This window comes from Tenebrio molitor, chromosome 4 (assembly GCF_963966145.1).
Source record: "Tenebrio molitor chromosome 4, icTenMoli1.1, whole genome shotgun sequence".
Taxonomy (NCBI): domain Eukaryota; kingdom Metazoa; phylum Arthropoda; class Insecta; order Coleoptera; family Tenebrionidae; genus Tenebrio; species Tenebrio molitor.
The window spans coordinates 27,379,917-27,587,130 of NC_091049.1; the positions used below are offsets into that span (position 1 = coordinate 27,379,917).

The 207,214-nt window shown below is 39.0% G+C and overlaps 20 protein-coding genes and 4 long non-coding RNA genes across 39 annotated transcripts; 11 read left to right on the forward strand and 13 right to left on the reverse strand.

The window, feature by feature from the left end:
- Nucleotides 1–4,882: 4,882 nt before the first annotated feature.
- LOC138128110 (uncharacterized) lies at nucleotides 4,883–22,184 on the reverse strand. Its single transcript, XM_069044307.1, has 5 exons — nucleotides 21,722–22,184; nucleotides 5,891–6,338; nucleotides 5,689–5,835; nucleotides 5,423–5,633; nucleotides 4,883–5,374 (listed from the first exon to the last, which is right to left on the reverse strand). Exons 2-5 carry the CDS (start codon nucleotides 6,325–6,327, stop codon nucleotides 5,003–5,005), a joined length of 1,167 nt encoding a protein of 388 aa, XP_068900408.1. The 5' UTR covers nucleotides 6,328–6,338; nucleotides 21,722–22,184; the 3' UTR covers nucleotides 4,883–5,002.
- On the reverse strand, nucleotides 8,268–10,665 carry LOC138129498 (kinesin-like protein KIF23). Its single transcript, XM_069045790.1, has 2 exons — nucleotides 8,586–10,665; nucleotides 8,268–8,536 (listed from the first exon to the last, which is right to left on the reverse strand). Exons 1-2 carry the CDS (start codon nucleotides 10,506–10,508, stop codon nucleotides 8,393–8,395), a joined length of 2,067 nt encoding a protein of 688 aa, XP_068901891.1. The 5' UTR covers nucleotides 10,509–10,665; the 3' UTR covers nucleotides 8,268–8,392.
- A 2,803-nt stretch (nucleotides 22,185–24,987) lies between the features above and the next one.
- LOC138128107 (uncharacterized) lies at nucleotides 24,988–27,091 on the forward strand. Of its 2 annotated transcripts, none has more exons than XM_069044303.1 (3): nucleotides 24,988–25,256; nucleotides 25,297–25,473; nucleotides 25,523–27,091. In XM_069044303.1, exons 1-3 carry the CDS (start codon nucleotides 25,113–25,115, stop codon nucleotides 26,846–26,848), a joined length of 1,647 nt encoding a protein of 548 aa, XP_068900404.1. In that variant the 5' UTR covers nucleotides 24,988–25,112; the 3' UTR covers nucleotides 26,849–27,091. The 2 variants fall into 2 exon arrangements, with proteins under 2 accessions (XP_068900404.1, XP_068900405.1); XM_069044304.1 differs by having other exon boundaries at nucleotides 24,991–25,256; nucleotides 25,312–25,473.
- A 4,916-nt stretch (nucleotides 27,092–32,007) lies between these two features.
- LOC138128111 (solute carrier family 25 member 3-like) lies at nucleotides 32,008–34,013 on the reverse strand. Of its 2 annotated transcripts, none has more exons than XM_069044308.1 (5): nucleotides 33,853–34,013; nucleotides 33,211–33,447; nucleotides 32,937–33,157; nucleotides 32,312–32,887; nucleotides 32,008–32,259 (listed from the first exon to the last, which is right to left on the reverse strand). In XM_069044308.1, exons 2-5 carry the CDS (start codon nucleotides 33,422–33,424, stop codon nucleotides 32,176–32,178), a joined length of 1,095 nt encoding a protein of 364 aa, XP_068900409.1. In that variant the 5' UTR covers nucleotides 33,425–33,447; nucleotides 33,853–34,013; the 3' UTR covers nucleotides 32,008–32,175. The 2 variants fall into 2 exon arrangements, with proteins under 2 accessions (XP_068900409.1, XP_068900411.1); XM_069044310.1 differs by having other exon boundaries at nucleotides 33,211–33,455; nucleotides 33,853–34,010.
- Nucleotides 34,014–34,387: 374 nt separating this feature from the next.
- Nucleotides 34,388–53,115, forward strand: tweek (transmembrane protein KIAA1109 homolog tweek). 2 transcript variants are annotated; one of them, XM_069044294.1, is made up of 37 exons: nucleotides 34,388–34,800; nucleotides 34,848–35,260; nucleotides 35,824–36,945; nucleotides 36,999–37,156; nucleotides 37,214–37,922; nucleotides 37,973–38,524; nucleotides 38,655–38,782; nucleotides 38,828–39,136; nucleotides 39,192–39,675; nucleotides 39,801–40,033; nucleotides 40,085–40,256; nucleotides 40,310–40,691; nucleotides 40,742–41,018; nucleotides 41,066–41,285; nucleotides 41,689–42,195; nucleotides 42,253–42,885; nucleotides 42,983–43,267; nucleotides 43,522–43,636; nucleotides 43,818–43,952; nucleotides 44,004–44,135; nucleotides 44,193–44,588; nucleotides 44,640–44,804; nucleotides 44,992–45,153; nucleotides 45,207–45,386; nucleotides 45,436–47,676; nucleotides 47,771–47,962; nucleotides 48,068–48,593; nucleotides 48,639–48,929; nucleotides 48,983–49,189; nucleotides 49,246–49,931; nucleotides 49,993–50,502; nucleotides 50,558–51,011; nucleotides 51,070–51,227; nucleotides 51,285–51,956; nucleotides 52,005–52,190; nucleotides 52,244–52,566; nucleotides 52,617–53,115. In XM_069044294.1, the coding sequence occupies exons 1-37, from the start codon at nucleotides 34,575–34,577 to the stop codon at nucleotides 52,998–53,000; spliced, it is 14,925 nt and encodes a 4,974-aa protein (XP_068900395.1). In that variant the 5' UTR covers nucleotides 34,388–34,574; the 3' UTR covers nucleotides 53,001–53,115. The 2 variants fall into 2 exon arrangements, with proteins under 2 accessions (XP_068900395.1, XP_068900396.1); XM_069044295.1 differs by having other exon boundaries at nucleotides 34,391–34,800; nucleotides 48,645–48,929; nucleotides 52,244–52,563.
- On the reverse strand, nucleotides 53,059–53,733 carry LOC138128112 (myotrophin). Its single transcript, XM_069044311.1, has 3 exons — nucleotides 53,572–53,733; nucleotides 53,403–53,513; nucleotides 53,059–53,355 (listed from the first exon to the last, which is right to left on the reverse strand). The coding sequence occupies exons 1-3, from the start codon at nucleotides 53,638–53,640 to the stop codon at nucleotides 53,185–53,187; spliced, it is 351 nt and encodes a 116-aa protein (XP_068900412.1). The 5' UTR covers nucleotides 53,641–53,733; the 3' UTR covers nucleotides 53,059–53,184.
- On the forward strand, nucleotides 53,721–54,293 carry LOC138128113 (U6 snRNA-associated Sm-like protein LSm8). Its single transcript, XM_069044312.1, has 4 exons — nucleotides 53,721–53,847; nucleotides 53,906–53,946; nucleotides 54,000–54,127; nucleotides 54,175–54,293. The coding sequence occupies exons 1-4, from the start codon at nucleotides 53,757–53,759 to the stop codon at nucleotides 54,263–54,265; spliced, it is 351 nt and encodes a 116-aa protein (XP_068900413.1). The 5' UTR covers nucleotides 53,721–53,756; the 3' UTR covers nucleotides 54,266–54,293.
- A 21-nt stretch (nucleotides 54,294–54,314) lies between these two features.
- Nucleotides 54,315–56,647, forward strand: LOC138128106 (uncharacterized). 3 transcript variants are annotated; one of them, XM_069044300.1, is made up of 7 exons: nucleotides 54,315–54,627; nucleotides 54,673–54,834; nucleotides 54,941–55,357; nucleotides 55,597–55,794; nucleotides 55,847–56,008; nucleotides 56,069–56,390; nucleotides 56,439–56,647. In XM_069044300.1, exons 1-7 carry the CDS (start codon nucleotides 54,315–54,317, stop codon nucleotides 56,509–56,511), a joined length of 1,647 nt encoding a protein of 548 aa, XP_068900401.1. In that variant the 3' UTR covers nucleotides 56,512–56,647. The 3 variants fall into 3 exon arrangements, with proteins under 3 accessions (XP_068900401.1, XP_068900402.1, XP_068900403.1); XM_069044301.1 differs by having other exon boundaries at nucleotides 56,442–56,647; XM_069044302.1 differs by having other exon boundaries at nucleotides 55,847–55,951; nucleotides 56,144–56,390.
- On the reverse strand, nucleotides 55,391–56,144 carry LOC138128114 (uncharacterized). The gene is made up of 2 exons (XR_011158536.1): nucleotides 56,002–56,144; nucleotides 55,391–55,926 (listed from the first exon to the last, which is right to left on the reverse strand). It is a non-coding gene; the product is annotated as an uncharacterized lncRNA (long non-coding RNA).
- A 1,746-nt stretch (nucleotides 56,648–58,393) lies between the features above and the next one.
- Cnot4 (CCR4-NOT transcription complex subunit 4) lies at nucleotides 58,394–69,716 on the forward strand. Of its 3 annotated transcripts, none has more exons than XM_069044298.1 (8): nucleotides 58,394–58,483; nucleotides 58,894–59,045; nucleotides 59,093–59,456; nucleotides 63,214–63,390; nucleotides 63,487–64,824; nucleotides 68,471–68,590; nucleotides 68,660–68,806; nucleotides 68,866–69,716. In XM_069044298.1, the coding sequence occupies exons 2-8, from the start codon at nucleotides 58,938–58,940 to the stop codon at nucleotides 69,225–69,227; spliced, it is 2,616 nt and encodes an 871-aa protein (XP_068900399.1). In that variant the 5' UTR covers nucleotides 58,394–58,483; nucleotides 58,894–58,937; the 3' UTR covers nucleotides 69,228–69,716. The 3 variants fall into 3 exon arrangements, with proteins under 3 accessions (XP_068900399.1, XP_068900398.1, XP_068900400.1); XM_069044297.1 differs by having other exon boundaries at nucleotides 58,409–58,566; XM_069044299.1 differs by having other exon boundaries at nucleotides 58,409–58,566; nucleotides 63,490–64,824.
- Nucleotides 69,717–95,543: 25,827 nt separating this feature from the next.
- LOC138127497 (uncharacterized) lies at nucleotides 95,544–96,751 on the forward strand. Its single transcript, XR_011158243.1, has 3 exons — nucleotides 95,544–95,837; nucleotides 95,888–96,075; nucleotides 96,130–96,751. It is a non-coding gene; the product is annotated as an uncharacterized lncRNA (long non-coding RNA).
- Nucleotides 96,752–96,754: 3 nt separating this feature from the next.
- Nucleotides 96,755–97,769, forward strand: LOC138127496 (uncharacterized). Its single transcript, XR_011158242.1, has 4 exons — nucleotides 96,755–96,846; nucleotides 97,027–97,119; nucleotides 97,166–97,321; nucleotides 97,378–97,769. It is a non-coding gene; the product is annotated as an uncharacterized lncRNA (long non-coding RNA).
- Nucleotides 97,770–108,245: 10,476 nt separating this feature from the next.
- LOC138129432 (golgin subfamily A member 6-like protein 22) lies at nucleotides 108,246–108,869 on the reverse strand. Its single transcript, XM_069045726.1, has one exon. It carries the CDS (start codon nucleotides 108,867–108,869, stop codon nucleotides 108,246–108,248), a length of 624 nt encoding a protein of 207 aa, XP_068901827.1.
- A 7,384-nt stretch (nucleotides 108,870–116,253) lies between these two features.
- On the forward strand, nucleotides 116,254–118,450 carry LOC138129433 (uncharacterized). The gene is made up of 4 exons (XM_069045727.1): nucleotides 116,254–116,794; nucleotides 116,846–117,352; nucleotides 118,176–118,331; nucleotides 118,388–118,450. Exons 1-4 carry the CDS (start codon nucleotides 116,786–116,788, stop codon nucleotides 118,448–118,450), a joined length of 735 nt encoding a protein of 244 aa, XP_068901828.1. The 5' UTR covers nucleotides 116,254–116,785.
- A 26,017-nt stretch (nucleotides 118,451–144,467) lies between these two features.
- On the reverse strand, nucleotides 144,468–145,888 carry LOC138128620 (transmembrane protein 134). Its single transcript, XM_069044822.1, has 2 exons — nucleotides 145,534–145,888; nucleotides 144,468–145,488 (listed from the first exon to the last, which is right to left on the reverse strand). The coding sequence occupies exons 1-2, from the start codon at nucleotides 145,698–145,700 to the stop codon at nucleotides 145,140–145,142; spliced, it is 516 nt and encodes a 171-aa protein (XP_068900923.1). The 5' UTR covers nucleotides 145,701–145,888; the 3' UTR covers nucleotides 144,468–145,139.
- Nucleotides 145,889–145,975: 87 nt separating this feature from the next.
- On the reverse strand, nucleotides 145,976–166,968 carry Vinc (vinculin). Of its 5 annotated transcripts, XM_069046258.1 has the most exons (12): nucleotides 166,762–166,968; nucleotides 165,211–166,316; nucleotides 165,065–165,161; nucleotides 156,363–157,250; nucleotides 148,479–148,566; nucleotides 148,382–148,414; nucleotides 148,084–148,191; nucleotides 147,913–147,969; nucleotides 147,690–147,728; nucleotides 147,476–147,597; nucleotides 147,080–147,413; nucleotides 145,976–146,631 (listed from the first exon to the last, which is right to left on the reverse strand). In XM_069046258.1, the coding sequence occupies exons 1-12, from the start codon at nucleotides 166,816–166,818 to the stop codon at nucleotides 146,459–146,461; spliced, it is 3,102 nt and encodes a 1,033-aa protein (XP_068902359.1). In that variant the 5' UTR covers nucleotides 166,819–166,968; the 3' UTR covers nucleotides 145,976–146,458. The 5 variants fall into 5 exon arrangements, with proteins under 5 accessions (XP_068902359.1, XP_068902355.1, XP_068902356.1 ...); XM_069046254.1 differs by lacking the exon at nucleotides 147,690–147,728; XM_069046255.1 differs by lacking the exons at nucleotides 147,690–147,728; nucleotides 148,382–148,414.
- Nucleotides 166,969–167,097: 129 nt separating this feature from the next.
- On the forward strand, nucleotides 167,098–169,249 carry LOC138129927 (uncharacterized). Its single transcript, XM_069046261.1, has 5 exons — nucleotides 167,098–167,442; nucleotides 167,492–167,656; nucleotides 167,739–168,184; nucleotides 168,232–168,341; nucleotides 168,389–169,249. The coding sequence occupies exons 1-5, from the start codon at nucleotides 167,118–167,120 to the stop codon at nucleotides 169,116–169,118; spliced, it is 1,776 nt and encodes a 591-aa protein (XP_068902362.1). The 5' UTR covers nucleotides 167,098–167,117; the 3' UTR covers nucleotides 169,119–169,249.
- On the reverse strand, nucleotides 169,141–174,064 carry LOC138129926 (polycomb group protein Psc-like). The gene is made up of 5 exons (XM_069046259.1): nucleotides 173,854–174,064; nucleotides 173,517–173,708; nucleotides 173,312–173,464; nucleotides 171,307–173,261; nucleotides 169,141–170,245 (listed from the first exon to the last, which is right to left on the reverse strand). Exons 2-5 carry the CDS (start codon nucleotides 173,626–173,628, stop codon nucleotides 169,721–169,723), a joined length of 2,745 nt encoding a protein of 914 aa, XP_068902360.1. The 5' UTR covers nucleotides 173,629–173,708; nucleotides 173,854–174,064; the 3' UTR covers nucleotides 169,141–169,720.
- A 77-nt stretch (nucleotides 174,065–174,141) lies between these two features.
- Nucleotides 174,142–175,079, reverse strand: LOC138129928 (protein LSM12 homolog A-like). Its single transcript, XM_069046262.1, has 3 exons — nucleotides 174,919–175,079; nucleotides 174,702–174,835; nucleotides 174,142–174,654 (listed from the first exon to the last, which is right to left on the reverse strand). Exons 1-3 carry the CDS (start codon nucleotides 175,037–175,039, stop codon nucleotides 174,337–174,339), a joined length of 573 nt encoding a protein of 190 aa, XP_068902363.1. The 5' UTR covers nucleotides 175,040–175,079; the 3' UTR covers nucleotides 174,142–174,336.
- Nucleotides 175,080–176,504: 1,425 nt separating this feature from the next.
- Nucleotides 176,505–179,258, forward strand: LOC138127678 (ceramide synthase 2-like). The gene is made up of 6 exons (XM_069043739.1): nucleotides 176,505–176,671; nucleotides 176,722–176,842; nucleotides 176,887–177,089; nucleotides 177,137–177,374; nucleotides 177,423–177,541; nucleotides 177,588–179,258. The coding sequence occupies exons 1-6, from the start codon at nucleotides 176,556–176,558 to the stop codon at nucleotides 177,778–177,780; spliced, it is 990 nt and encodes a 329-aa protein (XP_068899840.1). The 5' UTR covers nucleotides 176,505–176,555; the 3' UTR covers nucleotides 177,781–179,258.
- Nucleotides 179,259–179,776: 518 nt separating this feature from the next.
- Nucleotides 179,777–190,815, reverse strand: LOC138127676 (transcription factor mef2A-like). Of its 5 annotated transcripts, XM_069043738.1 has the most exons (7): nucleotides 190,474–190,626; nucleotides 189,479–189,664; nucleotides 189,171–189,424; nucleotides 188,939–189,116; nucleotides 183,818–183,930; nucleotides 182,686–182,952; nucleotides 179,777–182,631 (listed from the first exon to the last, which is right to left on the reverse strand). In XM_069043738.1, the coding sequence occupies exons 2-7, from the start codon at nucleotides 189,624–189,626 to the stop codon at nucleotides 181,636–181,638; spliced, it is 1,956 nt and encodes a 651-aa protein (XP_068899839.1). In that variant the 5' UTR covers nucleotides 189,627–189,664; nucleotides 190,474–190,626; the 3' UTR covers nucleotides 179,777–181,635. The 5 variants fall into 5 exon arrangements, with proteins under 5 accessions (XP_068899839.1, XP_068899838.1, XP_068899835.1 ...); XM_069043737.1 differs by having other exon boundaries at nucleotides 179,777–182,952; XM_069043734.1 differs by having other exon boundaries at nucleotides 179,777–182,952; nucleotides 188,939–189,424; nucleotides 190,474–190,815.
- Nucleotides 190,816–193,044: 2,229 nt separating this feature from the next.
- LOC138127679 (uncharacterized) lies at nucleotides 193,045–197,627 on the reverse strand. The gene is made up of 7 exons (XR_011158334.1): nucleotides 197,355–197,627; nucleotides 195,927–196,512; nucleotides 195,778–195,873; nucleotides 195,629–195,724; nucleotides 195,098–195,574; nucleotides 194,652–194,684; nucleotides 193,045–194,009 (listed from the first exon to the last, which is right to left on the reverse strand). It is a non-coding gene; the product is annotated as an uncharacterized lncRNA (long non-coding RNA).
- Nucleotides 197,628–200,362: 2,735 nt separating this feature from the next.
- Nucleotides 200,363–202,119, reverse strand: LOC138128054 (uncharacterized). The gene is made up of 3 exons (XM_069044255.1): nucleotides 201,834–202,119; nucleotides 201,163–201,783; nucleotides 200,363–201,111 (listed from the first exon to the last, which is right to left on the reverse strand). Exons 2-3 carry the CDS (start codon nucleotides 201,781–201,783, stop codon nucleotides 200,587–200,589), a joined length of 1,146 nt encoding a protein of 381 aa, XP_068900356.1. The 5' UTR covers nucleotides 201,834–202,119; the 3' UTR covers nucleotides 200,363–200,586.
- Nucleotides 202,120–202,947: 828 nt separating this feature from the next.
- Spt-I (serine palmitoyltransferase subunit I) lies at nucleotides 202,948–204,686 on the forward strand. The gene is made up of 3 exons (XM_069044254.1): nucleotides 202,948–203,071; nucleotides 203,184–203,431; nucleotides 203,481–204,686. The coding sequence occupies exons 2-3, from the start codon at nucleotides 203,191–203,193 to the stop codon at nucleotides 204,401–204,403; spliced, it is 1,164 nt and encodes a 387-aa protein (XP_068900355.1). The 5' UTR covers nucleotides 202,948–203,071; nucleotides 203,184–203,190; the 3' UTR covers nucleotides 204,404–204,686.
- Nucleotides 204,687–207,214: the final 2,528 nt, after the last annotated feature.

The following is a 207,214-nucleotide window of genomic DNA, read 5'->3' on the forward strand; positions in this document are numbered from 1 at the left end:
GAGACTTGGGTGCCCTCTCCCGAGACGTTTTATTATTCATGAATCCCGGCGTTAACGAAAATGATAACTTTGAATAAATAGCTGGTTTTAATTATTGTGTTGTTTTATTTGCACTCTTCTGTGTGGTTCACAAACCCTGTTGGAACGAATCTGGTAATGTTTAATTTGTATTTAAAAAAAAACACAACGTAGGGAAATTAACTAAGTACGATCACGCGCTCTTGGCCAGTTTTTTTTTAATTTCGCGGGTTTTATTTTTCATTGTGTATGTTGGTAGAAAAAAAAATGAGATGGACGCTTGGTGGGAAATTTGAATTACCCACTTGGTTCATCACACTTGGGACTACAAAACTGCATGGAATTTAAAATTTGAGTGTCCATACTGCAAAAAAAAGTGTGTTCAGTGAGGCTGAACCAAAGCCAATCATAAATCTAGAGAAATTATCTCAAAGCAACTCAATTCCTAAATGAAGTCAACTAGCAGTGGTCGATAGTGCTGTATGGGGAATTATCTCTATTGGTGGTGGACATTCCAACATGGAAGAACTGTTTTATTCGTTGTAACACTCCAATTTCCCGGTTATAACGCTCCGATGGAAGGAGTAAAATTACGTAAATTAAAACCAGGAAAGAAACAATACAAATGGATTTTGCAAAAATAAATTTCTAGGAATTTTCTCTCCCGAACAAAATGTTTTCACGAATATATTCCACTTGTGTATAAAATGTGAAAATCATTTTCAATGAAAAAAATTAATTAACAAAAGAATTTGATCGATTTACACTGAATCAAAAAGATTTTTTTGTTCGACACTGTCAGAATTTGAGAATTTTCTCCTGTGTGAACGGATTTCGATAAATATCACAACTTGTCAAAACGAAACGTCAAGTTAATTTTAATGATTTTAGGCGATTTGAAGCCTTTAAGAGGCTCATCGAACAAAAAAACCTTGTATTCAACTCGTTCTAGTGTAAATTTGGCTTTTTTTATACTATTTTTTGGAATTTGTCCGCCATAGTACTATCGCGGCCAAAATACTTTGGTCGTCAATGTGACATAAATGATATTCAATTGTAAAGCGAGCTTTAGGATGTTTAACCTTATTTTTTACTGTTGTCAAAATTATTTTAATCTATCAGTGTCATACACGTGGGGTAAATCCCAGCTGCGGAGGCAGGGTTCAAAAGCAAAAGATCAACATGGTCACGGTTTAGACAACCTGCAGAAGCAAGTAAGACGATTCTATATTTATCCAAAACTGAAGGTGCCATATTTTTGACAAGAATAATTTGAAATTGTCATGTATATTGACATTAATACTTGATTTACATGTGAAGTGTCAAAAAGTGACGACCAAAGTATTTTGGCTGCGATAGTACCTATGTACGCCCGCTGAAATACGTGAAATTGCCAAAAATACGGTCGCGAATTTGCTGCCTGATAAATCCTGATAAATAATTTTTGACACATTTTGTAATTTAAACTGACATGCATGACAAGATAATTCCGCATCAAGCTTTACCAACTTAAAAATTTTCGTAAAATGTTCCGTGAATTAATGGCTATAAGGACATCGCAGATGATGACGTTGCGTTCGTTAATATGTCTATTAGAGAATCAAAATGGAGGCAAATTACAAAAATAACTATTACTACATCCAAGAATATAAATGCATCAATTTTACGTACGATATTAAAAAAAAAGAAGTGAATTTGTTTCGGTCCATGAAGGAACCAGCCGGAAAAAAATACAATACGCGTAATATGAAGAGGTGGAAACTAAAAAATTGGTTCACCCAGGTCAGGAGCTCTAACATTCCAATAAGTGCTCCGATTTTGTAAGAAAGGGCCCGGCAAGGTTTTCCCGGTAATAGCGCTTTCCCGGCTATAGCGCTTTTTTCTTCGGTCCTTAGAAGAGCGTTATAATATATATTTTTTAAAAATCTAGTTACTTTGTGCAACCTGTCAGCTGGAGCAGTTGTTACGCAAGTAATTTGACAAGTTATTAGACTGTAAAAAATTGCATTTGTCATAACTTTGAGTAAAAATGAAATGACCAACATGCTACAAGCGTATTTTGAGTGTGGCAAGAATACACAGCCAGCTATTCGCCTTTATCACCAGCATTTTCTTAATGGAACAGTGCCCCACTACAAAAAATGAATTAATTTCCTTAACCCTCCACCACCAGGCGGCACGGCAATTTTGCCGGAGTACATTCATTATTCGGATATTACTATCAAGTAATAGTGCAGTGCTTATCAACATAATTACCGGCGTCTCGCCTCCGCATTGTGCATCCTTTAATAAGTTGAATTTAACTGCTAAATTCATGTGTATAATTGTAGCGAATATATCATGACGTTTCTTATATTCGCTTTGAGCCAAAACGGTGCAAGAAGAAATGATGTGTTCAATGGGTTCCCCTTCAGTTCCGCAAATCCTACATTTATCGATGATCGATTGCAAACCGCATATGTGTTTTTTATAATTTCTTGTATTTATAACACGATCTTGTATTGCAAATATAAAACCTTCAGTCTCAGGATGAATATTTGATTTTTTAAGCCATGCATGAGAAGCTTGAATATTAATTTCTGGTTGTTCTAGTTCTTTAAAATATCTCCCATGTAAAAACTTTTTTCTATAATTGATTCAAAAAATTGAAATTCACGCATAGTTATCTGTGCCTGAAGTGGGTCATTTTCTGACGTGTATTTTTTTTTGCATTGTTAGTAAGATCGAAACCGTAGAAACCATACAAAACAGTGTGTGAAATGCAATTTCACGCATACGACTATTTCTGTTTTTCATTTCACGCACTGTTTTTTATTAGTTACCTAGCAACATGGTCACTGCATTGAAACTTCAGAGTTCCTTCAAAAATTTGAATTTTTGATTTCAATTTTTTGAATCAATTATAGAAAAAATATTGTTTATATTTCGTGCGCGAAGATGTTTTTGTGCATTCAAAGGCTTATACTGCCTCGACCTTCGTCTCGGCGTAAAAGACCTTTTCATGCACAAAAAACATTCTCTTCGCGCACTTAATATAAAAATAACTATTGTTTTATATTTGCTATAGTGTCAGGTATATTTGGCTCAACAATATCTGAAATTATTTTATCGCTTAAATTTAAAGGTGTGTAACCTTTATCCGCTGAAACCAAAGCATTAAAAAAAGTGTTATCACGAGCTCTATTGAGAAAATAATTTTTTAGTGAAGCAATTTGATTATATTGTAGAATTTCTAGATTTGAGAAACCCCTACCACCATTTTCGCGTGGTAAATTAAATCTTTCAATAGCAGATTTGGGGTGATGTTTACAAAATTTTGTAAAGAGAACTCTAGTTTGAATATTTATATTCTGTAAATTAGTTTTGGACCATTTTATAACACCAAAAGAATAGGTCAACAATGGAACAGCATATGTATTAACTGCTTTAATTAAATTATTACCGTTTAATTTTGATTTTAAAATAGATTTAATTCTTATAATTGAATGTTGAATATGATTTGATTGATTAATACCTAAATATTTATAAAATTCTCCTTTATTTAAATTTTTATTTAGTTATTATTTATAATTATTATTATTTAGTTGACAGTGACATTTGGAGTCATTTGATTTTTTGCTGCAACGTACAGTTGTAAAAATGTATGGTTGTCGCTTCATATAAAAAATGATCAAAATGGTTTGAATAAGTGAAAACACACCGTTTACACACAAGAGTAAAATTTGTTGCAAAACAACTTAATCGTTAATTTAAAAAAATAAATAAATAAGTAAAATTCTCTTCACCACTTTTCACCTAAAAAATAACACTGAGAGTGACAAAAATTGACAGTTCACAGTGAAGCGGCAAACATTTCATAACATATAATAGGAATGGCTTGCTTCGGCTACAATCATTTATAATGGACCCTGTATTTCCACTTTTTTTTCCTATGCAAGAGTGCAATCTTATCTTTATTGTACACTTAATATTGTCGGTATGTGATTGTCAAAGAAAAACGTATATTTCTGTTTCGGGCGTTATTTTTTGTCAAAATTTAAAAATAAAAAAAGATTTGCCATTAAGAAGTTGGCCCCCACATGCGCCGTTGAGCAGATTTTTAATTTTTTTTTTAATAACGAAGAAAAAAAAATTTTTTTTTTAATGGAATCAAAAATAAAAAAAGTAAAAAGTTGCCGCATTTTGAAGTAATATTTTATGACACTTGCAGTTTAAAAATTGAAAATCGGTCATACCGTTTCTTTAAAAAACGCTAAATACTTTTCCGATATCTGTATCTCTCTCGCACACTTGGTCATCCCGATTAGCCTTAACACCTGACGTGAAAGGGGTGATGTTGCCAGCTTTAAGGTGGATTTAAATGATTTTACAAAAAATAATGTTTGCATTTCGGGCGTGAACGGCGACTTTGGCCCTTTGGCGTCTTATAATCCCTCGACCCTTCGGGCCTCGTGCTTATAATTCCGCCGCGGGCCAAAATCGCCTCCTTTATATCTATTGTAATATTCTCGGTGGCTTAGAAACTAATTAATTCTTCATATTAAAGAAAAACAACCAGTTATTTATTTATAAATTATTGCAGCATAGTGAAGATTTTATCAAAAGAAGGTTATTTCAGTATCTTTAATAAAGAAGAAAACATGTTTTACTAAACTTGCTTTAATTATTATTATCATTATTACTAAATCAACACCATCAGAGTGTTTTCAAATCGAAAACAACGAACAAATACCTTAAAACAACTGGTTGAATTGTAACTCCATTTTCGTCTCGAAACTAGGTGCCCTAGCAGAGAACCCTGTGGAACCCCATTTCGTTACAAAAAGTCTGCCAGAAAGGTAGTAACACAGGAAAACCACAAAAATCCAGTTCAGAAAATAATAATTAATTTATTAAAAGTTACAGTCGACTATTTGGTAAACTGACTAGTGCTGATTTGAAATAAATTATTGCTCTGTTATCGATTAATAAAACTCCAATAAACCTAACACAAAGCCGCGAAGACCGCGGCCAAAACGGTCAACCCCAACACTTGTCCGACCCTGGCCCCCTCGTTCCTGGGCTTGGTCAGTCCCTGCTGGTTGGGTTCGTCCACCTCGTTGACAAGCTGAGTCCCAGCAGCTGGGTACCAAGTGGTACTCTTGTCGTCCTCGCCGTGCCTCTGCGGTGTCCAACTCGTCATGGTGGCCCAATCGGGACGCGACGAATGAGTGGTAGTGCTAGTGGTGGACTGGTCGGGGTACATCTGAACAGTGTTGCCACCAGGTGGCGAACTAGGCGTCTCCGACCAGCTGCTAGCGCGCCCGAAGGAAGCCGGACGCGTGCGCGACCCCAGCATCTGAGTAGGCGAGGTTTCCTGCAATCACTCTGTATACAAGAATTCAAGATTTGAGCGGGGAATTACCGAATTCTGTACAGAGAGGGTCGAAGAGGGGAGCCAAGAGGTTGTGGTGGGCATTCTGGGCGGGGTCACTCTCGACGGGAGTATTTCTTTGGGGGCGGCGTCTTGGATGGTGCTCCACGGGTAGACTTCACTCGAAGAAGTCGAGATGGTGAGGGGGTCAGAGAAGGCTTGAGAGTCAGTTGTGTGACTCGTGCAGTCACCAGAGTTGGGGCTGCAACCAGTAACAATAACACCAACAACGACACTTGTCTAGGGAATTTACTCACATGTAGTTGTAACACTGGTCCTGCAAAAAACTCAAAGCTTTGTCTATAATGTGACTGGAAAATGTCAAAGCGGGCCCATCCGTGACTCCTCTATCGCACAACCTCCTCGTCTCCCTCAAGACGCACTGTTTGAACCTGTCGTGCGAGCTGCAACCAAATTTCCTAACCTCACAAAACCCGCTGACAGTCCACTCACTCTTACCAACACAACGTCGACTTCGAGATAATCTCCCCTTGGGACACTTGGTCCACCAGCAAGTTGTACTGCGAGCCGCAATGGCTCGGCTCGGTGATGGTACTTTTGATGCAAGGTGCGTACTGCAAGTACTCGTTCTGGTACCTCGGCTGGGTGCACATCTGGTGGACGCTTTCGATGGGGTTCTCGACGGCCTTGTTGAACTGGCGTTTCTGTTGCTCCGTGAAGCAGTTGTCCGTGTAGTACTTCAAGCAGTCGACGAATCTGTTCCACGTCCGACAGACCAGGTCGATGTCGTTCATGTTGTCGGGGAAAATGAGGTGGGGCTGCTTGACCAAGGGGTCGGCAATGCGGATGCACTCGTCGTAAGCCTCCTTGGAGCACTCGCCGCGGCCGGAGGCCATGGCCGGCAGGATGAAGAAGATGGGGTAGAGAAAGAGCATCGTCGCGGGGGCTGAAACAGGGTTTGTAGTCAAGCGTCGAGTGGGAGAAATGTTGATTGTGTTAAAGAGAAGTGAACAGTGAAGGGAAAAGAAAAGTGAGAAAGAACAAATATCCTTTATTCAATGTACAGTTGGTTGCAAAAAAACGGGAACTGTCAGAATAAAATTGACATATTTTTACATAGTGTGAACACTTCTTACGAGAAATAGGTTAGAATTAACGTCAAAATTCATTGACATTTTTAAAAATTATTTGATAGGTATTGTCAAGTATACAATTCATTGACAAATTGACAAAAATCAAATTTACATTAGGGAAATTTTCGTTTCCCGTTTTTTTTGCAACCAACTGTACCATCGGATAGCAAAAAAACTGGTACAGTATGTTACTATAGACACTTCCAAAACTCAGATTTTTGATTGAGTTTTGGAAGTGTCTAAAGCAAGACCTCGTAAGTTTTTTTTGCTATCCGATAGTACATAAGCTCCAACCTAACCAAATTTATGGCAACCTAGTAACGAATATCCCTAAATCGTAGGGAGTAACTTCTTGTTGACAAACTTATGGAAACGTCTGACTCAACGTTTAAAATAGTCTCGAAAGCTTGAAAAACGAAGCAGAATTATCTGATTAGGTACTTAATTTATTAGTGAGATATTTGAATTTCATGGTTGCTGATTATCTGACGTAACACTACGTCATCGACGAATTTAGAACAGTTGCAAGTCGGAAAATTTTACACTGAACAAAGCTCGAAATTCGAAATGCGGTCGAATAACAATAAATTTGGGTCATTTCACAAATTATCTTAATCTAAGGTGTAAACGTGCACGCTAGGTTGTTTAAACCGTGGCTGACTACCATAAAATTGAAAGAGATGACAGCAAAGAATGACAGGTCTGGTAGTTTATTGTTTCACCGTTGGCGCTGGAAGGAATCTGAACTGTCATCTTGACAGAATGCGTTTTGATAATACCTATTGGCACAAAGCCACTGTTTTTTGTGTTTTTGTAAAATTTGCTTTAGATGTAAATAAGTTTGTTTGTGTCACAAAAGAATTATAACGACTTTATAATTTAACCGTTGACCTAAATTAGTCATTGGTTCTAGATTTCCATTTCTTTTCGTTCTGAGAACAATATTAATCATTGTGCAGGTGAATCATCGAACAATGCAATTTTCTCGCAACATCTACTTAAAAAAAATATGTTATTGTGTAAAGTTCGAAAGGGGAAGAAAATAATGGTTAGGCTCAGTCACGCACTTTTACTACTTCACCCCCGATCAAATTTGTGTCATTAGTCTCTAATACCATAATCTACCCCACAAACCCGACCACTTGTTGTTTGTTTCCTGTAATAGTTGAAGTTTCAGTGGAGTTTTTCTTTCAGTAGTTTATAGGAATAATGTTGGACTTAACACACTTCCTTGAGACATTCCAGATACAGAATATATTTGTTTTAAAAACAAAGCTGACCTGTCTGATGTCTGAGTTCTTTTCAGGAAAGAGAATATTTCGGTTATTTCAAATTTTTATCGCTCACTTTATGACGGTCTTGCAGAACCTTAGACACCAACAATATGTCACGGACTTTACGTTACAAAATATCGTTAACGATTTAAATACGCAAAAACAGCCTTGATAGCACCACTGAATTTCGTTCATTTTATTGCTCATTTGACCTGCGCCGCTACTGAAAGCAACCAGAGCAAGTGGCCAGACTCTCCACTCAGTGGTTACAAACTAAAATGTTACGTAATAATGTAGGAAATATATTTGATGAAATAACGCAAAGTGAAACGTTTTTGACTCTCGGATTGCTGAAATGGTAATCGGTTTTATGAAAAATCAATATATAAATTGGAACAAATTAAAAATACCAGGAAAACTACCCCATCCCTGAAATAATAACCCATTTTGGGAAATAAGCATTAAACATTTTTAAAAAGTATCACATTTAATGTAATATAATTAAAAAAATAGTAAAAAAAACACAATTAAAACTTATTGCAAATACAATATAAAGGAACACATCACAAGCTCAAAACAATTAACACTTAGTCCTAGTCATCTAGTGTGCTTTTAAATATACCATTAATATGTTCTCTGTGCGACACGAAATAATATTTTCCATGGTTTAGTTTGTTTAATTTGGTAGCAGACTTGCTTTTACGCACGAACTGTTGAAAAAGAGACATCTTTTCCACCTGAAAGAACATCATCAAATTTAACATAACATTCGTAAACAAATTCTACCTCTCCTGCAGAACGCGACCTGCGTTTTTTCAAAGGTACCACCACACGTTCAACATATTCCTTTTTGGTGGTTTGTTCTTCGCCCTTTTCCTGCGCAAATTCCTCCTGCATGGCGTGATTCATCTTTAAATTCTCAAGAAATTCATCCGTGAACATGTGATTTTGCTGCTGCTTCAACTCTCCTCTTTCCAATCGTTGTTGCGCAATTTCCTGTTCTTTCTCGACCAAATTCCTACTCAAGCACGTGACCGTGTGCTTCAGTTCTTCGTTGCGCGCACTTCTAAGTCTGTTACATTTCTCGGAATAAGCAAATTTACTTTTGAGATGAACAATTTCATGTTCTTGTTTTAAAATTAGAATTCGCACTTTTTCCGCCTCCGACTTGGACAATCCGTTGGTTGATTCAGATTCGTGGAGTCTCTTCCTGAAAGCGGTCTCTCGATGTTCCACTTCACCGGACAGAGCTGACATCGCTTTAATCCGGTTTTTCAAAATATTGGCAAACTCATCGAGTTTTGATCGGCTCTCCTCGGGATTAGCAAAATCGAGTTTGATTCGTGGCACTGCTTCGAGACGAACCAAGTCATCTGCAAAGTCGCCAACTCTTCTTAAAGTTCTTGGGGTGGCTCTACTTTTACACTTTAAATCAGGTTTTATTCCTAACTTCACGTCCCGCGTGATTTCTGCGAATTTCATCACGTGCAGGTTCTCCTCAAAGTCATCTATTGAGGGGTTCACACAAACTATCATTCTCACTTGGCCATCCCCCTCGAAGTAATTTTTGAACAACAAAGTCAAGCGACTTTCTCTGTAAGGGACCAATTTATTGCCACCGGACAACTGGTTTTCCTTCAGGATTCCTAAGCAAGTTCTCAGCGACATGAGCGAGTTATTGATTTGACCAGATTCTTTCAACATTTGGCCGGTGTTTTGGGTGCGATTAGTTCTCTCGGATCCTGCCAAATCGACCAGACTCAACTGAGACACTTGCAGCTTTTCTAGTTTGTTGTTTTTCAACCGCACCACACGGATGGTGAAAATTGAGTGGCTTCGACTGGACACCGCATTTAAAACAGTATTGCCAACCTTCTTTCGTTTCTGACCCAGATTGAAAAACTGGAAAACCTCTTCGGCCGATTTTACCTCAACTTCCACAACTCCGTTCACGTAGACGATTCTTTGCAGATCTTCTCTCAAGATTTTGTTTTGCAGTCCTTTTCCAATCAACGGTGACTCATCCAACAAATCGAATACTGTATTGTTGTAGATTTCTACGTAACTTACAAAAACCGCATAAGAATTATCATCGCTGTCGATATTCACTATTCTGGCACCATCATTCACGTAAGACTTATCCTTGTATACTTTTCTGTTCTTTAGAGGTGACTTACTGGGAGTTGTTTTTTCTACATTTAGTTGATCTTGCACAGCTTCGTATTCGTGCTGAACTTCAAAACCATTCATTTTGTCCGATTTGATCACATATTTTATTGTTTGACAATCCGCGATTGAGTTGAATATGCTGTAAATACATTTAGGTATGACACCTGGATTATCGTGACTTCCAGAAAGAGTGTGCGTCTTGCCGGAACCTGTTACTCCGTAAGTAAATAAAACTCCGTTTTTTCCTTTTAGCAAGTTCTCAACCAGGGGATAAGCCACGTGGTCGAACACTTCGTTTTGTGACGATTGCGAGCTGAAAATATGTTCGAATTTGAAACATGACTCCTTGTAAGTTCCTTTGGATGCAGCTGGAGTTGTTAAAAGTAAATCTGTTGGAGACAATAACTTGATGTAGGTCGAAATTGGATTATCTTTTGCGGGACGCAAGCGACAAAAAACTTGGACTCTATCTTCCTTTTTTGTGGAATATATCTTGGGTATTGTTTTTTCGCGTGGAACTCTAGGTGTTGATTTGCCCATTTTTCCAATATTTCTATCTTTTAATGTAATTTAATCAGCTGCACTTGGCGAATTTATTAGGAAACACGACAAACACAAAAACTTTACACTTAAAAAATTAAATTCAAATTGACGCAAAAACTATTGACATTTGACGAGGGTCGATAATACGAATTCCTGTATTGCCGATAATTTGATTCAAGTTAATTTTAAAATATGAAAATATCATTTGTAGCGTATATTACTTCGTAAATCAGAGGTCCTTATACAGGGTTATTCTAAATGATTGTAGTCGAAGTAGGCCATGCCCATGTTATTACGTTTTTGCCGCTTTCATGTGAACTGTCAGTTGTGTCGCTGTCACTGTCATTTTTTAGGTGAAAAGTGCGGTGATGAGGATTTTATTTATTTTTGTTAAATTAACGATTAAATCCAGAAATATTGAGTTGTTCTACAATCAATTTTAAAAATATTGAGTTATTTTGCAGCCAATTTAACACATCATTTTGATGATTTTTTTATGTGGAGCGGCAACCATAAATTTTACATTCAGTTTTCACGCCTACTTCGACTACAATCATTTAGAATAACCCTGTAGAATCCATTTTACGATTCGAATGATTTTTAGTAATGTTACGATAATGTAAAAATATTTTTATGACAGATAACCTCAAAATACTTGTGTGTTGATTATGATTTAAAATTGCATAAATAGTTAATGATAGGGTAAAAACTGTTGCGGTTCTTTGTGTGCCTATTTCATAAGCAAATGCAAAGAGTTCGAAAATTCAGAACTTTGCGAATATTAGGAGAAGACTTCTTTCGCTTCCAGGGGCCCAGCGAGAATGATATGGAACGGGAAGGGGCCTCGACACGCGGATGTGGTAATAATTGGTGGAGGAGCCAAGAAAAAACTAGTAAAGAGAGAATAAGAGTTGTAGTTGTAGAAAAAAACATGACGGTACACTTAAATTCAATACAACAATATAAAACGAATTTTTCAGAATTCTAAATGCACAACGTTGTTATCTACTGGCGATTTGCACCAATAATTTTCGTTACCTGAAAACGTACAGTTGTCTTTTGTATGGAACCGAATTTCTCAGAAAAGATTTGGTCCTGGAACAGACATTCAGTATTGTTCAAAAGGACATTTAATTTTAGAAAGTGAAAAGGGGGCTCAGAGGATAATTGATAATAATTTTATCAAGAGATAGTTGGGGGTCATCAATATATTAACAAAAAATCAGCTTCAGCAAAAGTAAACAAGTAAATTTCTAAGAGGGGGAATAACTCTTTGTATTTTAAATTTCCATGAATGAATGTGACAGATGTGGAAAAAATAACAAAACAGAGAAAAAGAACAAATGAGATGGATGACAAAAAATAGGTACCTAGAGGTATTTTCAGATTTGGTGGCGGAAACAAAAGACTGAGAAATGTCACAAAAATGTATTGTCAGTGTCAAATTTCTCATGAACGCCGTAAAAAGGAATGTCTAGGTAAATTTAAATTTTCGCTAAATAGATTGAAAAAACAAATTCTAAGGAAACCAGTTTTTGTCAGTGCTTCAAAAGGAAAAGTTATTCTCATATAATCAAACGTATTGCAAATTATTTCTCTAGTTCGACGATGAATAACTTTCTTATTGCCAATTTGCTGCATTTCTGTCAAAATCACGAACGTCTTTGAGAAATTTGACACTGACAATACGAATATGTGACATTTCTCAGTCTTTTGTTTCCGCCATCAAATATGAAAATATCTCTATCACTTTAAGGTAGAATTGAAAAACAAGAATAAATTAATGAACTATGAAAAAATGTGTTTCCATTAACAGGGAGAGAAAATGAGGAAAAAATGGAAGCGTTTAGAATAATAACTGATAAGTGAAAATATGGAGAAAGTTAAATAAAAATTTTAAAAAATATATACAGGGTGATTCACAAATAGTGTGATTTATTTACAAAAAAAATCATTATTTTTACACATTTGATTGACACTATTGTTTCGTCAAAACGGCGAAGTATTCTATAAAAGACTAATTTATGTTGCAGGAATAAATGCGCCAAATCAGGCACTATTCGTGAATCACCTTGTATAATTCTCAATATAGGTATGTCTTAAAAAAAAAAGAAAGAATGCCCAAAAAACACACGGAATGGAAATAAAAATAGAAAAAGAAAATAAAATAAAAAGGAAAACGTCTATTGTTAATGTATTTGTAGTATAATGTTATGAATAGTTATTTTACATTTTGGCGATAAGTTATTCCAGCTATTCACTTGTCGCAAATGACTTAAAACGCAAAACCAGCAAATAACGATTTAGATTCTTTATAATCATGAAACAAGTCCTTGTCGATAACGCAAAGGTCAAAAATTCCACTTAATAAAGAAACGCGATTTATTTTTAGCTAAACACTTTATGTAGGTACTAATCTTTAAAACTAAATTTTTTTTATTATGTTGAGTCATCATTGCGTATTTATTTGGTGAGTGCACTTTAGAATAGTATCCGGTATTTTTTTAAATTTCACCTCGTAGTAGGCGTTGAAGAGTCGATTGTGAACGCACCACTCGTGTAAAAGCGTAAAATTTAAACAGCTGATTCGTGATCCGTAACGTGTATAGTGCGTTAAATATTATGCAACGAATATTATTGGGTGATTCAAAATGATTGTGTTGTGGATAAGTATGGCAACTATGTACGAAAATTTATGTGGCAACTCTGTAGGTAGAATAGAGTTGACATTTCTTTGACAGTTCATAGTCACGACGAGCTTGCGAGAAGTCTCATGAAGGAGTAAGTGCTACAAAATGCACTATGAACGAGATATCATACACTTTTTTTTTACGTTGCATCTTTTAAGCCATTTTTAAGTGAAAATTAATAATTTTCAAATTTGGGGAATTTTGTCGTGGTTGGCAACAAATGTCATATTGTTTGGAAGATTCAAATTTCAATTGTTATTAACAAATTAAAAATGAGCGAAGACAATAATTTTGTATGTACTATGACGGCCAAAAATTTTGGCCGTCACTTTCTTGACATTCAAGTAAAGTGTAAAAAAACCTTTCGATTCTTGTCATTTTGACAATCAATTTAAACTGTTTGAAACTCAGATATTCCAAAAATTCGACACGAATAAACAAAATTAGAGCAATCGTACATAGATGACCTGAGGTAAACGTTCTGTGTAGTAGAAATGACAAAATAATTTTGAGTTTTGAAATTTACCACCCAAAAATAACGTTCATAATCAAGACGGTAATCATGATGACAATAAAGTACGGATTACAATTTTTTTTTTGAATTGACAGAAAATTTTGGCCGCCAGAAATACGAGATTAGGATTAGTTTAATTGCCCAAGACACGTCTAATGTAACAATTAATGTTTACAATAATTGGACGGCGTGATCAAGAATCACTGAATCTGTTGGTAATAATGAAAATTTGAATGATTTTGGTACCACTGTAATTTAAACGCATTTCCGGTTGTCAACTTTGACAGCAAATTTGAAATTTATCACCAAAGGTGACATAACCTAAATTTTTTTAATGTCGTGTGAAGTTAAAACATTCGGTTAGTGCCAATTACAAGACAAAAAACACCAATATTTTTCAATTGTTTCATTGCCAACAGTCAAATTTTGGCGAAGGGTTGGGCCAACTCAAAAAAATTAAACGTATCCTAGGGATTTCTTTTTTTCTGCCAACATAATTCAACATGTGGTAGATTTTTGATTTTGAAACAGATTATATCGCGCGTTCAAATGAAATCCTGGGTGGGAAGGCGTTGGAAACCGTCAATTGTTGTGCTTTTTTAAAGCGTAGATTAATCGGAGCATGTTGACAGCTAACCTAAAATTTAGAGCCAAAAAAATCTTTCTTTTTTTCTTTCTTTGCATTGTTTTACATTAAAAATACAGTGTGGAATAAAATGATTTACATCTAGTTACCTTTGCATTACCCTTGTAAAAATACGAAATGCCGCTCTGCAAAAAAAAGGAAGCCTAACCTCAAAATATATATCCAAATTCCAAAGGTGATTTATTGCGAAGGGATGATATGAATGCAAAGTTGAGATTGAAATTAAAAAGGAGCTAACAAAAGCAAGTCACAGCTAGTGTTGAAAGTGGCCACCAACGTTTGTTAATTCAATTTAGTAAATTGTAACAATTGTCAATTCGATTGATGACATTTATTGACAGAACTATTAGTTCGGCACTTCGAAAAAAAAAAGTAGGGCGGTACAGGAAAATTTACATGTGCAAAAATTCCAAAGGTAACTAGATGTAAATCATTTTATTCCACACTTAGAATAACGTAACGATTTCTATTCTCGAAGCAAATATCTAAGGGCACCCTTTGCTGAAAACATGTTCATGTTCAATTATGTCCCGATTAAACATAAACAAATGTCATTTAGGGATGTCAAACGTCGGGAAATTCAAACTTTACACTGTTCTAAACAGTTTAATTTTTCCAAAGCCTATTCAGCCCAGGATTTCACATAACCTCAATTTTTATATAATGATTAATGACATTTTTCACCCTAGGTCAAAAGTGTACAGTTGGGAACACACCAATTTGTATGTCATTAAAAAAAACTATCTAGTCTAAGCTTTGTTGTCGTTATAATCAATCATGACATATGTGATCATGTCTGACGTTTCACCTAAACTGTCACGAAAATGCCGCCAATATCTCATTTTAATAAAATTACATATGTCAGTGAAATGTCCAATGTGTGCGAAATTCCGTGCTCGCCACTGTACAATGTTGCCAGCTCTATTTTTGATGTAAATTGGTGGTTGGTGGTTCTTTGATTAAAAAAAAAACAGATTATATAGAAATTCAACATTTTCTTTCTTTTTATATACTGGTGATTTCTGTAGAACGCAGATGCGAAACTTCTTCCTCTGTTTGTAGAGGGCACTTCTTAATGTGCTTAGTTAAAGTCCCTAGATATAGTGTATATCTAGGGACTTTATGCTAATGCGTCATCGTCATTCACAGATGGCGCCAAAGACAAAGACAGTAACCAGAGTTATGGAGAGCAGCAACCTGATGTCATAAACTGTCATTTTTAATTTACCTGTCATAAAAAATTATTTCGTGATAAAAATTCGTTAAAACCCCCCATTTCAGTATTTTTTACCGCTCATTGACACATTCAAGGCGACCACCAACCGAACAATTTATTTTTGGCAATGATCGCTTTCCTCTCATCACGGCCACATTATTCAGATAATATCCAACAGCGAGCCCGTGCAAAAATCCAATTAGTTTATCAATCAGAACCTCGTCGACTGGCCCAGCGCGTTCTTCACCGGTCCTCCCCCGAATCCTCACCACTCTCCATTCGGCCGCCCACATCCGGTCATTCCTGCGGCGGATATGGCACGCAACAACCGCGGACTCGTTAAATCTGACCCCTTTAACACCGCCCCCGTCGCCACACCGTCGCCAAATCTGCATTTTAAATCCCCGCGGCTAAAACGCAAAGAGCGATCACCCCGTTGTCTCCAGAATCGCGTGAACCACCCCCGATTTGACCTTGGATAAGGGTTCAAGCGCTTTGCATAACCCGTGACTCGCTGTTTCGTTTCACCTTGAATCGAAAATGGCCGCCGATCGCGCGTTCAGTTTCCGGTCGTGGCCATCCTGATCGCGGTTATGAAGCGTTTCTTTCCGTGTTGGCGCGCACTTTCCCCTGTTGAGGTGAAATTCTGCGGCTTTTTTTTTTTTTCTTTTTTGGAAATCACGGTCGCCGACCTATTCCAACTATTGGCGCGTAAACGACCTTGCAGGTTTCGTGCGGCCATTTTTCCTTACGAGTGCAGTAATAAATTCCTGGAGATCTCTATCGATAATATCAGATTCAGCGCGCGAAGACCGCATTAAAACGTACATGGAAACGGTGCGGAACGTCGTTTTGCTGCTAGAAGAATTTTGGGCGAAGACGAGGCACAATGGTGGTGTTTCGAAGATTTAGGTTAGATTGGCGAGAGAGCGCCATGTTGGATGTGATCACGTGATAAGAACAAGACAAATCGGCTGACCCTAATTGCGTACGTGCGAAAACTGCTGCTTTGGCGCTCTAGTGCGTCACAAGAACAGAACTGGACACGAAAGGGCCACAATCATCAATAACTGTAGTGATTTTTCCGTGAAATGGAAAAAAATTGCCTTGACCCAAAAAGGATACGCAGCTACTGCCATAATAGAAACTACAAGAGTTCCTACTTTCATTTCACTGTTGTTGTGTTGTTCAAATTTATCGTAACAAGAAAAAATTATTGTACAACAATGTACAACATATTTCAAATTAATTTCCTTAGAAGTTATTTGCAAACACGACATTCACACAAAATGTAGATCACTTGTTTACCAACCGTTTGTCTACAAATTAATGACTTCATGTACTATTACCATGATGATTTATTGCTTAATAAACGACGATCAATGAAGAATGTAAAAGTTGCACGAAAGAAATTTGGGTAAAGAAAACTTCAATTATCTTCAGTTGCGATGAGTTCAAACCAATAATGCAGTTGTGGCAAATTCTGAATTGTATGACTGGTTCAGATTGGTTTACTAGACCCTATTATACAGTGAGCGGCAAAAGTATGGAATAAATTTCTTAAAAATTAAACAAATTTTTTTTCAAAAAAATCTTTGAACAGGTCAATTTTAGTTTATAAAAATACATGTTTTAGTACTAAAGAAAATTCCAAGCAGTCATTTGTTTTGGAGTAATGACGTCATCGATACTTTTTTTAAATGGAACCCCCCTATTTTTTTTCTTGATTCTGATAGCCCTTTTAATTGTCTAAATGACAGTATAAAAATTTTGTTATCTTACATAAGGAAATTTTTGAGAAAAAAAATAATAAAGTTGGAAAAAATAAATTTTATAACGAACAAAAACAAGTCAAAAAATCAAGTAGGTAAATCAAACAGTCAAATGTTACTGTCAATTTCATTCGTATGTGTTATTTGTTTTACAAAACGTTTTCGAAAATGACTTATTTAACAGAAACACAACGTATAGAAATTTTAATTTTGATTGGGTGCTGGGATAAAACTAAAACAGGGGGAATTTCTTCATAAACTTGCTTATTGTCAACAAGCTGGGGGATGGCAATTCAAACATTTAATTCCATAATTTTAAGAACTTACTAACACAGTTTTTGACTTGTTTTTGTTCGTTATAAAATTGATTTTTTCCAACTTTATTTTTTTTTTTCTCAAAAATTTCCTTATGTAAGATAATAAAATTTTTATACTGGCGTTTAGACAATTAAAAGGGCTATCAGAATCAAGAAAAAAAATGGGAGTTTTCATTTAAAAAAAGTATCGATGACGTCATAACTCGAAAACAATTAACTGCTTGGAATTTTTTTTGGTACTAAAACGTGTATTTTTATAAACTAAAATTGACCTGTCCAAAGATTTTTTTGAAAAAAATTTGGTTTAATTTTTAAGGAATTTATTCCATACTTTTGCCGCTCACTGTATATTTCCACCAGAGGAAATAATCAGAAAATTGTTCACACGATTTACAGAATTGTAAAAATTTTGAAAATAGCATTTTTGAGCTTAACTCACCTCCGCAGAGAAAAAACTACACCAGATAGAGAAAATGTGTGAGGAATCTGTTTTATAGAGCATGAAATTTCCCATTTTCTCAAAGATAAACAATTTGTTATAAACAATTTCACAGTAAATCTTTCACATTCAGGACCTATTTCATTTCTTATCCCAAAACATTAATTTTCTATAATTAAAAAAAAAATGAAATAAAGCGATGTTTCAGTTTCGTGTAGGTAGAGCAACGGCCGCGAAATTGGATTTCGCGGCCTGTTTTAGGTACGCGAAATGCTGGTTTCGCGTACGGTTGCACAAAAATATTATTAAATTATTGCAAATTTAAAAAACACAATTTATAGATGTACAGAAGTATCAGGAAATAAAAGCAAGAGAACAATTTTTAATAATTTAGACATTTTTAATAAAATATTCAAAAGTACTTGAGAAAGAAACTAACAATACATTTAATCAATAACACTTCTCTAATATATTATTATCAACCATATAAAACTGTAAATAAAATTTTTATCCAGCTGAAAATCTTGACAAGAAAATTCTCCGCAATTATTTTATTTTGCAACTTATTTTAAATAGCATATTGATTTTTTCCACGTCTTCTAGAACAAATGATACACATCTAAAAATACACCACGACTGCATATTCATACAGAAACTCAAGTAAATAATTTAAATTATTCATCTCTGAAGTTATCGATTAATAAACCGTATTTCAGTCGACTTAAATCTAGACCACTTACCATAACTCCAAGATATCTTCATCACTTCATCTAGACTGTACATTAAAATTTCAAAATTTTCAGCAACATTTTATAAAAATTATTATCAAAGATCTTACTCAGTAAGGTATTACACATGCTAATGCTACTTTGTCTAGATCTAATCGGTGAGTCATAAATAAGCAAAAATTTACAACAAACTGAAGTCACTGAAGTGTTGAAAGAATTTTAGCAAACGTTCTTTGTGATTCACACAAAAAAATCGTTCCTTTCAGCAGCTTCATATTTGAAACTGCGTCATTAGCGCGCCATTAATGTTGTCATCGATGCCGGAGATAGCTACAGGGTGAGCAACAATAACTGTTTCAGTTGGCAATAACAAATTTTACATGAAACTTTCAAGACTGTGAATTGTATCTATTTCGATTTGTTTTATTGACATTATTGACAGCTGGCATACTTTTCAAATTTAAACGTCTTACTTTGTGTAATCTTTTATTAATAAAACGGTTTTCTCGTTGGAACATGACATAAAAGTCACCAAAAGTCACCAGAATTTATTGCCAACTCAATCAGTAATTGTTGCTCACACGGTAATTCGACGTAAATCTGTAATCTGGTCTATTTTTCCAGAAACAGTTGAAGGTTGTCGTTAGTGGTCAGTGAAAGTGTAATTTTAACTGACGCAGTAATAAAAAAGAATCTTCGTGCAGTGTAATGTAATAATGAAGATTATTTGACAGTTGACACTTGGCATTTGATATTTATTATGGTGTGTTATGTCATCCAGACGTAGCCATCTTTGACGGATTTAAAAACAATAAAGTCATGAGTGACAATTAACTAGGTAGTTTATTTTTTGGTCGTAAAGTCTCTACTGTCAAATACACAGAGTGGCGATAAAAATTGATGCAGCTTTTTTCCTTCGCTGACTTAAATAAGCAATTTCTTTTTTCATCTTCAAATTGTTGTATGGTCGGAACGTTATAGATGTGGATTGAGAATTGTCGTTAAGTTGGTACTACCAGAAAAGGTAACTATAGGCGCGCTTATAAGGTATTTAGAATTTATGACAGATTTCTCACTAAACTAGAGTTCAATCATAAATTTTAAGCGACCTTGAGTTTGACAATCCACATCTAAAACGTTTTTACTATAAATACGTCGACTAGTGTCCGGGTCTGTTCAGACCCAGGAGTAGAAGACTGACATTTGACATCGTACATCACTTGTTTTTTCTAAAACGTTTCGAAAGAATAAATCATCTGACGGTGTTCAATGTGACTTTAGAAAGAAAAATTCTCTTGATTTTTTTTCTCCACAATGTCAGAAGAAATTAGCTAAACGTGGGACGTTTGCTACTCTGGCACTTCTGGCACTAACAGTGAAGTTATATTTGACTGTTAGTTACTGCATCGTTCAAAATGTCAAAAAATGTCACACACGGTACAAACCGAACAGAACTCGTTTGTATGTTTGCTTGTTCCGGATAAACTCGAGAACTGCTGGTCCAATTTTCAAAATTTTTTCAGTGTCAAACAGTTTAGTTCATTATGAGTGTCATAAGTTAGTATAAGCACGATATCACGTATAGGCGTTGAGCAGTGAAGTAAAATGTTAAGCAAGGAACAGTGCATACTGAACGCCAAACTAGAACATGAATGAAATAAGAAATACATAATTTTTAGGTATTTTGAAGAACATTGAGACCTGTCAAAGTCACTAAATAATATATTATTTAGTGTCTTTACTCCTGTCAATTCTACAGCTCCCCAACGACGAAACTGTGAACTAATCAAACTGTCAACTCTACATTATAACCTCATTTTCTGCCATTCCAAACCGAAAACTTTCCAACCCAAAACCTCTCACCTCCAAAACCCTCCTAAACGCGTCAACCGATTTATCGCTTTCCTTACAGGGCGACGCCATAAAACCGATTATGTCCGCTTCCCTTTTCGGAGCCATCCAGTTGCGTCACATCCCGTCTTCCGATCTCCGCGACGAAATGGAAACCGAATTTCGACATTGTCGAACTTTCGCTTTCCCTAATTAAATTAAACAACACACACCGGAACGGTAATTTAAAGATGCGATTGTTTCAACTGATCGGAACAGTTTCCAGGTTGCGCAGCGTAGCGCACACGCTGCTCGCCCCAGGGTGAGTCACCCCCGACAATCAACAAACTATAAATATGCGTTGGATAGGTAAGTTCGTCGGTGATTAGCCGGCAATTACCGTGTGTACAGTCGATTTTTGGTATTGAATGGCGGTGTCACTGAACTTGCAGTTTTTCTATGGAATCGCCGTTCTGTGACGGTAAAATCGGATTATTCGCGTTAATCACAGGGTATTCCGCTAATGTGCGTCATTCCGTTCCAACGGGGCTGTCGTGGCGGTCATCCGCAGTAATTGGCCCTGTATGCAGCGCTCCTCTTATTAAAAATTCAATAAATTCATTATTGACAAGATCGATTATCTCGTAAACGTTTATTACTTAGCAATGTCAAGGGGCTGACGTGGGTGGTGCACCGTCATTTCTTCAAAATAAAAAAAAAACTTTATTATTATTATCACTACTGTCATCGGAGCCCAAAAACTTTTGTTTCTTGTCGAAATTTGTACAAAAAGAGAAACCCAAGGGCTGTATTTCTCCAAAATTCCAAAAAAAAAAGAAAAATAATTACTGTCAGCATCATTATTATTATTTTCACTAGAACCCAAAAACTTGTATTCCTTGTTTAGATTTGTACAAAAAGAGAAACTCAAGCTCTGCGTGCTTTCCAAAATGGCAAAAAACCATTCCCATTGTTATTATTATCATTATTATCATTTTCACCTGGGTCGTGTCGTTATCACAATGTGTGGAAAAGAAGAGAAAATAACAAGTACTCACTCGTGTCGGTGTCTTCGGGTTGTTGTTGGGAGCTGTTGGTAGGAGGAGAGCACTTTTGGTTTCGAAACCGCCACCTAAACCAGTACCATCACCTTCACAGTTGGTGGTCAACACGCGAATGAGTACAATTTAAGTTTTACGGTCGAGAAATCTGTAACAATCGATGGAGCGGCCGTGCATAATGCCGCGCAACAATGACCCTTCCATGAAAGACTTGTCCATCTGACCCCCTCTGAGTGTGAACAAGTGGTGGAAGTGCGTTGTTATTAATTCAGAGCGATTATTGGAAAAGATGATTCAATTATGGACGGGGGGAGCGAAGGTGGATGGTCAGTGGGCGATGACCTCGGGGTTGGGGCGGAATGGTGGATGCGCTGGGCGAACGTCTTCGTCTTGCGGTTCGATTTACTTTATTTTAGTTTTTATCCGAATTATTTATTTACCACTTTGTTGTTCTTTATTTCTTAATTTATTAATGGTGGGACTGGTGTTATTTTCTTCACGGTGACGTTACGTACGCTACTGCGATCAAATTTTTATGATTTTTTTAGAATAATGACAATCCGACGTAAACAGGGGTCCAATCGGAATACATTTTTAATGCTGCAGTGGGTTATTTATACAATCACTATTTCTGGTGTAACGATCTATTATGTGTTACTACAATATTAAATAACAGTTTGACCACGCATTCTTCAGTCAAATTCTTTCAGTTTCTCTTCTTGAAAACTTAATCGAAACCTTGACAGTCTCTCAATATCTGTCTATTCCCGCAACAATTCTTCTTCTCACTGAGAACCATTGGTATTTGGTACACTTCAAAAGAAAAGAAAATTTAAGTGATTTATAAATGTGTACTGTGAATTATTACTAAAGGAAACATGTCGGACAAAATTTTTTATTTCGATTACTTACATTGAGTGTGGGCCGGTAATGAAGTTACCTACTTTGCGAAGGGTTGTCCGGTAGGGAAATTTATGCAGATGTGTTGAATACATTGAAGGATCGATGTCTTTTCTATGCCACTATAAAAATTTGGATTGCAGATTTTAAGAGGGGAAAAACGCAGGTCAGGTCAGGTAATTCTTTACAAAACTAATCGATAATTTATTTAATCAGCAAATCAAATAATGTTGGCAGAGTTACCCCTCTGGTACTTTCTGTTTTGTATGGTTGGCAGCTTTGATGTATTTTTGATTTCAGCTCATCCATTCGACATCTAAATTGTTAAATTCAAGGTTGAATTTTTGCGGAGAATGTACTCATAATCTAGTAACAAAAATGTCATTTATGTCAAAATGTGAAACAAAGGTTATGAGACCTTCAATGATAAATGTGTTTCTTCATAGTGTATTTTACAGTATCAACCTATAAAGATATGGATATTTACAAAAATTATTGCAAAAATGAAAAGCGAGAAGGGAAATTCATTGAGAATGAGATAATAAACGTAAATAACGTAAAGGATTTGTCAAAATTTGAGACTTGTTTTAATTGCCCCCACAAATAAAAAATTAACATGCCCATTGGCGTGGCTAGTAATATTATCACTAGTGCCAACCCAAAGATACTTTGACAATTCAGGTCTATAATGGATGAGCTTTATCGCAATTTCAAACAACTAACGTTTCTATACGTAGAACAATCTAATCTACTAACTCGAAATAAAAGTCCATTTTATTTATTTAAAAATGCCACATGCTTAGTCAATAATGGTTCTTGATTTGTCCATATTTAGACAGTTTATCTTATCTGTCAAATCAAATTTTTCATAAAGGTTGAAGAAATATATAACATTTCTAACTGATTTTTTCACTACCAGATCCCACAGATCTTAAAAAACCTACACGAAGATTGTTTGGGAGCTTCCTAAAAGAATATTTTTACGCTTTTGGTAGAACTGCCATGCCAATACAGCTGATTTATACGTACATTTTCTTATTTACCCAAATTAAATTCTCACAACCAACGCTTTGAGAATGTAATCTGTGCGATTTGTTCCACTTTTAAAACGAACAAACTATACCAACTGTTTGTAAATGATGCGCTACACTACCAACAAAACAATGTGAAAGTGAATGTAGTAAAACCGTTTCGTCTAAATGAAAGAACCGCCGGTAACATGGGTCTGCACCACACAAAGATTTCTTTCCCGCAAAATGCAATTAAAAACTAAATACGGCTTGATAATGATAAGTCTTGATTCCGTGATAAGACTGACGCATGCAAACCAGCTTCGTGTAGTCTTTTTCTGCATGTTTATCTTGAAATTTATACTCTACGAGCGGCAAAAAGTCCAGTCTAGATCATTTTGCCGTGCAATGCCAGCTAATTTACAACCCTCCAAAAGATTTATCCAACGATAAGTGTCTAGAAATACGTCGTAAGTAGTTATTTTATAAATTGTTAAAAAACTTGCGAGCACAGCGTGACGATTTGCATAAGAAATATTCCCAAGAATTGACAAGCAAAAACGGGAACTATAATTGCAAGTGCTAAAAAATTAATAATAACAAGACTGAGTGCAAAACAATAAAAAATGTAAAATAATTATGACATGTTTTTTTTATTATTGGTACTTAATAGTATGGGTCAAATAAAAATTACTCAAAATATATTTAAATAACAATAAGCTCTTTACAGAAGATATTTTAAAGATGTTGTAGAGTATTTGCTGTCAGATTTTGTTCTTGAAAAATGAGATTCTTTCGTTATTATCTTGTCAAAAAAAAAAAAAGAAATAAATACGCGACTTCATTCTAAGAAAGTATTAACTGGATTAAGTAGATGTCTATAATGAATTTAAGTTTTGTCAAAGTTATCGATAAAAGAAAATGCTTCAGTTGCCGTATATGCAACAGATTATACACACTTATGAAGCGAGACAAGATTCGATGAACGGATTTTATGTCAAGTTTCCAGTATTTCTTTCTTTTGACTCTAAATATTAATATTTAATCAGTCCAATTTTACTAATGAGTATAATGTAATGCAATTTACTAATTGTATATTCTATTTTCGTGCATTCTACATAAAAATACTCAGCTTTTGCATTTTAAAAAATCTTCACGACTTCTATTTGACAATGACAGGTTCCCACAGAATAAAAAATCTGTTATCGAATCAATCGGCATTCTGTTGCACAAAAGCCTGGTTGCATTTCTAACTTACAGTTACCAGACAGTTCCTTACTTTTAGGTTTTTGTAAATAAAGTTTTTACGAAAGGATACATTTTTTTACAATATTTCTATTTAAATTGTAGTACACGTGTGCGGCGTAGAGGGCGCTGGCGGATCGGCGTCGTCAGCTGTCATTTAAAAATTGACATATATGTAAATAATTATCAATAAAATAAGAAATAATTAATGTAAACGTAAACAGAAAGAAACCATGTCAGGTTACAAGCGCGTGAATTTCTACGAACTGTGCAGACTGTGCGCCACGAACCAACAAAAGGACAAAACTCACATATTCCAAGAAGAGGGACGCAAAATTCAGCTACAAAACAAGATTCAAAGTTGTTTATCGTTAACAGTGAGTATGGCAAACCGGTAACTCTCACAGAAACCGAAAGCCCCCTTGTATGCAGGTCTGCGAAAACGATTTCCTGCCCAAAGTCGTGTGTTCCAAATGTCTTCGTACTTTAGAAGTGTGCTACTCGTTCAGACAAGAGTGCGTCAGTTCGGAGAGCATGCTGTCGAGTTACTTTAAGAATTTCAGGTATACGGAAGATTTCAAAAAATCCGGCAAGGTTAAACCCAAGAAAAAACCCTTTTCCCATACTGATGGGTGCGTTTTAGGTGTACATCAAGGACACGGCGACCAAGTGCACAGTGCCCAAATTCCAGCAGACCACGGAGGCGGCGACGTCGGCCCCCACGAATGTGGTCAACACGAACACGTTCGCGACAGTGAACGAGCTGAAACCGATGGAACACGTGCCCTTCTACACGATACAGCTACCGGCGATCATAAATCAGCCAATGGACAACAAGGTGGTGAAAAACGAGTCGAAAATCCTCCAAAACCCCGCCAATCAAGTACAAGGACAGGTCGGTTATAATCTCAACACGATCAATCTGGCCGCGATCAAAGCCATACCGAAAGTGGGAACGAACGAGGGGTTGAGCAACGTGGTGGTGAACGCGAACGGCGAAGTCATAAATATCGCCCAACTGGTGGATTTCGAGTCGATCATCGGTCAGGCGAATTTGCAAAAAATCAAAGTGAACAACGGGGCGAAGCCCGCGAGGAAAGACAAAGAGGAGCCGATCATCAAGATCGACCTGACGAACAGCGAAGTGGAGGCGAATTACGACACGGGACAGGCGAAGTTCGACAAGGTGGCTCCCGTCAAGAGCAACAATCAGAAGTTTGCATACACGATCAAAGTGGAGGACAACAAAGTGAACCCCTCTGTCATTTTCAACAACTTGCCCGAGTTCAATCAAAACAACTTCAACGGGTACAACGGGAATTTGTACTCGCCGAATCTGCTGAACGGCGCCGGGGGCAACGGCATAGTCGCGGCGCCGAACATCATCTGCAACTCGACGGTGGAGCCCTCCACGGTCAACCTGAACGTCCTCAACCAGGACCTGAACCAGCAGCCGCAGCCTTTCCCGCAACGCAACGTACAACCCAACTTCACCTCGAACATGGTGACGAGTCAGCAGCCGTCGAAAGTCGCGCCCGGGGGCAGCCCCGGCGAAGAACTGCAGACGTCTCAGGTGAACAACCAAATCGTGAAGAGCCACGTGTGCGAGATCTGCCAGAAGAGCTTCAAGCGGAGGGAGCACCTGTACCAGCACGTCAAGCTGCACACGGGCTTCAGGCCGTACACGTGCGACAACTGCAACAAGTCGTTCATGCGGAAGGAGCACCTCTTGAGGCACATGACGTCGCACAGCGGCCAGAAGAACTTCACGTGCAACATCTGCGACAAGAGCTTCTCGCGCAACGACAATCTGCTGAAGCACAAGAAGACGCACGACAAGCAGGCCAGTTACACGTGCGACATTTGCCAGAAACAGTTCGTCATGAAACATTATTATTTGGCGCACAAACTGACCCACGACAGTGACCGGTGCAGTCTAGCCAACGTGTGGAACGTCCTCAAGACGTAGGATTTTTTTTGTTCGTGTATTCGACCGAGCTTTAATATTGTATAATCTCATAATATGGTACAAACTTAGTATTAATCTTTATTTATTATTTATTTATTTATTAGAATTCGATTTGCGTACGACCAAACCAAAAACATTAACTTGAGAAGCTAGTCTTTATTTAATTTATTTCTTGTTTTTGTAAATATGTATCCATTTTGGTTTCATGTATTTTGTTCAATAAAATAGATCGAACATGAAGGAGCTTGTTGAAAATGATTTAGTAACTTTCATGAGTGCCACGTGAGGGTTGGTATCAGTTACGTTGGCACTAAGACGTTGGTGACTAGCGGCCGGATTACGTTAAGTTCAAAGTGAATAAAAATTCAAGAAATTCTGTATTATTTGCGGTAAGATTGATTAAATTTATATTCAAATTACCTAAAAACTTGCCATAAACAAATGTGGTTGTGAAAAAACCCCCGATGAAACAAATGATTTGTGCTTAAATAAAATCTCGACCTTGATGACTTAACCGTCGAAAAAGTAATTATTTGGGATTAAATTTACCTTCAAATTTCAAAAGACGTTGTCATAAGCATGTTTTCGGGGAATATTCTAGTTTATAAGTCCAAAAAAAAAGATGTTTCTAATAATATTTTCTTGATTGTGGCAGCACTGGCAGCCATTTGAGTACTTTTTGCGGGATGTAAGTACCTAATCAATCGCTTATAACAAGCGTAATTGTAGTGTTATTTGTTTGAATAAATTTATATAACATGTCAAAACATAATAAAGTTGTGCACAAAAGACCGAAAGTAAAATGTTTTATGGTTTAAAAAATCCGTAAGAAAGGACAAAATATTCTGACGTAGACCAGATCACCTCCGCAAACAAACGAAACCATAAGGAAATCAAAGATTAGGACGAAACGTTCCTGTAGCATCGTAGTATCTAATTTAATCAACCATTACAAGTGGCACTCTTTAGGTTGGTATGTGTTAATATTAGTTATGTTGGTACTGCGACATTATTGACAAATGGTGATGTCATTGCATAAATTCAAAATGTATTTATAACAACTCTAACAATCCAACATTGTCAGGGATAAGCTTGGCCAAATTTGGGTTCCAATTAGTTAAAAAGTTGTGATAAATAAACTTCCTTGTGTCGTTTCGTTACAAACCAAATGCCATTATCATTATTAATGGAAAGACGAATCAAATTTGAAGTATTTTTTGTAAAGCCGAAGTTATGCGTGTTTATGAAACAACTCAGATTGGCAAATTTGAACTACATTATTTAAACAAAACAGAATTTATTGTCGTTTTGCTTACAGTGTAAGTACCAGAACTGATAACTTGAAATTACGAACCATTCTCTCTTTCCTTGTAACCGGAAATAGTGTCATTTTAATTTACTACGGTGTAAGCAAGAAGAATAAAATGCTTCCTAATTTCTCTTTGTTGCAAATTTTTTATGGCTGATGACACATATTAAGTTGGTAACATAATTATACATACATGACAATTAATACATTAATGACAATTATTGTTAATGCTTCGAGAATTACGTTTTTGGACCTTGGCATAGAATCTTTTTTGTAGAAGATAAAATTCCTTAACGCAATGCAGCGACGGTCGTATTGTAATTATTGTGCAATATGATCAGCAAAATAAAAGATAAGGGGCGGCTATGGCAAACCAAATTTCTGCAAACGTGCGGCGTAACTTAAAAAACTGTCACTTGTGTCAATTTTGACATTTAGGTGAATTTTATTTGAAAAACGGTTTTCACACGAGAATCCAAAATTCATGCCAGAGTCACATTTGCTAAATGATAACGAAGAAAAGGTTTATCAGCACGTTTGTTTGTTGATCACATTGTACGAGGTGATCAAGAAGGACTGTTTGACTTTGTAACCGGAAATAGTGTCATTTTAATTTACTACGGTGTAAGCAAGAAGAATAAAATGCTTCCTAATTTCTCTTTGTTGCAAATGTTTTATGGCTGATGACACATATTAAGTTGGTAACATAATTATACATACATGACAATTAATACATTAATGATAATTATTGTTAATGCTTCGAGAATTACGTTTTTGGACCTTGGCATAGAATCTTTTTTGTAGAGGATAAAATTCCTTAACGCAATGCAGCGACGGTCGTATTGTAATTATTGTGCAATATGATCAGCAAAATAAAAGATAAGGGGCGGCTATGGGAAACCAAATTTCTGCAAACGTGCGGCGTAACTTAAAAAACTGTCAATTGTGTCAATTTTGACATTTAGGTGAATTTTATTTGAAAAACGGTTTTCACACGAGAATCCAAAATTCATGCCAGAATCACATTTGCTAAATGATAACGAAGAAAAGGTTTATCAGCACGTTTGTTTGTTGATCACATTGTACGAGGTGATCAAGAAGGACTGTTTGACTTTGAGTTGGTATTACTGAATTTTATTTTTAAATGGTACAACTGGAGTAACTTGCGGTTATTGACCGCTTGACACTGACAGCTGCATCATTGACAAGTAACGTTTGACATTTCAAATTAAATTAAATACCTATGTTTGTGAATCTGCTCGAAAATCTAAAACAGAGTTTAGTCGCCAAATTGGGGGCACTTCGGGCATTTCCTTTGTTTAATTTTTAGATAATTGTTCAGCATTTCAAGTTTAATTTCTTTTTACCGTTAATTTTTACTCTCATAACCTGCCATTTTGTCGCAATTAAAGTTACGTCAGGCATTGAACTATGCAGGCTGTTTTTTAAATGCTAGTACAAAAAAAAGACTTGTAATAGGAAAAATTATCTAATAAAAGTCTTTTTCACGGTGTGATCAAGAATGACAATCTGTTGGTAACAATGAAATTTGGCTAATTGAAATTTACTATAAAAGGTTCATTTTTGTAATAGCATAAACATAACCGGCATAACCAATAGTTATTTATTTAACGAGTTCGTGTGTAAATTGGGCTTTTTTTGGTATGAGTGGGTCAGATTAAAACGCGAGTGAAACGAGCGTTTTAAAGGCCCACGAGTGCCAAAAAAAGTCCAATTTACACAAGAACGAGTTGAATACAACGTTTTTTTGTTCGACGACCCCTTTAAAGGCTCCAAATCGCTTAAAATCTTTAAAATTAACTTGACGTTTCGTTTTGACAAGTTGTCACATTTATCAAAATCCGTTCACATAGAAGAAAATTCTCAAATTCTGCCAGTGTCGAACAAAAAAAATGTTTTTAATGTCTCAAGTTAAAAAATCCGGTCAGTGCCAATTACGAGGCAAAAAATACCAGTATTTTTCAATTGTTTCATTGCCAGCAGACTCAGTCATTGTTGATCACGCTGACTTTGGTATCATAAAGAGCCTTTGTGAAACTAAAAGTAGTGTCACAATAGTATATTGTTATACGTGTTGCACAAGGCAGTCTATTGTCGAACGAGAGGGTCTAGAGCACGACGAACGCAATGAGGAGTGCTCTAAAGGAACGAGTTTCACAACATGTCTTGTGAAACCAGTGTAACATGCTATTTTTTCTACATCGGCATCATTAATTTAGTTACACTCGTTTTATAAGACGCACTGTGACATTCGTTCACAATCAAGGTTCTTATAAAAGTCGTATAATAATATACTATTGTATAATCAGCGCAAAACATTGTGTTTTTAGAATAAAGTTTTTTTGCTCTGCGGCCGAGGATAAGCGGATTAAATTTTTAATTAGTTTTATACCTACCTCTCCAAAAGGCAGATGTTTATGTGTTGATTGTGTTATTTGAGCTAAACTTTTGTGAAAATGGAACGTTTATTTTCAAATATTGCATACACAGATATGTATTGTGCTGTGTGTGAAGCGTGCGGGAGTGGTCCTCGAGCCCAGAGAATTTCCGTGCGACTTCTTCTACATGAAGGACTTGGTATATTCGATCCCGATTGATACAATTGAAGTTTTAAGAGAACAGGTAGGAAATGCTGCCACAATAATTCCCAATAACAGAGGAATGCTGGAAAGAGTGGAAAAATTTCATCGGCGCCTTCATTATTGTATTGACAATAACGGCGGTTCCTTTGAACACTTCTTGTAATGATTAGTGTGATTACTCTGATTACTTCATGAGAATTTTTACGCATTACTACACTAATTTTAAGAGTCAATATTATTATCTGAAGTATGAGCGATTCATTAGGGTCAGTTTATAATATTTATTATTTAAATTGTTTTCAGTTAATATCTACCATATGATTCTCTTTTTTTTTTCTCCTCCACCCTTATCAATTATCATTATAGGTCACAGCAACGGGCGCAGCAGTTAGCAAAAAACAAGTGAAAGTTTTCTTGCATTTGTTTTTAGTTCTTCGCTTATCGGCATCGGCGAAACAAATAAAAATTTCATCGAAGTTGAATTGTCTAAATCGGAATGAAACTAAAATAAGTTTGTTTTACGTTTTTCTTGAATACTGCTATTTTTGTTCTTGCAATTTTTATAAATAAAATTAATACAATACCTGATATGCACCAGCTTATTTCTTTTTTGACATTAGATTTTAATCCTTGGTGACGTAATTTTTAATAATCAACAAAATTAAGGTGGTATTAGTTACGTTGGCACCGCAACAGTAGTGACAGACGGCAAGTTGATTGCGAAAATTCAAACTGAACAATTCGCAAACATTAAAAAATGTAACATTACTTTCAGTGAGGTGGTTAAATTTACTTTCAAATTGCTCAAACACTTGCGCTAGACAAATTTCTTTTGAATGAATCGAAGTTGTGGCCATTGTTTGAACAAAACAAAATTTATTATTTGCCTGTTTATGGTGCAACAGAAGTGCTAATTTAGGTATGTACACAATAAATTACGACACAATTAGTGTTTTTTTAACCGGAAATAACGAGTTCTCTAAAATCACGGTTGAAACGGAATAATTAAAATAAAACTTCCCCTCAGTTTGTAATTCCCCATTATTGGTGACACGTTTTAGGTTGGTACCGCGTCTGTTGGTACTGGCGCCTTATTGACAAGCGGTGACCTGATTTTGCAAATTTAAAACGAACACATTCAGACTCGCAAGAATTCAGAAAGTTTCTCATTATTTACGGTAAGATCGATTAATTTCCATTTAAATTCGTCCAAGTTGAACGTCGTATATCCCTTAAAACAAATAAAATTCGCAATTTTTATTTTATTTGAATAAAACAGAGTTTGTGGTTTAGCTCTATTTACATTCTAAGTAACAGAATGATAACTTAGATACATAACAAATTACGACACAATCTGTTGCTCTAGCCGGAAATACTGAGTTTTTAAGAATTACAGTTTAAATAAAATAATTAATTTATAACTTCCCTTCGGCTTGTAATCTCTTCTTCAACGACTCGGGCATCTCTGGAGGTGGGGGGCGCGGCATGCGCATGGCGACCTATAACAAAAGTGTTAAGACTCTCGATGCCTCATCTCACATTAGAGTTTACCTTGAAGGCGTCGTAGATGAACCACTGCAAGGCCGTCAGCGTGCCGATCATGACGATCCTGGGCATCAAGCCCTTCCAGAGTCCGGCCATGCCTAGTTTTTTGGCCGCCTCGAGGGCAGTTGAACCCTTCTCCTGGTTCAACTTTGAGACTACTGTGTCAGCTGGATGACTCACGATAGCACAGAATACACCGGCGATGTAACCGGCGGCGAACGTCACGACTAATTGTTCGGATTTGGAACACTCGGACCGTGGCTTCGGCACCACGAACTTGTACAACAGTTCGACCGTTCGCTCGAAGCAGGCGAATTTCATCATGGTGTACGGGATCTGTCGCATCCAGAGGGGCACCAGACTCTTGTAGAAGCTGTAGACGCCCTCTTCGGCGTACATCTTAGGCATGGCCACTCGCAGCGTGTTGGCGTAACCGGGGGTGGTCTGGATCTTCACTTTGGCGGCTTCCATGGGAGACAAGGCGATGTCTGCGAAGAACTCGGCCGAAGCGCTGGCGACCAAGTACAACGAGGTACGGAAGAGGAACGCGTTCTCCTCACCGATCAAGTCAGTGTAAAATACCTGCGAACGCAGAATTAACACAACAAATAAAACAGCGATTGCAACGTACCTTGAAGACTTCATACAGACCGAACTTGCACAGACCTTGCATCGAATAGCCGAAGAACGTGGGGGCCCAGCCTTTGGCCAACCCCCTAAAGCCGTCTTCCTTCAGGGTGACTTTGAATCCGTGGAACACGTTCCTGTACTTGTCAGGGTCGACCTGGATGCGACACTTGACAAGATCCAGGGGTACGATGGCGGTGTGTGTGATACCACACGACAAGATACCTGAAATGTACCCGAATTAGTGATTTTATGGGGTTAAGGGACCGGCGAGGTACCTCCCATGCCGCACAGAGCGAAATAGTGAGGCGAGCCGAATGTGCAACTGTCCCCTTCCTCCGTCTTGCCGGCTGTCGCGGACGCCGCCGCGATGGTCCTGCCCGCCACCAACGACTTGACGAGGCCCATTTGTATGGGGACTTCATGTTGGGTGTCGGGAGTCGTGGGGGCGCTGTTCTGGCACAAGGCCCGCGTCAAGAACGATGAGAACATTGCGATTTGTCAGTGGTACGGCTCTGGAAAACTGAAATATAAATAAATTTGGCTCGGGCATGAGAAATTGTCAAAAAAATTACGCAAAATTTCCCAGGACATAACCTCACTTTGAGTGACGTATGTCGATGATCACTTGATGAGATTTTCCTGTTAGATCGATTTTTCTAGTTACATAACCGCGAAAATAATCCAATTTGCCAATTTTTCCGATGAACTAGATCGGTGTTTAATAACCGTGAAGGCAACAGAATTAGTTCAAGTTCGCGACAGTTACATAAGAGCAAAATTGGAGCAAAGAATTCGCACCAGTCAGACAGTTTTTGACAAAATCGGGTCTAGTCGAGGTTGGTGAGTGTCAATCGGGTGAAAGTGGAATTTTTGGGGTTGAATCTTGTTAAAATTTAATAAAAATCTATCAAGCTTACCTGGCAACTATGGCTGCAACCCCGTGAAGGTGGTTCTTCGTTCGGCCGCAGCTGGTTATGTGGCGCTAGGTTGCGCAAGTTCACGTGGAAATCGATCAAAGTCACGTGATTTTATTGCATAATGTCGCATGATTGACCTTGGTAATAGGTCACAATTTTATTTTTGTCTTTACGATGGCCACAAGCGCTTTGCGAAGATTTCTTTCAAAAAACAAAATTTTTCAAAATGTCGCCCGTTTGCGTCCATCGAATCAGTCACTTCGCCCACCCAAATTGATTGCTCATAACTTCTAGCTTCTAACAGTTGTGTCTTTCTTATAATCCATTTTTTTGTTAGAATTGTAACACTCGACAATTTTTACTGAGAGTTCTAATTCTTTTTGGTTAATATGATGAGCGTCAAATTACGATGGGACAACACTTGATGAACTGTTCTCACTTCTGACAACTCATTCATCCTCCTTTGATTTTTTTTTTTCTGTTAATAGGCGACCTTATCACTGATTTTTCCTAGAAATCGTTGTCAGCCGATAAAGATGATGATTTTTGAAAAATTACAACAATCAGTGTCAAAGTACACAGTGAGTTGGCAATCCTGCGCGTTTCTCCCCGCCCCTATCGAACAGCTGTCGAACTGTCAATTTGGCAGTTAGTTGACAGCAACAAAATAGTGTTTTCACGATGGGTTAAAGAGACGAACTTTTCACAACAAAACCGTCACGATGGAGGACAACACGACCAGATACGCATCGGAATGGAAGACCAACTCCACTTTCGGGAACCTGGAGGACATCAAAATGGACTCGAACTTCGCAATGTTGATGTGCAGCCTGGTATTCGCCGTGTTTTGGGTGATTTACATAACTTACTACAACTCGAGAGTCGTCGGTTTCGTAATCACGAAAACAATGAATCGATTCTTCATCGGAGAAGGCTACTTCAAAATTGGTCAGTTGGCAGCCCCTCTCGACCCTCCACTACACGATCAGTTGCAGGTTCTCTGTCGGTGAACGCCCTCTCCGGCAAAATAATGTTCCGAGACGTTGTCTACATCACCCACGACTACACCATCCGAGTCCAGGACGGTTACTTGATTTTCCGGTGGTGGAGGTCCTACGTTCCCAAAGACGTCAGCGAGGACTTGTCCCACTCCGACACGAGACTGTCAGTCATGCTGAACGGATTCGAGCTGCACGTTTACAACAGGTCGCAGTTGTACTCGAATCTGGAGCGAATTTTCGGGATCGGGCCTAACATCATACCCTACTACGACAATCGGACCACCGAGAGCTTGACGCGGTCGCAGAGTCAGATCGACAACAGCTCGGTGCGCAAGCAGAGGCCCGAGGCCGCCATGGCCAGGACTTGGCGGGATTTGATCCCCGTCATCAAGATCGATGTCTCGTCAGTGAGTATTCGAGTCTCGTTTCTGTCCAAAGGAATGGAGACATTTGAGAGGGAAATAAAATTTGTACGGTTGTCAAATGAAGCGTAAATTTGACACGTGTACGTACTCAAACGGATTTTAATAGCAAAGTCGGCGTATTTATAAACCAGCTGTGTTAACAACGGAGATAATAAATGTAAAAATTATTTGTCTATTTCCACAGTCAACACTGTCGTGCTTAACAACTAATAAAGAGATAAAATGTGTTTACATTGTTGGTAGCAACATTTTCAATAACTTGCTGTTATCTGTTTGTCTACATAAAATCTTTATAAAAATATCTGTTGAACCCTAAACGGCGTCTTTAACAACTTGTGTCACATGACGTCAGCAATGAGATCATTAAATAATACACCCAATTAATAGTAGATTGTTTTACAAGTAAAGAAAAGTGAAGGTTTCCTAGCGAGTGAAAAAAGTGTGATTCACGAGCGATAGCGAGTGGATTACATTTTCACGAGTACACAAAAAAAAAACGAGTTCCAAGAATGATTTTTTTTGGTGATCGAAATTGACCGTTGCAGAGCCGTTTGGTGTTCGGCAACCGCCTGGTCCCCACCACCCTCAGCATAACCTTCGAAGAGTCCCACTTCGTGTACTCCACCAAGCCGGCCGTGTGCACCCTGGACCGGTTCATGCACTTCGTCAAGTGCAAAGCGGAGAACGTCCGCGTGATGCTCGCCCCCAGCCCCAAGTACACTGGAATGCTGGACGACCCGCCTCGCTACATGGGCGAAGGTTTCGTCCTCATGTCCACCAACGACCTGGAGCTGTACTTTTACATGGACGAGCCGGGCCTCGTCCCCGAAGAGCCCGTGTTGGTGACGCTCGCCAACGGCGACATCGTTGAATCGAGTCCGCCCCAGTGGGGGGTCGACATCAAGGCGGGCAAAGGGACGGATTTCAGTTACGGCCCCTGGGCCGACCGCCAACGCGAGCACCTCTTCAAGTTCTTCTACCCGCAGGACTACGTCCCGATGGAGGGGACCAAGATGCCGAAACCGGGCGAGAAGAGGCAGATGCAGTCGTTCGACGTGAGGCTGTTGATGCAGAACGACGCCACCATCGACATACTCTTCACCAAAGACAAGGAGACCAACGCGGTGCACATCAACGTGGGGGCCGGGAGCTACTTGGAGGTGACGTTGCCGTGGATCACGCTGCAGGACGGCTACTCCACCAAGATCAACGGGCAGCTGCTCCATCTGGAAGCCACGACCAGTTTGCAGTTCCGCGATTTCGTCGAGAGCGAGACTTTGGAGTTTTGCATCCTGTGCCATTACCCGCTGGTCTGGAACGACCACCAACTCTGGGAGATCAACCTGACCGGGTGCAAGGCCACGGTGAAGTTGATCTTTTCGCACAAGTGGTTCTTCCAAGATCTGATCAACGATTGGGCGTCGAAACAATTGCCGGATTTGATGCACTTCGTGCCGTACACGTGGAGGTTCGGTCTCACTCTGAAGCACTGCGAGCTGATCACTCTGGCCAACCAGTACAACTGGATAGATTGTAGCAGCGTGGGGCAAAGGACCCGGCTGGAGAACACTCAGTTGGCGCTGTGTGCGCACTTCCTCCACTTGTCCTTCGATTTGCCCTTCGACGAGTTCCTCCCGGAGACGCTGCCCCTCAATTTCAGCATACAGGTGAGCGCGTGGAGGAGGCAAGTTTCGGGAGCTGACGGGAGTTGTGGTTTCAGGGCGAGAGCATCGACTTGAGCCTGTTCATTCCGGAGTTCCACACCAGCAGGAACATAGTGCAGTCGTTGGAGAAGTACGCCAAGGTACTGTCGAAGGACGGGTCGACCACCAAAAAGACTGAGATCATACCAAAGTGGCGCAACGCTTGCCAGAACAGGTAGTACCAACAGAACGGTGGTACCAACAGTACTATTATCAAAAACGTGGTTTTCAGTGCCGGATGGGTGGACTTCTGGTGGGTCCCGATCGGCGCCATCAACATAATATACACGTTCCACCCGTGTCCCCCTCTGGGTACGACCCCCCAAGCCGACATCTCCACCCCCGTCAAAGAAGAAATCCTTTTGTCGCCGATGCGTTTCCCCCGACACAGAAAAAATCGAAAGCGCTCCCCCGAAGGGGTGCAACGGTTCGACCCCACGTCCCTCAAGGCCGACACGGTCGGCGTCGAACTGGAAATCGGTCCCTCAGTCTTGCTACTCTACGGTACCGCCCTCAAGAACTTCATGAACTTCAAGGAAAACATCTTCGGGGAGGACCAGTCCTTCACCGACATGCAGCAAAGCAGTCCGGGGGAGAATTCGGGGGGGAATGCAGACCTCAAGTCTGATGACAGTTCGGCGAATTTGCCGCTAGAACTGAGAGAAGATTTCGACCATCGCAATTATAGACCGTTGGAGGTCGACGTTTCGATCATAGCCCACGACATTCAGGCACACTTGCTGAAGAATTGCACCGAAAAGGACCCTCCTTGCCCGATCATCTTGATCGAAAGGTTCGGATTCGAGATGAAGAAGCGGTACGACCAGACGGAGTTGCAGCTTTTGGTCAGTCCGTCGGTACTCCTGGTGTCGGACAACGTGAACAGGTCGTCCAAGGACAAACATCTGAATCAGGGCAAACTCACTCTGTCGTCGTTACAAGTACTGCGTCGGTACTTCGATTTGGAGTGTTTTTGACGGTCGATTTGTAGGTTAGGGGACACGCCATGTTCTCCAATGTGGGCCAATCGTTGGACCAAGACACCATCGAGTACGCTTGGCTCGTCGAGGTCCAGTTGGGAAAGCTGAGCGGCAAGTTGACGTCGCCACAACTCTATTCGTTGCTCGCCACCCTTGAAACTCTAGTCCTGTTGCTGATGGACACCGAGAACGAGTTGAACTCCCCCAAGGACGACGTCCTGCTGACTCGTCCCGTCGCAACCAAAAAAAATACAGTTTCTAGTCAAAACGTCCACGTCCAACAAGTACAACAAGCCATCCAGCAGTTGCTCCAGCCGAAGAGTAGCTCGAATGCGGCCAACAAGAACCAGAACACCGGCAACGTGCCCAAAGGTAGTCAAAACCAGAAGAACGACAAGAAGAAAGTCGACGACGAGAAGAAGGGGTCGGTGCGAAGCACGGGACCCAACGAGGAGCACTTGGACAACCAGAGCGCCCACAAGTTGAAGTACAAGTTGTGCAGGTTGGCGGTGGACGCGGTGGACTTCTGGTTGGTGGAGAGCGGGGCGGCTTTGCAGCTTTGGGTGAGTGATAACTGATAATGGGTGGAAATTGTGACACATGTCATTTGTGATTCGGATTTTGAACGCGAGAGGGCGCTGTAGAAAGTGTCTGAAGTTACTATAATCTGTCAAATGTAAAAATGTTGCGCAGGTCTCACCGGTTAGACTGGCGAATTGCAACCTGCACGGGAAGCAAGTCAGTTCGGGGCTCAGTTGCATCATATACAGCATGTGCATCCGGCAGATGGTGTGGCAGCCGCAAAAGTACAATCACAGCAAGTGAGTCGACGAGTTTGGGGTGAAACGTTTGATTAATGTGGGTAGGGTAAATTCCGACAGTATGGACCTGTGGTTGGAAGTGGGGGCGGTCAACTTCGGCCCCCTCATCGTCGAGTCGGCGATCTCGTCCGACATCAAAGAACAGAACCTGCACAACACCCAGCAGAAGTTTTTGAGGACGCACGACGACCGCTGGAAGAAGCTGTGGTTCCTCTGGCCCGAACTGAACAAGACTAGTGGAAAGTGCGGCTGCACCGGGGGCTGCACGTTCTTCGGATCGAACAAGAACGGCACCAGATTCTTCAAGCCGAGTCGGAAAGACCTGGAGGACGGGCTGAACGTGGCGGCGTTCCGGTAAACGAAACCGCGTCGGTTTTACGTGTCGATTCATCAACGGCGACGTTTTTAGGATCAACGAGCCCGGCAAGGATCCCGGTTTCGGTCAGAGTATCCTGCACGAGGGCATGTTGATCTTCAGGACGCCGCCGTACATAGTGCAGGAGATCTCCCTGCAGGACACTCTGACCAGGTCGAAGTCGCAACACGCCGCTGTCAACACCAGCACGAGTCCGAGGCTCGGAACCGGCGACAAGGAGGAAGATTTGAAGTTCAGTCCAGTGGGTTCGACCGAGAGGAAGGTGAGTCGGCGGTTTTCGTCGACGTCTATCAGGAGCTCGATCATGAAGGAGGTGCCGTACGCGAGACTGGTGGAGACGTGTCCGTCGATGTTGCCCTCGAAGCTAGACAGCGACTCCAAGTTGCACACGGACGTGGGCAAGTTGGCGGTAAATACCGACCCGGATCCCCTACCTAAGAACAGCATTTCCGACTCGAAACTAGCCGTGGACTACTTCAATGCTCCGGTGGCGGAAAGTGAGATTGTACCGACCAATGTAAGTTTCGGAGCGGGGATAGTGCAGGTGTCGCTTACGCATAAATTGGAAGCTTCAAGCCTTGTAGATACGTCACGATAAAGAAAACGTGCAGTAATGAATGACGAAGAAAATATGTATTTCAGGGGGCTAAACCGTCAGAATCGCATCACTCTCTCGGCGACCGGATCAGCTCCGACGAACGCATCCAGAAGGAAGTCCAAAGGACGACCTCCATGTCCAGCGAGAACCAATCGGAAGCGTTCTTTTCGGCGGACGAGGACATACTCAATTCGCGCAGTTCCAGTCTCAGGAATTCGATCTTGAGTGCGGGAGGGACCTTGACCCGACAGGACAGCAACAGCGTCCCCCCGCAAAGGTCAGTTCTGTTAATTTGACAGGAGTGGATGCAGCGATGGTGTTATTGCAGGAAGAAGTTTTCGAGCGAGCTCAGTATCGTGGCTGATCGTCAGTACAAAACCATCGGTCCCATGCAGGCTCCGGGATCGGCTCCGGAAGCCACAAGACTGCGACTGTCGTCGCACAGGAGCGACCACGAGATCCACACTCCGGAACACCGGAGTTTCGTTTCGAATCGACAGGTGAGAAGTCGAGGCGAGACGGTTTCAAGTGTTGTGTTATTGATCGATTGCAGTTGGAGGAAAGTCAGCGCACCGTTCAAGGTCTGGTCACCCCGCAGAGACAGCCGAACGTCAACCGGTCCATCAGTCCCAGATTTATTTCCGTCACGGCCACCGAAAGCGAGGACGCTGTCAACGACAGTCTCGGCGACTCGTCCGACAGCTACAGCAGCACGTCGTACGTCTCGGCAGTCGGCAGTCAGGAAGACTTCACATTGGTAGATCTCCACATGCAGACCAATCGCCTCATTGTCGACTCTCCGATGCTGATGTCGAGTTACGTCACTCATCTGAGCCAAAGCAAGTGTAACAATTGGGGTGGCCAATCGAAACATTCCGATCAGTTTTCCGTGCCCCTCTTCGAGAAGAACGAAGAGGGTAAACTGGTCTACGTCGGTACGTAGAGAGTGATTCATTTTGGTCGGTGTGACCGGGTGAGGTTTCAGGCGCCAGGTTCGTGCCGAACATGGAGATGTCGAGCGAAGGGATCACCTCGTTGAAGATGGTCTCCAAATCCGACCCGATAGTGAACAACAAGACTCCCACCTCGCCGTACATCCACGTGTGGGACCAGGAGGACGTCGACAACGAACCGAGCTCGTTCCAAGAGGAGGAGTTGCTGAGTAATCAGACCGACGCGGGGTGCAGGACCATCGTCATCGTCAAACTGAAGGGTGACCTCGACATCATGATTAGTCCCCTACTTTTGGAGTCACTGCAGAGGTAACGATTTGGAGCGTGTTGGATCGTTCACGGATGCGATTTCGTAGGTTTGTGGACGCGTTAACGCCGACCGTCGCCAATTTGCACCCTCTGACGGTCATCAATCATCTGCACACGTCGTGCGTCAGTCAAGTCGAGTCCGCCAACATACTAAAAACAACAGAGAATGTGGCGAAGTTGTGTCAGACTGGAACCGGAGACGCCAACGACGGTATTTACGAAGAGACTGTTAAAACGCAACTTCAAGCCGCCATTTTCTTGCCAAAGGTAATTTTTTTTGACAGATTGTTAGTCGCGAAAGCTGTCACCAGGTGGCGCGATAAAATGTTGAGAAAATTAAAATATTTCTTGATATAATTTTTTTTGCAACAGAGTTATTTTATATCGATTTTTTTTAAGTTTAATGAACTTGTTTTTGTTATTAGTATTGCGGAAATTGTAACTTTTCTCGTAATTGTCACAAAGGAATGACAAATAAACGATTAAAAACTGGTCAGAGAAGGCTGTGTTTGGAATGATGTAAAATTGACGTAATTGACATTTGACATTTATTTTTTAGGTTGTAATTGCGAATTTTCTTTTAGAAGTAATTAAACCTGTAAAACAGATAAAGTAGATCCTTAATTAATAGATTTGGTTTGGTTTGTGATTTTGGTGGATTCGCCCTCAGGTCAACGTCACTCTGCTGCAAGTGTCGATCGTGGAGGAAATCATTTCGTTTTCGGCCCTCGACAACATGAAAGACTTGACTTGCGTGTCTCTGTTTTCCGTCTGTTTCGACAACGTCACGGCCAAGTTGCACTGCGACAAGCAAGCGCGAGAAGTCCTTCAGAAATTCCATCGTCCAGCTGTCGTCCAAACCGGCAGTAAAAAGGGAGCCAACAAGGCGAAGATCTTGCTGGGTTTGCAAACCAACACCAACGCCGACATCATTCAAGGAGAACCGGTGTTCATCGAGAGCTGCGAAAAGCAACAACAGCAACTGGTCGTGTGTCTGAACGTGGGTAAAGCGCACGCCCAGCTGAGGAGGTTGAGGAACGAGAGTTCCATCCTCGACGACGCCGTCATCACGGCGATTCCGAATTATAAATCGAAGGTGTTGTTCACGCCAGCGAAAGTGGGGCCGCAGTACAGAGGGATCGAGTATTATCTGCAGCCGTCCCCCAACGAAACGAACGTGAGTGTGACTGATGATAAAGAATGTTTAAAAGTATTGTTTTGTTTTTTTCTGCAGACGGTTCAGAGCGAAGATAACAGCGGCGAAGACAAATTAGGGTTTATTATGTTCGAATGCGGCCTCGAAGGGGTGTCTCTAAAAGTCGTGAAAAAGTCACAATTCGAACACATCGAGTGCAAGCTGAACGTAAAAGACCTGAACGAAGACGCCACCAAGACGATCGAAGATGTCGACTTGTCCGATACCACGAAATCGTCGACCACCACTCCCAAACTGAGCGAGAAGAACAAACAGGAGAATCACACCCCCAAGTCGAGCGCCAGAGACGGGGGCGAAGGCGACGCTCCCAAGAGCGACTGGGAGAACGTGAACGACTCCAAGGACAACAACACAGTACTAGCCAAGGACACGGGGAACGTGTCGTCGTGCATAATCGAGCTGAAGGTGGTGTGGTTCAATTTCGCTGCCCCGCCGAGGGCCCCCATCACGCGCAAAATCGACTACACCAGGTTGGACTGGAATCTGTTGAGCACGGCGTCGCCGGCGATCAACGCGTGGATGAACCCCAGCAATAGGTTGGCGATCAGGGTGGTGCACATGGTGAGGACGATGTACAGGAGGTCGACGGCTACGGTTGCGTGTCTGATGGCGGAGGCGCTGGAGACGCAGAAGGCGCACATGCTTATCAAGGTTTGTTTTATGATAACGTGGAAAAAGTAAAAATTGTGGTTTGAGAAAAATGGTGGATGCGCCGGGAAATTGCAAATCAAATAAAATTTGTTTGTAGAGCCGATACGACAAGCTTACACCCCTGGCGCAGACCCTGCAGGAAGACCCGAGTCTCCAACTGTGCTCCATCCTCCAACAGTACTACCTCGAAACGGACGCGGCCATCATCGAGAACAACCTCCGGGAGTCGGAGCTCCCCCAACTCTTCACTCTGAGACAAGGGGTGGTCGTGCTGAGCCGCCAGTGGAAGAACGTCCTGTACACGCCTCTACTCCCCCAGCACAGCCTCAAGTCCAGGATCAAACCGCTAAACGTGACGATCGCCGTTCCCGAAGTCGACGAGGTAAGAACCGTAACGTTGTCGTCGCGTCCGATTAATTGACGAATCGATCTGTTCTCGAGCCAATCGAAATTCGCTGCCCGCAGATGATCCGCGAGGTAGAAGTGGATATCGTGGTAGAGGAGAACAGTAAGCGTCTTGATTTGATTGTTAGCGCAGCTTCGGTTAGATCATCCGCACTAACTTTCCATCGTTTCGATTTCTTAACACCTTATTTTGGTATTTTTATTTTCTCTGTGTGTGCTTTTCGCTCGCAGGTCTGTATCACAGACGGAGAGGCCAGCGGTAACGAAGATCACGATATTACCGATGAACACGCACGCTTGCTCCATTCCGGCATCATTCTTAAGCCGAACGCTCATAGAAATGTCGGTAGGTTCAATCAGACACTCACTCGGAGGGGGACGGTCGGCGGCGCGGTAAAATATGCGTTGTTGTGATCGGCGCCCCCGCCCCTCTCCAATCATTCCTCGAGCTAATATAGTGGCATGCTTATTGTGACTAACCCGAATCTGGTGGTGTGTGACAAAACGAACAAATTTTTGGTACGTAGGGTCGAGCAAAGAGAACGTGGGTCCGGTGCAGTCGCCTCAGCTGACGAGTTATCTGGAAGCTGCCGTGCACACTCCCCAGGTGGCGGTAGTGTCGGGTGGAGTCGAGAGCGTCCTGACGTCGCCCAGTCCAACAGGTAGAGTACTATTCGTGCTTGTGTGATTAACACAACTAACAACCCTCGAAGTTCCGCACAGGAAGCGAAAAAAGAGCTTGCAACCGACCCAGCACCCGAACAGTAGTCGGGCTAGCGTCGTCTTACCCCTACTCACAAATAACAACCCCTTTACCCAAAAACGCATCAACGACGACAACACCTGTAAGTCGAATTGTCAGAAAGTTGTCTCTTCGGGGGTTAATTCGAGGAACGGTGCAGGTTACGGAACGCTGCGCGAGGACTGTTTGATCTACAACATGGGCTCGGACCCCAGCGAGGTCTACAGTCACTCCAGTCCGGAGTTGCCGTCGAGTCCGTTGCACAAGACCGTCGGTCACACTCACTCCTCCGAAGATCTGTACTCTTGGATGGCCAAGCAGGACACCGTCGGCTCCCTGAAGGGGTACATGGAGTCGAAAATCGACACGCTCCAGACGGAGTCGTCGGGGGACGCGGGCACGTTGCCCAAAGAAAACGTGACGGCGCCGGAGATCTCGCTCTATCCCATACACGACTCGGTGCGCCTATTAGACGCCAACCAGATCTTCCAGCCGTTGCTGTCGGGGCTGGGGGTGATGCCGCAACAGCTGCGGTTCACCACGATGTCAGATTCGAGTGAGTAAACTTGCGGACGTGAGGACGAATAAAAACGAGGAACATTTTCAGATGCCGGTAACGACGTGACCACGCTCGACGCTCTCGGTTCGAATTTTTGCCTGGTCGGTAACATGGAGACGATGCACATCGACATTGTAGTCTCGGAACACGGCAAAACGGAGAAGAAGAAGGGTAAAAGCAAGGCGAAAAGGCTGTACGTCGAGATCAATGCAAGTGAGTCGAGGTGTTGGTCCGGTATTGGCAGATTCTGGTCTGAAAATCCCGTGTATTTTCTTGTGGGGGTTCGTTTTGCAAGTCAAGGTCATTAGGCGGATGTATGTCAGACATACAACGGGATTTTGGACTAGAACCTACCAGCTTGTCTACAGGTGCAATATAGAAAATAATAACTGTTTCCTAGACGAATCACCGGCTTTTGTCTGCGAGAAAGTGTCCGTGGAGCTGGAAATCGACCGAATGACCGACATGGCAGTCAACGAAATGATGAAAACGAAAAACGTCCTCTACATATCGAGAGGACAACTGAAGAACCACACCAGCACTGTCATAAACTTCACCATCGGTACCGCTTTTCAAATTTTTATCGATCGAATCGCCATTCGAATTGGTTTGCAGGAGTGCGGTACATTTCCCAGCGTGTCAACATGCCCCTGCTGCGCCTCCTCCACCAGATCAGCAACATGTACCAGAACGTGAAAGACACCCAAAACGAGCTCAGAGAACAACATCCCGTGGAGATCAGACGTCCGAAAACAAGTGCGAGCGATCACACGGACATCAAGCATCACTCGTCGAGTAAGATCGTCGCGATCGGCGAGCGTCGTCAAATCTGACAAAAATCCAGTTTCAGACATACAAGAGCCGCTGATCGACAAACAACTGAGTCTGAAAATATCCGACCCGGGTTCGACCGCCTCCCAGCAGAAACCGGTGGTGTCGCCGTCCCCGAGCCTGCGCTCCCGCCCCCAAAGCTTCGCCCAGAAGCTGAGATCGACGGGGAAGAGTGTGAAGGGGTACGTGAATTTGAACGAGGGGTCTGGTACGCCGATGACGATGAGCAGTCCGTCGGGATCGGCTTTGGACCACATGACGGTCTCGTCGGACAAGAGCACCGGGCGCTGCTGGAAAACGATCTATCATCTGTTGGATCTGTACGCGAACATGCCAGACACCAAAACGATCAAGCATCGCTTCTCCGTGGGCACTTACGATATTTCGGAACACTACAAGGGCAACAGAAAGTACGATATTTTGACGGAGATGAAGTCGAGCGAGGAGCTGGACAAACCGGAGTCGACTCCGCCCGTTACGACGAAGGGGTCGGTGTCGAAAGAGCACACCAAGTTGGTGGTGTTCGGAGTGGCGCGCATACACCGGACCAGACTGTTGGCGACGCTGTCCGGCTTGAAACTGGAGGCGGAGATCACCAGTCTGCACTCGAGTCTGACGTGCCGGAAGAAGTCGACGCCGGCGATGTTGGAGTGTTCGCTGACGGGTCAGATCGGACGCACCATGATCAACCTGTTGGAGGGAGTCTCGCCGAATCAGCAGACGGTGGTGAAAGTGACGATCGGCAAATCGCAAGCGTTGTACTCGAGCGTGATGAAGAGAGGCAAAGACAAGAATTCGGGACTGCTGACCATCGGTGCGGTCAACATCGACATCCCCCAGCACCCGGTCGCGTTACACGGAATGGTCACCAGAGGGAGCAAACAGTTGAGTTCCACCCTGCAAGAGTTGAGAGTCAGCAGGACGGCCAGTCGGCTGTCGCGAGGAGTCCAAGCCGACGACGACTTGCAGAGCTCGCCGAGTCACCAGGCGAGAAACGTCCCCGTGACCAGTTCGGGCTTCGCGAAGACCTCCACCGAAGAGAAGAGTCTGCTGCAGCCGCTGGTGATGCAGTTTTCTGTGATCCTGCAAAGTTTGAGCATCACCGCGGCGCTGCTGCCGTCGCTCCAAGCCACCTACAAGATGGATCAAGTCAACAGTACCGGCTTCACGGGGAGCAAAGCGAAATTCACGATCGACCTCCCTCACCACTCGTTGAGCTTCAACACCATCCTTCAAGGCCACTACGAGAAGGTCGAGGCGAATTTGCCGTCGGAGGCGAGCATCGCTCTTCCAGCCGTTCACGTCTCCGCCGAGTACATTCCGGAGAACGCGACCAACTTGCACAAGAACCCCGATGGGGTGGTTTTCAGACAAGGGGGCTACATGAACGCCCACGCCGAGATCGGCGTGTTCGAACACAGTCTGACGACAGATTTGCTGAATCATCTGGTCTTCGTGCAGAAGGTGTTCATGAAGGAGGTGAACGAGGTGGTGCAGAAGGTGTACGGGGGCGAGAGGCCGGTACCGATTTGGCTGGAGGACACGGAAGAACCGTCCTCGCTGAACCGGCTCCTCTTCTCGTTGGTGATCAGGATCAGGAGGATCCAACTGACGGCGACGACGGCCGGGAGCTCAGCCGTGCGGTTGGAAACCGGCGCCGTCGTTTTCGAACTGTCAAACCGCATACAGAACGTGTCGGGTTCGGCGCAGAGCAGCGCCACCGCGCGTCTCTTCGGCAAAGCTCAAGTCGATCTCAACCTGTCACTGGGTCAGATCATAAGGAACGCGGTGTTCGAAGAGGCGGAGATCGAATACCAACCGGTGGCGTTCTTCAACACCAGGATCGGCTTGAGGAACGCCTTCCAGGACGAAATCGTCGAAGGGGAGGACAAGGAAGTGGTGCTGATCACGTTGAAACGTCCCCTGATCTACATCCAGCCTGTGGCGATAGACAAGGCCATTTTGGTCTGGCTCAACTACAAGAACGCCTACGACTACTGGAACGAGAAGAGAGCCAACCTGAACAAGGAGGTCTTGACCGCGACCCAACAGGTCTACGAAAAGTTTCAGTTCGGACAGTTCACGAGTCAGCTGAGCGCTCCACATTTGGGTACTCTGTTTCTGCAACTGACGGTGGAAGATATGGGGATCTGTCTGCCCCTGAACCCGCTACCGCTCACCTGGAACCAGAGGAACGTCTACGAGGAGAGTCGCGGGGCCGTGGTGATAACGCTGGAGAACACGAGCATTTCAGGTGAGTTTGTGACAAGTCGTCGAGCTTGTGATGAGTTTGAGTTTGTGATGGTTTTGAGTTTGTGATGCGATCGTGATTGTTTTCTGTGTTGCAGCGTGCAGTTCCGGGTCGCTGGTCAGCAAAGGTAAATTTTCCAACTTGTGTCTGAGATTCGCCGACGACTTTGAGACGTCGCTGGACGATTGGAAACCGGACATGACCGATTCGTCGATCATGAACTTGTGCGTGGTCAGTGACGGTACTTACGAGGTCTGCAGTCGCACAATCGCCGCCAAACAACACGTCGGTGAGCATTTTGTATTTTTTTATTGAGAAAAAAAAAAATAGAAAAAATATCTGCGATGGTGTATTGCAACATTAGGAACAATACAATGCGTTTACTCATTTACAGAGAACGCCAAGTGGTTCCTTAACGTGCAGTGGCAGATGGAGGGTGTGGACATCCACCTGGACACCAACGTGGGCAAGCAGCTCTCAGCCTTGGGTCACACTCTGACGATGCTGACCGGCGCCGAAGAGGCTCCGTTCCCCGTGGACTACGACAGCGACGAAAACGAACCGATCGACGGAACACGAGTCTCTCAGGAGAGCATTCTTCCTTCGTTCATGTTCGACCCGAATTTGGACAATCGCAGCCGATCGAAACTGATGGAGAAAGAGATGAACGAGCAGGCGAAAATAATCAACGACCTAAGAACTTTGGGGGCATCGCACGGCACCATCGAGCTGGAGATGAAGCGCCTGCACGAGCTCGAGACTATCGTCTACAAAGACTTCAGGCGGGACATGATACAGAAGCTGCGAAGGCAGAGCGTGAGGGCGCAGTCGATCAAGGGGAAGTTCGGGCTGGGGTCGAAGAGCGCCTTCCGCTCCAAATCGTTCATGGTGCAGAGTCCCATGATGGAGAGAAAGGACAGGTGAGTGGTGGTGGTTCGAGGGAAATGTGGTTCAGGGGGGGGAAGTTTCAGTCCGGAGAACGGGCACGGAACGGCTAATTCGGGGAGTTACGAGAGCTCCCCCAGGTCGGGTCCGTCGAGGTCGGCGTCGTTGAGGGTGCGCAACGCGGAGATGGGGCCCAGGGTCACGTTCAGCGACTCGCAAGGGATGAGTCGACAAGCGTCGTTGCCCAGCGCCAGCTCCGAGATAAGCCTGCCGGAGGCGCAGATCGACTGGTCGGAGTATCTCGACATAGACGGCGAGAAGATCATGTTGAGGAAGAAGTTGCCGGCGTCGTGCGAGTCAGTCGAAGAAGGGTGAGTCGCGCGGACAAAAACATGTCTTGGGTGACGACAAAAAAATATATTAGGTCGACTCTGATGGACAACTACTCGACGGATCAAGGCTTGAACGCGAGTCCCTTCCAGAGCGCCACCAGCAGCGTGCCTCAGTCTTCGGGACCCCAGAAGGCGCAAGAACCCAACATCGACCTAGAACTGGACGTCAAGGTGTTCATCAACAGCGGAAAGTGCGTCCTCCACACCAAAGATCCGGTCAGAGAGGAAGAAATCAAATTGTAAGGATCGCGCGATCGTGTTTTGTCGAGTCCTCGAGTGTTGTGTTGTCCTGCAGGAGTCGCATGAGGAAGGACAGGAGTTGTTCGGCGGGTCTGCTCGAGTTTCCGCCGGCGACGAGCAGTCCAGATCCCACCAGACGCAACAAAGACAAGCTCCTGGGGCAGCCGAGTTCGTCGCGCTTGAGACCCACCCCGCACGCCACGCTGGTCGACCTCACCATCTTCCACATACCCGGGATGGACGTCAAGTTGCACTACACCTCGAAGGTGGTGAGCGAGGAGGAACAGTTGACGCAGAGCCCGGATTTTGAACGGGCCTTCAGCAAGCCGACCTCCAAGTCCCGCTTGAATTTCGACGAATCCGAAGAGAACCGCATCGAGAAAGCGTTCAAAAGACAAGACAGCCACCCGGTGGCGCCGGCCACGAAGAACTACGACATCAAGATGTCGAGTTCGCTGCACGGCATCACCAATCCGAATTACGGACACAGCCCCACGTCGAGCAAGACCAGCTTGGACGATTTGCAGTTCGGGGGTACGCCGACGCCGCCCCACGATTCCGCCAAAAGCGGCGGCGGGACCACGCCGGGACATCGCAAAGCTGGCATCAAGAAGGCGTCGCTGTTCGCCTGGATGACACTCCAGAGCGTCCCAGAGGAGACCATCATCAGTCCGCACATTTTGGAGTTTCTGGAGCAGACGCTCGAGCCCATCCCGGCCAAGACGAGCTTCAGCACGACAGGTGACCTACCGGATGACACGGCGGTCAGGCCGCATCGATTGATTTTTGTTTTTGCGCTCAGACACGTCGTTCCTGCCGTCCGACCAGGACATCACCAACTACGGCAACTACGTCTACGCCAGCTTCCCCGTCGACGTCATCGTCTACTTCCACATGCAGCCCAGCACGTTCCGCTTCAGTTGCCTGCCGGTGTCCAGAGTCGAGTGCATGCTTCAGCTGCCCTCCCTGGACATCGTCTTCAGCTCGAAGCGCGCCGAAGACGAACTGTTCAACAGCGAGTTCGGCGACGGGACCCCCAACACGGCCGCCTTCGCCGTCGGCGGTCTCAGCGTGACCGGCTGCCTGTCCGACTTCTCCGTCTACATTTTCCATCCCTACGGGGGCAAAAAGTCGGCGCTGAAGGAGGCGCAGTGGTCGCCGCTGTCCGACAGCGAGCGCAAGGACTCGCTCTCGATCAACGTCGAGTTCGTCAAGTTCCACTTGTCCAGGTCGAGGATGTTGAATTTCAAGCAGGAGGGCACGGCGAAGGGCAAAGGGGGCGACAAGAGCAGGGCCGTCATCAGGTTCTCGAGTAAGTTAACGAGTGCAGGTGTCGGAACGTCGATGATTTATTTGTTCGATCGTAGCGATCATCGACATCGGTTTGGCGTCGTTCAAGTACGACATGAGGCGCCTCACGGAGATCTTGGCCTTCCCCAAAGCGTGGTACAGGCGGTCGATCGTCCGCAGGATGTTCCTGGGGGACCTGAGCATGTCGGCAGTGTACAGCGAAGAGGACGACTCGGTGGTGTCGCAAGGCTCGCCCAACAACCTCAAGAGTCACGAGACGAGGAAGAACGAAAAGTCGCCGCTGCTCAACAACAAGGACCGCCTGAAGCTGAACCTGGAGTCGGACGTCCTCCGCCACAACAAACTGAAGGAGTTGGGACGGGCGTTGAGCGGCGAGTCGAACAAGGCGGAGACGCCGAGTCCTTCGGAGTTCAAGAATCTGACGGCGTGGGAGACTCTCGTGTTGTTCGCCGTCAACTTCAAGAAGTTGAATGTCCACATGAACATGGGCAACGTGATGGGAAACGTGTCGTAAGTAGCGGAGCGGTCGGTGGGGTCCAGTACACGTGTTTTTGTTTGTGTCCACCAGGTGGATGACGAAAGATTTCCGGAGCGACGGACGCTTGAGCATCGGCTCGACGGGCCACAAGAATCTGTACATAGCGTTGGGTCTGGACGGGTCGAGTCTCGACGCCAAGGGGGGCATAGTCGGTGGTAACATCGAAATCGCCAATATCGACACATTTGGTAAGGCGGCGGCGTCGTTGCGAGGGTACGTAGAGGAACAAATTGTCTTTGTCGCAGTGCACATCCGCGAGGAGCCCGAAGTGGAGCCGGACCACACCGTCGGCCTGCGACTCCACGCCCTGGAGCTCCGCCTCGACTACATGGCCACGTCGGTGCTGATGTGCCGCGTCAGCGACCTCAACGTCAACCTCCGGGACGAGTGGAAGCTGAACAGGGCCACGTCGCGCGACTCCATCCCGACCAGGCGCCCCGCCACCATCTTCATGCACGGCAACCTCACCTGGGACCAGCTCCAGATGATGATCTCCAAATCGACCACCGCCGACCTGCTCAAGATGTTCAACAAGCTGGAAGAGTTCTTCTCGCAGCAGTTCAACAGCAGCAAGCGGGCGTTCAGCGGTTTCGCCGGCTCGTCGAGGCCTCCGCGGGTGACGCCCCAGAAGAGCCGAGAGTTCGCGGCGGCGCCCGCCAACGTTACCGACGCGAGGCACCACCGACACTGGCAGAAGGTCATGGCGCAGGTCGCCGGCTTGCAGTTGAGCACGATGGACGTGCCGCTGCCGCAGTTCGGAACGATACTCGGGGGGACGATGGAGTTGCACGGCAACAACATCTCGCTGGCGTGTTTCCACGGCATCAACTTCAAGAGCAAGTCGTGGGCGTTGTTCAGTCTGAGGGAGCCGTCGATCACGTTCAACACGGAAGGACAGGAGATTCCGTCGGGGACAGGTCAGTAGGTTTTGACCTTCCGGTGTTGCGTATAACAATAATTTGCAGAAAACGCGCCCGCTCAAGACGTCCACGTGGTGCAAACGCTGACCTGCAGTCTGGGCCTGAGCACTTACAAGACCCACTTGTCGATGGCGACGGTGTGTAAAGTGGGCCGAAGCGTCATCTTCCCGCCACAATTCAAAACGTTGCAAGAGTGGTTCCACTACGCTTTTGCCAACAGTCAAATCGACGGTAATTTCCGCACCGATCCATTAGTACAATCAGTACTACCAACTTGATTGCAGAAGTCGACAAATTCCCCTCTCTGGAGAGGGAAAGAGGCGACGGGAACAACTCGATGGAAAGGAGTCGCGGCAGCAACTCGAAACTAGCCGACCCCAACCACAACAGAGAGGTGATCTTCGCGTTGCCCAGTCTTCAGCTGCACCTGAAGACCGAACATCTGCAAACGGGGACGGTCCCCGACATGTCGGAGGAAAAACCGACCGTCGAATGCAGCTTCATCACGGAATTCGAGGATCACATCTTCGTGACCGTCGACGCCGAAGCGTTTTTCTTTTTGCACGATCTGATCACGTCCTACGTCAAGGAGAAAGAGCGAGTGGTAGTAGGGAATTTTAAGCGGTAGAGGGCGCTTCGCTAATTGTTTTCTTGCAGCTGGGATTCGGGGAAAAACGCAGCAGCGTGGACATGCAGGACAAGTGCAAGCTGTCGGAGAACCCGACGAAGAAGGGTTCGATCGACGTTGATATTTTCGCGAAAGACTGGAGAAATTACAATTGTAAAACGTGGCACCTCGAGCCCACGGTGAGGCTGTTGAGTGTCGCGGGGAAATACATAGAGCCGTACGGCATAGATTACATTTTGCAAAAATTGGGCTTCTCGCACGCACGCACGACTATTCCCAAGTGGATGCAGAGGGGTTTCATGGACCCGCTGGACGCGATCTTGGCCGTTTTAACTCTGAGAATGGTGCAGGTGGTGAAAGGGGACGGCAACAAAAACGACAAAGAAAACAAGGCTGTTGACGGGAAAAAGTAGGTTAAGTTCCATGTTTTTAGTCAAATTATAATGTTAGGGAGAATAAAGTGATCAAGCGTAATACAAAAAACCGTTTATTGAAATTTAGACGTTAATAAAACATAAATAAGCACTCTATTGCGTTCGTTTTTTCAACTCTCTTTAGAATCTCTAGGACAGCGTTAATAATAAGCATATAAATAATTTAAGACAGCAATTGCCTGATTTCGTTATTATCGGCGGATTCGACGTAGGATTTTCCATCTGGAGCGACGCCGTTTTTCGATGCACCGTTCGCCAACAGGATTTTGACGCAGTCTTTGTGGCCCTCCCAAATCGCCGCCAGAATGGCGGTAATCCCGTGTTTGTCCTTCGACTGAAAACAAACCGTCACTACCGCTACCGTCCGGTGGGGCAACTTACGTTCACGTCCGCCCCCGCTGAGATTAAGTATTGTATCACATCAGTCTGGCCGTAATCGGCGGCGTAAAGGATCGGGGGGCGCCCATCTATTTGTTCGTTTACGTTAACAGCCTGTCAAGAGGGGCGTCGTTATGAATGATTCGTGGCGCAACACGCAAAAACCACTCACCTTTTTCTCGACAATGTCCTTAACTTGCTCTAAATCACCATTTTTGATACCCCACACTAGCTCACTCATTTTTTTAAAACTAATATCTGAGAAAACAACAATTTTTGACTAGCCGAAAACTGACAGCTGTCAATCGGGGAGACCATATGACGTAAATAATCTGGGGAATTTTCATTCGCGACTAGATGACCACCGACTTAACCTCGAAACGTAAACAGCGCGTTTTTGAATCGAACCGGCCTGAAATGGCTTCAGGACTCGACGCTTTTGTCAACCGTATCCTTATTTGAAATCCTGAAACGCATTCTGCTGGAAATCCTTAACTCCGCAACAGACACCGTGTCAATTATCACGTCCGACGGTCGCAACTTCATCGTACGTGATTCGGTCGTTTCCACGCGCAATGTCTTCATTATTTGATGTTTCAGGGAACCTTGAAGGGCTTCGACCAGACCATCAACGTCATCATCGACGAATCGCACGAGAGAGTGTACTCCACAACTTCAGGAGTTGAACAAGTGATGCTAGGACTGCACATAATCCGCGGCGACAATGTGTAAGTACATCGTGTCGTCACCGTCAAGACTTACGACCGCGTTTCAGGGCTATCGTGGGACTTATCGACGACGAACTGGACAACAGGCTAAACTTGGCGAACATCAAAGCCGAACCGTTGAACTCTGTAGCGCATTAAAATAAAATCTAGTGACTTTGTAAAACAAGTGTTTCTTTCTGTCATTTTAATGTCATCACCCCTCATATTTTTATTGTTGTTTTTGGCTGAAATCAGCGAAGAGGCGGACTTAAATGTAGGTACCACCTTGTTCACCAAAGCTGACAGTTGCAAAGAATGCTGGTCTTCGGAGAGTATGGCTTTGTTGACGTCGCGGATGATCCTGGAGGATCTGCTCCCCAGCACGTCGATCCTGGTGATCGACTCGAATGAATTCGTGACCGACTTGGTGGAGTACTTCCGCTTGATCCTCGAAATTGTCCGACAAGAGACCCACGGGAAAACCAAACACATCACTCTTTTAGCGCTCACCGATCTGCTGGGTACGGAGCCCCTCCTCGCTATTTCAGCTAAGTGGTCGTTTCTAGGAGGGTATTTGCACCACGCGGTGCTCCCGATCGCCAAGTACGCGTATTACGCCGGACTGATCGATTTTGACAGCATGGCCACTCTGTTGGGGCTGTTCGACGAGCTCAAGTGGTTCCTGCGAACAAACGGCCAAGGCTGGTCGAAATCCCTGTCCGTGAACCGTAAGTCTTGGAATTTTTGAAATGACCGCAGAATCTAGTAAATTTGCACGTCGATATTGGTACTACTGACAGTAAGTTGGTAACTTCCTTCAAATGTCATTCGCAGTGGAGAATTTCGAAATTCAAAGAATCCCGCTGCAGCCCCCCATCCCCAAGGATGAGTGCAATAACTTGATATTCATCGAAGACGAAAACGCAGACGAGAAACAGACTCACTGCGACCTCGCCATTGCCATGCCGTTTTTCGACTCGATCACCAAGCCCAGCGCGATAGCGTTCCCCATGAAGAGTTGCCCCTTGTACAACGTGGAAGCCAACAGTTCGAGTTATCTCGTGATGAAGTTCTTTGTGACAGCTTACAAGTGTCTCCAGCAGAAGAATGCCAAAAGTGAGAGCGTCCAGAGGTTTCAGAATGATTTTTGTGGGTGGATCGAGGAGCAGATCATGCCGCGGCTCGAGGACGAGAAGTTTTATGCGGCGTTTGGGGGCGTGTTAAGGGTGAGAAATACCCTAAAACGGTTAGGTAAGCACAGCTTTAAACAAAAGACCAAGAAAAAACGTTGACCTTGATTTATTTCATTTAAAATTCTACATTAGACAGATAAGTACTTGGGTAATAATATGTAATTATGTGACGAGGTGGTAAAATGCATTTTCTCGTCCCGAGTGTAAGTTAATTGCACGAGTGCAGCGAGGCCAATGATTACGCGAAGGACGAAAAGACATTTGAACTCCTCTGTCTACATTTTATTTGCTCCTTAGGCATGACTCAAAGTAACAACCTTGACAAACAAATCGACGAGTTCCGTCACGCCGCCGAAGTGCAAAATCTGGCACCGACGGGCCACCAGATGAGCAGATCGTCGATGATCCTCCTCGCCGTGTTGATAACGATCTTCGTGTGGTTCATCCTGGGAACGATGTTCATCTGTTACAAGATGCGCCAATCACGCGAGCAAAGTCGGTGTCGTTTTCGGTGCATTTCCGATTTAAAACGATTGGAGAGTTGCAGCTTGCGGCCCCCCCGAGGACGGCGAAAAGACCACCACTTGCACCTCGCTGGTCTCCAGCAAATACTTCTACCCGGAAAAGCTGAAATCCACCAAGACTAACAGAGGTACGTCGACACCGGAAACGGAAACGAGCGAGTTAGATTTGGCTGGTTACCACGAACGTAAGTCGACGAGCCATCTAGCTTCTCGTTTCTTCTTTCCACGTGGTGGTTGTCCGGTAGGACGACGCTCCGGAAAGACAACATACCCTCTCGATTCGCTTCATTACCATAAACTGAATTGGTTGCGTGACCAAGGTGGGCAGCGGCAGGAGATCACGATCAAGACGTGTCGGTGTCGGGAAGATGAGGACGAGGAGGAGGAGGAGGACGAAGTCGACGAGGACACGCTGACGCCGACGAGCGCCGCCCTCGCCGCGTCCTCACACACGGAGGGTCGGTTGCCGTCGATTACCGAGATGTCGGAGCAGTCGACGTCCGACAGGCGGACGCCGTCGCAGAAGAACAGGACGTCGCCCGGGGGAAGCACCACGACGGATAATCGGTAATGCAGAGCGCTGCGAGGTAGAGCTGGGGTAATCGGGGTTTTCAGCAGGAATCGAGTGGTGAAGCAGGTCTACGTGGATTCGGAGACCGAGACAGAGGAAACAAGTGAACCAGCGTGACGTAAAAGTGGTAATGAAGGGTAATGTGGTTGGTTTTTTGTAGGTGATGAGGATGTGTGAGAGTTTTTAATATACTTATTTTATACATTCTACCAGAGATGTTTATTTTGAAATAATATAATGTTGTAGTAAATGGCGCAATGTGATTTTTTTGCGAACAGTACGAAATAGAATAAAAACTGAGTTGGTCCAAAAAAAAAACTCATAAACAAACATTTTGAAAAGAAAATAATTGACCGTTTTTTTGGGACAGAAATGACATAATAACGATTGTCAAATTAAATCTTCAATAAAAATAAACAAAAATATTACAAAAATAATTTATGTATCGATTCGTAAAAGAACAGGATTATGTAGTTATTTAGTTTTACAGCTGTTTTTGTTCTGAGCAGTCTGCACTTTCATTGGCCGGCCAATGAGCGAGCTCCGTTCGTGCTGCGTTTATGTCCCAACTTTCCCATAATAACACTTTCGTTCACGCTCCAAACGTTTCGTTTCGTTCACTCCTCTCCTCTCCCTCCACAAAAAAGACTGCGGCTCCGTAAAAGCGAGCTGGACAAAAAGACGATACTCTTTGAGAATATTCAATATTCCTTACACTATATTTTGGTTAGGTATTTTTTTTTTAACAGAAAAAAGTAAGTTAAACTGATTAGATACGTTATTAATCTATAATATAAATTAAAATAACGATAAGGCCTTTGACACATTGATTTTCTGTTATTATTATTGTTTTATTTTTATCAATTACCTTATCATAGTCACAGATAATTTGTAAGTAATATAAATAAATTAACCTTGTTTTTCTTAAGAGGAAATAAAAAATATACAAAAGATTAGTATGTTTGTAAATTCATGTTCAATTAAACAACCTCAAAGGAAGTTGAATATTTATAAAATAGAATTAATTAATTTAAACGTTGAAATTGTCGAATGTAAATGTCAATTTGGAAAAATTATATCTGTTCGTCAGATCTTTGCACCTCGCTAGTGTGAAGTTGATCTTCTGACAAAAAGTTTTTTTTTTATTATTGAGTGTTGTGAAAATTTCTATTGTGACTACTGCATCACACAAACAAGTGGAAACAATTTTTTCATAAAAAAAAAATTCACATGAAAAATGGAGGAAATAGAAAACGATGTTTTTTTTTTTATTTTGCATACCTACATATTTTTATTATTATGCGATAAAAAAGAATGATTTTGTCCGATTCAGGTAAACTTTAAATTATTTTTTAAATCTTTGATAAATGTAAATGCTGCAAAATAACAATTGCACATTAATTCCGTTGTTTTCTCTCAAACCAACTAACGTGTTTAATGGCAAGAAACCACAGAAAACAACCGTTTCAAGGCTCATGGATTAGGTCATTCTGACAACACCTACAATGGCAATTTAAAAATGAATTGTAAATTTTCTTAATAACTGAACTAATTTAAGTAATTTTAATAGAAATAAAAGCATATTAGGCGCGTCGTGTTACAGTAGTGGCAAGATCCGACGAACGCATTTCGTGGTGACGTATGAGAAACTTTGTACTTTTCGAAAAGTTCTGTAACTGTACAATTTGAATTTTTTTTCGTCAACGGTGCGTTTCGGAAGTATTTCCGACGAGACAGAAACTGTACTTGCGCCGCAGCGTTTTGCAATATTTTCGAAAATATTGATCATTAACAATTACGGCGATTCGCAATTGCGTCCGGTTACGCCACTGGCGACCCGACCAGAATCAAACCCAGAAGAATAACGACGCAAATCAGATAAAACGGAACCGCAATCCGGCTGCACCTCCCACACGTTCCATTCGAAACTGCGTTACCGCTTTGACGCAATTTTTTAATGACATTTGTAAACAATGGCGATGTCAATCTAGGTGTAAACGTGGCTTTAGTATGTGAATGTCGTATCGGCGCATGCGCACTCGTACCAGATCACAGTCGCCATATTAAAATCTGTCTATCTGAAAATTCAGTAAGTAAATATTCGTTTTCGATTGGGATCGTTGTGTTTTTGGCCGAAATCGTCGCACTGTCGCAAAGCTCCAGAAATTTCGTGTAAGTAGCGCCCGTTCCGGGAGCGGTCCGGGTGCCGCGGCCGTCGCAAACCGCTCGCGAAATTTTACAACTATTGCATAAAGTACAATAGAAGTGGTTGCAAATTAAAATCCGCACAAAGGGGGGCAGGCGGTTCCGCAACGTCTCGGCGAATTTCCGAGCCCATCGGGGCGCAAGCCCCGCGGGAATCCGCCCCTGACACGGCGCCCGAACCACAAAAACCCCCGACGAAATTTTGACAGATGTTGTAAATTTGTCGCAAGTTCCCTTCGAGTTGGCCCTGATCCGGGGCCGTTCCGGGCCCCACTAACCCGCATTTCTCCCCAGGTGAACGTAGTGATTTTATTGGAGTACGAAGCAGCAGTGGAACCATGTCAGTCTTGAACCAAAGCGGGGAAGAGCAGGTGGAGTGCCCCCTCTGCATGGAGCCCCTCGAGGTCGACGACCTCAACTTCTTCCCGTGCACTTGCGGCTACCAGGTGAGCCCCGTCGCCCGTCGGAACGGTTTCACACTCGGTTGTCACAGATCTGTCGGTTCTGCTGGCACAGAATCCGCACCGACGAGAACGGACTGTGTCCGGCGTGCCGCAAGGCCTACTCCGAGGACCCCGCCGACTTCACGCCGCTCTCCCAGGAACAGGTGGCCAAGTTGAAGGCTGAGAAGAGGCAGCGGGACCAGCAGAGGAAGGCCAAGCTGAGCGAGAGCAGGAAGCACCTGGCCAGCGTCAGGGTGGTGCAGCGGAATCTCGTTTTCGTCGTCGGCCTCCCCATGCGGCTGGCCGACCCGGAGGTGCTCAAGAGGCACGAGTATTTTGGCAAGTTTGGCAAGATACACAAAGTCGTCATCAACCAGTCCACGTCGTATGCAGGTTCGCAGGGGCCCAGCGCAAGTAAGTCGCGGCAGAAACACTGCCAACGCGCTACTTGACAATTAAAATTCAATAATTTTTTTTATTCGACCAACAGTGTCTCGATGAGACAGTTGGAATGTCGCGCTCGTTCACGTTTTTATCGCAGTTTCTATTCTCATTGAAAAATTCATCAACAAAGTGAAAGTTGAAGAAATTGTAAATAAAAACTAAAAGTTGAAGGTCAAGATGAAGAAAAACAAACGATTTGAAAGGCTATCGCGATCGAACAGATAAATAGGAACTCATTCAGGTTCTGGTTTTTTTTCAAATCCATTTGCAATACCAGAATTTCAATCAATAACCGATTTAATCAAATTTCGTTGTTCCATACCTAAAATCGATACAAAAAAAATGCTAAAACATGCATTTTGTATGTAAATATTTATGCAAAAAATATTCATTAAAATGTAAAACGGACAGGCGTCGCATAATTCAAAGCATCTCGTCAATTTTGCAACTGTTCAATAAAAATTCGATTGGATTAAATCGGGACGTGCAGGTGGCCACTTCATAATTCCTATCACATGATTGATGTGTGCTTTCGATTATTATTCCTCTTTTTTTCTCGTAATTCCTTCTTTATTTTCACAACTCCTTCTTTCAGAAGTCTTTCTTTTTTAACCAAACACTTGAAACTTGCCTCGATCTGTCCAAAGGACGTTTCTCTATTGTCCTTTCGAGACGCGGCCACCAAAATCTCTTTTTTGTTATCTCTAAAATATTTCTCTTGCTTTTTCTAATCGCTGTTTTGATTTTTTTTCCCCAATCTTGAAAGGGCTCGAGCGGAGTTCTTGAAACTTTCGTAAACAAATAACAATCGGCTTAAACCCTCGAGGCCGTAAACTAGATAACCTGAATTTTGTATTTGTTTTGCTGTCAAAAGTGAAATTATAAAATGTTCTGCGTGGAATGCAGAGAATTGTCGAGGAGAGAACGGAAATTAAAGAAGTAATGTTAAGTAGTTCGTAATCCATGAAAGAATTGGGCTGCATACTTGAGGACTAATTAAATTACAAAATAAGGTCGCGTTTAAGAGAATCGATGTTGAGTAACAAAAGAAATTCCACTTTTTTTTCAATGGTGCGTGAACACGCCGTACAGTTGGCAACAGTGTTTCTTAAACGTTGGACGAGAAAAAACGACTGTGTAAAAGACTGTCGAAGTGTTAAGGAAATGAAAAGAATCTAATTTAAAATGTTGTCATCAAGAGATTTGACAGTTGTAAAATTCGTTACAGTTTTCTGTAATTTAAAAATATCTACGGGGTGGTATATTTAGGATAAATTAAACCACAAGTGACAAGCGATTCGACGTGCAACATTCGGAGAAACAAATTAAATGGGAGCAGAATCGTAGATTTTTTTTTGTTAACATCTTGAAAAAACATAACACAGTCGAAGGAACAGTTGAAATTAACTTTTTCAGTTTTTTTTAAGTACAATAATGTAACAAGCCCAGTAGAATTTTTGTTGTTGTCATTATGTACAGAGTGGAATACAAAAACCGAACATAAAAACAAAAGAAAGTCGAGCTGTTGACAGTTTGTGTTTTCACGTTTCTTTGTTTTGAATTGTGAAGAAATGTTTCGTGTGGAAACAAAAACAACAAGTTTCAACATTTCGGTTTTTATAACCTTTTTCTCGTGATCACATTATATTGATTAGAGATTACCGGTTTCACTGAAAACTAACAACAAACAATTTGACATTTGGGCCGGAACGGAAAAAAAAACACTAGAACTTGACACGTTTCTTCTTTGCGCCAACGGAAGGCCGTGAAATGGACAATTATCGGGCGATCAAAATTAGAACAATGACATAACTAATTGACAATAAGATGGTTTGACGTGCGAACGTGTTTACCGTTCAAATTTCGACCGAACGCCGAACGTGTTCTGCGTTCTCGGACATAACGCTCGTTTCGTTTTGTGTCACGTTCGTTGGTCGTCGCCGCGTGCGAGAGAAAATGGGAAAAAAGTGCGTGGGCGTTGCAACCCGCACAGCTTTTACCACCCACCGATTTTTTTTTCTGTTTGACGTTAATGCAGCATCACGAAATGAGGTCAAAGTTTCTTTTTTATTTTCCCCATTAAAAGTGCTTGCGAGTGACAGTTCGCAGCGGTGAAATGTCAACGGAAAAACAATTGCTGGATGACGGTTCTCTTTTGACAGCTGTAAAACAACGGTACCAACCTGACAGCGTACGTCATGGCCTACTCACGAATAAAGTATTTGATCATAATTTATTTATTTATTTATTCATTGGATTTAAGGACCTTGCATTTACAGGTTTTTTTTTCTACACAACTCAGTCCAAGCGTGTCGATATTGTTTCACAGAAAATGTAGTCGTTTGTTAAAGATTAAATTGTAATTTGGTCTCTTGTGTAAGGATTTGTTCCAATTCTAATTGTTTCTGGTTCGTTAATCGACGATTCGGATAAAATCAAAAACAAAAGAGAATCAGACATAAGTTTTCTAATTTTGGCGAATATTATCACTAATCAGTTCTACATCGATAAATTATTTAGTGTCCAGTTGAAAACCATGAAACATTTATCATTTCAGGGCGATAAGAAAGATTAAAAATGTAGCCCGGAAGTTGCTAATCGGCTAATAAAAAATATATTCCACTACGTAGATGTGATAAAGCAAAACAAAGAATGAATCCTGAGGTTGCGCGCGTTGAAAAGAAATTGGCGAACAGTGTCAGTTCCAAACGTCCTCCTTGAAGGACACCGCAAATGACAGATTAAATGATTTAAGTAGTCTGCCGAAGTTTTGCAGAAGACGATAAAACCTCAACCTGTATAGTCTCTTTTTTTTTAATCAGCTGTCAGTGTCAAAACTAAAAAACCAGACTGTGTTACCCTAAAGCCTGTACTTACCGACCAACTGTACATACAAAGTTTCCCCCTTGTCAAAATTGAGGTTATGTATGTCGAACGTGATCTTCTTACTCAATTCGGGTTTCTCACCTTTCAGCTCCTCGCAGTACCGAATCGGGGCCATTTTTTCACGCTCTGTGAGGGACTGCCCACTACCTTTTTTCGCGAAGGGATTTTTTCAAATTTTGAGAGTTAATTTTTCGACGCAAACGACAGTTATGCGCAATGACAGCGCCGACGACCTTGAACGGCTCGACGCTGCCAACCTGCATTGTGGAATGCACTATTTGCTACTTTCAATTCCTCATACCAACTTGAAAACACTTTGACAGCTGATTTAAAAAAAATCTCTTTAGTTGTTTAGTAAATCTTAAAAAAATGTCAATGATAAAACACTGTTTTGGAGAATTTTTGAAAAATATTCTTTAAATTGATTCTGCCCCCGCCGTGAAGCAAATAGAGTCCGTTTTAATCTAGGAGGCCATGATTTTCTGAAACATATTTTTGTTTGTCGCGTGTAGGGGGCGCCGCGTTCTTTTCAATTTTCATAATTTCGAAAAGAAAATGGTGGCCGTGTCGTAGCTTTAAATTCATCAAATTGACGCAATTATCTACGCTGAAGGCAAAAACTTGATGCATTTAACGGTCACACTTGGCCACGAACGTAAAATCATTAATTAGGAGTTTTGTGTTTTGGTCGTGCAGAGGGCGCCGTACGCAAAAAAATTTGAACTTTTGACAGCGTCCTCGTTAAAAATCATTTAACAGTTTAAAAAGAGTAACGAGGAAGTCGGTAGGGAATAATGTTTGTTTCGTGATTTGACGTTGAGCAGAGGGCGGCGTGTTGCAGGTGCCTACGTGACATACATGAAGAGCGACGACGCGTTAAGGGCCATCCAGAGCGTCAACAACGTGACAATAGACGGTCGCTTGATAAAGTCCAGCTTGGGTACGACGAAATACTGCAGTCACTTCATGAAGAACCAACCGTGTCCGAAACCGGACTGCATGTACCTCCACGATTTCGGTGAGTCCGACCATCGGCGAATCCGCACGTGCATCGTGCGGGGTGCACCTCCATTGTCGACCAGTTCACTTTAATAGTGGCGTTCTTTGTTTGAAGGAGACCCAGAAGCGAGCTTTACTAAAGAACAGATGCACGCCGGCAAACACCAAGAGTACGAAAAGAAGTTGCACGAGGCGCTCCTCCAGAGGAGTAACAATAACAACAACAACACTAACAGTATAACACACAACAACAACAACAACACCACAACGACGACGACCACGCTAGCAACCACAGTGACCACAACAACAACCACGACGACAACGGAACAAACGAAATCGACGGCGAAGAGCAAAGATGCGGCGGCCACTCCGAACGGGACGACGAACAAGGAGAACTGGCCCCAGCTGAACACGGAGAAGGAGGGTAAAGAGAAGAAAACGGAGAGCAAAGAGAAGGCGAAGGGGAAGAGCAAAGCGGCGAAGGAGAAGAAAGATAAGAAGGCGGGGGAGGGTTCGGGGCAGGCGTCGGCAAAACCGGAGCGGGAAAGCTCCAAAGAGAACACGAAGGTGGTGAAGGAGAGCGAGTGTCTGGACAAGCTGTCGATCTTGGACGACAACACTAGCTTCTTCTCGCACAACACGTTCCAGAAGATAGTGCCGGAGAGCGGCAACGAAGAGGCCGACAGCCCCACCCAGCCGTCGCCGTCGATCCTGACCGACTCCCTCCCCGACATAAACACGACGGAGGACTGGGCGGCGGCGTTCGGCTTCAACAAGCTCGAGTCGCTGCAGAAGTGCCCCGAAACGAGTCCCTCGCCCATAGACTCTCTCTTCTGCACCGACGACTTCAGGAACCTGCTGGACGCGTCGAAGCTGCAGGACGACCTCCGCGACGTGGTGCTCGCGAACAAGAACAACGGCTACACTCCAATCAAGACGCAACAACAACAACAGACCCCGGACAACTACTTCGGCAAAGAGTCGGGCCTCGACCAGCACATGTCCAAGTTCTTCCTGGACTTCCACCAGAAGAACGGACAGAAGGATAACAGTAGTAGTACTAGTAGTTATAACGCGATGCCGGTCAACCACGGTACGGTGAACAGTCTGAACGGTTTTAGTCATATTAATAATTATTTCATGAACGATCGGGTGTTGTTGTTGCAACAGAAGAAGATCGAGGAACACCTGATGAATCTCTCGTTGAAACAGCACCAGAACAATTACGGACAGATAACGCATAATAACGGACAGTACATGAACGGCGACGTCGGCCAGAACGGCGGCTACGGCTATCAGGGTTCGTCGATGTTCCAGAGTCAACAGCCTCAGATGGCCAAGAGCAGGACACCGCATTCGGAGGACGATCTGGGTTTCGACCCGTTCCAGGAAACGCAAAAGGCGCTAGCGGAATTGATAGCGAACGAACAGAATTACAAAACGCATAATAACGGTGAGTCGAATCTGGTGGTTTTTTTCGTGCCGTAAAGTTGGCGGTTTGGTGGTGTGGTAACGGTCGACGCTCGAGGCGGCTTGATCATCTATGTCACGATTTCAAAAACAAACGAAACATGTCGCTCGCCAGGTTTAAACCTGCAAATGACAATATCATAACGTGTTGCGATAAAGCGATGACGCGGTGCAATTAGTCCAAGGGTTAATTAAGGATTTAAATGGCTGTGACGTCAGCACCATTCATTTTTTTTACACCCGGTGAGTGTACACCGAGTGCGTTAATGTGTCAGGTTGTTGACTTGATTTCGTTTACAAGCGTTTCAACAACACACAACTCGATAAAACGATAAAAATCGCGATTTTTACTATGTATTTGGTGTGAGCACGAGTGGTATGCGTCACGACCACATTTTAGATAGATGAGTATACGTTTTGGTGCAAAGAAATTTTGTTGCTTTGAGTTGTAAAAACCCAACGTGAACGTTTCGTATTGAAGAAGTTTTTTTCAAAAATCCACGTTAAATGTGGGGCCAAAAAATTGGTGGGGAAATTGGGGAATGTTAAATTATTTTTGTTTGAGGATGAGAGAACGAGAAGATGAAGGTGGTGAATCAAGAAGGGAGTTAAAATTTTGATATTTCGTTGAGAACAAAATGAAAACTGACGGATAAATTCGGTTTTTAATGATGAGGCGTGGTTTCGAGGAAGAAAACAATTTTGTTTAAGAAACGATGTGGGTTTGAAGGATCGAATAAAACGATTCGTGGATTGTTTTTAAAAAATCGAATACGTCGAGCGACAGAAGAAATGTTTGGAGTTTGCTAAAATTTGGTTAAATTTGATTTTTTTATTTTCACTTGTGACCCTACAATGGTGGCTGGTTTATTGAAAATGATGTAATGATACGAAAACAGCTTCAAATATTTTTAAAAAGACACAATTTTTTTCCTTGCGATAAGTAAATCGAAATTTTATTTTACAGGGAGCAAGAAACCAATTTATTATTTGTGCATGATCAGCAAAAAAACAGAAGACTGAAAAAATGCTTAATATTTTCATTACTTTGTTTTTGTTATGTGTTTTCACCTAAACTCGAAATTTTTCCAACAAGGATAGAGCGTGAGGCGTATCTTTGACACTTGCAAATAGTTCCTCTAAGTTTTGAACATTTTTCTTTATAATTGTTTTAACGCCCTTCCAAATAAAATGCATTCACGTTGTTTTGGCATAATGGGACGCCATGGAAAATTTGCATTTAATTTGGTAGTAAAGCTGTCTGTTGAATTACCTTATGTTTTTCTCAGTTTGAGGTTATAAATGGCGTCAATGTCTAGTGCATTGTTGTCAGTTTTACTAGTTTTTAATAGAAGAATACTCAGACATCGCGGGAAATTCAGCAACATGTTATATTCATTTTGATAGCTCCGCATGTCAGGCACTTTGGTGACAGAAATCAGTGTCTCCAACGTTAAAACAAAATCGTGATCTCCCATTATGCCAAAACAACGTGAACAGTGTTTATTCTCTGTAGATCGGACCTACAAGATTTTGAATCCAACGGCCCAGCGGAGATGAATTTTAAATTTACCGCCTAAACATCTGTCAGATATTTTTGTTTGGATGATTTTGTCCTTGATTGAAAATAAAATTGATGTGTTAAGTTGATGAAAAAAAAAAATACTAGAAAAATCAGTAGTTTCTTCATCAGTTAACACCCCTGTATATTTTGAAAATTTCACATTTAATAAATTTTTACCGGAAGTGTTGTTCCGGGGGTTTCCGTAGAAAGATGAGATGTTGCCGTTTTGTCAGCAGACCTGTAGATACAACGATAAATTATGTGACGTGCAGTATTAGAAAAACAAATTTTTTTTGATCGTCATTTATTTGTTGTCCCCTGTATATTTAAAAAAAAAGAAAATCCAGAAAAATATGATTGCAGGAATGAATTATTCCACAAAATTTCATCGTGACCTTGACGGATGAAATTTTTACGTTAAAAAGTTGCGAAAAGTGGAAAATTTTTATTTTTCGTTGATTACTAGTTGGCTGTTCTGTACTTTTTAAATTTTCAGATTTAATCACTCGCTTAACTCTGATTTTGGCACCATATTAAGACATTATTAACATCTGTCGGTTAATTTTATTCTTCGCCACCCTGTATATTTTCAAAAATTCGAGTTTGTCAATTTTTAGCAAAGTCAGATACCACAGAACATCATCTGTCGCTCATTTTTCCTCACATTTTTTTTTTTTATTGACTAGTGAGGATACCCGGGGGATTCCCGTGACTGATGACACGTCATTGCAGCCTCAGCTGTTTGAGTGAAATGAATAATTTTGTTAATTTAGAAGAAAATTAATTTAACTGAGAGAAAAAAATTATTCCTGAATTTAAAAATATCAAAATTATTTGTAATAAGTACAGGGTGATTTTGAAAGTTGTGCAGATATTTTAATCACGAGCTACTGGCTTCATGTAGAACTCGGAAAAAATATTTAAAAAATTCTATGTCAAAAAATAAAATGACATTTATTTTTTGAGCTAGAATTTTTTTTAATTGCTTTTATTTTTCTACGTTGTCGAACAACCTCGTAGGTAAAATTTCGGCACATTTTAAAAATACACCTTGTATATCTTATTTTATAAAACGTACACCAATGCGGTTTCCTTATTTTAAAGCATATTGCCTATAGGTTACTTCGCATTGGCGTACATTTTATAAAACATGATACACAAGGGTGTATTTTTTTAAAATGTGCCGAAATTTTACCTACGAGGTTGTAGGACAACGTAGAAAACTAAAAACAATTAAAAAAAAATGTAGCTCAAAAAATAAATGTCATTTTATTTTTTGACATAGAATTTTTTAAATATTTTTTCCGAGTTCTATATGAAGCCAGTAGCTCGTGATTAATATACCTGCACAACTTTCAAAATCATCCTGTATAGAACTTCTCGGGGAATGACAGAGAAAATCAGTAATATTCAAACTATTTGAAATGGACCAGATATTAATTTTCAACATTTCATTGTTGAGCGAAAATCTCGGTACAGTCAATTGTTTTATTGCGTTTTAACGATAAATACCAACTGTCTACATTAATTTTTTTAACACGTGTTTCAAAGACTCGCCAATTTTTCAGTGTATTTAAAAAATATATACATAAACTGGTGACTCAAATAAAATCTGTTAACCACTTAATTCCAATTTACGAAGTTGATTCATTTAGATTCAGATGACTCATCTGATAACGTTACAATTTATATGTTAAGGTGGGTTTACACGTTTTTATACCGCGTGATCGAAAAAAATTAAACGAGTCCAGTTGGCCGCGGAACAGAAGGCGATCCGCAAATTGACTTGAATTGTCAAATTAAAAGGCACTGTCAAATCTTCTCGATTGGTATTGTGTCAACTTTGACAGTTGCGATGTATTTCAAGATCTTAATTAAAAATATGTATTTTCGGGGATAATTGCACCGTTGAAAATTGTTTTTATCGTTCTGCAACACTCAAGTGATCGCAAGACAGTTTTTTTTTTGTCATTTGAGGATTAAACCGCACCACAAAGACGTCCAACGTGGTAATCTGTCGGTCCGAGTGAGATTCGTGTCGATAATTTGTTCGGTTGTATTTCAGTAAGAGGCGGCATGCAGACGGGTCAGATGAACGGAGTAGTACACAGTCAAGGAAGTAAAAATCACTTACCACCGCCCCCACCCGGTTTCGTTCAGCCAACAACACACATGAACTCTTTCGGTAAGTGAGGGGCGGCGACCCCGTAAGCACCCCCATAAAAAAACGGGACGACTAAAGGTGAAGTTTCAGGTAGTAAAATTTTACCTTTTTTAAATATGTCGAGTAATCAACAACAAATCAATTCGTCAACACAAAACAACTGGCCTAGCTATAACGCTCAGGTGCAACAACAGCAGCAACAACAACAACAACAGCAACAACAACAACAACATAAAAGTGAGTTTTGTTTCTCACGTCAAAGGTGGGGGTGGTTAAGAGGAGTGTGTCGTTTGCAGATCTGAACAGCTGTAATGATTGGAAAGATTTCGATTCGGCGATAGTGACGACCAGTCGTCACTACCCTCTGGTGACGCCCATCAGTAACACTTTCAGATCGTTACAACAGTTAGGCACACAACAAATACCGAACGGATCGTTGAGGTCGCACGAATACACGAACAACGGTTATTCAAATTTCACACAACTACAACAGCCAAATTACAACGGTTACTCATCATCACATCTAAACTCGACAACAACAACAACCACACAACAACAGCCGAACCTCAGTTGGTTCACTAGCGAATTAAACACACAAATATCAAGTCCACCCGGATTTAGGAGTACGAATCAAACGTCAAAACAACAGGAATGTTAGATTCAAACCGTTCAACGACAACAACAGCAAACAAAAAAAAACAACAGCAACAACAACACAAAAGTTCGTTTCGATGGTGTGTGGATCCGTTAAATATATTAATTCTTTTCATTTCGATTTTTTTCCTTTCCTTTATTATGTTTTCTGCTGCATAACAAGGGTGACGAGAGTTTCCACGATTTCGTGCAATAAAAAGAGGGAGAACCGACGACCGATCGACGAGGGGTCTTTTCAGTTGGTTTATTCTGTATAATTTGTTTTTGTTTTCACTTAAGTGTACGGTTCAGCCGGATCCATACCAATTTAAAAAAATTCAATTAATCTAATCGTCGAGAAAGAGGAAAAAAGTACTAAGATGTGCTTTATTTTTATTATAAAATTCTGTGGGTGCTTGGCCAACAATCTTCAAATGATTAAAAACTAATATTATCCTTATATTCATTTGATTATATGAAATAAAACAGCTAAATATATAATACAATATCAGAACTTGATCTTTTAATTGACAGACCTTGGGAGGAAAGAGTGAAATTATCGACGGGAGTACCTGCGGTGCCGAGGATTTTTTCGGGGCGCACGTGTAATTCGCTATTTCTCGTGGAATAGTGGATTTTTGGGAGCAATGTCCGGGTAAGTGAGCGTTGAATTAAAAACCAAGAACAAAAGTAATGTTTGTGGATGTAATCTACATATTTTTCGCGTTATTTTTGTCTATATTGCAACCACAATTTTTAAAAAATCCGACGTTAAAGAATATATGAAAAGATCGCAAATGTTTTGTCCGTATCTAGTAATAATAATAGTGGAAACAGTGAAACCTTTGTCGAAGAGAGCAAAGATTTTATAACAGAAATAAGAATAAGTAACTTTGACTGGACAACAAAAATTATCAAATTTAAATAAACTTGTTGGTTTTGAAAATGTTATTATAGCATGGGCTCTGTACCATTCCCTATCGAGGTTAAGGTTCTTGTAAAGTTGCCAAGCTTAAATGAAAGTTAACTAGATAGTTTAAACAAGAAATTAAGAATTTCTAATTTTGCAACTATGCTTAAAATGGTTTCTGTTAATTTTTCGGCAATAATTAACACGCCGGGCAAAGTTATTCTTCGATGTAGAGTTGCCTGTTGACTTAGACCCGACCTCGCAAGAAACCTTCAACCGGAGTCAAATCGGGTGACCTAGCTGGCCATCCGGTTGTTTCCCTCCGCCCTATCCATTTTTCGGAAAATGTTTATCTAAATATTGACACGTGCGACGACCAAAATGAGGTGGTGCTACATTTTGTAGAGATCACATGGTTTTAGCTGGGAGAGTCCGAGCATACACTACAGGTGACTTTTATGATGAGGACGTTTTGAATTTGGCGCCATATTATTTATTTTTATGTTGACAGTACCGAATGGGATCTGATGGACAGGAGTTGCCAGCGGCGTCTCAAATAGGAACGGTCAATATTATCAATAATTTAAAAAACCTATTTTAAATCATATTTCATTTTCGCATTATATTTGGAGTCAAAATAATCACAGTTCAGTAATACATACAGGGTGATTGACGAGAAACCTTTGATGGTGTATCTTGCTTATTTTTTATCCGATTTGAATAAATGACACATCAAATGAAATAATTTTGAAAACACTTCAATACCAACTAAATTAAAAAAATATATTGCGTCCAGTTTTTGACAGATGAACATTAGTTCAGGTACCCAAAAAGAGTTAAGAAAAAGTGCGAGTATGTCAGGAAAAACCCCGAAATTTTTTACTGAATGCAAAGGTGGGCATTTCTAGAAGGTATCGACAGTGTCTGCAACAGCATTGAGGAAATTTTGAGCAACTAGAATAGATTTTGTATTGTTTACAAATCTGATTACTTGATTTTTGATTTTCAATTAAAATAAATTTTTTGTTTTTTTTTTTTAATGTATGAATATTCAGAAGAAGATTCTTTATAAGAACGAATAAAAAAATATATAGAGTGTAATTTGAAAAAAACAGTTGCCTATCGTCTGTCAAAAAATAGATGTCGAAAAAAATATCGAATAGGATAATAATGAAGTGTTTTTCGAACTATTTCATTTGATGTATCATTTATTCAAATTGGATAAAGAATAAGTAAGATACAGCGTCAAAGGTTTTTCGTCAGTCACCCTGTATAATACATACAGGTGTCTCCATAGCTCCCTTATTTATCGAAGGATCTTAATTATCTCGCCTTCGGCTCTCCAGTCATATTTTTTTGTCGCCCGTAAAAACCCTTTTACCATGCTAGTAATGTTAAATACTACTGTTGTGAGGTCCGGTAATTGAATTCTTCAATGACCCATTTGACCGGTCAATAATTGTCAATGACTTGACGTATTTGACCAGTCATTTTTAAAATTTAAATTTCCCGCTTATAATGTTGAAGATTATAGGATATGATGACTGTTTGACTGATGAGATGAGGTTATGTTGGGATGTCTGATTTCATTTACGTAGCTGCTGACAATGAAGAAATCGATTGTGACAATAAATAAGTAAATTATGACAATGAAACATGTAAAACTTTAATAAAGGTCATTGTGGAAAACGATTAAGCTTTTTATTTATTAGGAAGAAGTGGTTTTTATTTTTCAATCATTTTTGTGTGTTCTTAACATGACATACAATATATTTTTATTTTCATAAAATATTTACCTACTTTTTTAAATTCTAAACGAATGTTTAAGTATTTTAAAAGAAACTAAAAAACTGCAAATACACGCTTTTTAAATTAACAAAAAGTTCAAATTCTAGCAAATATGTTAAAGAAAAAACAAAGTATAACTTCACACAATTCAAACTTAACCTCACTTACACAATTTTAGAACAATAATTTATCGATCAATAAATCTTATAAAAAATTGAATTAAGAACCGTTATTTGGTATTAAAATAATCCTTGACATTGAAAGAATCATTTTGTGTTCCTAGTTTTTGACCAATAATGACTGGTAATTGACCGATCAAAGACCGGTCTACTTTGACCAAAAATAAATGACCGGACATTTATCCATCACATTAAATACCTACTATCGTAGGAACTTTTTTTTTTGTTAGATTTTTTTTACAAAACAAATACAAATTGGACAGCTAGCAACGATTTAAATTGTCATATTATTGTCGCTGCCATAATGAATAAATTTCCTCTACGATGAATTTCCAAAACGGAGTAAAGCATCAATGAGCAAGTAGAGGAAGCAGCACATTTTAAAGGCTTTCAACAAAATAATAGTATATTAAAGAACGAGTTTTATAAGGGTTGATTTGGCGCACGAGTCCCAAGTGTAGAAAACGACCCGTAGGGGAGTTTTGTATGGGATGAGTGCGCCAATGCCCTTATAAAACAACTATCTGCAATAGATGTTAAAAAGTAGAGTTTAAACATTAATATTGGAAATTTTTTGGTGTAAATGACAATAATACACTGAAATATTGATAAAAATTTTCTTAGAGATCTATTAAACTACGAGTGCTTTAAGAGATAGCCATAAACGACTCCAAATTGAATACAATAATAGACCTATTAGAGACACAGATTCTAAAAAAGAAATTACTCATGGAGACAAATGACGTGACCCATAACCTAACTTTTTAAATAATAAAAGCCCAAATTCGCGGTAAAGAGGTGTGTTCACAAGACAAAAGTTACTAAATTTAGTAACTCTAGTTAGTCATTACAAAAATGAATTAACTATAAACGCTTCTTTTGTACCTAGAATAAAGTTAAATTCACTTACCTCTCCATTGCAAATTGGAGACCTTGCTGTTAGAGCCGTGAAACGTTGGGATAAAACTCAAAAAACAGCAAAACACTCTAGCCAAGGCGACAAATAAAGTGTCAAACGACAAGTGATACAAGCACGCAACTGGTAATTGGACAGCGTCAACGGTTTCTTTCAAAATTCAAATTCATAAATTGGCGCCATTATTAAACTCCACCCACTTCTCAGTCATTGGTGGTCACGTTATCGGATAGTACAGTGTGATCAAAAAGGACTGTTTGAGTTGGCAGTACTGATTTTTACTTTTAAATGGTATAAGTGGAGTAACTTCCGGTTGTTGACGACTTCGCAGTGACAGCCCTCGTGTGACTTTTGAAATTCAAAGTAAAACGCTGGAAATTTCAAATTAATTTATTTAACATGGTTATCACGTTGCAACACAACATTTTTAATGGAATGACTTATTTTCGAAGTGGGATTTATAATTCAATTGTTGGTTCTGTATTTCAAGTTGTTTCTTTGTACCGTTAATTTTTATACCTACATACATAACCTACAATTTTGTCGCTGTTGATTTCACGTATCACGTATCCCTCTACGATTTCACGTCAAATATTGGATGATTCAAAATCATTGTGGATAAGTATGGGAGTATGGCAACTATGTAAGAAAATTTATGTGGCAACTGTGTGGGAAGGATAGAGTTCACATTCCTTTTACAGTTCATAGTCGCGCAATTTTGAAAATTGTCAAATAAAATTAAAAAAAAATCAAATGCACTCTTATGCAACATCATACAAATGTCAAGTCTACCCCACTTACACAGTTGCCACATAAATTTTCGTACATAGTTGCCGTACTTATCCACAATCATTTTGAATCACCCAATATTTGTCAAAAGACGCATCCGGTTGCAGTATTCCAAACAGCTGAATAACAAAATGCTCTTAATTGTATTGCCAATTTAAAAAGTCCTTTTTGATTACCCGGTATGTAGTGTAAAGTTCTTTTTTTATATGTAATTATAATTAATTTTTTAAAGTTTTGTGTCATTATCGTCTTTATTTCTTGTCCTTTGGTATTATTTATTATTTATTATTTATAAAATTTGCATTCACGATCTTTTTGCGCCCGAGTTGCCTATGATTTTTTCTTTTCATGTTGGACTAACTGATTCAGTGATGCAATGGATGCAACTTTTTTTTCTGTCATTCAGGCTTATTATGGGGACCATTGGTTATTTACCAATATTGAAAGGAGAGCAACATTGGATATCAAAATATTTTAATAATTAAAATATTCCCTATTATGGTGTCCACATTGGTAACGCTTAACTGACCTTGGTAGGTAAATTTCAGATGTTGGATAGAAACACAGTATGAAGTTGCCTTCTCCATCAGTGTCTTCAATCTAAAGAATTAGGCAATATTTTTAGGGATTTGCGATTTTTTTTTACATGAATGATATGTCAATGTCATGTTAGAATAAAAAAGACTTCCAAAAAATACAATTTGATCAGAAAAAAAGGGCGGCTATGAAAAGCAAAATTTTTGAAAACATGCAGCCTTACGTAATAAACTGTCACTTGTCAATGGTGACATTTGCCTGATTTTATTAAACAAAATAGAATCTCATTTTCCAAACGAGAACGACGAAAATGGTAAATGGATTTACCAAACACAACCTTGATTGTTGGAAATATGTACAATACAGAAATACAACGCATTATTTGTTTTCTGAATATGAATATTTTCAGAGCCAACGTGCTAAAAATATTAAAACAAATTTTATAAGTTTAATTCTATGTAAAGCAACAAATTTTCAAAATGGGCACCGTTTCTTTCTTGGCAAATTGCTATGACCATCTAGTGATTTTATTGGGATAACTAGTTAGAAAAGTAACAAAGCAAAGTAGCAAAGGTGTAGGTAGAAAACATAGAAAGGAATGTAACGGTAAACGCAGGTAGTTGTAGAAACCAGATGTGTGAGTGAGAGGGAGCGAATGAAGAGATTAATTAGAACAATTTTGGGGAATCCAAACCAATATAGAATAATTCTTAGAAGTAGCAGATGACCGCAATTTAGGTGCATGGCATGACAACGTAACAGCGTTTCAAGTCCAATTTAGGTTTCAAAATAATGTTAATTTGTTTCATGTTATTTCTGTTTGTTTCTTGATGCTGATGTTTATTATTGTATAGATAAGTATGTGATCTTCTTGCATTTACTGATTGGGGAAACGCGTTCTCGCCAACATTAAAAATCATTATAAAGCATTTTCATTCCTTATTCGTGCCTTGGGGCACTCGAGTTCGGGAAGCTACCGTCAGTGTCCGTCGCACTCAATTAGCTGTGGTGCGGCGTAAGAGCACAAAATTAGCCGCGTCACCCATATCTGCGAGGTTCCAGGGCTATCGCGGCGGGTTCAATTTAATGGAGAAGATATTTCAAATTCAAACCGCATCACATAGTTCGTAGTCAAGCGCTTATAATGCTGTTCACGTTCACAAATTTACGTATTTATATTCAGCACGGTCATTTATCCATGAGTCATATCTCAGTTCGCGGGCCGCGAGTCAAACCTCATTGAGTTAAATTTAATGTCCACCAAATAAGGGAGAAAAGTTGCATCGAGGAAGAGCCAAGGAAGTCGAAACGTTTCAACGTATTGTGTAGTTCACAGAAGAGCTCCGATAAGTATTTATGTAATCAGTTAGGAAATGTCTCATTTTGTGTAACGAATGGCATTTCCCAATGTGTTTTGTACAAGATTTTTTGGTTCGACACTGTCAGAATTTGAGAATTTTCTCCTATGTGAACGGATTTTGATAAATGTCACAACTTGTCAAAACGAAACGTCAAGCAAATTTTAAAGATTTTAAACGATTTGGAGCTTTTAAGGGGCTCGTCGAACCAAAAAACGTTGTATTCAACTCGTTCATGTGTAAATTGGGCCTTTTTTGGCACTCGTAGACCTTTAAAACGCTCGTTTCACTCGCGTTTTAAAATGGCCCACATGTGCCAAAAAAGGCCCAATTTACACACAAACTCGTCAAATAAACTACTATTATCTAATCCCGTGGGATAAATGATACTTAACCCACTAATTTTTAGTGGGATAAGAACTTCATTACCTCACGCATTTTCATTACCTCACTCAGTGAGGTAATGAGTTTCATTACTGCACTCAGTGGGATAAATGAGTTTCATTACCTCACTCAGTGGGATAAGTAAATTCTTATCCCACTGAGTGCGGTAATGAAACTCAATTATTTCACTGGCGAAAATCAATAAGATTTACCTTTTTTTTAAATTTGGGGGGGTCTTAGATAAAATTTTGTACATAACACGTGGGCTAAAGCATATTACAGGAAACTTTTGTGATTACAGATGAATCTGCAATCTTCACACTTGAGTCCTGTAATATTGCTTTTATCCCACTAATTATGTAAATAACTATTACATTACAGCGCGAAAACTAGGTTTCAGGCCCGTGACTAATTTCGGAAAAATCAAAAGCAAGATATGATTTTCATTTCATCATTAGCGTTAATAGTAGTTTATTTAACGAGTTCATGTGTAAATGGGCTTTTTTTGGCATGAGTGGGCCAGTTTAAAACGCGAGCGTTTTAAAAGCCCACTTTAAAATCAGCTTGACGTTTCGTTTTGACAAGTTGTGACATTTATCAAAATCCGTTCACGCAGGGGAAAATTCTCAAATTTTGACAGTGTCGAACAAAAAAATAAATTTTCACCAGCGGTTACGAAAGAATTGTCATTTCTCAACTTGTTGCGGAAAGAGTGGCTTTCAAAACTTCAGTTAATTTTGAAAAGTGACACATTAGGTACATTAAAATTAGAAAAAAGATAATTTTGGTTGTTCTATACTTGAACTGCCGTTACCTAGCTTGGAGTGACTGCGGCCATAAGGTGAGAAAAATTAGGTACGTTTCCTACTTCATTTTGTTTTTTTGCTAATGTATTCCAATTATAAAAATGGAGCATTCAAAACCATTTAGATTGCATTATTTATTATGGTGCTAAACTTATTTTATCAGTAGGTGCATTTGCATAGGTAACAAATATAGGTAAGCATTTGATTCAATATTAACAGTTTGTGTAGAGAAAAATATATGTATTTTTCTATACAGGGTGTTCCACCTAAGATTTTCGAGCCTAATATCTCGGTTATTTTCCAACCGATTTTGATGAAATTTAAAACGCAAGATATTTTAGACGGTAATAGTATATAACGGTATTAGGCCGATATAGGTTATGTAACAGACGAGGTTGAGATATTGTAAAATCGAGGCAGACCCGAGATTTTATAATCAACCGAGTCTGTTATATCCATATCGGCCGTATGTTGTTTTATAGTTTTCTTTATATCAATAATACTTAACATTTAACGATGATTTATTTGTAAGACTGACATTTCTCTTTACTTCAAAAATTAAATTTAGTTGTCATCTGTGCCGTAACCGTAGCAACGGTAGCAAAAATAACGGCCTCGGTCTGATAATTTTGAATAACGGCCTAGTCTGTTATGGGTATCATATCAATCAAGCATTGAGTACTGATAAATCCTAATAACAGTATGGTATAAAGAAAAAAGTAAAATCCCATTAGTGCAATAACCAGAGTCTTGAATAGTTATTTACGAACCAAGTGCGGGAAGACGATGTTCCCGCATAAGCGCATTTTTAAAATCACGAGCGACGGAGGAGCGAGTGCCTTTACTTAATGCGCGGATGAGCGGAAGATGTCCTCACGCAAGTGGTTGCAGATGCAAAAACGTAGACGCGTAAGTTCTCAGCCAAGGTTCTTATGACACACTCCTCATGAAAAAGAAAAATTATCAAACAATTGTTTTTTGTTGGAACTGCTAGACAGTAGATCTTGTTTAACAATTTGAATGTCCTACGCGACATAATAATCTTAAAATAAAAAAAAGTAAATTGTTACAAAAGGTAATTTTTGTTGCAAGATTTTCTCATAATTAATATCGCGTGTTCAAATGAAATCCTGGGCTTAGTAGGCGTTGGAAAAATTAAACCGTTTAGAACAGTGTAAAGTTTGAATTTCCCGCCGTTTGATACCAGTGATATTTGTTTATGTTTAATCGGGACATAATTGAGCATGTGTGTTTTCAGCAAAGGGTGCTCTTAGATATTTGCTTCGAGAATAAGAATCGTTAGGTTATTCTATTTTTAATGTAAAACATTGCAAAGAAAAAAAAAATAGAAATATTTTTTTGACTCTAAATTTTAGGTTAGCTGTCAACATGCTCCAATTAATCTACGCTTTAAAAAAGCACAACAATTGACGGTTTCCAACACCTTCCCAGCCCAGGATTTCATTTGAACGGCCGATAGTACCTACTATTGAAAAGTCAATTCTCTAAAGATATTTGGAAAATCATTGAAAATTAATCATTAAGATTCAATATCGAATCAATATTTTCCAATTTTTGTACTCAAGAAGACCGAAATTATCGAGTACAGTGTCTTGCCAATCTGAAAATTGAAACAAATATCTAATCGATGATAAATATCCTCACCAAGAGTCATACTCACAAACACAAGTAAAGTGTAGTTTATTGTAAAACTGTCTGTAAATTTTAAGCTGATCGGTCTGGTCGTGTTAGTCAAAATTGTCAACAGAAGCTTTCTGTTTTTGATATTCCAGGTGTACCATTTTGGAATGGAAAAACTCGCCAACATTTTTTCCGACTGAAAAATAATTCTGCATCAAAGTAAACATTTCAAAGTGAGCAACCTCGTCTTCCAAAAAGTGTCCAGCTGTTATCAAACTTGTGATGGTCGCCAACCCATAAACCGCCAACAAACAACTATGCCACGATATCGCATCCTGTAATGTAAGCCTAGTGAAAAACCCTTTGAGAAAGTCGACACGTTTTGCCATCCAGGTTAATATTATCAAAAATCAGTCAACTTAAAGTTTGACAGATGGCTTTAAAATATTAATTTGGTTGGCGGAAAGAGTCAATTTCAGAAAAATAAATTTAGGGACGGGGTTTCTTACTTGTAGAAATAAAAGCGCAAGACTTGTAGCGATTACGATGGCGCCAAAAGTAAATGGCATTATGAGATGTTTTATTAGAAGCAATATATTATCTCTCCATCTGTAACAGACCGACGTTATTTGATATTGACAAATGTTGTACAAAGCTAAGTAAACATGAGGAAGACCGCTTGAAAAATTTGAAAGTCAAAAACAGCTTAAAAGGTGAAAGTCAAGAAACAAAAAAGTTTCAGCTGAAGACAAATTAGAAGAAAAATATGTTCCAAACATGGAAGACTACGAACTCAAATTAAAAAAATGCCACGAGACAATTCATTACCGGATAAATTCACAATGTCTTTTGATTAAAGACTTGAGTCTCGACTCTGTCAACTGTTGATAATCTGCATTATACATTAGCGTCTCTTCAGAATCTGTACCATCTGTCATTTTTTGGATGAATATTTTACACATGTACATCTGAAATTTCACGTGTTGCGTCCCATAAATCACTTCATAAGGATGTGCTGTCATGACAAAAAGGTTCAAATAAAGCGTTAAATTAAAGAAAATAACAAGAGACTGGGCCTGTCGAGGAAACAACAAGTGAAAAATATGTCGAACAAAGACCGTCTCTGTGGAATTATTGGACAGAAAATGAATGGTGGCCGCCGTCACACCTAGGATGGTGTTGATTGCCACAAACACGTTTATTGCTCTGGATTCTCTTATGATTCTCTGTTTGGTTTTTTCACCGGCGGAATCGATTTCCCACAAATCGATCACTTCCATTACTTGTTCTACCAAGTGATTTCTAGACAAAAGAATGGCGATTGCGAATTCAGCCTAAAATGGAAAGTTTAGGGACAAGTTGTGTCGTTTTTGGACAGGTCTTACGTAACACATTTGCAAGAAGAGCGGTGAATGATTGATCAAGTTTGCTGTGGTCGCTGCCAGAAAGAAGAAGTAGAGTTGAGCGACTAACAACGCCAAGTAGAAAAGAAATGTTAACTTCAGTAGGAATTTACCAATTCTTGTCTGATAAATGTCGCTGCCTAACACACGAACTAGTTTCAAGTAGTCGTCTGAAAAACGTCCATGAGGATCTTCTCTAGTTATAAATTAATGAACTTACAATTTAGGAGGTTCTGATGTTGGTAATCCATAACTCTTGATTTTGTTTCCAAACAAGCTGTTAGAAAAACAAGCAGCAAATGAAGTGTGTTACGGAAAGAAATCGAACGCTTCAATTATTTCTTTTCTAAGGTATTGATATTGATAGGACAATTTAGGTAATCAAGAACTAATGGACGTATTGTATAGTTCATAGAAGAACTTCGATAACTATTTGTGTAATCAATAAGGAAATGTATCATTTTGTGTTATGAATGTTTTCTACAAGATTTTTTCTAATTGTGACAAAGTGGTTTCTGTAAACTTTAATCAACAAAATTCTTAATTTAATTTTGTTTCCCTCCACCACCCGGCGGCACGGCAATTTTGCCGGAGTACATACACTATTACGGATATTACTATCAAGTAATAGTGCAGTGATAATCAACATAATTACCGGCGTCTCGCCTCCACATTTTCACTTTGTTGTGTTTTATTATGTTCTGTGTCAATGTTAAGGAACTTCCTCGCGATATGACATGACTATAATAATATACCTTTTTGAATTTCAACTACCAATGTGTTCCCTAAATCCAGAATTTTTAAATTTTTAAAAAGAGATTGCGGTACTATTCCCGTTGCTGAAATTATAAGCGGTAAAATTGAATTTTTTTCTAAACACCAAAGATTTCTCATAGCAGCGGAGAGCTCTAAATATTTATTAATTTTTGTGTTATATGTCTGTGTTATTTTGTGTGAATTTGGAACAGCTATATCTAAAAGATATGCTTGCTTTTGTTGTTTATTTAAAATAATAATGTCTGGTCTGTTATGCTTAATATGAATGTCACTTAAAACAGTTCGATGAAAATATAATTTGTAATTGTCATTTTCCAAACAACTTTCAGGTTTATAACTATAATGTGGTTGTGTATTCTTTAATAAATTGAATTTAACAGCTAAATTCATGTGTATAATTTTAGCAAATATATCATGACGTTTCTTATATTCGCTTTGAGCCAAAACAGTCCAAGAAGAAATTATGTGTTCAATTGTTTCCCCTTCAGTTCCGCAAATCCTACATTTATCAATTATCGATTGTAAACCGCATATGTGTTTTTTATAATTTCTTGTATTTATAACACGATCTTGTATTGCAAATATAAAACCCTCCGTCTTAGAGTGAATATTTGATTTCTTAAGCCATGCATGAGAAGCCTGAATATTAATTTCTGGTTGTTCCAGTTCTTTAAAGTATCTCCCATGTAAAGACTTCTGCTTTATATTTGCTATAGTGTCAGGTATATTTGGCTTAACAATATCTGAAATTATATTATCACTTAAATTTAAAGGTGTGTAACTTTTATCGGCTGAAACCAAAGCATTAAAAAAGGTGTTATCACGAGCTCTATTGAGGAAATAATTTTTTAGTGAAGCAATTTGATTGTGTTGCAGTATTTCTAGATTTGAAAAACCCCTACCACCGTTTTCGCGTGGTAAATTAAATCTTTCAATAGCAGATTTAGGGTGATGTTTACTAAATTTGGTAAAAAGAACTCTGGTTTTAATGTTTATATTCTGTAAATTAGTTTTGGATCATTTTATAACACCAAAAGAATAGGTCAGTAATGGAACAGCATATGTATTAACTGCTTTAATTAAATTATTACCGTTTAATTTTAATTTTAGTATTTAACATTACTAGCATGGTAAAAAGGGTTTTTACTGGCGACAAAAGGATATGACTGGAGAGCCGAAGGCGAGCCAGTCACCTTCTGGCGTACATTTTATAAAACATGATATACAAGGGTATATTTTTAAAATGTGCCGAAATTTTACCTACGAGGTTGTAGGACAACGTAGAAAATTAAAAGCAATTAAAAAAAATTGTAGCTTAAAAAATAAATGTCATTTTATTTTTTGACATAGAATTTTTTAAATATTTTTTCCGAGTTCTACATGAAGCCAGTAGCTCGTGATTAAAATATCTGCACAACTTTCAAAGTCACCCTGTATGCTATACCATGGGCCAAAAACTCTGGAAATGTGTTAGGTTCCCTAATAAATCCGTTAAAGTGATCAAGTAAGCATTTATGAATACATACAAGTAAATTTTTTTAATCAAAAGTTATGAATTTGGTCACTTCCAGAGAATTTCCAATTATGTGAACTATTAATACACTGACCGGCACAAAAAACGACTCACTTTGAATTGTATTAATATAATTAAGTAATTCATTGTCTTAGAAAAATTTTTTGATATCATGTTGTATTGATAAGTGTTATTTAAGTTATTCTTTATCAAAGAATATCCGACAAATAAAACATTGAACAGCAAATAAAATTTTAATGGAAAAAAAAAGCAATTTCCTAGAAAAAATTTTAGGTTATGAAAAATTGCCAAAATTTGAACAGCATTTTGAATTAGTATCTCGTATTGTCACATTAAAAAAACACAACGTGGAAAAACGCAAATTTTCTAATTATTTATTTCAACAAAACAATTCGGTTGCCATGGTGACCATAGCACTCCCGATCATTGAAAATATTCCAATTTAACTATAATAAAGAAAAATAAGCACAAATATCATTTCAAGATCATTTATTAAAGAAATCATAATGAGTCGTTTTTTGTGCCGGTGAGTGTATTTCTTATTAAAATTTCAAGACTAATTTGAATATGATGTGGATTATTACTATCTGGTATCTCATTTTCTAAATGAGAAATCCATTCTGCCTGATTATTAAATTGAACTTCATTTGACCAGAATTCTTTAATTTCATTTATATCATTATTAGTTTGATTTTTATTATCCATTATCCATGCATATACCGGGTGTCCACTCTCAAAGTCGAACATAGGCAATTAACATTGTGCATTAACTTTATAAGTAGGTATTATGCCATTATTTCTATACATAATAGTATATTATGATACGAGTCTTATAAGAAGCATTTTATCGCACGCACGGTTTTAGAGCACGACGAGCTTGCGAGGAGTGCCCTAAAGGAGTAAGTGCGATAAAATGCCTTATAAACGAGATGTCATACAATATTTTTTCTACTTTGCCACTTTTTCAATGAAAAAAAATAATTTAAAATTTAAAACCGTTAAAGTTGAAGGATTCCACCGAAGGTTACGTCTGCGGTCTGCCGCGACACCACAGCATACGTCAAAATTAAAAAATTAAATTTCACTATTTTTAGTATTATTATTATTATATCACGCCTTTTCCTATTACGATACGCAACAACAATATTATTGAAGTAATTATCAAGCAGCTTTTATTATAAATTCTTTGAAAAAATTACAATACCAAAGAAAAATAAAATTACAATAAAATATTCAAATAACTCCCCCTTTTGAAATAAACAATACCCCAATCTGTTGTAAAAAGAAGCATTTCTTACACTGGCCAACTGCCTCTCAGTAATTAACGCGCACTCGGCAGTTACTGCTTCTCTCGAAGAATTAATATCTGGGTGGCGTCTTTTATAAATTTTGCTTTTTAAGGTGACCTCACAAGAAAAAATCACAAGGTGCTAAATCAGGAGATCTTGCTGGCCAATGTATAGCACTACCTCTACCAGTCCAACAATTTGGAAATGAATCGTTTAAAAATGTCAACTTTTAAGTTGAATGCGCGGGACGGCCATCTTACTAATAAATCTAAAGAAGTTGCTGAATTTAAATTTCCCTCTATTCCAAATTGACCAATAATATTGTTATTAGAAATCTCAGTCCAGGTGTGCATTTTTACTGAGTTCTAGTAGGAATATTAACTCGAGGGTTTTCCTGAGCTCAATACCGCGTGTTTTGAACACTTGGTTCGTTATTTAGTGTAAAAGTACTGTCGCGAGCAATAAATTTTGGTCGTCAATGTCATTTCAAAATTTGGTTAGATTGTCACAAATTTAAAAATTTTCCCTGTCTGATTATGTCCATGTCAACAAAAATGACAATTAATGTCATACTACGTGATGATAGGTTATGATATTTGCGACTGTTTTACAATGGAACATTTTCGATTGCGTCAAAGAATGACCTTGACGATCAAAATTTATTGCTCGCGACTGTACATTCGTCTGTGAAGCAAACTGCCGACAGAAAGTGACGATTCTTGTTAGCACTCTCCTGCATTTTATAAGAGAATGCACTCCTACTTTCTTCGTCAACAGCAAAAATCTCTTGATGACTGCCTTGTGGGGGTGATATTTTTATTTCCTGAGAAGATTCCGTATCCGCGATTTACATAAACCTACTTGAAGAGAAATTCTTAAACTGTATCTTGGGACCAAATTTACCATCGCCAAAATACATTCTTAAATTTAGCAATAAAAATATTATTACTTACCCCTACCTTCTGATTCTACAGAAATATTTGCACATTTTTGTACAAATTTGTGAATAGTATTAACAGAAGGTATAGGTCTGGTATTAAACTTAATGGCAAATAAATCTCTAACTCTCCGCTAAATAACACCACTGTAATTTCCGTAAACAATTTTGACAGTAATTTACCGAAACCCGCTGACTTAACCCAACAAATTACTAAATTTTTGACAAACGCTGTCCAATTTGAAAATCATGGCATGTCATATTAAAAAATCGCCAAGTTTTAAATTAGTATCTTAAAATAAAAATAGCACCTTTAATCTTATTATTTACCTTAGCTGTAAGTTGAATTGGCGAGCAGGAATCAGCAAAAACGTTCAATCCAATGTTAATTGCCTATAATTTGTTTCAAAATCAAAAATCCACCAACACTGCATTCTACCTCGAAAATACAACCGACAACGTCGCCAACTTTTGTTTTTAGTGTGTCTGAAAGTGTCAGAAAAACGTGGGGTTATGAAATAAAACTGTTGACAGCCGTTTTGGTCGTAGTTCATAGTGTTTTTTAAATTCTTCGAAGCACTTAATGAATGCTCGCTTTAATTTAGCGGTTAAAAGATTCCTTGTTTTTTGAGGCATTTTTATAATTTGATATTTGTGACACACTGAAGGTCAAATTTAGGCGGAAGGTTAGGCCAACCCAGAAAAATGAAACTTATTCTAGGGATTTCTTTTTTTCTGCCAACATAATTCAACAGGTGTATATAAAAATGAATCGCCGTTCGTTAGTCTCGCTGAAACTCAAAAACAGCTTGACCGATTTGAATATTTATTTTTTTCTTTTGTTCGCTTTAATTCAGGGGTGGTTTAAAAAGGAAAAAAAAATCGGAAAAGTTGCCCGGAAAATTGGAAAATTCGGGAAAAACTGAAATTGCTTTTTTCTGTAGGAACGGCTGGAATGATTTGGCAAATTAGTTTTTTTAATGTTCGTAATAATCCGTATGAGGTTTTTACGTAAAGAAAAATTGGAAAAGTTACCCGGAAAATTGCAAAATTCGGGAAAAACTAAAAGTGCTTTTTTGTGATAGATATGCACAATTCCTTTTTTTATTTTGTTCGTTATAGTCGTGAAAAAGTTTTCAGGAAAAAAAAATCGGAACATTAACAAAGAAAAGTCGAAAAATTCGGGCAAACTGCAAAAATTATAATTTTTGTATGCATTCTCGATCATAACGACATATTTGATTAATTTTTTTTTTTGTTCGATATGCCCCGGGATGGAAATAACTCAATTGAATGTTTTCAATAGAAAAAAAGATCTGGAAGATTTGGAGAAAAATCTGGAAAAACTAAATTAAAATAATTCGGGGAAAACTGAAAGTACTTTTTTGTACGAACTCAAGACCATAACTCAGGGTTCGAACGATGGCTATACGTATTTTTTTTTTGGTTTTGTTGGTTAGGGTTTTGGATAAGTTTTCGAAAAACAATTGGGGACAATTACAAAGAAAAGTCGGAAAATTCGGAAAAATTTCAAAAATTATAATTTTTCTATACACTCTCGATCATAACTGACAATAGGAGCTACATATTTACTTGATGCAAAGATTTGAAAAAAAATCTGGAAAAACGCAATCCAGTATAAATTAAAATAAAATTACATTTGCTTTTGAGTTGTTTGGCGATCTGTCCAACAAATGTAGTACATATGTAGTTGTTTTTTTTCTATTCCAATTTATTTGCCTACCTGCACAAATGTCACTTGACAGCTGATTGTGAAACTGGGAATCAAACCAATCGGATTGTTTACTTGAACATCGATCTTGCAATCGAAATGTAAATCTTGGGTGATTCAAAATAATTGTGGATAAATCTGGCAACTATGTGGGTAGGATAGAGTTGACATTTCGTTGACAGTTCATAGTCGCGCAATTTTGAAAGTTGTCAAATCGATGTTTAATGGAATTTAAAAAAATCGGTAATTGTTCACTTTAACTACTTCTGGAATTTTCGCGTTTTTTCTGGGTAGACAGCCTCAGAGCGTCCTCCTAGATCGTTTCCCACCATTCAAACCTTGTGCAAATGCCTTTTTTTTGTCTCTTGTTGTGTTTCAAGGTCGCGACAAGGTCGCGCCAAGTCTTAGTATAACTAAAGGGCAAGGAAAATTTTCATTTGCACAAGGTTTGACTGGTGGGAAACGATGTAGGAGGACGTCCTGAGGCTGTCTAGCCAGAAAAAACGCGAAAATTCCAGTTAAAGTAAACAATTACCAAAAAATCAAATGCACGCTTATGAATTGTCATACAAATGTCAACTCTATCCCATTCACACAGTTGCCACATACATGTTCGTACAATGGCCGGCAATAAAAACTAGCCATCACTTTTCTGTTACGTCAAAATCCAAATGTGTAATTAATGCTTTAATGACATTGACATTTAAATGATGGTTCACGGCCACCGTACATAGTTGCAATACTTATTCACAATCATTTCGAATTACCCAATAAAACTGCTTGAGATTCATTGTGATTTCAAATTTAATCCAAGAAAATAAATCATTTGTTTGGACATGAAATTCTGACTTAATTAAATTGTGACTTAAATTCTGGAACAAAACCTCATGGTTCCAACTCGATCACATTCCAGGCACATCACACATTTCCAGCATTTCAGCAGTGTAGAATACTGCCGATAGAATTAATCTCTCATGTAAAATTCCTCATTTTTACTTTGTTTACACATTTCCAATAGCTTTTCACAAATTCACAAAACGATCACAAGACAACGTCTGTCGGGTCAGCTAGTCTTATTTTATTATATAAGTAATAAGTTATTAGTATTATCATCAATTAAAGAGTGCCGTGACAACTGTCTAAATGTCAATAAATTCGCTCTCTAATAAAAACGCGCCAAATGTTGTTGCAAGTGCTTCACTGCAATCCAATGGTGCTACAGAAGTTAGAAAACGCAAAAAATGGACTATGGAAATGAATATTTTCATTATACGGGAATATTTTCGGATCACAAAACTACAGGATGTTGTGAGTACTTACAGGCTTGATTTATTTAAAGCGTTCCAAAGTAAGTACCCCCAGTTTCCTGTTACTATTCAAAATTTAGCTGACCAGAGGAGAGCCATTATGAAGAAAAACTATATCCCTTCGGCAATTTTAGAAAAGATCAAAAATGATGTAAAGTTAGAATTGTCAATTAATTATTCTGACAATAATGAAGTTTCTAATAATTTAGTTGAAAATTCTGTTGAACCGCAAAGTTTACAAAGTTTACCAAATCATAATGACTCTTTCTGTTATCAAAGTAATTCAACACCAAACAACACGATACAAAACGACATGAATAATTTAGACTTGAGTTATAATGATATACATGTTATTAATCAAAATTTTTACTACCATCAAAATTTTAAAGAACAAATTGAAGATGAATTTAATAGAACTCTGAACGAATTTGAACATATAGAACCATTTAATAGACCACTATTACATAAACAACAAAGCTCCAAAAAATTCTTTGCAATGATTGAAATTTTAAATCAATTCATTTTACCTAAATTTGTAAATAACACGACAAGTTTTAAAAAATTACATAGTATCATATACAGTGGAGCTTTAACAATTATCAGATTAAATGGTTCAAAAGAAATTGACCAGACAAATAATATAAAAGCTAAAGAATTACCAAAATGGGAACGAAGACTAACTAAACGCATTAACAATATCAGACGAGATTTAGGTAGAATAACTCAATATTTAAAGGGTATAAATTCTAAGAATCTAAATAACTGTATTCAATCGATTTTAAATAAAAACAGAATACATTGTTTAAAATATAACGAATATAATGAAACATTAATAGAAATTAAAGACACTTTATTACAAAAATTGAATATTTATTCTAAACGATTAAAAAGATATAAAAATAATAAACAACGGAAATTTGAAAACAAACTATTTAGAAATAATGAGAAGTTGTTTTACAAAAATTTAGCAGATAATAAAACTCAAAATAATAATGGTCTACCAAATATAAATGAAATTAAAGAATTCTGGTCAAACATATGGTCAAATGAAGTTCAATTTAATAATCAGGCAGAATGGATTCCTAATTTAGAAAATGAGATACCAGATTGTAATAATCGACATCATATTCAAATTAGCCTTGAAATTTTAGTTAAAAATATTAATAGTTCACATAATTGGAAATCCCCTGGAGGTGACCAAATTCATAAGTTTTGGTTAAAAAAATTTACTTGTATTCATAAATGCTTACTTGATCACTTTAACGGATTTATTAGGGAACCTAACACATTTCCAGAGTTTTTGGCCCATGGTATAACATATCTGAAACCAAAAGATTCCGATACTAAAAATCCATCAAAATATAGGCCAATCACATGTCTGCCTTCAATTTATAAAATTATGACATCTTGCATTAAAGTAATAATTTACGACCATTGTCAAAAATTAAATATACTTAATGAAGAACAAAAAGGTTGTGTTAAGGAGTGTTTTGGTTGTAAAGAACAACTCATAATAGATACGGTAATAATGGAACAAGCTAGAAAAAATAATAGAAATATTTGTACCGCATTCATAGACTACAAAAAAGCCTATGATTCAGTACCACATTCATGGTTAATTAAAATTCTTAAAATTTATAAAATTAATTTGGATTTGATTAACTTTTTATCCCATGTTATGACATTTTGGAAAACTACTTTAAATTTATCAATAAACAATACTAAATTAAAATCCGAGCCTATTCAAATTAAACGGGGAATTTATCAAGGAGATTCTTTAAGTCCTTTATGGTTTTGTCTAGCCATTAATCCTTTGACAAATTTATTAAATAGCACTGGATATGGTTTCAATATTAGAGTTAATAATACCACACTATCCAAATTAAATCACCTTCTTTATATGGATGACATAAAACTTTATGCATCTAAAAAGAATTACATTTTATCTTTACTAACAATAACTGAAAATTTCTCAAATGATATTGGCATGAGTTTTGGTATTGATAAGTGTAAAACGCAATCAATATGTCGCGGTCATTACGAAAATTTAGAATATATAACTAAAGAAGGAGAAATCATTAAAAATTTAAATAAAGGAGAATTTTATAAATATTTAGGTATTAATCAATCAAATCATATTCAACATTCAATTATAAAAGAAAATTTAGAAAAACAATTTTATTTAAGAATTAAATCTATTTTAAAATCAAAATTAAACGGTAATAATTTAATTAAAGCAGTTAATACATATGCTGTTCCATTGTTGACCTATTCTTTTGGTGTTATAAAATGGTCCAAAACTAATTTACAGAATATAAATATTCAAACTAGAGTTCTCTTTACAAAATTTTGTAAACATCACCCCAAATCTGCTATTGAAAGATTTAATTTACCACGCGAAAATGGTGGTAGGGGTTTTTCAAATCTAGAAATTCTACAACACAATCAAATTGCTTCACTAAAAAATTATTTTCTCAATAGAGCTCGTGATAACACTTTTTTTAATGCTTTGGTTTCAGCGGATAAAGGTTACACACCTTTAAATTTAAGTGATAATATAATTTCAGAAATTGTTGAGCCAAATATACCTGACACTATAGCAAATATAAAACAAAAGTCTTTACATGGGAGATATTTTAAACAGCTAGAACAGCCAGAAATTAATATTCAAGCTTCTCATGCATGGCTTAAAAAATCAAATATTCATCCTGAGACTGAGGGTTTTATATTTGCAATACAAGATCGTGTTATAAATACAAGAAATTATAAAAAACACATATGCGGTTTACAATCGATCATTGATAAATGTAGGATTTGCGGAACTGAAGGGGAAACCATTGAACACATCATTTCTTCTTGCACCGTTTTGGCTCAAAGCGAATATAAAAAACGTCATGATATATTCGCAAAAATTATACACATGAATTTAGCAGTTAAATTCAATTTATTAAAGGATACACAACCACATTACATTTATAAACCAGTTGTTTAGAAAATGACAATTACAAATTATATTTTGATCGGACAGTTTTAACTGACATTCACATTCAGCATAACAGACCAGACATTATTATTTTAAATAAACAACAAAAGCAAGCATATCTTTTAGATATAGCTGTTCCAAATTCACACAATATAACACAGACATATAATACAAAAATTAATAAATATTTAGAACTCTCCGTTGCTATGAGAAATCTTTGGTGTTTAGAAAAAATTTCGATTTTACCATTTATAATTTCAGCAACAGGAATAGTACCGCAATCTCTTTTTAAAAATTTAAAAATTTTGGACTTAGAGAACACATTGGTGGTTGAAATTCAAAAAGGTATATTATTATACTCATGTCACATCGTGAGGAAATTCCTTAACATTGACACAGAACATAAAACACAAAAAAGTCAAAATGTGGAGGCGAGACGCCGGTAATTATGTTGATAAGCATTGCACTATTACTTGATAGTAATATCCGTAATAGTGTATGTACTCCGGCAAAATTGCCGTGCCGCCAGGTGGAGGTGGGATACGAAAATCATTAATGGAATAAGTTGTAACTGTGTATTATAAGTAGGTATTGTTTCAAAGACATTTTTTTTGTCTCTTCTAACTAATCTACCAACAAAAATCTATTCTAGAGCTTCTCTGCTAATAATTCAGTAAGACATCAAATAGTTTTTGATTACTTAAATTGCCCATTTAGTACTCCACAAAAAGTTAAATTTCTTTCGTAACACGCTCCATTCCCTGCTTGCTTTTCTAACACCACGATGGTGTAAGAATTTATTCCTTTGTTTGGAAATAAAATCAAGAATTATGAATTATGAGCATCAGAACCTCCTAAATGGTAAGTTCATTAATACATAACTGGACAACTTCCTCGTGACCATTTTTTAGAGGACCGGTTGAAACTAGTCCGTGTGTTGGGCAGCGACATTTATCAGACAAGAATTGGTAAATTCGTCCTAAAGTTGACATTTCTTTTCTACTTGGCGTTGTTAGTCGCTCAACTCTACTTCTTCTTTCTGGCAGCGACCATAGAAAACTTGATCAATCATGCACCGCTCTTCTTGCAAATGTGTTACGGAATACTTGTCCAGAAACGACACAACCCATTTATAAAGTTTCATTTTAAGGCCGAATTCGCAATCACCATTCTTTTGTCTAGAAATCGGATGGTAGAACAAATAATGGAAGTCATCGATTTGTGGGAAATCGATGCCGCCGGTGAAGAAACCAAACTGAGAATCACGAGAGAATCCAGACGAATAAATATGTTTGTGGCAATCAACACCATCCTGGCTGTAACGTGGGCCACCAGTCATCTTCTTTCCCACAATCCCTCAGAGACGGTCTTTGTTCGACATATTTTTCACTTGTTGTTTCCTCAGCAGGCCGAGAATGATAGTTGGATCACGAGCGATAGCGAGTGGATCAAATCACTCGAGTTTTGCGATGGACTTTTCCTCACGTGTATTACGTACTATTTTTTCCAACGTCAAAAGTTTGTCGGTTTATTGCATAGGTAATATCAATTATTTTATACAAATCAACATAGAAGTTCTAACATGAGGCATATCGTTGGATTCAGAAAAATAATCTCTTTTAAAATCGGAATTAAAAGATATACCAAGCTATTTGAAAAACAAAGTTGACTATCATCTGACCTTGAATGACTTTTTGAAAAAATATAGTGTTTTTAACTTAGTTGAAAGGCGCCACCTCAGTTATTATTATTAGTATTGTTAGGATTATTATTATTGTATCTGATTTATTTTCTGCAAATAACTGTTATTTTGTATGTTGTTGTTTTGTATTTGAACTGACATTATCAAATAAAGACAATATTATTATTATTATTTATTACAGTTTTTGTTTTATTTAAATCGAGCCATAAATAACGGAGATATGGCTTGCGGCGTTTTTTAGGAAACAGCCTGTATGTATACTGGGTGCCCCAAAATTCGCAGAACAACGTAGTAGTACGTTGTTAAGTAAGTAGTCATTAAGAGATCAGGTAAAAATGTTTAAAAAAATCAATCTTCTTTTTTGTAGAAGATATGGACCTATTCGTTACACTAAATGTGGCAACATTTAAAAACATTTTATGCATCCCAATAGTCTGCAAATATTTCATTTTTGTTGTATCCTTGGAAATGAGAGAGAAAAATCAAAGCCGTGTTGCCGTACGCTATTTGAGGTAAAACGAACAAAAATTACTACTTGGAATGCTGGAAATAATGAAGAAAATAATTGCCAACCTGATCACAATCGTTCAAAATTATTAGGCCACTGGCTAGTAAAAGACAAATAGTCAAAATCTTTTTTATTATTTAAAATAAATTAGATCAAAGCTGCACCTTTTGGGCCCCCATATCTTCAAATCTAAGAGGTATAGAATTTTTTAATTATTTTTCTCGTTATTTTTTAACATGAATTGACATTGCCTTATTGAGTTGTTCCGCGAATTTTGGGGCACCCAGTATTTGTATTCTTGAAGTTGTATTTTTTTATTATAATTATAACTTTCAACTTAAGGAGATATTTTTATTTAAACATTAAAACATTTAAAAAATTCCTTCGCTGTTATCAGTTCAAACGTAACATTTGACCCCGATTGCCATTTAGAAATTTTGAGTTGCCTATTTGCGCCGCCACTGGATGGAATATAAAAGTGAAAATTCTGCCAAAAGTTGATGAATTCAAAATAGAAATCAACGACATGAATTTAAGGAATTTGATTTCACATTTCACATTCTCAATGTACAGGTGTTCTCGAAATGCATGTCAAAAGAAAATTTGGTAGTTGGTGACGTTAAATAAGTATAAAAATTGTTTTTAGCAAGTCTTTGTTTTTGAGATATAAAACATTGAAAATTTGCTCCAAATTTTCAGTAGGTATGTTTTTTCTTTTTTCTCAATTACCTACTTCAACTCAGTAGCGTACTGGAAATTTCGAACAAATTTTCAATGCTTTATAAATCGAAAACAAAAACAAATATTATTAGAAATAATTTTGTATTTAACTTCTATTCATCGTCACCAACTACTGTTTTTTTTTGACATGCATTTCGGGAACACCTCTATATCATGGGCGTGATACGGCTGTATAAACGAATCTTCAAACAGATCAGCGAAATAAAGGTTACTATTATTCCATTCACGAAAAAACCCAAGTGTGTCATCAATTTATTGCTAAGTTACGACATACGGTCAAGCGTTTATGCTTATGTTGAAAGAAAAGATGTTTGAAACGTATGTCGAAATTGCTGAATTTATACGAATATGATCGGTGACGCACTTGCGTTCTTTCGTGAAAAGTACTATACTTGATATTTCATAGAATCATATACAGTGAGCGGCAAAAGTATGGAATAAATTCATTAAAAATTAATCAAAATTTTTTTCAAAAAAATCTTTGGACAGGTCAATTTTAGTTTATAAAAATACATGTTTTAGTATCAAAAAAAATTCCAAGCAGTCATTTGTTTTCGAGTTATGACGTCATCGATAGGTTTTTTTAAATGGAAACCCCCTATTTTTTTTCTTGATTCTGATAGCCCCTTTAATTGTCTAAATGACAGTATAAAAATTTTGTTACCTTACATAAGGAAATTTTTGAGAAAAAAAATAATAAAGTTGGAAAAAAATAAATTTTATAACGAACAAAAACAAGTCAAAAACTGTGTTAGCAATTACTTAAAATTATGGAATTAAATGTTCGAATTGCCATCCTACAGCTTTTTGACAATAAGCAAGTTTATGAAGAAATTTCCCCTGTTTTAGTTTTATCTAGTTTTATCCCCGCACCCAATCAAAATTAAAATTTCTATACGTTGTGTTTCTGTTAAATGAGTCATTTTCGAAAACGTTTTGTAAAACAAATAACACATAAAATACGAATGAAATTGATACTAACATTTGACTGTTTGATTTACCTACTTGATTTTTGGACTTGTTTTTGTTCGTTATAAAATTTATTTTTTCCAACTTTATTATTTTTTTTCTCAAAAATATCCTGATGTAAGGTAACAAAATTTTTATACTGTCATTTAGACAATTAAAGGGGCTATCAGAATCGAGAAAAAAAATAGGGGGTTTCTATTTAAAAAAACTATCGATGACGTCATAACTTGAAAACAAATGACTGCTTGGAATTTTCTTTGGTACTAAAATATGTATTTTTATAAACTAAAATTGATCTGTCCAAAGGTTTTTTTGAAAAAAATTTTGTTTAATTTTTAAGGAATTTATTCCATACTTTTGCCGCTCACTGTATACCTAATAATATGCGATTTGCAATCGATCATTGATAAATGTAGGATTTGCGGAACTGAAGGGGAAACCATTGAACACATCATTTCTTCTTGCACCGTTTTGGCTCAAAGCGAATATAAGAAACGTCATGATATATTCGCAAAAATTATACACATGAATTTAGCAGTTAAATTTAACTTATTAAAGGATACACAACCACATTATATTTATAAACCAGAAAGTTGTTTGGAAAATGACAATTACAAATTATATTTTGATCGTACAGTTTTAACTGACATTCATATTCAGCATAACAGACCAGACATTATTATTTTAAATAAACAACAAAAGCAAGCATATCTTTTAGATATAGCTGTTCCAAATTCACACAATATAACACAGACAAATAACACAAAAATTAATAAATATTTAGAATTCTCCGTTGCTATGAGAAATCTTTGATGTTTAGAAAAAAATTCGATTTTACCACTTAATATTTCTGCAACGGGAATAGTACCGCAATCTCTTTTTAAAAATTTAAAAATTTTGGACTTAGAGAACACATTGGTGGTTGAAATTCAAAAAGGTATATTATTATACTCATGTCATATCGTGAGGAAATTCCTTAACATTGACACAGAACATAAAACACAAAAAAGTCAAAATGCGGAGGCGAGACGCCGGTAGTTATGTTTATAAGCACTGCACTATTACTTGACAGTATTATCCGTAATAGTGTATGTACTCCGGCAAAATTGCCGTGCCGCCGGGTGATGGAGGGTTAACATTAAATTAAGAATTTTGTTTACAGAAACCACTTTGTCACAATTAGGAAAAATCTTGTAGACAACATTTTGGGAAATGCCATTCGTAACACAAAATGACACATTTCCATATTAATTACACAAATAGTTCTTCTATGAACTACAGCATACGTCCATTAGTTCTTGATTACCTAAATTGTTCTGTCAATATCAATACCTTAAAAAAGATATAATTGCAGCGTTCGATTTCTTTCCGTAAAACAATTCATTTGCTACTTGTTAGAGTTAGAGTTAGAGTTATGGATTACCAACATCAGAACTTCCTAAATTGTAAGTTCATTAATTTATAACTAGAGAAGATCCTCATGGACATTTTTTAGACGACTACTTGAAACTAGTTCGTGTGTTAGGCAGCGACATTTATCAGACAAGAATTGGTAAATTCCTACTGAAGTTAACATTTCTTTTCTACTTGGCGTTGTTAGTCGCTCAACTCTACTTCTTCTTTCTGACAGCGACCACAGCAAACTTGATCAATCATGCACCGGTCTTCTTACAAATGTGTTACGTAAGACTTGTCCAGAAACGACACACTTCTCCCTTGCTAAACTTTCCATTTTAGGCTGAATTCGCAATCGCCATTCTTTTGTCTAGAAATCGAATGGTAGAACAAATAATGGAAGTGATCGATTTGTGGGAAATCGATTCCGCCGGTGAAGAAACCAAACAGAGAATCATAAGAGAATCCAGACGAATAAACATGTTTGCGGCAATCATCACCATCCTGGCTGTGACGGGGCCCACCGTTCATTGTCTGTCCAATAATCCCACAGAGACGGCCTTTGTTCGACATATTTTTCACTTGTTGTTTCCTCGACAGGCCCAGTTTCTTGTTATTTTCTTTAATTTAACGTTTTATTTGACAATTTTTGTCATGACAGCACATCCTTATGAATTGATTTATATGACGCAACATGTGAAATTTCAAATGTACATGTGTAAAACATTCATCCAAGAAATGACAGATGGTACAGATTCTGAAGAGATGCTAATTTATAATGCATATTATCAACAGTTGACAGAGTCGAGGCTCAAGCTTAATCAAAAGACATTGCGAATTTATCCGGTAATTAATTGTCCATTTGTATTTATTCGTAGTTTTCAATGTTTGGAATTTAATTTTCTTCTAATTTTTCTTCATCAGAAACCCCATTGTTTCTTGACGTTCACGTTTTGACCTGTTTGTTACAATATGTTGCTCATAATGAAACATCTCATAATGCCATTTACCTTTGGTGCCATCGTAATGGCTACAAGTCTTGCGCTTTTATTTCTACAAGTAAGAAACCCCGTCCCTAAATTTATTTTTCTGAAATTGACTCTTTCCGCCAACCAAGTTAATATTTTAAAGCCATCTGACAAACTGTAAGTTCTAAGTTGACTGATTTTTGATAATATTAACCTGGATGGCGAAACGTGTCGACTTTTTCAAAGGGTGTTCACTAGGTTTACATTACAGGATGTGATATCGTGGCATAGTTGTGTGTTGGCGGTTGGTACCTTTTTGACCATCACAGGTCTGATAACAGCTGGACACTTTCTAGAAGACGAGGTGATTCACTCTGAAATGTTTACTTTGATGCAGAATTATTTTTCAGTCGGAAAAAATGTTGGCGAGTTTTTCCATTCCAAAATGGTACACCTGGAATATCAAAAACAGAAAGATTCTGTTAACAATTTTGACCAACACGACCAGACCGATCAGCTTAAAATTCACAGACAATTTTACTATAAACTACACTTTACTTGTGTTTGTGAGTATAACTCTTGGTGAGGATATCATCGATTAGATATTTGTTTAAATTTTCAGATTGGCAAGACACTCTACTCGATAATTTCGCTCTTCTTGAGTACAAAAATTGGAAAATATTGATTCGATATTGAACCGTAGTGATTAATTTTTACTGATTTTACAAATGTCTTTAGAGAATTGACTTTTCAATAGTACCTACTATTTATTAATTATGAGAAAATCTAACAACAAAAATTACCTTTTGTAACAATTTTTTTTTTAATTTTAAGATTATTATGTCGCTTTGGACATTCAAATTGTTAAACAAGATCCACTGTCTAGCAGTTACAACAAAAAACAATTGTTTGATAAATTTTTCTTTTTCATGAGGAGTGTGTCCCAAGAACCTTGGCTGAGAACTTACGCATCTACGTTTTTGCATCTGCAACCACTTGCGTGAGGACATCTTTCGCTCATTTGCGCATTAATTCAAGGCACTCGCTCCTTCGTCGCTCGTGATTTAAAAAATGCGCTCATGCGGGAACATCGTCTTCCCGCACTTGGTTCGAAAATAACTATTTAAGACTCGGGTTATTGCATTAATGGGATTTTACTTTTCACCGTCTAAAATATCTGCGTTTTAAATTTCATCAAAATCGGTTGGAAAATAACCGAGATATTAGGCTGAAAATCTTAGGTAGGACACCTGTATAGAAAAATACATACATTTTTCTCTACACAAACTGTTAATATTGAATTAAATGCTTACCTATATTTGTTATCTGTACAAATGCACCTACTGATAGAATAAGTTTAGTACCATAATAAATAATGCAATTTAAATGGTTTTGAATTTTTCTCTGCGCCATTTTTGTAATCGGCATAATGAAAATTATGAGAAAGTGTCACCAATAAAGAAATCTTTCGTTAAAAACCCATTAGCGAAAAAAAAAATGAAGTAGGAAACGTACCTAATTTTTTTCACCTTATGGCCGCAGTCACTAGGTAACGGCAGTTCAAGTATACAAGAACCAAAATTGTCTTTTTTCTAACTTTAATGTAATGTGTCACTTTTCAAAATTAACTGAAGTTTTGAAAGCCACTCTTTCCGCAACAAGTTGAGAAATGAACATTTTTTCGCAACCGCGGGTGAAAATTTATTTTAACGCTAATGTTGAAATGAAAATCATATTTTGCTTTTGACTTTTTCGAAATTACTCACGATATTATTATATATTATTATATAAAAGTACTCGGCTTTGCCTCGGGCCTGAAACCTAGTTTTCGTGCTGTAAAATACCCCGGCCCGCTGTACGTTTTATAAAATATGATATACAGGGTGTATTTTTAAAATGTGCCGAAATCTTACCTACGAGGTTGTTTGACAACGTAGGAAACTAAATGGAATTAAAAAAAAATTGTAGCTCAAAAAATAAATGTCATTTTATTTTTTGGCATGGAATTTTTTAGTTATTTTTTTCGAGTTCTACATGAAGCCAGTAGCTCGTGGTTGAAATTTGTGCACGCATTTCTAAAACACCCTGTATAATCAGACTCCAAATTGAAGAGGAATTTGTCAAGGTGACCTTTGAAGTCCTTTTGTGGTTTTGATTGGTTACTAATTCATTGTCCGACATACTTAATAGTTCTGATTATGGATTTAACAACAGAATTAACAAAAAAGTGGAATCCAAATTATTCAATTTATTATGCATGGATGATATAAAATTCTATTCTTCCACCAAAAATCGATTTTACCTGTCTGTTAAAATGAACTGAATATTTTTCTGCTGATACAAGAATGAGTTTACGAATTGAAAACTGTAAAACTTAATCAATAATTCGTGCTGTTCAACACATCACAGAAAATAATGAAATTATTTCAAATTTGCATAAGGGTGAAGTATACAGGGTGCCCCAAAATTTTCGGAACAACGTAGCAGTACGTTGTTAATTAGTCGTTAAAATATCAGGTAAAAATATTTTAAAAAATCAATCTTCTTTTTTCTAGAAGATATGGACCTATTTGTTACACTAAATGTGGCAACATTTAAATACATTCTATTTATCCCAATAATCTGCAAATATTTCATTTTTGTCTTTGTCACAATACACTTGTAAGTGTATCGTGGTCCCAATTAGAAAAAAAGCGCTTGACTACGAACTATGTGATCCGGTTTGGATTTGAAATGTCTTCTCCATTAAATTGAACCCGACCCGGTAGCCCTGGAACCTCACAGATCAGCCTGGTCTACTCAGAAAATGAAAGTGAAAAAGGTACTAACAGGCCCAAAGGGTACCTCTCTTCATGTGACACTGTCCCACTTATGGGTGACGCGGCTAATTTTATGCTCTTACGCCGCACCACAGCTAATTGTGTGCGACGGACACTGGCGGTAGCTTCCCGAACTCGAGCGCCCCGAGGCACGAATACGGAATGAAAATGCTTTATAATGATTTTAAATGTTGGCGAGAACGCGTTTCCCCAATCAGCAAATGCAAGAAGATCGCATACTTATCTATACAATAATAAACATCAGCATCAAGAAACAAACAGAAATAACATGACACAAATTAACATTATTTTGAAACCTAAATTGGACTTGAAACGCTGTTACGTTGCCATGCCATCCACCTAAATTCCGGTGATCTGCTAGGTACTTCTAAGAATTATTCTATAACTAAATATGCCGCCAGAAACCAAAATTGATTGTGAAACGAAGGAACATCTATCACTTAGCGAGAAATTAGCCATTTGCATCTGTTGCAAGGAATTCGTTGCCTTACATTTTTAACATGGTTACGATATCTTTTGTTTGTCATCAGAAACCACACAGCCTCCAACCTAACCAAATTTATGGCAACCTAGTAACGAATATGCCTAAATCCTAAGGAGTAACATTAACTACTACTACTACTTTACTTTATTTTACCCTACGGGCTTTAAAGGATTCCTATACTTTACAGTTCTAAATAAACTTACAATTCCAAAATCATTCTTTTTTCTTTTTTAAATTAACCTACATTTTCTTTTATTCCCCACCCCTCTCCTTCTCTATCCTTTCCCTCCTCTTCCATACCTCTTTCATCCATCCTATCTCTCTTCCGTCTTCGTTCAGTATTTCTCCCCGTTCCTTTTCCTCCCTTTCTCTCATTTCACCGCATCCTCTCCACATGTGCTCGATCGTCTCTCTCTCCTCACGGCACATCCTGCACATTCTTTCCTCCTCCTCCATCCAGTACTTGTTTTCTCTCTCTTCGTTCCCACATCTAAATCTCGCCATCATTTTCCTTTCTTTCGTGCTCTCTCTCCCCAGATACACCGGAACATCCTCTGTCACGCACCTTTCATATTCCCTGTTGTACCTCGCTTCTCTGATTCTCTCCCTTCTCTCCTGCTTGTCCGTATCTCTGTCCCTCTCGCTCAGCTCCGCACACATCCATCTTCCTTCCGCTCTCATTCTTTCCACTTCCTCGCTGGCATACCCGTTCCTCCTACAGTACTTCTCTCTCTCCTTCTCATCCGCGTTCTTTTTCTTTTCTCTATAGCACTCAGTCAGTATCCTGCATTCTTCCCTTCCGCCCATTCTGTCCTCGAACTTTGCCGTTCTCTTTCCCGCTTTTACTCTCAGCTTGCTCCTCTTGCACTCTTCCCTCACTATGTACCCTGGTGTTTCTCTGTCCACTCCTAGCACCCATCTCAAATATTTCTCTTGCACCCTCTCCACCTCCTCCCGTTCCTTCCATCCCCATATCTCTGCTCCGTACATCAGCACGCTCTCCACCATGCTCTCGAACATCATCATTCTCCTCCCGAACTCGCCTCCCCACATTCTCTCTCCTATTCCCCACACACATCCAACTACCTTGTTCGCCTTCCTCACTACCTCTCTCACTTGCGCCCTGACTGTGGCTCTCTCGTTGAAGGTGTAGCCCAGGTACTTAAACTCGCTCACTCTTTCTATCTTGCTTTCTTCCCACTTCCACTCGCTCTCCTCATTCTTCCTCTTTCTCTTGCTGAACACCATCATTTTCGTCTTCTCTACATTCACTTCCAGCTTTTTCTTTCTCACATACTTTTCCAGGTTCCTCATCATTTCTTTCATCTCTCTCTCACTCTTTGCCACAATCACCATGTCGTCCGCAAACGCCAGGCTCCATACTTTCTCCCTACCCACTACAACCCCCCCCGCCCGCGCTTTCTTCAACATTTCGTCCACATCCGCTACGTATATCGTGAACAGCAGGGGACTGAGCGGACAGCCCTGTCTCACTCCCTTTGTTGTCTCAAACCATTCGCCCTCTTTCTCTCCCACCTTCACCTTGTTCCTCGTTCTCGCATATATCTCCTCGACCTTCCGCACCAGCCATTCACTTATTCCTCTTTCTCTCATACATTCAAACATTTTCACTCTGTCAACCTTGTCGAACGCCGCCTTGAAGTCTATGAACAATGCGTACATCCTCCCCCCTTTCTTCCTCAATTCGTTCCTTGCTAAATGGTCCAGGATGTACACATTGTCCACAGTACCCCTTCCCTTTCTGAACCCTGCCTGACTATCCGGCAACACTCCCTTTTCCTCGATTTCCCTCTTCATCCTTTCGCTCAAAACAGACGCATACAACTTATACCCCGTGTTCAGGAGAGTTATTCCTCGGTAGTTTTCCGCTCTATTTTTCTCGCCTTTTTTAAAAATTGGGCAGATTACGCCTTCTCTCCAGTCCTCCGGGAATCCCTCTCCTCTCCATACCCCATTCATCAGTTCCACCATTCTCTCTACCATTCTTTCAGTCCCATACATCCACGCTTCATTTTGCACCCCGTCCCATCCCGGTGCCTTTCTCTTTTTCAAGTATCTTATGTGTCTTCCCACCTCCTCCGCTGTGATTTCTGTTTCCTCCATCACCGTCTGCTTCTCTTTCCTTTGTGTTCCCACCTTTCCTTCTTCTTTCCTCCCTTCCAGCAGTCTCATGAAGTACTCTTCCCATTCTTGTATTGTTATTTTCTCGCTCACAGGTTCCTTTTTCTTCCTCTCTCTGTTTATGTATTTCCACACCTCCCTCTCTGTTCTTATTTCTTTTATCTCTTTCTCCTCCCTTTCCCTCTTCTGCTTCTTCTTCTCTCTACATCTCTCTCTGTATCTTCTTTTCGCTTCTAGGAATCTGCTTCTGTCAATTTCGTTCCTCCTCCATCCTCTCAGCGCCTTTACCACTTCCCTCTTTGCTTGCTCACATTCTCTGTCCCACCATCCATTTTTCTTTCCTGCCCCTTTCGCTCCCCTTACTATCACCTCCTTTTTCTTCGTCGCTTTCTCGATCACTTCCTTTAGCTCTGTCACCATCTTCTCTATTTCCTGTTCCTTGAATGTTGCTTCCTCCAGTCTCCTCCTGTACTCTCTCACTCCATGTTCACTCCACACTTTTACTATCACCTTCTTCTCCTCGTCTCTCATTTCTCCCTTTTCCTTTTCTTCTTGGTTCGTTCCCTCTATGGTAATTTCTAGAGGGAGATGGTCGGAGTCCACTCTTTCTCCCACTTTGAACTCTTTCACTCTCTCCCATGCTGCCTCATTTACTATTGCGTAGTCTATGACTGTTTCCCCCCTGCTGCCTACGTATGTCACTTCCCCTTCCTCATCCCCTCGTTTATTCCCGTTCAGCACTTACCATCCATTTTCTTCTATCCACTCTATCAGCCTCTTCCCCTCTGCATTTTCCACTTTGTCTTTCGTTTTTCTTCTCCCATCCCCTTTCTCTTCTTCCCAATTTCTGGCTCCTCTCTCTCCAATTCTCCCGTTAAAATCACCCCCTAACAGCATGCATTCTTCCCTGTCCATCTTCATTGTGTTCTCGACCCGTCTTGTTGTTTTCCTCATCTCCTTGCTATATACTGTTGCTATTTTCCACCATTCGTTATCTATATGAACGTTTCTTTCCATGTATCCCTCTTCTTCCCCCTTTTCTTTTTGTTTCTCTTCAATTCCCAACTTCACCCCTGTTATTATTCCCCCTGCAGCTCTTCCTCTTTTTCTTTCTCTTTTTGCCCATTGTCCTTCCCATTTATATTCTTTCGGTAGCGTCTTTTCTACTTTTTCCCAGCTCTGTTTCTCCACCCACGTCTCCACCAGTCCCACTACCTCGAATTGTCGTACATAGTCCCAAAATTCATCCCCTCTTTTTCTTAATCCCGCTACGTTCCAATATAATACTTTTGCTCCTTTCCTCCCTTTCGTACCTTGTTTCTCTTTGTGGTATCGGTGCCTGCCGTTATCTGTAGGAAAAAAGGTGACCTGCGTCCTATCGCGGAGTAGGAGATTCACCGGTGAACGCTGGCACGATCCACTCCATGATGTATTTTTGTAAAATGTGAAAGTTAGTAAAAGTCTCCCAGAAATGCGTGTGTTTCTATGAAAAACCCAAAAACACTACAGTGGCGACGAGGAAAACCATCCAAACGGAATTAACGGGCAGAAACTGAAGAAAAAAACTCTCCACTACAGAAAGAAGAAACGGCGAAAGAACGGTGAAATCAAAATGGCGGTCATAATCGGACGTGTAGAGGAATTTAACGCCAACGCAGATGACTGGACAATTTACCAAGAAAGGTTGGATCAGTACTTTGCAGCCAACAAGATCACCGAAGGGAAAATTCAGGTAGCCACATTAATTAGCTTGGTGGGTGCACCGACCTACAAGTTGTTGAGAGACTTATGCTATCCTGACCTACCAAAAAGCAAGACGTACGCGGAGTTATGCCAATTATTAGTGAAACAGTACAGCCCGCAAGTCTCAGAATGGCGAGAACGGATTAAATTTTACGACCTTCAGCAAGAGATCAACGAATCAATAAGCGAATGGTACGCGAGAATAAGGAGTGCATCAGTAAATTGCAACTTCGGCGCACAGCTGACGGAAGTGCTGAAAAACAAGTTCGTCGTAGGATTACGAAAGGGTAAAATCCTAGACCGAATATGCGAGGAGCCAATAACCGAAGAACTGTCAAAATTGGTCTCAACAGCGCAAAGGAAGGAATCAGTCCTAGAAGCGGAAATCAACAGGATCCAAAAGAAGTACCCGCAGCCGTCAAGCAGCCAAAAACCAAGACCGAACGACAACAGACAGCACTCAAGAGGAGAACACAACCCCAAAAGTCAAGTCGGCCCAGCAGGTGAATGTAAACATTGCGGTAAGAGGCACGGGGGGAAGTGCAGATTTGCTTATTATAAGTGCAACAAGTGCTCCAAAATTGGACACTTAGCCAACGTTTGTCATAGTAAACTCAAATCAAATAATTTCTTAGAAGTTGAAGAAGATCTGTACTGCATAAATTTAAATGTGAACCAAATTCGTAATCCGTTTATCGTAAAAGTAAACATAGACGATACTGTACTCGAGATGGAAATTGATAGCGGCGCAGCAATTAGTTGTATAAGTAGGGAAACGTATTACAATCAATTTTCCAGTTACCCATTAAGTCAAAATTATACAAAGTTAAAAAGTTATACAGGGCATGCAATAAACCCATTGGGATACATTAATGTAAAAATTTGCTACAAGGGTATGTTAAAGCCAATAAAACTTTACGTAGTCGAAGGAGGCGGTCCACCATTGTTAGGACGCGACTGGCTAGAGTCATTTAAAATAGGATTCCAATCAATAAACGCTATTTCGAATCCTAGTGAAGTAGAAAGAGTAATAAGTAAATTTCCTAAAGTTTTTAGCGGAAAATTGGGACGGTACAAACATTCCAAAATTTCCTTAGAGCTCAAACCAGATTCCAAACCCATTTTTTGCAAACCCCGCGCAATTCCATTGGCATTAAAAGAACTGATAGACAAGGAGTTGGACAGGATGATAGAAGACAAAGTTTTAAACCAGATCGAAACGAGCGAATGGGGCACACCTCTAGTCCCAATCCTCAAAAACGACGGCATAGTAAGGCTGTGTGGCGACTACAAGACAACGGTGAACAAACATCTGGTAGAAGTAAATTATCCTCTCCCTCGAATAGAAGAAATGTTCGCAAAACTTCACGGAGGACAACACTTCACAAAAATAGATCTAAACCAAGCATACACGCAGTTTGAGTTAGATGAAGACGCGAAGAAACTCTTAACATGGAGTACTCACAGGGGACTTTTCACAGTAAACAGGATGCCATTCGGTATATCGCCAGCAAGCGCAAAATTTCAAAAATATATAGAACAACTATTCATGGGCATGAAAAATGTTATTAATTTTTTAGATGATATACTGATCACGGGTCCGACGAAGAAAGAACACTTGGAAACATTAGAAAAAGTATTGAAGAAACTGGATGAAGCAGGTTTAACGGTGAAGAAAGAAAAATGCAAATTCTTCCAGGACGAAGTGGAATATTTGGGACATATAATCGACAAAAACGGGTTAAAGAAAACCAAAGACAAGATAAGTGCAATCACGGAAGCCCCACAACCGAAAACAGTCACGCAAGTGAGGTCATTTTGTGGAATGGTCAATTACTATTCGAGATTTGTTCCCAATTTAGCGGCGATTCTAAGACCAATTTACAATCTGCTAAGTCAGAATGGTAAATTTGAGTGGAAACCGGAATGCGAAAAAGCCTTCAAGAAAATAAAAGAGATACTCATCTCAGACGCATGTTTAGTACATTTCGATCCGAAATTACCAATCACCTTGACAACGGATGCGTCGAACGATGGAATTTCTGCAGTCCTGAATCACATCATAGATGGAGAAGAGAAGATGGTAGGATGTGTTTCACGTACTCTAATGCCAGCAGAGAAGAATTATGCGGTAGTTCATAAAGAAGCTCTAGCTATTTACTATGGAGTAACGAAATTTCATCAATACTTATGGGGACAAAAGTGGATTCTGAAGACGGATCACAAACCACTTTTAGCACTTTTCGGAGAAAACAGAGCAACACCCATAATGCAAGCGAACAGGTTACAGAGATGGGCAACCTATCTGTCAGGATTCAATTATCGAATTCAGTACATAAGAGGGAAGCAAAATCCCGTAGCTGATTGTTTATCTCGTGTTCCTAGAAATGTAATCACGATATCAAACGAGTACAAAGAAGATGGAAAATACATTAATTTTGCAGCGACATCCAACAGATTACCAATCGACATGGAGACCATAGCTACAGCAACAAAAGAGGACAAGGAACTGCTCCAAATAACTAGATATGTCACAGGAAAATGGCCACACGAAGTAGATACGACTATCAAACCTTACTTTCATAGGAGAAATGAAATATCCTACGAAAAAGGAGTACTATTATGGGGTTATCGAATAATAATTCCAAAGACATTGAGAGAACAGCTACTGAATGAATTGCATTCAGCACACTTCGGAATGTCAAGAATGAAAGCACAAGCTAGAACGTGGCTGTGGTGGCCATCGTTAGATTCTAGTATCGAACAGTTCTGTAAATCATGCTTACCTTGTTTACAGACGAGACAAGATCCTCCCAGGGCAAACCCGACTCCATGGCCAGAAGCCAAGACACCATATGAGAGAGTACACATAGATTATTTAGGTCCGATCAGACATAAGATGTACTTGATAATCACATGTGCTTATTCCAAATGGCCGGAAGTTTACCAAGTTAACTCCTTGAGAGCGGATGAACTGGAGGAGAAGTTACGAGATTGTTTCGCCAGATGGGGTATACCAAAACTACTTGTATCCGACAACGGAAGATCGTTAGTAGCGACCCCTACAGAAGAATTTCTGAGGAGAAACAAGATACAGCACAGAACAAGCCCTCCATTTCACCCACAAAGCAACGGAGCGGCGGAAAACTCTGTGAAGACTTTCAAAAACAAGATAAAAGCATTACTCTTGGACGAAAAATGCAACAGAGAGAACATCAACACTCTGATTTCCAGATTTCTGATCTCATATCGAAACACCAAACATGCTATCACCAAAGAGACTCCTGCAAAACTGCTAATAGGTAGAGACCTACGGACAAGACTATCTTTTCTAAAAGAAGGCAAGGACGATCAAAGAGAGATAGAAAAAGTGAAATCCGAAAACGCACAGAAGCTGCACAGAAGATTCAAGGTGGGAGATGTGGTAATGGCCAGAGATTACAGAACAATAAACAAAAGGACTTGGACGGAAGCGAAAATATTAAAACAACTGGGAAGAACTACATACATCTGTAGAACAAAATCAGGTGAAGATTGGAAGAGACACGCAAATCAGCTGATTCATACGACACTGAAAGCTGATATTCCAGAAGTTGCAGAAACCAAAAGCAGTCCCAGTAGAATAACTACGAGTAAGGTCGCCCAGAATTCCGTGACGCCAAGTACATTCCAAGAACAACCCATCCTTACTCCTGATCCCCAACCGACAGAACCGTTGATTCACGAGTCAGCATCGCCTAGACCAGTCAGAGTTAGGAAACCTCCGTCTAGATTAAATTTCAAGTAGTAAAAACTTGTCGCACATAGGTTAGTTAAATTTGAATGTACGCATTTCTTGTGATTGTTTAAAGGTGTGCATTTCTTTCGATCATTTAAGTGTATACATGTCTTTATTTATTTAAGTGTATAACATTTCTTTAATTGTTTAAGTGTAAAATTTCTTTTGATTGTTAAGTGATAAGTTTAAGGCTAAGTGTAGGGGTGTGGTATCGGTGCCTGCCGTTATCTGTAGGAAAAAAGGTGACCTGCGTCCTATCGCGGAGTAGGAGATTCACCGGTGAACGCTGGCACGATCCACTCCATGATGTATTTTTGTAAAATGTGAAAGTTAGTAAAAGTCTCCCAGAAATGCGTGTGTTTCTATGAAAAACCCAAAAACACTACACTCTTGTTCCCCTTTGTGCTTTCCTTCCGTTTTCCCTTTTTTTTGTCCATCTACCCTTTTCTTTATCCTTTGTCCATTTCCGTTGTCTCCCTTTCCTCCATCTCCTCTTCCTACATCTACTGAAAAACCTCCAGTCTCCCCTTTTCTTCATTCCATCTCCTCTGCACCCCCTCTATGGTTATTTTCATGTACCCAACTTTTAGATCTTTCCCTTGTCTCCTTTCTTCTCTGGCGATGGCTCGTATTTTTTTCTGTATTTCCCTTTCCTTCTTTGTGAGGTCGTTGTCAATAAATATTTTCTCTGTTGCCCTATTTCCTCTCAATTTTCCTTTCTGCTTCATTACCTTCTCTTTCCCACTCCACTCTTCCATTTGCACTAGTATTTGGTCCTTGTTTATGTTGTAGCAATCTTTAACTTTCGCTTCCCCTATGTTTTCTTTCATAAACTTTTCTACTTCCTCTCTGCTCTGTTGCTTGCTACTTCCCTCACTTCTCCATCCCGTTATCACTATGTTATTTTTCCTTCTTCTTCTTTCTTCATTCTCCATCTTCGTTTCCAGCCATGCTACTCTCTCAGACATGCTGTGTTTCTCCTCCTCCCATTTCTTTTCTTTATTCTTAAATTCTTCCCTTAGTTGTTCTATTTCTCTCTTGACATCTTGATTCTCTTTTCTCAGCTCCTTTATTTCCTCTGTAATTTCCCTTTTCACTTCCTCCAGCTTTTCCAATATCTTTTCCATTTCCCTGCCTGTTCGACATATTTTTCACTTGTTGTTTCCTCAGCAGGCCGAGTTTCTTTTCATTTTATTTAATTTAACGCTTTATATGGCAATTTTTGTCATGATAGCACATGCTTATGAAATGATTTATGTGACGCAACATGTGAAATTTCAGATATACATGTGTCAAACATTCATCCAAGCGATGACAGATGGTACAGATTCTGAAGAAACGCTAATGTATGATGCAGATTATCAACATTTGACAGAGTCGAGACTCAAGTACTTAATCAAAAGACATTGTGACTTTATCCGGTAATTAATTGTCCATTTGTATTCGTAGTTTTCCATGTTTGGAATTTAATTTTCTTCTCATTTTTCTACATCGGAAACCTCTTTGTTTCTTGACGTTCACGTTTTGACCTGTTTGTTATAGATGGAGGGACAATATGTTGCTTCTAATAAAACATCTCATAATGCCATTTACTTTGGGCGCCGTCGTCATCTCTACAAGTCTAGCTCTTTCCCTCCTACAAGTAAGCAACGAAAGTGTCGACTTTCTTCTTTTTTTTTTTTGACTAGATCTGTATTGTAGGATGCGATATCGTGGCGTAGTTGTCTGATGGCGGTTTGTGCCTTGTGGACCATCACAAGTCTGATAACAGCTGGACACTTTCTAGAAGACGAGGTGATTCACTCTGAAATGTTTACTTTGATGCAGAATTATTTTTCAGTCGGAAAAAATGTTGGCGAGTTTTTCCATTCCAAAATGGTACACCTGGAATATCAAAAACAGAAAGCTTCTGTTAACAATTTTGACCAACACGACCAGACCGATCAGCTTAAAATTCACTGACAGTTTTATCATAAACTACACTTTATTTTCGTTTGTGAGTATAACTCTTGGTGAGGATACCATCGATTAGCATTTGTTTCAATTTGTAGATTGGCAAGACACTTTATTCGATAGTTTCGGTCTTCTTGAGTATTGAGATAACCGCTTTTGAATTCAAAACTAACCGCCAATGAAGCTATAGAATTACCGGCGTTCGGTACCGTCGGCGACCGCTTGGGGGGGTGGGTGAATGTCGACAGGGGATGAACGGCCATGTTTTTTTTGGAGGGCACTTTTTCTTGACCGCAGAGTAGTACAGAAGTACCGTGTATTTTTTCTGTGTGCTAATTGTGCGATTTTAGTTGTTTTTATTGAACTGTGCTAAATGTTGTTGTCCAGCTTCTGTTTTGAACTAGGTATGTTTGCGGTACTAAAATTATGTCTGTTTCGCGCGAAATGTATTTTAACTATCATGATGGTCGCACGTGGGTTGTTGATGTTCCCACCATATTGTATAAAATCCGCAATTATCACGACCATCCCCATGTATCACGCTTTTAACATTTGTAAGCTTGTGAAGGAGAGTAAGGCCGCCTGGTTCTAGGTTTGTAAATTTTATAAAATTGCACGGATCACGTTTTTTTGTTGTCAAATCTGGTTTTACAATTCACTAACTTTCCTAAAAGAAAAGGGCGCCAAGTTTTAGCGTGGGTCTGTGGCTTTTACTTTTTATAAGCGCACTCCCTCATTTTTGATCCCCGTCTAATTATTCCGAGTGACGCTTTTGGTGTGACAAGCATCTAGTTATTGTTCAACACTTTAATCAAAATTGCAAAGTTTCCACTTTCCATCCCGGTAGCAACCAAATGTTTATATTTCAGGTGTCTCCGTGGGTTGTTCCTTAGTTAGGGATCTACTACATTTAGTCCCGGGGCGCCCTCCATATTATTCAGGGCGCCCCCCCCTTGTCGATGATCCGGCTCTAATAGGCTAGGGTCGACTGGACTGTGTTTTTTGTTTTATTGTTATGTATGTGTTAATGGTTGTTACCACCTTTCCATCCCAAATTGAAAGTGTTTCTAGATAGTTCTGTCAACAAATATTTGTCGCGTTTCTTCTTTTGTTTGCTTTTTTCCAGTTTGCTGTAGCTGTAAATTCTAGACCTTACCGCGAGGGTCTCTCTCTGTTTGAGGGGTTTTGTTTTTCCTCTAACCTCCCAACGTTGAACACGACCTCGCGGCCCTCATAAAATTTGCACCCCAAGGGAGACCCAAAAACCTAACGCTTGGCAGGACTTGTTGAATGCTGGGTTTTACTCGAGCTCCATGGCACACTTCCGGAAATGTGATCAGGTCTATTTTCCCTGAGTCTGTGTAGCCTGACAAGCGCGTTGTGTTTTCTTTTGCTGTGGAAAAGTAATGTTCACTTCAACCGATGAAGTTAGAGTACCTCAATTTGTTGACTTACGTAAAGCAGGTAGGACCTTTCCCTTAGCACTAAATCACGGGTACGCGGGAAATGTTAAAGTCGTAAGGATAGGTGCCACAACCCACCGGACCACCCAAGGCCACTCGCTCCTTCTATAGCGTATCTGCCGCACATTGTAAATTAACTTGAAAAGGAGAAAACATGCTAAGGTTCTCGTCTAGTGCTCGCTCCCGCTCGAACGGTCCGAAGTAACTGTTTTGTTTGTAATGTACATGACCCTCCTGTTTTCTTTTGAATTTGAACTGTGTTGTTTATGAAATCAGTTTTGCTCAATTTTCACTAACTGTCCCGTCTACGTTGTCACTTCGGACTTGTTCGTATTTTTAGGAGAGGTTTTTAGCGGAGCCTCATTCGGGGGTCTAGGAGGATGGCCAGAGCTCACCATTTTCCTAGAGTTCTAAATGAGTAGTCTTCTCACATTTGAGGAGATTTGGGTGCCCTCTCCCGAGACGTTTTATTATTCATGAATCCCGGCGTTAACGAAAATGATAACTTTGAATAAATAGCTGGTTTTAATTATTGTGTTGTTTTATTTGCACTCTTCTGTGTGGTTCACAAACCCTGTCGGAACGAATCTGGTAATGTTTAATTTGTATTTAAAAAAAAAACACAACGTAGGGAAATTAACTAAGTACGATCACGCGCTCTTGGCCAGTTTTTTTTGAATTTCGCGGGTTTTATTTTTCATTGTGTATGTTGGTAGAAAAAAAAAATGAGATGGACGCTTGGTGGGAAATTTGAATTACCCACTTGGTTCATCACAGTATCAAAATTGAAAAACGCTAACTCGCTAGTCTACCTTATCCGATTAGTATTGGCTTATATTATAATCACCCTGTATAAGTGAGGAAAGGGATACACTGCTAAACGAGACTGATAGTTGGATCACGAGCGAAAGCGAGTGGATCTAATCATTCGAGTTTTGCGATGGACCTTTCCTCACGTGTATTACGTACTATTTTTTCCAACGTCAAGAGTTTTTCGGTATATCTTGCATAGGTAATATCAATTATTTTATACAAATCAACATCACAGTAAACAATAAAATTCAATTAATAAATGTCAAGTCGTGTTTTTACAAAAACTTGAATATTAATCACAATTTACTAAACAAATAGTGATGGAAGTAGAAGATAGTGTTGTAGATTTACCAAATACTCCACCAGAAATTAAAGAAGCAGCGCACTAAGTAATTTTGAAATTATTACCTATAAAATCTCGAGCACGCTACGGAAAGGAATACAATGCGTTCCTGGGATGGAGACAAGAAGAAGTGCTAGTTTGGCGTCAACGTCAACGACACATTATTTAGAAAAAAAATTCTGAAACATTTGGAGATTCAATTCATCAAAAGCTAGGTAATTATGTAAGTGTTAATTGTTAAAAAAGAATTCTTACAAAAATATATAATTATATCTGAGGGTTATTCCAATGATTTTTTTTTACTTTCCCCACATGTGATTCAAAAGCCTACTTTCCTCTTTAAATTGAGTGATGGAAAATATTACGGGGCTCCACCCATATTTACTCATTATTTAGTTACCACAAACGCCTGTAAAGTGTCATTTACTGAAAAGGTGGAAATAATCGTACATTATCTCATTAAGAGTAGAAGTGTCTCTTTTTGTGCTAAGCCCAGAGATTGGAGACCGAAACGCAGTTGAGGTCGGCAACTGGACAAAGCACAAAAAGAACTTCTAAAAAACCCAATGGGTTCCTAAAGATAGAAAGTCACAACCACGAATTCATCACGATCGTTTTGGAAACAAAGATACGCTGAGTGTGGAATTTTCAAGGAGTGCTGCATTTCGAGATTTGATTTTTAAAAAATATGTTTACCTGATATTTTAACGACTACTTAACAAGGCCCTGCTACGTTGTTCGGAGAATTTTGGGGCACCCTGTATACTTCACCCTTATGCAAATTTGAAATAATTTCATTATTTTCTGTGATATGTTGAATAGCACGAATTATTATTCATTAAGTTTCACAGTTTTCATTTCCTAAACTCATTCTTGTATAAGCAGAAAAATATTCAGTTCATTTTAACAGACAGGTTAATTGATTTTTGGTGGAAGCATATAATTTTATATGATTCATGCATAATAAATTGGATAATTTGGATTCCACTTTTTTGATCATTCTGTTGTTAAATCCATAATCAGAACTATTAGGTATATCGGACAACGAATTAGCAACCAATCGAAACTACAAAAGGACTTCAAGGGTCACCTTGACAAATTCTTCGTCAATTTGGAGTAATTGGTCTATACTTGGATGAATTTTTTATATCGGAATCTTTTGGTTTTAAATATTACTCTCTACACAAAAATTCCGGCAATTCTGAGGATTTTGTTATAAATCCAACGTTGGCAATTCCTTGGATATTTTCTTCCACTTGAAGAAAATCGCCTTCAAAGTTTTCGTCGGGCCATTCCTTCGTTTGCAACAATTTTCACAAAACTTCTGACAGTGTTTTTGTTGTTTATCACAACACCATGACGACGTAGGTATAAATTGCCCTCCCGACTTTCATTACAAAATATCATCTTTTTATAAACATAAATAGCAATTAAAAAACGATGTTTAAAGGCTGAAAGTGAAAATAAAAGTTTGTATGCAACTTGCTTATTAATCATTACTGGACTCACTGGATTATGGAGACTCGCTCCTTTGCCGCTCGACCCACAAACTTTCCAGCTCGCCCGTAAAGATTAATTTACTAAGCGCGTCACATAAATATGTAACTACTAGCTTTTACCCGCGGCTTTGCCCGCAAATTTCAGAATGTTTTAACATTATGTTTCTACTTTCATGTATTGTATTTCAATATGAAGTTTGTCTTTTTACGAAGAATAATTAAAACTTTACTGTAGACTGCTTTTTTCTTCGACTATATAAACAAAAAGATCAATACTAAGTATAAGAAACTAACACCATCATCGCTTACCAATTCATGAAAATACGCCAACATAACACTTTTATTTTCAGTTGTAATCTTATTTAGATCTTCCTATTGTTTGATTGTCTCGTTTGATTTCAGATACCTACCTTTTGATTTTTCCGGTATTAAGCTATTTGAAGCTTGTTCTGCTTCATTTAAGACATCTTCCGGTAAAACACAATCATTCAAACACATTTTGCGAAATTGCTACTTTTATAAACAACCAAATGTAACTATGACACCTGAACATATCATGCAAACGCGATTTCCAACTCGAAAAAACTGTTTTTGTACTTAACAGGCTTAAAAATGATAATAGGGGTTGCTTTTTGTGGGTTTCAAGCGGCGAAGGTGACGATATACTCAGAGGATGAAATAGGGGTGAAGCGGCGAAAAAAGCGTCTTTTTTTCTTAACAGGGTTGAAAATGGTAGTGGGGGTTGGTTTTTGTAAAATTAAAGTAGACAGTAATTTTCTTCTTGTTTTGAAGATCAAGTGTACAAAATTTCATCGAGATCGGAGTAAAACTGTAGATTTGTATGCAAAATATACAAACAAACAGACATTCAGTTTTCTATATATAGATTTGGCGTTGTTATAGCTCAACTCTACTTCTTCTTTCTGGCAGCGACCACAACAAACTTGATCAATCATGTACCGCTCTTCTTGCAAATGTGTTACGTAATACTTGTCCAGAAACGACACAACTTCTCCCTAAACTTTCCATTTTAGGCTGAATTCACAATCGCCATTCTTTTGTCTAGAAATCAGTTGTTAGAACAAATAATGGAAGTGATCGATTTGTGGGAGTCGATGAATACTTTTCTCAACACACCAAAAGGATCGTCGGACTTCGAAAATTAGTATTCTTTGAAGAATAAATCAGTTACTTCAAAAAACTTACCGTTAAAAGAAGTTACTTGAGTGATCTTTAGGAAAATGCAAGCGGTTTAAGAGTAACAAAGGAACTCCTTAGGACATTAATGCAAACTTCTTTCCAGCGTTCGCTTATTCTACTGTCTCTAAACGGCTGTTTTTGATAGTTATTGATCTATTTAGAACAACATTGTTAATGGTACTTTTATTATGAAATATAACTAATAGTAACTAATAATTAATTGGGGTGATTACATACTTCATAATTCTCAAGGTAACCCTCTAATTTTACTTTCAAAACACATAAAGACATTCTAACAGCGCAGTACTATTGATATAAGACGAACCAGCGAACTGACCCCACGTAAACAGTTTCCTAAAAAGTATTCGACACCTGCAGAAAATTATTTAGTGATTTTCTTAACGACGAAAACTGAATCGAACACTGTAAATATTCCCTTTGTAATGTGACCAATATAGGTCATCCGGGTACTTCGATTGGAAAAAAAAACCTAAAGGATCTTTTTTGAACTCACTACCTTCAAAATGCCATTTTGCGACCGCAACGGTCAATCGCGAACGTAGATTTCGTGCACTAGTGCTTAAAAATCATTCAAAAAGCATTCGCCTTTTCGAGCATTCTGGTTTCCAAAACGGCATTTCTTCAATTTGGTAAACGCATGGACAAGCGTCATCTTTTCACAAAGAGTATCTACACGACAAATCAGACATAATGTTCGTTTCAAAAAATATTACGTTAGGTTGGCAAGAAAAGAAAGTAATCAATTTTCTCGGAGATGCTTACGTGACAATCTCCTCAACATTTTACTCAAATAAATATTTTTAGCAGAAGAAGAAACAACACATCCTACAAAATCTACAAAATTTGGTACAAAATTTTTGATCCAAAATATTCTTCGGAAATGTCTTCAATATCCATTCTCTGTGACTACCAAAAACTGGTAACATCATAATCTCTTCAAAATGAAGAGTCGTACTTGAGAACTGGCGCCGTCGATGGACCCAAACAGATCTTTTTGTTCGCTGATTAAATGATTAATCTTATCTTTCAGAACAATCGACGATGTAATCTGTAGTTGCAACAGTAGGAGTGAAAAATGAGACGAAATCAGTTTTTGAACGAAATGCTTACATGCACAAAAAGACTCACTTCCACTCTTAATGATATAATCTACTATATTTTAACTGTTCCAAGATAATACAGTATGCTAATAAATTTTAAAAATAAATAGGTCAATTTCAAAAATGGTGCGATTAACAGGAAACCTGAACAAGATGATGATAATGATTTTCACTTAAAGTGGTAATTTTTTAAACTACTGTAAATACATTCGTGCTTCATTAGATTAAAATATTAATAAATCCATTTATAATGTAATGAAAGGAGTTAAATAAATTAATGAATAGTGTTCTAGTTAAGTTACTGCCTAATGCGTTCAAATAAAGACAAATTAAGTGAGTGTAGAGACTGAAAAATATTTAGTTCTTCTCACATTATAATAAAATCAAAACTTATGGATTATCAGCATCACAATCTCCTAATTGGTAAGTTCATTTTTACATAACTGGCCAACTTCCTCATGAGCATTTTCAGAGGACCACTTGAAACTAGTTCGTGTGTTAGGTAGCGACATTTTTCAGACAAGAATTGGAAAATTCCTACTGAAGTTAACATTTATTTTCTATTTGGCGTTGTTAGTCGCTCAACTCTACTTCTTCTTTCTGGCAGCGAGCACAGCAAACTTGATCGATCATGCACCGCTCTTCTTGCAAATGTGTTACGTAATGCTTGTCCAGACACGACACAACCTATTCCTAAAGTTTTTGTTTTAGGCCGAATTCGCAATCACCATTCTTTTGTCTAGAAATCAGTTGGTAGAACAAATAATGGAAGTGATCGATTTGTGGGAGATCGATTCCGCCGGTGAAGAAACCAAACAGAGAATCACAAGAGAATCCAGACGAATAAATATTTTTGTGGCAATCAACACCATCCTGTCTGTGACGTGGGCTACCACTCTTGTTGTTTCCCATAATCCCACAGAGACGGTCTTCGTTCGACATATTTTGCATTTGTTGTGTCCTCGGCAGGCCGACTTTCTCCTCGTTTTCTTTAATTTAACGCTTTATTTGGCAGTTTTTGTCATGATGGCACACGCGTATGAAATGATTTATACGACGCAGCACGTGAAATTTCAGATGTACATGTGTAAAGCATTCATTCAAGCGATGACCGATGGTACAGATTCTGAAGAAACGCTAATGTATGATGCAGATTATCAACAGCTGACAGAGTCGAGACTCAAGTCTTTAATCAAAAGACATTGTGACTTTATCCGGTAATGATTTGTCGCGTGGCATTATTTTAATTTGAGTTCGTAGTCTTCTATGTTTGGAATTTAATTTTCTTATAATTTTTCTTCATCTGAAACTTTTTTGTTTCCTGACGTTCACGTTTTAATCTCTTTTTGACATTTAAATTTTTCAACAGTTCTTCCCTCTTTGCTTAGAATTTTACAACAGTTATCAATATCAAATAACGCTGTTCTGTTACAGATGGAGGGATAATATGTTGCTTCTAATGAAACATCTCATAATGCCATTTACTTTGGGCGCCATCGTAATCGCTACAAGTTTTGCGCTTTCATTTCTACAAGTAAGAAACCTTTTTTCTTAACCGACACTTTCCGCCAACCGAATTAATATTCTGATCTGATTCTTTTGCCATAATGAGAGGCCACGATTTATTTTTTTCACGTGAGACACACTGTTTGATTTCCGTCACTAAAGTGCGTGACATGCGCACCTATCAAAATGTACATACATGTAACGTGTTGCTGATTTTCCCGACTAACTAAACTGGCAACAACGCACTAGACATTAACGCTATTGATAACCTCAAACTTCGAAAACATAAGCTAATTCAACAGACAGCTTTACTATTACTACCAAATTAAATGCAAGAGTTCCATGGCCTCCCATTATGCCAAAACAACCTGAATGCTGTTTGAGTCGATATTACAGAATTCAGTATCGTGGCGCAGCTGTCTGTTCGCGGTCTGTGCCTTGTCGACCATCACAAGTTTGATAACAGCTGCACATCATTTAGAAGAGGAGGTGAGACACTCTGAAATGTTTAATTTGATGCAGAGTTATTTTTCAGTCGGAGAAAATGTTGAAAAGTTTTTTCATTCCAAAATGGTACAACTGGAATATCAAAAACAGAAAGCTTCTGTTGACAGTTTTGACCAACACGTCCAGACCGATCAGTTTAAAATTCACTGACAGATTTACCATAAACTACACTTTATTTGTGTTTGTGAGTATAACTCTTGGTGAAGATATCATCGATTAGATATTTGTTTCAATTTTCAGATTGGCAAGACACTCTACTCGATCATTTCGGTCTTCTTGAGTGTAAAAATTGAAAAACACTAACTCGCTAGTGTACCTTATCCGATTAGTTTTGGCTTACTTTCAAAATTTTTTCACCGAATACACTTTGCAAAAAAAATCAATTTTTTCACATTAGCAAAAAAGAGAAACTTTGCAACATGATAACGATGCATAAATGTCACGCTTTTTTGACGGTTGTAGAAAAACAATTTTTTTATTTTAATGTTTGTGTATTCAGAAGATAAACATTTATCAGAATAAAGATTAAAAAATATACAGTGCAACTTAAAAAAATAAAGTTAGGTGCGGTCTGTCAAAAATTATGATGTTAAAAAAAATCATAGCATGTCGATCTATAGTGTTCCTAAAGCGGTTTTGTTTGACGTATTATTTATTAAAATCGGATAAAAATAAGGAAGTTATAGCACCAAAGATTTTTCATAATACACCCGGTATATTTTGTAGTTTATTTTAGTATTTTAAGTAATTTAATGTTATCTATATGTACATATGTATATTAATACATGAAGGAAAAATTTTGTACCGCCTTTTAAGGAGGAGTGTGAGATTTGGCATTGTTAAAGTTTATATGGAGGAGTGCAGAAAGATAAAAATTTATGTATAATATACAGGTGTCCTAAAAAAAAGTCCATAGCTCCCTTATCTATGGAAGGATTTTAATTATCTATATACCAAATTAAATGGTTATGAATGGGCTACAAAATGGCCTACTAACTTCACGTAAATCCCCAAGGGCGCCAAGGTTAAACTGTCAAAAAAAAATTTTCAATTTCTTTTATTTAGTAATTCTGATAGAGATTTTTATTGTGAAACAACAATGTATGAAATGTTGAAGTTATTCTCAAATAAGAAAAAAATTAAAAAAATTACACTACATTTTGAAACAAATGACGGGTAACAAGCGAGAAGCTATCAATAGATATTTTCATATGAGTAGCGCTGTCAGATTACTTTTATTGTATGGGACGACTTGAATTCATAGAGAATGTTTCGGTCATAGAACCGGATTTTTTTTGTTTTTTGCGAATTGAAAAGGGGAATCCAGCCGATTCGAACGAAATTGCGGTGAGTTATTGTATAGGATGAGTTGAAGTCAGGCATAGGGAAAGTTCCGGCCATAGACCCCATTTGTTGGTGTGGGAGCCAAAAATGTGCCAAAATATGAGTTTTTTTGGTTTTTTGTGAATTTCTCTTAAACGATAAAAGCAAGGTAAATTTTTTTCGACTCAAAAGAAGCGTATTAAAAAGAGGAATCCGGCGGTGTATAATTCATTGTCATATTATGTTTAGTAAGGAAGCTACGGCCGTTTAAATGTTTTTTCCGGGTGCAAATTTGATAGAAGGTAGGGGTTCATGGTATTTTCGAAAAAAATTTTTGTCGCCGATTCGAACGAAATTGCGGTGAGTTATTGTATAGGATGAGTTGAAGTCAGGCATAGGGAAAGTTCCGGCCATAGACCCTATTTGTTGGTGTGGGAGCAAAAAATGTGCCAAAATATGAGTTTTTTTGGTTTTTTGCGAATTTCTCTTAAACGAAAAAAGCGAGGTAAAATTTTTTCGACTCAAAAGAAGCGTATTAAAAAGAGGAATCCGGCGGTGTATAATTCATTGTCATATTATGTTTAGTAAGGAAGCTACGGCCGTTTAAATGTTTTTTCCGGGTGCAAATTTGATAGAAGGTTCATGGTATTTTCGAAAAAAATTTTTGTCGCCGATTCGAACGAAATTGCGGTGAGTTATTGTATAGGATGAGTTGAAGTCAGGCATAGGGAAAGTTCCGGCCATAGACCCCATTTGTTGGTGTGGGAGCAAAAAATGTGCCAAAATATGAGTTTTTTTGGTTTTTTGCGAATTTCTCTTAAACGAAAAAAGCGAGGTAAAATTTTTTCGACTCAAAAGAAGCGTATTAAAAAGAGGAATCCAGCGGTGTATAATTCATTGTCATATTATGTTTAGTAAGGAAGCTACGGCCGTTTAAATGTTTTTTCCGGGTGCAAATTTGATAGAAGGTAGGGGTTCATGGTATTTTCGAAAAAAAATTTTGTCGCCGATTCGAACGAAATTGCGGTGAGTTATTGTATAGGATGAGTTGAAGTCAGGCATAGGGAAAGTTCCGGCCATAGACCCCATTTGTTGGTGTGGGAGCCAAAAATGTGCCAAAATATGAGTTTTTTTGGTTTTTTGTGAATTTCTCTTAAACGATAAAAGCAAGGTAAATTTTTTTCGACTCAAAAGAAGCGTATTAAAAAGAGGAATCCGGCGGTGTATAATTCATTGTCATATTATGTTTAGTAAGGAAGCTACGGCCGTTTAAATGTTTTTTCCGGGTGCAAATTTGATAGAAGGTAGGGGTTCATGGTATTTTCGAAAAAAATTTTTGTCGCCGATTCGAACGAAATTGCGGTGAGTTATTGTATAGGATGAGTTGAAGTCAGGCATAGGGAAAGTTCCGGCCATAGACCCCATTTGTTGGTGTGGGAGCAAAAAATGTGCCAAAATATGAGTTTTTTTGGTTTTTTGCGAATTTCAATTAAACGAAAAAAGCGAGGTAAAATTTTTTCGACTCAAAAGAAGCGTATTAAAAAGAGGAATCCGGCGGTGTATAATTCATTGTCATATTATGTTTAGTAAGGAAGCTACGGCCGTTTAAATGTTTTTTCCGGGTGCAAATTTGATAGAAGGTAGGGGTTCATGGTATTTTCGAAAAAAATTTTTGTCGCCGATTCGAACGAAATTGCGGTGAGTTATTGTATAGGATGAGTTGAAGTCAGGCATAGGGAAAGTTCCGGCCATAGACCCTATTTGTTGGTGTGGGAGCAAAAAATGTGCCAAAATATGAGTTTTTTTGGTTTTTTGCGAATTTCTCTTAAACGAAAAAAGCGAGGTAAAATTTTTTCGACTCAAAAGAAGCGTATTAAAAAGAGGAATCCGGCGGTGTATAATTCATTGTCATATTATGTTTAGTAAGGAAGCTACGGCCGTTTAAATGTTTTTTCCGGGTGCAAATTTGATAGAAGGTTCATGGTATTTTCGAAAAAAATTTTTGTCGCCGATTCGAACGAAATTGCGGTGAGTTATTGTATAGGATGAGTTGAAGTCAGGCATAGGGAAAGTTCCGGCCATAGACCCCATTTGTTGGTGTGGGAGCAAAAAATGTGCCAAAATATGAGTTTTTTTGGTTTTTTGCGAATTTCAATTAAACGAAAAAAGCGAGGTAAAATTTTTTCGACTCAAAAGAAGCGTATTAAAAAGAGGAATCCAGCGGTGTATAATTCATTGTCATATTATGTTTAGTAAGGAAGCTACGGCCGTTTAAATGTTTTTTCCGGGTGCAAATTTGATAGAAGGTAGGGGTTCATGGTATTTTCGAAAAAAAATTTTGTCGCCGATTCGAACGAAATTGCGGTGAGTTATTGTATAGGATGAGTTGAAGTCAGGCATAGGGAAAGTTCCGGCCATAGACCCCATTTGTTGGTGTGGGAGCAAAAAATGTGCCAAAATATGAGTTTTTTTGGTTTTTTGTGAATTTCTCTTAAACGATAAAAGCAAGGTAAATTTTTTTCGACTCAAAAGAAGCGTATTAAAAAGAGGAATCCGGCGGTGTATAATTCATTGTCATATTATGTTTAGTAAGGAAGCTACGGCCGTTTAAATGTTTTTTCCGGGTGCAAATTTGATAGAAGGTAGGGGTTCGAAAAAAATTTTTGTCGCCGATTCGAACGAAATTGCGGTGAGTTATTGTATAGGATGAGTTGAAGTCAGGCATAGGGAAAGTTCCGGCCATAGACCCCATTTGTTGGTGTGGGAGCAAAAAATGTGCCAAAATATGAGTTTTTTTGGTTTTTTGCGAATTTCTCTTAAACGAAAAAAGCGAGGTAAAATTTTTTCGACTCAAAAGAAGCGTATTAAAAAGAGGAATCCAGCGGTGTATAATTCATTGTCATATTATGTTTAGTAAGGAAGCTACGGCCGTTTAAATGTTTTTTCCGGGTGCAAATTTGATAGAAGGTAGGGGTTCATGGTATTTTCGAAAAAAATTTTTGTCGCCGATTCGAACGAAATTGCGGTGAGTTATTGTATAGGATGAGTTGAAGTCAGGCATAGGGAAAGTTCCGGCCATAGACCCCATTTGTTGGTGTGGGAGCAAAAAATGTGCCAAAATATGAGTTTTTTTGGTTTTTTGTGAATTTCTCTTAAACGATAAAAGCAAGGTAAATTTTTTTCGACTCAAAAGAAGCGTATTAAAAAGATGAATCCGGCGGTGTATAATTCATTGTCATATTATGTTTGGTAAGGAAGCTACGGCCGTTTAAATGTTTTTTCCGGGTGCAAATTTGATAGAAGGTAGGGGTTCATGGTATTTTCGAAAAAAATTTTTGTCGCCGATTCGAACGAAATTGCGGTGAGTTATTGTATAGGATGAGTTGAAGTCAGGCATAGGGAAAGTTCCGGCCATAGACCCCATTTGTTGGTGTGGGAGCAAAAAATGTGCCAAAATATGAGTTTTTTTGGTTTTTTGCGAATTTCTCTTAAACGAAAAAAGCGAGGTAAAATTTTTTCGACTCAAAAGAAGCGTATTAAAAAGAGGAATCCAGCGGTGTATAATTCATTGTCATATTATGTTTAGTAAGGAAGCTACGGCCGTTTAAATGTTTTTTCCGGGTGCAAATTTGATAGAAGGTAGGGGTTCATGGTATTTTCGAAAAAAATTTTTGTCGCCGATTCGAACGAAATTGCGGTGAGTTATTGTATAGGATGAGTTGAAGTCAGGCATAGGGAAAGTTCCGGCCATAGACCCCATTTGTTGGTGTGGGAGCAAAAAATGTGCCAAAATATGAGTTTTTTTGGTTTTTTGCGAATTTCTCTTAAACGAAAAAAGCGAGGTAAAATTTTTTCGACTCAAAAGAAGCGTATTAAAAAGAGGAATCCAGCGGTGTATAATTCATTGTCATATTATGTTTAGTAAGGAAGCTACGGCCGTTTAAATGTTTTTTCCGGGTGCAAATTTGATAGAAGGTAGGGGTTCATGGTATTTTCGAAAAAAATTTTTGTCGCCGATTCGAACGAAATTGCGGTGAGTTATTGTATAGGATGAGTTGAAGTCAGGCATAGGGAAAGTTCCGGCCATAGACCCCATTTGTTGGTGTGGGAGCAAAAAATGTGCCAAAATATGAGTTTTTTTGGTTTTTTGCGAATTTCTCTTAAACGAAAAAAGCGAGGTAAAATTTTTTCGACTCAAAAGAAGCGTATTAAAAAGAGGAATCCAGCGGTGTATAATTCATTGTCATATTATGTTTAGTAAGGAAGCTACGGCCGTTTAAATGTTTTTTCCGGGTGCAAATTTGATAGAAGGTAGGGGTTCATGGTATTTTCGAAAAAAATTTTTGTCGCCGATTCGAACGAAATTGCGGTGAGTTATTGTATAGGATGAGTTGAAGTCAGGCATAGGGAAAGTTCCGGCCATAGACCCCATTTGTTGGTGTGGGAGCAAAAAATGTGCCAAAATATGAGTTTTTTTGGTTTTTTGTGAATTTCTCTTAAACGATAAAAGCAAGGTAAATTTTTTTCGACTCAAAAGAAGCGTATTAAAAAGATGAATCCGGCGGTGTATAATTCATTGTCATATTATGTTTGGTAAGGAAGCTACGGCCGTTTAAATGTTTTTTCCGGGTGCAAATTTGATAGAAGGTAGGGGTTCATGGTATTTTCGAAAAAAATTTTTGTCGCCGATTCGAACGAAATTGCGGTGAGTTATTGTATAGGATGAGTTGAAGTCAGGCATAGGGAAAGTTCCGGCCATAGACCCCATTTGTTGGTGTGGGAGCAAAAAATGTGCCAAAATATGAGTTTTTTTGGTTTTTTGCGAATTTCTCTTAAACGAAAAAAGCGAGGTAAAATTTTTTCGACTCAAAAGAAGCGTATTAAAAAGAGGAATCCAGCGGTGTATAATTCATTGTCATATTATGTTTAGTAAGGAAGCTACGGCCGTTTAAATGTTTTTTCCGGGTGCAAATTTGATAGAAGGTAGGGGTTCATGGTATTTTCGAAAAAAAATTTTGTCGCCGATTCGAACGAAATTGCGGTGAGTTATTGTATAGGATGAGTTGAAGTCAGGCATAGGGAAAGTTCCGGCCATAGACCCCATTTGTTGGTGTGGGAGCAAAAAATGTGCCAAAATATGAGTTTTTTTGGTTTTTTGCGAATTTCTCTTAAACGAAAAAAGCGAGGTAAAATTTTTTCGACTCAAAAGAAGCGTATTAAAAAGAGGAATCCAGCGGTGTATAATTCATTGTCATATTATGTTTAGTAAGGAAGCTACGGCCGTTTAAATGTTTTTTCCGGGTGCAAATTTGATAGAAGGTAGGGGTTCATGGTATTTTCGAAAAAAATTTTTGTCGCCGATTCGAACGAAATTGCGGTGAGTTATTGTATAGGATGAGTTGAAGTCAGGCATAGGGAAAGTTCCGGCCATAGACCCCATTTGTTGGTGTGGGAGCAAAAAATGTGCCAAAATATGAGTTTTTTTGGTTTTTTGCGAATTTCTCTTAAACGAAAAAAGCGAGGTAAAATTTTTTCGACTCAAAAGAAGCGTATTAAAAAGAGGAATCCAGCGGTGTATAATTCATTGTCATATTATGTTTAGTAAGGAAGCTACGGCCGTTTAAATGTTTTTTCCGGGTGCAAATTTGATAGAAGGTAGGGGTTCATGGTATTTTCGAAAAAAATTTTTGTCGCCGATTCGAACGAAATTGCGGTGAGTTATTGTATAGGATGAGTTGAAGTCAGGCATAGGGAAAGTTCCGGCCATAGACCCCATTTGTTGGTGTGGGAGCAAAAAATGTGCCAAAATATGAGTTTTTTTGGTTTTTTGCGAATTTCTCTTAAACGAAAAAAGCGAGGTAAAATTTTTTCGACTCAAAAGAAGCGTATTAAAAAGAGGAATCCAGCGGTGTATAATTCATTGTCATATTATGTTTAGTAAGGAAGCTACGGCCGTTTAAATGTTTTTTCCGGGTGCAAATTTGATAGAAGGTTCATGGTATTTTCGAAAAAAATTTTTGTCGCCGATTCGAACGAAATTGCGGTGAGTTATTGTATAGGATGAGTTGAAGTCAGGCATAGGGAAAGTTCCGGCCATAAACCCCATTTGTTGGTGTGGGAGCAAAAAATGTGCCAAAATATGAGTTTTTTTGGTTTTTTGCGAATTTCTCTTAAACGAAAAAAGCGAGGTAAAATTTTTTCGACTCAAAAGAAGCGTATTAAAAAGAGGAATCCAGCGGTGTATAATTCATTGTCATATTATGTTTAGTAAGGAAGCTACGGCCGTTTAAATGTTTTTTCCGGGTGCAAATTTGATAGAAGGTAGGGGTTCATGGTATTTTCGAAAAAAAATTTTGTCGCCGATTCGAACGAAATTGCGGTGAGTTATTGTATAGGATGAGTTGAAGTCAGGCATAGGGAAAGTTCCGGCCATAGACCCCATTTGTTGGTGTGGGAGCCAAAAATGTGCCAAAATATGAGTTTTTTTGGTTTTTTGTGAATTTCTCTTAAACGATAAAAGCAAGGTAAATTTTTTTCGACTCAAAAGAAGCGTATTAAAAAGAGGAATCCAGCGGTGTATAATTCATTGTCATATTATGTTTAGTAAGGAAGCTACGGCCGTTTAAATGTTTTTTCCGGGTGCAAATTTGATAGAAGGTAGGGGTTCATGGTATTTTCGAAAAAAATTTTTGTCGCCGATTCGAACGAAATTGCGGTGAGTTATTGTATAGGATGAGTTGAAGTCAGGCATAGGGAAAGTTCCGGCCATAGACCCCATTTGTTGGTGTGGGAGCAAAAAATGTGCCAAAATATGAGTTTTTTTGGTTTTTTGTGAATTTCTCTTAAACGATAAAAGCAAGGTAAATTTTTTTCGACTCAAAAGAAGCGTATTAAAAAGATGAATCCGGCGGTGTATAATTCATTGTCATATTATGTTTGGTAAGGAAGCTACGGCCGTTTAAATGTTTTTTCCGGGTGCAAATTTGATAGAAGGTAGGGGTTCATGGTATTTTCGAAAAAAATTTTTGTCGCCGATTCGAACGAAATTGCGGTGAGTTATTGTATAGGATGAGTTGAAGTCAGGCATAGGGAAAGTTCCGGCCATAGACCCCATTTGTTGGTGTGGGAGCAAAAAATGTGCCAAAATATGAGTTTTTTTGGTTTTTTGCGAATTTCTCTTAAACGAAAAAAGCGAGGTAAAATTTTTTCGACTCAAAAGAAGCGTATTAAAAAGAGGAATCCAGCGGTATATAATTCATTGTCATATTATGTTTAGTAAGGAAGCTACGGCCGTTTAAATGTTTTTTCCGGGTGCAAATTTGATAGAAGGTAGGGGTTCATGGTATTTTCGAAAAAAATTTTTGTCGCCGATTCGAACGAAATTGCGGTGAGTTATTGTATAGGATGAGTTGAAGTCAGGCATAGGGAAAGTTCCGGCCATAGACCCCATTTGTTGGTGTGGGAGCAAAAAATGTGCCAAAATATGAGTTTTTTTGGTTTTTTGCGAATTTCTCTTAAACGAAAAAAGCGAGGTAAAATTTTTTCGACTCAAAAGAAGCGTATTAAAAAGAGGAATCCAGCGGTGTATAATTCATTGTCATATTATGTTTAGTAAGGAAGCTACGGCCGTTTAAATGTTTTTTCCGGGTGCAAATTTGATAGAAGGTAGGGGTTCATGGTATTTTCGAAAAAAATTTTTGTCGCCGATTCGAACGAAATTGCGGTGAGTTATTGTATAGGATGAGTTGAAGTCAGGCATAGGGAAAGTTCCGGCCATAGACCCCATTTGTTGGTGTGGGAGCAAAAAATGTGCCAAAATATGAGTTTTTTTGGTTTTTTGCGAATTTCTCTTAAACGAAAAAAGCGAGGTAAAATTTTTTCGACTCAAAAGAAGCGTATTAAAAAGAGGAATCCAGCGGTGTATAATTCATTGTCATATTATGTTTAGTAAGGAAGCTACGGCCGTTTAAATGTTTTTTCCGGGTGCAAATTTGATAGAAGGTAGGGGTTCATGGTATTTTCGAAAAAAATTTTTGTCGCCGATTCGAACGAAATTGCGGTGAGTTATTGTATAGGATGAGTTGAAGTCAGGCATAGGGAAAGTTCCGGCCATAGACCCCATTTGTTGGTGTGGGAGCAAAAAATGTGCCAAAATATGAGTTTTTTTGGTTTTTTGTGAATCCAGCGGTGTATAATTCATTGTCATATTATGTTTAGTAAGGAAGCTACGGCCGTTTAAATGTTTTTTCCGGGTGCAAATTTGATAGAAGGTAGGGGTTCATGGTATTTTCGAAAAAAATTTTTGTCGCCGATTCGAACGAAATTGCGGTGAGTTATTGTATAGGATGAGTTGAAGTCAGGCATAGGGAAAGTTCCGGCCATAGACCCCATTTGTTGGTGTGGGAGCAAAAAATGTGCCAAAATATGAGTTTTTTTGGTTTTTTGCGAATTTCTCTTAAACGAAAAAAGCGAGGTAAAATTTTTTCGACTCAAAAGAAGCGTATTAAAAAGAGGAATCCAGCGGTGTATAATTCATTGTCATATTATGTTTAGGAAGGAAGCTACGGCCGTTTAAATGTTTTTTCCGGGTGCAAATTTGATAGAAGGTAGGGGTTCATGGTATTTTCGAAAAAAATTTTTGTCGCCGATTCGAACGAAATTGCGGTGAGTTATTGTATAGGATGAGTTGAAGTCAGGCATAGGGAAAGTTCCGGCCATAGACCCCATTTGTTGGTGTGGGAGCAAAAAATGTGCCAAAATATGAGTTTTTTTGGTTTTTTGCGAATTTCTCTTAAACGAAAAAAGCGAGGTAAAATTTTTTCGACTCAAAAGAAGCGTATTAAAAAGAGGAATCCAGCGGTGTATAATTCATTGTCATATTATGTTTAGTAAGGAAGCTACGGCCGTTTAAATGTTTTTTCCGGGTGCAAATTTGATAGAAGGTTCATGGTATTTTCGAAAAAAATTTTTGTCGCCGATTCGAACGAAATTGCGGTGAGTTATTGTATAGGATGAGTTGAAGTCAGGCATAGGGAAAGTTCCGGCCATAGACCCCATTTGTTGGTGTGGGAGCAAAAAATGTGCCAAAATATGAGTTTTTTTGGTTTTTTGCGAATTTCTCTTAAACGAAAAAAGCGAGGTAAAATTTTTTCGACTCAAAAGAAGCGTATTAAAAAGAGGAATCCAGCGGTGTATAATTCATTGTCATATTATGTTTAGTAAGGAAGCTACGGCCGTTTAAATGTTTTTTCCGGGTGCAAATTTGATAGAAGGTAGGGGTTCATGGTATTTTCGAAAAAAATTTTTGTCGCCGATTCGAACGAAATTGCGGTGAGTTATTGTATAGGATGAGTTGAAGTCAGGCATAGGGAAAGTTCCGGCCATAGACCCCATTTGTTGGTGTGGGAGCCAAAAATGTGCCAAAATATGAGTTTTTTTGGTTTTTTGTGAATTTCTCTTAAACGATAAAAGCAAGGTAAATTTTTTTCGACTCAAAAGAAGCGTATTAAAAAGAGGAATCCGGCGGTGTATAATTCATTGTCATATTATGTTTAGTAAGGAAGCTACGGCCGTTTAAATGTTTTTTCCGGGTGCAAATTTGATAGAAGGTAGGGGTTCATGGTATTTTCGAAAAAAATTTTTGTCGCCGATTCGAACGAAATTGCGGTGAGTTATTGTATAGGATGAGTTGAAGTCAGGCATAGGGAAAGTTCCGGCCATAGACCCCATTTGTTGGTGTGGGAGCAAAAAATGTGCCAAAATATGAGTTTTTTTGGTTTTTTGCGAATTTCTCTTAAACGAAAAAAGCGAGGTAAAATTTTTTCGACTCAAAAGAAGCGTATTAAAAAGAGGAATCCAGCGGTGTATAATTCATTGTCATATTATGTTTAGTAAGGAAGCTACGGCCGTTTAAATGTTTTTTCCGGGTGCAAATTTGATAGAAGGTAGGGGTTCATGGTATTTTCGAAAAAAATTTTTGTCGCCGATTCGAACGAAATTGCGGTGAGTTATTGTATAGGATGAGTTGAAGTCAGGCATAGGGAAAGTTCCGGCCATAGACCCCATTTGTTGGTGTGGGAGCAAAAAATGTGCCAAAATATGAGTTTTTTTGGTTTTTTGCGAATTTCTCTTAAACGAAAAAAGCGAGGTAAAATTTTTTCGACTCAAAAGAAGCGTATTAAAAAGAGGAATCCAGCGGTGTATAATTCATTGTCATATTATGTTTAGTAAGGAAGCTACGGCCGTTTAAATGTTTTTTCCGGGTGCAAATTTGATAGAAGGTAGGGGTTCATGGTATTTTCGAAAAAAATTTTTGTCGCCGATTCGAACGAAATTGCGGTGAGTTATTGTATAGGATGAGTTGAAGTCAGGCATAGGGAAAGTTCCGGCCATAGACCCCATTTGTTGGTGTGGGAGCAAAAAATGTGCCAAAATATGAGTTTTTTTGGTTTTTTGCGAATTTCTCTTAAACGAAAAAAGCGAGGTAAAATTTTTTCGACTCAAAAGAAGCGTATTAAAAAGAGGAATCCAGCGGTGTATAATTCATTGTCATATTATGTTTAGTAAGGAAGCTACGGCCGTTTAAATGTTTTTTCCGGGTGCAAATTTGATAGAAGGTTCATGGTATTTTCGAAAAAAATTTTTGTCGCCGATTCGAACGAAATTGCGGTGAGTTATTGTATAGGATGAGTTGAAGTCAGGCATAGGGAAAGTTCCGGCCATAGACCCCATTTGTTGGTGTGGGAGCAAAAAATGTGCCAAAATATGAGTTTTTTTGGTTTTTTGCGAATTTCTCTTAAACGAAAAAAGCGAGGTAAAATTTTTTCGACTCAAAAGAAGCGTATTAAAAAGAGGAATCCAGCGGTGTATAATTCATTGTCATATTATGTTTAGTAAGGAAGCTACGGCCGTTTAAATGTTTTTTCCGGGTGCAAATTTGATAGAAGGTTCATGGTATTTTCGAAAAAAATTTTTGTCGCCGATTCGAACGAAATTGCGGTGAGTTATTGTATAGGATGAGTTGAAGTCAGGCATAGGGAAAGTTCCGGCCATAGACCCCATTTGTTGGTGTGGGAGCAAAAAATGTGCCAAAATATGAGTTTTTTTGGTTTTTTGCGAATTTCTCTTAAACGAAAAAAGCGAGGTAAAATTTTTTCGACTCAAAAGAAGCGTATTAAAAAGAGGAATCCAGCGGTGTATAATTCATTGTCATATTATGTTTAGTAAGGAAGCTACGGCCGTTTAAATGTTTTTTCCGGGTGCAAATTTGATAGAAGGTTCATGGTATTTTCGAAAAAAATTTTTGTCGCCGATTCGAACGAAATTGCGGTGAGTTATTGTATAGGATGAGTTGAAGTCAGGCATAGGGAAAGTTCCGGCCATAGACCCCATTTGTTGGTGTGGGAGCAAAAAATGTGCCAAAATATGAGTTTTTTTGGTTTTTTGCGAATTTCTCTTAAACGAAAAAAGCGAGGTAAAATTTTTTCGACTCAAAAGAAGCGTATTAAAAAGAGGAATCCAGCGGTGTATAATTCATTGTCATATTATGTTTAGTAAGGAAGCTACGGCCGTTTAAATGTTTTTTCCGGGTGCAAATTTGATAGAAGGTAGGGGTTCATGGTATTTTCGAAAAAAATTTTTGTCGCCGATTCGAACGAAATTGCGGTGAGTTATTGTATAGGATGAGTTGAAGTCAGGCATAGGGAAAGTTCCGGCCATAGACCCCATTTGTTGGTGTGGGAGCAAAAAATGTGCCAAAATATGAGTTTTTTTGGTTTTTTGTGAATTTCTCTTAAACGATAAAAGCAAGGTAAATTTTTTTCGACTCAAAAGAAGCGTATTAAAAAGAGGAATCCGGCGGTGTATAATTCATTGTCATATTATGTTTAGTAAGGAAGCTACGGCCGTTTAAATGTTTTTTCCGGGTGCAAATTTGATAGAAGGTAGGGGTTCATGGTATTTTCGAAAAAAATTTTTGTCGCCGATTCGAACGAAATTGCGGTGAGTTATTGTATAGGATGAGTTGAAGTCAGGCATAGGGAAAGTTCCGGCCATAAACCCCATTTGTTGGTGTGGGAGCAAAAAATGTGCCAAAATATGAGTTTTTTTGGTTTTTTGCGAATTTCTCTTAAACGAAAAAAGCGAGGTAAAATTTTTTCGACTCAAAAGAAGCGTATTAAAAAGAGGAATCCAGCGGTGTATAATTCATTGTCATATTATGTTTAGTAAGGAAGCTACGGCCGTTTAAATGTTTTTTCCGGGTGCAAATTTGATAGAAGGTAGGGGTTCATGGTATTTTCGAAAAAAATTTTTGTCGCCGATTCGAACGAAATTGCGGTGAGTTATTGTATAGGATGAGTTGAAGTCAGGCATAGGGAAAGTTCCGGCCATAGACCCCATTTGTTGGTGTGGGAGCAAAAAATGTGCCAAAATATGAGTTTTTTTGGTTTTTTGCGAATTTCTCTTAAACGAAAAAAGCGAGGTAAAATTTTTTCGACTCAAAAGAAGCGTATTAAAAAGAGGAATCCAGCGGTGTATAATTCATTGTCATATTATGTTTAGTAAGGAAGCTACGGCCGTTTAAATGTTTTTTCCGGGTGCAAATTTGATAGAAGGTAGGGGTTCATGGTATTTTCGAAAAAAATTTTTGTCGCCGATTCGAACGAAATTGCGGTGAGTTATTGTATAGGATGAGTTGAAGTCAGGCATAGGGAAAGTTCCGGCCATAGACCCCATTTGTTGGTGTGGGAGCAAAAAATGTGCCAAAATATGAGTTTTTTTGGTTTTTTGCGAATTTCTCTTAAACGAAAAAAGCGAGGTAAAATTTTTTCGACTCAAAAGAAGCGTATTAAAAAGAGGAATCCAGCGGTGTATAATTCATTGTCATATTATGTTTAGTAAGGAAGCTACGGCCGTTTAAATGTTTTTTCCGGGTGCAAATTTGATAGAAGGTTCATGGTATTTTCGAAAAAAATTTTTGTCGCCGATTCGAACGAAATTGCGGTGAGTTATTGTATAGGATGAGTTGAAGTCAGGCATAGGGAAAGTTCCGGCCATAGACCCCATTTGTTGGTGTGGGAGCAAAAAATGTGCCAAAATATGAGTTTTTTTGGTTTTTTGCGAATTTCTCTTAAACGAAAAAAGCGAGGTAAAATTTTTTCGACTCAAAAGAAGCGTATTAAAAAGAGGAATCCAGCGGTGTATAATTCATTGTCATATTATGTTTAGTAAGGAAGCTACGGCCGTTTAAATGTTTTTTCCGGGTGCAAATTTGATAGAAGGTTCATGGTATTTTCGAAAAAATTTTTTGTCGCCGATTCGAACGAAATTGCGGTGAGTTATTGTATAGGATGAGTTGAAGTCAGGCATAGGGAAAGTTCCGGCCATAGACCCCATTTGTTGGTGTGGGAGCAAAAAATGTGCCAAAATATGAGTTTTTTTGGTTTTTTGCGAATTTCTCTTAAACGAAAAAAGCGAGGTAAAATTTTTTCGACTCAAAAGAAGCGTATTAAAAAGAGGAATCCAGCGGTGTATAATTCATTGTCATATTATGTTTAGTAAGGAAGCTACGGCCGTTTAAATGTTTTTTCCGGGTGCAAATTTGATAGAAGGTTCATGGTATTTTCGAAAAAAATTTTTGTCGCCGATTCGAACGAAATTGCGGTGAGTTATTGTATAGGATGAGTTGAAGTCAGGCATAGGGAAAGTTCCGGCCATAGACCCCATTTGTTGGTGTGGGAGCAAAAAATGTGCCAAAATATGAGTTTTTTTGGTTTTTTGCGAATTTCTCTTAAACGAAAAAAGCGAGGTAAAATTTTTTCGACTCAAAAGAAGCGTATTAAAAAGAGGAATCCAGCGGTGTATAATTCATTGTCATATTATGTTTAGTAAGGAAGCTACGGCCGTTTAAATGTTTTTTCCGGGTGCAAATTTGATAGAAGGTAGGGGTTCATGGTATTTTCGAAAAAAATTTTTGTCGCCGATTCGAACGAAATTGCGGTGAGTTATTGTATAGGATGAGTTGAAGTCAGGCATAGGGAAAGTTCCGGCCATAGACCCCATTTGTTGATGTGGGAGCCAAAAATGTGCCAAAATATGAGTTTTTTTGGTTTTTTGTGAATTTCTCTTAAACGATAAAAGCAAGGTAAATTTTTTTCGACTCAAAAGAAGCGTATTAAAAAGAGGAATCCGGCGGTGTATAATTCATTGTCATATTATGTTTAGTAAGGAAGCTACGGCCGTTTAAATGTTTTTTCCGGGTGCAAATTTGATAGAAGGTTCATGGTATTTTCGAAAAAAATTTTTGTCGCCGATTCGAACGAAATTGCGGTGAGTTATTGTATAGGATGAGTTGAAGTCAGGCATAGGGAAAGTTCCGGCCATAAACCCCATTTGTTGGTGTGGGAGCAAAAAATGTGCCAAAATATGAGTTTTTTTGGTTTTTTGCGAATTTCTCTTAAACGAAAAAAGCGAGGTAAAATTTTTTCGACTCAAAAGAAGCGTATTAAAAAGAGGAATCCAGCGGTGTATAATTCATTGTCATATTATGTTTAGTAAGGAAGCTACGGCCGTTTAAATGTTTTTTCCGGGTGCAAATTTGATAGAAGGTAGGGGTTCATGGTATTTTCGAAAAAAATTTTTGTCGCCGATTCGAACGAAATTGCGGTGAGTTATTGTATAGGATGAGTTGAAGTCAGGCATAGGGAAAGTTCCGGCCATAGACCCCATTTGTTGGTGTGGGAGCAAAAAATGTGCCAAAATATGAGTTTTTTTGGTTTTTTGCGAATTTCTCTTAAACGAAAAAAGCGAGGTAAAATTTTTTCGACTCAAAAGAAGCGTATTAAAAAGAGGAATCCAGCGGTGTATAATTCATTGTCATATTATGTTTAGTAAGGAAGCTACGGCCGTTTAAATGTTTTTTCCGGGTGCAAATTTGATAGAAGGTTCATGGTATTTTCGAAAAAAATTTTTGTCGCCGATTCGAACGAAATTGCGGTGAGTTATTGTATAGGATGAGTTGAAGTCAGGCATAGGGAAAGTTCCGGCCATAGACCCCATTTGTAGGTGTGGGAGCAAAAAATGTGCCAAAATATGAGTTTTTTTGGTTTTTTGCGAATTTCTCTTAAACGAAAAAAGCGAGGTAAAATTTTTTCGACTCAAAAGAAGCGTATTAAAAAGAGGAATCCAGCGGTGTATAATTCATTGTCATATTATGTTTAGTAAGGAAGCTACGGCCGTTTAAATGTTTTTTCCGGGTGCAAATTTGATAGAAGGTTCATGGTATTTTCGAAAAAAATTTTTGTCGCCGATTCGAACGAAATTGCGGTGAGTTATTGTATAGGATGAGTTGAAGTCAGGCATAGGGAAAGTTCCGGCCATAGACCCCATTTGTTGGTGTGGGAGCAAAAAATGTGCCAAAATATGAGTTTTTTTGGTTTTTTGCGAATTTCTCTTAAACGAAAAAAGCGAGGTAAAATTTTTTCGACTCAAAAGAAGCGTATTAAAAAGAGGAATCCAGCGGTGTATAATTCATTGTCATATTATGTTTAGTAAGGAAGCTACGGCCGTTTAAATGTTTTTTCCGGGTGCAAATTTGATAGAAGGTAGGGGTTCATGGTATTTTCGAAAAAAATTTTTGTCGCCGATTCGAACGAAATTGCGGTGAGTTATTGTATAGGATGAGTTGAAGTCAGGCATAGGGAAAGTTCCGGCCATAGACCCCATTTGTTGGTGTGGGAGCAAAAAATGTGCCAAAATATGAGTTTTTTTGGTTTTTTGCGAATTTCTCTTAAACGAAAAAAGCGAGGTAAAATTTTTTCGACTCAAAAGAAGCGTATTAAAAAGAGGAATCCAGCGGTGTATAATTCATTGTCATATTATGTTTAGTAAGGAAGCTACGGCCGTTTAAATGTTTTTTCCGGGTGCAAATTTGATAGAAGGTAGGGGTTCATGGTATTTTCGAAAAAAAATTTTGTCGCCGATTCGAACGAAATTGCGGTGAGTTATTGTATAGGATGAGTTGAAGTCAGGCATAGGGAAAGTTCCGGCCATAGACCCCATTTGTTGGTGTGGGAGCCAAAAATGTGCCAAAATATGAGTTTTTTTGGTTTTTTGTGAATTTCTCTTAAACGATAAAAGCAAGGTAAATTTTTTTCGACTCAAAAGAAGCGTATTAAAAAGAGGAATCCGGCGGTGTATAATTCATTGTCATATTATGTTTAGTAAGGAAGCTACGGCCGTTTAAATGTTTTTTCCGGGTGCAAATTTGATAGAAGGTTCATGGTATTTTCGAAAAAAATTTTTGTCGCCGATTCGAACGAAATTGCGGTGAGTTATTGTATAGGATGAGTTGAAGTCAGGCATAGGGAAAGTTCCGGCCATAGACCCCATTTGTTGGTGTGGGAGCAAAAAATGTGCCAAAATATGAGTTTTTTTGGTTTTTTGCGAATTTCTCTTAAACGAAAAAAGCGAGGTAAAATTTTTTCGACTCAAAAGAAGCGTATTAAAAAGAGGAATCCAGCGGTGTATAATTCATTGTCATATTATGTTTAGTAAGGAAGCTACGGCCGTTTAAATGTTTTTTCCGGGTGCAAATTTGATAGAAGGTAGGGGTTCATGGTATTTTCGAAAAAAATTTTTGTCGCCGATTCGAACGAAATTGCGGTGAGTTATTGTATAGGATGAGTTGAAGTCAGGCATAGGGAAAGTTCCGGCCATAGACCCCATTTGTTGGTGTGGGAGCAAAAAATGTGCCAAAATATGAGTTTTTTTGGTTTTTTGCGAATTTCTCTTAAACGAAAAAAGCGAGGTAAAATTTTTTCGACTCAAAAGAAGCGTATTAAAAAGAGGAATCCAGCGGTGTATAATTCATTGTCATATTATGTTTAGTAAGGAAGCTACGGCCGTTTAAATGTTTTTTCCGGGTGCAAATTTGATAGAAGGTTCATGGTATTTTCGAAAAAAATTTTTGTCGCCGATTCGAACGAAATTGCGGTGAGTTATTGTATAGGATGAGTTGAAGTCAGGCATAGGGAAAGTTCCGGCCATAGACCCCATTTGTTGGTGTGGGAGCAAAAAATGTGCCAAAATATGAGTTTTTTTGGTTTTTTGCGAATTTCTCTTAAACGAAAAAAGCGAGGTAAAATTTTTTCGACTCAAAAGAAGCGTATTAAAAAGAGGAATCCAGCGGTGTATAATTCATTGTCATATTATGTTTAGTAAGGAAGCTACGGCCGTTTAAATGTTTTTTCCGGGTGCAAATTTGATAGAAGGTAGGGGTTCATGGTATTTTCGAAAAAAATTTTTGTCGCCGATTCGAACGAAATTGCGGTGAGTTATTGTATAGGATGAGTTGAAGTCAGGCATAGGGAAAGTTCCGGCCATAGACCCCATTTGTTGGTGTGGGAGCCAAAAATGTGCCAAAATATGAGTTTTTTTGGTTTTTTGTGAATTTCTCTTAAACGATAAAAGCAAGGTAAATTTTTTTCGACTCAAAAGAAGCGTATTAAAAAGAGGAATCCAGCGGTGTATAATTCATTGTCATATTATGTTTAGTAAGGAAGCTACGGCCGTTTAAATGTTTTTTCCGGGTGCAAATTTGATAGAAGGTTCATGGTATTTTCGAAAAAAATTTTTGTCGCCGATTCGAACGAAATTGCGGTGAGTTATTGTATAGGATGAGTTGAAGTCAGGCATAGGGAAAGTTCCGGCCATAGACCCCATTTGTTGGTGTGGGAGCAAAAAATGTGCCAAAATATGAGTTTTTTTGGTTTTTTGTGAATTTCTCTTAAACGATAAAAGCAAGGTAAATTTTTTTCGACTCAAAAGAAGCGTATTAAAAAGATGAATCCGGCGGTGTATAATTCATTGTCATATTATGTTTAGTAAGGAAGCTACGGCCGTTTAAATGTTTTTTCCGGGTGCAAATTTGATAGAAGGTAGGGGTTCATGGTATTTTCGAAAAAAATTTTTGTCGCCGATTCGAACGAAATTGCGGTGAGTTATTGTATAGGATGAGTTGAAGTCAGGCATAGGGAAAGTTCCGGCCATAGACCCCATTTGTTGGTGTGGGAGCAAAAAATGTGCCAAAATATGAGTTTTTTTGGTTTTTTGTGAATTTCTCTTAAACGATAAAAGCAAGGTAAATTTTTTTCGACTCAAAAGAAGCGTATTAAAAAGATGAATCCGGCGGTGTATAATTCATTGTCATATTATGTTTAGTAAGGAAGCTACGGCCGTTTAAATGTTTTTTCCGGGTGCAAATTTGATAGAAGGTAGGGGTTCATGGTATTTTCGAAAAAAATTTTTGTCGCCGATTCGAACGAAATTGCGGTGAGTTATTGTATAGGATGAGTTGAAGTCAGGCATAGGGAAAGTTCCGGCCATAGACCCCATTTGTTGGTGTGGGAGCAAAAAATGTGCCAAAATATGAGTTTTTTTGGTTTTTTGCGAATTTCTCTTAAACGAAAAAAGCGAGGTAAAATTTTTTCGACTCAAAAGAAGCGTATTAAAAAGAGGAATCCAGCGGTGTATAATTCATTGTCATATTATGTTTAGTAAGGAAGCTACGGCCGTTTAAATGTTTTTTCCGGGTGCAAATTTGATAGAAGGTAGGGGTTCATGGTATTTTCGAAAAAAATTTTTGTCGCCGATTCGAACGAAATTGCGGTGAGTTATTGTATAGGATGAGTTGAAGTCAGGCATAGGGAAAGTTCCGGCCATAGACCCCATTTGTTGGTGTGGGAGCCAAAAATGTGCCAAAATATGAGTTTTTTTGGTTTTTTGTGAATTTCTCTTAAACGATAAAAGCAAGGTAAATTTTTTTCGACTCAAAAGAAGCGTATTAAAAAGAGGAATCCAGCGGTGTATAATTCATTGTCATATTATGTTTAGTAAGGAAGCTACGGCCGTTTAAATGTTTTTTCCGGGTGCAAATTTGATAGAAGGTTCATGGTATTTTCGAAAAAAATTTTTGTCGCCGATTCGAACGAAATTGCGGTGAGTTATTGTATAGGATGAGTTGAAGTCAGGCATAGGGAAAGTTCCGGCCATAGACCCCATTTGTTGGTGTGGGAGCAAAAAATGTGCCAAAATATGAGTTTTTTTGGTTTTTTGTGAATTTCTCTTAAACGATAAAAGCAAGGTAAATTTTTTTCGACTCAAAAGAAGCGTATTAAAAAGATGAATCCGGCGGTGTATAATTCATTGTCATATTATGTTTAGTAAGGAAGCTACGGCCGTTTAAATGTTTTTTCCGGGTGCAAATTTGATAGAAGGTAGGGGTTCATGGTATTTTCGAAAAAAATTTTTGTCGCCGATTCGAACGAAATTGCGGTGAGTTATTGTATAGGATGAGTTGAAGTCAGGCATAGGGAAAGTTCCGGCCATAGACCCCATTTGTTGGTGTGGGAGCAAAAAATGTGCCAAAATATGAGTTTTTTTGGTTTTTTGTGAATTTCTCTTAAACGATAAAAGCAAGGTAAATTTTTTTCGACTCAAAAGAAGCGTATTAAAAAGATGAATCCGGCGGTGTATAATTCATTGTCATATTATGTTTAGTAAGGAAGCTACGGCCGTTTAAATGTTTTTTCCGGGTGCAAATTTGATAGAAGGTAGGGGTTCATGGTATTTTCGAAAAAAATTTTTGTCGCCGATTCGAACGAAATTGCGGTGAGTTATTGTATAGGATGAGTTGAAGTCAGGCATAGGGAAAGTTCCGGCCATAGACCCCATTTGTTGGTGTGGGAGCAAAAAATGTGCCAAAATATGAGTTTTTTTGGTTTTTTGCGAATTTCTCTTAAACGAAAAAAGCGAGGTAAAATTTTTTCGACTCAAAAGAAGCGTATTAAAAAGAGGAATCCAGCGGTGTATAATTCATTGTCATATTATGTTTAGTAAGGAAGCTACGGCCGTTTAAATGTTTTTTCCGGGTGCAAATTTGATAGAAGGTAGGGGTTCATGGTATTTTCGAAAAAAATTTTTGTCGCCGATTCGAACGAAATTGCGGTGAGTTATTGTATAGGATGAGTTGAAGTCAGGCATAGGGAAAGTTCCGGCCATAGACCCCATTTGTTGGTGTGGGAGCAAAAAATGTGCCAAAATATGAGTTTTTTTGGTTTTTTGCGAATTTCTCTTAAACGATAAAAGCAAGGTAAATTTTTTTCGACTCAAAAGAAGCGTATTAAAAAGATGAATCCGGCGGTGTATAATTCATTGTCATATTATGTTTAGTAAGGAAGCTACGGCCGTTTAAATGTTTTTTCCGGGTGCAAATTTGATAGAAGGTAGGGGTTCATGGTATTTTCGAAAAAAAATTTTGTCGCCGATTCGAACGAAATTGCGGTGAGTTATTGTATAGGATGAGTTGAAGTCAGGCATAGGGAAAGTTCCGGCCATAGACCCCATTTGTTGGTGTGGGAGCAAAAAATGTGCCAAAATATGAGTTTTTTTGGTTTTTTGCGAATTTCTCTTAAACGAAAAAAGCGAGGTAAAATTTTTTCGACTCAAAAGAAGCGTATTAAAAAGAGGAATCCAGCGGTGTATAATTCATTGTCATATTATGTTTAGTAAGGAAGCTACGGCCGTTTAAATGTTTTTTCCGGGTGCAAATTTGATAGAAGGTAGGGGTTCATGGTATTTTCGAAAAAAATTTTTGTCGCCGATTCGAACGAAATTGCGGTGAGTTATTGTATAGGATGAGTTGAAGTCAGGCATAGGGAAAGTTCCGGCCATAGACCCCATTTGTTGGTGTGGGAGCAAAAAATGTGCCAAAATATGAGTTTTTTTGGTTTTTTGCGAATTTCTCTTAAACGATAAAAGCAAGGTAAATTTTTTTCGACTCAAAAGAAGCGTATTAAAAAGATGAATCCGGCGGTGTATAATTCATTGTCATATTATGTTTAGTAAGGAAGCTACGGCCGTTTAAATGTTTTTTCCGGGTGCAAATTTGATAGAAGGTAGGGGTTCATGGTATTTTCGAAAAAAAATTTTGTCGCCGATTCGAACGAAATTGCGGTGAGTTATTGTATAGGATGAGTTGAAGTCAGGCATAGGGAAAGTTCCGGCCATAGACCCCATTTGTTGGTGTGGGAGCAAAAAATGTGCCAAAATATGAGTTTTTTTGGTTTTTTGCGAATTTCTCTTAAACGAAAAAAGCGAGGTAAAATTTTTTCGACTCAAAAGAAGCGTATTAAAAAGAGGAATCCAGCGGTGTATAATTCATTGTCATATTATGTTTAGTAAGGAAGCTACGGCCGTTTAAATGTTTTTTCCGGGTGCAAATTTGATAGAAGGTAGGGGTTCATGGTATTTTCGAAAAAAATTTTTGTCGCCGATTCGAACGAAATTGCGGTGAGTTATTGTATAGGATGAGTTGAAGTCAGGCATAGGGAAAGTTCCGGCCATAGACCCCATTTGTTGGTGTGGGAGCAAAAAATGTGCCAAAATATGAGTTTTTTTGGTTTTTTGTGAATTTCTCTTAAACGATAAAAGCAAGGTAAATTTTTTTCGACTCAAAAGAAGCGTATTAAAAAGATGAATCCGGCGGTGTATAATTCATTGTCATATTATGTTTAGTAAGGAAGCTACGGCCGTTTAAATGTTTTTTCCGGGTGCAAATTTGATAGAAGGTAGGGGTTCATGGTATTTTCGAAAAAAAATTTTGTCGCCGATTCGAACGAAATTGCGGTGAGTTATTGTATAGGATGAGTTGAAGTCAGGCATAGGGAAAGTTCCGGCCATAGACCCCATTTGTTGGTGTGGGAGCAAAAAATGTGCCAAAATATGAGTTTTTTTGGTTTTTTGCGAATTTCTCTTAAACGAAAAAAGCGAGGTAAAATTTTTTCGACTCAAAAGAAGCGTATTAAAAAGAGGAATCCAGCGGTGTATAATTCATTGTCATATTATGTTTAGTAAGGAAGCTACGGCCGTTTAAATGTTTTTTCCGGGTGCAAATTTGATAGAAGGTAGGGGTTCATGGTATTTTCGAAAAAAATTTTTGTCGCCGATTCGAACGAAATTGCGGTGAGTTATTGTATAGGATGAGTTGAAGTCAGGCATAGGGAAAGTTCCGGCCATAGACCCCATTTGTTGGTGTGGGAGCAAAAAATGTGCCAAAATATGAGTTTTTTTGGTTTTTTGTGAATTTCTCTTAAACGATAAAAGCAAGGTAAATTTTTTTCGACTCAAAAGAAGCGTATTAAAAAGAGGAATCCGGCGGTGTATAATTCATTGTCATATTATGTTTAGTAAGGAAGCTACGGCCGTTTAAATGTTTTTTCCGGGTGCAAATTTGATAGAAGGTAGGGGTTCATGGTATTTTCGAAAAAAATTTTTGTCGCCGATTCGAACGAAATTGCGGTGAGTTATTGTATAGGATGAGTTGAAGTCAGGCATAGGGAAAGTTCCGGCCATAGACCCCATTTGTTGGTGTGGGAGCAAAAAATGTGCCAAAATATGAGTTTTTTTGGTTTTTTGCGAATTTCTCTTAAACGAAAAAAGCGAGGTAAAATTTTTTCGACTCAAAAGAAGCGTATTAAAAAGAGGAATCCAGCGGTGTATAATTCATTGTCATATTATGTTTAGTAAGGAAGCTACGGCCGTTTAAATGTTTTTTCCGGGTGCAAATTTGATAGAAGGTAGGGGTTCATGGTATTTTCGAAAAAAATTTTTGTCGCCGATTCGAACGAAATTGCGGTGAGTTATTGTATAGGATGAGTTGAAGTCAGGCATAGGGAAAGTTCCGGCCATAGACCCCATTTGTTGGTGTGGGAGCAAAAAATGTGCCAAAATATGAGTTTTTTTGGTTTTTTGTGAATTTCTCTTAAACGATAAAAGCAAGGTAAATTTTTTTCGACTCAAAAGAAGCGTATTAAAAAGATGAATCCGGCGGTGTATAATTCATTGTCATATTATGTTTAGTAAGGAAGCTACGGCCGTTTAAATGTTTTTTCCGGGTGCAAATTTGATAGAAGGTAGGGGTTCGAAAAAAATTTTTGTCGCCGATTCGAACGAAATTGCGGTGAGTTATTGTATAGGATGAGTTGAAGTCAGGCATAGGGAAAGTTCCGGCCATAGACCCCATTTGTTGGTGTGGGAGCAAAAAATGTGCCAAAATATGAGTTTTTGTGGTTTTTTGTGAATTTCTCTTAAACGATAAAAGCAAGGTAAATTTTTTTCGACTCAAAAGAAGCGTATTAAAAAGATGAATCCGGCGGTGTATAATTCATTGTCATATTATGTTTGGTAAGGAAGCTACGGCCGTTTAAATGTTTTTTCCGGGTGCAAATTTGATAGAAGGTAGGGGTTCATGGTATTTTCGAAAAAAATTTTTGTCGCCGATTCGAACGAAATTGCGGTGAGTTATTGTATAGGATGAGTTGAAGTCAGGCATAGGGAAAGTTCCGGCCATAGACCCCATTTGTTGGTGTGGGAGCAAAAAATGTGCCAAAATATGAGTTTTTTTGGTTTTTTGCGAATGTCTCTTAAACGAAAAAAGCGAGGTAAAATTTTTTCGACTCAAAAGAAGCGTATTAAAAAGAGGAATCCAGCGGTGTATAATTCATTGTCATATTATGTTTAGTAAGGAAGCTACGGCCGTTTAAATGTTTTTTCCGGGTGCAAATTTGATAGAAGGTAGGGGTTCATGGTATTTTCGAAAAAAATTTTTGTCGCCGATTCGAACGAAATTGCGGTGAGTTATTGTATAGGATGAGTTGAAGTCAGGCATAGGGAAAGTTCCGGCCATAGACCCCATTTGTTGGTGTGGGAGCCAAAAATGTGCCAAAATATGAGTTTTTTTGGTTTTTTGTGAATTTCTATTAAATGAAAAAAGCGAGGTAAAATTTTTTCGACTCAAAAGAAGCGTATTAAAAAGAGGAATCCAGCGGTGTCATATTAATAAGGGAGCTACGGCCGTTTAAATGTTTTTTCCGGGTGCAAATTTGATAGAAGGTTCATGGTTTTTTCGAAAAAAAATTTTGTCGCCGATTCGAACGGTGTATAATTCATTGTCATATTATGTTTAATTAATAACATAATGAGATTGTGCAGAGCGCAGTTTAAATCAATTACAAATCATCCACTCCGCATTCGCCCCAAATTCACTCCGCATTTACTCCGCTAATTTTTTACAGTGTACGAACGTAGACAATGAATGTTTTATTTTATTTTATTCAATGTATTTGTAATAGTACAGGTGTGCCCAAAAGAAGAAGACGAGTCTATAACTCCCTTTTTTGTCGGACGATTTTAATTAATTATACACCAAATTAAATGGTTTGGAATAGGCTACAAAAGGTCCTAATAAATTCACATATAGCCCCGAGGGCTTCGAGGCTAAACTGCCAGAATATTTTTTTTCAAATGCGAACACATTTTTTTTAACAATTCTGATTTCCAATTATACCTGCATTTACAATGACAATAAATAAGTCTCAAACACAAACATTCGAAAAAATTCGAACTTTATTGAAGCAGCCAGTTTTTACACATGGTCAATTGTATCAATTGTATGTGGGTCGAAAACGAAAAAATAAAAGTTGCGGCACTACCGGCAGAACAAAACGACCTCCACTGCAGTTTCCTCGATTGATTCCATTTTTATCGACTTTGAACAGATTCGAGGAGTCGGTGCTTCGTCCTGTTTAATTTTGAGACAATCCACAATCCTTGCCAAAAATGCAACCTTCCCCATTTCAACAATTCTTTAAATAAAACAATGGCACGCTTACTGTTTTGACAGTTTGAGTGTTTTGTTTTGAATGGAAAATTTAGACATATCGCAGTCGGCTTCGGCTGTTTTCCTTCTGTTACGACATAAAGGAAAATCACTGTTGTTCCATCTGTCACGGTAGCTAGGCAGGAGATGTGGATCAAGTCACATATTTTATTTTAAATATGAATTAAAAACTTTGTTATTTGAGAAATAGGGTGTTTTTTTTTGCGATGATCTTATTATTTGCGGTGTTTTTAAAAAGAAAAAAATGTCAGTTGAAACATGTCCCCTGAACTACTTTTTATTAATTCAGTCCACATGACTTGATTACAAGTTGATTTGAAGTGTACAAAAAATATTGGAATCGTTACTCTCACACTAAAAGTACAACAAACAGACGAAAGCCGCATAAATCGTCAAGTCACGTGACGAGATTAGTTGACATTTAAGTAAAGTAATGACTTAGTGCGTCGCTTTAGCACCAACAGATGACTTGGACTGTTGCAAATTGTGGAAAACGTGACTTTTAAAATTTGACGGTTCGCATCGGTCAGAAACGTCAACGTGTGACGTTTCTCGGCGAACCAAGCTCCGACGTGACTTCCATGGATCATAGATTAACAAAACATCAGATTCTGATCGGTTCTAACGAACTAAATGTATATTTTAATAGCAAGTTTTTTGAGTATTTAATTTACAAAGTAGTCGCAAGTAAGTCGTGTTTAGCACAATGTACAATATATTAATATGAAAAGACCGTATAAACTAGCGCATAAAAATAATAAATAAAGACAATCTGAGAGATTCACAACAAATGCAGTCAAAATATCGACCTACAATCCGAGAGATAGCCCCCAGCTTTGGTATGATTACAACAAATGCCAATATATATAGTAATATTAAAAATAAGTCTTATTTTGTACCTTAGATTAGTGAGTGTGTCGCTTGTGCACTAAGCTACGTGAACAGGGGCAAGTTGTGAAAATGGTAGCCCCGCTTCCCTTTCGCGGCTAGGTAAATATAAACCACGTGGTACGCCCCCGGGACGAAACAAATAAACCCCGCCAACAAAAACACGGACCCTTGCAGCCCCGAGTTGGGCTCGGCGAGCGAGACCGCCCCCGTCGTCAGCAGCCCCACTCCGATAATCAACAGCGTGACGGCGGCCAACACCATCCGCCAATTCTCCCTCACTTTGGGGTGCCTCAAACACGACCTCTCCATGTACTCCTGGCTCGTGTTGTCGTAGCAGTCTTGGATGAGCGAGTCGCTGTCTCTCGACGTGTCGTTGGCGATCTTGTAGCCCCTGAAAGCGAGCGTTCAGACCGGCCGGGGTCGAGGGGACACTCACCGTCCGTTGTCGATGCGCACGTCCACCTGGGGCGAGCCCGACGTGGGGGAGCGCGGCGTGGTGGCCCCGTAGACCTTGATCGCCTCGTCAGTCTCCTCCTCGAAGGCGTCGTCGATCGAGAAGCGCTTCTGTTGTCGCTGGTTTGACAGCGAGAATTGCGTTGACATTTTGAGGTTAGTCGAGTGCGGGGGCGGCGTCCATCTCGGGTGGGAAACCTCGCCGCAGGCTCGCTGGACGGACTGGCGGCACCGGAAAAACTGCGGAGGCCAAATTTGCACACGAAAACGATCGCTGAATTTTAATTAGTTTTCGGGCATCGTTGCAACTGTCAACTGACGGGGGCGCCACCGGCGACGCGGAAACGTCAAACGAATAACCGTGCTATACACAGTGATCCTCCAATTAAAGTGGGTCAGGGAACAAGAAAAAAAAAATGCACCAGTCTATTAAATATAAACAATATATTTATTAATTCGTTACATAAAATTTTCAATCCAAATAGACAAAAAATAGTTAAAAAATTAATATATTAGAAATAAAAACATTTAAAGCAACTCTTTTTAAATATTTAAGCATCTTAACAGGATCAGGCCATGGATATTGCTTCGTTTACTTTCAACAAAAAAACGAACATGGCCGTCTAAACACAAATTTGGCACTATTGCACTTCCTCATAATATAAATACTTTCGAATATACATTTTCCATATAATATATATATTTATAATAAAGCATAGAAAAATAACTATCGTATTCCACTAAGGCAAGTTTCCTAATCACTATAAAGGATTAATGACCGACGATCACGACCTACTCGTGATCGTCCTCGTTAGTTGTCGACGTGTTAAACCTAATTAAAACTGAACACAGTGTATCGATTGAAAACAACAAAACAACCAAATCGAGATTCTGGATTCTTCATTCTCTTAAGCGTAGGAATACCACGGCTGTCTTCGCACCCATCTCAACTTACCGTGGGTTTGTGCGTGAATCTTGACGCTGGCGCTTTCCGCCGCCCTTACCGTCTCCTTCACGCTCTGCATCAGGTTTTGGGCGTTGCCTTCCAACATCTCGGTCGCTTCGCGGTCCTCTTCGGAACCTGATTCCGAAAATTACGTCAAAATCTGCAAGGCTCTGTGTCGAATCGGCGAGACATGAGCAAATACAGAACGATCACGCACAGAATGCCCAAAAGGCGAAAAATCATTTCTTGAAGCTCTCCGAAACAAACTAGTTTCCCGCTGGGTTTTTTCTTGATAAACAAATGATTACTCTTCGTTCATACTGAATACTTGAGGACCCGACTTCACCTTTTGAACATTCTGGCCGATTCCATTCTGATTCGTCAATTTATTCTGCCCCGCCCACTTTGTCCAATTTGGCCACTCCCTCACAGGACGCGCCAAATTCAAATCTCGCCGACTCCACTCACCATCTCATACAAACCTTTCGTGGGCTTCCCCTTCTCTGCGTGAGCGTACGTTTACAAACAGAGCGATTATTTACAAAGCTACTGACGACACATTCTCCGCGTCCCCGTATCTCACCTTGCGCCCCCAACATCGTGGCCTTGACCGTGCTCAAGATCTTAAGCTGGGTCGCTATCGTGGGGATCCTCTCGCACACCTGGAGCAAGTTGGTGCGGATCCGCTTGTCGGTGCACTCCCTCGCCAGCTGCTTGGCGATCCTGGTGACGTCGTCGCTGGCGTCGGCGATGGCCTTCGCCGTCGCAATCAGCTCCCTCTTGCTGCCCTTGTCGTCGTTGTGGACCAGCTCGGAGAGGCGGGCCATCAGCACGGCCATCCTCTTGGCGGCGGCGATGAGGTCGTTGTCCTTGGCGGACCACTGGCGCACCTCGCGGTGCAAATTGTGGGCGGCGACCTTCGAACGAAAACAAAACAACGCGTAGAGTCACGTGGTTAACTCGGCTCGGACGGACGTACCATGATTGGCTGGCTCGCGCTGGGGGCGTGTCTGAACACGTCGTCCTCGTCGTCGGTCTCCGGGGGCGGCGGACGCATCGGGGCGCCGTCGTGCGGCAGGGGCGGTCTCGGCGGCGCCATATCTAAACAATCACACCGAACGCCGCTCAAACAATTGTTCACAAGCGATGGAAAAAAATAAATAAATATGAGGCATGCCAGCCAAGACAATTACCATCTTCTAAGATATATTCCGGGATAAAACTGCAATATCCTGGATGCGTGTAAAACAACAAAAGGACGAAATTAAAACGGTGTTAGTGTCTGGATTGTTAGACAAATCTGGACCGACGTCAAAACAACCAAGCATCGACTAGCAAGAAGCCCACTATGTTCGCATGCGTTTTTATTGTGTTAGTCGGACATGCTCGCAAACTCAATTTCTCGTGATATTTTACCTGGCTCGTGGTATGAGCTGGGGATAAGTTCTTGACAGAGCAAGTCGGAATTATCCCCTGACGCGACACGAAAAGAAAAAGAAAAAAAATTCAATTAGAAATGAGAATTCATCGGTCGTCGAGACAGCATCACCGTCTCGTCATTGGGTATGTACAAAGTGTTCAAGATACCTCTGGCCCATTTGGGCAGGGGACTGACGCGTCCGTGCTGGTGAGGTGTGGGGCTGAGCGCCCCCGCATCTCGGTGTGGGGTCGGGGTGTTTCTTAGCGGTTCGCCAACTACAAATTTTAGCCGTAAGAGAAGCCGTTATTTCTACAGCGTGTCAAATTATGAATAATTATGTACAACGATTACAAAATACAAAATCAATTAAACAATCAAAGGCGCGACTGACACTCAAATGTGAACACAAGTTACGATTATGATAATAATAATAATAGTGGTAGTTATCGTGTCCAAACCCAATACCTTTGTCAATAAAGTAACTGTTGGGGGCGGGTTCTGTAATGATAATTAATAAGTGGTGAGTTCGATTGTTTGAGATGGGGAGCGGTATGGTACTGACCCAGGTTCAGGTTGTTGACGTCCGGCAGCGGGGGCAGTTCGGGGTTGATCTGGACAGCTGTGCGCACATCTCCGACCGCGTTCAGCAACTGGAAAAGAATCATGGAAAGTCTGTCGGGTGTTGCGTTGCAAGTATTGCAATGTGCGAGAGCGAGTTGTCATCTTGTTCTTTAAGCGAAGGTGCGGCGCAGAGCACGCGTACGTTTAACGCCCTCTATCAACAATACCTTTCAACCTCACATACTCAGTTTATTCTAAGAAGTATCCTACCAAAATATTAAAAAACAATAAAGGTATACGCGCGGTTTTTTCCAAAATGTTTCATTTGCTTTTATTTTTTTATATTCACTGTAGGAGTGCCCGGTCTTTCGTTTATTTTTTGCCAAGAACCAAAACAGAGCACACAACTTACTGTATATTTGACGCGTCCAACGCCATCTATCAACAAATACGAAGTTTGATTACCACTATACAGGTGTCTCAAAATTCGCGAATTCCGAATTCAGAGCGTTTAGGGGACCACTTCAGTGGTCCAAATATGGAAATTAAAAAAAAATCGGGACTCCCCCCACAAAGATACATTGGCCTGAAGGTGCACTCTTTGAAGTGCGTTTTCTTCCAATACAGGCTAAAAAGTTCAGTGTTTATTGTTATTTATGGTGTAGATGATTGTGGAAAATAATAACGTAAAACAATTTTTTGATTAATACCTTTACTTTGGAGTAAAAAAAATCTTAAATTTATGTAATTTTTGGCAACGTAGCTAGAATAGTATTTTGTCACTGTGGATATGAAGGCTGCTCACAGTTGGTCTAAGTACAAGTCACCTTCAAAAAAAATGTCCAAAGCTAATTTTAGTCTCAAATCGCTCCTTGTAACTCTATCTTCCAAAAAATATGTTAGAGAAAATATTTCACCGACGTATTTTAAAACAGTTACATGTTTTGATATGTAGTTATTTTAATTCATTTGAATGACCATAAAAAATTTTAATATCGATAGCAAAACAAAATAATTGTTTTAAACATTTATTTAGAATAAGAAAAACTATTTTACAAATGAATACTATTATAAAATTGAACAGATTTTAGGAATTTGGAAGGAAATTCCGGATGCGTTTCTGCTATTTTGTACCTTGCCCATATTTTTTTAAAATCAGCGTGTACGGCTTCTGAAGCTTGTTCGCTGAACTTCCCTAAACCACCACTCTCATGTTTACAAAATTCTTCAATATGGTAAAATATAGCATGAATTTTTGGGGTTACACTTATATCCAGTTGAATAAAATCACTCTTAAATTGCTGAATAGCATTTTCAAAATTATTCAGCAAATTATTACCAAAACATGATTTTACAACTAATTCAAAAGTACACAAACACTGAACATATTTTAAACAATTAAGAGGACAAATTGAACGTAAAACATCGACCTTAGCAAGTAACAAACGGCAGGAGTTTCCATTGAATGAACCTCCATAGAAAGCTTCTTTCTGCACATGGCAAATTCCTGCCCATTTTTCACAAACTTCTGGAAAGTCTTTGTTCATAGCAGAGTAAATATTATTGACAACACCCATCATTAAGTGTAATTCTGGAGGTGGAATAATTTTCAGAATTATTGCGTTTTCAACTGATGATTGAATGATGGGAGGGAAAATACAGTTGCCAAATTTCTTCAAATCATTTTTGTTTCCTCCGGAAATTGACCAATTATTATTATTCTTTGTATTACTCTCCAAAGATCTTAAAGTACCTTTATTGAGCAAGTGATATTTATCAATATTACACCACGTGCAAGGATACATTGAACTATGTGTCATTATTCCCGTAAGAATATTAGCAAGTTTCAAATCAGTAGCAACATAGAATTTATGAATATCATTCAATTTCAACAAGTTCCACAATTTCTGTATATTATGGTAATTTTCCTGCACACCACATACGATTCCAATTATGAAGAGTTGCTTAACACTAGTATCCTTTACATTTCTACTACTACTTCCTTGTTTGCTTAAGCCACAGTCATATTCATTTTCATTTTTTTGTAACAGACTAAGACAGATTTTCAAAAACCCTCCGCCTCCATCAATTCCAACTTTAATGATGGCATCTTTATATTGCCTTTTATCCATTACGCATGATATAAATTTTTGTATATTATTGCAAAACACCGTTGCCTTAGTAGTAACAGATTTAACTTCTCTATTGACTTCTTCAACATAATCTATTTCTGCTATTTGAAAAAACTCATCTACCGAGTGGTAGGTATCTCGAAGTTTGGTTTTAATATTTGATTCAAATATTTTTGCTCCAGCAGCTTTACGTAACTCTGATGCTAATTTTAACGTTTTATTTATACTCAAATCCAAAGATAATTGTATTTTCGACAACTGGCCAGTAGACAAATTTGTATCTTTATTAACTGAATCTTTTTTATTGAAGTTTACGGAAATTGGACGTCCTGTATTTGTAGATAATGAAATCATATTTTCCTCGATTGTATGCTGCTGCTTTTGTTTTAATACTATAGAGGCAACTATTTCTTGCGACTTTGGAGACCCAGTAATTTTTAATGCATTTAAATATTTCCTACCTTTGGTACAGTTGTGAGGCTTTCCTTTTGAAACAGCAGCCAAACAATGATTACATATTTTTGTAATTTTTCTTTTACGTATTATTTTATTATTTTCACATTTCGATGGACGTCCTGGTTTTTTTCTTTTGTGTAAATGTGGAAGAAGTGTAGATCTTGCAACTTCACAAAGTAAGCAGACACAAACAGCGTTGTTTCTTGTTACGACTTGTGGACGAATATCCAACTTGGAATAATCAATCTGCTGTATTTTTCTATTGAAACAATCTTTGCGGTATTCTTCCACAACTATTCTGCACGTACCACATAAAGAACAGGGCAATTTGGAATCTTCCATTTAAATACTTAGTTATCGTTTGGAGCTGCGTTTTGTTAACGAGCCGCATTTCCTTCACTTTTTCAAAACACAAAGCACAAACCATTCTTCTATTTTCTTCGTGAGTTTTCATTTTTTTATTTGTGGCAACAATAACGAAAACAAACACTTAGTACAACAATAACAAGGAATCAACTTGGGCAACAGTAAAGAACATTAACAAAAATGACAATTTAATTTGAAATGTCAAATCTTTCCCATAGCACACTACGATGACTACGGTAAGGAAATATATTCGTAATAGATAATCCCAGCAGTCACAATTATGCATAATTTTAAAAATAACAAACAAATTTTTACTTGCAGAATAAAAGATAGCAATAAATTTAACTATAGGTCAAAATATGCATTTTCATAAAAACCCATCGATAAAAATTTTTGAATCTTACATTAAAAAGAGAATAGCAAGAAATAATTTGAACTGAAAATTGGACTTGGACATTTTTTTTATACATAAGTCATGGTTAGGCGAACTGTGTGCTATGTATTGAACAAAATTAAAGTGCTTATATCTTCTTCAGGAAGAGGGAATTTTTTTTTCTAAGTATTTTTCGAGCTCCACTGGGTCCTTCCCTACCACGCTCTGAATTCGGAATTCGCGAATTTTGAGACACCCTGTATGCTATATTTAGGAATATCTTATTAAAACTCGGTATTGTCTCCAGAAAGTACTAAATGAATATCAAAAAACGATATGTAAGCCGGATTTATACAGGTGTCTCAAAAATGGCGCCCAATCTCTTGAGGGATTAAACTATTTGAAGAGTTGAATTCAATTTCGTTGTGAATTTTTTTTCCTTTGACTATTTTCTAAGTTATACACATTTTAAAATAAGCAAATTTGGCAACATCGGTTGGTATGCACAATCAACTAAACCAATTCTTCTTTGAGGTCAATGTTGCCACTGTTATTCTAGCGTATTTTGGTAGGTCATTACTCTAAAAAGAATTACTTCGGTGTTGTTCCACTACCTAAAGGGGTCTTGGAAAAAGTAACATTGTAAAGTAATCTATAATTCAGCTGTAAAATTTGGTAATAAAGGAGATAGATCTCTTTGAAATTACCATATTTAAGAGCAAGTTATACAAAATCTGTTGGTCCGATCAAATTTTGTATTGAGATTTACCTTCCCAGACTTCTATTCTTTAAGACCCTTAGGAGATTGGGCGCCATTTTTGAGACACCCTGTATGTATTTATTGACAGTGAAGTACATTTTGCTTGTTCGTTTTCTAATAATTCCAAATTTTCGGTTGCACAAAAAATGTTGTGTAGACTTTAGCCGCGAAATCCTTTAACAGCCTCGAGATTGTCAGCCTCGGCCGCAAGCGGCCTCCTCGCACATAACTATTTATGCTTTTATTTTCACAATTACGAGTACGAACCAATCTACGACTCCATTTTTCATTCTCACGACCAACCGATTTTCCAAATTACATATTCTCATTGTGCAGCATTTTCACATTGAAAAACAAAGCCTTGACAACCGTTTCATCTCGAGATTTTATTTCAGGAAAATTTTTATACAGTATTTATCGAAATTCTGTAAACTCTGAGATCACAGATTTCCACGAAAAAGTTCTGTTCCAAGAATGTTTGTTTAATAACGGATGTCTCGAAGTACATATTTGCCGATTGATACCAAACCAATTTTTTCATGCTGGTAGCAAAATTTCAATTTACGATTTGCTAATGAAAAACGAAAATAAAGAATCAAGTAATTTTTTCCACTTGAACCAACTCGGCAATAAAACGTTTTAAGTGACGAGATAAATAAATTATCTGCAAGGTTACCAACGTTAATAAAAGCCACGAGATAACACTTGCAGAATGTGTCAATTTGGATTGCGCTTTTTCTCTTTTTTAAAACGAGAAACAAAATAAAAGAGTCTTATTCAATCACCCAAAATTAATCATTGTCGATTTTATCCCATGATACTGGTATTTTGCACCATCTAAAATATCCCATCAATTCTGTTTCCCGTGTAGGTGGAGCAGCGCATAAATTAAGCAAAATGTGCTAAAACAGTTGACACACTTTTCTCCACGTTGCATAATTAGAATTCACATTCAAGTCTGAACGTTTGAAGCCGATTTCGTTTCGTTTACATTTCCGAGCGATTTTTTCCGTTTTGAAGTAAAAAAAATCTCCAACTGCAGATTAACACCTAAACGACGTAGATAAAGTATTGTACAAACAGAAAACTGAATAATTATTGTTCGCAAAAAATAATCACTATTAAAAAATGTATGTTCGTATGTAACGAGCGTTCAAAAAATTGTGGCCAAGCAGGTGGCATTTACAATAAAATGAATAAAGTGAGGTTATGTAAATACAGGAAATACATAATAAGTAGTTATGTGAGATAATGTCAAACTTAATTTTAAATGGTAAATGACGAGCTGCGTTTTTAAAAGCGAAAATCGCTCCTTGCTTGTCTACATTTTTTTAAATGCTCGTTCCTTTAATATGTTTTTAAAAACATATGTATACAGGGTGTCTCAGCTAAGACTTTCGAGCCTAATATCTCGGTTATTTGCCAACGGATTTTTATGAAATTTAAAATGCAGATATTTTAGGCCGTGAAGGTTCAATTAGTAATAATAAAATTACCTCAAGTTAAAAAATGTAATTTTAACACATGTTTCCTTTATCGAAAATTATTATTAGATTGTTAAACATTAAAAAATAGGAGTCTACACAAACAATTAAGTTTCAACGAAAACATTAGATTTTGTCGTTAAAAATTTAATGTGAAATTTGAGGAGCAGTTACCTTTCGAAACAATTGATGATTAATTGTCAAGCAATATTTTGTACATCCTTTAAGAGTCCGTCACAGCTCCCAAATTCGCATTTTGCAATTTACGTCGTTATTACTCAATCAAAGTAAAAATAGTTTTAACAAAAAAGGTATTAAAAAATGACGTCCATTTGGCAAAGTACTTTTTTTTGGTGTAGTACAAAAAAAAGGATTTTTTCTTTAAAGTCTGTCAAAATTGGGCACGCTTTATTAGAAACGTCAAATTGTGAAAATTGATTGAAAATACTCTAAAAACAGACTACAGCGGCAGAAATTTCAATATTGTTGAAAAAGGAAAAAAAAATTGCCTATGGAGAGTGTCGTAAGAACTTCACTAACACAGTTCGTTTTCTCGTGGAACACTATCCAAATGTAGGCTTTACAAAATGTAAGGTTAAGAGAGTCGTCAATTTATTTGAAGACACAGGAAGCGTACGTGAACTAAATTATCTTGCTAAAATATCCCGATCGTGTTTTAGTCCTTTATGGAAGAATTAAAGCATCCAGTATAATAAATTACGTCCAAATGTTATTTTTAACTTTGTAAGCGTTTGTAAGGTTAGCAAGATAAACGTCAAATATGTCACCTGCGCTTCTGCGAAAAGGGATGACCAAAATTCTGCAAAATTGCGTGTTTGTTTCATACGCGTCTACGTTTTTTCATTTGTAGCCACGTTTAACACAGTTTTTTGCTTTTTTCTTGCAAACCAGACGTCTTTCAAGGACGAGTTTTTCCCTACAGCACTTTTTATTGACGATCAATTTTTTATCTAAATCTTAATTGATTCAACATTTTAAAAAGGCATGTAAAAATTACGTTTTTAAGACTTGGGTGATTGCATTAATGGGATTTTATTCTTCAACGTCTAAATTATCTCCATTTTAAATTTCACAAAAATCCGATGGAAAATAACTGTGTTATTAGGCTCGGAAGTCTTAGCTGAGACACCCTGTATACAGGATGTCTCAAAATTCGCGAATTCCGAATTCAGAGCGTTGTAGGGGATCACTTCAGTGGTTCAAAAATGGAAATAAAAAAAAAAATCGGGACTCCCCCCACAAAGATACATTGGTCTGAAGGTGCACTCTTTGAAGTGCGTTTTCTTCGAATATAGGCTGAAAAGTTCAGTGTTTATTGTTATTTATGGTGTAGATGATTGTGAAAAATAATAACGTAAAACAATTTTTTGAAGAATAGCTTTACTTTAGAGTAAAAAAATCTTAAATGTTTGTAATTTTTCTTAAAAATGGGACGACAACGTAGCTAGAATAGTATTTTGTCACTGTGGATATGAAGGCTGCTATGTATTGAACAAAATTAAAGTACTTATATCTACTTCAAGAAGAGCGAATTTTTTATTCCAAGTATTTTTCGAGCTCCACGCTCTGAATTCGGAATTTGCGAATTTTGAGGCACCCTGTATGTACGTTCAAAGATAGTTTACGCACAAGAAGCTTTGTACATAAACAAATTATGTTTTTTTCAAACATCGTAAACTAAGTAATATCCCCGTTATGGATTTATGTGGTGGTTTATTTACAAATTCCTGAAACGTCGTCAATATTGGTCCTAAAAATGGAAAAACTGTCTCAGTTTCTCTTAATTTGAACTGTCGTTAGACTACGATACGACTAGAAAAAAAATTAGACGTGGGCACCGCGGTGCCCGTGTGGCGTGACGTTAACTAACTTCTTTACAATGTCGACGGTTTTTCCAACTACTTTGGTTGCTTTTCCCTCTTTTTGTTGAGAGTCAGTCCTCTTGATAAAAGTTCTCAATATATTTTCTTTCGTAAAAACTGTTCCACTACGAACTTAATAAATTCTATTTTACTCTGAACAAGTTATTTGCAAGAGAGAAGTTCCTCGTCAACAACAAAAACAACGTTTTTTGGAATAATTTTCAATTCCACTGTTTTGTTCACATGCACGACGCCTGAAGATCTGTCTGATCGTTTGTCTAACATCTTGTAAAAATATTTACAAGACCCCGTCGCGACCTAACTCAACTCGCGTCTCGGATAGAACTTTCGCAACATCCTTATCGCATCCTCATTATCATCCGTCGACCTTCATCTTGACGTCTCGTCTCGTCTCCCACGTTTCAACTCACCGCCTTGTTCGACTCCCTCCACCGCGAGACGGCGGTCGCGTCCGTCGGATCGACCGCCACCGACTTGGCGTCCTGCACCATCGGCGGCACCGTCCCCTGCAGCCTGTCCGACGCCCTGTTCACGTCGTCGATGAAATTCGGATCTTCGGAGTTGTCGCTCTCCTGCTTGGCCACCAGCAGCACCCTGTTGGCCAGACGGGCGATCGCCGACGTGTTGTCGACCATCTTCTGCGGCTGCCTGTTCTTGATCGCCTCCTCGCACAGGAACGTGTGCTTCCTCATCTGCTCCTGCGACGCCTTGATGAAGTCGGCCGAGTCGGTGGCCTCGTCGCACAGGTTCCTCATCTTGGTGACGGTGTCGGCGTACTGCTGGCGGAGATTCTCGAAGTGCTCGTCGGCGGCCTTGCTCGTGGGGTAGTTCATGCGGATGCTGCCGGCCGAGACCAGCTGCGGCGTCAGGCTGTCGACTTGGTTGGCGGCGCTCTGGAGGGCCTCGGCTAGTTTCTTGTTGCCGCCGCTGCCCCCGGCCGCCACCATCTTGGCGGTCTTGACGGCGCGGTTCGAGAACTGTTGGAGGTGGGCCGCCTTGTCGGAGAAGTTCTGGTCGCGATTGGGGGCGCCCTCGGGGGCTAACACGGCTTCGGTGAATTGCTTCAGCGGCGTCACGATGTCGATGAAGTCTTCGACGACTCTGTCGACGACTGCTTGGTTGATGCGCTCCTTCAGCTCGTGCAGCTTCTGGGAGAGCTTGCGCGCGATCTCTTGGGCTTCGGGGGTGCTGCCCTTGCCTTGGGCGCACAGGTCGGCGAGCTCGCGCGACAAGCCGTCCACTTCTTCGCACAGCTGGAGGATCTCGGCCTTTTGCCTACCGGGTAGACCATCGGCGACCTGGAGAAAACAAATTTTCGATCAGAATTGATAAATTCACCGTTCAAGTTGCTTTCGCGCTTCCGCTCGTCTTAACAAGACCCTCGACGTCTTCTTTCCGTCCTACCCAAAACAGAATACAAAAGGAAAACATCATCATGGAAAACTCGTTTTATAAGGGCATTGGCGCACTCGTCCCATAGAAAACTCCCCTACGGCTCGTTTTCTACGCTTGGGACTCGTGCGCCAAATAAACCCTTATAAAACTCGTTCTTTAATATACTATTCCGGCTCTGTAACATCCTTAGACACGTTAAACCAGTGAACGGTAATGTCAAAAAGGAAGAAGCTGACTCCCCACGTCATCATCGTGTAACAAAAGTTGATAAAGATAACGCAACAACGCTGTGATAAACAAAGACATCTAGATGTCTACAAAAGGAAGGTGATCTAATCTAGCTTAGCCGATAAAATGCGGAAAATCCACTGTTCCAAAAATTTTAACCGGATATGAGATTATTTGAGAGACATTCCACGAAGGTTTAGAAATACCGCTGCATAGGAAAATAACTGCAACACTTATGATAAGAAGGAAAAAAACGCTGCGAGCATTCATTTTTCTATTGTAAATCTAAAATGTTATGTACAGGGTGATTCAAGTTTTACCGCCCGCACGATTAACCCTATTAGAAAATTAGTAAAAATTACGAAACTTTAGGGTTACATTCCCTTCATATAAGACTTCAAACGTGTGCAATCAATTTTCCCGTATCACTTCATTCATGCCATAAAATTTAAAAAATTGATTTTTACAAAAAAAAAAAAAATCCGTGCACGCTCATAATTCACAGAACATATTTATCAAATTCGCATCAAAAGAAAATGATTAGTTTTTGAATTATTCCAATTTTAATATTAACACCGAAAAATGATTAAGATTTACAACTCCAGTGTCATAAATGAATAACTCATTGTTGGGAAACATCTGTTAAGAACTTTTCCAGTAATTCTTTAGTCCCTTTAAGGTACCCTAAATAACCCATATCAATCTCTATTGTGGAAGTGACCGCCCAATTTAATAATAAATCATAGCTAAGTTTGGCACTCAATATCGAATTCCATTTACATATTTCAAAAACCGGTGATGCTTTCATGATTTCAATGACATCAAGTTTTTGCCAAATGTTTGAAAGAACTCTCAGTTCAAAATTATGTAAATTATTCCAGCGGTTATTGAATTAAAACAAAATATTTACTCGTTTTATTAAAAATTTTTAAATTTTTACAAAATGTTCTACAGCGTTACACAATCATTCCTGAATTTTTTGACAATTTTAAATGGATTAGAAGTGTGTGTTTTACCACCCGCACGATTCGGATTAACCCTATTAAAAAAAATTCGTAAAAATTACGAAACTTTAGGGTTACATTCCCTTCATATAAGGCTTCAAACGTGTGCAATCAATTTTCCCGTATCACTTCATTCATAGCCATAAAATTTAAAAAATTGATTTTAACCAAAAAAAAAATTTTTTTTCCGTGCACGCTCATAATTCACAATTAATTCAAAGAACATATTTATGAAATTCGCATCAAAAGAAAATGATTAGTTTTTGAATTATTCCAATTTTAATATTAACACCGAAAAATGATCAAGATTTACAACTGCAGTGTCATAAATAAATACCTCATTGTTGGGAAACATCTGTTGAGAACTTTTCCAGTAATTCTTTAGTCCCTTTAAGGTACCATAAATAACCCATGTCAACCTCTACTGTGGAAATGACCGCCCAATTTATTAATAAATCATAGCTAAATTTTGCACTTTAATATCGAATTCCATTTATTTCAAAAAACCGGTGATGCTTTCATGATTTCAATGACATCAAGTTTTTACCAAATGTTTGAAAGGAGTCGCAGTGAAAAATTATGTAAATTAATCTAGCGGTTATTGAACGAAATATTTACTTGTTTTATTAAAAAATTTGAAATTTTACACAATCATTCCTGAATTTTTTGAGAATTTTAAATGGATTAGAAGTGTGTGTTTTACCGCCCGCACGATTAACCCTATTAAAAAATTAGTAAAAATTACGAAACTTTAGGGTTACATTCCCTTCATATAAGGCTTCAAAGTTGTGCCATCTATTTTCCCGTATCACTTCATTCATGGCCATAAAATTTAAAAAATTGATTTTTACAAAAAAAAATCTCCGTGCACGCTCATAATTCACAATTAATTCAAAGAACATATTTATGAAATTCGCATCAAAAGAACATGATTAATTTTTGAATTATTCCAATTTTAATGTTATGTAACACCGAAAAATGATCAAGATTTACAACTGCAATGTCATAAATAAATACCTCATTGTTGGGAAACATATGTTGAGAACTTTTCCAGTAATTCTTTAAGCTTGTTTGACACCATGCTAAATTTTGTAGAAAATTTGTTAGAAAATGAGAGAGACCCTCGATCAGGACCAATGAACGATCAGGATCATAGTCTGTCTTTGTCAGATCCTGGTCGTTCATTGGTCCTCTTTCATTTTCTAACAAATTTTCTACAAAATTTAGCATCGTGTCATACAGCCTTTAGTCCCTTTAAGGTACCATAAATAACCCATATCAATCTCTATTGTGGAAGTGACCGCCCAATTTAATAATAAATCATAGCTAAATTTTGCACTTTAATATCGAATTCCATTTATTTCAAAAACCGGTGATGCTTTCATGATTTCAATGACATCAAGTTTTTACCAAATGTTTGAAAGGAGTCTCAGTGAAAATTATGTAAATTAATCTAGCGGTTATTGAACGAAATATTTACTCGTTTTATTAAAAAATTTGAAATTTTTACAGTGTTCTACAGCATTACACAATCATTCCTGAATTTTTTGAGAATTTTAAATCGGTTAAAAGTGTGTGTTTTCGCTCGAGCGGTAAAACTTGAATCACCCTGTACTTATGTATAATAGACTTTTCAAATATTTCTTGACAAGTAGATGAAATTAAAAAACAGTGTTTTTTCTCTATAAGAGTGCAAAATAGTTATCTGTACAACTAGTTATGAAAGTCATACTTTTTTTCATGAATTTGCAGTTTGATTAACGAGGGCGTAGCCCGAGTTAATCAAGCAAATGAGTGAAAAAGAAGAGACTTTCATAACGTGTTGTACACGCTATTTTGTTCATATCCTTGTAAGTTGAGAAGTTTGGCTTAAAAGGATTTATGAAGAATTAAAAAAAAAGCAAAAAAACTGCTTTCATTACGATTTTTCGATTAAAAAAGTGCTACTTTCATTACGATATGCAAAAAAATACAATACTGGTGTAACATCGGTTAATTTGGATCTTATTATACATTTGCACCGAAGAAAATAATCAGGAAATCATTTAAATAATTTTTAACAATTGTCAAAGTTGTGAAATTATAAGATTTTTGGAGCTTCATTCGCCTCAGTATCAAAAACTACAGCGAATAGAGCAAAATTGTGCAGAATGTAGCAAGGTCAGGTCAAGCTGGAAATATTTACTATAAAATTGTTTTGTAACAAATATTTTTTATAAAATCTTTTACATTAAATAAACAGATTGAAAAATATACATTGTCTTCTTTTTTTAGTATTCATTCAAATGAATGAAATGCATGATTAGTTTTTTCTTTAATTTTTCACCCACTAAAAAACCGTTCCGAGGAGAAATAAAAATTATAAATAAAAGAAAAATTATGCACAAACTTGAGAGGAGCATTTCCAAGTTTCGCAAAAAATATAAATTAAAATATGTATTACATTTTTCGGCGTCAAAATCGAAGATCATTGGAAATTAATTCTAACTGGCATTTTAATAATTTTTTTCCAGTAAAGGACGGCTATGGAAAACAAAATTTCCGAAAATGTGATAAACTGTCACTTGTCAATTTACGGTTTTAAGCAATGTTGCTCTATCTGCGGTAGTTTTCAATACAAAAACGTGATTTTTTAAATTTTAGCAATTTTTGAAAATCACGTATTTTTTTGTTGCAAATATACAGGCTGACTCCTCCCGAACGGCCGATACTCCACGAGTGTATTTGTACATGAAAATAATGTAAAAAAAAACTAATATGTTCTTATCCGATTTTCATTTGTTTTCAAGTTACAGCATCATTAAAAATTTTATCTAGTGTTCTACTTGTATCCAAATTTTCGCTTGTTTTCACATTAAAAACATTTTGTAATCAGAGTATGCCATGTTTGAGGCTGGTGTTTTTTCTTTTATTTCACCTCGTAGTAGGCGTTGAAGAGTCGATCGTGAACGAACAACTCGTGTAAAACGTAAGATTTAAACAGCTGAACCGTGATCCGTAACCTATCTTTTAATCGGTTCAATTGGAGTGTTTACAGTAAGTCGTACTTAAATAGCACAAAACGATCGAGAATAAATAAGCACTGTTGGAATTTCCCATTTCGTTCATTTTCTTTAGAAACTGGTACCAAACGAAAGAATTAACCTAAGTCTCGTTCCACGGCGTCGCAACATTTTTTTAAGCAAACAAATCACGTTGCCAACTGCCAGACCAATCAAATCAAAATCATCCTCTAGTACGTTACGTCTAAATCAGATTGTATTTGTTTTGGTATCGTTGACAGAACTATTCCATAGATAAATTATCGCTTCACAAAATCGCGTTTTTCTCAACTGTCAAGGTCGAGTTGTAAAAAAAATATGAACAATCTGGTTACAAAATCAAAAATAGATGATACTGTAATCGTGACAGTTTGCCAAGCTCTGTTGCTTAATCGGGATTAATGAACATCAAATAAAAATATCATTCAACTGATTATTTTTAAATCCTACCAGAATATACAGTTGGTTGCAAAAAAACGGAAATTGTCAGTATAAAGTTGGCACCTTTTTTGCAATTTTTCCATAGTGTGAAACCTTCTTACGAGAGATAGGTTAGAATTAACGTCAAAATTCAATGACATTTTTAAAAATTATTTGATAGGTATTGTCAAGTAGACAATACCTACGTTTTTTTCTGCAACTAACTGTACAATTAAAAGAATTTGAAGACTAATGAATTAATTTTTAACTACTGATTAATCCGAGTGACTTTATTACTGTTATTATTTATGTAATTCAATCAAATTTGTATCGTTCATAGTCAAACTTTTTGTGACTTCATTTTAACGGAAACGACCTCAACTTTGAATTGAACATCACAAAATATTTGTTTCTAACCGAATCGTATCGATGAATTCATTTATAAATAAAATAAATATTTGTTTTCAATCAATATCGAGTGGACCAGTCGCAAAAACAGCTAGGCCCCCACACCGTGCAGCATTTCATGAATTGTTTATTATCCTGACCTCTCACATTCTCGTCCGTTTCGATATTTCCATGACGCCGACCCGAATTAAAACAATTTTAGCGATTCTTGCTCTACCAATCACCACTCGCAGAACAAACAACGAGAAGATGAATGCACGAGTAAAATAAACAATTTCTTTTTTGTTCGAGTCGTCGTCCGAATTCACGTTTCGACAAAATATTTTTTCCGAATAATGCAAGCTTCACGCTATCTCCACCGCATCTGTGCCGGAAGCAATGCCGTTTGAAAGATAACCTTGCGAAAAACCGCAAAACGTCGGATGTCGCACTAAAAAAAAAATCATTCATTCGTCACGACCACTCTAGTTTTTTCAGACTTGATGTAATCTCAAGAACGTGGTGAAGAAACGGTAAAGAACTTTTCAAAATTAACGAGTTCGCGATATTCCTCACAAACATTTTTTTTTTTTTTTTTATTATTAAAAGTGACAGTTCACTGATTATCGAGGAGGAAAAAAGCATCAAAACATCCAGTTAAAAAACATAAACCAATAAATTAAAAAAAAACACGGCGTACGTGGTGCCCGTGTGGCGTGGCAAAAAGACGACGTCCCAAAACACAATAAAATGTGTAAGAGCAGCAACTGAGCCACCTTGATCACCGGATCTGGATCATATTGAACACGCGTGGGACGAAGTAAAATGACCAATTGAAGATTAAAATTTCATGTCGGTGACCAAAAACACGTCAAAATGTGAAAAAGCATCAGTTACGAGATGACCAGCTTCATCACAGGACCTGAATCCTATTGAACACACGTGGGACAAAGCAAAAAGGCAAATTGGAGATTCAAATTTGTCGACAATAACCCAAAACGGGGTAAAATGTGCAAAAGAAGTCACCACAGATGGCCAGCCACCGGATTTGAATCCAATTGAACACATGTGGAACTGATTAAATGTAATCGACTGTAGCAAGCTCTTCAGATGGACACTTATTAAGATATAATAAACGCTTTGATCGTTGTATAAGTTGGAAAAAAATCGCAGCAGTTTTAAATTATCTTGGAATTTATTCAAAACAGACAAAGCAACCGAGACTGTTCTCCATTGTCGGATAAATCTAACAAAGTGGCAATAAAACAGATTTAGATCTGAAACTGCACAAGTTCACCTATTTTCTCTTCCAATCCTACAAATATCCAAGCTTTGTTATTTTTCGCTTCTTTCCACCAAAAAAAAATTTCTTTTGGCGACAATAAAAATCTCTTCGCCTCGACACGTGTGCACGCAATTAACAGCATTGTCGCTAAAAACGCTAACGAAAAAAATATTTAAAAATAAACCACACACCGGTTAGCGCTGTTAAAAATAAAATACAAACAAAACTGATTCAACCAATCTAATTTTAGACTGTTCGGACGCGTAATCGAATCGGCCAATTTTAATTTGATTTTCGTCCGAAATCGATTATTTCAACGCTCGACGAGCCTAAAATGAGCGGTGGCGCACGCTGTATTTTTGGTCCACGCCGTATACCAATAAAACGAGACGAAATCCGTTTCCGGGGCAAAGAAACTCGACACTGGACGAGTTTCTCTTCGGAATTTGCAACTACAGTCGATTTATTTGACTCTGACACCAACAACAGTCAAATTCAATTTATACAGGGTGTAACAAAAATAAGTGCATTAATTTTAACTGGTAATAGTACTCATCAATTACAACTTTTCTAAATAAATTTTTTTCGAAAACAAATTCTGAAGGGTTTTAAAAATTAATTTAAATTTACTAAAACTTTGCTTTCCAGTCTATCAAACAATTTTAATCTAAATAGCTACATTTAAAAAAGAAATAAAACAAGGTGGTAACAAAAAACAAACGAAAGTGAGACCTTTTTATTCATCAAATACAATACGAAGGGAATAAAAACATTCAGTTTTTGCGATTCCTGTTTAATAAAATGTTCAGATTTATAAAATTACATCCAACGTCAAAATAAAAGGTGGACAAATGGCAATTCAATTTTGCAAATTGAAAGAAATTTTATTTAGAAAAATTGTAATTGATGAGTACTATTACCAGTTAAAATAAACGCACTTATTTTTGTTACACCCTGTATGTCAAAAGCAACAAACCTGTACCCAAAAGACAGACAGTGAGGTTTTATAATAAAAAAACAATATCCAAAAAGGACAAAATATCCTGTTCTAGACTAGACTAGAACACACTCTCTAGCGGTTCCGCTTTGTTGCGATACTGTTACGACTGACGCAACTCCTCCCCAAAAAAAAAAAACAAACAAACATGGCCTTACACTCTTGAGACAATACAATTTAAGTGATTCCCTCTGTACACAGATAAAAAAAACGTGTTTGTTTATTTTTTATCATAAAAGCCCCACTGACCCACTTCGCCAGTTTAAACATTTGCAATTCGAACCAGACCTTGACCTTTTAGCCACCGTTCTAATCTCAAACCTCCCTTGACCTTAATGTGTTATCAACAACTCACCTTTCTCCCTTCTTCGACGATAAGCGCGATCGCCCTCCGGCCCAGCCCTTTATCATCGTGTCCCGGATTCGACAGCCACTTCCTGGCCTGTTCCAATCTGAAATTGCACCGTCGTGACTGGAACCTCGAAGCCTCGCCGGACTCACCTTCCCTGCACCGTATGCGCGGTCTGCTGGAGCCCCGCCTTGTCGACGGCCACCACCGCGTTCAGCACGCTCTGCTGGAGGTGCCCCAGCTTCTCCTTGATGCCCCTCGCGAGGGACTCCGCCTGGGGCGTGGCGCCCTTGCCGTCCTGTCGCAGCTCGCACAACGCGTCCGTCATGGTGTTCAGCTCCGAGCACAGCTTGTTGATGTTGCGGGCGTCTTGGGGGAGGCATCTTTCGGCCACTTTCTGGGCGGCTTCGATGATCTGTCTGAGGGACTTCTCGCCGATGCCGCCGCGGACCGCGTTCGGGTCCAGCAGCCAATCGTTGGCGGTGTTGATTTTGTTCTGTATCGCGTTCTGCAGCTTTTTCAAGACCGTCAGGTTGTCGAGGTCCGACTGCTCTTCGTCGTAGCTCGTCAGTTGGAGCACTCGGATGATTTCGTTGATCTCGTCGGTCATTCGTTGCGCCAAGTAGTTGCGGTTCTCGATGGCCTCTTCGGCGCGTTTGCCCCCTTGGGATACGATCTGGATGTAGATCTTCATCGAGCAGATCAAGATCGGCGCCAGAGTCTTGACTTGGTCGAGGCAGCGCACGAGAATCTCGGAGTGGACCTGGTGGGTCAACTCCTTCTCGCGGGCGCTCACCTCTCGGCTGACCTTGCTCAAGCAGGGAGACAAGTCGCGCAGGAACTGCACCAGCTCGTCGAGGGTCTCGATCACTTCGGCCACGGCCAAATAATCCAGGACTCTGTGACACTCCCTGATGATTTTTCTCACTTCGGACTCGTCGAAACATAATAAAAGGGCCGAAGTGGCCTGGAGGATGCCTCCGCTGCCCTCGATGAGCCTCTTCCGCGCGGGCGAGGAGTAGGGGTCGGATTTGAGCATGCTGCTCGCCTCCTCGAGCAACTTGGAGGACCTCTCCACGCGGACCAGCGCCGCGGGCATGTCCTGCCGCAGGATGGCGTCGTCCGAGCTGTTGATCGTCTCCCGTCCGACTTTGACCAGATTGGAGACGGCATTGCTGACGCTCTTGACTGGCTGTTCCAGATCAGGCATGGGGATTCCATCTTCGGCCTCTTCGTGCAAAATCACCAGTTTCGAGACCTTTAAAACAGTTAATTTATGCGGACCAGATGTGACATTCACAGGTGGGCGTAACCCTAGGCGAGATAAGAGTGAATAAATTTGACCAAGTTGTAAACACAATGGAAGACATAACCTTATTTGGAGCGGTAAAAGTTCGGCAACAGCCGACGGTAAAAAGGTTGTAAAAGCGCAATGAAAATCGCTGGAATGGAACGTGACGGCGAAAAGTGAATTTCCACCGGAAAAATCGGCGTTTCTTTTCGGGGTTAATTGACGTTTTTGGACGAGATTCGATTGTTTTGGTGGACAACACCCACTTCGATTTTGTTAAATTTGGCCGGAAACACGAACCGGAAGCGACTTTTCGCGTATCTGCGAGTTTGCAAAGTCGCCCACGGTTCGATTAATCGCGTTAATTGGTGCGTTTAATTAATAAGTCTGGATTTTCTTTTATTTTCATTACCTGTTGTGCAACTGGCTCCAAAATAGATTCAATTGTTTTCGTATGAAAAACCGGCATTTTCACTGTTTTTCTTTAAATTAATTGATAACAAACACTGTCACGTAACTAAACAATCGGAACCTTCTAAGGAACGACCATAAACCAAACGATAAACACAAGAAATTAATAGCGACTTATAAATAAACCCAACTCACCTTAACGCGCCACCTGGCGGCTGAAACGATCCCCACCTACGACCAATCACGAGTGCGCCTGCGCGCGCCTAATTCAAATCATACCTGTATCACTTTTACCACCAAACTTCCCCCTCACATTTTTTCCTTTCCACAAATTTATCAAATTGACACATTCTTGAAATGCACATCGAGATTGTCACTTCCTTCTCGCCGTATCAACTTCCCGAGGAACTGATAAGGGTCAAGTTCGATGAAATCCTCAGTTGTCGCCAGAAGATGAACCTATTCGGTGTTCTCGTTTACACCCTCGTCCTCGCGGAGGGGTGGTCCTTCCGCTACCCCCAGGAGAAGTGTCCACCGGCCACGATTCAGTTCGGCAGGGTGAGGTACAGGCAGAGGAACAGGATCGCCAGGTTTTTGTGCAACACCGGGTACATGCTAGCGGGGGACAGGTACAGCGTTTGCGCGCACGGGAAGTGGGACAACTCCTTTCCCAAATGTGTCCGTAAGTTGGTACAGCGTTGCGAATTCTTGAAACAACTTCTTCGCCGTAGGGGCGACGTGTCAGAAGGCCAATCCACCAATTAACGGCTTGATCTACCCCTCACACGGAGGAGGAGTCTTGAATTTCTTCTGCATGAGTCACTTTCAACTCAGGGGGGCCAACATCACCTACTGTGATGGACAGCGATGGGACAATCCTCTTCCGACTTGTCTACGTAAGCGCTCGACAAATCTTTCCTTTATTACAGAAAGAACAACCTTAGCACCCTCCATCTTAAGACAAATTGTCGTTTCCAGCGACCAATTCGACTCCTCCTCTTTCGTGCGACTTCGAAGGCGAAGACTTGTGCGGCTGGAACCACGACCTGAACCACGACTTCGAGTGGAAACGGCTCAACTACGCCACCCCCAGCGGAGCCATCGGCACCGGCCCCAGCCACGACCACACCAAAGGCGCCGGCAAGGACGGCTACTACATGTACATCGAGTCTTCGGCGCGAAACATCAACGACACCGCTCGCCTCATCTCCCCCGTGTACGACGCCGCCCCCGACCCCGTCTGTTTCGAGTTCTACTACCACATGTACGGCGCCACCACCGGCAGCCTGCACGTCTACCTGAAGAAGGTGACCCAGTCGTGGGATCTGAACCCCAGCAGCGCCCTCTTCAGCAGAGACGGCAACCAGGGGAACAAGTGGTACCGAGGGTTGGTCGTTCTGGGACCCGTCGCCGACGAATTCCAGGTTGGAAGCCCCGTTGGGGGAGGGTGATCGCGACGTTTTTGTTTCAGATTGTGGTGGAGGGGGTTCGAGGGTCGAGCTACGTGAGCGACATCGCCATCGACGACGTCAGAATCATCAGGAATTGCAGTCCCGAGGATGAAGTCGAGCAGAGCACGACGTGAGTCTATCGCGTGATCTGATTGGCTGTGACGCGAGTTTTTGCAGGGCGGAGCCTGCGAGCTCCGAGCCGCCAATCACCGTCGAGTCCTGCGAGCACCGGTGCAACCTGAACGACACCCAATCGAGCGAGTGGACGATCACGTGCGACTGCGACGAGCAATGCTTCGACAGGAATCGGTGCTGCCCCGACTATTTCGACTTCTGCGTCGTCGGCAGCTCCACCGACGTAGAAGAGACGACAGAACTGAGCACTACCACGATCCAGATCCCAACAACCAGGAGGATTATTACCACTGCGAGGACGACCACGAGGACCACCTCGACTCCTCTGACCACCTTCATCAGGGTGATCTTGATGACGACCACCACTCCGGCGCACAAAGAAGAATCGAAGATCGTTTACGTCAAACCTGACGACCGAGACTACGACGAGGTCACCGTGATCGAAGACGTCGACGTCGAGACTCCGCCACCTGTCAAAGAAACTGAACCAATCAACGACTACGAAAACGACAAGTTCTCCTCCCATCAGAACATCGTGGTGGGGCCCAAGACGGAAGAGAGCAAGACGAAAACGATCGTCTTCGCTGTTGGGGTCGTTTTCGGTGTTTTGTTCAGTGTGGTTGGTACCGCTTTCGTGGCGAAGAGGTACCAACTGTGCCGCTGCAACAGACTGAGTCAGTCGTCGAACGGTGACAGTCAGAGTGACGTTCGCTTCTTGACGGGTGACGAGGTGCTGGACTTCAGTCTGGCCAGTGATTACGACACGATGTGACGTGTGGGAGGTTAAAGCAGCCTTAAAACTATAAATATTATTTTTATTAAATCATCTGTGCTCTGAATTATTTACAATGTACAATAAAATCTTCATTTTCATAACTCAAATATTAAAAATGTCTTAAACTATATTAATATTTATATAAAAATCCAAAACAGGTATTTATAAACAAGCTGAATGCGCCACAAAAGTCCATATTTTGTATCCAAAAAATCGACGAAATAACAAGTGGAATAAAATCACAGCCGTCGAACGTTTGAATCGATTGAAACGAGAAATTTCAAAGGCGAAAGCCTTGAACGTTTTACGAAATGAAATTTTGTCGTCCTGCTCCTGGACCCTCGAAAACTCAAGCTACAAAATATGAACGACATTCCGACACCGACCCGTTTACAAACACGCTTAATATAATAATCAAGAAAAAAAACCACTTCTACTAAACTATAAAGCAGAGTATTATCCTTAAAAAGAGACAGGAGATTTCCTATTGGTGTTTCATTTTTCTTTAACTACGGTGAATCAGCAAAAAGGCACCTATCAGCCGTTTCAACGAAAAAATTAGGCACTTTCCGACTTTCCGATTGCACGAATTCGAAAACTTACTTCTTATCGCTACCGTCCCCGGTCGACTCGTCGCCCGCCGCCGCCTTCGCCGCCTCCCCGTTCGTATTCGAGCTGTCCTTCGCCGGTTTCGGTTCGTCGTCGCTTTTTTTCGTTTGATTGTCTTTACTCTCGACGGGACTCTTGTCTTTCTCTTGTGGCGGCGGCTGCTTCGTGGGTGGTTCCGGGACGGGCGGCGCCGGTTTCGGCGATTCGGCCGGTTTCGGTGGCGGCGGCGGTTTGGGCGGCTCTTCTTGTTTCTTCGTTTCGGCGGTCGCCTTGTTGACAGCTGCCTCGTTTTTGATTTCTTTTACCCTGTTTTGTGTCAGTTTCTCGACGGCGTTCTGGAGACTCTTCTCGTTCTTGCCCGTCGACTCTTTGCTGCTCTTCTTAGGTGCCGGTTGAGGTTTGAAAGTGGACGAGTTCGCCATGGTGGTCGTGGCGGTGCTGATGCCGCCCACGCTCGGTCGGGACGAGTTCTGCACGCCCAACTGGTCGCCGGGGGGCGGCTTCATCGGAGTTTGCTGCAAAAATTATTCCATTAAAATGTATTCCAACATTTGTGAAGACGCGACGCGACATCTGTGGCGCATTCTGAAACTAACCACCACCAAAGTCTCACACCTAAAGACGCGAACAATTTCTCTAGAAAAAAACGTACTTTTTAAATAATTTCATTCATCAATATTCATTTTCAAGATAAATCCAGCGCAAGAATCATTCCACCACACAAAATAAAATTGTCCTCAACACGAACATAACCTAACTTACTCAACGCTGAATAAATTTCTCACTTTCTAACGCTCATTTTTGACGGTTCCACTTACCAAAATAAAACATATTGGAATTCACTAATAATCTGCTGCCAGATAACATTATTCCACTCACAGTTTTAATTTATTTCAAACAATTTTTTGATTTGTCAAAAATCCAAAATGTCGATCATTGCTGCCAACAGTTTTAAAGAAGATCGTTTTAAAGTTCTGAATTCTGGATTACTCTGCTTTGAAATTAAAATCATCCTAGGTCTTGTCTAGTTGCTCTTTGTTCATGAACTGAAGAATTTCCTCAACAATTTAAAAATTTAATCGTATTTTTTCTACGGTTGGGAATTCCCAGACATCCCTTTCCCTGTCATTATTTCAAAATTTTGTATCTAAATTCATTAAAAATGTAAGTTTCCTCTGTGTTCTCACCGTTAAATTGTATGGAAACGATTTCGTTTAATGTTTCTGTTAACCATTTTACTGTTACACCGCAAGTTGGAAAGTTATTGAATAAGTGAGGTTAGGTTAGGTTACATTATTTTATGTTTTTTCCGGAATAAAATACATATTTTCAACTGTCCTAACAACAAGTATGTTAATTATTATGAATATTTCAAAGCATGGATTTATTTATTTAGTATTAATTTATTAGTATTTATTAGTATTTATTTAATAAATCCATGTTTCAAAGTGACAGCATAGATTGCGCAGCGCCCCCGCGGCCAACCGCTAAACTAATCAAACCATCTTTCCCCCTTGTTGTTCTTACTGGAGATGTTTCCTACTAGATCTACCCCCTACAGCTCCCACCTTCTTACCTGCGAACCGTGGGACTGCGCCATCCCCCCCACCTTCGGACTAGTCGGTCCCGCCAACTCGAAATTCTTCCTCTGGTTCAAATCCATGGTCAATCCGGGCGGCGGGAACGCCATCCTCTGTCCGTAGATGAGACTGTGGTACGCCGCCATCACCCGTGGGTCGTATGGCGGGAATCCCGGCGGCCCCGTCGGATAAAGAAACTGGTTGGGATTGACCGTCGGCGAGGCCAGATTCGGCACGAACGGATTCGGCGGCGTGAAGTTCAAGCTGAGCTTGTCCCTCTTGGTGGGCGGCGACCCGCCCTTGACCGTCGTCTTCGGCGAGTGCGGGCTCTTCGGCGACTTCCTCTCGCCCTTGGGCGAGTTCTGCAGCTTGAGCGGATTGAAGATCGACACCGAGCTGGTGTTGATCTTGAGGTCGCTCGACGAGTTGCTCAGCGACGTCGTCTCCGGCGCCTTCTCCGATATCGGCTTGAGCGTCTTCGGGTCGATCTTGACGATCGAGTGCTTCTTGATCTCGCCCTGGCACTTCTCCTTGTCCTTCTCGGGGCTGACGTGCACCTGGTAGAGCGGCTTCACCCCCGACGCCGGGTTGCCCAGGTACCTGGGCAGGTTGTTGCGCATTTTGAAGAACTTGGCGGGACGCACGTTCTTCAAGTCGCCGTGCTTCGGGTCGAGGAGGGGCTTGTTGATGTTGGCCTTGGCGATTTGCGAGTTCCAGCTTTTGGGCGGGTCCCGCAGGGTCTTGTAGCCAATCGGCGTGCTCGCCTTACTCTTGATCAGTTTGGTTGGTTGGGGAGGGAGGGGCTGGGGTTGAGCGGAGGGGGCCGTAGTGGGGGTAGGTTTCGACTCGGTTTTGCTGGAGGTTGAGCTAGTCGGTTGTACTTTGTCGTTTTTCACGCTGATACTGGTGCTAGGTTTGGGGACGTTTATTACAGGTTTAGGCATGTAGCAAGGTTTGGAGACAGGTTTGGGCGTGCCGGGCCTGTTCAGCGTGGCTCCGGTGAAGTTCCGGTTGATCACGTTCGGCTTGGAGAACACCGAATCCTCCACCGATTTCTCCACCGGTTCGGTCTTGTTCAGTTGCGAATGTTTCTTCAACGGATGGTTATTGGACAGGTTGTGCAAACCGATCGAATGGTTCAGAATGGTTTGTTTCTGCTGCTTGAGCGGTTGCTCCCCTGTCCCTTCCGCTTTCCTCTTCACTCCCTTCTCTTCTTTGTCGTTCTTCTTCTCCTCTTCCACTTTCTTGTCACTGTCGCTTGACACACTACACTTACTCGAATTGATCGTACTAAACACAGTCTTGGTTGTCGCCGACGAACACATCGTAACACAACTGCTCGCCACACTGACCTGTTCCGTACTACACTTACCAATATACTTAAGTTCAGGTAACTCTTTTTTGGTCACTTTGCTATTATCGACGACCGTAACGATTTCAGGTTTGTAATTGTTATTATTTACAAGTTCCAGGGCCTCGTCTTGGATGATGGACATCTCGCCGTTCTCGCTTATCCTCAGCTGCACCTCCTTCCAGTTGTTGTTGTTGCTCTGAACCGCCTCCTCCTTCACGTCGAGCTTCGGCTTCTTGGCCGTGTACTCGTAGATGCGGTAGGTGAGCTCGATCGGCGCTTTCCTCTTCCACGCGTAAATGTAAGCCACGTCCATCAGCGTCAAGGTCGAGTTAAGGCAATCTTGATTGTACAAAATATCCACGTGATGATTATCGAACAGACCGTACTTGGCCCGGATCAGTTTTTGCAGGTGCCCGACTGAGACCGCAGCCGGGCACCGTAAATACCGCGCCGATTCTTTACACCCGTAATAGCACAAGGTCAGCGAAACTGGCTCGTCGGGGGTGATTATGTGCTGGTAGTCGTCCCCGATTTGGTCCAGGTTAGGTTTCGCGTCCGGACGAGCCGAATAAAAGTCGCGTCGCCTCTGCACCTCATCTGAAACAAACCCCCATGAAACAACACAACCTCACTTCACCCTTACTCACTTTGTAACAGTCTTGGAACCAGTTTGTAGACGATATCTTGTAGAGTTTTGTCTGGTCGGATGTTGAGTAGCGGCTTGGTCTTGTGGACCTGGACATCACAAACCGGGCAGTATTTGTTCGTTTCCAGGTACTTGACTATGCAGCTCCTACAAACTGTGCGACGGATCAAAGGTTAGCGGGCGCGTGTGTCGCGCAGGGGGCTTACATGTGTGTAAACATTCAATGATGGTGGTGGCATCGATGAAGTACCCTTTGCACAATTTACAGGTTAGGTGTTGGTTCAGGTCCGTTATTGATGGTTTAATCGCTCGGTGCATCGTCCCAAGCTATCCCATAAACCTGCTTACATGACGGTACTCGGGGTTCGCCATAATTTGCCCATATTGGTAGTGTTGACCTAAAAACCACCGACACACATTTTAGCACGCGCCGCATCGGCCGTTCGACCGGAACTCATCGGGGGGCCCTGGATCGCACACGATTGCCACAATTTTTAATAAATATTATTGTTTACTTCTAAATTAATTATTTGACAGACGGACCTTGCTTAGATTTGACAGATTTACGAAAATGGCGTCGCTCGGTCGGATTTTCTCGATTTGATCGCGCTGGGGCCGTTAATTCCTCCTGTTTTATGGGCCAGTCGGCGGTACGAGTCGCATTTCAGCAAATTACGACGCTTCTTTTGCGCTAACCATTTGGAAGTCACGTCTAAATAACGTTGAAAAATGCCACCAAATCAAACGCATTTACTGCGCGCTGCCAACCTGAGTAACTGAAAATCACTGGGTCCGGCACCGGATTATTGACGGCGAAAAAAATTCCCCAGCTAGGATTTTGTACAATTTTTACTGTTTCCTTAAGAAAAATATTTAATACACCAATAATAAAATTGAAAAACAAAACAAAAAAAAACATCGGAATTGTCTACGATGATAAGAAAAATAAAACGGAATTGTTTGAGAAAATACTATGCGGAAATTCTTCAATTCAACTAAAATAAGTTAGGGCTGGAGCCGCTGTTCTTATTGTTGTGTTGCATTTTGAACCTGTGTGGTGTTTTGGGAATTCATTGCTATGTCCTTCATATGCTTCTCGACGACTTTCTTTATATATAAGTATTCTTTGCTTTTCGTGTCCCCCCTGATATTTTCCAGCTGGTAGGGTGGGCTGATTATCACCTCCTGGTTCCAGATGACGATTTCCGAGTTCCTCCACCTCACCTCTTTTATTGTTTTGGCGATTGCTATAAATAAACTCTGGCCTTCTGTCGATACATTTGCCGAGATTGCTTGTAATATGCGACGTTTCTTGTCGACCTGGTTCCGCACCCGCGTGTTTAACTACAAAGGGAGAACGTCAGGTGGGCCCCCGCATCGCGCCAACTCACCCTTTGCAAATTTAACGATTGTGGTACTTCAGGTAATGCAGTCACTTCTTTTTTCACCTGTAACTCACTAACCAACGAAAGATTGACGAAGTGGACGTCGTTTAATTTAGAATCACCGCTCGTTGAACCACATTCTAGTGAACATTAAGGAAACAACATGACTGAAAGTGACTTAACCTAATTGGGGTCGCTGAAAGTTTAAATGGGAAAAGGATACTCAGTATTAACATTTTCACTTGGGGGTCAAACGCCATCACCTCCCCTTCGATTTCTGTGTTATAACATGTCCTACACCACACTGTACTACCTATTGAAAAATAATCTAAAACGGCAGCCATTTCGCATATACGACCACTAAAATAGGGAATTTTACTGTTTTGGTATTGCTTAATCTATTCTACTACCAACATGCTGCAGATGGCGCTGATGTCACCCGCTCCAAATGTCACATACCTTTAAAAATGAAGAAATTCTCAAACTGTTTTAAACATACAAAAGCAGATCCAGCAAGCTGGAATTAAAAAATGTGTGTCAGGGACCGAATCTTTATAACAGGATTTGAATTTCTCCATTGCAAAAGTCTAAAAAAACAAATATGTAATAGAACTAAAAATCTTCTGATTGATGTTTGAAATATGATTGTTGCCACGTATTATTATGTTAATTATTAACTTGTTCAGTCTAATTAGGTAGCCGATCGGCACGCACCAAATGCTTTCCCGCTGTCGTATTGATTTCTTTGAGTGCAAGATCAAAATGGGTCATGCAAGCAAATTGCTCCTTTTAGTTGGTGTGAGCCGTTCCTTGACGAAAACAATAAGAAAACATTTCCTCTGGTAGGTACAAGTCCAAAAATAATTCGCGATTGGACTCGACGCTCCAATCAAAAGTTGCCTGAACTTCGACAAGCATCTACAGTTTGGAAATGCAATCGTAAAAAAGTGATCGCAGTCCTCCCAGAAATGCTTGCACCTGCCACGGTGTGCGCGTGACAAATACACTCTCACTCATTCACACTTCCGAACAAGCAATCGGAAGTTTTGGATCACCTGAAGACCATTTACTATCATTGCGTTTATGTATTTGTGGGACAAAAGCACCAAGTAGTGAGATGCGTATGGTGGGTTAGTGGGAGAACTTAATCGTGTTTTTGTTCATGCAATCATTTGCCTAGCAGGAAATGGTCAAACTAGAGAAGTTATCGTGTGAATTTTAAAAGAATTTAGACAGTTTTGGGTTTTTTTTTGGGACTAGTTAGGTAGATTTTATCTTTGATGGAGTAATAAGAAATGGTTGTCGTACTAATTTTTTATTAGAACGCGTCTTTATCAGTTATTATGTTAAGAAAATCAAAAGGAAGAGTTATGAGAAACCCTCTTCACGTTCAGCTGTTTGCCAACAATTATGGGTGGCGTGGCTTCATTTTGTGCTCTGCGCCGGACCATCTACATGAGTGCCTTTCCGACTACGAGAGCTACAAGGAAAGAGTAATGAATGAAGAATCATTTAAAACTATTTTGGAAAAGATCTCCTCGATAAAGAATTTAAAACAAATTAAAAGAAAGATACAAGAGAAAACCAAAAAGTAGTGAGATGCAGATATCAATCAACAGAAAAGAAATTAATGTCGCTTATTAATTTATTATACAGGGTGAAGCAATTAATAATATATGACTACCACCCTCTGTAGGTTTCGATCGTTGAGGGTTTCTACGGTTACGGTTTCAATTCAACACCAGCGCCCTCTATATGTTTTTATCTAAACACATCTAAATATTTTATCTTTACTCCATCACTATCTTATCTTATTTCCTCCATTCTTTTCGCTGCCAGTCACGAACCAACTTGTGCAAAATGCGCTTCGACCTGGATCTTTCTTTCGGCAACACGCACAAGAGAAACAATTGGGAACTTCTGTACCCCATCGTGGGGGCTCTCGCCGCTCTCACTGTCCGCAACGTTTGCCAAAAGTCAGTCTCGACATTTCTCCAATTCCCAAAAAGATTTGTTTTGATTCAAGGTACATCTTCACGAAGATCGGGGTCTTGCTAGGTGTGAAGCAGATCCAAGTGAAGAAACCCCCCCACAATCCGGTTCTGGAGAAGGCCTACTCGACTTCGAAGCGATGGAAGCTCGCGCGGGTACTTGTCATACTTATCTTGCCGAATCTAGTGTTTCGTTGCAGGTGCGGGGCTTGGCCAAGCAACTCGACATGTCGGTGGAGGAAGTGCAGAGATGGGTCGAGTTGAGGGGGGCGCAAGACAAACCTAGCGTTTTGGCGAGGTTTTGTGAGAGCTTGTGGAGGGGTTGTTATTACGGTGGGGCCTGGACGGCCGCGGTGACCATCGTGTGGGACAAGCCCTGGTTCTGGGACCTCGATCAGTGCTGGTCAGTGCTTTCTGTTCGCTCTTTTCGTCTTTAATCGGAGAGTTTAGGACCAACTGGGACCAGAGCGGTACCAGCGATGTCTGGTGGTACGTCATGTGCAGTTGGACTTTCTACTGGTCCGAACTGGTCGTTTTGCACTTGAATGCGAAGAAGAAAGACTTTTACCCAACACTCATCCATCACGTGACCTCCATCATTCTGCTCTACTTCGCTTGGAACTCCAACTTGTCCCGGATTTTTATGGTGGGGTTCGTTCTCATCGACTGCAGCGACATCCTCCTAGAGGTTTTCACTTTTTCGGGATTTCACAAGAATCTAACGGGTGTGTTGCAGGTCTCCAAAATGACGCTCTACTTAGGGCACGACAAGGTCTCTCGTGTCGCCTACTTCAGTTTCGTATTTGTCTGGATTGTGACGAGACTGGGATTTTTGCCCTTCTGGGCGGTGAAAAGGTGAAAGCTCGGATCACTTGTTTCGCTAATAATGCGTCCGTTTCAGTTACGTTCAAGACGCTCCAAGAATTTTGCCCTTCCTTCGGGACTATTCCTTCTACTACATCATCATGATCTTGATTTTTGTCCTTCTCATTCTCAATTGTATCTGGACCTTTTTCGTACTGAAAGTCGCGAGGGACATCCTGTTTACCGAAAAGCCTTTCCGCGACTCAAGATCTGACAGCAGTGACAATTAATAATTATTTCAACGAGTTTTAAATTTAAAGGTTGGGGGGAGTTCACCCTGTGCAGCAGACACATACCACCCGTACTACTACCACATGTTTACAAAGTTACCTAACCTAAGTCAGAAATACCTTGTTTCTAGTTTTAACTTGGTAGCAAAAGTGAAATTATTCGACTATACAGGGTGTTATTGAAAGTTGTACAGATATTATAACCACGAGTTACTGGTTTCATGTAGAACTCGGAAAAAATATCTAAAAAATTCTATGTAAAAAAATAAAATGACATTTATTTTTTGAGCTATAATTTTTTTAAATTGCTTTTAGTTTTCTACGTTGTTCTACAACCTCGTAAGTAAAATTTCGGCACATTTTAAAAATACACCCTGTATGTCATGTTTTATAAAATGTACGCCAATGCGAAGTAACCTATAGGAAATATGCTTTAAAACAAGGAAACCGCATTGGTGTACGTTTTATAAAATTTGATATACAGGGTGTATTTTTAAAATGTGCCGAAATTTTACCTACGAGGTTGTTTGACAACGTAGAAGGCTAAAAGCAATTAAAAAAAATTGTAGCTCAAAAAATACATGTGTTTTTATTTTTTGACATAGAATTTTTTAGATATTTTTTCCGAGTTCTACGTGAAGCCAGTAGATCGTTGCTAAAATATTTGTACAACTTCCAATAACACCCTGTACATTTTGTAATTTTTTAAAAGACCAGAATTATTGTGTAAAATGTTTGTATTGCTACCTGACTGGTTGTGAAAGTTGCAATAAAAATTAGAAATGTAACTATGTACTTTAGTTAGGCCCCTTCAGAACACTTTGTTTTTTAAGGATTTTACCCTGTTTATAAGGTAGTTTTTAAAAAGCAAATTTTTCTGTCTGTAAAATTTATGTAAAAACTGTATTCATTAATGAGTTTTTTCCCCTGTTTTTAAGATAGTTTTAAAATAGTTATTTGTACAACTCTAAAAGGTTATGAAAGTCATACTCTTTTCACGAATTTGCAGATTGATTAACGAGGGCAAAAACGTCAAATTTGACATTTAAAAAAATATATTTAGATAATTGTTAAATGTCACTTTCAATTGTTTTCATTTCGAAAAATGTACATTGGGGTTACCCCGACGTCAAGTCAGAAAAGTACCAGGCCCTGGAACGGTAACGTGTGTGATCCTGTTTCGAGGACGACCTGGAGTGCAAGAGACGAGCGTCTCTGGAGGTGTCGCTGTAATTTGCGTCGTTTTTCCAGTATGACGTGTATTACAAAGTGGTCTCTTGTGCGAGCAACGAAAACGAGAACAGTAGATGATATCATTAAAACTGGAAGTGAGTCTTTTTGTGCCAAGCCTAGAGATTGAAGACCGAAACGATGTCGATGTCGGCAACTGGGCGAACAAAATGCAAGAACTGTGTGATTAATTGTATTTACAATAAGTAGCTTTTGTATTGTTGTCTTTCAATAAAATTTTCGCGCAATCGTGTTGTTCTAGCTACTTACAATTGTTGTTCACACAATCTGAAAATTGAACTTACAACCCTAATGCTGTAAGTAAATAACGACACCGATACCTACTGAGGCCTATTTGCTTATTTTTCATTTTAATGCATTTTCTCTCGCGTTTTAAACTGGCCCATTCATGCCAAAAAAATGCCCAATTTACACACGAACTCTTTAAATAAATAACTATTTCCGAGCTCTACATGAAGCCTAGTAGCTCGTGGTTAAAATTTTGCCGCGCATTTCAGGGACACCTGTACTACCCTACAAACAGGGTAAAATCCTTAAAAAAACAAAGTATTCTGAAAGTAATGTATACTTCAGGCGTGGTGAAAACGTGTTCGGTTTGAATTTCGCGTTGACCGCTACTGTCAAAACCTTATTCCTGCATACCTAGGTGGCGTGCACGTCGCAGCAATTTGACAAAATTTTGCAATCTGTACATTCGATTTTTTTTTTTGGTTATGGTCGTCAACAGGTGTTTTGAAACAGGGTGTACTTCTTAAATTTAAATTTATTATCTGAGATACTTTGTACATAGCTTAATTAATAGTAATTAATAATAATATTATTGTAATTAATAAATAGTTCTCACTGTTTTCTTAAGTTATATAATAATTTCTAAAATATTGCATTTTTATTTTACATTTATAGTTTTAATAATGCTATTTTACTTTTTCATTTATGTTTTTAATAACTATGTAGTAATGACGAGGTAGCGAGCCGGCGCCCGGCAGCCTCCCCGAAAGCAAGTCTAACGCCTACAGATTTCATGTTGTTGAACACACATTTTAAGTCGGAAATCTGTGTTTCAAAAATTACAACCGTTCAATCAATTTTAATTTTACAAAACACATCTTTCGCCGCTATCACAAAAATTTGGCTTATCATAGCTCACATTTCAGTTTGTATTTTGTGGTTGGCGGTCAAACAAATCGCCAATTAATAATCGTCTATTTATACTAGAGCTAATGTTACGACTACAACTTTTATGCACAACCGTTTTTAGAGCATTTACTTTTTTTACCAAGTTTTTTTGCTTTTTCCTGGGTATGTACAAACTAAAATTGACAAAGTTTACATATTGCTCTTAATTGTTTTCGTGAGGGGGCATTGGGTGATTCCTTCCCTAATCCTAGAGAAATTAAAAGCTACGTTGGCCAATAACGCAACGAAAACGCTCTTTATCGATAAAATTTCCAAACATCAACAAGTATATCAACTAAATAAGTATTTACAAATGTTTTAGCATACTTTTAATACAGGTACAATGTTAATATACTTCAATAAGAAAAAACGCGGTGCGGTGCGACGCACCGACCCTAAGACAAACAAATTCGTTTTCAATGACAAACCTAACTAAATAGTGTAATTAGTTTTGGCCAAATTTTATGAACTATGACACCTAAATATCTACACTACTTAATAAATTACTATCTTACGTGCTACAATCTTACGAGCTAATCTTAAAATACTTCTTTGGAAAAAAAATCATTCAACAAATTTTAGGCTCTTTGAAACTCTTTTTGTTTTTGATTTATTATTCAACGATGATCTGTCCCGTGAAGAATTTTGAATTTTGAAATAACCCTACGTGTTCAACAATTTAACGTCACAGCCTAAAATTGAAATACATATTCCGAGTTCTAACGTTGAAAGGAAAAAATCTACCGCGGATAGTGGTGCGTGTGGGAGAAAAAGATTTAGAGAGCCAATAATATAGATTCACTCGATTTGGACTAAAACCGATGGCAGCCTTTTTGAGCAAAAATCTCACTTTGATTTTAAAGTCAATCATAAAGACTGTTCGAAACAAAAAAATCAAATATCAAAAAACTAACCTAGATTGATACAGTGAAGAACGTGTACACTGAGAGGAAATTAAGGCATAAACTGTTCAGCTCCGACGACCAAACGTTGGCCAAGTACTTTACAAGTTTTTTTTTTATTGAGATAGGACACGTAAAGGACTTGACGACGAACTTTCCCCTCTACTAAGATATACGATTGTTGCGAAATAGAGTCATCGAGTTTAAAAAATAAACAAACTAAACTTATCTTTACACATCCTTATACATTAAATAACAATTACTTGTTAAAAATATGTGTAAGACTTAGTTTTTCATCTTTTTTTTTATCTACAAAAGAACCTAACCTAGAAAAAAGTCCAATAGCTAAACGACTTTCTCACTTTTGTATTAATAACAATAATATTGTCGATTATTTTAAATAATATTGCATTTTTATTATTATTTTTGTTTTTTATGTACAAGCAAACTTCTTTATTTTTTTTTTGTTATAATAAATAAATTACCCTTTCCTTAAGTCTCAACAAGAACCACGCTCACGCTTCAATCACATTTTCATAGCTTCCAGTTTTTTACAGGTATCTGTAACGTCGTTGTTGGCCAAGGGGGCGTCCCCGGCACCGATCTCGCTGAGCGAGCCCCCGGACTGTACGTTGCGACGCGTCGACCTCTTGTTCCTTCTCGCCACCGACGACGACGCCGACGCCATCACGAAGTTCTGCTGTCCGTTGTTCCGCATCTGTTGTTGAACAACGAAATTACTTTTGTTTCTGTTATTGTTGTCCTGCTGTTCCTTGTTCGGCGGCTGGTTGTTTTTATTCAGGTTGCGCCGCCCCACCGAACTCTGGTAGGTCCTCGAACCGTTGTAGAGGTGGACGGGCGGCAGCATGGCCGTCGCGACCGGTGCCGCGGCCGCCTGCGCCCTCTCCTCGTTCCTGTTCTCGTCGACGGCGGCGTTCGCCGACGAGTTCGAGTCGCTCCTCAGGCTGGACCTGCTCGACGTGTCGTTGTTGTTGTTCCTGTTGCCGTTCTCGTAGCTTTTGCGCGTCGCGGCGCCGGCGGCGGCGTTGTTGTAACTCCGCGATTTTCTCCACCCGTTGTTCAGGGCGGTCGCGTCCCTGCCCTTGTACTGCGGCGGCGGCATCTGAGATCGGACGGGCGGACCGTTGAAGCTGTAGTGATAGAGCGGCGGTGGCGGTTGGTTTTGTTGCGGGTAGTGCTGTATCATGATGGGCGGGGGCGGGAGCGGCTGTTGCGGCGGTTGGGGTTTGACGCGGCGGCCGCCCTGCATCGACACAAAATCTTTCTCTTGGTGTTGCTCCATCGACAGGAGCGACACCACGGGCGTTTTTGTCGTCTGCCGGTTGGCGTCCGCGTCCGCCGGCGGCTCGTGCTCGAACGACGGCACGGGCGGCGGCGGCAGTTGAGTGGGTTGTTGTTGTTGGTGGTGGTGGTGATGATGTTGGTGGTGGTGGTGGTGATCGGTTTCGTGGATTTGTTGTTCTAGGTCTTGGGCGGACGGCTCGCCCACAGGGTAGGGGCCCTGCACATCCACGCCGTCAAAGCCTGGTAAAACCTCGCCTAAAATCTGACTAACCTCAGGATAACCGCCGTTGGCCATGTCCAGACCTTCTGGGTAGACGGGGGCGCCCTCGAGCGGACCCCCGTATACTGGCATGTTGTAGTACACGGGGTCCGGAGTATAGGGCGGCAACTGTGGATTGTAGCATGGCGGTCTTGGAGAACTGTTGGATGGTGGCATCGGAGGTCCCTGGGATGATCCCGTTGAGCCGCTCGCCGGACCGTTCTGTCCCCCGACCATGTACTGGGCTCCTCCGTTGTTGGGATAATAGTTGTACTCGTACTAAACCCAACAAAAAAAAAAACATTCGATCAAAAGTTCCTCCCAAAAATAAGCACATCTCGCAACGAACGACCGCAACTCGAAACACGTCAAAGTCGCGTCTTTGATACCTTCGTACCACGCAACAACGGATACATCTAGGATCGACTGGGACGTTTTCGAGTTCGGCCGGCCGCGACAGTCTGCTCTGCACGACGATCTCTATCGTATGTTTGTTTATTGTTTTTGTGTGACTTGAAACTAAAATAAAATTTCGCCACGCATGCTCAACAAAATCATAAAGCTTCAACAACAACTGAGACGCAACAAATTAGATATGTCATAAAACGAAACGACAAAAAAAACATCAACGATTACAACAAATAAATAAATAAACAAAGAAGAAATAATAATAAACACAACAAGGCCTCGTGCATAAAAAAAAATACAGACGTTTCGGCGTGCTATCAGAGACCTTAAGAAAGGGGCGGGGTGAGACGTGGGGAGCCCTCAGTACTGCAGGCCGTCCAGCAACACGTAGGCAGGCTGGGTGACTGGATACAGCCCTTCCGATATGTAGTTGCTGGACTGAACATACACACTATTTATACACGAACAATAACAATTATGATTTTATTCGATTAATCGCAGCGAAACCAGAACAGATTCGTCATCGACAAAAATCAATAATTCATCGACGACAAGTACTACTCAAAAAGTGTTTCAAGACATGGACAATAATAAAATTTGATAAAACAAGTGCCCAAACACGATTATCTTTTGTTCAAAATTCTTTTCTACAATTCATTCTAATTCGCATTTTTCTCGTCACATCGTCTGATCGTTGTTAAAATTGAAGCAAAATGGACGGTCGCCGTTTACTTACCGGCATTGGTGGCATGGCGTACTGTTGCGGCATGTAAATGTGATGCGGGAACATCATCGAGGGGTAAGTGGGGGCCTGGGGTGGGCCGGTCTGAGCCGGATACACAGGAGGAGCTGCAACAATTGTCTCCGTTTAGAAAATACAAAACGTACAAAAAACAATAATCAATTTCTACATGGACGACACAAAAATGTTCCAATTTTCTTTACGACTTTCCCATTAGTCAACCATGTAATAAAAAAACATCTGAGCGAGTTAAGGCGCTTGTCTTGTTGATGTTTCATCCGAAAATTCGAAAACTGGACCACAAAAAACATGCCAATGGTGCAAACAAAGTAAGTCATTTCCGGCGAAAAAAAAATTTGTTTCTGGCTTTTTTTCATAAAATTTCCAAAAATGTGTCCCGATCAGCTGTTCGCAAAAATAATCTGCTCGTGGTCTTGAAACAGGTTGTTCAGTGTTATCGTTTTGTTGGTTTTAACCGGATAAAAATTTACTGTCTGCATAATCACATATTTATTTTTTAAAGTGAACTACTGATAAGACTGAGACCTACTTACCGAACGGTTAAAATTAAAACTAAACTGTTTTATCTTGCAATTGGAGCTTAAAATATATCGGTGATACATAACAAGGCGATTTATTACAAAACCGGTCGTTCGCATTCATGTTTTTGATAAGTAACAACTGAAAATCTCTTTGTTTGCTGGAAAAAAAAACCGCCTAGCATTCTCGACAAAAATACAAATAGAACAAGTTTCTGGATGCCACCGATAGTGAAACGCATTGCAAAAAATCTGCCGCAAAAGAAAAACAGTCCAAATGCAAAATGGTTTCGACCACAGGAAATTAAAGAAACATTTTGTACACGCAAAGGAATATGTAACACAAAAAAATCGTATCAATTTATTTACCTTTGAATTTCAGAACATTTGGTGGTGGTATAAAAGCCCTATTAGGGCGATTGCGGGTGTTGAACAGCCTGTCTATCTAAATTTTTGAAATACTTTCATGTTCCTAATTTTACTTCCGAAAAAAAAATTCAAAAAAAAAAGTAAAAATTTTTGTAACGGAACGACGATCTATAATTCCGTGTTTTTTTTTGTGGATTGCTTTTCAAGCAAATTGATAAATCTATTTTATGTTAGATTCATATTGAAATGCGATGTTTATAAAGAAAAAAAATCGGTCCAGCAGTCGGCAAGAAAGCGTTGAGAACTTCTGTGCTAGAACATAATCATCACATACACAGAACAGGTGAAGATTTTTTCCTCAAAATTTTGTAGTAAAAAAAATTATTAAAAATTAAATTTCTTTTAATTTATTTTCGTAAAACTATATCAAATCAATATGCAACTGAATATACTTATAAAAGAAAACTTAAGCCAAGATAAAATCTGAATAAGTCATCAATAAGCATTGGGTGTGTAAAAATAAAAATTTGATCAAGAGTGCTTTGTCACGAATACTGTTTATTTTCCGTATGTTATAGGTTGTGGTTCGTCAACTGTTACTGTCGTCACCTTTGCCAGTTTGTGATTGTCTTTTCATAAGAAAATAGTTATTTATGCAACAAGTGAGTAAAGTAATACTTTTTTTACGAGAAGGAAAATTTGCCGCTCGAGCGAAGCGAGCGCGCAAAACCGCCGAGTAAAAAAAAGATACTTTACTAACGAGTTGCATATAAAAAATTTTTGGCGCCCGTAAGTTTAGATAACAATTTCTTCGACACTCAAAAGTTTATAATTGCATTAAAAAGTGACACGCTACGGCACTTTTTTAACGCAAAATGAACCGCTATAGCACTTTTTTTAACGCTTCTTGACCGATTCAAAAATCACATATTTTATGAACGCAAACGAATGAAAAAACTTGCACTTTTTTTGACGGACGTTAAAAAAAAAATTGTTATTTGTGTGAGTGAAATCATTCTTTAACAACCGAGAGAAAAATTGTCGCCGAGGCCGCTTGCGGCCGAGGCAGACAATCTTGAGAATGTAAAAGGATTTCGCGGAAATGACATAAGCACAGAGTTACAAAATACGTATGTATTATAAATTTGGCCGTTTCTAATTTCATACCCGAAAAATCTAAACACCAGTCTTACATGGAATCTCTGATTTGCATCAAATATTAAATTGACGTTAACTTTAACGACCGTCGTTAAAAGCAATGGCTGAGAAATGGACCTTTGAAGGTCCTCGAAGTAGGCGTTGATGAGTCGATTGTGAACGCGCCACGGATTACAGATCAAGGATCAGCTGTTTAAATCTAACTCACTTTTTGCGTTGTGTGTTTTTACTCTGCAGACTGACGAGTGGTGCGTTCACAATCTACGAGTACTCTTCAAAGCCTACTTTAAGGATAAATTTAAATGAAATATTCTGGCACTCCACGTGTCAATAAAGTTGGTAAAAAATTATGTTGCCCTTAAAACTGTTGCACTCGAATCCCATAATAAATTAAGAAATGTTATGTAACTACTTTCAAATAAACAAAATTATTAATTAAGAAAAAATTTATAAATTAGTAATAATAATCATTGTCTCATTTTATATTAATCATCTTGAATATACAGGCTGTCCCAGAAATAACTTCCCAGAGAAAAAGGGAGTACATATTTGGGTAAATGTGATCATCTGAATTATTACTATCTCCAGCGATAATCGAGAAAGGACATCCTAAACTTGACCAATCAGAGCTGAGAATCATCAAGGTAGGATGGCCGCAATTTTGCCTTGCCGGGATTTTGAATTTTGCTGAGGACGAGCTTCTGGGATTGGTGAAATTGAAAACTTTATAACGCTACTACAGGAAAATTTATTTTAGTCATATTGGAGTCTCTTTTGCTTTTGGCACATGCCTGTTTTCTATGGGACCGGCTGTATAATAACAGCTTGTAGGTACGGACTGTGATGAAGTCTTCACTAACACTTTGTTTAATTCAAGTTTCAATAAACAAACTACTATTTGTTTCCATTAATTAGACGTAGTTAAAACAAATATATACTTCAACATTTATGTTTTGATATTCGACACACTTTGACAGCGTTGTAATGTTTAAAAAGTGTTACATTTTACAACACAGACATTGTTCACACGATTTTAAAAACTAAATCAATCAAAATCCGGCGATGCCGCATCAACTACATTTTACACAAAACAACCAGATACAAACTCCAGAAAAATTCGCAACACCAGTTGCAGGATTCATTTCTGCTACTGAAGAAAAATAAGAAAATCGATTAAACCTCTTTTAATCAAAAGATAACATAAACAGTGTTTAATTCCATCAATTCGTTGTGAACCGATCTTTCAATGAATCACTTCTGGAGATAAAGAATAATTTGCTCAAATCTCTTTATCGCGAACAATTAATTGTAAAGTAACGAGTAATTAACATGACGGGATTAATTTTGTTCTCTCTTTTTAGATTACCAAAATACAATATTGATTCGTTCTGTTCCAATTTCTTTTGCGCCATTGTGCTACATTTCCCCAAATAAAATCCCACCATCATCAATTCATTACAGAAACTTTTGGCAAGATAAATGGCACAAGAAACAACCCAATTTTTTTCTATCTATTTTTATTCAATTCAAAATGAACTCTGCACATTGTATGTTTTGGAAAGAACTTTTTTTAAACATTTCTGAAGAAAACATCAATTCTTTTAGATTTACACCAATTAGATTTTTTCGTATCGACGAGACAAATAGCAAATAACTTTTGTATTTTTTTCCATGACAAATTTTTATTGAAATTATCTAAGAATCACTCCTGAAAAAACTTCGTTTGGTCACATTAATTAACATTAATTGTGAAGCACCTGAGAACTGGAGACGTCGCAAAGAGGTGTCTCGTCATTATTTTCTTGTCAAATTATTCCCAAATCATATAAATTAAAAGCGTCAACTTGGAACTGCTCATTTTAACCCCAAAGTTTCAACGGATCCTCCAAATTTACGTTGTATTTCGAAATTTACAAAAAAGTCACGTTTGCTAAGCGCCGTTTATAAATTTAAACATCTACTATCCGGAACTCTGGCTTTATGTAGTTCTGATTTATGGCTTACGCAAGGCCGAGATAACGAACAAGCGTGCAATGGAGATAGCGCTTTATTCTCGACTGCAACTGCGGCTCCTTACTTTCAAACTGATAAACCCCTCGCATTAAAAGCCCACTTGCAACTCGTTAAAAAAACAGAAATTGTAATCGAAACTCGACCAATCACTTTTTGAACATTTGCAAAAGGTGCAAAAATACAAAAGAAAATCGCCGCGACTTTGTCGGACCGTTTGCTTAAAAAATGTTTACGAAGTTGTTGCAACGATCGTGTTTCGTGGGGCTGGAAGAGTGCCGATTCAAATAATGTAAACTGATAACAAAATGGTGGTGCAAAATAAACACGAAATGGAAAAGACGAGTGAACGATCCGTCGCTAATTGATGTCTTTATAAATAGGATGACAGATGAAGGAGTTGAAAAATATTTTTACAAGACGATTTTTTGTCACGACGGAAAATAACTAGTGAACTGCACGGTCTCATTTTTTAAACCACCCCAATTAACCTTCACTTTTACAACCCCCAAATGGTACAAAAAAAATTAAACACAACAAAGCAACAACCACCTCCCACGCTCGACACGTACAAATCTTTCGTAACCTGCAGTTACGGCAGTTTTAAGAGATCGCATTACAAAACAAGCAGTTCGACGAAGGCTAAAACTGATTGAACAAACACCGATTTTTTTATCAGTTCGAATTCATTCCGTTAATTATCAAAGCCCACATTTCGTCACGATTCTTCGTAACGAAATCGGATCGTATTTCAAATTAGCCGCTTCGATCGTTCAATTTTTACCATTCATAATATTTTTTTTACACACGAGACAAAGATTTTTCGTCGAACGCAGATGCCGGCGGAGTTCAAGTTCACGAATTAATTATCAGTTGATGGGCGCGAACGAAAACTCGCCTCGAACTTCGTGAATTATTAATTGGAAAGTCGTAAAAGTCATGAATTTTGTACGACTTCCGGTGTAAATCTTTGTTTGGGGTCGTAATTGGCTGCCCCCGTGATCGGAACTGTGTCCGACGTTTCCAATTTTCTACTCACCCTGATAGACGGTGGTCGGCTGCGAGTTGGGATCCCCTGGGGCGGCCTGCGGTTGCTGATAGTAGGTGACGCCCCCTTGGAAATACGGGACCCCTGCGCTAGGAGGGAAAAAGTACTGGGCCGTGTTGCCCGGCGCAACAGTCGAAGGACTGGACGCGTCGAACGCCCTGCTGAACGGCTGCAACGAAAAGACTGGCTCTCCAAGAAGAGACAAATCTACGGGATTCTTCACCTGTTTCTTGATAGCGGGAGCGATATTAAGTTTCCTTTCCCTGAGGACTATGTTATCGGCATCTTTCAAGGGGCGCTTGGCGTCGTCTTCGCTCTCGAACGTGATAAAGCCGTAGCCCTTCGATACTCCGGCTCTGTCTTGGATTATCTTGGCGGCCTTTACTGTACCGTAGCTACTGAAAAGCTGGAGGAGTTCGCCTTCGGTGGTGTTGGCCGAAATGCCACCGACGAAGATCCTGTTTGGAACAAGGGTACCTGCAAGGGGAGCGTTTTATTCGAGGAGTTGAGAAGAGACGCGCGGGGACTCACCGTATTTGGGGGCGTTGTTGTTGGGGGGCGGTGGGGTGCTCTGGGAGATCGTTTGCGAATTTCCATTCGTCACCGGAGTGCTGGCTGGAGTGTTGACGGCTGAACTGTTGGAGCTCTTTTTGCCGTTGGTTTGCGCGGTGGCCGACATTTTACTAATTACCAAGCGAACTCACTGAGGAAAACTACCTGAGGGCCCCAAAAATTTGAAGGTTATATTTTCGCGTGATCAACACTAGAATCGTTGCATTTTCGCTTAAGTACTGCAGTATCGCTGTTCGTGTTGGACGATTTGAATTCGAATCTCGGGATTATTAAAAATAAACAGAACAATGATGTGTTTATCGCCAATTTGACAATAAATACAAACAAAAACTTTTCGGTGGATTTAGTGGGAAAACGAAAAAAGTCCCTAGGAAATGACCTACATTGAAAATTTTTACCCAGTTCGAGGGGAAAATCGGCGAGAAAACCGGAAAATTCGACCGAAAACAACACCAACACCATGGCATCTCAGGCGGGACACGGTCGCGAGGAAAAACCGTGGAAAATCACCCCAAGCTCGAAATAATTACCGTCGCAAAGTCGACGCTCGAATCGACGTCGCAATTTAGGCCAAAATTCCGGTTTAGTTTAATTCAAGCGACTTTTCCCAGTCCGGTTTTCGTGGAAAAATATAAATAAAATCCAGGTAAAAAAAATACCGCAGTGGGACTGCAGGACTGGGAAGGATAATTGTATGAAACGCAATCGCAAACGGGCTCAACTACACGTGCAAACTTACTTGTGGCAACAACACCATAGATTTATGAAGAATCATGAGTGAATTAGAGAAATGAACACAGAAAATATTAAAAACTAAAGTCGTTTTCACTACAAAACGGAGCCATCGATAAAATGGCGTCGACCAATGAAAATGCGCTATTTCGTGACGTAACGGTTGGCAACATTAAAAACGAAAATAATCAAAATTCGCGTCGCGAACTGCGGACACTTACCTTGAACAAAACGTCTTCTGGTCCCAAAAACAGTCATTAATCCGAATCGACACCTCGTCCTTGTAAAAAAAAACTTAACAGAGAAAAAAATTAATTCATCTGTCAATAAATCAACTGTCAAATAACATCACCATGGCAACGCTACTTTCGATTTTTGCCACAGGTGGCGCGAGTGTCGCCAGCAAGCGCCGACAAAAAACTCAAAAAAGCGATGCCAATTTCGAGAATTGATCGAAGACCGCAATGAAATCGTCGAGACGCACCCGGATGAAGAAAATCGACCGATCGAACACGAAAATCTACTTTGCTGGAGGGTGCAACGTGTGCAACTACCGCAGCAAGAAGTCGGAGCGTTGTGTTTTGAAATTTTCGAGTCGCAGGTGAGCTGGCCTTGACTTGCGCACTAGACCCAAAATGAAATTTCAATTTGAATTGAAATTTCTGGTAATTTTGCGAGGATTGAGAATGCGATGCTGCACTTGTAGGGGAGGAACGACACAAAATTCGTTTTTAATTGGTATTACGATGCATACAAGACACAGATAGTTTTTTGTCTTTCTCAAAAATTCAATATGGCGGAGAAGTTTCAATTTGAATTGAAATTTCTGGTAATTTTGCCAGGATTGTGAATTCGATGCTGCACTTGCAGCTTGCAGCAGAGGAACGTCACAAAATTCGTTTTTAATCAATAGTACGATGCAATACAACACAGATAGTTTTTTTACGTTTTTCAGAATTTCAATATGGCGGAGAAACGAAACTAAAATAAAATAATAATGTTTGCAAGTTTCCAATAGTCTTGTATGATTTCTCTCTATGCTCAAATGTGTTTAAAATCAGTAATTTAGTAAGTACTTGTTGATTAAACTCTTCGGCTTACAAGCTGTAAAAGCAAAACAATATACATTTTGTTAAATAAAATTCTAATACAATTTAAATTTTTTAATGAATTATTTGATGAAACAGGTCATAGAACAAAAATTACACTAAATAGTTTGCTTACGAGATTCGCAAAACTTTCAAAGGATCTTGTCTTTTAAACTAGGGAACAAAAAGAAATCACCAGGTGCCAGTTCAGGACTATAAGAATGCATTATACATTAAAAAAAAAATAGACAGTATTAATTAAAACCGTTCCGGTGTTTCGTCCATCTAAGTCTTTTGTAACAAATTGTAGCATCTCTTATATTATAGTGGTGGAAAGAACTTCTTGCTAGGAATAAAAAGATATATTTTTTATATATTCACGACATTTGAAAGTAAATTATACAAGGTATAAAGAAAATAACATACCTACTATCGCACTCTTTTCAAATAAGAAGGGCGTTCTAATAATTTTATTTTGTATTTTGGCAAAAACGAGGGGTAGCTTCTAATGAATATCCGTTAATTTTTTTTTCGAAAGTTTCTCAAATACAAAAATTATCTTTGAAAGTCACTCTTTTGGAAATTTCGCTTTTTAAACTAAAACTTCTATAATTTGACAATTAAGGGGGTCATTCACGAAACCCGGTAAGGCTCGATAAGACATTGCAAAATCAAAACCATGATAACTGGCATTGTATCGTTTTTTTTTTAAATTTCACCTCAAAGTAGGAGTTGAAGAGTCGATTGTGAACGCACCACTCGTGTAAAAACGTAATCCATAGTGCGTTCACAATCGACTCTTCAACGCCTACTTTGAGGTGAAATTACCGATATTTGACGTTTCATTAAAATGTTGTGTTTGTCACGTGTTCCTATCATTAATTTGATATTTATTTACCGCCGGCAACTGGACACCAGTAATTCCTAGTTCCTTCTCTTGTTGCAATATTATTAGTTATTATTCGAAGGTTTAATAATAAATTAGTAAAGTCTAAAGTTTACTTTTTATTTAACGTTGAACAACCATCTTGCAATTTTGAATTTTGACAACTGCCATCCATGCACACAGGCGACTCGTGTTACACCACAGTGACACCGGTTAAATAACGGGAAATAATTTCGTTATTTCGCTTTTTTAGATGATTTTTTAACAGGAAAAATTTAATTATTAAATATTTCGTGTAATTATTGACAAATAAATCGTGAGAAATGCTTCAAATGACCTTACCTTTGACTCTGTTGAGTCGCCTGTAGACATTTCAACTCCTAGGACTTGAAGTTTTTCAAATCCGGTTACAAAAAAGCCACTTCAACCGTTTCCATCATAGACAGAAATACACAAAGGAGCGATTTTAGACGGCTTGAAGATAAAATCTTTTATTTATAATTTCACCGAAATGAGGGTCGATAATAAATCAATTGACGCATTATCTTTTTTCTTCATTCTACTTCATTGTCATATTTAAGTGCCTAAATGACCTTTTTCGCCTTTGCAAATACCGAATTCCATTAGGTATTTAAGTTTTGTCTAAGAATAGTTTGGAGATTAATCTTAAGCCTTCTTTTAAAAGGGTTTTCGACTAGTTCTTTGATCTTTACCGAATGCCGTTAACATTTAAGTACCTGTTTATTACTTGTTTGTATGTACATATGTATTATAATTTTAATAAAAAAAATAAATAAATAAATAAATAGAGATATAAGTAAAGATCAAATAAAATTTTATTTTAAATAAATAATGAAATAAAAAAATAAATTAAATAAATTTTTAAAAATTGAAAAAATGTGGGCACAACATTTATTTTAATCCCTGTGACGAACAATACAACAAAAGAAATCACTCTTTGTCCGACTGTAAGCAGAGGACGGGTCTAAAACTTGTAATAAAAATTTAAATGCATAAAGTACAAACTAAAATTGTAAAGAACAATAAGCGTGTACACAAATCCGCTGTTGGACTCCAAACATTTTTATCTGGAATTCGTTTAAACCTCCTGAGGGTTGGTTAAACTACCTGCGACAAAGCTCACAGCAAAAAGGTGGAATAAGAAAGGTAATTATTTTTGCAATTATTAATTCTCAAGAGAAGTTTTTAATGAAATGAAAGTGAATGTTATTAAAAAGCAGAAATGTATGCAAATGATTTTTTTCTACCAACTGTTAAAAAAAAAGTAAGGTATTTCAGTATTTTTGGTTTTATAATATTACATATTTGTTCATGATAATTGTGAAAAAAGTGCCGTCCTCTGTTTTCACTCTGGCGTTGAAGCTGTCTCAATATCTTGGCCGTGGACACGTCAAATTTTAGAATTGTGTTTTACTGTTTTTCTAATTATTGATAGTCGTCGTAAGAAAATAAGGTGTTTTTTTAACTCGTAGGATTGCGCACTCGCCTACGCCTCGTGCGGTGAAAAAAATACTACTTTATGCATTTGTTGTTACTATATATTGTCGAACGGTTTTTTCAAATTTCTGGATTTTATCTCTATAAGTAACATTAGGTAATACAGGTTATTATAAATGTTTCTAACATCTAGTTGGCCTAGTGGCGCACCTAAATAAAGCGCACAGCCACCTACGATGTTAGAAACATTTATAATAACCTGTATAAGCAAACATGAAATATCAGGATTGTCGTCCAAGTGAAGCTTCTTCATGACCAGTTGCACCTGAAATATATTTACGCATTAAAATAAAGAATTAATTACTTGAATGAGGCATTTTCCGTCGATTCCCCTCGCATTTTAAGAATATTAAAATTTGTTCGTAAAAAAGTAGAATATTACTCAAAATCGTACAGTAATGGTTGCTATGCTGTAAAGTAACCTATTACTGTACGATTTTGATTTCATTACTGTACAAAATGCGGAAAATAGTATATTATATTATAAGTGATAGAAATGCATCATTATACAAGAGTGAGAATTTTGACCGTCGAGTGCGCTTGCGCACGAGTGGGACACTTCTCACGAGTTTCATAATGGCATTTCGATCACGTGTGATATACGACGTTTTATCTTACAGGTGCAACTATTGCAAAAATCCAAGAAATGCAGTTTCATTCAAGTAAAATGACAGCTGTCAAATTTAGTCACTTGTGAGTGATTTATGTCAAGTTAAATGGCAACTGTCAAATTAACTCACTAGTGAGTACTTTATCTCACTTGTGATTAAAATTTGACTTCTGTCACCGAAAACAATGGTCTAAGGTAGCTCAAAAACTCCACCTGTAAGATAAAGCTATTTTTTCATACTGACCAGTTTAAATATTGTCGGTTATATTTACGCAATGAAAATAGAGAATTAATTACCTTGTAGGAATGAGGCATCGGAAGAATCATTTTCTGTAATAGTTATTTATGGTATAAGTGGGTTATTTAAGATATTACCCACGAGAGGTATTTGTAACCTACGAGGGCTTGCCCGAGTAGGTTATTACCTCGAGTGGGTAGTACTTAATAACCCACGTATGCCATACAACGTTTTATTCAATATTCCAAAATTTTTAGATAATGACATTATTGATGAAATTCTGCTCCCGATGGGTTATGGACGTTAATAACCCACGGTGCTAATGGCAACGTGGGTTATGTATGTTATAACCCACGGTGCAAATGGCAACGTGGGTTATAACAACAGACTAGTTATAGCCCAGTTTACTTAATTAAAACTAACTAGTAAAACACAATATTACTATTGAATGTTGGATAAACGATATTTTCTAATATTGACGCAGTTTAAATATCAGATCAGTTACCTCGAATCCTGAGCTCCTTCATCTTGGATTCTACATCCGGTGATTTGACATAAACGGCAAAGTCGCGGTCTTTAGCAATTTTTTCTTTAATCTCAGCTTCAGCCAATCGTGGATCAGCTCCGGATTCAATTAACAATCGGAAAGATCGCAAATCGGAATTTTTCAAAGCGATAGATAAAAGCGTTTGATCATTTTCCTTTTTTTGATTGACATCTGCGCCTTGTCCTATGAAATATTTTACCAGATTTACTTTTTCCAATTCTAGCGACCATACAAGTAAAGTATTCGCAAGGGTTTGGTCTACTTTGAGGCCTTTTTCAATCATGCGATTGAGTATGTCAAAATTGAGATTTTCCATGCATACGTTTATAGGAAAATTACCAGTTTTATCAGGCAAATTTACGTCGGCACTACTTTCTATCAGAAATTTTGCAATATCCCAAAATTCTTTCTGAATTGCTATATTTAAAGGTGTTCCTGAATCATTTTATAATTAAGTAAGTTTTTTGACACACTTTACGGGAAGATTACCATGTCCGTCATTTAAATTTACGTCGGCACCACTTTCTATTAGAAACTTCATAATATCCAAATTCTCTTCCTGAATAACCATATTTAAGGGTGTTCCTGCATCATTTCAAAATTAAGTTTTTCGACACACACTTCTACAGAAAGTTTACCATTTTTACTAACCAAATTTACGTCGGCACCGCTTTTTATTATAGTTTTTACAATATCCCAATTTTTTTCCACAATAGCTATGTTTAAGGGTGTTCCTGCATCATTTTACAATACAGATTTTCGACACACACTTCTACAAAAATCTTACCATGCTCACCAACCAAATTTAGGTCGGCACCGCTTTTTATTAGAAATTTTGCAATATCCGAATGTCCTCGCATAATAGCTGTAGTTAAGGGAGTTTCTGGAGACACCACATTAATGGGAGCTTTCCTTTCTACCAATAACTTTACTATATCTAAGTAATCTGAATCAATAGCATGCAATAAAGCTGTATGAACTGTCAATTCAGCACCGTGATCCAACAGGAGGTTTATTATCTTTTTGTTTTTTGTCTCCACTGCCCAATATAAAGGAGTTTTGCCATCTGTATCCGGTTTACAGGTATTTGCTCCCTCCACTATTAATTTCTCGCTGATTTGATGAAACGCGGCTTTGATACTGATGATCAAAGGAGTCTCTCCGTTTACACTTCCTACATTGGGATTTACACATTTTTCCAGCAAAAATTGGACAAGGCGAACATTATTTTTTCTTACTGCGAACTCGAGTGATGTAGATTTATCGGACCCCCCTGGTACATCAAACACAGTTTCACTCATGTCAAAACCTTCCTTCAACATTTGAGTAAGATAGGTGGTATCATTCTTGAGTAGAGCTTCGTATAATTTCTTCTAAAATATAACAATTTATTCAACAAACTGGAAATAAACAAAACGGGCAAATTGTAAAATAAAAGTTCTAAAAATGCAGTTAGTAAACCAATTTGCAAAATTAGTATAATGTCATTCAGAGTAGAAGGTCGGTTTGTGCTTTCCCCAGTTGTGAGCTCGACTTCGCCTCGGTCTTCAATCTCTGAGCTCAGCACCAAAAGACTCACTTCTACTCTTATAATTTACCATTAAAAACAGAGAATTCAAATTAAATGTGAGTGTAGTCGGATTTTTTATCTTTTATCTACATTTCTTTTATCTATGCAAATGAAATGATAAATAATTTTTGTTAAAGATCGGGGACTCATATCGATAATTCGGGAAATCACATAATTTTTTATAAAAGTGTTAAATACAGCATTAGTAATATACAGGGTGTATTTGAAATGCGTGTGTTAATTTTAACGCCAATTCATGAAGTTTTTCTCTATATCATTTTGTAAAATTCCCAAAAGTTTTCCAAGATTTTTTGCCCCCCAATGTTTACCAAACGACTCGTTTTGTGCGATTAACACGTCTTTATTTTTTTCTAACCACGAGAATTGTAATTTTAATTATTTATTTTTTCTATAACATTGTAACTTTTTTGACAAGGCTTCGTTTCTATGACAACAGAAAATTTTCGCCCTTACCCACAGGCGGGTATACATTTTGATGGCTAATTATTCCAAATTTTAAATCAATTTGTAACGCTTTCTCGTAAAAAATAGAAAAAACGTTGCGTTTAACAAGCTCTGCTACATTTTAAAAATAACACACGCATTTTAGATACACTCTGTATATGCAGAAAAATATTTTCCTACCGATTCTTCTTCATTCATTGTTGCTATAATACACGGATCAATCACAAAACCATGTGTAAATTACTAAGACACACTCGAAATATACGAAACTAAATAAGAGAATTGTCTCAAATAACGAAAACAGATAACAAAAATTTAAACTGCGCAAGATAATGTGTTCACGTGCGCAAAGATTACAGGTTTTAATTGGGGGAATTCGGTAAAGGTGAAATCTAAAAGTACCGACAAGTTTCATAACTGGAGACAAATTGATGGATTGGTTTACCAGTTAATGTTGAATCGCGGTTTTTGTAGTTCTGATACTCGTATTAGTGGTATTTATGTTAATTTATCATCATTTATTATAATCAATTTTATTATACTAGGTAATTAGATAAAACATATTTTATAACATGTAAAATGCTGTGGTAAGAGCTTGTCCAGAACCCGCACCTGTGTCGCGAACGGAGGTGATATCATCCGGTATCCATGGTCATTTTTTAACGTCCCAAAGAGCGTCGAATTCCAATAATGGTAATCATGTCAAGCCTAAGGTACTTCTTATGATTCTTTGAGTGACCCGGTTGTCATCTTCTATCATTCATAATAAATGACAACTCGAAAATGTTCTTTCGTGAAATGTGTTTTCGCGATGTAAAAGAAATTGTAGAAAATTTGCGGCGTCAGTTATTCGAATTTAACTACATACATACATATTAGGATTTATTTCGTAATCTAAGCCTAAGCTTAACTTTCTTTTTTAGGCACCCTTAACGAAAGAGGTAATTTTACGTACTCCCAAGCGGACGAAAAGTAACTCTTTCGGACGCTGACCGTGGCGCCATCTGTTGGTCTGTTTAGTAAGTTAACAACGAAACCCACAAAACCGAGTAAACCGACTGAAAACGAATGAATATTTGACAATTAAATTTAACCAAAGTATTTTATTTGACCGAAATAGTGTTGTATGGTTTATTTCTGGTGCTTCTTTGGTGCATAATAAGAAAATGAACGTTCATATAATCGATAGCAACAGCGAAAGTGATGAAAAAATCTCTAATACACCGTCGGACATCGCAGATGCTAAACGCAATAATTGTCTTGTCACCATACATTTAAATTATGTAAATAAGTAATTGTATTGCAAATACCTAATAAATTTCTGGTTTTGTTGGTAAGCTGATAAAAAATCGTTAATATGTATTAACAAATGTATCTATTTGAAAAAAGTAGATACAAAATACATTTGTGATTTTTCCAATGATCTCTTTTGGTTTGTAGTTCGTGCGGTCGCCTAAAAAATATAATGTGCACCTCGGCCAAAAAGTGCCTTTGTTCTCGCCTATTTTCAAGCCTCGGCTGCGCCTCGGCTAGAAAACTCACTTTTTGACCTAATATACAAATACCTATTTCTCTCCAAAGTTTATGAACAACTGGGTTCCACCGGAAACTTTTCATCAGAAAAGCAAACAAACAATAAATTTCATGTAACCAAAACGTCAGCAATATTAGATCACCATTAATTTATTTTTGTTAATGAGGATATTTTTTTAGTCTATTGTTGAAGACCTGTACTATATTTAAGTTAATCAATACGTCACGTACTAATAAATAATGGTTATTTATGTTACAAGTGTTGAAAACGATCAATGGAGTTTTCACAAGCCATACAGTATTTTTTGTGCTGTTTTTTGTAACAAAAAATATTTTTTAGTCATTAAAATAATAAATATTACTTAAACAAAATTAGGTTGGTATACAATTTATCACTAAATATGTCAAATGTCAAATTTGTCAATGCTCGAACTTAAAATTCAAACTTGAATCAACTCTTTGCTTGAATTTAAAAAAATTGAAATTCCCTCACGCCTTACCAACCGAAATTTCTATGAATAAACTCCCCTAACGTAAAATTGACACACATTTTAGCTTTTTTTAAATATTTACGAAGCACCTTTTGTTTTACAACATTGGAAACATAAATGTCTTTCAGTAATAATTGACTTGTCATGCTTAGTTTTTTTTATTGCCTTAGATTTCTCGTTTGTCTTTTGCAGCACTAGAGTTTTTTCCCTTCCATTGCCGCACGGTAACCAACGTAAAATGTCAATTACAACTAGGGCAGCACAAAAAAAAATATTTCCAAAAGGTTAATTTACGTATTATGTAGGATCTAGAATCCCCCCACTATCCTGCGATGTTGCCACATCGTTTCGGATCTGCCTAATCAATCATGCATTTCCTACGGTGGATTCTTCAATGATTTGCAATTTTTATCGACGAAACTAAACGGTGAATTGTTCTGAAATATCTAGGGAGGTATATTTGAACATCTTTCTACCTTGATATCGTTTTTTTATCAAAACCGTAAATGGCGTTTCTACGCCAGGATAAAAAGTGCGAATTCGTTTTTTTACGTGTCATGGACAACACAATGTATGGGAATTTAATTTTGAAGATTATTTTATTTTCTAACGCGTAAAAAAATTTAAAATTAGCTATTTACATTAGAGTACGGTAGGCGTACTTTCCAGCGCGACAACTAGTTTCAGGCACGAGGCGAAGCCGAGTGCCTGATCAGTTGGGAGTGCTTTTAATTTTTGAATGTTTTCAAAACTGAAAATGAATCAATGTGGTGCCTTGACACTGTGGATTTTTTAAAAAATATTTAGAAATTCTTTGTCAAGTGCAAAAAAAGTTCAAAAATAAAGACGCCCAAATATTTTTTTGGAATTGTGCCATTCAACTTTTTTATTAACCAATTCACTCCTGAAAAGAATTAAATCGTCAAAAAACCAAAATGAAAAAATATTTTCCATTGTTTTTTAAACGAGATATCCAAAATTTACTTCGGCAGTTTGTTTTAAATTTTTTAATTTGTTGCGTCGAAAAATATTTTTTGAAAGTCATTGTTTCTCAAAATAATTTGTTTCAAAACCAAGAGGACCAAAAATCAAAGAGACATCAGGAATCGGGAAGTTCTTGTAAAGGCTGTCTCCTTTTGAAGAAATTTACAAAAAATTACAGCATTTTGTAAAATACTTGGTATTTATTAAATACATTTTGATGTTGAAAAAGTCAATCCTTCACAAGGACAATAAAATATAACCTAAAAAACTGCAATTTATCAAAATACGATTACACTTAAGTATTTCCTACGTAACACTGGGAATGATAAAAAGAACAACAAGCACATTAAACGTGCTGTCCCTTACAGTAACGAATCGGTATCACACTATTACGTTACGTGATGCTAACGCGTTAGTCTCTTCAGATTCTTCTTGCTCTGCTTCGACCCGACGGCGTAACTGTACCTCGGGGGGCTGTCACAGTCGAGCTGCATCCTGCTCTGCTCCCTGTTCAGCAAGACTGGCACGCACGAAATCGCCTCCTTCTTCTTGTACGTGACCACCACTCGGTTCTTGTTGCAGACCGAGAGAGCTTTGGGGGTTTCCGTGGTGCTAGTGAAGAGATTCCTCCGGACTTTCGGCGGCGACTCGCTCTCCGAGTAGAAACCCGAATCCTGACTGGAAAAATTGAAGTAAGACTCATCCATGTGATTACTCATGTTTCCCAGTGTGGTGCGCAAGGTGGCGTGGCCGCACGAGTCCCGGAAGTCCTTGGCGCCCGTCTCCGAATAGCTCGAGCAGAGGAGGCAGTAGATGAGGCCGCAAGAGTTCACGTTTTGACACTGGGCCACTTCGTTCTCGACGACGGTGACGTGGCCGCACTTTCGGCATTTGTTCAACGACTGGGACCTCGTCAGCCCCCTGGCGACCTGCAAGAGCGTCCGTGAGTTGAGGTAAGTCCACCGCAAAAATTTACTCACTCGAAGGATTTTGTTGAAGTTCTCGTCACTGGTCCGCGGAGGACTGTCGCATTTGGCTGGAGACCCTGGCGGGGTGATCACGTAATTCTCCTTGTTGTTTTTGTAGCGCCTCTTGTAGACGCGGTACCGTTCGAAAGCATCTCTGTTCCCTTCTACCGCCTTGTACGCTGACTTGCACACCTGACTAAACCTGTACAGGTCCCCATCTGACAAATACTTGAAAAACACCTTCATGATCACGTTGTTCCTCAATATAGTGTCGAACAAGGTCCGCGTATTGTTGGACACAAAGCAGTTCCTCACACGCCTGTCGCGTTCAGGCTTGACTTCCTTCAGGCTCCCATACAGGATCCTCCAGGACTCTTGAATAGGCGACGAGACCACAACCGTTCTCGCCAATATGTTGCGCTGTTTTTCCGGCGTCCCTGGAAGCGAGCCGAGCAGACACTTGTCTTGTAAAGCTGTGATCAAGGACTCGTTCAGAGTGCTCGAAAATTTCGGGCTCGTTGGGAAGTCGAAGGTGTCGTCGTGTTTGCGTTTACGGTTTGGGGGTAAATGTGTGAGAGGAGTCGACGAGTGACTGTAAGGAAGTTTCGCCTCTTCGGGGGGTGTCAGGTCCATCTGCAAGCACCGATTTAAAATCTGGCGCGCAGGGAGACATACAAACTCACCTTTAAAAGTGGGAACAAAGACAATTAAGTAAAATATACACAAAACATATAAAGGCAAAGGTTGTTTATGAAACAGCTTATGGCGCCATTCCGTTCAAAGTTAAATTAAGCTTCATGGTGGTGCTTTTGCGTCGCATTTCTTAAAATAACACTAAACTATCACGTAACTGTACAATTAACGTTCTAACAATATCATCTAAACTAAAAAAAACATTAATTTTTTACCACTTTCACCGACCTCCAACACCTGTCAAACGCGCTCGCGCAGCGCCATCTGCAACAAATTTAAACCCAAAAATAAGTCCGAGCGAATTTAAACAATTGTTCAGATAATCCACGAAATTTATTTATTTTACGTCGTACGGTCCAAAAAACTGTATTGGGTGATTTTTTGATCGATCACAAACGTCTTTTTGTGTTAAAACGAAATAGAAAGCACTGTAGCCACAACACATTTTCATGTTGGCAGTACTTGCAAACATAACCTACAATCAATTTTGAATTTGAACGAAAAATGAGCGATAATATCGATTTTAATCAATGCGTGGACGAAGTGAACAAGTTGAGAGCGGATTTTCTCAAAATCAGTGAGAATCGTGATGATTCTGTCGCGGCAAGTGTGGCGGACCTGGCTCAAAACCAGCTGACGAACCTCAAAAGTGTTAACGATTTTTTTGTGAAGTTTTTGGACAAGTCGTCGCTGAAGGAGCGTTTGGAACCGAACAGCAATTCTATTCTGATGCCGGGACCTGATTCTGTTGTGGATCTAATTAGCGCAACAAAATCGGGTCTAGAAATTGCTAGGGAAGTGGCGAAATTAAGAAAATGTGAGGGGCTACTGGACAAGGAATTTATTGAGCGGCAAAAGAGCCTTTTGAATCAGTTTTCGTACAGCGAATTGAACAATGCTGAGTTTAACAGGAGTCTTCGACAGGTGGTGCAGCATTACAAGGTTGGGAATCCTGACCAGGAAGAACTTGGTGATTCGACGGTGAACACGATAGTCAGCGAAGACGTTTTAGCGTCATCTCCTATTTAAATCTCGTTTAAAGGTCTTGTTTACTGCGTAAACAGTGTAAATAAATAAATTTAAATCTGGGGATTTTTGTTTTTTTTTTTTTTGATTTGGGAGTCAGTTGTCAGTGTGCCTAGAACTGTCACGCCCACCAGACGTCAATTGACCCATAACCTACAATTTTGAAATTCAGTTTTATTAAGTTAATTTGTTGATAAATTACGTAAGTATTGTTGAACTTATTTGTCGTAACAAGTGCTGCATTAGTCGGACGTAGAAAATAGAATTTTTCAAAGACCTGACAATTGGGTTATCAAGGCCATAAAATTTTATAGCTTCAAGATGTTTGACGAAGTTCTTTTCCAACAACGCCTCAATGACTTCAAGCCCGAACCTCTGATAACCCCAGTGGACTCTAAAGAAGAGGACATAGAAATTCCCATGGTGGCGGAAGACGACAACAACATCGATTTGGCCAAAGGGAACTATCTGAACGTTTTGAACAACGACGAAATTAAAAAGGCTTCTGAAGATCTGATCAGGGAGTACGGCGTGGGGACGTGCGGGCCTCGAGCTTTTTACGGTAACTACAACAATATTTCGACTTATCTCGACTAAAATTGTCAATTTAGGCACCACTGATGTGCACCTTGAACTAGAAGAGTACCTCGCCAAGTTTTTACATTTGGAAGAATCCATCGTTTATTCTTATGGATTTGTGGCGATCTCGAGTTCCATCGCGGCTTATTGCAAAAAGAGCGACGTGGTTTTTATCGACGAACACGCGAATTTCGCGATCGAACAGGGTCTAGTCGCTGCCCGCAGCAAAGTCGTGAAATTCGCTCACAACGACCCGGAAGACTTCAAAACCAAAGTCCAGGAGGTGGTGGAAAAAGAGAAAAAGAAAACTAGGAAGTTCTTGATTGTTGAGGGAATTTCCTGGCGCACCGGAAAACTCTGCCCCCTTCCTGAGTTCATCGCGGTGACGGAGGAATTCAAAATGCGGATCTTCCTCGAGGAGAGCTACACATTAGGGGTCTTCGGCGCGACCGGTCGGGGGTTGACCGAGTATTACAACATCGACCCGACGAGGCTCGACATGATCATGGGGACGCTCGAAGGGGCGATCGGCTCGATCGGCGGCTTCTGCGCCGGCTCTAATATGACGATCGAGCACCAGCGACTTTCGGGTTCTGGGTACATCTTCTCGGCGTCGCTTCCCACTTATCTGGTGAAGGTCGTACTGAAATCGATCGAGTTGTTGGGGGATGCCCCCCAAAAATTCTCAGAGTTCGCCAAAACTTTCCACCGGTTCCTGGAATCGGAGTGCAGGTTTAACGTCGAGAGTCACCCGGAGGCCCCCTTCAAATTGATCCGCATCGAACCAAAGACGGACGAGACCAAAGTGTATCAGTATTGCAAAGAGAAAGGTGTTCATTTTATACAGAACGATGAAGGCTTGGTGATTAATTTGAACGTGGTGTTGCTCGACGAGAAAGAGAAGCTGGAAAGGGTTTACGAAGTCTTGAAGGGCGCGTCTGGGTTAATCGCTTAAATTATTTTCTGTTTATCAAGTTCTATTTTATTGTTAGTTTAATTGTGTTTATTGTTAATTTAATGCCTAGATAAGAGAGTTGGGAGTAATGCGAACAAATTTTACGAGGTCCGGGTGTTTAAGCGCACCGTAAAACGGATAATAATCGCACCACATGTTAGATCGTTTTAGACTTGTATGACTTGTATTTGGGACTCGTAAATTTTTATTTGCTGGAACTATTCCAGTGTTTATTCCATACTTAGTGAGAAAATGTTAAGAATAAAAATGTTTTTCGATTGTTTTTGGTATTTGGTGGCGCCCTCGGCGGTAGCGGCTAATGTTGACAAATGATTGACACTTCTATGACTTTGACAGTGTCAGATTTTTCGTATCTTTTGCTACTCAGCTAATGAACGTCGAACAACTGTCACTATGAATCATGAAAGGTTAATTATTATTGAATCGCAATGGTGTTTTCAATAACGGAAAATGGATATGCATGTTTGGCCGAGTTTCGGTAAAAATTTTCAAATTTAAATTGAAACAGGAATATGCAACCAAAAATACTTTGTCCTTTGTTTAAACGGTGTTGACTCACACATGAAAAACTGTAGAGTTTTTATTGTGCATTTCAACGTTTAATAACGAATATAATTCGATTGCATTTTTTAAAAATTGTTATACAATGACGTTTATTGGTTAAAAAATCGTATAATTACGAATAACAAGTAAACAAAAATTAATAGGTACGCTAAAAAGATTTTCACTTATAATCTCCCAAGTGAGTAGATTTATTATCAAAAAAAAATTCCAGTAATTAATCTACTCACAAGTGTTGATTCGCTAAAAAAAATTGCACGACAAAGAAAAATTTAAACAAAAATCATATAATTTTCCTTAAATCACAATCCCAAATTTTCTATAGTAATCTTTGGAATGTGTTGGGTCAACCACATAAACAATAAATTACAAAATGTCTCATTCAGGTTTTGGAAATTACAGTGTTTCAAAATTATCGGGTGTTCATTTAAATTTCCGGTCAAAGTTGGCGTGAAGAGTCGATTGATTGTGAACGCACCATTCGTGTAAAAACACAAATAACGGTAAGATTTAAACAACTGATTCGTGATCCATAATCCGTAGTTCACAATCGACTCTTCTACGCCAACTTTGGCCGGAAATTTAAATGAACACCCGATAATTTTGAAACACTGTAACCTCCAAAACCTGAAATGGTTGAAATCATTCAAACAAAAAATACAAAAGGAAGCAAGGCCAATGTGTGGTGCCAGTTTCAAAAGTTCTTAAAAGAGCGCAATGTCAAGTTAGATAGTTCCTTGATTCGACTATGCTGTTGAAGAGGTGGACTGGAAACATGAAACGCAAAAATGGGGACGATTATTATTAGGTATTATTATTCTCGAATGATTGTAGAGTCACGTCGGCCCAATCTTTAATTTAATCATTCATTCCTTCGTTTGAAGAATTTTAAGTTCGTACGATCATCCCTTCTGGGTGCTTTGCTTTTTTTTGGCGAATAGTGTAGATTCAAATTAACCGTGAGGAGAAATGTTTTGAACAAAAAATTACGGAACCTCAGACTTTATAAAAAAACTGCCGCTTCCGTAGAGAAGAAAATTGTGAAAAATAAAGTACGATCTAAGCAACGATAGACTACGTCCACTGAGAGAATGCACTTTTTTAAATAACCTTAGATAACAAAATCCCCAAACCATAACATTAAAATATTAACAAAGTATCATAGATTATGTTGGTAGTATCTTGAAACATTCGCGCCACTAATTCTCATTGGTTGTTATGAAACCCACGCGAAAAATTAATTATTTGACATTTCAAATTTGAAATTGTCAGTGCTGTCAAGTGATTTAAGAATTTAGATTTGCGATTTTTCATCTTTAGAGCTTTGTTTTGCGTTCCACTGGTTTTAATAGTAGGTAAATTATGCAACAAGATTTATAAACGGCACTTTAGGCACGAGCGAAGCGAGTGTTTAATAAAATAATAAACAAGTGTCTATACTCTATAGGCATCGGCCTACCAGGAAAAAATAGACTTTAGAGAAGTTTATAAACGAGTACTTTTTCTACGACCAAATAAAACAAGCAACTTTTTTATTAAACGTTAATTTAAACATACAAACTAAATGAACATACCAAATAGGAGTATAATATATTTCTCAAGCAGCAAATTGTTGGTGGCTTCAGGTCCATTTTTGAAGAATAGAACGAATAATTTCACTGCAATGACGTTTTCTTTTACGCCGGATGGGAAACTGTTAAAAGTCAAAATACCAACTTGATCTAGGGCTAAATATGTCCAAAAAATTCAAGCCGTGTTTAAAGAAACTTCGAGCGTGTTTAATATGCCGAAAACGCCCGAATGGACATCAAGTTGTGACTAATGAACAATCGTTTTTAAAGTGACGTTTTATACACTATTTGTCAGTGCAAAATGTGACACTTTAGAGAAGGAAGTAGAAAAAAGTTATTAGTTTTTACCTTGTCATTTGAGTGACACAATTTGTCACTTTTATGACGTTTGAAGATAAAACGGTTTTAGCTACCATATCATACTTTTTGAGTGAAATAATAAAATGAGAATAAAAAACACGATGAACTACGACCAAAACGACTGTCCAACAGTTTTCTCTCAAAACCCCACTTTTTTCTGACACTTGCAGGCACACTAAAAACAAAAGTCAGCGACGTTGTCGGTTGTACGACTAGTATCGCCGATAGGTAGCGCTGCTGGCGGTAGTGTAAATTTATCTAAGGTTTATTTAAAAATATTTCAAAGGGGCCCCGACTA

Coding starts and splice junctions, on each gene's coding strand:
- LOC138127676 (XM_069043734.1), bottom strand. CDS start 189,626: ATGTCGGCCACCGCGCAAACCAACGGCAAAAAGAGCTCCAACAGTTCA. Junction 183,931..188,938: donor GCCGACCACCGTCTATCAGG/GTGAGTAGAAAA, acceptor CAATTGTTGCAG/CTCCTCCTGTGTATCCGGCT. Junction 182,953..183,817: donor ACGCCATGCCACCAATGCCG/GTAAGTAAACGG, acceptor TGTTGGGTTTAG/TACGAGTACAACTATTATCC.
- LOC138129433 (XM_069045727.1), top strand. Junction 117,353..118,175: donor GACATTGTGACTTTATCCGG/TAATGATTTGTC, acceptor GTTATTTTTCAG/TCGGAGAAAATGTTGAAAAG. Junction 118,332..118,387: donor ACTACACTTTATTTGTGTTT/GTGAGTATAACT, acceptor TTCAATTTTCAG/ATTGGCAAGACACTCTACTC.
- LOC138129432 (XM_069045726.1), bottom strand. CDS start 108,869: ATGGAAAAGATATTGGAAAAGCTGGAGGAAGTGAAAAGGGAAATTACA.
- Cnot4 (XM_069044298.1), top strand. CDS start 58,938: ATGTCAGTCTTGAACCAAAGCGGGGAAGAGCAGGTGGAGTGCCCCCTC. Junction 63,391..63,486: donor CATGTACCTCCACGATTTCG/GTGAGTCCGACC, acceptor CTTTGTTTGAAG/GAGACCCAGAAGCGAGCTTT. Junction 64,825..68,470: donor TTACAAAACGCATAATAACG/GTGAGTCGAATC, acceptor GTTGTATTTCAG/TAAGAGGCGGCATGCAGACG.
- Spt-I (XM_069044254.1), top strand. CDS start 203,191: ATGTTTGACGAAGTTCTTTTCCAACAACGCCTCAATGACTTCAAGCCC. Junction 203,432..203,480: donor CGGGCCTCGAGCTTTTTACG/GTAACTACAACA, acceptor TTGTCAATTTAG/GCACCACTGATGTGCACCTT.
- tweek (XM_069044294.1), top strand. CDS start 34,575: ATGGAGGACAACACGACCAGATACGCATCGGAATGGAAGACCAACTCC. Junction 38,783..38,827: donor CAAAAGTACAATCACAGCAA/GTGAGTCGACGA, acceptor TAATGTGGGTAG/GGTAAATTCCGACAGTATGG. Junction 40,692..40,741: donor GGGTAAACTGGTCTACGTCG/GTACGTAGAGAG, acceptor GTGAGGTTTCAG/GCGCCAGGTTCGTGCCGAAC.
- LOC138127678 (XM_069043739.1), top strand. CDS start 176,556: ATGCGCTTCGACCTGGATCTTTCTTTCGGCAACACGCACAAGAGAAAC. Junction 176,672..176,721: donor GTCCGCAACGTTTGCCAAAA/GTCAGTCTCGAC, acceptor TTTTGATTCAAG/GTACATCTTCACGAAGATCG. Junction 177,375..177,422: donor GCAGCGACATCCTCCTAGAG/GTTTTCACTTTT, acceptor GGTGTGTTGCAG/GTCTCCAAAATGACGCTCTA.
- LOC138128110 (XM_069044307.1), bottom strand. CDS start 6,327: ATGCTCTTTCTCTACCCCATCTTCTTCATCCTGCCGGCCATGGCCTCC. Junction 5,836..5,890: donor TCGAAGTCGACGTTGTGTTG/GTAAGAGTGAGT, acceptor ATTTGGTTGCAG/CTCGCACGACAGGTTCAAAC. Junction 5,375..5,422: donor CCCTCTCTGTACAGAATTCG/GTAATTCCCCGC, acceptor GAGTGATTGCAG/GAAACCTCGCCTACTCAGAT.
- LOC138129498 (XM_069045790.1), bottom strand. CDS start 10,508: ATGGGCAAATCAACACCTAGAGTTCCACGCGAAAAAACAATACCCAAG. Junction 8,537..8,585: donor GGTCGCGTTCTGCAGGAGAG/GTAGAATTTGTT, acceptor ATGTTCTTTCAG/GTGGAAAAGATGTCTCTTTT.
- Vinc (XM_069046258.1), bottom strand. CDS start 166,818: ATGCCGGTTTTTCATACGAAAACAATTGAATCTATTTTGGAGCCAGTT. Junction 148,192..148,381: donor CAGTTACTTTATTGACAAAG/GTATTGGGTTTG, acceptor TAAAATTTGTAG/TTGGCGAACCGCTAAGAAAC. Junction 146,632..147,079: donor CACGATGTTGGGGGCGCAAG/GTGAGATACGGG, acceptor TTTCGGAATCAG/GTTCCGAAGAGGACCGCGAA.
- LOC138129928 (XM_069046262.1), bottom strand. CDS start 175,039: ATGGCTGCCGTTTTAGATTATTTTTCAATAGGTAGTACAGTGTGGTGT. Junction 174,836..174,918: donor AGTGAAAATGTTAATACTGA/GTATCCTTTTCC, acceptor AATGTTCACTAG/AATGTGGTTCAACGAGCGGT. Junction 174,655..174,701: donor AATCGTTAAATTTGCAAAGG/GTGAGTTGGCGC, acceptor CTCCCTTTGTAG/TTAAACACGCGGGTGCGGAA.
- LOC138128106 (XM_069044300.1), top strand. CDS start 54,315: ATGTCATCACCCCTCATATTTTTATTGTTGTTTTTGGCTGAAATCAGC. Junction 54,628..54,672: donor AGCGCTCACCGATCTGCTGG/GTACGGAGCCCC, acceptor GGTCGTTTCTAG/GAGGGTATTTGCACCACGCG. Junction 56,009..56,068: donor TTTGGCTGGTTACCACGAAC/GTAAGTCGACGA, acceptor GTTGTCCGGTAG/GACGACGCTCCGGAAAGACA.
- LOC138128054 (XM_069044255.1), bottom strand. CDS start 201,783: ATGGACCTGACACCCCCCGAAGAGGCGAAACTTCCTTACAGTCACTCG. Junction 201,112..201,162: donor ACTTCAACAAAATCCTTCGA/GTGAGTAAATTT, acceptor ACGCTCTTGCAG/GTCGCCAGGGGGCTGACGAG.
- LOC138128620 (XM_069044822.1), bottom strand. CDS start 145,700: ATGTCAACGCAATTCTCGCTGTCAAACCAGCGACAACAGAAGCGCTTC. Junction 145,489..145,533: donor GTGCGCATCGACAACGGACG/GTGAGTGTCCCC, acceptor GCTCGCTTTCAG/GGGCTACAAGATCGCCAACG.
- LOC138128113 (XM_069044312.1), top strand. CDS start 53,757: ATGACCACCGACTTAACCTCGAAACGTAAACAGCGCGTTTTTGAATCG. Junction 53,848..53,905: donor ACTCGACGCTTTTGTCAACC/GTATCCTTATTT, acceptor ACTCCGCAACAG/ACACCGTGTCAATTATCACG. Junction 54,128..54,174: donor ATAATCCGCGGCGACAATGT/GTAAGTACATCG, acceptor ACCGCGTTTCAG/GGCTATCGTGGGACTTATCG.
- LOC138128107 (XM_069044303.1), top strand. CDS start 25,113: ATGTCAGGTTACAAGCGCGTGAATTTCTACGAACTGTGCAGACTGTGC. Junction 25,257..25,296: donor AAAGTTGTTTATCGTTAACA/GTGAGTATGGCA, acceptor AGAAACCGAAAG/CCCCCTTGTATGCAGGTCTG. Junction 25,474..25,522: donor ATTTCAAAAAATCCGGCAAG/GTTAAACCCAAG, acceptor GGTGCGTTTTAG/GTGTACATCAAGGACACGGC.
- LOC138128112 (XM_069044311.1), bottom strand. CDS start 53,640: ATGAGTGAGCTAGTGTGGGGTATCAAAAATGGTGATTTAGAGCAAGTT. Junction 53,514..53,571: donor AGGACATTGTCGAGAAAAAG/GTGAGTGGTTTT, acceptor CCCTCTTGACAG/GCTGTTAACGTAAACGAACA. Junction 53,356..53,402: donor CAGCGGGGGCGGACGTGAAC/GTAAGTTGCCCC, acceptor GTTTGTTTTCAG/TCGAAGGACAAACACGGGAT.
- LOC138128111 (XM_069044308.1), bottom strand. CDS start 33,424: ATGTTCTCATCGTTCTTGACGCGGGCCTTGTGCCAGAACAGCGCCCCC. Junction 33,158..33,210: donor CGCTCTGTGCGGCATGGGAG/GTACCTCGCCGG, acceptor GGTACATTTCAG/GTATCTTGTCGTGTGGTATC. Junction 32,888..32,936: donor GTCTGTATGAAGTCTTCAAG/GTACGTTGCAAT, acceptor CTGCGTTCGCAG/GTATTTTACACTGACTTGAT.
- LOC138129927 (XM_069046261.1), top strand. CDS start 167,118: ATGCACATCGAGATTGTCACTTCCTTCTCGCCGTATCAACTTCCCGAG. Junction 167,657..167,738: donor TCCTCTTCCGACTTGTCTAC/GTAAGCGCTCGA, acceptor TGTCGTTTCCAG/CGACCAATTCGACTCCTCCT. Junction 168,185..168,231: donor CCGTCGCCGACGAATTCCAG/GTTGGAAGCCCC, acceptor TTTTTGTTTCAG/ATTGTGGTGGAGGGGGTTCG.
- LOC138129926 (XM_069046259.1), bottom strand. CDS start 173,628: ATGCACCGAGCGATTAAACCATCAATAACGGACCTGAACCAACACCTA. Junction 173,465..173,516: donor CATTGAATGTTTACACACAT/GTAAGCCCCCTG, acceptor TCCGTCGCACAG/TTTGTAGGAGCTGCATAGTC. Junction 173,262..173,311: donor GGTTCCAAGACTGTTACAAA/GTGAGTAAGGGT, acceptor GGTTTGTTTCAG/ATGAGGTGCAGAGGCGACGC.